The 249174-nt window shown below is 47.4% G+C and overlaps 8 protein-coding genes, 9 long non-coding RNA genes, 2 other non-coding genes and 2 pseudogenes across 52 annotated transcripts, besides 36 other annotated features; 10 read left to right on the top strand and 11 right to left on the bottom strand.

Moving 5' to 3' along the window:
* On the top strand, positions 10255–10731 carry RPL27P2 (ribosomal protein L27 pseudogene 2; annotated as a pseudogene).
* Positions 18740–19693: an enhancer, noted in NCBI's record as "NANOG-H3K27ac hESC enhancer chr1:159737419-159738372 (GRCh37/hg19 assembly coordinates)". NCBI's record gives its function as "activates a minimal SCP1, AML or CMV promoter by ChIP-STARR-seq in naive and primed H9 embryonic stem cells {active_cell/tissue: H9 hESC(naive and primed)}" and the evidence as "EXISTENCE:reporter gene assay evidence [ECO:0000049][PMID:30033119]".
* Positions 19694–20647: an enhancer, noted in NCBI's record as "NANOG-H3K27ac hESC enhancer chr1:159738373-159739326 (GRCh37/hg19 assembly coordinates)". NCBI's record gives its function as "activates a minimal SCP1, AML or CMV promoter by ChIP-STARR-seq in naive and primed H9 embryonic stem cells {active_cell/tissue: H9 hESC(naive and primed)}" and the evidence as "EXISTENCE:reporter gene assay evidence [ECO:0000049][PMID:30033119]".
* Positions 27568–30492, bottom strand: LOC101928264 (uncharacterized). 3 transcript variants are annotated; one of them, XR_922193.3, is made up of 3 exons: positions 30337–30492; positions 29526–29772; positions 27568–27866 (listed from the first exon to the last, which is right to left on the bottom strand). It is a non-coding gene; the product is annotated as an uncharacterized LOC101928264 (long non-coding RNA). The 3 variants fall into 3 exon arrangements; XR_007066674.1 differs by having other exon boundaries at positions 27568–27863; positions 29526–30492; XR_007066673.1 differs by having other exon boundaries at positions 29526–30492.
* Positions 32008–32397: a silencer, noted in NCBI's record as "silent region_1454". NCBI's record gives its function as "represses an Ori minimal core promoter by ATAC-STARR-seq in GM12878 lymphoblastoid cells {active_cell/tissue: GM12878}" and the evidence as "EXISTENCE:reporter gene assay evidence [ECO:0000049][PMID:35858748]".
* On the top strand, positions 32073–33654 carry DUSP23 (dual specificity phosphatase 23). Of its 3 annotated transcripts, none has more exons than NM_001319659.2 (3): positions 32073–32111; positions 32210–32478; positions 33264–33654. In NM_001319659.2, the coding sequence occupies exons 2-3, from the start codon at positions 32212–32214 to the stop codon at positions 33447–33449; spliced, it is 453 nt and encodes a 150-aa protein (NP_001306588.1). In that variant the 5' UTR covers positions 32073–32111; positions 32210–32211; the 3' UTR covers positions 33450–33654. The 3 variants fall into 3 exon arrangements, with proteins under 3 accessions (NP_001306588.1, NP_060293.2, NP_001306587.1); NM_017823.5 differs by having other exon boundaries at positions 32073–32104; NM_001319658.2 differs by having other exon boundaries at positions 32073–32478.
* Positions 32389–32965: an enhancer, noted in NCBI's record as "H3K27ac-H3K4me1 hESC enhancer chr1:159751068-159751644 (GRCh37/hg19 assembly coordinates)". NCBI's record gives its function as "activates a minimal SCP1, AML or CMV promoter by ChIP-STARR-seq in primed H9 embryonic stem cells {active_cell/tissue: H9 hESC(primed)}" and the evidence as "EXISTENCE:reporter gene assay evidence [ECO:0000049][PMID:30033119]".
* Positions 41402–41779: a transcriptional cis regulatory region, noted in NCBI's record as "candidate enhancer chr1.9322 targeted for multiplex CRISPR interference". NCBI's record gives its function as "positively regulates DUSP23 gene expression with high confidence in K562 cells {active_cell/tissue: K562}" and the evidence as "EXISTENCE:mutant phenotype evidence [ECO:0000015][PMID:30612741]".
* Positions 50010–50304: an enhancer, noted in NCBI's record as "tiled region #9392; K562 Activating DNase unmatched - State 12:CtcfO". NCBI's record gives its function as "activates a minimal TATA promoter and a strong SV40 promoter by Sharpr-MPRA in K562 cells {active_cell/tissue: K562}" and the evidence as "EXISTENCE:reporter gene assay evidence [ECO:0000049][PMID:27701403]".
* Positions 51592–58141, bottom strand: LOC105371464 (uncharacterized). 2 transcript variants are annotated; one of them, XR_007066676.1, is made up of 4 exons: positions 54095–58141; positions 53649–53790; positions 53059–53258; positions 51592–51673 (listed from the first exon to the last, which is right to left on the bottom strand). It is a non-coding gene; the product is annotated as an uncharacterized LOC105371464 (long non-coding RNA). The 2 variants fall into 2 exon arrangements; XR_922195.2 differs by having other exon boundaries at positions 53649–58141.
* On the top strand, positions 51623–67368 carry FCRL6 (Fc receptor like 6). Of its 6 annotated transcripts, none has more exons than NM_001426231.1 (11): positions 51623–51724; positions 53526–53566; positions 57707–57727; positions 59289–59555; positions 60072–60356; positions 60513–60794; positions 61205–61327; positions 64600–64665; positions 65332–65403; positions 66539–66570; positions 66647–67368. In NM_001426231.1, exons 1-11 carry the CDS (start codon positions 51705–51707, stop codon positions 66770–66772), a joined length of 1335 nt encoding a protein of 444 aa, NP_001413160.1. In that variant the 5' UTR covers positions 51623–51704; the 3' UTR covers positions 66773–67368. The 6 variants fall into 6 exon arrangements, with proteins under 6 accessions (NP_001413160.1, NP_001413161.1, NP_001271146.1 ...); NM_001426232.1 differs by having other exon boundaries at positions 53531–53566; NM_001284217.2 differs by having other exon boundaries at positions 53531–53566; positions 66652–67368.
* A 10615-nt stretch (positions 67369–77983) lies between these two features.
* Positions 77984–88603, top strand: SLAMF8 (SLAM family member 8). Of its 11 annotated transcripts, XM_017001844.3 has the most exons (6): positions 77984–78049; positions 80977–81303; positions 83987–84292; positions 84373–84480; positions 85221–85354; positions 85439–88360. In XM_017001844.3, exons 1-5 carry the CDS (start codon positions 78010–78012, stop codon positions 85340–85342), a joined length of 903 nt encoding a protein of 300 aa, XP_016857333.1. In that variant the 5' UTR covers positions 77984–78009; the 3' UTR covers positions 85343–85354; positions 85439–88360. The 11 variants fall into 11 exon arrangements, with proteins under 11 accessions (XP_016857333.1, XP_016857334.1, XP_011508077.1 ...); XM_017001845.3 differs by lacking the exon at positions 85221–85354 and having other exon boundaries at positions 84373–84504; positions 86295–88603; XM_011509775.3 differs by lacking the exon at positions 85221–85354 and having other exon boundaries at positions 84373–84504; positions 88196–88603.
* Positions 85589–106148, bottom strand: SNHG28 (small nucleolar RNA host gene 28). Of its 4 annotated transcripts, NR_147125.1 has the most exons (5): positions 105868–106148; positions 92237–92346; positions 91822–91977; positions 89028–89138; positions 85589–87266 (listed from the first exon to the last, which is right to left on the bottom strand). It is a non-coding gene; the product is annotated as a small nucleolar RNA host gene 28 (long non-coding RNA). The 4 variants fall into 4 exon arrangements; NR_147123.1 differs by lacking the exon at positions 91822–91977 and having other exon boundaries at positions 106033–106148; NR_147122.1 differs by lacking the exon at positions 91822–91977.
* Positions 96973–97473: an enhancer, noted in NCBI's record as "H3K4me1 hESC enhancer chr1:159815652-159816152 (GRCh37/hg19 assembly coordinates)". NCBI's record gives its function as "activates a minimal SCP1, AML or CMV promoter by ChIP-STARR-seq in naive and primed H9 embryonic stem cells {active_cell/tissue: H9 hESC(naive and primed)}" and the evidence as "EXISTENCE:reporter gene assay evidence [ECO:0000049][PMID:30033119]".
* Positions 97474–97974: an enhancer, noted in NCBI's record as "H3K4me1 hESC enhancer chr1:159816153-159816653 (GRCh37/hg19 assembly coordinates)". NCBI's record gives its function as "activates a minimal SCP1, AML or CMV promoter by ChIP-STARR-seq in naive H9 embryonic stem cells {active_cell/tissue: H9 hESC(naive)}" and the evidence as "EXISTENCE:reporter gene assay evidence [ECO:0000049][PMID:30033119]".
* Positions 103017–103083, bottom strand: LOC124900450 (small nucleolar RNA SNORD64). Its single transcript, XR_007067403.1, has one exon. It is a non-coding gene; the product is annotated as a small nucleolar RNA SNORD64 (small nucleolar RNA).
* On the bottom strand, positions 105427–113768 carry VSIG8 (V-set and immunoglobulin domain containing 8). Its single transcript, NM_001013661.1, has 7 exons — positions 113584–113768; positions 109845–110023; positions 109201–109402; positions 108856–109077; positions 107635–107754; positions 106994–107192; positions 105427–106137 (listed from the first exon to the last, which is right to left on the bottom strand). Exons 1-7 carry the CDS (start codon positions 113630–113632, stop codon positions 105864–105866), a joined length of 1245 nt encoding a protein of 414 aa, NP_001013683.1. The 5' UTR covers positions 113633–113768; the 3' UTR covers positions 105427–105863.
* Positions 105761–106170: a silencer, noted in NCBI's record as "silent region_1455". NCBI's record gives its function as "represses an Ori minimal core promoter by ATAC-STARR-seq in GM12878 lymphoblastoid cells {active_cell/tissue: GM12878}" and the evidence as "EXISTENCE:reporter gene assay evidence [ECO:0000049][PMID:35858748]".
* Positions 105958–118796, top strand: LOC107985216 (uncharacterized). 4 transcript variants are annotated; one of them, XR_001738262.2, is made up of 3 exons: positions 106079–106449; positions 107021–107271; positions 111757–118796. It is a non-coding gene; the product is annotated as an uncharacterized LOC107985216 (long non-coding RNA). The 4 variants fall into 4 exon arrangements; XR_007066675.1 differs by having other exon boundaries at positions 106086–106449; positions 107021–107214; XR_001738261.2 differs by having other exon boundaries at positions 105958–107214.
* Positions 112269–113183: an enhancer, noted in NCBI's record as "H3K4me1 hESC enhancer chr1:159830948-159831862 (GRCh37/hg19 assembly coordinates)". NCBI's record gives its function as "activates a minimal SCP1, AML or CMV promoter by ChIP-STARR-seq in naive and primed H9 embryonic stem cells {active_cell/tissue: H9 hESC(naive and primed)}" and the evidence as "EXISTENCE:reporter gene assay evidence [ECO:0000049][PMID:30033119]".
* Positions 113184–114096: an enhancer, noted in NCBI's record as "H3K4me1 hESC enhancer chr1:159831863-159832775 (GRCh37/hg19 assembly coordinates)". NCBI's record gives its function as "activates a minimal SCP1, AML or CMV promoter by ChIP-STARR-seq in naive H9 embryonic stem cells {active_cell/tissue: H9 hESC(naive)}" and the evidence as "EXISTENCE:reporter gene assay evidence [ECO:0000049][PMID:30033119]".
* Positions 120310–120604: a silencer, noted in NCBI's record as "tiled region #5062; K562 Repressive DNase matched - State 8:EnhW". NCBI's record gives its function as "represses a minimal TATA promoter and a strong SV40 promoter by Sharpr-MPRA in K562 cells {active_cell/tissue: K562}" and the evidence as "EXISTENCE:reporter gene assay evidence [ECO:0000049][PMID:27701403]".
* Positions 120310–121081: a biological region, named in NCBI's record as "Sharpr-MPRA regulatory region 5062".
* Positions 120364–121081: an enhancer, noted in NCBI's record as "H3K27ac-H3K4me1 hESC enhancer chr1:159839043-159839760 (GRCh37/hg19 assembly coordinates)". NCBI's record gives its function as "activates a minimal SCP1, AML or CMV promoter by ChIP-STARR-seq in naive H9 embryonic stem cells {active_cell/tissue: H9 hESC(naive)}" and the evidence as "EXISTENCE:reporter gene assay evidence [ECO:0000049][PMID:30033119]".
* Positions 123475–151276, bottom strand: CFAP45 (cilia and flagella associated protein 45). The gene is made up of 12 exons (NM_012337.3): positions 151207–151276; positions 144291–144416; positions 141591–141733; positions 139463–139607; positions 138952–139122; positions 137622–137800; positions 135547–135676; positions 131665–131811; positions 128460–128573; positions 127667–127860; positions 124055–124279; positions 123475–123674 (listed from the first exon to the last, which is right to left on the bottom strand). The coding sequence occupies exons 1-12, from the start codon at positions 151207–151209 to the stop codon at positions 123596–123598; spliced, it is 1656 nt and encodes a 551-aa protein (NP_036469.2). The 5' UTR covers positions 151210–151276; the 3' UTR covers positions 123475–123595.
* Positions 140497–141696: an enhancer, noted in NCBI's record as "CDK7 strongly-dependent group 2 enhancer chr1:159859176-159860375 (GRCh37/hg19 assembly coordinates)". NCBI's record gives its function as "activates an origin of replication core promoter dependent on BRD2, BRD4, P300/CBP, MED14 and CDK7 cofactors, with strong dependence on CDK7, by STARR-seq in HCT116 cells {active_cell/tissue: HCT116}" and the evidence as "EXISTENCE:reporter gene assay evidence [ECO:0000049][PMID:35650434]".
* Positions 140900–141019: an enhancer, noted in NCBI's record as "active region_1904". NCBI's record gives its function as "activates an Ori minimal core promoter by ATAC-STARR-seq in GM12878 lymphoblastoid cells {active_cell/tissue: GM12878}" and the evidence as "EXISTENCE:reporter gene assay evidence [ECO:0000049][PMID:35858748]".
* LOC124904434 (uncharacterized) lies at positions 141323–144337 on the top strand. 2 transcript variants are annotated; one of them, XR_007066678.1, is made up of 3 exons: positions 141323–141508; positions 143458–143612; positions 144256–144337. It is a non-coding gene; the product is annotated as an uncharacterized LOC124904434 (long non-coding RNA). The 2 variants fall into 2 exon arrangements; XR_007066677.1 differs by lacking the exon at positions 144256–144337 and having other exon boundaries at positions 143458–143846.
* Positions 151090–151190, bottom strand: MIR4259 (microRNA 4259). Its single transcript, NR_130464.1, has one exon. It is a non-coding gene; the product is annotated as a microRNA 4259 (primary transcript).
* An 84-nt stretch (positions 151277–151360) lies between the features above and the next one.
* LOC124904435 (uncharacterized) lies at positions 151361–154664 on the top strand. Its single transcript, XR_007066679.1, has 3 exons — positions 151361–151924; positions 153898–154035; positions 154576–154664. It is a non-coding gene; the product is annotated as an uncharacterized LOC124904435 (long non-coding RNA).
* Positions 161530–161824: a silencer, noted in NCBI's record as "tiled region #3039; HepG2 Repressive DNase matched - State 8:EnhW, and K562 Repressive DNase unmatched - State 5:Enh". NCBI's record gives its function as "represses a minimal TATA promoter and a strong SV40 promoter by Sharpr-MPRA in HepG2 and K562 cells {active_cell/tissue: HepG2 | K562}" and the evidence as "EXISTENCE:reporter gene assay evidence [ECO:0000049][PMID:27701403]".
* Positions 161530–161864: a biological region, named in NCBI's record as "Sharpr-MPRA regulatory regions 3039 and 8536".
* Positions 161570–161864: a silencer, noted in NCBI's record as "tiled region #8536; K562 Repressive DNase unmatched - State 5:Enh". NCBI's record gives its function as "represses a minimal TATA promoter and a strong SV40 promoter by Sharpr-MPRA in K562 cells {active_cell/tissue: K562}" and the evidence as "EXISTENCE:reporter gene assay evidence [ECO:0000049][PMID:27701403]".
* Positions 163540–164041: an enhancer, noted in NCBI's record as "H3K4me1 hESC enhancer chr1:159882219-159882720 (GRCh37/hg19 assembly coordinates)". NCBI's record gives its function as "activates a minimal SCP1, AML or CMV promoter by ChIP-STARR-seq in naive H9 embryonic stem cells {active_cell/tissue: H9 hESC(naive)}" and the evidence as "EXISTENCE:reporter gene assay evidence [ECO:0000049][PMID:30033119]".
* Positions 169028–169917: an enhancer, noted in NCBI's record as "H3K27ac-H3K4me1 hESC enhancer chr1:159887707-159888596 (GRCh37/hg19 assembly coordinates)". NCBI's record gives its function as "activates a minimal SCP1, AML or CMV promoter by ChIP-STARR-seq in naive H9 embryonic stem cells {active_cell/tissue: H9 hESC(naive)}" and the evidence as "EXISTENCE:reporter gene assay evidence [ECO:0000049][PMID:30033119]".
* On the bottom strand, positions 169222–176618 carry TAGLN2 (transgelin 2). 3 transcript variants are annotated; one of them, NM_003564.3, is made up of 5 exons: positions 176561–176618; positions 171441–171648; positions 170772–170946; positions 170385–170487; positions 169222–170052 (listed from the first exon to the last, which is right to left on the bottom strand). In NM_003564.3, the coding sequence occupies exons 2-5, from the start codon at positions 171618–171620 to the stop codon at positions 169911–169913; spliced, it is 600 nt and encodes a 199-aa protein (NP_003555.1). In that variant the 5' UTR covers positions 171621–171648; positions 176561–176618; the 3' UTR covers positions 169222–169910. The 3 variants fall into 3 exon arrangements, with proteins under 3 accessions (NP_003555.1, NP_001264152.1, NP_001264153.1); NM_001277223.2 differs by lacking the exon at positions 176561–176618 and adding an exon at positions 175605–175706; NM_001277224.2 differs by lacking the exon at positions 176561–176618 and adding an exon at positions 174547–174845.
* Positions 172369–172588: an enhancer, noted in NCBI's record as "active region_1905". NCBI's record gives its function as "activates an Ori minimal core promoter by ATAC-STARR-seq in GM12878 lymphoblastoid cells {active_cell/tissue: GM12878}" and the evidence as "EXISTENCE:reporter gene assay evidence [ECO:0000049][PMID:35858748]".
* Positions 172669–172808: an enhancer, noted in NCBI's record as "active region_1906". NCBI's record gives its function as "activates an Ori minimal core promoter by ATAC-STARR-seq in GM12878 lymphoblastoid cells {active_cell/tissue: GM12878}" and the evidence as "EXISTENCE:reporter gene assay evidence [ECO:0000049][PMID:35858748]".
* Positions 173529–173578: an enhancer, noted in NCBI's record as "active region_1907". NCBI's record gives its function as "activates an Ori minimal core promoter by ATAC-STARR-seq in GM12878 lymphoblastoid cells {active_cell/tissue: GM12878}" and the evidence as "EXISTENCE:reporter gene assay evidence [ECO:0000049][PMID:35858748]".
* Positions 173889–173938: an enhancer, noted in NCBI's record as "active region_1908". NCBI's record gives its function as "activates an Ori minimal core promoter by ATAC-STARR-seq in GM12878 lymphoblastoid cells {active_cell/tissue: GM12878}" and the evidence as "EXISTENCE:reporter gene assay evidence [ECO:0000049][PMID:35858748]".
* Positions 174059–174238: an enhancer, noted in NCBI's record as "active region_1909". NCBI's record gives its function as "activates an Ori minimal core promoter by ATAC-STARR-seq in GM12878 lymphoblastoid cells {active_cell/tissue: GM12878}" and the evidence as "EXISTENCE:reporter gene assay evidence [ECO:0000049][PMID:35858748]".
* Positions 174639–174738: an enhancer, noted in NCBI's record as "active region_1910". NCBI's record gives its function as "activates an Ori minimal core promoter by ATAC-STARR-seq in GM12878 lymphoblastoid cells {active_cell/tissue: GM12878}" and the evidence as "EXISTENCE:reporter gene assay evidence [ECO:0000049][PMID:35858748]".
* Positions 174749–174908: an enhancer, noted in NCBI's record as "active region_1911". NCBI's record gives its function as "activates an Ori minimal core promoter by ATAC-STARR-seq in GM12878 lymphoblastoid cells {active_cell/tissue: GM12878}" and the evidence as "EXISTENCE:reporter gene assay evidence [ECO:0000049][PMID:35858748]".
* Positions 174989–178051, top strand: LOC124904437 (uncharacterized). The gene is made up of 2 exons (XR_007066683.1): positions 174989–175062; positions 175590–178051. It is a non-coding gene; the product is annotated as an uncharacterized LOC124904437 (long non-coding RNA).
* Positions 175048–176247: an enhancer, noted in NCBI's record as "P300/CBP strongly-dependent group 1 enhancer chr1:159893727-159894926 (GRCh37/hg19 assembly coordinates)". NCBI's record gives its function as "activates an origin of replication core promoter dependent on BRD2, BRD4, P300/CBP, MED14 and CDK7 cofactors, with strong dependence on P300/CBP, by STARR-seq in HCT116 cells {active_cell/tissue: HCT116}" and the evidence as "EXISTENCE:reporter gene assay evidence [ECO:0000049][PMID:35650434]".
* Positions 175048–176296: a biological region, named in NCBI's record as "P300/CBP strongly-dependent group 1 enhancer GRCh37_chr1:159893727-159894926".
* Positions 175579–175988: a silencer, noted in NCBI's record as "silent region_1456". NCBI's record gives its function as "represses an Ori minimal core promoter by ATAC-STARR-seq in GM12878 lymphoblastoid cells {active_cell/tissue: GM12878}" and the evidence as "EXISTENCE:reporter gene assay evidence [ECO:0000049][PMID:35858748]".
* Positions 175720–176296: an enhancer, noted in NCBI's record as "H3K27ac-H3K4me1 hESC enhancer chr1:159894399-159894975 (GRCh37/hg19 assembly coordinates)". NCBI's record gives its function as "activates a minimal SCP1, AML or CMV promoter by ChIP-STARR-seq in naive H9 embryonic stem cells {active_cell/tissue: H9 hESC(naive)}" and the evidence as "EXISTENCE:reporter gene assay evidence [ECO:0000049][PMID:30033119]".
* A 100-nt stretch (positions 178052–178151) lies between the features above and the next one.
* Positions 178152–196724, bottom strand: IGSF9 (immunoglobulin superfamily member 9). Of its 2 annotated transcripts, none has more exons than NM_020789.4 (21): positions 196684–196724; positions 194508–194739; positions 194074–194262; positions 188797–188949; positions 187865–188019; positions 187510–187627; positions 185792–185933; positions 185536–185681; positions 185301–185395; positions 183623–183763; positions 182923–183039; positions 182564–182714; positions 182249–182372; positions 181803–181978; positions 181300–181550; positions 181002–181086; positions 180749–180925; positions 180462–180504; positions 179269–180129; positions 178871–178998; positions 178152–178637 (listed from the first exon to the last, which is right to left on the bottom strand). In NM_020789.4, the coding sequence occupies exons 2-21, from the start codon at positions 194563–194565 to the stop codon at positions 178456–178458; spliced, it is 3492 nt and encodes a 1163-aa protein (NP_065840.2). In that variant the 5' UTR covers positions 194566–194739; positions 196684–196724; the 3' UTR covers positions 178152–178455. The 2 variants fall into 2 exon arrangements, with proteins under 2 accessions (NP_065840.2, NP_001128522.1); NM_001135050.2 differs by having other exon boundaries at positions 185301–185443.
* Positions 186089–186589: an enhancer, noted in NCBI's record as "H3K4me1 hESC enhancer chr1:159904768-159905268 (GRCh37/hg19 assembly coordinates)". NCBI's record gives its function as "activates a minimal SCP1, AML or CMV promoter by ChIP-STARR-seq in naive H9 embryonic stem cells {active_cell/tissue: H9 hESC(naive)}" and the evidence as "EXISTENCE:reporter gene assay evidence [ECO:0000049][PMID:30033119]".
* LOC124904438 (uncharacterized) lies at positions 192480–204773 on the top strand. The gene is made up of 3 exons (XR_007066684.1): positions 192480–192557; positions 197263–197563; positions 204688–204773. It is a non-coding gene; the product is annotated as an uncharacterized LOC124904438 (long non-coding RNA).
* Positions 196710–197004: a silencer, noted in NCBI's record as "tiled region #11999; HepG2 Repressive DNase unmatched - State 4:PromP". NCBI's record gives its function as "represses a minimal TATA promoter and a strong SV40 promoter by Sharpr-MPRA in HepG2 cells {active_cell/tissue: HepG2}" and the evidence as "EXISTENCE:reporter gene assay evidence [ECO:0000049][PMID:27701403]".
* Positions 196710–197347: a biological region, named in NCBI's record as "Sharpr-MPRA regulatory region 11999".
* Positions 196847–197347: an enhancer, noted in NCBI's record as "H3K4me1 hESC enhancer chr1:159915526-159916026 (GRCh37/hg19 assembly coordinates)". NCBI's record gives its function as "activates a minimal SCP1, AML or CMV promoter by ChIP-STARR-seq in naive H9 embryonic stem cells {active_cell/tissue: H9 hESC(naive)}" and the evidence as "EXISTENCE:reporter gene assay evidence [ECO:0000049][PMID:30033119]".
* Positions 202603–235095, bottom strand: SLAMF9 (SLAM family member 9). 4 transcript variants are annotated; one of them, XM_017002756.2, is made up of 5 exons: positions 234253–235095; positions 224909–225038; positions 204420–204764; positions 203373–203645; positions 202603–202977 (listed from the first exon to the last, which is right to left on the bottom strand). In XM_017002756.2, exons 1-5 carry the CDS (start codon positions 234256–234258, stop codon positions 202772–202774), a joined length of 960 nt encoding a protein of 319 aa, XP_016858245.1. In that variant the 5' UTR covers positions 234259–235095; the 3' UTR covers positions 202603–202771. The 4 variants fall into 4 exon arrangements, with proteins under 4 accessions (XP_016858245.1, NP_254273.2, NP_001139645.1 ...); NM_033438.4 differs by lacking the exons at positions 224909–225038; positions 234253–235095 and adding an exon at positions 205203–205348; NM_001146173.2 differs by lacking the exons at positions 203373–203645; positions 224909–225038; positions 234253–235095 and adding an exon at positions 205203–205348 and having other exon boundaries at positions 204556–204764.
* LINC01133 (long intergenic non-protein coding RNA 1133) lies at positions 212335–230197 on the top strand. The gene is made up of 3 exons (NR_038849.1): positions 212335–212516; positions 227755–228223; positions 229711–230197. It is a non-coding gene; the product is annotated as a long intergenic non-protein coding RNA 1133 (long non-coding RNA).
* FCRL6P1 (Fc receptor like 6 pseudogene 1) lies at positions 224108–225242 on the bottom strand (annotated as a pseudogene).
* Positions 235096–249174: the final 14079 nt, after the last annotated feature.

The following is a 249174-nucleotide window of genomic DNA, read 5'->3' on the forward strand; positions in this document are numbered from 1 at the left end:
TTATAGAGTACGACATGAAAATAAAAATGATAAAAATAATACACAAAGGCTGCAATAGGCAAAGTGGGCAGAAAGTAGGACTACAGAGGTTAAGGAGATGTGAAGTCCATCACTGAAAAATTAGCACAGGTTATTTATCAGAGAAATGATAGCTGTGTGAATGCCAATCCAAGCAGAATCCATAAAGAGCAGAATAGGGGGTGACTGTGCCTCACCTATGTGACTTCCTCTGAGCCCCAAGTATGACGAATTGCCTTGAGGCTGCCAAAGAGTCACAGGCCCCCACCTGCCAGTCACAGCCAGTCATCAAGAGTCTTATAAAGGGGGTCATTGAGTTACATCCTATGGTTCCTCTGGTACCTCAACTAGTTAAGAAGGGCAGAGGCCTAGAAGTGCAGAGTCCAGGAACCTAAGAATGCCTTGTTTCACATAATATCATTTCATTTTTATACTAAATCTACTCTTAAAGGTTTTAAGTCATGCCTCTTAGTTGTGATGAAAGAAGAAAAGGTGATTTTTATGCCCAGGTATCAGCTGCCTATCTAAAGATTTCAAGCACACTCTTCTCAAGCTTGTTTTTTGCATCCTGAATAGTCCTTGCTGTGGTAACCATTTACCTGAAAACTTGTCCTTCGATAGGACCCTTCCCTCTGTTCCACCATGCTAACACCAGGGAATGGGCTAAAAGGATAAGGAGGCGCTGAACCCAGAGTCACCATGGCCATGTCCAAAGACTCTGACAGCAGCTGGGATGGAAGATGAGGTGGAGGTGGGAATAAGCTGGAACACTACTTTGCACCCTCAGGGGGCACCATTTACACCATATTCCTGTACTGGGCAGCCCTCGTGTGAGCCCATCTTTCTACTTCCTGCTTTCCAGTTGCTATCTCCCTACCTTGAGTTTTATTCTTTTGATTTTTTAGAGGCAAAATTGCAAGGTAAGGAAAATATATTAATGTGCAAATTTTTTTCAAATATAGTCTTTTGGGAAGTGTAGTGGGTGAGACTCAGATTTACACTAAGGAATGGCAACGTTTGCCATTGAAGACCCTATCCCAGCCTCCATGATGCACAAGTAATCATCATGACATGATTTGGTGCTGACTCAGGGAAGGAAGAACCATTGATCCTAACATCTCTCTGCATCACCTGAGTATTGATTCCTGTGTACAACTTGCATTGTACTGGGTTAGTCTCTCCCCATTAACATTTACAGAATGTGATTTATGTACCTCAGAGAGTCTGATCCATCTTACTTTATATGACTAAGTCAAAAGAAAAGTTCAGAGGCTATTCTTAGCATTTAAAAAAGTAAAAGACAGCTGTTCCACATATGCACCATCCCAGTCAAATGACAATATACAGAGTACACATAGACTGAGGGGATGATAAGCACACGCATAGTCAGGGTGAGCTCAGTAGAATGGTGAGGGGTTGCGCCAGTAAGAATTGCATTCACCTGGCCAGGCGCGGTGGCTCACGCCTGTAATCCCAGCACTTTGGGAGGCCAAGGCAGGTGGATCACCTGAGGTCAGGAGTTCAAGACCAGCCTGACCAACATGGAGAAAGCCTGTCTCTACTAAAAATACAAAATTAGTCGCGTGTGGTGGCGCATGCCTGTAATCCCAGCTACTCAGGAGGCTGAGGCAGGAGAATCGCTTGAACCCAGGAGGCGGAGGTTGCAGTGAGCCGAGATCATGCCATTGTACTCCAGCCTGGGCAACAAGGGTGAAACTCCATCTCAAAAAAAAAAAAAAAAAAACAAAAAACAAAAGAAAACAGAATTGCATTCACCTGTAGTGTCAGAGATCCAAATACAGTGGCTTAAGCAGAACTAGGGGGGCTCATCTTCTTCCATAAAAGAAGTCAAGATAGAAGGCCCAGGAAGTGGTTTTGTTGCCCCATAAAGTTATCAAGATCTCAGATCCCCTCCAACTTATGGACCAACCATTCTTATTAAGTGGCTTCCATTCTCAAAGTCACAAGATGAATGATGAAATCTCACCAACCTAACTGTTTTCAAAACTAAAGGGGCCAGTAGGGGAGGGAAAATGGAAAGACTAAGGTCAAAAGATTAGACCCCAGAATTTTGTCTCACTTCAAGGAACACCCTCAGAAATCCCACCCAAACCCGTCTGTTTAAATCTCATTAGCTAGAACTTAATCATATAACAAAATGTTATAAGAATGCAAGGGAGGCTAGGAAATGTTGTCTCTTAGCTGTGCATAAAGTACAACCAGGGTTTATTTCTAGGAAGAATAGAAAAACAGATATTGAGTGGCCAAAGAGTGGGTGATGTCATAGCATTGTATAATCTGTGTGAAGTCAATGCAGTGGGCCATGTGATCTCAGCTGAGCTCAGTGCAAAGTGGATATGAAATCACTAAGATGGTGAAGGGTGTGAGCTTAGCAGAAGAGAAATGTACAGAGCCAACTGTGAGAGTGACAATGTGGTGTGTGATGTATAACCTATGGGGGCTCAATGGGAAGGTGAGGCTGTGCACAGTCAGTCTGGGTTCCTGGGATCATTCAAGTGTAAAGCAGAGTCATGCAGGGTCAATGAGATCGTGAAAAGTGTGCACAACCAGTATGGTCTGAATGAGTCGGTGAGGGGTGTGCACAGCTGGTGTGAATTCAGAGGGCAAATTAGGTCTGCTTGGCCTGTAGAAATGCACGTTCATTAAAGCCTTTATTTCTCTTGCAGCTCTTTGAGAGCATCCTTTCATAATAACTACTCAGTAAGATCAGGGAAACTTGGAAATATCCTGTGGTCATATAGAGAGGCCATGCCCACCCCTCCATCTAGATAAGTGGTTTGTAATTAGGGCCTGCCTTCATGGGGCAGATGATACAGGTACAGATACAAGTATAGGTGGTTCCTCTTGTCAGTTCCAACCAGGCGCCACTTTGCTGCTGTCCTTCTATGGCCAAGTTTCCTCCGGTTAGCAGGCTTCATACATCACAACAGGCAGGTTTATACACCTTAACCCAAAGCCAGTACTGCTAACAAATTACCTTGACATGTTGATTGCTTGCCTTAACTCACCCTGGAGGCCTCCAGAGGCCTTCTTCACATCACCACAAACACTTCCAATTAGTGCATTGGTTTATCAGGAACTCTTTTCTTGGTGCTCTATTCTGCTCTCCATGACCTTGGTTGCCTGAGTGATACATCCTTTAATTTGTTCCTACATCTTGCTTGGATTTTCCCCTGCTCATCTCTGTCTCTGCTTATACAGGATGTGTTTTATTGCCACACAGACTTAGCTGGTAGCCTCTGTGGCATCATCCAACACTGATGTCCCTCAGTCAACTCTAGAACACCCATAGGTGGCCTCTGTAAGAGACGTTTCCAGGAACAGAATGCCAAACATACTGTTTATCAGAGTTCTTGAGTTGCACAATGGGAGGAAATTGTTGCTTAGGATTTCAAAGGACACCAGAGAATTTCAACACACACCTGGAATGGTGCCCTGTTGCTTGTCCAGTCAATGCCAAGTTAATGATGGGAAGGAATAGCTGGTGTGTCACGTGATTGCCAAGCACTGTCGCAAATCCTTCCTGAGGTCAACACTCCCAACCCCGCCAAACTCTACAGCTCACAAATCAGCTGCAAGTGGAGCATAAAAAATGCAACATTGTGGAATTAACTACTTATGGGCCACACCTGAAATTGCCTGATTTTGGTTAAAGAAGTGGTTACAACACGCCCTTAAAATCATCATGAGCTTCTAAGAGATGACAATGACTCATAGATTTATCTGTCATGATCAGTTAAAATTCTAGACATAAACTCAACCTGAATTCTTAAGATCAATGGTTCGAAAGAACTGACATTTGAGAATCCATCCCATTTTACTTTGTAGATGCATTGATACATTTGTGGAAAATGACAAGAAATTAATCTTGAGCTCCTTTGCCCAAGAGGTTACCCATAGTTGTATACTCTCAACATACCTGCAAGACAACATGCCAGAGCTATGCCAGGATCTGATATTATTGAGTCTGGTTTTCCCAAATGAAGATCTTGATTTGGATTAGTTATCTTGAATGTGGAAATTCTCCTTCCTTTAATAATATCCTATTGAAGTAAGTTAGGATTTCACACAGGTAAAGTTACTACAGCTTTAGTAACTTTACCTACCACAATTTTAGTAACTTTACCTGTGTGAAAAACTGACTTTTGTTCACTTTTGGAATAAAGAAGGAGCAGCAGAAATTATTACCCATGAATCCTATATAAAAGATCCTGTGTCACAGAAATGTGTCTGGTCTTCTTCGGAAAGGTAGACCGACCCCAATTTCAGGACACCGCAGGAATTCAATATAAATTTGAAACTCTATGTTACAATTTACAGAGGTGTAGCTAACTCAACAACTGGAAAGAATAACAATTACTGCCTCTTGTTTACAAAATTTTTTTCTGTTCAAGACTTCTTCGAACTCTTATTACATAAAGTCAACTCCATGATCAGAAAGGCCATGAGAATTGTGCCAAATGCTAGATGAAGATGTGACTTTCTCAACCCCTTCACCAGTCCTCTTGTTTACCTGGTTGCCCAATGAGATCGAGTCTCTCTATTGGATCAAGACTGGTGTTGACAAAGAGTCCCAGAGCCAAGGTGGGAAGCCAGGTAGAAAAATACAACAAGTCTAAGAATTACAGGCAGGACTGGGAACGGGAAAAGTCAAAAAGGCTCCGAGCCAAATGAGAAGTCAGAAATCACATGCATATCAGGAGTCCAGGTTAAGTGTGTAGGTTAAAAATCAAGCCAGCAGTTAGAAACCAGGAAACCCACAGGCACCAGGGAGCAATGCAAGTCCAAGGGTCAGAAAACAAATAAAAGGCCAAGACAGCCAATTAAAAAGCACCATCATGATGAACTTCACGAAAGTCCCTGCTGTTTCAGGGAAGAAGGCTCTTCCTTCATTTCTGTGGGAGATGTGACCATGCGAGGTTGTGCAGGTAGAAGCCGGGGATCCATGTTAAAAGAGTGGAGTCAAATGAGAGAGGCGCTGTGTCTGGAATCATGCTGAAAGACGCATCATGATACCTCTACACAGTGCAGTAATTAGCCACCTATGTCACATCAGGATTTCAGGGCTCACTGGCCAAGAACAGCCACATCCCTGTCAGTACCATTTTTCCACCTCCTGGCACCCTTTCCCTTCTGGTTCCCAAACCCAAAAAAATTCATACTGCCCAACGGTGATCCAAATCCTTCCTGGGAGGCACAGTGCTCAGACTTTCCCATTTCCTAAAGCCTTCCAAGTGAAACAAAGAAAAAAATAATGCTTTTTTTTTTCAATTTGGACAGCATATCACAGATGCTAAGAGGAAGCAAGTGTATCAAACTCTGAATTTAAATGATAAATATCCTTAGCTATTGTAAAGGTATTTGAATTTGAAGGAAAGAACTAATTAATACAAAAGTGCCTCTAGAACTCTGCGCCGGCGTGTTGGAGGAATAAGGGTTAAAAACAAAACATCTCTCTTTAAAAAAAAAAATTACTTAAGCATACAACTTGAATTATAGTTGTAAAAAAAATGTTGGTTTTCCTTCATGTTGAAACGTACTTATTAATCAAGACTTCTAAAGACTCTGTTTAAAGGTGATAACTGATTCATCTCCCTTATCTCCCTTTTTAATCAGGTGTAGTTCTAGGAATAAATGCAGACAATTTGAATTTTAATGACTTCCAACAAGTGATATTTGACCACATAAAAAATTCAAATATTTCTGTTTTCTAGGACAAAAGATAAATTATTGCAGAGGCCACGCTGCACAACAAAAACAGCACGGGCTCAAAATTGTCTTGGCAAGTCCCTCCTCATCACCGGTCCCAGTATCCTCACAGAGATAAAAATACAGACTTTGCAGGGCCAGGCGCGGTGGCTCATGCCTGTAATCCCAGCACTTTGGGAAGCCAAGGCGGGCAGATCACTTGACGTCAGGAATTCGAAACCAGCCTGGCCAACATGGTGAAACCCCATCTCTACTAAAAGTACAAAAAAAAAAAATTAGCTGGGCATGGTGGGGGGCGCCTGTAATCTCAGCTACTTGGGAGGCTGAGGCAGGAGAATAGCTTGAACCCAGGAGATGGAGGTTACAGTGAGCCAAGATCATGCCACTGCACTCCAGTGAGACTCTGTCTGTCTCTCTCTCTCTCTCTATATATATATATACACACATTGTACATATACATATACTATATATATTATACATTGTATATATTGTATATATGTATACAATGTATATATGTATATATACATATATATGTATATGTATGTATATATTGTGTATATATACAATGTATATATATGTGTATATGTATACAATGTGTATATATGTATACAGTATATGTATATATACATTGTATATATTGTATATATGTATACAATGTATATATTATACAATGTATATATATACACATTGAGAGAGAGAGACTTTGCAGAGTTCTTGCGAAGATGAAAAATTATGCATGATAAGTATCTAGCACACTGTAGCACATCATAGGTGTTCAATGAATAGTAGCAACTGTTACTTTTATTCCACTTACCTAACAAATGCCCAATCACTTTATGTTGTAAACACACTTCTATCTAATCAAAAGAGAGAGTAAAGCAGGAAGAGCATCTAGGTGCAGTGGCAGAAATTCCAGTGTAAGAGTAGAAAACTGGGTAATGATCCCATTTTCATCGCCAGTTAGTTGTGTGTCTTTGCAAGTCACCTAACTTCACTCAACCTCAGCTTCCTCATTTGAAAAAAAAATGAAAGATTTGAACATATAACTTTAGTCACTCCCAGATGTGAGGGTCTCTGCCACTGATTACCTTCCCTAGCAGAGAGAAGACTGGTAAAAGATTGTCCCTGTGTGGGGACAGCCTATCCCTAGATGATCAGATGTTTGCCCAACGCAGCTCTGAACTCACCCTTACACCTACAGTTCCCAATCCTGCCTCTCATCTTTGGACCTTGCTCAAGAGCACAAATGAATTTCTACTCCTAAGACCAGACATAAACACTAATCACTAATACATGCTCATCCAAAGATCTAGGATAATTTGCTTTAGTTACCTGTGCCTCAGTTTTCTCCTCCGTAAAAGTAGGAGAGCAATATTCACCTCAATGAATTTTTATGAAGATTAGATAAGACATGTTTGTGAAAGTAAGTTATCGCCTGTACAGCATTGTACAACACTAACATAGCAACTATGATTATTGTTGATTTACACTGTTGGAAACACTCTATGGAAAACAGAAGAGAAGTTGCATTGAGTCGGGACACCATGGTTCATCCGTCTGAGCTCCTGCCTTCTGTGGGTTTTCTAAGCATAGAAGAATCAGGCAGAATGGCATTGAATTCTGCTGTAATCAGATATTGATTTTCTTCCTAACTGAGAAAGGAGGATTATTTAAACTTTCATTTATAGGAAACTGGCAGGAACCTGTTTAAATGGCCCAAGTAAGTTTTCACCTCTTTAGCAATATCCTACCCATGTGATCAGAGGTTTCCCTATTTCAAGAGGTAATTGCAGAATTTCAGGAAAGCCACCTATTACTAATTGTAACAAATCCATCAATCTCTACAAAGAACAACAGACCTGTCCCTCCAGAGCCCCACTCTTAGGCTTTGCTGGGCTTACTGCTCCATGGATCACCAGGCTCCTGTGGTCACAAGGAGGCTGTAAGAAATGCAAGGCCATCTAAGAGGAAGTTGAGCATGCTGCTGTGTTCCTCAGGGATGTCCTGAAATGCCCCCTGTTTGCAGTGTTGTGAAATGTTGTAGATTCTCTTCCAGAATTTTCTCCTCCATACCAAAGTCTAAAAACTATTTGTTGATAAAGGTTTTAGGCAATTACTTCAGAACATAGCTCCATGTGTTGGGTTTTCTGAGCAGTCAGCTATGTAGAAGCTTCAGTTAGCATTCTTTCTCTCTCTCTCTCTCTCTATCTCTCTCTCTCTCTCTCTCTCTCATCCTTCCCATCCACATTTGCAGGTAGCATGCCCTTGGCAGCGTTGATCCCATAAACAGAATAGTAAGCAACTACTTGCCTGGTGTAATTTGAGATGTGGCACAATCCCCCTGCTCAAAATATCATCCCCACCAAATGCCACAGGGCCTAAAATTCCCAGTATTCAACTCACGGCAGCTAATCTTCTCTTGCTTCACCCCATCATCTCTCCTAATACCTGCACGTGTGAAGCATGTCCATCCTTCCGGGCCTAACTCAACATCACTTTTTCCTGAAGCTTTTGTGATTGCCCAGTTGGAAGTGATCTCTCATTCCTCTGAACATTCAAAAAGCTTCACTTGTGCCGCTTTTATGTTACATATTACTTTATATTTAAACACATGTACTATGTCCCACCAGGCATAATCTGGAGATTCAATTCCTCTGCTGACTCTTATTTATCTTTGTACCACCATCCCATCCTCAAGTAACCAGACCCAGAGCTGACAGTTAATAAAGAATCAGTATCTGACCAATGGGTGCTATATGGGTGAATGAGGAGTAAGACACAGCTTCTCCTGGGCTGAGATTTTGCTGCTCACTAGCTGTGTATACTTCAGCAGTCACTTCAGTTTTCAGAGCCTTATTGTCTTCCTATAAAATAAGGTCATTGAAGAGTTATAAAATTCCAGAGCTCTCTCAGCCATCATTGCTAATCTACTGGATGATCTTACAGCTCACACTGGTTCAGCAAAAGCCCAATATTATTTGCATTCACTTTTGGAAATGGCTTGACAAAATATATACTGTATTAAGGTCTTTAAAAAGGAAAAAGGTAAATTTTTAAAAAACAGTAAGATAAGGCCAAATAAAAAGCAAACACACAGAAATAAATTATTGATGGTCCTATTTACTTACGAAGTAGGACATAAATTTAGCTTTGAGCTTCATAGCAACCAAAGCAAAAATGTATTAAAGTAAAAGTCTATTGATTGCTCAAGAAAATACAGATTTTCCTGTTACTAAATTCAAAAGAAATTGATGTAGTAAACTTTGTACTCAAAAATCCCAACAATGAATATGCCAGAAAGTTTCATAGAACTATTTCCTGCAGTATTCTTTTACAAGAGTGTTCCAGTTATCTATCGCTGCACAACACCAAAATAGTGGCTTAAAGTGACAGCATTGTATATTATTATCTTACTGGGGATAGAGGGGCTAAGCTAAGCAATTCTCACTTACAGTCTCTTACAGAAATGTAGTCACAAAGTGACTGGGTCCGAAGTAACCTGGAGCCTAAGTTAGGAAGATTCAAACAGCTGGAGGCTAGAACAGTTGGTCCTCTTCAGATACCTCTCGAGGTCCCTCCATGTGACTCCAGCATGGCAGTGTTAGAGCAGCTAGAACTCTTACATGAAAGCTCAAGTGCTGAGAGGGAGACAACCAAGCCAACTTTAGCACCTTTTATGAGCTAGCCTCAAAAATCACATAGTATCACTTCTAACACATCCTATTTGCTAGAATCAAGCCACGAAGACCAACCTATATCCAAGGGAAGGGTATTTTAGTCTCCATCTTTTGATGCGGGAGTGAGATCCAAGAAAGTGAGAATATGTTTTAAAACCATGATTAAGGAAAAAATAGAAATTTGCTATTCAATAAATGCTATTCTTTGGAAAGCCAAAGAAGAAATACTTCAGCTTGATTCAGGGATAAAATTTAGAATTACAGAGTTGTGCTGTTCAATATGGAAGCCACTGGCGTGAGTGGCTATTTAAACTTCATTAAAATTAAATAAAACATTTTCAGTACCATTATTTTGTTTTAACAGCCACATTTCAAATGCTCAATAGCCACACATGGCTAGTGACTATTAACGACGGACACACAATTACAGAACATTTCCATCAATGCAGAAAGTTCTATCGAGCAACAGTTACCTAGGATAATGAAAGAACAATATATCCTTAATAGAGGCTGAGGTGTAGGGAGCATTACTTGAGCCCACAAATTCAAGGTTACAGTGAGCTACGATCATGTCACTGCACTCCAACCTGGTGACGGAGCAAGACCTTGTCTCTAAAAAGAAAAAAAAACTATATATTCAGCTGTCAATTAGAACTGCTAAGTCTTCTAATTAAGCTTTTGGTAGGAATTGGGCAAAAGAGATGTCCAAACTGTAACATTTGACAAGACTATGAACTGCATAAAATCTGTGTTGCTAAAAAAAGATAGTCCATATGCCTTAAAAATCAACCAAGTAGGAGGTAGATTCACTTCCCTTAAATAAGACGAAGGTAGGCCTGGGTGGTTGCTGTCAAAATGGGCAAGTTCATAAAACCTGGGAAAGTAGTGTTGGTCCAGGCCAGACACTACACCGGATGCTACTCTGGATGCAAAACCATCATCGTGAAGAACATTGATGATGGCACCTTAGAATGCCCCGTCAGCTGTTCTCTGGTGGCTGGAATTGACTGTTATCCTTGCAAGGTGACAGCTGCCATGGGCAAGAAGAGCACCCAGAGGTCAAAGACCAAGTCTTTTGTGAAAGTTTATAACTACAATCATCTCATGCCCACAAGGCACTCTGTGGATACCCCCTTGGACAAAACTGTCATCAACAAGGATGTCTTCAGAGACCCTGCTCTTAAACACAAGGCCCAAAGGAAGGCCAAAGTCAAAATCAAAGAGAGGTAAAACCTGGGCAAGAACAAGTGGCTCTTCCAAAAGCTGTGGTTTTAGATGTTTTGTTTTGGTCATTAAAAATTTAAAAAATAAGTCAGGTAGTGTGATGCCTCCAGCTTTGTTCTTTTGGCTTAGGATTGACTTGGCAATGCAGGCTCTTTTTTGGTTCCATATGAACTTTAAAGTAGTTTTTTCCAATTCTGTGAAGAAAGGCATTGGTAGCTTGATGGGGATGGCATTGAATCTGTAAATTACCTTGGGCAGTATGGCCATTTTCACGATATTGATTCTTCCTACCCATGAGCATGGAATGTTCTTCCATTTGTTTGTATCCTCTTTTATCTCCTTGAGCAGTGGTTTGTAGTTCTCCTTGAAGAGGTCCTTCACATCCCTTGTAAGTTGGATTCCTAGGTATTTTATTCTCTCTGAAGCAATTGTGAATGGGAGTTCACTCATGATTTGGCTCTCTGTTTGTCTGTTGTTGGTGTATAAGAATGCTTGTGATTTTTGTACATTGATTTTGTATCCTGAGACTTTGCTGAAGTTGCTTATCAGCTTAAGGAGATTTTGGGCTGAGACAATGGGGTTTTCTAGATATACAATCATGTCGTCTGCAAACAGGGACAATTTGACTTCCTCTTTTCCTAATTGAATACCCTTTATTTCCTTCTCCTGCCTAATTGCCCTGGCCAGAACTTCCAACACTATGTTGAATAGGAGTGGTGAGAGAGGGCATCCCTGTCTTGTGCCAGTTTTCAAAGGGAATGCTTCCGGTTTTTGCCCATTCAGTATGATATTGGCTGTGTGTTTGTCATAGATAGCTCTTATTATTTTGAAATACGTCCCATCAATACCTAATTTATTGAGAGTTTTTAGCATGAAGGGTTGTTGAATTTTGTCAAAGGCTTTTTCTGCATCTATTGAGATAATCATGTGGTTTTTGTCTTTGGTTCTGTTTATATGCTGGATTACATTTATTGATTTGTGTATATTGAACCAGCCTTGCATCCCAGGGATGAAGCCCACTTGATCATGGTGGATAAGCTTTTTGATGTGCTGCTGGATTCGGTTTGCCAGTATTTTATTGAGGATTTGTGCATCAATGTTCATCAAGGATATTGGTCTAAAATTCTCTTTTTTGGTTGTGTCTCTGCCCTGCTTTGGTATCACAATGATGCTGGCCTTATAAAATGAGTTAGGGAGGATTCCCTCTTTTTCTATTGATTGGAATAGTTTCAGAAGGAATGGTACCAGTTCCTCCTTGTACCTCTGGTAGAATTCGACTGTGAATCCATCTGGTCCTGGACTCTTTTTGGTTGGTAAGGTATTGATTATTGCCACAATTTCAGATCCTGTTATTGGTCTATTCAGAGATTCAACTTCTTCCTGGTTTAGTCTTGGGAGAGTGTATGTGTCGAGGAATTTATCCATTTCTTCTAGATTTTCTAGTTTATTTGCATAGAGGTGTTTGTAGTATTCTCTGATGGTAGTTTGTATTTCTGTGGGATCGGTGGTGATATGCCCTTTATCATTTTTTATTGCGTCTATTTGATTCTTCTCTCTTTTTTTCTTTATTAGTCTTGCTAGCAGTTTATCAATTTTGTTGATCCTTTCAAAAAACCAGCTCCTGGATTCATTAATTTTTTGAAGGGTTTTTTGTGTCTCTATTTCCTTCAGTTCTGCTCTGATCTTAGTTATTTCTTGCCTTCTGCCAGCTTTTGAATGTGTTTGCTCTTCCTTTCCTAGTTCTTTTAATTGTGATGTTAGGGTGTCAACTTTGGATCTTTCCTGCTTTCTCTTGTGGGCATTTAGTGCTATAAATTTCCCTCTACACACTGCTTTGAATGCGTCCCAGAGATTCTGGTATGTTGTGTCTTTGTTCTCGTTGGTTTCAAAGAACATCTTTATTTCTGCCTTCATTTCGTTATGTACCCAGTAGTCATTACTACAAGGCTACAGTAACCAAAACAGCATGGTACTGGTACCAAAACAGAGATATAGATCAATGAAACAGAACAGAGCCCTCAGAAATAACTCTGCTTATCTACAACTATCTGATCTTTGACAAACCTGAGAAAAACAAGCAATGGGGAAAGGATTCCCTATTTAATAAATGGTGCTGGGAAAACTGGCTAGCCATATGTAGAAAGCTGAAACTGGATCCCTTCCTTACACCTTATACAAAAATCAATTCAAGATGGATTAAAGACTTAAACATTAGACCTAAAACCATAAAAACCCTAGAAGAAAACCTAGACATTACCATTCAGGACATAGGCATGGGCAAGGACTTCATGTCTAAAACACCAAAAGCAATGGCAACAAAAGACAAAATTGACAAATGGGATCTAATTAAACTAAAGAGCTTCTGCACAGCAAAAGAAACTACCATCAGAGTGAACAGGCAACCTACAAAATGGGAGAAAATTTTCGCAACCTACTCATCTGACAAAGGGCTAATATCCAGAATCTACAATGAACTCAAACAAATTTACAAGAAAAAAACAAACAACCCCATCAAAAAGTGGGCGAAGGACATGAACAGACACTTCTCAAAAGAAGACATTTATGCAGCCAACAAACACATGAAAAAATGCTCATCATCACTGGCCATCAGAGAAATGCAAATCAAAACCACAATGAGATACCATCTCACACCTGTTAGAATGGCAATCATTAAAAAGTCAGGAAACAACAGGTGCTGGAGAGGATGTGGAGAAATAGGAACACTTTTACACTGTTGGTGGGACTGTAAACTAGTTCAACCATTGTGGAAGTCAGTGTGGCAATTCCTCAGGGATCTAGAACTAGAAATACCATTTGACCCAGCCATCCCATTACTGGGTATATACCCAAAGGACTATAAATCATGCTGCTATAAAGACACATGCACACGTATGTTTATTGTGACATTATTCACAATAGCAAAGACTTGGAACCAACCCAAATGTCCAACAATGATAGACTGGATTAAGAAAATGTGGCACATATACACCATGGAATACTATGCAGCCATAAAAAATGATGAGTTCATGTCCTTTGTAGGGACATGGATGAAATTGGAAATCATCATTCTCAGTAAACTATCGCAAGAATAAAAAACCAAACACTGCATATTCTCACTCATAGGTGGGAATTGAACAATGAGATCACAAGGACACAGGAAGGGGAATATCACACTCTGGGGACTGTTGTTGGGCGGGGGGAGAGGGGAGGGATAGCATTGGGAGATATACCTAATGCTAGATGACGAGTTAGTGGGTGCAGTGCACCAGCATGGCACATGTATACATATGTAACTAACCTGCACAATGTGCACATGTACCCTAAAACTTAAAGTATAATTTAAAAAAAAAGAAATATGTAAAAAAAAAAAAAAATTTAAAAAATAAAAATAAAAAAAGGAAGTCGAAAAATGAAGGCTCCTAACCAAGAGCCAAATGGCTGGCCACCTTGCCTCCATGTGGGGGTTTTCAGTGGAGGACCTGTCAGTAAGGGCAAAATTTTCCTCCAGTCTTTCACACACTGTTTTCTCAAAACATTTGGGGGAAAGAAAGATAAAATCAAAGCTACAAAGTTCATTCCCTCACTCTTTAATTCAACATTTACTGAGTAGGCATGGATGCTACGACTTGTATCTGAAAAAAAAATGAAATAGATTTTACTAATCTCCCAAGCCTCAGAAATAAACAAACAAATGTCAATAACATGCCCAAGGAATATCTACTTTTAAGTAGCGTCTTTCTACTGAAACCACCAGAGAAAAATAGTTGCAAAACGTACCCTTAAGTAGCTGAAAGAGTCGGCCAGCTATATATAATCTTTAGATATAAGCCAATTAAATTACAAATACTATCTGCCAAAAATGATGATTTTGAATATAGAAAAGTTGAATTCAAGCCACTCTATTTTCCAGTAAGATAAAGAGGCCATTTCTTGTTAGTGACAATAAAATTACATCACTAGCATAGACAGTAGTTATTTTTGTACTTTTTATAATAAGGGTATATGCAGCTAGATCATGCACAAGTTGTTTCAAATTATTAAGATACAAATTAAAAAGAAGAGTTGGAGGAAGCAGAGGCAGAACACAGTTTCATTTTTTAAAGACTGGAATTATCTGATCTGTCAGGAAACCATTCTCAGGAACACTTTTTGTGGTATAAAGTTCAGACTCTACATCAGTTACCAGATCTTACAGCCCAGCTGCATTACATATCTTCTCCTTCACCCTCCCCACCCTCTCTCCACCTTTTACCCTGCTCTGTGCCTCAGGAGGCTGACTTGAATGGGCTGCATCAATGGGCTCCCTCTACTTAGCCCTTCTAAAGGAGTTCAGCCAACGGGAGGCACCCACAGGAGATTAGAGACTGGGAGAATAGGAAGTTAGAGAATTTAACCCCCAGCTTCCTCCCTACTGGGCCACCATGGGTTGGCTGCATTCCTCACCCAAATGCTGATGTCAAGCAGATCTCTTCATATGGCCCCACTCTCCAAATCCCAGTAACCCCTCACTTCCTTTGATTTTTCACCCATGAATTGCAGTGGCTCCCTGCTATTATTGCTAGCCTAAGGAACTATACCCACCTCTCGTAGGTTTTCTTCAACTCTGCCTGTACCTTTGTATCTAGTTCCTTTTTTCTTTTTCTTTCCTTTTTTATTATTTTATTTTTTTCTTTTTAGAAGGAGTCTGTCTCTGTCGCCCAGGCTGGAGTGCAGTGGTGCGATATCGACTCACTGCAACCTCCCGCCTCCCAGATTCAACTGATTCTCATGCCTCAGCCTCCCGAGGAGCTGGGATTACAGGCACACACCACCATACGTGGCTAATTTTTGTATTAATACTTTTAGTAGAGACGGAGTTTCACATGTTGGCCAGGTTGGTCTCGAACCCCTGACCTCAAGTGATCTGCCCGTCTCGGCCTCCCAAAGTGCTGGGATTATAAGCGTGAGCCACTGCACCTGGCCTGTATATAGTTCCTTTCATTAAAATCTGCTTAGTTACTCGATTCGTGTGCACTGTTTCTTTATAAGCCCTGATGATACACGAATTCATTACTAGTTTTTAATGCCCAGAGACCAAAGAAAGATCAATTAAATATATAAGCAATCTTAAAGTTATTCCTGAAAGATTTTTCCAGCACATCATAAAGGGTATAACATGATTAATAATGGAATATTATACCTAAATCCAACCTGTTCCTCAGGAAATATTAAGGAAAAAAATGAGAACTATAATTTATGAAAAACGTTTAAATGAAAAGTCTGCCAAAATAATGACTCCATGATTTCATAGAGCAATATTGTCCTTTTAAAAAGAAACAAGGGGCAGGAAAGTTTAACCAGACAAAATTAATAAGAGTAAACAAATTAGCTCTCAATTAGAGCAGAACTTGAGTAGTTTGGGTGGTAAGAAGTCTTTGTAATCAACAGCAGTACATGAGAAGTAATATCAGGATGCAATCAGCAAATAGACTTATTATCCCAAAGATAGGTGAAGTTGTTCTGGAGTTAAGTCTCTGAAGCTACCCTGGCCCTTACCACTGCAGTGCAGTGAGTGAACAAAATTCTTAAAGTCAGGCAAATCTGCTTTTAAATATCCAAGTCAAAACCATTTACAAAGTGAAGGAAATAATATTTCCAATGTAGAGTAGTCATAAGGATTAAATAGAAAAATACATATAAAATACGGCTGGGCGTGGTGGCTCACGCCTGTAATCCCAGCACTTTGGGAGGCCGAGGCAGGTGGATCACGAGGTCAGGAGATCGAGACCATCCTGGCTAACACGGTGAAACCCCGTCTCTACTAAAAATACAAAAAATTAGCTGGGCGTGGTGGCGGGCGCCTGTAGTCCCAGCTACTCGGGAGGCTGAGGCAGGAGAATGGCGTGAACCAGGGACGCGGAGCTTGCAATGAGCCAAGACTGCGCCACTGCACTCCAACCTGGGCGACAGAGCGAGACTCTGTCTCAAAAAAACAAAAAAAAAAAGAAAGAAAAATACATATAAAATACCTAGCCCAGTGCCTGATTTGTTCAAGTCATTAAGAAACGGAAAGTCAAAAAGAAATCCAACAGAAGGAAACCAAAGACTTACATTCCAAGACCAGCCTGAAAATCAGCAAGTAGATTAGAAATATATGTGAAGGAATAGGTTGACAAAGTGTCCCAGCCAGGCTTCTGTGGGTCATGTAGATTTCGAGGACCTCTATAGTGGATGAATTCCTTTCTCAAATTCCCTTCTGTAAGAAATAATCACCTAAGAGAATTTTCTCCTTCTCTGTCCCGGAAGATCTCCAGCTTTCCTTCTTTTTCTTGCACTTTATGTTTCAGGTTAATTAACGCTTTCCCCAATGTACATACTGATCATTTCTTGCTATCACAAACTATCCTAGAGGCCAGCATAGTTCAAACAGGTACTGGACTGAAGTAGACACACCATTGGCAAGTGGGTGCCCTTCCAGCTGGCTGGAAAGTTTTCTGGCACTTTGTTCCAGGAGTGTCCTGAGTGCAGTGCCCAGCCAGGTCCTCTGCTCAGTCTTTTGAGATCATCCCATCTGAGTGACTAAACATTGCCTTTGGGTGGGTGGGCCACACCCAGGACCCGGAAGTAAGATCATCATTTCCTCACAAAAGGGAATGCTTTTTCCTTCCATTCTATTCTTTGTGTTATGCCACAGACACATGACTGACCCTAAAATTCATATTTTAACAGCAATCTCTAAGATATAAAGATTCTTCAGCAGGACCTTAAGGAAGTGGGAGTGAGGACAAAGTGTTTGGACATATGAGAGAGGAAGAGTGTTCCAAAAACTAAGACACTTCACAATGTGTTGGATAGTCCCATGAAAGCACATGTGAGAGAACCTTGAAGACTAATCAATTCAGAAATTCCAGCCCCTCCTTGGAGTTGGTTTACAGACCATGCAAACGTAGTCCCAGTTCCCCGAGTTTTCCTGATTCTGGAGTTGCTGTTTCATAGATCCTCAAGAGGAAATTCCTAGTAGACTCCTCAATAAAATATTACATGGTGAAGAGAAAGAACACAAGTAAAAGGGATCAACATGTAGCAAACACCTACTATGTGCCAGGCATTGCACAGCATTTTTTACATGTTATCTCAGTCAATCCTGATAGTAACCCCATCAAATAGACAGTGTAAGCCCCATTTCACAGGTAAAAATGAAAAGACTCTGAGAAGTTAGGTAACTTACTTAAAATTAAATTGTAGAACAAGAATTCGCACCAGATCTTCCTGTTTTGTAGCCCATTCACATTTCATTCTGCCACACATTCATCAAGGACGTCATCTATTTCTCGGCATCTTTACATGTAGCTATAAAACCCTGTAACACATTCTGTTTATTCTGGAATAGGCTCTTCATCTGTTACACAAGTTGCCGAAAGTGTCAATGACTTTTAGAAATCAGATAACCCAAATGTATAGTATCCTCCATTCTACTATTTTCTACATGTAACTGGATGCTTGACAATGAACACCTGTATCAGTTGTCTGCCATTGCATAATAAACCAATATAAAGTTAGCTGCTTACAACAACTATTTATTATATATCATGATTCTGTGAGTCATTTGGGCCATTCTTCCATTGGTCTTACATGAGCCTACTCACAAAGCTGCATTTAGCTGGTAGGTTACCTGGGGATAGGTAGAGCTTGAGGCCACAGGGCCTCTCTCTACACATGGTCTTTCATAACAAGCTTTTTTACAACATGGTGATCTCAGGGCAGCTTCCAAGATAACAAGCCTCAAAGTGCTAGCATTTTACAAGCTTATGTCCCAAGCCTTTGGCCAAACCCCAAATCATTATGGGAGGGGGCTAGGGACATGAATACCATGAGGCAAAATTCACTGAGGATCATTATTGTAACAATGTACCGCAGCTGGCTCTCTGATCCCAATGACTGACATCCCTCCCATTGCAAAATGCATCACTCATCCCAAAACCACCAAAGATCTCATCCAATCATGGCATCAAACTACAAGTCCAGACTCCTTATCTATCTCAGGTCCAGGTGTGGCTGAGGCTACTTGGGTGCAGTTCCTCATGCAGCTCCACAGGTGTGGCTTCTCCTCATTCAGGAACCCATGAATTTAAAAAAAAAAAAAAGTTATTGTCTCCATGCATACTCATCACACAATTGTGAGAATGGTACACTCAATGGATACTCCCATTTAAAAGGGGGAGGAACAGAAAGCCACAAAGCCTTCTGATCCATAGCAATTCTGAAATCCAGTCATAAGTGTGGGGAAAAGCAGGAGAGATCAGATTGTTACTGTGTCTGTGTAGAAAGAAGTAGACATAGGAGACTCCATTTTGTTCTGTACTAAGAAAAATTCTTCTGCCTTGAGATTCTGTTAATCTATGACCTTACCCCCAACCCCCTGCTCTCTGAAACATGTGCTGTGTCAACTCAGGGTTAAATGGATTAAGGGCGGTGCAAGATGTGCTTTGTTAAACAAATGCTTGTAGGCAGCATGCTCCTTAAGAGTCATCACCACTCCCTAATCTCAAGTACCCAGGGACACAAACACTGCAGAAGGCCACAGGGACCTCTGCCTAGGAAAGCCAGGTATTGTCCAAGGTTTCTCCCCATGTGAAAGTCTGAAATATGGCCTCATGGGAAGGGAAAGACCTGACCATCCCCCAGCCCGACACCCGTAAAGGGTCTGTGCTGAGGAGGATTAGTATGAGAGGAAGGCATGCCTCTTGCAGTTGAGGCAAGAGGAAGGCATCTGTCTCCTGCCCGTCCCCGGGCAATGGAATGTCTCGGTATAAAACCCGATTGTACGTTCCATCTACTGAGATAGGAAAAAACCACCTTAGGGCTGGAGGTGGGACATGCAGGCAGCAATACTGCTTTGTAAAGCATTGAGATGTTTATGTGTATGCATATCTAAAAGCACAGCACTTAATCCTTTACCTTGTCTATGATACAAAGACCTTTGTTCACGTGTTTGTCTGCTGACCCTCTCCCCACTATTGTCTTGTGACCATGACACATCCCCCTCTCGGAGAAACACCCACAAATGATCAATAAATACTAAGGGAACTCAGAGGCTGGCGAGATCCTCCATATGCTGAACGCTGGTTCCCCGGGTCCCCTTATTTCTTTCTCTATACTTTGTCTCTGTGTCTTTTTCTTTTCCAAGTCTCTCATTCCACCTTACGAGAAACACCCACAGGTGTGGAGGGGCAACCCACCCCTTCACATAAGTATATTGCAGGACCTTCTACTCTAGGTATAGAAAACGGTTCTTGAATACAGCCTGGTTTACCTACTTCTACTCTCTGGAAGTGGTTGCCTCTGCTTTCTCCAAGATGACCCATGTTTTCAATAAAAATAGCCTGTGTGTGCAGCTGAGTGATTTTCTCATCTTACCTCCTGTTTCTATTTATTTTGAACTTCCTGTACATTAGTTAGTCTAAACTAATCCAATACCTTTCTATGTGGGCTTTCTATATGCCAGGTGATAGTCCACTTGACTAGACAAAAGCTATACCCACAACTATTTTTGAGATAGGCCTCTACTTTGGTTCAGTATGTCAATGTGCCGTGGAAAAAATGCCCTTAAAATTCTTAAAAGCCACTTTGCCTAGCTGAGAGAATCTAATAGTCACTATTTTAAATCATTCTGTGGTCTTAAGAAAGTCTTGTAGCCACACCCTTGATTTAATTTGTACCCTGAGAACATTTCTAACTTTGAGAATCTTTTGGCAGTAGGAGAGACTGGAAATGTGAGACAGTTTTATTTCTCACCTAGCGTATCCTGGGCACTCCATATTTGCTTTAAATTCTGCTTGCAAATGGAGCAATTCATTTTTTTTTTTTTTTGGTTCATCTCTCTCTTCCTATACCCTATTATCTATCACCTTTAAAAAGCTAATTGGCCCCTTCAGCATTCTAAATGGAAACTTCCTTAAGCCAAATCTACAAGTTAATTAAGTACATTTTTTATCTTCCAAGTTTCTGAAGATGACAGTGTTGCCAGTTATTCTACTACTATATAATGTGATTTGCCCTTTATCAGCCTCCAGTAGCAGTTTCCTCTCAGGTCCTCAGGCTCCACTAATAATCTACTCGCTGCACCTACTGCCTCTTCCAGCCACTCAACCCCAAAGCCAATGCCACATAGTTTAGCTTTTTGTTACAGCAACATACCATTTCTGGGTATAAATTTTTATATCTGGCCGGGCACGTTGGCTCACGACTGTAATCCCAGAACTTTGGGAGGCCGAGGCAGGCGGATCACCTGAGATCAGGAGTTCGAGACCAGCCTGGCCAACATGACAAAACCCTGTCTCTAATAAAAATACAAAAATTAGCCAGTCATGGTGGCAGACGCCTGTAATCCCAGCTACTCAGGAGGCTGAGGCAGGATAATCGGATAATCACTTGAATCTGGAGAGTGGAGGTTGCAGTGAGCTGGGATCGCGCCACTATCTCAGCCTGGGCCACAGCAAGACTCCATCTCAAAAAAAAAAAAAAAAAAAAAAAATATATATATATATATATATATATATATATATATATATATATATATATATATATATAAAATCAGTTTTCCATTCCTATGAAGTAAATGACCATATATATATATATATATACACACACACATATATAGAGAGAGATAGATATAGATATAGATATAGATCAGTTTTCCATTCCTATGAAGTAAATGACCCCAAAATTTAGTGGCTTAACAGCAATTTCTATTTCTCATGATTCTGTGAGTTAGCTGGGTCACTCTTCTACTGGTCATACCTAGGATCATTCATGCAGCTGCATCCAGCTTGGGGACTGGGCTCAACTGGCCTCTCCTACCATACGGTATATAATTCAGGGCTTCTTTATAGCATAAAGGTCTTAGGGTTCCAAGATGACAAGACCCAACATGCAAGTGCTTATCATACCTCTGCTTCTATCACATTTGTTTTATTTTATTTCATTTTATTTTATTTTATTTTATTTTATTTTATTTTATTTTATTTTATTTTATTTTTTGAGATGGAGTTTCACTCTTGTTGCCCAGGCTGGAGAGCAGTGGTACAGTCTTGGCTCACTGCAACCTCTGCCTCCCGGTTTCAAGCAATTCTCCTGCCTCAGCCTCCCAAGTAGCTGGGATTACAGGCATGTGCCATCACGCCCGGCTAATTTTGTATTTTTAGTAGAGATGGGGTTTCACCATGTTGGTCAGGCTAGTCTCAAACTCCTGATCTCAAGTGATCCACCTGCCTTGGCCTCCCAAAGTGCTGAAATTACAGGCATGAGCCACCGCGTCTGGCCCACATTTGTTTATATCACGTTAGCCAAAGCAAGTACAAGGCTGAGTCCAGTACAAATGTAGGAGAGGCATGTATAAGGGTGTGGATACTAGGAGGTGTAATCCATTCAGGTCATTGCTATAACAATCTGCTCCAAAACCAAAATGTAAGTTTCATGCTTTTATCTGCATCTTTAGTCAAGTATATAGCCCAATATTTTGTTCACTTGGACTTAATTGGCATGTTTGTTTAATTGAATTAAAGAGGTAGAAAGTTTTAGAAACACAAGGACCAGAAAGGCTGAAACTATTATAGTTTTGGAAAGCCAAAAGACTATAGAGCAAAGCTAACCATTAAAAAACATTTTCTCACCATTTTTCCATATTCTTGTGAATCAAATATGTTTTCTGACCAAAGGGATTTAGGGTATCATAATTTTCAAATAAATGACTGACTCATCAACCTTGTCTCTGTTATGGTCATAGCTATTCCAGAAATAAATTCCATGTGAATTTGCAAATTTTCTCATCCTAAATAACTGTTTGAACATCTGAATAATCACACAATGTAGATTCCTCCGTATTTGCACAAGAGAAAAAGAATTAAATAGAATTACTGGCATTTCAAACCCAGTATTTGAATTTTGCTAAGATTAGACGCTAGACTTGATTTGTCTTTCCCATCTGAGGATATAGGTATATTTAGTTTTTCACTAAAATAAAGAGAATCATGGCTGTGTTTTAATGGCCTCAAAGGTTCTTTTCCTAACAGTCATTTTCTCCAGAAGAGGTTGAGGTTTTTCATCAACAGTAGTGGATAATGATGAGCACATTTTGAAACTGACTAATGATTAATGATATCTTCCTTTCAAGGATTGATAGACCATAAAACTCTGCACTAAAGGACACATTCTTCCCTTGCTACCAATTTTGAGTCTAAGAATCCAGGTATGTTTGCACTATTTTTTCCCATGAAGCAGAATATCCCATCAAAGTGTAACAAGGGGATTCACTGAGAACTCAATTTGCATGTGGTGGTTTTTTTATTTTGTTCTGTTCTGTTTTGTCTATTTGCTTGCTTGTAATACAACTACCCCTCTGCCTAAGTTTCCAGTTCTAGCAAATGATGTTCCTACCCCAACGTAGGGGACAGGAGGGGTTCCTGAACCTATTTTTTGGGACCAGATGGGGCCAGTAATGCATTCTCTATTTGAAACTCCTGCTACCAATTGGTCCTGATAAGTATGTGCAGCCTATTGTGATGCTGATGATAACAATAGCCAGTGTTTATTGATCCCTCACTGTGCCAAGCATTGTTCAAAGCACTTTATAGTATTAACTCATTTAATCGTCACAATTCTCTGAGGTAGGCATTATGATTTATTTCTACTTTATAGAGAAGGGCACTGAGGTGTAAAGCAATTTATTCGGGGTTAAATAGTTTCAAATGGCAGAGCCAGGATTTGAACCCACCACCAACTCTATTGCTTCAAAGACGCTGGGCTCAAGCAGAATTCAGAATTTTTTCCTACATCTGTGTCCTTGGGACTGTATCCTCAGTAGGAAGTCACTGATACTCACAGGCTTCGATGTTAGTTGACCTATCTGACTTTCTGATGCTTTGCACAAATTGTTAATAGAAAGGCAATTATCAATGACATCTCAGCCTAGATTGTCTCCTTGATTGTTGGGGAGACTATATTATCCTAGAATCCAAATGGGATTTCTACCCAGGCCACTATCTGTGCTGATATGTCATGGCCTCCAACCCCACAAAGCTTGAACTCTCATGTGCCACGTGCCCTCCCTAGTCACCACCACCATGTCCCACCCTTACACACAGTCAATCCAAATGTGTTTCCTGAGGGTGTACTGTATGTCAGGCTCATAGTATACACAGAAGATAGACCCACATACTGGGAGCTTTCATTCCCAACAGCCCAGACTTCCAATTTGAGAAACATGATTACTTTGGGGAAACACCAACCTGGAAGTCATTGGTGGGGAGAAATGTTTTAGGAAAGATTCAGACTAAACCACCTTTGTAGTCCCTTCCAACCCCACCCCCATCCTCTTAATTTCTCTGTAAGGCAAGCATTTATTAGTTTGATTTCAACACACACACTTGTACCTGTAATTACTATATAATGTCTGTTTACTTTTTTAAATGAAAATGAATTTAAATTAATCTTGTTTTGTGAATTTCAAGTCACCCCCTGAGATAAATGAAGACACTCCAGGGTGTCATCAAACCAGTGCTGGGAATCCTACTCTACAAAGTAGAGAAGAGAGCTCATTAAACCTCGAAGGAGCCAGAGGGGAGACATGTATATAGACATAGAGCACACTAAAAAGAGAGTTTTATATGTGCATTATACACACACACAAATACACGTGAAAGGTGGTACACCAAAATGTGGTTATCTTTAGGTGACTTGTTCCTCGTAAACTTAATATGAATGCCATTCATGACTAAGCTCTCTGCACCAGAGAGGAGATCCTGGGAGCAACATTTCCAAAATCCTTCCCATAGATCTTGAGTGCCAATGAGAGGCACCTGTGTAAGATCTGGAACGAAAAGAGAGACCATCGTTTGCCAGAGATAGGTAAGTGCAGAGGCAGATGAGAGGCTGAAAACAGCGTCCAGGTGAATTTCTTGGGATCCCCCCACATGAGTGCTGGAGTCTGAGATCATTGGTGGGAATTTCCCGGAAGTTCCTGAGACTTACAGTGGAATTGCTTCCAGGCAAGATCTTAAAGAGAATCTCATTTAGATGTTACCAGCTCAGATCATCTGGTACCTTTGCTACTCAGCCCACCTGCCAGGTATGTAAACCTTGAATTTCTCATATTGCTTCCTTTCATACTAGGAGAGCATAGAATGGCTTCTCCTTTCCTAATCAAACACCAACTAATATAAATAGGTAATAGGTGATGATTTTTAACATTTTGCATGTGTATGTGTTTTAATGCTTTTACAATAAACATATTATAATATAGCAATAAAAGCTTTAATATGTGTTTAATATATAATGTCATAAATATTCTAATACACATGCTGCAGAAGCTCAGAAGAGGGACACAAAACATGAATTGGAGCAGGGAAAGCTTCCTAGAGAAAGTGGTCTCTTTTCCCAAAGTGAAACTTAAGGAAGTTGAGATGTTGCTGCAGGCCAAAGGTAAGAGCAGGGCAGGAAAAAGGCACAGCATGGGCACAGGCACATAGGAGAGCTCTGCTCCTCTGACTGACTACACATTGTTCATTGTGACAAGACAAACACTTCTGCAGAGGAATGAGGTAAGGTGAGGCTGAAGGAAAAAGCAAGAGGCCTCATCCTGGAGGGCTTGATATACCAGTCTATAAATCTTGGGGGTTTGTTCTTGAAGACAATAAGGAGTTATTGAAGAACTGGAAAAGTAACATCCATGCTCTGTAAAAGTCTCTGCAGGTTCACAGAGGGGAAATGTGTAGAGGCCGGAATACAGGAGGCCAGTCCAGGGATCCACAGAGATGATGGGTCCTAAGGAGGTTTTGGGGGATGGGATTTGGGTGGGAAGAAGGTCTGCTACAGAGGGGAAAGGAGGGCTTGTGTGAAAAAAGGTTGTCCATGGTGCCTTCTTTCCCCTAAGCTACAGGGAGGCTAGAGACATTTAAATTGGAGGATAATGACTGGGGCACTTTTTGCCTTGCCTGGAAACTAACGTAAAGGTAGGTAGAGTAGGAAGCAATGTTTCAAGCATTCCTCTAGAAAGGAAATCTGGAAACCAAGCCCTTCCTTGGAACAAAAAACAGGAAAGGTACATGTACATTAAGCCTGTTTTTCTTGGACATCTTTCTAACCCGTAGATAAAGCCAATGTGTTGTTCTAATCCAGGATTCTTAGGTGGTTCTAATTGACCTCAAGTTTTCACCCAGGCCAGTTAGGCCCCTTTGAGGCCTCTCCCTCTGCTGATCAGCTCCTCCACCCATATCCCTGCTCAGCTAAAACTTCTCAGCTCCAGAGAAGAGACACCTGGAGATCAACTCACTACCTCTGTGACCAGACCACTTTCTGGATGCTGCCGATGACCAAAGGAAAAACAGAGCTGCAGGACAAACAAGTCTTACACCAGGGCTTCTTAGTCATAGGTGTGCTTATGAGCCACCTGAGGATCTCACAGGTCGGGGGGCCTGAGATTCCGCATCTATCACAGGCTCCCATGTGACATCAACTGTGGATCACACCTTGAGAAGCACTGGTCTAAAGGTGGTGGAGGGAGCAGCCAGGAGTTTAGAAGGTGCCAAAACGAAACCAGATGCTGACAGTTTGTGAGTTCCATTGGTTCATCATATTTGTTGCATCTACACTGGAAAATGAACCTATGCGGCCTATAGTTTTAGAGACCGAAAAACTTAAAACAAAGGGGAAAGAAAAAAAGCAATACACCAGTTTAGAAACTCCAAAGGTTTAGTGCTGTGATGAGCATATTAAAGATAAGAAAATAAAGTAAATAAAGGCAACTATATTGGTTTTCTATTGCTGCATAACAAATTGCCACAAACATAATGGCTAAAGAAACACCATTTATGATGTCAGTTCTGTAGGTCAGAAGTTGGCCACAGGTTAGCTGAACCTAAGCTCAGGGTCTCCTCAGGCTGATATCAAAGTGCCAGCCAGGCTATGGCTCAGCTGAGGCTCGAGGCAGCGTAAACAGAAGAAGTGAGAGAGTCCACCAACATGGTTTTGATCACAGAAGTGCCTCTTCCCTAACTGAATGCTCCCTCTTGATTCCACTCTCACCTGCCTTTGTTGAATGGCTTTTCAAAAACCAAAGCCTAGTCCCCACCTCCCTCCCCATCTCCAGCTCCCATGATGATAGCATCTGATGTGAGGCAGCATTCCCAACACCCCAACTTAAACTTTTAATGTGCTCCTGGGATGATCTAAAAAAAAAGAAAAAAACACCATAATTTTAAATGCCATAAAGGCAATTGACTTGTCAAAAGTACAAGAAATCAACTAGTAAATTGGGAGATTTCAGTTATGGTATGTTCTGCAACAGTATACGAATCACAAATTTTTCAACAAGACAAAAAAAAGAGAAACAAGGAAAAGCTATCAGTGCCATCTTGTGGAAAGACCTATATTAAAATGTCCAAGGTAATCTGACCACACCCCAGACCATTTCAGCGCCTCTACACCCAAAGCTGACACACATCCAACTGACACCAGGGTAGCTTCACTGTTTGTTTGCAGGTAATGGTTCTGGTAGAGGTTCCATTTTAATTGCTTGTTTCTTGTGCCATGACCAATCATTAAATAATTTGTATATCATCTCTAACCATACAAATACCACAGCAACCTATACCTCCAACACCACACACACACAAAACTCATGCCCAGACTACTCTGGTTGGTTCCCCCACAGACAGCATGGTTCTCCAAATATGGAAAATTTGCATTGATCTATCACAACATTCCTGCATACACACACTTAGACCACAACTGCTTACAGTATAATTCTTTCTTTTTGAATTAACCTTTGTTTTAATTTTATTTTATTTCTTGAGTTTATTGTAAGTTATTTTTCTTCTTTCCTTCAAACTGAATATTTTTATCTATATTAGTTACATATTACTGCATAATAAATTACCCAAAATTTGATGGCTTAAAAGAATAAATATTTATTATCTCACAGTTTCTGTAGGTAAGGAATTCAGGAGAGGCTTAGCTGGGTTGTTCTGGCTCAGGGAATCCATGAGGCTATAATCAAGATGTTGGGTAAATCATCTAAAGTCTTCATGGGCTGGAGAATTCACTGCAACAGTAGTGAGCCACTGACTTGATGGTGGGTAGGAGGCTTCAGTTCCTCACCACATGGATCTCTCCACACAGCTGCTTGAGAGTTCTCACAACATGGCAGCTGGCTTCTTCCCAAAGCTTCCCATGGCAGGCCTTCTTTCCAAGACAGAACAAGGCAAAAATTAAGTATTTCATGATGCAGCCTAGGAAGTCACACACCACCAGTTACACAATATCTTACTGGTTGCAAAAATCAGCCCTATCAATGTGGAAAAGCACTACACAGGCATGAAATGGCTCATTGGGTACCATCTTGGAAGCTAGCTGCCATACCATTTCTTCTTAGGTTCAGTTTCCAGATTATCAGATCTTAGGTGTGAAGTGTGTTTAGACATTAAAAAATCAGAACACTGAGGACACTGAGAATTCTGACTGTAGTCCAAGGGCCACAGGAACCTGAACCCAAGCAATCCTTTGCATTGGTGGAACACAGGGACCTACCTGGAGGAAGAAATTCTCTGACTCCAATTGCACCCCTAATTGCCACTAGCATCAAGCCAAACAGGGGACTGGGGCCTCAATATGAACAAGAACTAAGTCAAAACATTCTTATCAGCTGGAAAAAGGGAAGCTGAGATGCCCTAAAAAATGTTCTGTTAAGCCTTATTTTTTACTTTTAAGTTCAGGGGTACATGTGAAGAATGTGCAGGTTTGTTACATACGTAAAAGTGTGCCATGGTGGTTTGCTGCACAGATCATCCCATCACCTAGGTTTTAAGCCCAGCATCCATTAGCTATTCTTCCTGATGTTCTCCCTCCCCAAGTCCCCACCCCAGACAGGCCCCAGCATTTGTTGTTCCCCATCCCCATGTGTCCATGTGTTCTCATCATTCAGCTCCCACTTGTAAGTAAGAATATGCAGTGTTTGGTTTTCTGTTCCTGTGTTAGTTTGCTGAGAATAATGGCTTCCAGTTCCATCCATGTCCCTGCAAGGGAATGATCTCATTGCTTTTTATGGCTGTATCATATTCCATGGTGTATATGTACCACATTTTCTTTATCACTGATGGACATTTAGGTTGATTCCATGTCTTTGCTATTGCGAATGTGCTGCAATAAGCATATGGTGCATGTATCTTTATAAAAGAATGACTTGTATTCCTTTGGGTATATACCCAGTAATGGGATTGCTGGGTCTGCTGAGCTTTTCATTGGACAGTAGACAAAATGGAAAGAAAAATCCCTCTCTTCATAAGACATTTCTGGTAGTTCCAATTCAAGCTTATCTTTCCCCCACTGACTTCTTTTGCACTTGTTTTTACTGCACAATTAGCTTTTTAATATGTATTATCTGATTGTCTTTGATGAGCAATTTAGTACTTTATTATATGTCCTGAGAATAATTACATCAGAGTCTAAATCCCCCGCAAGGATGTTGTAAATTCCTTGAAGTCAGGGAAATTTCTTAAGCTTACTACTCAGCCCACCATCAGTGTCAATAGATTGTTCTCCAGGAACACGGCCCCTCCAAAGCACTCAAATACACAAGCCATCACACACATGCACACTACAAGAGCAGTGCTCTATAAAGAACAAGCTTTATTTGTCCCATTTCACAAAAATAGTAATTAGACATAGCCAAGATCATACTGACACAGCCATTCTTTATTTAAAAGCACAGTCAAGTAAAAAATACACTTCAAAGAGATACTACCCAATACTCAACACAGTCCTCAAACTTGTGCATTTAAAAAGAATTACAAATACACATTGCCACATGGTCCGACAGACTCACATTCACTCCTAGAAATGTACCTTCACGGTCTTGCCAATGCATTCTTCTTATTAATTTCCCATTCATTTGTTTACTTAACATTTTGAGCCCTGTGGCTCAGGCTCCATATTAGATGTGTGGAATTCAAAAACGGAACAACGCATTCTTGCCTCCTCTGCAAACAAGTATCCTCAATCCAATGACATTACTATACTGAGAAGACATATTTATACAAGGTGAGATGGGAGAAAAAAAAAAAGCCTAAATCTTCCTGAGGGTCAGGTAACTCTGTACAGAGGAGAGAATAAAAGAAGGTCAGTATCATGTATGTGGGCAGACAAGAAGGTGGTTAGTTGCAGAAGTCCTGTTAATTGCAGAAGTCTGAGCCAGGAAACCATCAGAGAGGGTTTTTCCTTACAGTTTGAGGCCCCTTGGGCCCAAGACAAAACATCATATGGCACCCTTGACATATGGCACCCTTGACAAAGCTTAAGGCAGGGACCCTGGGCCCTTTCCACTCTGGGTCTGCTGGAAGGGAAGGGCAGAGCTTCCTAAAAAGGGAGCCAACTGGCCTCTCCACATGGAGGCCCTAATGGTTTGATGGATGCACTGCTAGCCCTGCAGAAACCCACAAGAGGGAGAGAATCATTGGTAGGGGACTCAGGGAAGAGGAAGATCTCGGTCTCCCAAAAAAATTTTCTCTTTCTGGAGAATATGGGCTTCGAGCTGGATATCAAGGAGGCAAAGAAGGAGCACATAGGAGGGTAGGGAGTGAAGTGGAAACTTCCCTGGTGAGTAGGGGAAGCAAAGAAAGGAGAACAAGGCAAAGGGACTAAGAAAAGATTAACTTACAAGAACAAATGCTAGAGTCTTGTCTCCAGAGGTAGTGCAACCAGAAATCCTGAAGAGCAGTTGAATTGAGAAGAGAAGTGGGAGGTCAGGGGGTTGGGGGAAGAGGTGACTGGTGGCTGAGAGGCCATGGCTGGGAAAGAGAGAAAGGAATAAACTGGGGAGGGCTGGTAACCTTGATAGGAATTTATGTAGGAAATGAGAGTGCAAACAGGAAGGGCTTAATGAGGGCTGTGATTGTCTGGAAGGAGAAAAAGGGGAGATTTGGCACCTCCTGGAACCTGGGGAAAGTAATTGTCTGGGTAAATGGTAAGTGTATTTCCCACAGGGTCAGAGCAGGCTTTGATCTTTAGGAGAAGACAAATTGCTTTCCATCTTGCTGAAGCCAAAGGCTTAAATGGTCAGACGTGTGTCATAGGTGGGTGCAAAGGGAAGGAAATATAATACATCCTCATGGCCAAGTGCCCTGGGCTTGGATCACTGTGTCCTTGGCCAAGTTAACCAACTTCTTTAAGCTTCCAATGATTCATGTACAAAAAAAGATACAAAAATACCTTTCACATGTGGTTCTTCCAGAAAGCGCTTGGCACAGGGCCTGGTACATAAACAAATTCAATAAGGGTTAACTATTTTCATAATTACAGTTAGTCTGCATCGCTAGAAGCACATTATTCAAATGAGGATATGGACTGGTCAGATGACAGTGGAAACGGTGTTCAGATCTAGGGGCCCCCACCTAGTAAGAACAACACTAATCAACTCTAGCCTGCCCAGGGGACAGTGACCCAGAGAACTAGGAAACCTTGAAAAATGAAGAAATATGAAATACTAATAAAAATTAAGAAAACCCACAAGCGTTTAACCCAGATAATATTTGGGGACATGAGGGGGTTATGTGAAGAGAAAACAATGTTCCATTTAACTTTAGGAAATGGCGATATTATTAAAGATTTTGGAGGCATTAGTCATCATCCTTTGGTCAAGTTTATTAACCTCTCCAGTGCCTCTGTTTTTTCATCCATAAAATGGGATTCACTAGATCACCTATCTTATAAGATTACTGTGGCAATTAAATGAGTCAGTATGTGCTAAGTGCTTAGAAGACTATCTAGCACATAATAAATGCTCAATAAGTCCTGAGGAGCAACTGGATTGACAGGAGAAGTTGGTGCTGGTTATTATTATTACTATAATTATTACCCTGGGTAAGTTTTTAATAGTTCCAGCAATGAAAAAATGAGAATAGCCTCCTTGCAGCAGTAATTCCCTCTTACTGGAACAGTTCAAAAAGTCGCTGATAACGACCAGTCAATCATTAGAGAGGAGACTCCTCGTCCTGGGAGAAAGCCGATTTGTCATCTCTTAAACCCCAGGGCATCCAGCGTGAAGGAGGTAGAACTAGGCCGGCCCGCGAGGAGGCAGGGGCAGGCGCCAGTGACGCAATGACTGCAACATGCCGCCAGGGTGCAGCAGAGCCCGACCCCGGGTTGTTCCATCCGCAGCAAACAATTCCTAACTCGCTCCAGGTCTTCCTTCTTAGCTGAGTGGGTTGAACCCCGTGGAAGTAACCCCCCGCCCATTATGATGATCCAGCCAATCACCGCGTGATCTGCTCGGACGGGGCGGGATCGCGGCGCTTCCCTCGGTCGCTCAGAGACTGGGTTCCGCGTTCCAGCCCCGCCCCAGGTTCTGGGCCAATCCCCGCGGCTGGGCAGAGCGACCCGAGGGCGGCGCCCTGCAGACCACGTGGCCCGGGAGGCGCCGAGGCCAGGTAGGTGGTGAGTTACTTGGCTCGGAGCGGGCGAGGGGACGCGTGGGCGGAGCGGGGCTGGCCAGCCTCGGCCCCCATGACCCGCTGTCCTGTGCCCTTTCCCAGCGATGGGCGTGCAGCCCCCCAACTTCTCCTGGGTGCTTCCGGGCCGGCTGGCGGGACTGGCGCTGCCGCGGCTCCCCGCCCACTACCAGTTCCTGTTGGACCTGGGCGTGCGGCACCTGGTGTCCCTGACGGAGCGCGGGCCCCCTCACAGCGACAGCTGCCCCGGCCTCACCCTGCACCGCCTGCGCATCCCCGACTTCTGCCCGCCGGCCCCCGACCAGATCGACCGCTTCGTGCAGATCGTGGACGAGGCCAACGCACGGGGAGAGGTCAGCGGGCGGGGTCAGCGCAGGGAGGGAGGGGCCTGGAAGGTCAGCGGGGGACACGGGCGGAGCTGGGGAGACCGGGCCTGGGATAACTTAACTGGGCTCGGGGAGGCAGACAGTAGGGCCGGGAGACTGGGAAGCCAGTGCGGGGGAGGGAAGCGCTAAACGGAAGGAACTAAAGAGAGGGCGAAGCAGTGCGAACTGGGCTTGAGGAGAGGCAGTGAAAACCAGCTAATACTGTGAGTTGTGAAGGAGAAGGGTGTGGACAGACACCTGGGAGAGGTGGGGGTTGAAGTCAGGTGGAGGCTGTTTACCATTTTCTAGAGTAAAGCTGTCCAAATATAATGGAACCTAAGTGGCTCCATGTAATGTTAATTTTTCTAGCAACGGCATTCTTAAAAAGCAGGGAAGCAGATAAAATTAACTTTGGTGATCTTAATGAGATATTTTCATTCTTTTTTCTACTACCTCTTCATACCCTGTTGCGTTTTTCACACTACATCTCAGTTTGGACTAGCCACATTTCGAGTACAGTAGCCACAGTAGCCGTGGCTACTGTCTTCTGTATTGAACACCACAGGTGGAGGGCTGTGTAGAGGTGGACAGCTCTTGAACCAGCCAGTGCAGAGGCCTCCTAGCCACCTAGTGCAGGGACAGCCCTCCCTGACTTTGCTGCAGAGCCCTGGACCTGGCACAGAAGAAGGAGCTGTGGGGAGAACCAAGTGAGGGGCAGGAAACAGTTGTGGGTGGGGGAGTTGAGTGGCACCCATCGAGCCCCCTCTTCGTAGGCTGTGGGAGTGCACTGTGCTCTGGGCTTTGGCCGCACTGGCACCATGCTGGCCTGTTACCTGGTGAAGGAGCGGGGCTTGGCTGCAGGAGATGCCATTGCTGAAATCCGACGACTACGACCCGGCTCCATCGAGACCTATGAGCAGGAGAAAGCAGTCTTCCAGTTCTACCAGCGAACGAAATAAGGGGCCTTAGTACCCTTCTACCAGGCCCTCACTCCCCTTCCCCATGTTGTCGATGGGGCCAGAGATGAAGGGAAGTGGACTAAAGTATTAAACCCTCTAGCTCCCATTGGCTGAAGACACTGAAGTAGCCCACCCCTGCAGGCAGGTCCTGATTGAAGGGGAGGCTTGTACTGCTTTGTTGAATAAATGAGTTTTACGAACCAGGGCACGTTGCATGGTACTTTATAAAGCATTCCCACACATTAACTTACTTCAGCCTCACTGTAGCCCTGTGATACAGGAAAGACAGATGGGCCATCTCTGTTCTTTGGATGAGGTGGGCAAAGCTCAGAGAGGCCCATCTTCAACACTTCTAGAAAGTGGAAGGATGGGCCAGAACAGCAACACACGTCTTCAATCCCTTGAAGATGCTGAAATGCTATGTATCTGTTCCCTGACAATATTTGATGTGTTTTCTGGGGGAGCTAGTCAATGAAAAGGATTCAGGTCCAGAATAGCCTGGCCTCCTGGCATTCCCAGGTCTCTGATGCTCACAGGCCAGGAGGCCCCTCCGTGTAGGCCCACCTGCTGCACACGTGTCACCCTTGTTTATCTGGGGGTAGAGACAGCCTGGATGTCACACTCACAGATAACCACCATCTCCACCTCCACAGGGCTGGTCACCTCTTACCAACCTCAGGTGCTGCTCAGCTCATCTGGGCTCTCTGGCTCATTCTGCTGCCCCACAACCTCAGGCCAAAGGACCTGAGAACAGAGCCAATCTAGGCAGTTATGCAGAGCAGATATTTAACAATTAAATGAAGAGTTCCAGGGCTCTAAATCTTGGCCATGTTTCTCAGATGTTATCTCCAGTTATCCCCTATTGGACCCCATTCTGCCCCCTTGTTGGGCCCTGTTTTGCCAGCACCACTACACTTTTGACTTATGAGAAATGGGAAGAATGGCATATATCCGCCCAATGGACTCTTTACTGTAGGTCTGCCTGTGGTCTTTTCTGCAATAGCAGGCTGAATAAGATAGAAATTCACCATAAAATATGTGAGTTCCTGTACGTACCTGTATGAGTTCTGTTAGATCTGGAGGCCGCACAGTGGAATGAGACATAATTCCTGCTCTCAGGAGCTCAGCCTGCTGGAGAAGATGGGCACAGATAGAGTCCACCACAGACAATGGATGCTATTGTAGACATGCATTCCAGTTCCAGTGGAGACATAGAAGAGTGGGGAGTCAAGGGTTCCCCTGTAGATCTCATCTTTTGTATCATAGACCAGAGACAGGCCTAGCCAACTGGTCCTCCTTTCTGCTGCTTTCCCCCTTCCACCACTAACCACCCAGTTCATCCCTGTCCAACTCAACCTTAAACAAGAGATATCAGCTGAAGTCTTGCCAATCTAAGGCCATAAGATGCCCTCTCCCCAGTTTAACTTTATTTGTCAAATCTGAGTGATCAGTTCCTTCAAGCTTAGTCTCCACCTAGCCTACTCAAGTGAGGATGTCTCCCAAAGAGAAGAAACCCACACATTCCAGGCATTCCAGCTGCAACAGAGGAATGAGAATGCAAATAGAGGATGCACTGAAACCCTTACCCTCCTGTCACCAAAAGTTCTGTCTACCCTGCTCTCCCCCATCCACCCCTCCCCCAATAGTATGGCCCCATTCTGTTTCTGATGCAAACCAGAACATCTTCCAAAGGGGTGTGTGTGTATTTTCATGTGAAGGGAGTAGGGCATGAAGGGTGTGAATGGGCCACTTCCTGAACCTCTCCCCTCCAGTCGGAGGGCTTACCAGGATGGAGAGAGAGAGAGAGAGGTGTGAGGCATGAAGCTTCCCCAAGTTCGTGTCTCCACTCTGATCCTCACCTGCTAGGCCATACAACCAATCCTTGCCCTTTCTGCCTCTGTTCCTGTGTCACTCCATCCTCCCCACATCTCTGCACTGTGGAAGAGGAATATGCCCTTCCCTTCCTCCCAAGGCTCCTGCAAGGGAAACAAAATTTTGCTAACCCCATTAAAGCCCTGTGTACTGCCTCCATCCCCATAATTTAAGCAAGTCTCCTCTGCCTCAAGAGTTCCTTAGGGAAATACACGTATAATTAAGTGCTTAAGGAAACTGCTTTTTAAATAATAAGAGTTGGCTTGAAATGAAAAACTCTGCCCTTATCCTTCCATCTACCTGGTGGGTTAGCCTGTGGCTTCCTTTGGGCTCGTTTCCACTCCCAGTTGTTTTTGTCTTCTCACCAAGCCCTCTTATGTCTATGGCTACCAATAAGGGGTAACAGACGAGCCATGTCCCTTCCCTTTCTACGCTGAGATAGATGATCTGTGCCACCATCTAAAAAGAACATTCGCCTCAAACCAGGATATCTCAACGATTGGCGTTTGAAAGTGGGTGATTCTTTGTTGTTGGGGCTGTCTGTGCATTGTTGGATCTTTAGCAGTTTGCCCGGCCTCTATTCACTAGATGCCAGTAGGATACCCCTCCTCCCCCCAGTTGTGACAACAAAAATGTCTCTAGACATTGCCAAATGTTCCCTGGGGGAGCAAAATCAGCCTCAGCTGAGAACTGCATGAGACCAACAAGCACTGGATGCAGTCATTGGCTTTCATTTCCTCTGGGAGTGGAGGTGGGAACATACTTGGTAATGTCTCCTGTGGATGCACACATCTTAATGGGACAGAAAGGACCAACTCAAACCTCCTACCTTTTCAAGCAATGTCTGGTAGCCATCCCTGGTCCGTCAGCCTTTTTCCTGGCTGGTTTCCCAAGACAGTGATAGACACCGCTAACTTTCCATATTCAGGAGACTTTGATTCTCAATGAGCTGCTGATGGGCACAGCTGCAGTAACATCTACTCCCACCCCCATTTTTTTTTACGTTTAATTCATGTTTATTCTCTGGTACGTGATCAGAGTTCTCTGGTGAACGGAGGCTTCTCTATCTGGAAAACATTCCTTCATATCATTGGGGCTCTGCAGTAGTCACCTCTTGGGTTCCCCTTTCAGAAAATTATCCAGTTGCAGAAACAACTGGAAGCAAGTCAGAAGGAGCACCAGCCTTAAACCTTAACCTTAACAAGCACCTTCTCTGAGAAGATTCCTCCTCATCCTTCCCTGACTGGGGCCCTTTTGCTCTCTGGGTTCTGGATTCCATGACTGCTTCATAAGCCATGTATCCCAACATAGGTGTCCTGCTCTAGAGAGGACTGGAGTGGGGAAATAGGCCACTGAGGCCTATTTCCTGCATACACTGCATACACTGAGGCTGGCACACACCTCCCTTGGAGCCATACTTGGTCATCACCCTTACATCCTGACCCATTCATAACACCTGGGGCTCCTGTCCACAGGAGGCTCATCACTGCTCTTCCTCTGGCTGAGGAGGTCCCACCTGCCCCGCATTATCCCCAAGACCTAGTCTTCCCGGGGCAATGGTGAGCACATTACCTGGGGCAGAGATTTGATCTAAACCATAAACCATTTCCCAGAATGAACTGCACCCGTGTGCCAAGCTTCAAATCAAATGTTCTGCTGTCTGTATCCTGCCATTCTTTCTGAGAATTTGGTGTCACAGGATTGCTTTGTCACAAAACAATGTCAATTACCACAAATGCATTTTGCATTTTGTCATGACCGTACTTTTCTTACTTATAGGATCATAATTGCCATCATTTACAAAGTGCTTACCATGTAGCAGGTGTTTTACATACATTGTGTTATATTATTTTATCCTTACAACTCTGCAAGTCATGTATTTCCCCCTTTTTATAGATGAAGGGACTGAGATTTAGAGAGATAAATAACATGCCCTAAGCCACTCACTGTTGATGGAGCTGAGATTCAAACTCAAGTTGTAACTTCAGAGCTCATGTTTCTTTGGCCAGGCATCCCACTTGCCAAGACTTTTCCTGGCTTCAGCCCATAAAGGCATCTACCTTCATGATTAGAGCTTGGCCTCATGGGCCGTCTCATCAACATGGCTTCCAGTGACCACCCTTTTTATTCTCTTAGGAAGCCAAAGAACAACGCTGCATCTGACACTCACTTCAATAGCACCTGAATTATGTGCTTCTCCTTAAAATGTGGCCCAGTGACATTTTGGGCTGGATGATAAAAAATAAAAATAAATTAAAAATGTGGCCCGAGTATTTAAGAGCAAAATATTGACACTGATTTATCAGGGTGGTTCTCTCACATCCACTATTATCTAATTCAAAGCAAACAGATATCCTTATCTGGCATGACAGTCTTAAGGCCTGTGTGTCTGGTATCAAGCCCTCAAAAATGTCTTTTTATGTCTGATGATTTACTGAAAACCCTAATACCCTTTCTGTTTTCTTGTTGCTTGAGCCCTTAATGCGTGCCAGGCACTGTGCCAAATGCTTTACAGACGTTATCTCATTCCATCCTCAAAAAAGAAAAGAAAAGAAAAAACAGAACAAAACAGAAAATACCCTGTGAACAAAGCATTACAATAACCAGTGCACAGATGGATAAACTGACCCAGAGAGTTTAGGTGATCTGCCCACAGTCACCGAGTTGAGCAGGATTCAAACTTTGGGCTGTCTAGCTGTAAACCGCCGGTTGCCTTCACTCTTGGGAGGAGAGAGAATAGACTTTGTTGTAATTAGAAAATATATAACAGCATCTCGTATTCCCCAGAATGGAGTCATCTGGACTCACAGGGCCATCAGTGGAGCTCTCCAATCACACAGCTTCCCCAGCACTGCTGCTCAATGTTCAGTGGCATAACTCTGACTTGGGAGCGTGCAGGCTGCCAGCACAGTCATCATCTCTAACAGGCTTCTGCCTCAAGCCTCCAACACCATCAAAAATATAATCCCCTGTTGACTTAGAAATAAATTACATAAGCACTTCTTCCATTACTTTAAAATTTTTCTCTGGCTATTATGGATTCGAGGCATGCTCTTGAGAAGTCAGCTTGTCCAAGCAAGCAGAAATTTAAGAAACACTTTGGTGCATGTCCATGCCTGAAATTGATGACTTATTTGCAACCTTGATAACAGAGTTTCTTGTGCCAATAAATTGCTTAAATTGCTTTGACAACTCTTTCACCCTATTTTTCCACTGACTTACTCTGTCACCACAGATATATAATCATGAAATAAATTAGTGATGTTTTCAATGTGTGGCATTCAGTATGGCAAACAGTTCTGGGATTATTTCCCTGCTAGCTTTTGTCAACAAAAAGAGTCAAACTCTAAAATATTTTAAGAGATTTACTCTGAGTCAAATATGAGTGACCATGGCCCGTGACACAGCCCTCAGGAGATCCTGAGAACATGTGCCCAAGGCGGTCAGGGTACAGCTTGGTTTTATACATTTTAGGGAGGCACAAGACATCAATCATCAAATGCATTTAAGAAATACATTGATTTGGTTCAGAAAGGTGGGACAACTCAAAGCAGGTGGGGAGGAGGCTTCCAGGCTACAGGTAAATTTAAACATTTTCTGATTGACAATTGGTTGAGTTTGTCTAAAGACCTGGGATCAATGGAAAGGAAATGTTCAGGTTAAGATAAAAGATTGTGGACCGGGCACAGTGGCTCACGCCTGTAATCCAGCACTTTGGGAGACCAAGGTGGGCGGATCACGAGGTCAGGAGTTGAAGACCAGCCTGGCCAACATGGCGAAACCCCGTCTCTACTAAAAATACAAAAATTAGCTGGGCGTGGTGGCATGTGCCTGTTATCCCAACTACTCGGGAGGCTGAGGCAGGAGAATTGTTTGAACATGGGAGGTGGAGGTTGCAGTGAACAGAGATGGCACCATTGCACTGCAGCCTGGGCAACAGGGTGAGACTCCGTCTCAGAAAAAAAAAAAAAAAGATAAAAGATTGTGGATACTAAGGTTCTTTTGAAATCTTATAGTGGCTGCTCTTAGAGATAATAGATGACAAATGGTTCCTATTCAGGCCTTTAAAACGTACTAGATTCTTACTTAATCTCTTCAGGATTGGGGGGCCTGGAAGAAAAAGATCTAGCTGTGTTAATAGAGATTCTTTACAGATGCACACGTCCCCCCACAAAGGACAGCTTTGCAAGACCATTTCAAAATATGGCAAAGAAACATGCTTTTGGGGTAAAATAGTTTGACCTTCTTCTTTGTCACATCATGTTATGCCAGAGTCACATTGGAAAGTAAGTCACAATATATAGGGTTAAATATAACCCATCTGATGAGAATTTGTGGTTTGAAGGTCATGAGTCCCCAGGCCCCTTAGATAGGAATTTGGGCAAGATAAAAAAAAATCAGAGCTCAGTCCTCACTTTTTAAATTATTATTGTTTTTATTTTTCTTTTTTGAGATGAAGTCTCACCCTGTCGCCCAGGCCGGAGTGCAGTGGCACAATCTTGGCTCACTGCAACATCCGCCTCCTGGGTTCAAGTGATTCTCCTGGCTCAGCCTCCCGAGTAGCTGGGACTACAGGCACCCACCACCACGCCCAGCTAATTTTTTGTATTTTTAGTAGAGATGGGGTTTCACCGTGTTAGCCAGGATGATCTTGATCTCCTGACCTCATGATCCGCCTGCCTCAGCCTCCCAAAGTGCTGGGATTACAGGCGTGAACCACCGCACCTGGCCAGTCCTCACTTTTACAGTAAACACACCAATGAATCTTCTTTAATAATATACATTGAGCGTTAGCGACTCTACTCCAAACTCAAAGGGACCCCATGGGAAACATTAATCCATGCACCATCCCACAGGTGACACCACTTATCTTCTTCACTAGATTTTGTGTGCCCTTGGGCTCCCCCACCCCAGTGAAATTCACTGATTTGCATGTTTTCCATAGGTACACTTCCTGAGATCTAGCTGGGGCTGGGTGCAGCCTAGAGCCATGGAATAGAATTAAAGTAGCCACACTGGTATCAAGCCTACAGGCAGAACCATGCCGTTCTTGACCACGACCTGTAAGGACCTAAGGAATCCAATCATTTTCTTCATCTCCTTCCTCACCTTATATACTCCTCTCTCCCACAGGCTTTGTTCTCTTCTCTCTGCCTGTGTTGGTGGTCTGCAGAACCACTCTCAGGTTGGATGTTTTGCTAGAAGGACTCACAGAACTCAAAAAAGCTATTATACTCTTTTCTTTCCTCTCAAAATATTACCCTGTCTTGATATACTCTCGATTATAGTATATTACAATGAAAGGAAGTGGGTTAAAATCAACAAAAAAGAAACGTACGGGCTGGGTACAGTGGCTCACACCTGTAATCCCAGCACTTTGGGAGGCTGAGGCAGGTGGATCACGAGGTCAGGAGATCGAGACCATCCTGGCTAACACGGTGAAACCCCATCTCTACTAAAAATATAAAAACATTAGCCAGGGTGGTGGCACATGCCTATAGTCCCAGCTACTCGGGAGGCTGAGGCAGGAGAATCTCTTGAACCCCTGAGGTGGAGGTTGCAGTGAGCCAAGATCACACCACTGCACTACTGCCCTCCTGCCTGGGCGACAGAGCGAGACTCCGTCTCAAAAAAAGAAAGAAAGAAAGGTACATACAGCAGAGTTCAGAGGAAACTAGGCACAAGCCTCCAGTTGTCCTTTCCCAGTAAAGTCACATGGACAGTGCTTAATTCTTCCAGCAACAATGTATGACAGCACATACAAAATATGGCCAACCAAGGATGTTCACCTGAGCCTTGATGTCCAGCATTTGTTTTTAGTTTAGTTTAGTTTAGTTTATTTAGTTTAGTTTAGTTTAGTTTTGTTTTGTTGAGGTAGCAGGGGGTCAGTCACGTAGACATGCAGCATTCACATAACTCAGTCTCCAGCCCCAACACAGGTCAGACTGAAACAATATGGCCCGAAGCAGCCTAGGCATATACAAACAGGTGCTCACCATAAGTCACATTGTTAGCAGAAATCATCTGGCCTGGCTCATGGTCTCAGGTATACAAAGACACTCTTACCATGCAGGATATTTCAAGAATTCAGAGGTCTCAGAAGCTAATCAAGGGCAGTCTCAACGACCCTTGGAATGTGCAGGGTTTGGGCAATCCAGGCCTGCTGAGTTGATCTTTTACTGCACACTACTCCACACTACTTTTCCTGCACACTTTTTGTGCCCTCTCCACGTGACAGCCTGGGCAGGTGGGATGCTTTGCTCACCAGCTCTTTGCCTAGCTCCTAACTCCTACTGACCCCTACTGGTCATAGTTTAAACATCACTTTTTCAGGAAAAGGTTTCCAACAGGCCCCCATGTATTCCCAAAGTATCTGTCCTACCTTGAGGCCCTTTGCTCACCAATAATAATTCATTTAGTCATTTGATGTTACTCTGTATGCTGCTACAGTCTAAGGACCATGTGCATACCTCTAGCACAGTACAATGCCTGGCACATCAATATTCAATACTCAATAAACAGATGATGACTGACTAACTGATGTGCTGTCACTTACCTGGGTATCTGCACATAGGTGAATAAATGGGAAGAAAATAATAAATCTAGGGAATGGATAATCTAGTGGAGGAATACATGACATATGTACCCTCCTAAGTGTAAATGCAAAGTTGGATACAATTAGCCAATATGCAATGCATAAATACTTAAGCAATGGGATAGTGATTAAAGAGATAAGAGGAGTGAAATTCAAAAAGTTGAACCTTCAAAGAGATGTGGAGAGTGAGGTTGGATAGCCTAAGGGATACACAAATGCTGGATGTTATTAAAAATACCAATGTTATGTGTTGGGTGCAGAGTCCATATGGGGAGCCTTAGACAGAGGGAAGAATAGGACAAATAAGTATCAGTGAGGGGAGGAAATAATATGGGGAGTCAACTGGCATAGATGAAGTACAAACCTCATCCAGTGGGTAGCAGGAAATGCATGGTTAGGTGAAGATAGTGAAAGGGCAGCAAAAACTCATGCCAAAAAGGTTTGGATCATATCTGATAAACAGTGTGGAGTCACCACAGTTTTCTGAGTGGAGGACATGTCACTAGGTCCAATTTTCCTTAAATTACACTCTGACAGAATGGCTCCGTTACTTAGCCACAATATGGCGCATTATGATTTAACACTGCCAAAGAGAGACAGGGTCTCACGGCTGCTGATTTTTAAGGCTTTTCAGAAGATAAGAGTTAAGTAAGAACCTGCTTTTCCTGCTTGCTGGAAGTTAATGACTTCAATGCTTTGCAAAAGAAAGTAAAAGGGTTGTTAAGTCAGAGTGCTCACCCTCTGGACCTGCAGGTTATGATTTTTTAATGCTTTTCAAATGGGAAAGGATCTCAAGTGAGTGTCATCCCTGCCTGCTAGAAATATATGTCTTTCAGACGGCAGCTGGCACAGCCTCCTGCACACCCACTGCTCTGCCTGATTCACTGCATTCACATTTTAAATCTTGGAATGTTGCCATATCTCAGTCGACCCAATTCACAGGTCCACAGAGGCAGCGACCCCAGGTGCTGCAACTCAGTCCAGCATTTCTCCCTATTGTCCCAGGTCAGGGGGTGTCCTGAGCCTTCAAAATTTTTGCCTCAGTTACATCCCTACTCCCTCCCCTTCTCTGTCACTACGTCTGTCCACTTACCCTCAAACCTGTCTTCTCTTCTCCAAATAGTGATCAATTTGTCAGGTACTAAAAAGCCACACAGATCAGGTGGTATGTTTTTTCTGTAAACAGAGGGCATGATGTGTGCTGAGGAGGGGAGGCCTGGGGACTGCAAAGACAGCTCCCCACAGAGGAACACCCCAGGTCCTGGAAAAGTCAAGGCAGCTGAGTCTGGCAACTCAGGCATCTCCTGGTCAGCACTGTTCACCTGAAGACGTAGAAAATCACAGACCAGCACGGGCACCAGGGAGTCCTCTCCTGTCCCTCACAGGGGACTGCAGAGCCCAAGATGGGACTGGGAAGAGGGGACAAGCCTGGGTCTCCACATTCTGTTCTGCAATCCTGTGGTCCCAGATCTGCCCTGGCACCGTGCTCAAATTCCTCCAGGGACAAAGGAAGGCTGGGAAGACATGGAGGGTTCCAGGCCCATGCAGGGGTCAGGCCACACTCCTGAGAGGACCCTCAACCCACCCCAACCCACCTCTGCTCCTTTAATAACCTGGAGGCCACAAGGGAAGTCAATGGGATCCCCAGGTGAGGCAAATCAGAAAGAAACCAGGACACTACAAATAATAAGAATGACAACTATAAGATATGATTTTATATACAGCAGGATTGGACACACATACACCACCCTCCTCCCACACACACACACACATCCACACACACGGACACATTCACACACACCAAATCAAAAAATACTAAAGTTAGCAAGGCTAAGGGGAAACAGGAACTCCTAAACTGCTGAGGATATGTAAATCAGTATAGTAACCTTGGAGAGTGATGCGTTGATTAGTTCACCCCAAAATCCAGCCACTTCACTATACACATATATATATATATTTGCAGACAAATTCTACATTTGAGTAAGTTAGCGACATGTATGAGGCTCCTCACTTATTCACTAACGCAACGTGTGTTGTATTGAGCACCTACTATATGCCAGCCACAATTCTAGGGTCTAAAAATTGAGTGTTAACAAAAAGCAAAATGTCTGCCTCCATGGAGTGTATATACAGCTTTGTTGAAATAGCCAAAAACTGAAAACAACCTGAAAATATATTGCTAGGAGAATGGACAAACACTCAACTAGAGATACCAGTATCAAGACAGATGTATTTTGGAAACAGTGTTGGGTGGGTAGGAAAGAAACTTGCAGGTACAAAATACTATTTATATGAATAAAAACAAACAATACTATAAATTGTGTGTTGATACATACATATGTTACACAAATAAATGGTCTGGACACCTACCAAACTCAGAATCTTAGCTGCCTCCAAGAAAGGAGAGAAAAGACCAGGAAGGAGAACTTCAAGTTTAACTGAAATGTGCTTTATTTCCTAAAAAGAAAACATCTGAAGCAAATGCATATGTGAAAATGTTAGCCATGTATATTTAGGATGTTAAGCATATAGATGTTTGTTGCAGCACATTGGGTCCTTTTTCATTTTAGTTCAAGATAGGGAAGCTTTTGTTTTGTATTGCTTTAAAATTTTAGAAAAGAATTAGGGGAGAGGAGGATTAAGACCCCATCTCCCAGTGACTCAGGTGCCAGACACTGCTCTAAATGTGCCTCTGGGATCCTGACCACCAGCCACTTGACCATTGGACAGGACAACTGGGAGAGAGAAGAGCAGAGTCCCCCTCCTGCCGCTGCTGCCCTAGATCTCAGCAAACTGCTGGGTGCCTGCTCTGTCCCCCTCCCCACCACCAGCTAAGTCAGTGAGAGTGTGGAGCTCCGTAAATTTACCCACACTGCCGTGGGAGTGGAAATTTGCTCAACCACTTTGAAGAGCAATCTGGCACTATCTAGTAAAGCTGAAGAGACACATACTCTATTATTCAGAAATTCTGTTTTTAACATTTTACCCTAGAAAAACTCTCAAACATGTGCCCAAGGAGACGTGTGCAAATATTCTTTGCAGCGTTGTTTATAATGGCCAAAAATCGAAAATGGCACCATTATCCATCATTAGAAGAGTAGATAAAATCAGACTTGTATATTCAATGAAATACTATTCCACCGTGGAGATGATGAGAGCCACACATGTCAGTGTGAATCCATCTCACAAACAAGGCTGAGGAAAAGGGTGAGTTGCAGAGTCCTCCACAGTGAAATACCATTTACATAAAATTGTGACTATTCCAAACAGTACCATATATTGTTGATCAGTGCAGGTGTATGTCGTGAAAGTATGGAAACACACTTGGGAGGGATGAATACCAGGTTCAGGGGTTACTTATGTGAAGGGAGAAAGAATAGAATTGGGGAGGATTATATATGGGACTTCAGCTGATACTGCGCTATTTTATTTCTTTAAGAAAAACAAAAACTTGAAGCAAATATGGCAACATTTTCAAATTAAAAACTGCTGGGTGATGAGTACCCGAATGTTTCATATGTTCTTTCATATGCCTTTTGCTTTTGAATATTTAATAATATTCATTTATTTATTTATTATCTTATTTGTTGATTTATTTAGAAAGGGCAGGAAGAGAGGTAGTGGGTAGGGGAAGAGCCTCTGAGACAAAGGGAAGAGTGGGCCAGGTGCAGTGGGTCACGCCTGTAATCCCAGCGCTTTGGGGGGCCAAGGAGGGTGGATCACTTGAGGTCAGGAGTTCAAGACCAACTTGGCCAACATGGTGAAACCCTGTCTCTACAAAAAATACAAAAATTAGCTGGGCATGGTGGCAGGCGCCTGTAACTGCAACTACTCGGGAGGCTGAGGAAGGAGCTTGAACCCGGGAAGAGGAAGCTGCAGTGAGCCCAGATCGCGCCACTGCACTCCAGCCTGGGCAACATAGTGAGACTCCGTCTTAAAAAAAAAAAGGGAGAGAGAGAGAGAATGAGAGAAGAGCACCTAAGAGAGAAAGGTGCTCCCTGTGTTGACAGAGCTGAAACATCAGCCAGAACATAGTAAGAGGGGGCATAGCCTCAGGGCAGGCCAGAGAGACAGGGCTGGGCATGCAGGGCGCTATAAAAGAGGGGATGGTTTATTCTTAGTGGAATGGAGAGACATGGAGGTGGGGGTGGCTTTAGCCAGAGGAGTATTTACACTGATCTGTTTACACTGATTGGGTTACTTGTGTCTGCTCTGTGCAAGATGGAAAAAAGGAGGGTAGGAACAGAGGCCAGGAAAAGAATTAACAAGCCTTTACAGTAATGTAGGCAAAGGACATTGGGGAACTCCATTGTAATGGAGGCAGAAAAGATGGAGAGAGTAAGGTGAATTTGAGATATATTTTGAAGAGGAATCAATAGAACTTGGGAATCGGTTAGGTGTGAAGTATGACTCTGAGGTTTGGATTTCAGTAACTGGTGGTGCTGTTTACTGGCTGAGAAGACTGGTGGGGATGAGAGCAGGAACCATGGCCAGAATTGTCTGTGCATCTGTTCATTCGTTCCCAGCAAGGAGGAGAGGGACAGAGTTTTATTTTGGACATGTCAAGTTCGAGATGATTGTGACCCACCCAAGTGGAGGAGTAGAGCTGGGCAATTGCATATTCAGGTCCAAGATCCTCGGGAGAGGTTGAGCCAGATCAGGAGATATAAATTTGGGTGTCGCCAGCATATGATTTCAAGCCATGAGAATAGGGAGACAGTGTAAATAGCAAACTCTGAGCATCCCTGCATTTAGTGTCAGGAGAAAGAGGATGATCCAGCAAACAGACTAAGGAGTGGCCAGTGAGGCAGGAGAATCAGGAGAGGGGGACGTGATGCATGCCAAGACAGAAAAGCATTTCAGAGTGGAACGTGAAATGTCAACAGTTCAAATGCAGAGTGGCCAAGTCAGCAGAGGGCAGAGAATCCCCTGTTGGAGCCAGCAACACAGGAGCCTTTGTGTCGTTAGCAAAAGCAGTTCAGTGAAGTGGTGGGAGCTAAGGCCAGATCACCCACTATTAGGGAGTGAGTAGGGATTGCAGAAGAGGAAAGAGTGAGTATGGGTGAGTCTTCCGGCCCAAACGGAAGGGAGGAGAAAGATGGGGAGGAAGCTGAAAAAGATGAGTGAGGCAAAGGAGAGGTTTGGTTTGCTTTGGATGTTATTGTGCATGTCCGTATACAGATGAAAAAATCCAGTGGAGAGAGAAATTGATGGTGGGAAAGAATGGAGGGAATGAGTGCAGGAAGGAATACTTTGAGAAGAGGAATGAGTAGGGAATCCAAGCCATGCAGCCTCATTCAGCAAAGTCAGGATTCTAACTCAAGCCTGTCTGATTCACACACCATGCTCATTCCTAGGTGCCTCTTTCACTCACCCATGAGTGTCCAACTCCCAGGGTCCAGTGCAATAAATCCTTTACCACTATCTCCTCTAAAGACACAAGTTTTATAGTCTTCCCATTTCCATCTGGGTTCCGCATCTACCCAAGGAACTGGAGGAGAAAACAAGCAAACTGAAGAAAATTAAATCTGACCTATTTTATGCATTCTATATAAATGCATGAAATAGATTATGTTTGACAGTGGTAAACAGAGAACCAAAAAAAAATCCAATTTATCACTTTAATTATATATGCATTTCTTCCTCAATCTCCAGCCAAGAATGAGCCTCCAGCCATTTTCAGTTCTTTCTGTGGAGCCATTCCCTAATTTCTAAAGCTGTTTTTGGTAACCACAGATTTCCACTCAAGGATGTTTTATCTGAAGCACACTGAAAACTTAACATGCTGCCTATGATGGCACATACGAGGAGGAGGAATGCAGTGGGTATGTATGAAATTAAAAGTAAGGAAATAGAGGGGAGTGTGGAGTTCTGATTCAAAGGAATAGCGTGGATTAAATTGATGTCCCTGTAAAGAAATTGACATTCTCCTATTGCCACAAAGGAAAGTAATAGGTGCTGAGTTATTTGGATACTGAGCTAATTCAGAGTCAACCAACCACCTTTAGTAAAGTAACCTTACCCTAAAATCTACTTATTCATGAATAAGAGAGGGTAAGAGGACCTGAAGGAGGGCAGGTGAGAAGGCAGTTAGCAGCCAACACACTGACTGTTGCTGTACATGAGCAGGATCAGGGAGAAGGGGGCTTCTGCCTTATTGCAGTCTCCATCCCACACATATGTGTCGAACATCTGCTTCCAGGCACTGAGGGTACAGCAAAGAGCAAGACAGAAAAGGCCCTTGCGTTCAGAAAGCTTGCAGTCTCTTGGTGAAATGCACACAAGAGGCAATTACAGTGCCAGGGGTAAGTGCTAAATCCTCAGACAGGGGAGGTATGTGCACCTAACTCAGCCTGGGTGGGGGACAGTGGTCAGGAAAATGTTTCTGCAGGAAGGGTTATATAAACTTTTAAATCTAAGACATGACCAAGATTTAGCCAGACTGGCAGTGAGGGCAGGCAGTCGGGAGATAATAAACAAGAAAAACATAAAGCACATATGTGTGCCCACAAATACACAATTTCGATTATCTTAAAGGGTCATGTGAATGGCAACATTGTTGCTGCTTTATATTGCACTTTGGGGAAAATCAGAGTCATGACAAGCCGTTTCTGACTCGCAATCAGGGTTAGTGGTGCTGTTGGATAATGTAGGAAACAGAAAAGGACCAAGTTGGGAGGTAGAGGCTGGGTTCAGCCTTGACAGGTTGAGTAAAAGGAGCTTCTGAGACCTCCACATGGAGCTCTCAGGTAAGCAGTCGGATACTTAGATCTGAAACTCAGGCTTATGGCTTGGACTAGAAAGATACATTTGGGAGTCATTGGATTAGAGGTAGCAATTTAAACCATGGCACAGATGAGCACCCTCCCAGGGAGAGAAACACTCTCACTAAAAGGGAAAGTGAAAAGAGAAAAGAGCATGGGGCCAGGGGATGAAGAACTTCTTCATAGCCACTAGAGGAGGGAGGCTGAGCCTGTAGAGGAACCCGGGAAGGTGTTACTGGGAGAGATAGTAGGAAAACCAGGAGAGAGCTGCTTCACAGTGGTTTAAAATGGAGGGAGTAACCCACAGTAATGACATTAGCATGCACCCAAAAAAAATGAGGACAAAACCTGTCCATTGGATAGACCAGAGATGTGAAGGAATCACATGTGAAGCCAAATTGGAATAGGTTGAAGACGAGTGAGGAGTAAGCTAACACACACCAGTGCTTGCCAAACCCTTTTGCTTTGTGGAACATATAGAAAATTATAGCTCAGTGGACATTGGCCAGCTGCACAAGGCTGCCCCCAGCTGGAAGTGTGGCCCCACACAGATGATCTGAGGGCCAAGGAAATCAATATTTTATAACACCTATAGCCATTTGAGATACACCAATGTGTCTCGGAATACCAACTTGTAAGGTCTACCATAGACCACTTTCTCAACTAGAGTGGCTGTGAATTGGGGCTCCCAGGGGGTGTGGAATCAAGGTGAGCTTGCTGGCTTGGTTTGGTTTGGTTAGAAGAGTTTTTAAGATCTTAGCATCTTTCAGAAGCATCTATGGAAAAAATTCGGTTGAGCTGGGAGGACTGAATTCATGAGAGAGAAAAGGGTAGTATAGCATTGGTGGTATAAGGCTCCTCAGAAGTCAGAAAAGAATCCAATTTCAGGTGGAGGGTCAAATGTACAAGATACCATGTGTGCAAAAGTGTAATTCTCTCCACAATACTAGAAATTGGATGTCATTATTACTGTGTTACAAATTTAAAACCTGAAGCTTAGTGAGATTAAGTCACTGCCCCAGGTTCCTTGCCTAGTAAGCTGCATAGCCAGGACTATAACCTATATTTTTCTGACTCCAAAACGCCTAACAATTATACTTAGGTGCTAGGCCTGGAGACGCAAAGATGATGCCTTTGAAGAGGTCATATGCTAAAAGTGTAGAGAGACACTAAAATAAACATAACACAGTGTGATAAATAGAATAATGGAGACACGGGGGAAAATGCTTTAGGAACCACGAAGACTATACCCCAGTATAGGCCCGTCAATTCCTGAACTCATGGAGGCAGGGGTGGACTGGACATACAGCAAGGGCTAAAAAGAAATACAAATACCTGGATGGATGGATGGGTGGGTACACAGAGAATAAGAGTTCAGTATGAATAAAGATTCCCTCCTTAGGGCAAGTGTGGTTCATGTGGCCACAAGAGGTCGCTCAGATCTGACACAAATGAAGCTTTTTTCCATTGGTGCTGCCATGCTCTCTCCAGAAGCTTTCTGGAAGGAAGGGGTTAGAATGGAGAGAGGGAATGAGGGTGGTGACCAGATGCTCCATAGCGTTTTCTGCCCTCTGTAGGCCAGACCCAGAGCTTCATGCCCAGGCTGGCTCCATTTTCACCCTACTCCTGGTCATTTCCACTCCTGTCCTAAGTTCTAGGCTTTTGATATGTTTCTCCAATGTGTTCTGTCTTTCAGATGTAACTCAGAAATGGTCTTAGGTTTCTCGTTAGGCCTGTAGTTCCAGCTGTGGATGAGACTCCAACCCCAACAGGCTTTCTGGCTGAGTGCCTTTGTACAAATTACTTCATCTTTCTGGGACTCACCAAAAACACTAAGGTTGGGAGGAAGGGTCTGGTCTTTAAGTCTTCCTGACCCACACTGCTTACAATAGCTCACCTTCACCGAACACTTCCTACTTGCTAGGCATTGGTCTAAGCCTGCAATATCCAAGAAGGCAGACACTTGTCACATGTAGCTGCTTAAATTTTTTAAATTTCAACTAAAGTAAAAACAATTAAAACTTCAGTTTCTCTGTGTCATGAGTCAATTTCAAGTGCTTAATAGCTCTCTGTGGCCACTGAACTGGATAGCCCAGAAAACATTTCATCATCACTGAAAGTTCTATTAGATCTTGCTGTCTGAGAGCATCTTATGTTTTTAATCTTGTTTAACCTTCATAGCAACCCTATGATGCAGGTGTAATTATGTATCCACTTTAGAGATAAGGACCCTGAGACACAGACTGGTTAAAAAACTTACCCAAGGTCTCTCACCAGATTCATATCCAGAGTGAGGATTCAAGCTCAGATATTTGGCTCTAGGGCCTACCATGCAGAGCTGTCCCCTACCCCAAGCTCTCTTGCTCTCCCGTCTCGCCTCCGGAACTGGAATGACTTATCCTGTTCCCCAAAGGCCATTGTCCCTGACTACTGCCGCCCTGACAACTGACTCTTTGAGTGATGAGAGCACCTGGGCCTGGAGCCTCTTCTGGATGAGGATCCACACTCTATTTTCATCCCACCTCCTTTTAGCCCCTGAATTCCCTTAGAGTATTAGTGTTAGTATCATGGGTTTTAATATCTCCACTAACCCATCCCATTCTCAGTTCAAGGTCAGCCTGAGTCCTGGAAGATTCCAAACCTGGGCAGCAGCCCTGTTGCTGTTCCCTGAGGGTCACCTTCATCCCCAAGGGAACAACATGCAGCCAGCTCAGCTCAGGCTCAGCTCACCAACACCTTTGAAGGTGCAACAGCATCTCACTCTGCAGGGGAAGTGCGAAAAGTCAGATGCAGTTCACACTCTCATGCCGCTAGAACCCGGTAGAAGTTGCCAGGGCAGAGGCTTCATCCGTTCTGTGTGCAAACCACAAATGTTTGCAAGCTAGACCACTTGCGGTTATCCCCTCTGTCTCCTGCCCCAGCTGCTGCCCTGCAGGGACTCCACACACCCACAGGACCTGCAGCTGAACGAAGTTGAAGACAACTCAGGAGATCTGTTGGAAAGAGAACGATAGAGGAAAATATATGAATGTTGCCATCTTTAGGTGAGTGGACAAGATTTCTACTTCCTACTTTACTTCCTCACTACTTTTCCCTCTTTCCTAAACAACTGAGTCACCGAAAAAAATGCCTGGCAGTGTCAAATTAGTTTCCCACTTCCACTGAGTCAGACAATCTAGGGCAAGAAAACTTAGAAAATTCTCTCTGTCCATTCCTGGCCTCAGCAATAGGCACATCAAATTCCATCAGACTATGTAGAACTTCTCACTTAAAGATTTCCAGGAAGAACTTTACTGTCAGAAAATGCTTAGCCAGGCATGGTGGTGCATGCCTGTAATCCCAGCTACATGGGAGGCTGAGGCAGGAAAATCACTTGAACCTGGGAGGCGGAGGTTGCAGTGAGCCAAGATTACACTCCAGCCTGGGCAACAGAGCAAGACTCCTTCTCAATAAAAAAAAGAAAAAAGAAAGAAAAGAAACAAGAAAATGAAAATGCTTCCTAGTATTTTGCCTGACTCTGTGTTTCACCGTGAACTCCCATGTTCTGTCCACAGAGGAGATGAGAATGTGTGACCTCTTTTTCTGTTGAGGGAACATTGAATAATTTCCAGTTTTTATCTATTACAAATGATGCTGCTATGAGCACTCTTGTATATGTTTTTTCAGGCTTATATGTATACATTTCTGTTTGACATTTACCCAGGAGTGAAAATGCTGAGCCATCAGGGATCCCTGTGTTTAGTTTTGGTAGATTCTGCCAAGCCATTTTCTAGTGACTGTACCAATTTATATTCCCACTAGTGGTGTACAAGAGTTCTAGTTTCTTCACATCCTCACCAATACTCAGTAGAGGATTGCATGGGGAGGGTCACGGGCTCCCCCAGACCCAGCTCAGTCTCAGCTGGTATCACTCCCTTATTCTTATGGAAGGTGTAGTGGTATCTTATTATGGTTTAAATTTGCATTTCCACGGTGATTTATGATGTCTAGCTCCTTTTGCTATGTTGATTTGACACGTGGATATCTGCTTCTGTGAAGTACCTATCCAATTATTTTTGCCCATTTTTCTAGTATGTTGTCTGTCCTTTTCTTACTGACTTGCAGAAATTCTTATATTTCTTCTGTGGGCCCTTTGTCAGCTACATGTATTTAAACTATCTCATCACACCACAGCTTGCCTGTTCCTTCTCTTAATGGTGTCTTTTAAGGAATAGTTCTCAAAATCATACTGACAGTCTTAAAAGCCTCAGATGCCGAAGCTCCATCTGTGTTCTACTCCAGACTCATCGATGTCTGATTCCCTCCTGAACTGAGGATCCTGTGAAGCATCCTCAGGGCTCCACTTCTCCATCGCATTGCAGCATCCACACACATTTACCTCTGGAGACAGGAGCTCCTTGGAAGCTGGGAGGTCACTCGGTGGTCAAGGGGTAGATGATCTTAGTTTTACAGTGCTGCGCTGTCTCCCAGGCTGAATGACGCTGAAGCCAAGCAAATTCGGGCAGTCTCTGGACCTTTCTAATGGAGGTGTCCCATAACCATGTTCCATCCTAGTTCCCTGGCATAGGCTTGTTGAAGCTGCAGAAAATGTCAGGGATTTATTAGTGATTTACCGACTCCTTCATACTTAGTGTTCAGGAAAATTTATTCATGTAATACTTCTTCAACCAAAGAGGAAATATCAATTAGAGCTTTGTAAGTTTCTTTTCCACTTCCTATTTTGGCTATCAAGCTATAGCACCACCCAGCTCAGGCCACCCACCCACCTTCGGTCCTGAGGCCTGGTTGCTCTCTGCCGGCTTCGCCCTGACCTGTTTCTGACCTGTGTTCCCTCCGCTGTGCCAGAACAGGCCCCATGCTGCTCTGGACGGCTGTGCTGCTCTTTGGTAAGTCAACGAGCATGGGCATCCCCTCTTGGAGCACTAAGGACCGTAAGTCATCCCTGAGACACCAAGTTCCTCATCTTACCTTTCCCAATTCCAGTGGGTTTGTGGCTGGAGCTCAAGACAGGTGTGTGCACCTGGGCATGCTTGGGAGAGATGGGCACTGGGGTAGGAGAAACTCCTCAGTGTTTCCTACCCCGTAGTCCTGGGTCCTTGGCAGCGCAGCCCTTTGATATGTCAGAGATAAATTAGGGAGGCAGAAAATCACATTACAAAGTCCCCTAACTTCCCAATGACATTTCTACCTTGTGACATCAGGTTAAAATACTAATCAGAGCTGTCTCAAAAGGAAATGGAGGTTGCAGGAGGGAAGGAGGCTGCTGGGGGCAACAGGGAAGGAGTCAGGGAAATGAGGGGAAACAGTCCCAGGCATTTTGCTCAGCAATGGGAGGTGGAATTTTACAGGGTGACATATTTTTATGGAGCCTCAGCATTTTCTTAGAACCAGGTAACAATGGCCAGACCTCTCACCTGGTTGAAAGGCCTGTGCTCTGAGTAACCAAAGCCCTTTTCAAATTGACTGTCTCTCTTCCGCCTACATCTTCTCTCTGTTGGGAGCTGTTTCAGATCCATGGGGCTGGTTTGAAGAATCAACTCCATTGTCTGATCCATGTCTCTCTCTCTCTTCTCTCCATTTCTTCTCATGCAGGCTACTTGTAACTAAGAGAGCTGGTCTAAGGGTAGAGGATTGCACGCAGAGGGTCACTGGGCTCCCCCAGACCCAGCTCAGTCTCAGCCAGTGTCACCCCCCTTATACCTAAAAGAAATAATTTGGCATATATTTTGTTTCACTTTACAGTTTCCAAGTGGACCTACTTTTTGTTTAATTCTTGGTCCCAATAGCTTGCTTGCTATTTGTATTCCTTGAACTAGAAAAGCAAAACTGTTCCTAAATATAACCTCTTCCTGGACAGAGTTTGTGAGAATTTGACCCTGTGAGGAAAATGCCCCTTCCACTCAATGTTCCTTCTCCAGCATAGCATGCTACTCGTGTGTTCTATGAATGGCCATTTGGACAAATGAAAAGGTCTAATGCTCACACTGAGGCGGGGACAGGATAGCCTAATGCCTGGATATACTCCAGGCAGAAGACTCCCAGGGGCAAATGGCACTACCGGCACTACCTTGTAAAAGGAACAGCCCTTGGACTTGTCTAGATACAGTCTGAGAGTGTTCCAGCTTGGAACCCAGGACGAGGATGACAGACAGCAAATGAGGAGAGGAAGGGAATCAGTGACCGGCTGACTGGTGCACAGTGTAATGGAGAATCCAGCACCAGCAAATTTGGTCCCACTTGATGCTCAGGGACCCTGGAAAAACAGCCTAAAACACAGACACTGGGGCTGGGTGTGTAGCAACATTTATCTTACCATAAGTGTAGAGCTGCTATTTCCTCTCTCAAGAGCAGGGTGTGGTCATAATAAATTGGTGGCTATTACTATTATTGGCTGTCAGGGCTCCGGGAGGAAAGGAATCCTGACATTGAGCATGTGGGGACCTGGCTGAATGTGAAATATGTATTTAAAGTTTGGGAAATTAGGCTTAATTTTCTTCTGAGCTGAACATTAGCCAACTTCCCTCCTACCACTGGAGGCTGCTCCCCGCATTCTCACACAGCGTCCATAGGAGGTGTCATGGGGTCCCATACAGCCCTCCCAGCAATGTGACTGCTGCAGCTTGGCACTGCAGCCTGTTCCACAGTGCTAGAGCTCAGTGGTGAGAGAGTTCTTCATGTTGAGCCGAAATCTGCCTCCATGATCCCTCTAGTTTCCATTTCTGTCCTATAAAGTAACTCAGAATAAGTCTCCCCCTTCTTTTAAGCTTAGCCCACCAAGTATTTTGTGTCTTTCCTCTGTTGCATCTTTCCCAGATAAATATCTCCCGATCCCTCAGAAACTTTAAGAGGAAATTATCCTGCTCCTAGAGTTGGCAGGGGCTCCTGCCTTCATTTTTCGGAATTCTATTACGCAACTTGGTTTGACCATAGCTCTTGGCCACTTCATGATACTGTCACCTCATCTTCAGCCTATAGCTAATGGAGGTCCCTGGGCCCTCATTGCAGGAACTGCTGTAAGCAGGTGTCACCCCCTGTGTATGTTCCCAGTTGGCTGCTGTTTTGATTGCAGAAACCAATTTTGTAATCCCACCTCCAAGATCTTGCAGTACCATGGGGAGCAAGTCATTGAGATTTGGGGACAGGAGCTCATTTTAAGTGCATCTATGCTTCCTGAGTGCCTTCTGTCTTGTTTTTGGCTTCAGTAGTCTCAACCCTGTTTGTTTAGCACTTTGTAGCTGCACAATTGTTTTCCAGTGAGGTGGGGAAGGGAAGGAAGACATAACTACAGAGTAAGGTCTCTGTCACTCTGAGGTCAGGCCTTCTTTCTGCTTTCAGTTAATGTAGTAACCACTTTCCCAGGCAGTGGGTCAACATAACCTTCACAACTACACTGTAAGAAAAAAATGACTATTATCATTTCTATTATGTGATATGACAGAATGAGATATTGAAGGCTCTTGGAACTTAGACAACTTGTTCAAGGTCGTACAGAAAGAGGCAAATTCATGACTCAAGTCCAGGTCATCTGATTCCAAATCCTGCATGCTTTCCACTACACCGAGCTCATAGATGGGGGTTAGGGGTGGAGATGGAGGGATGATAAAGAAGAGACTCATTGTTCTGCACACTCTTGAGAGCATATGACTGAGCTGACCCTGAGCTGAATAGAGAATTGAGCTGAAAGATTCCACCTGTGTCCAAAGTAGTGTAGAAAGCAAAGATGATACCATGTGACAGAGCCAAACATCTGCTCTTAGAGGGTTTTCACCCACCCTTCCCAAGGCCATTCTTGCATTTTTTTTTTGGTGTTATGTAAAATACCTAGGACATGCCAGCAATGCAGGACACAAGTAAATGTATGAGGATTGGCTGGACTGACTGCACTCAGCCCTACATTCATTCATTGTTTCACACCTTGCCCCAAAGTCCAGAAGATTCTTCACTGCTTCATATCCAGCTATGACCTTCAATTTCAGGTCTTCCATTGTTTGGGCTATTCAAACCTATCTAACCATATCTGTCATCATTTTGTGAGTTGGCCCCTCTTCCCAGGTCACCTGTTCTCACACATTCACTCATTTAAAAACATGAATGTAGCACATCCAAGATGCAAGCATGATGTGGGATGCATCCAGTTTGTTTGTAGTTCTCTCATTCATCCATGCTGCCTGATAATGTCTCACATCCTTTAATGATTACTCTTTCAGGGGACTTATCCTCCTCAGTCTGGTCACTTCCATACCCTTTTTGCCAGAGCTCTGTGGAGAGATGGGACCACAAGAATCAGGTCCTGCCCTTGCTATATGGGTTCTCCTGTAGATGTTGGAGGTAGGACCCTCAGGCACATTCGTACAAGAGTCTAGTCCTATGTTTTCTACTTTTTGCTTCCCACCTCGTACAATGGGATGCAAAGGAAAACATTCATGCATTTATTCAGCAGATGCTTACTGAACACAGACTATGTTCCAGGCACAGGTCTTGGGCATAGAAAATATAGCAATGAGTAAAATAAGCAGAGTCCCTGCTACTATGGAGCTTATATTCTAGCCAGAGAGAGAGGTGATAACATGTAGGCAATTTAATGAATAAGATAAATTCAAATAGTGATAAGTGTTTTGAAGATAATACAATGGGGCATTGTTTTAGTGATTGGGGAAAATTCTTTTGATTGGAGTCCCAGGGAAGACCTGTTTGAGAAGGCAACATTTGAACTGTGATAGGGCAAAGAGTTCTAGGGAGTACGTCCAGCACAAACGTTGAGTAGTCAAGTGGCCGGGTGGTTGGGTGGTTGGGTGGTTGGATGGTTGGATGGTTGGGTGGTTGGATGGCTGATGGCTGGGTTGTTTGGTGGTTGAGTGGTTATGTGGTTGGATGGTTGGATGGCTGTGTGGATGGGTGGCTAGGAGGTTTGGTGGCCGGGTGGTTGGTTGAATGGGTGTAAGTCCCCATTGCTGAAGTGACAGGCCTCCTTGTCAGAAAGCTCTTTTTGCTACTTAACCTAATTGTGTTACTTTGTTCTCTTGCAGTTCCCTGTGTTGGGAAAACTGGTAAGTTGTGTCCATGTCTCTTCTAATTCAAAGTATGTCTATGGGCCAAAACTTACTGGATGGGAACAGGACAGTGCCATGGGGTCCCCCAGAAACATCTGCAGAGCAGCACCAGACTAGGCCCCTTCCTCAGGAGTCTTGGCCAGTTCCTAGGAAAAGGAGGAACTTGGAACTCCACTAGTCTAAGGCCAAGGGTAGTCCTAGGGTGACACAAGCCTCAGCAGTGGGACTCTAGGCCTCTATCTTATACCCTTAAAAGTGTCTGTGGCCTCTGTCTTCTCTTCAAGTGGTTCTGGAGCTCTTATATTCTCAACTCAACAAGACTGGGACTCCCTTCCTTCCTTTTATGTTCAGAGAAGCAGCAGGCACCTTTTTCTGCTGATCAGTCTTCCTTCCTTCCTCAGATCCCCTTCCCTCCAGCCCATTCTGTGACACTGACCTCCATGGAGCTTTCTGTCAAACAGGAAAAAATTCTGATCTATGAAATCTTGACCTCCAAGGACATATTCTGTGATTCCAGGGGGAGATAATTCAAACCAATACTTAGTGCTGTTAGAAAAAGCAGTAGTGGAAGCAAGACCTGCTGTTCGGTAATGCGGTGAGCATCGTTACTTCCAGGGTGAGGAGAGTGGGTCCTAAGGATCCAGAAGATCCAGGCAAGAGCAGGATGTGCTGGGGCTCCCTAACTGTTACTCCTCATTAGTCTCAGGCCATCAGGCCTGCTCAGAAGGCTGTCTGGGAATGGGGGTGTCTGGCTTATCAAAGAGATGATACAGGCTGGGGACAGATACAGGCTGGGGACAGATACAGACTGGGGACAGGCTCAGCCTGCCCTGCAGGTGATGGTGGATCCCTGGGAGCTCTTCTCCTGCTCACATCAGTGCACAGAATACATTTTAGGAATAGAGACAGAGAGAACAGATCCCTTCCATAAGAGTGGTGGAAGATGAAACGCCCTGCTGAGGGTAGAGATGGAGGCTGGGCCTAAGGAAGCCCAATGAGGAAGACAGGAGGGAGAGAACTCAGGCTGTGGCACCTCCAACATGCCCCACCAGCTGCTTTCTGGTGGACACAGATGCTGCTATTATCAGAAGTGAAGGCTGCAGAAAGTGTCACATTAGGTAGCCACAGGAGGAGAAGCCAATCTAGGCTGGAGGGAATTGAGTCAGGAGGAATGAGGCAAGACAATGAACAGAATGAATGCAATTAAGCCAAGCTTGGCAAGGCAGACAGGAAAGTGCAATATAAAAGAAGACAAGGAGGGTGGGTGGGAGGAAAGCCAGAGAGAAGACACAGGGAGAGGAAAGAAGGGGAGGGGAAGGGAAAGGAATAAAGAGAAAGAGGGAAGAGGAAGGAGAGAAGAAGGAAAGGAAGGAGGAGTAAAGGAAGTCCAGGTCCTGCCCTTCTCTGGTCGGCATGAAGGACTGGAGACAGTGACACCATACCAGTGCCATCCAAGGGCCTCCATCCCCAGCAGGAGGCCTTAGGCTGGGGGACAGAGGGAGAGAAGTGACTGATGGGACCTGTAGCTCCAGGGCTGCCCTGTTCCTCTGTCTCGCAGTCTGGCTGTACCTCCAAGCCTGGCCAAACCCTGTGTTTGAAGGAGATGCCCTGACTCTGCGATGTCAGGGATGGAAGAATACACCACTGTCTCAGGTGAAGTTCTACAGAGATGGAAAATTCCTTCATTTCTCTAAGGAAAACCAGACTCTGTCCATGGGAGCAGCAACAGTGCAGAGCCGTGGCCAGTACAGCTGCTCTGGGCAGGTGATGTATATTCCACAGACATTCACACAAACTTCAGAGACTGCCATGGTTCAAGTCCAAGGTGAGTCACCAGCTTGGGAGTTTGTGGGGCAGGAGGTGCTGCTCAAGGGTCCCGTTTCTAGAGGTCAGTAGCTCTCTGGGCTGGACCCCTGTCTCTGGCTGCCCCTCATGCTGGGCCAATGTGTGGGGCCCCGAGGTTTCCCAAGATGTTGTCTCAATACCCCCCTCTCCCCACCATGGGGGACACATGTAGCCAGGGGAAGGAGGGGGGAGATTCTTGGGAAGGGGGCACTGGGAAGACCCTGGACCAGTCCAGGCTCACCCTTCCCCTCTATGGACTAGAGGACTTCGAAGGCCCCCTCTGCCTCTGACTTCCAAGATTCCAGAAGGGCCTGGCTATGTGGGAGTCATTTCAGAGTTTGTGGGTGAGGGTAAGAGGACGGGTCCTAGGGATGAAACTGCCTCCCATCGGGGTCCCCGGGCTGCAGCCTGAGATGAGTAGAAGCTCAGGCCTCAGCCTCCTGGGGCTTCATCATCCAGGACTCCCCTCCTGAGTCCTGGGCCTGCATCTCCCCAGAGCTGTTTCCACCTCCTGTGCTGAGTGCCATCCCCTCTCCTGAGCCCCGAGAGGGTAGCCTGGTGACCCTGAGATGTCAGACAAAGCTGCACCCCCTGAGGTCAGCCTTGAGGCTCCTTTTCTCCTTCCACAAGGACGGCCACACCTTGCAGGACAGGGGCCCTCACCCAGAACTCTGCATCCCGGGAGCCAAGGAGGGAGACTCTGGGCTTTACTGGTGTGAGGTGGCCCCTGAGGGTGGCCAGGTCCAGAAGCAGAGCCCCCAGCTGGAGGTCAGAGTGCAGGGTAAGTGCGCGAGAGAGTGGAGATGCCCCCAGGGCCCTGGGCGTCAGGCAGTGGGATCCCCTGGGACTAAAGGAGTTGGGGGAAGGGTCCCCAGGAGAGGAGGGAGCCAGGGTCCTGGGTGGTCAGGCTGAGCCTCCCACCCCATGTGTGTCCCAGCTCCTGTATCCCGTCCTGTGCTCACTCTGCACCACGGGCCTGCTGACCCTGCTGTGGGGGACATGGTGCAGCTCCTCTGTGAGGCACAGAGGGGCTCCCCTCCGATCCTGTATTCCTTCTACCTTGATGAGAAGATTGTGGGGAACCACTCAGCTCCCTGTGGTGGAACCACCTCCCTCCTCTTCCCAGTGAAGTCAGAACAGGATGCTGGGAACTACTCCTGCGAGGCTGAGAACAGTGTCTCCAGAGAGAGGAGTGAGCCCAAGAAGCTGTCTCTGAAGGGTGTGTTTTGTTCTCCAACAGAGCTTTGAGCCCCAGCAAGCTGGCAGGGGTCAGATCTCACCCTCTGTGTACCTCCCATCACGACTGGCACAGTGCTGGACTCATGGCAGCCACTGCATGACTGAGCATGGACCCTAATTAGTCCATCTGTCCACTGAGCCTGGCAGAGAAATATTGAAGTCCATGGAGAGTGGGGAGCCTCACGGGGGGAGCAGTCACGTGGTCACTCGTGGTGTCACCATCATCCTTGCTGCCATCCCCTGAGCCATCCTTCATGCCCATCTATGAGGCTCCCCCAGGCCAGACGGTTCCCCTAATATCAGTCATTCTGCCTGTTCTGTGCCAGGCTAGAATGCATTTCCGAATTTTATCTTCAGTGCTCATGGCCACCTTCTTCTCCCTGCTCCCAGGTTCTCAAGTCTTGTTCACTCCCGCCAGCAACTGGCTGGTTCCTTGGCTTCCTGCGAGCCTGCTTGGCCTGATGGTTATTGCTGCTGCACTTCTGGTTTATGTGAGATCCTGGAGAAAAGCTGGTCAGTAACTCCTCTTGGCTTTCTTAGCTGCTGAATCCCTGTGCCAGGCCCTGCCCAGACTTTGGAAAGCCAGAGTCTGACAGGACCAGCCACTCTCTTCTCCTGGGTGTGGAGTGGCAGGGGGGACTTCTCTTCCTGTGTCACACAAAGGGGCACATGGAAGGACAGTTAATGCTTCCAAAACATATACACACATGCACTTGCTCACATGCTCACAGTCATCCAGAGATGCACACAAACACACAACCGCACACTCAGGCATGATTAGAACATAAACCAAGGAATTATTACAAGCCAAACGTGAGGTATGTCAGTATCCTTTACATTTGGAAGACAATCTGTGGCTAGGAATATGAGCAAAAAAAAAAAGGCCTCCACCTCTCTCTCTCATTGAGCTCAGCAGAGCTCTGATCTGCTTAGCAGAGGAGAAAGAAGACAGAACTACAGTGTGTATGCATAGGCTCACTCACACACACTCATCTTGTACAGTACTTTACTGTAGCAGAGTGTGCAAAGGATATTAACTATCAGAAAGGAAATATGATAGACAAGACTGAGCAATGGCCTGTTCCCAACACTACCATTAGTTCCATAGCCTTGAGCCAGTTCACTGTAAGACTCACTAAATCAGCTTCCTTTCCAGGGATGCTGTAAGGGTTTAAGTTAATGAGATAACATTTATCTAATACCTCATGTATTAGACTGGCACATAGTGGGTGCTCAGTAAATTCTCATTCTAATCTGAGAAGATCACCCCAGCAGGTTCCCAGGCTGCCCTTTCTCCTCTGTGCATTCTCTAATGCTTCTAATCAAAATCACTGAAAATAAAAAGGTTGGTTAAAATTCTGATGTAGAGGAAAACAATCAGATAAACGACATTTCAAGTTATCTATTTATTTTGATATTCCAGACTTTCTTCTTCCTGTCACAGTCGTGATAATTAAGAATGAATGTTGGCTCTCAAAGCAATTAGTTTGGGGGGCCACGCATTTATTCCAACTCTAACCTTTGCTCGCCTCAGGCCACACACATATAAGGAATGGCTACCAGTGCCAAAGCTATGATTCCTAGTGCTTCAAATCCACCTACAGAGGTTCAAATCAACCCCACTTCCTCCTCTGCAGGGGCAATGTTATTTTCTGCTTGTCTAGGACAAAAGTGATTGTTCTCATAGACCTCCAAAGCTAGATGTACTTATTTAAGTTTGCAGCTCCCTCTGTTGAGAAATTTGGGATGAGTTTTCTAGGAGCTGGACCAGCCTGATAATTAAGGAAGACCACCCAGTCATATGTTCAAAGCATTCCTTCCTGCATCCACCAGGGTACCTGAAAAGGTCTCTTCCCACCCCTAGTCCCAACACTCTGCCTCACCAGGTGCCTAGTTAAGGCTTGGACCAGACTTCAACTTCCTCTCCCCTTTTGAATATGTAGTCTTTGTCCATACAACTTCCCATCCCCACCCTTCTCACTAGTCTTGAGTCTGGATTCAATACAGGCTAGACTTGCTTTAAGGTATTCTTTCATAGTGGGGGAAAAGGAGAGGATGCCCAGAGCTATTGGGGAGGCAGCCGGAGTAGGGAACCACAAACCAAAGATCTGTGAGTTATGCTGTCATTGTGTCTAATAAATCCTCCTCCAAAGGGCCCAGCCTGGCCTCGGTAATACAGGTGTTTCTGTTTCTGTCCACTCACCTCTGAGTCAAAGCATTAAATGCAGAGCAATGGCAGAGTAATGTAGCACAACTGCCTCCCTCCCCAGCCCCAGACGAGATGGTGAAAGAGTGGTCACTAGTGAAAGATCCTCAAGAACAAGATACCTTTCACAGGGAACAAAAGAGCATCCTCTTGATGTAGAGATTATAAACCATCACCACCACACCCACTGCCAACCTTGGAGCAGGTGGGCTTCATTTTACTAAGGAACCTGTCTCTCATGCAAACAGGACTGCTGGTGGTGATCTTAATATCTCAGAATCTCAGGCGCACAAAATATTCTTTAGAATATTGCTCAGAAAGTCACTTTCAGGACCAATTCCTTAGCTACGCAGGAAAAACAGCCAGATCAATAGCCTTGTTCTCCACACCCAGCTCTGGGAGACTCACAACCATTTCCAAATAGCATAGCTGTTCTTCAGCAAACAGAAATATGCCACCGCCAAAGACAGTCTACAGATGTCATGTCCAAAGTCAATTTTTAGAACATTTGACCAATGATGGTGTTACTGGAACAAGGATATGGTCATGCAAGGGGTCCACTTCAAAGTAGCACTCACCTGCATGTACAGGTTCTGCTGTGCTTGTTTAAAAGTGTTCCTTTTACTACCAGTTGTCACACATCCCGTAAAACAAAGTTCTGTCAAACTCATGGAACTCTTCATTGAATGGAGACTTAGAAACTGAGGCTCATTTCTCAGCCCTGACGAATGAGCGTTGGAGAATGCTTAATCACTGGGGATCTGTCTAAGTCTCCATAAATCCCCTCTTGATTTTACAGAAGGAGCCATTTCCACATATCCTACCCAGTGATTCTGATGCTTTCTAGCTCTTAGAGTAATGAGTATTTCTTGGGCACCAGGCATGAACCAAGTGTTCTAAAATCTACATGTGACTCAATTCCTATCCCAAGAGTTACCTTTAAAGTTCTGGAAGCACCTGCTGTTCCAGAGGCAGCATGCTAGTAGAGAAAAGGCATGCAAACCTGGATTAAGATTCTGTCTCCACTACTTACTGTGACCTTATAGAAGTCGCCTCTCCCAGCTCCAGTCACCTCATCTATGAAATGGAGATAAAAGTATCAACCTTTGCAAGATGGTTGTGAAAACCATTAGACGCCAAAGAATTAGGAAGAGAGGTGTTTTTGAAATCCAACTATGTGCTGGTCACTGGTTAGGTGCTTTACTAGGAAGATTATATTTTATTTGGATTGCCTGGCCCAGTGTCTGGCATATAGTGTATGGTCAAAGTTATTAGCTTTTTTCCTTCTGAAAAGCAGCTTGACTGGTAAGCCTAGGCCCTCTTCATGCAAAAATGTGATCCATTCTTGCTGACCTTACTTCCTCCTAGTTTGTGATTCCCATGGAGCCATCTAGGGTATTTTTCAAAGGAAACATCCCATAAAAATCAACCATGTCCAGACCTGTGAACTAGCCCTCCTAACCAAACCAGCCTCAAACCTCCAGCGGCCTCCTTGTCATTCTTGCTCACAGCTTTCCTGTCCCCTGTCCCACCTGCCCTCTAAGGGACACCCAGTGAATCATGCCCTTGTATCTCCTAGGGCCCCTTCCATCCCAGATACCACCCACAGCTCCAGGTGGAGAGCAGTGCCCACTATATGCCAACGGTAAGGACTTCCAGCAGGATGGTGGTGTGCCCATGTGGGCCAAAAAGAGCTTCTTAAGGGAAGTAAGAAGGGAGCTCTCCAGAGCCCTGTATCTCAGGAATTGGAGTGATCTGGGGAAGGAAAACAAACAGCTTCTAGAAAGGGCATGAAGAGGGAGTGCTGTGGAGCTGGTGGTGGGAGAAGGGGGTGGGAAGGGAGCCAGGGCTGCAGGAGACGGGGCAGGGAAGGTTTGGACCAAGGGTTGGCAAACTTGTGGCCCATGGGCCAAACCCAGCACACTGCCTGTTTTTGTAGATAAAGTTTTACTGTAACACACACATGCTCATTGGTTTATTTTGTTTGAGAGCTTTCATATTACAGAGTTAACATTTGTGACAGAGATTATACAGCTCACAAAGCCAAAAATATGTACACCTTTTTTACAGAAAAATTTTGTCAACCTCTGGTTTAAACAGTGTCAGGGCTAGGGAAGCTGCAAAAAAAAAATGTTAAGGGGGCCTGACTCCCCTTGCCATGATGGCTATCCCCACATTAGTGACCAACCCTCATTGCCACTTATCACCATAACAGAGCCCCTGATGGGCTTCTCTCCATGTCTTCAGGACACTTATGACATGAGGTGGGAGAGTCAGGAGGATCCTATTTAAGCCTCATTCCTTCTTCCAGTGCATCACCAGAAAGGGAAAGATGAAGGTGTTGTCTACTCTGTGGTGCATAGAACCTCAAAGAGGAGTGAAGGTGAGTGATCTCAGGCCAAACTTGGTACCTTTGCAAACAGAAGTTTTGGACCTACAATGAGAGTATCACTACCACTGTCATTACCACTTTTATCATTACTGTGACCACCATCACTATCACCAAGACCATCATATTTATCTCCATTATTGTCACCACCATCTCCTCCTTCACTACCACCTTCACCTTCACACCATCATCAATGCTACCATGACCACCACCACCTATCTCCTCCACTACCACGCTCACCACAAACACCACTATGACCACTATATTCACCATTCTCAACATCATCTCCTCCACACTGTTACCATGATAAGTGCAGGGAGTTTTTTGCCCTTTCCTGAACAATGTGAAGGACAAAGAAAAGAGAGAAAAAATGATGTAGTCTTCCTTTGCTCCAGAGTCTAAGTCTAAACAGGACAGTCTCCACTATAAGATGGAGTCAAGAAGACCATGGGCTCCAGCCACAGCTATCAGAGTCAGTTGGCAGAGATGGGGGAAAGGCTGGTCCTTTAACAGAGAAATAGGCCATGTGGCATCATGAGAAGAATGTGGGTTTCTGAGTCTCAGAACTGAGTTTGAAACCTGACTCTATGTACTTATTCACTGTTGACTTGGCAAGTCAAGTGTCCTCTCTGGGCCTAATCTGCAAAGGGGAGACAATGCCTGCTTTGCAGGACTACTGTAAGTTGTTAGGAATAGAACCTAGGTTCTAGAAACAAACCTTAAAAATTGTCTACATGTAATAGATGTTCAAAACAGGGAGTTTTGTTGTTGCTGTCGTTTTAATGTCTTATCTGCCCTGCTAATTCAGTTCCTAATCTGCAAAAATGGGTTTGAATTGGCGTAGGGTTTCTGCTCCTTCCCATAAATGGCAGTAGGGGAAATGAACAGTCAAGGAGTCTCTTAATTGAAGGGCAGTTCCCCCAGGACCTGAGGTCACACAGCTGGTGTGTAGTCCAGCTGGAACTAGAACCCAGGTCTCCCAATTCCAGGTTGAGGAGGAGTGAAAGGAATCTCCCCTGGCTGGCTTCCCTGGCTTTCTAGAGGAAGATAGCCAGCCAGGAGGGGTGGGAAGGAGATGTACTTGCTGTGGAGCACAGAGACCTGACCTGAGCTCATTCTTTCCCCACAGCCAGGTCTGCTGAGTTCACCGTGGGGAGAAAGGTGAGCTGGGATCCCTGCTCCTTTCTCACCCTCTCTCTTACATTTGCTTCCTCATCCTGAGCCAACTCTTCCACAGGACAGTTCTATCATCTGTGCGGAGGTGAGATGCCTGCAGCCCAGTGAGGTTTCATCCACGGAGGTGAATATGAGAAGCAGGACTCTCCAAGAACCCCTTAGCGACTGTGAGGAGGTTCTCTGCTAGTGATGGTGTTCTCCTATCAACACACGCCCACCCCCAGTCTCCAGTGCTCCTCAGGAAGACAGTGGGGTCCTCAACTCTTTCTGTGGGTCCTTCAGTTCCCAAGCCCAGCATCACAGAGCCCCCTGAGCCCTTGTCCTGGTCAGGAGCACCTGAACCCTGGGTTCTTTTCTTAGCAGAAGACCAACCAATGGAATGGGAAGGGAGATGCTCCCACCAACACACACACTTAGGTTCAATCAGTGACACTGGACACATAAGCCACAGATGTCTTCTTTCCATACAAGCATGTTAGTTCGCCCCAATATACATATATATATGAAATAGTCATGTGCCGCATAACAACATTTCAGTCAGTGATAGACTGCATACACAACAGTGGTCCCATAAGACTGTAATGGAGTTTAAAAATTCCTACTGCCTAGTGATATCATAGTTGCCTTAACATCATAACACAACACATTTCTCACGCGTTTGTGGTGATGCTGGTACAAACAAGCTACAGCGCCGCTAGTCATATACAAATATAGCACATACAATTATGTACAGTACACTATACTTGATAATGATAATAAACAACTATGTTACTGGTTTATGTATTTACTATAACTTTTTCTTTTTGAGACGGAGTTTTGCTCTGTCGCCCAGTCTGGAGTGCAATGGCACAATCTCGGCTCACTGTAACCTCTGCCTCCCGAGTTCAAGCGATTCTCTTGCTTCAGTGTCCTGAGTAGCTGGGACTACAGGCATGCACCACCACGCCCGGCTAATTTTTGTATTTGTTAGTAGAGATGGGGTTTCACCATGTTGGCCAGACTGGTCTCGAACTCCTGACCTCAAGTGATCCACCCGCCTCGGTCTCCCAAAGTGCTGGGATTACAGGTGTGAGCCACCGCACCCAGCCCTGTATTTACTGTAACTTTTTATTGTTATTTTGGAATATATTCCTTCTACTTATTTTTTTTAAGTTAACTATAAAACAGCCTCAAGCAGGTCCTTCAGGAAGTATCCAGAAGGAGCCCTTGTTATGATAGGAGATGACAGCTCCATGTGTGTTATTGCCTCTGAAGACTTTCCAGCGGGACAAGATGAGGTGGTGGAAGACAGTGATATTGATGATCCTGACCCTGTGTAGACCTAGGCTAATGTGTGTGTTTATTTATGTCTTAGTTTTTAACAAAAAAGTTTAAAAAGTAAAAAAAAAATAATAATTTTAAAAATAGAAAAAAGCTTATATAAAAATATTTTGTATAGTTATACAATGTGTTTGTTTCAAGCTAAGGTTTATTACAGAAGTCAAAAAGTTTTAAAAACCTAAAAAGTTTATAAAGTAAAAATGTTACACTGAGCTAAGTTTCATTTATCACTGAAGAATTTTTTTTTTTTTTTTTTTTTTTTTGAGACAGAGTCTCACTCTGTCATCCAGGCTGGAGTGCAATGGTACAATCTCAGGTCACTGCAATCTTTGCCTCCTGGGTTCAAGCGATTCTCCTGCCTCAGCCTCCCGAGTAGCTGGGATTACAGGCATGCACCACCACACCTGACTAATTTTTGTATATTTAGTAGAGATGGGGTTTCGCCATGTTGGCCAGGCTGGTCTCGAACCCCAGACCTCAACTGATCCGCCCTCCTCAGCCTCCCAAAAGTACTAGGATTACAGCCATGAGCCACTGTGCCTGACCTGAAGAAAATACTTTCATGAATTTAGTGTAGTCTAAGCAGTGTTGATAAAGCCTGCAGTAGTGTACAATAATGTCCTAGGCCTTCACATTCACTCACCACTCACTCACTGACTCACCCAGAGCAACCCCAGCCCTGCAAGCTCCATTCATAGTAAATGTCCTATACAGGTATATTTTTTTCATCTTTATATTGTTTTTTACTGCATTTTACCTTTTCTGCGTTTAGATATGTTAACTACAAAAATACCATTGTGTCATAGCTGCCTACTATATTAAGGTTTGTAGCCTAGGAGCGATAGGCTATACCAAAAAAAGAAAATGAAAAAAAAAGAAAAGAAATGAAAAGAATAGGCTGTACCATGTAACCTAGGTGTGTAATAGGCTATACCATCTGGCTTCGTGTAAGTACACACTATGATGTTTGTACAGTGATGAAATTTCCTGACAACGCATTTCTCAGAATGCGTCCCTGTCATTAAGTGACTCATGCGTGACTTTGTATGTGTGTATGTGCCCGTGCGCTTCTATTATGGTCCTCAGTCCCTTTGAATATGCTTACCTTGACCCTGAAAAGAAAGAGCATCTGCTGCCCTTTCAGAGCACTTGGCAAGTCAGAAATGCTTCCAGATGTATTTGCATGCACTTATTTTAAAAAGAAAAAAAAAAAAAAAGGCTGGGTGCGGTGGCTCACGCCCTGTAATCCCAGCACTTTGGGAGGCCTAGGAGGGCGGATCACAAGGTCAGGAGATCGAGACCATCCTGGCTAACACTGTGAAACCCTGTCTCTACTAAAAATACAAAAATTAGCCGGGCTTGGTGACGGGCACCTGTAGTCCCAGCTACTCAGAGGCTGAGGCAGGAGAATGGCGTGAACCCGGGAGGCGGAGCTTTCAGTGAGCCGAGATCACACCACTGCACTCCAGCCTGGGCGACAGAGGGAGACTCCGTCTCAAAAAAAAAAAAAATAAAAAGAGAAAGAAAGAAAAAAAGAAAGCCAAGTATATTTTCTCACATTGTAATTTTGCCTTACTGTCTGTTATTTCTCATTGCTGGCCCCTTTCTCAGTCCAAATGCCAGTTGGTGGAGAGGGAAAAGAAATGAATGAAAGCATCACTGTTGTCAAGTGGTTATGCCAGCAGGAACCAGGTTTACCCCGAAACATTGTTCTCTCAGAGGAATAGGAAAACATTTTGAATCTCTTTCTATTTTGTTCTTAAAGGTTGGTTCTTGGGATATTGATGACTACTGTCTGAGAGGTGCTGTGGGGAGATTTTCAGGATTGTGTGGTCTTTGAGGGGGGTGTTTTTTTAAGACAACATTGACCACTGTCCACTGTCCACATGATCATTGTAAAATTGCAATGCCGCATGCTAGTTGGTTACATAAGACATAATTCCAGTGATTGAAGGTGGTTACACTGTATGGTGGTGTGTTCAAGATGGCACTGGCATCTTTGAGCAGAGCCTGGCTATGCAGCATCATTTGAGTTTTTTAAACACCCTAGAGGTCTGGTTGTTGTTGCTGTTGTCCTTTCCTGTGAAAGTCACAAGAGAAGTTACAGTCCAGGTGAACCTGGAGTTTATAGGTTGGTTTTGTTTCTGTTATATATATATATATATATATATATATATATATATATATTTTTTTTAACATTTACCTGTAGTGCTATAGCTGTTGATACTATCACCTGCATGCTATTTCTAGTGAGTGCTAAATACAGTATGGTCCAATGACAATAACAGCCCATGGTACTGCCAGGACTGTCCGTGAGCTTATCAGTGAAAGCCCCCATGTGGGTGGAAGAAACCTGTCATTTCCTTCTTACATGTGTTTGAAATACTAAATGAATAATTTGTTCTTCTTAGGAAAAAATGATACGATAGTAAAAATTTTTTTTAATTAAGGGTTTTATATAATGGATATGCCCCACCTCTCAAACTAAAAAAAGAAAAGAAAGAGCATCACTCCACACCCCAGAGGGCTAAGCCCAGGGCAGCTCTGAATGCATTTCCAGCTTCCAAGCTTCTGGTGAGCCCATGAGTGACCACAGGGCTGAGGAGCCTCTCAGAGGTTCAGCAAGACCAAGGTCAGCCAGAAAAGCGCCTGGCCCAGACAATGTCATAGAATCCTTGACACCAGAGCCAGAGCCCCACAGGCACTGAGAGCTCTGCCTTTCCACACAGCCCCATTCCTGTTCAAATTTCTTCCAGTTTACCAAAGACAGAACTGAGGCTTGCCCAAAGCCCTTGTTTGTGGAGTACATCAGAAAACTCGGTTACCTCTTACTTGTTTAAACAGATATATGATTGTAGCATCTAGTTTTTTGTTAATAGAGGTCTATCAATTGGTTTCATATTGTTCATCAATATCAACGATTTGCAGTACCTGATAGTTTGATTTGGTTTGTTCAAAGAGTCCATACTCCTTGATGACTAAGGGTGGTCAATAAAGGATTGGTTATACTTGTTCCTATGAGGCCCTGGCTCCAGCTTCATAGGTCCCTGCTCTGGAAGCGGAGAACGTAAGGTTCAGCTTACAGATGCTGGAGTGCATCAGACCCCACCCACCTGGCTGACGAAGGAGACATTAGTGTTACCAGGGATCTCCTGGCACCATGGAGCTGAAGGCATCTAGCATCTCCCCTGGACCAGCTGTGTTGACATCCCCTTGGAGCTTGTTAGAAACACAGATGCTCAAACTCAACTCCAGACCTGCTGAATCAGAACCTGCATCTCAATAACATCTGCAGGCAATGTGTATACCCATTAAAGTTTAAAGTTTAAAAAGCACTGGTCTACCTACAAGATACAAACTTCATCGGAGTACATCCAACCCCTCCCCATCCTCATCTTTCTCTTCCTCATCCTCCTCTTCATCTCTCTCATAGATGTCCAGTCCATGTCCAGAATACCCCAGGGCCCCTCCCATTTGTCAATAATCAGAGACCCCCCTGGGAGGACTGAGAAGCACAAGCCAGGTAATCTGGAAGCTCAACGTTCTCACTGGTCACTCAGGGTGTACCAGCAGAACCCAAGGCCTTGCCACTCCCTCTATAAAATAATGCCCCCTTGTAAAAAGTGAAAACATAGACAAGACAGCTCATGAAGGAAAACTGATGATGGAGACTTGGGAGGAACCAGCCCTTCCAGATGTCCCCATAGTCCACCTCCTTCATGAGTTTTCCTATCTTTCCCCCTCCCTGTCCCACACCAGTGATATTCAATGCGTGGTCCACAGCTTCGTGCCAGCCTGTGAATTGATTTTTACTAGTCCGTGACAAGTTAAGTAGAAAAATTGAAGCAAGAATTTAGAAACTTTTAGAGCAATCTGACAAAGTAATTTTATGTTTGTTTAATACAATCATAAAAATCAAGGCTTGTATTTTATATGTCTTCTTAATTTCATTTTTCTAGTAGTTTTATTCTATTGTCTCTACAAAAGTATAGGCCTGCAATGAATTGGAAATTAAAAAGAAAAACAGGTCCTTCAAGACAGATAGGTGAGAAGTCGTATCCTACACACAGACACGCACACACACACACACACACACACACACACACACACACACTATTGGCCTGGCCTCTCAGGCACTTTTCTCTCTGCCTAGAACACCTCTTCTCTCCACCCAGCTCTATTTGCACGGCTGAAAACATCCTTTTCCCTTTGTTTAGAAAAGAATGAGCCGGGATTTTTCCAAATGACCAATTACTAAGAAAATTGAAGAAAAATAAAATCTCAAAAAATAACATAAAGTAGAGATTTCAAAGGAGGCCCTGCCCTTTAGCCCAGATTCACTGGTTTCCCTGATGTCAGCCCATGGAGTCCCAAAGCCCCATTTCCAGTCCTCAGTTGTCACAGCAGGAACCTGCTTCTGCTCTGCAGGACACTGGTGGGCTGCGGCCATCTCCAAGAAAGAATGGGGACTTCCACCGTTCTCCAGAGACAGACCCTGCAGACACTGAGGAGAGGTTCCTGGGGAGACCAGAGAGCTGCTTCCCTACTTCCCCTTTTCCATGGCCCTCTTGGCCTGCCACAGGCACTGGCCACACTAGCCACGGGACTCCCCGCCAGTAGCCTCCTCAGTCTCAAGGCTCTGCCCTGTGAAACATTGCTTCTCGCTTCAAGTCAAAGCTAAATGCAAACACTTATTCAGCCACAGTGACTTGTCTGTGCCTCCTCTTAAGGACCTGGGTTCTATGGGGTCACATTACCTACAGGGTAAAGAGAGAGAAAAGAACTCTAGCTGGGGAGAGTGGAGAGGCAACCTGGAGCTGCTCCTTAAGGGAGAGAGCAGGAAAGAAGCCTCCATCTGGGAGGGAGCCTTGTGGCTGCCGTCTGGTGGCGCTCTCAGGTATTTGAGGTCTTGCGCTTGCTTAGACAGTGATCTGACCCATTCACTGGACAACTTCAGTGTAAGATATGATTAGACACCTGTCCTTGTTTTGTATGTGAATACACAATCTAGATACAAGCAATAACATTGAAACGTGGCCCTTCTCTAAACCTGGAAGGTTGAACACATTGGGATTTCTTTCAATTCCAGGTTTGTTCTTTTAGATTTGGCTAAGAAGTAAGGCTTTATTTAAATAAGCATCCATCCACCAAATAGCTCTGTGTCCGTCAACTTCATATCGACCGTGATAACAGTGACTACTGACAGAGTGTACAAGATGAGAAGGACCCAGGCTTTTCCCTCCAGTACTGGGATCTTTTGCGTCCGGCCACCTGTTCACATCTCCCTCTGCACTGCTGAACAGGCTACAGTTGGCAGGACCTGCAGCCGACAGCACGTCTGCTCCTTCAGCATTCATCACTTGCTGTGCCTTTGCTCAGAGGGGCCCTTCTCTCAGGTTCTTTGGAAGAATAACCCAGGTTGTACTTATTCTGGAATTCTTTCCCATATGGGGCACAGATTCATATTGTGACTGAACCTCTCAGGAGTATCATGATTACTGGGACCATCAGCTTGAGTTCTTAACCCCATGAGGCTTACACATGCTCGATGCTCTTTAGTGTTTGTTGGATGCATTAGTGCGCACAAGATGGGAACCAGGTGTTCGATGAGTGAGTGAATGCCTGCATGAGCTTCCAGTTTCCCCCTCTCTACCTCAGGAGAGCGCAGTGTGGTTTTGTCTCTGTTTTATGCAGGCTTCCTTCAAATCTCTGGGAATGTGTGTCTTTGCCTCAAAAGCAGACCAACCTAAACCAAAGACCCCTTCCATCCAGACTCCTGCAGGCTGTTCCATCCCACTCACTTTCTCTTCTCTTTTCTCTCCTCGGTTTCTCCCTCTCCGGCTGTGTGCAACATGCCTCTAGTTCATCCAAGACTCCACTCCCTCTACTTATCCCCAGCAGCGCCAGGACCAGGGTGAGACTAGAGAGGCACCTCAGGCACAAAAGTTAAGGAGGCACTCAGGCTCACAGTGGTGCCAGTGTCATCTCATGAGAAGTAAGGCCATTTCGCATCCATTTCCCATCTGCAGAGGCTAAGCAACAGTGGGCGTTTCTAAGAAGTGACAGAGACAGGCTTCTTCCAGGGTCTTCTCCCTCTAGGCCAGTCTTCCTGCCATGTCATGGCACTGCTGCCTAAGCTGACTAGCCAGGGAGGGGTGCACACCGGCTTCCCTGCCCCAGGCAGCCTCTTGGTCTGTGGCTCCTCGTGGCATGGTGCCTGCTGACAGATTAAATGAAAGCAGACACAAAGACAGGGCTTAGGTGGGGTCCTACCTTCCCCTTTCAGTCCCCATCCCACACCACGCCCTCAAAGCAGTGCCCAGAGGCCTCCCCACTCCCTAGTAACACCTTCCTCTTTGGCTCCCACCTTTGGCTCCCGAAAAGCCTGCTGAATGCCCGCTCCTTCTGCCGGCTGCTTTGCCTCTGCCTCCTTTCCTGCCTGGCTCCCCTTCTCTCCCAGCTCCTCAGGCACCCCACCTTTCTTTCCCTTCTCCATCTCTCCTCCTGGGAGAAGTGTGGCCCCATTCTGCCCCCAGCACAAAGCTTCACCCAAATTCCACCCCACCCTGGATCTCCACACCAAGCGGCTCAGGGTTAATGGTCGAGTTCAGGAAGCTTATGTGGCCTTGGTCAACACCTGCTCCCTCACCCCCAGCCTGAAGTGAAGGTGGGCTAATGGTGGGTGCAGGCTGTTCCACCTGGCAGATGGAGCTACTATGCCTGCCTCGGCGACCAACGCAGCAGATGCAGCCGAGAAGGGCCCCAGGGAGTGGAGTCGCAGCACCGGCTGCCAGCTGCTCTCTTAATTAAGGAATGTGGGGAGTGGCCCCTTTGAACTCACCAGCTAATTTACTCCTGTGCACTCCCCTCTGTGGCTGGGTAATTAATATGGTGTGAACCAGTGATTAGCAAGTAGAGAGAACCTGCCTGCCACAGACTTAACCCTTCCCTGCATCTGGGAAGAATTGCTGCCTTCTTAGTTCGTCTTTCTCCAGTGGTCACATGGGCAGAGAGTTTTTCCCTTTGGGGAGGTGGGATATTTTTCAGTCTCCACTCAACCTCCTCCTACCCCCTTTCTCAGCTTCCCCAAAACTCCCCTCAAGGAAAAGGGCTTCGGGTGGGGGAAGGGCTGCAATTCATTCCTTTGCTTGGATGGACCACTATGGGTGACCAACTCTGCGGAGTGGGAACGTAACTGCCCACTGTCTTCTCCAGAGGAATTCGGGACCTGGCTCCACATTGGCCCCATACCTGCATCCCACAGCCCTCCCAGTCCTAGGCTTTGACATTTTAGAATCATTCAATTCAATCCAACAGATGCATGGAGGGCTTTGCCTCATCGAAAGCCTGTCCTTGGCAATATACAGGGTGCAGAAATGAAGGAGATCCCTCCCCTCATGGAGCTCCCAGTCTGGGAGCAGAGAGTCAGAACAGGGGACTGCCCAGCCTGAAACATGCCTTTATCTGATTTACCCAGGTTTCCCCACTTCCCTCTCCCTGGCCATTTAGTAGCAATAGTTAGTATTTGAGTGCTAACTGCACCCGACCCCAAGTTAAACCTTCACATGTGTTCATTGGCAGTACTAAGAGGTAGGTATTGTTATTGCTCCCCATTTCACAGATGAGGATACTGAAGCACAGGGAAGTTACTTGGCTCAAGGTTTCACAGCCAAGATTTGAACTCAAGAAGTCTGAATCATGCTTGAGTTCTGAACTCCTACCCTCATCTGATTGTATTCTTAAGTCTCACCTCAAACACCACCCCCTCCACAGAGCCCTCCCCAGACCCCCACCTGCCCTGGCAGGGTCAAAGGTGTCCTCCGGCTCTCACAGCCTCCAGGGCACACATCTGACATTGTTCTTGCTACACTGGTTATAATTATTGGTTTATATATACCATCTTCTGTGAACTCCTTAAGGTCAGGGGCTGAGCCTTTCATCTCTGTGTCCCTAGGTCCTGGCACCTAAGTAGATGCTCAATAAATGCCTGAGGAATGAATGACGGAATTGGCAATGGAGTCGTAAATGAGTTCCCTCCCTTGCCCTCTCCACCCCCATGACAGGCAGCTTCCCAGTTCTGCCCTTTCCTCAGTACTCTAGACATTTCCTTCATATGCAGTCCCTTCTCCTTCTCACAGGACCATCACAACAGACAACAGCTGTTGTTCAGGTTCCCTGGCCCCTTTGTTCTCTCCAACCTGCCCTGCCTGCTGTCCTCCCACTCCTACTTAAAACATGCAACAGCCCCTCTCTTCAAGCAGTGCTTCCGGAGCGGTCCCCCAGTCCACCAGCCACAGACTCACGCTGAGTGGGGTGCTTGTTACAACCACAGATTCCTGGGCCCTAGCTCACCCTGATGGCATCTCTGAGAATCCAAGTGCTGAACACAGTTGAGAGCCACTAGTCTCCAGAAGAACTTAACCCAGTTTTCAAGGCCTCCACAATCTGCCCCCAACCTCCTTTTCCATTCTTCCCACCCAGCCCTAAAGGATTCCTGTCTGCTGTCCCTTGTCCTCTGTGGAGCCTACTTGGTATTTTCCCACAGCCACATCCCTGCACGCTCTGCTCTCCCCTCCTGCCCAGAGCCCACCCCCAACCTCTGGCTCTCTCCTTTCCTCATATTATCTAAACCATGCCCATCTTCAAGGCACAGCTCAAATTCCACCTTCTCAAGAAGCGTCCCCTGCCCAGATCCGCGAAGCCCTCTTTCCCACCCACTTCTGAGGACTGACTACCTGTTTGCACAAAGTGGTGTCTGTCTGCAGATAACCCTTCACTTTCCTTGGTGTACCTATCTCTACATTTTGGTTGTGAGTACCTGGAGGGCAAAAACCTTATCCCAAAATCCTCCTGCTCACCACCCACCCCCACCCCATCCTATATGCCTAGTTCCTGGCTGAGTCCAAAGCTCAGTGTCCAGTTTGATTGACAGGCGAGAGGCTGTGCAGGACCAGATACGATGAGCCACACTCCAGACTAGCAGGAATTTTCCTCAGGGGCAACACGTCCTCTAAAAACCTTCACTGGCAAGAAACCAAGAAACTTGAAGTGAGAAGAGAAACAGGATGAGGAGGGGATAACTGTGGCAAAATAGACCACACTTCAAAGGCTGAGGTTCAAGTTCCAGCTCTGCCTCTCTGTGAGCTCTGCAAGGGGCCTAACCTCACTCTGGTTTTCACATTTTCCCATTTCTAACCAGGTAACAAGATGATCCTCTCAGAGGAGAGTTGCAAGGCTTACATAAAGCCAGATGTGTAGCCATGTCTAGAATGTACTCACTCACTTAACAAATACTCATGAAACATCTGTAATGTGCCAAGCACTGAGGGCAACACAGAAGGGAACAAAAGACTGGCTAAACAGTCTGTGAAAACCAGAAAACTGTCATCAACAACACAGCAAGAGTAAAGAGGGAGGTGTGGGCATGCACAGGACACAAGGAGAGGGCCTCTCACCTGCCTGTGGTCAGGAAGCCTGGAAGGATGTCCTCGCCGACTGCACAGCCATGTTCTGTTTGCAAGGATAGAGGGAGCAGCATGCCTAGTCGGGGTGGTGGGGAAAGTACAACACAGGGAAGTGTGAAATCAGTAGTTCTGAGAAGGAGGCCTTCTGGCTTGGGATGGCTGGAGGGCAGAATGACTGTGGGCGACCAGCCTGGAGAAGAAGGCCTGACTCAGGAGGGCCTGCATGCAGAGCAGAGTTAGTCCTCATCCTCAGGTCCACGGGAGGCCACAGAAGCATTTTAAGCTAGAATGAGGATGACAGATAGTAGTGAGGCAGGCTGAGATGCAGGAAGGCCAGCGAGATCCAGCAAGGAGGATGTGGCTTGTGTGGGGGCTGTTGTCGCCACGTGTTAGCCAACCATGTGCATGTGAAAGAGGCTGACTTACAAGAATCTGCTCCTGTAAGCCCAGAGAGGCCCAGGGACAACTTCCACTTTATTCTGGATGTTTTCACTTTTGGGACATCCTGTTCTGAGTCAAGATTCCTCCTTCTGAACATGGGACTTTCCAGAAGGACCACAGCTCCTCCCGTGCATCCACTCGGCCTGGGAGGTTCTGGATTTTGGCTGTCGAGGGAGTTTGCCTGCCTCTCCAGAGAAAGATGGTCATGAGGCCCCTGTGGAGTCTGCTTCTCTGGGAAGGTAAGTGGGGCAGGCAGATAGCCTGTCCTCGGAGAGCTGAAGGCCCCTCCCCAGCTGCCTATGCCAGACGTCTGGGCAGGGATCCCTCGACCTGGGTGAGAACCCAGAAGCTGAGGGTGGGTAGGAAAGACTAGAACAAGCTCTTGGGCAACATTTTAAGCTAGGCAGATACAAAGAGATGCAGGGTCCTGGGAGGGAGGAGGTGGCAGCTTGAGGGGTATTCTTATCTGTGAGACATGAGCTGTTTTGTGGCCCAGAGCAGTAAAAACGGAGCCAGTGGGTGATACTGCTGGTTTGGAGAGAAAGTCGGCTGTGAGAATGGTGAGGACCCGGCAGTGTTAGCATGCAGAAACTCTGCAGAGTTTGAGGAGAGTAGCAGAGGGCAGGGCAGAGCAGGGTTCCCCACAATCAGCAGAGTGTGTTTTCAACAGCCTGTGGGGGAGCTGAGGTCCCTCCCTACAGGCCTTTATAAGGGGAGGCAAGTACTAAGTAGGGATGAGAGAGGCTAAATGTGGCCCACGTGGACTTAGGGGTGGCCGACGGTGGTGTGATGTTGGGATGGCTGATACACGGGGTCTCCTCCACACCGGGCGATCCCTCTATCCATCTGATGCCTGAGTTCCCTTCCTTGGTCAACAAGCAGCCAACATGACATGGGTCAACACTGCCGGGCCATGGATGAGGGTTTATGGGGTGCAGCAAAGATTAAGATGATATTGTTTACATCAGAGGCTCATAGGGACTTTGGGTTGCTTTGTTTCATCTCCTTGCCTGAGTTCCTGGCCCTGAGAGCTCCAAAGCCTGCAGATTTCTTCAATATTTCTAAACATGTGCAGGAAATCACACCTTAACCTCAAAAAAGGCCTTGGTCTGTTTGGTGAGACAAAAATAATTTGCCTTTTTTTTTTTTCTTTGAGACGGAGTCTTGCTCTGTCACCCAGGCTGGAATGCAATGGTGCATCTCAGCTCACTGTAACCTCTGCCTCCTGGGTTCAAGCGATTCTCCTGTCTCAGCCTCCTGAGTAGCTGGGATTACAGGTCACTGCCACTAAACCCGGCTAATGTTTGTATTTTTAGTAGAGACAGGGTTTCATCATGTTGACCAGGCTGGTCTCAAACTCCTGACCTCAAGTGATCCGCCCTCCTCAGCCTCCCAAAGTGCTGGAATTACAGGCATGAGCCACCACACCCAGCCCAAAAATAATTTTTCAAATGGCCCTTAATGATCAAAGATCTGTGTGACTGACCTGGTACAGACCCCTTATTTTTCAGTGGTACTGAAGCCTGGGGCAGGGTGATGTGTGGAAGGGCACACAGCTGATCTGTGGCAGCACCAGGAGGAGCAGGTAGGAGCAGCTAGGTCTTGGCTGACATCCAGTGCAATTCTCTTTGTGTGTTACATTCCTGCTCTGCATTAACACTGAAGTCATCTCCAGTGTGAGAGGAGGTTGTTGGGCCTGGAGGACAGTGAGGCAGAGGGGGACCGGAATTATCATGGCCGACTGAGCAACCATCCAGATCATGTCTCATTGACCAAAACTTCATCACCTCTTATTCTTCCCTACACCCTGTGCCAGCGACAGGCATAGGGTCAGTCCTCAGCAGGGTAGGTCATTTATTCAATACCATTTACTAGGCTTCTCCCACAGTCTGTTCTTAAACAGTGGTGGGCACTGGAAGCAAACGATGGGGAGAAAGAGCTCACGGTCTAGTGGGAGATGCTGACTCATAAACAGGCAATAAGAATAGAGGGATAAGGGTAGTCAGCATGGTGGCCCCAGGCCACTGTGAGAACACAAGAGAGAATATGTAACCTCTCTTGGTTACATTACCTATGAGGGATAGGGGAGGTCGGAGGAGGCAGTGATGCTACAAGAGTGGGCAGAAATTAGTCAGCAAAGGAGTCAGGGGGGCACTTCAAGGAGAAGCGTCTCCCATACACGTCTGACTCAAATATAGTCCCCCAAAACAGCATCTTGCTTTCTCACCCCCTGTCTGTTTCTCCTCCTGTTCTGGATCACAGAGAATAACATCCAGTGGATCCCAAGGACCTGGGAGCCGTCCTCGACTCCTTTTTCTCCTTCACTCCCCAGAGCTAATCTATTACCAAATCCTACTGATTACACACCATCTTCGTGTTTCTCAATTCCTCCCACTTCTTCCCATCCCGGTTGCTCCCTTCCTCAATTCAAGTTGCCGTCACTTCTCCACTGGACTAACATGAACAGCCTAAGTCCTGCCCACCTCCAGTGCATTCTCCACATCCCTGCTGGAGTGATCTTTCTAACCATGCATCTAATCCTGTTACGCTCCTGCTTAAAACCTACCTGAGACGCCCCATTGCTCTACAGATAAAGCCCAAACTCCAGTATTGCTTTCAGGTCTCTGCATGATCTGACTCCTACCAACTCTGCAGTGTAATTTCCTACTCCTCACACAGAGAACTACTCTCAGTTCCCCTGGGCACCAACTCTCCCCCTCCAGGCCTTTGTCAGTACTGTGCCCTCTGCCGGTGACACTTCCCTATCCTGCTCCAGGCCGCCCTCGGCTTGGCCTGGCTGATTCCCATTCCTCTTCAAGGCTCAGCTTAACAATTTGTTTTCTGAGCCCATCAAGGCTGGGTGAGATCCCCTGTCACCCTACCTGTGTTCTCCCAGGGCATCTCATTTTTCCCTTCATGGTATTTAACAGAATTCATTTTTATTGATTTCTTGAATGTCTGGCTTCCTCTGTAAGTTCCATGAATGCAGAGACTGGGGTTATCTTCCATATGTTTTATCCCTGGTACCTAGCACAGTGCAACCTCAACTTGAGTGGAGGGAATGTCAGTGGAGGGGCCCCAATTCACCCTATAGCAGCTCAGATGCATGCAAAGAAGGATGAGGAGTGTGGGGCAGGCAGAGTGACCAGGGGCTCTGTTCTTTCAGCCCTACTTCCCATTACAGTTACTGGTGCCCAAGTGCTGAGCAAAGTCGGGGGCTCGGTGCTGCTGGTGGCAGCGCGTCCCCCTGGCTTCCAAGTCCGTGAGGCTATCTGGCGATCTCTCTGGCCTTCAGAAGAGCTCCTGGCCACGTTTTTCCGAGGCTCCCTGGAGACTCTGTACCATTCCCGCTTCCTGGGCCGAGCCCAGCTACACAGCAACCTCAGCCTGGAGCTCGGGCCGCTGGAGTCTGGAGACAGCGGCAACTTCTCCGTGTTGATGGTGGACACAAGGGGCCAGCCCTGGACCCAGACCCTCCAGCTCAAGGTGTACGGTGAGTGTGTCTGACACTGGCTGCCTGGCCCTCTTCCCCCACAAAGCACCAGACGAGCATCCTGAGTCATAGCAGCCAGGGAGAGCTGGGTTCCAGAAAGCTCTGGTCTCTGACCATGTTGCCGACTCAGGGAACAGCTGCTCCCTGGCAGTCACGTCTAAGAAAATTCCTCCTGGCTGCAGCAGCCAGGCTTTGCCATTTCACAGTGCTTGCCTGAACTCTAGCTCAGTCTTTTCTTGGCTCAGTGGCCTTGGACACAATGCTTAGCCTCCCTGGCCTTCACCTTTCTCCTTTGTAAATGGGCATTGTAATATTACCATGTAGAGTACCCACAGGATGAAATGCAGTGGCATTTGCAGTGGCATCCAGGACAGAGCCTGGCCTGTGCTTCCTCAGTTCTAAAGGATCATCATAGACTATAAGATGTGCCACTAGTCTATGTAGTCTATGTAGTCTGTGTAGACTATGTGTCATTAGTCTAAAGGAAAAAAAATGATGTACCATACTAAACTATGACATAATGGGTTTATTTAAAAATCAAATTATAATGAAACTGTAATTAAAAGTATAGAATTTACACATTTCTTAAAAGGGCTTCTTAGAGAGATCTTAACTATATATGATTCATGGGTTCTCTCAGTCATTCATCATTGCAAAACAAACCATCCCAAAACTTACTGACTGAAAACAACAACGATGTTTACTTCTCATAATTCCGTGGGTTGGCAGGCCCAGCTGGGTGCGACTTCTGCTTCGCATGGGTCTGCAGAGCCATTCGCGCAGCTACATTCAGCACCTCGGTTGGCTGCATGGACTGGGGGCTGCGTGGGCCTTGTTTCCCAACAACTCCACCTCCACCTCCACCACAGCCACCTCCACCACCTTCATCATTTGTCTTCTGGTCAAGAAAGAGTGGCTTTCAGCTCTCATTTATCTACCTAATGGGCTAGAAAAGAGGCATGGGTGACCCTAAATCACTGTTTCAGTAAAACCTTAGAAATTTAGATAGAGTGGAAGAGAGGGGAGTCCAGATTTAAGAATGGAAAGCAGAGGTAGCAGCTGGGAAGAGGGTAGCCATGAGGGAGATAAAGATTGTAAGCAAATTGGGGAGATGTCTTGAATCCCCCCGAGACAGCTAACTGGCTGTCCTTGGGCGAGCCACTCAGGGTGCCGATGCAATTGCAAGGTGCCTTTCTGGATGCACGCAGCCCTGAGCCTCATCTTGGCAAGCAGAGTGCTGGCTGGATTTCAGCACCCCCCACCCCCTGCCACCTGTTACCCTGTGACCCCCCTTAGCCCAATGTCCTTGTGTAGTGAATAACCTACCCCACCATACAGGCAGCCCTGGAGCCCCTCCTCTGATCTGAGTCTCAGCTGCCGCACATGTGAAATGAGGACATTGAATGTGATAATACATGCAGCACCCACACCACTAAGCTCTAAAATGCCTTGTTCTCAGCAGCTGAATTACAGATTTTAAGGAAATTGCTGTTTTATTGCTTCCAAATACATAGCGTGATTAGAACTAATTGCACGAAGCTGCCAAGCAGCCGTCCTTAGGAGTTCTGCTTTGACAATAGATAAGAACGATTTGAATTAGCAGATCAGTTACTAGAAATGTCAATGGGTGTTTCTACTGTGCTTGATCGTGTTTGGAAGCAGCTTGTCCTCTTAAGTGATGTAAATATCCCCCCTGTAATCTTTGTTTATACTATTAGTGTGCCCAGCAAATCATTTCTCTTTCATATCACAAATCCCACCAGACTGAACTGGCATTAACGAGGTTTTTCTCTGCTTGACTTTGGAATGCTGTCAGAGACTGAGCCCTCCTGTTGTCACCAGAATGCTCTCCCACTGGCCTCATTTCCACTGAGACTCAGGATTTACTCATCAACCTGTATAGAAAGGGGAATCCATGGCTAGGACACCAGGATATCAGTTTGTTCAGTGACCAGATATCGAGCACCCACTATTTGCCAGCACTACAGAGCTAAGTTTACTAAGCTAACAAGACAGAGCCCCCACCTCTGGGCCCCTCCTTCACAGCATTTTGCACCCTCATAATTATTTAATTAATTATTCATAATCATTTTGTATTTGTCTTTCTCACCAAACTGTAAGCTCCAGAAGGCTAGGAATGTGTTTGTTTTCTTGCCTGACTTAATAAATGCTTGTCATCTCTTGTTGACTGACTGACATATTGTGAGAGAAATACTACAAAAAGAGATAGAGTGCTTGGAGAGCTCAGAGCCATGCCTGGGAAGGCTTCACAGTCAAGGCATTAAGCAATGTGTTCAAGCTGGGCCTTGAAGGATGGGTAGAAGTTTTCTAGGAGGACAAGAAGGGAAAGGCATCTGTGTGCGCAGATGAATTATGTGAAAGCATGAAAGATATTCAAGAGCATGACATGTTTGGGAAAACTGCAAATTAATTAGGATGAGCAGGGAGAAGCAGCAGGAGGTACAGCTGGAGAGATGGGCATGAATCGTTTCCTGAAAGGTTTTGAATATCAAGCTAAGGAATTCAGCTTCTGTCCTGTGGGCAGTGGAAAGCCAGACAAGATTTTGGAACAAGAGAGGCCTAGCCAGAGGTGGCATCTAACCCTGGGTAGATCCCAGAGCCAGAGATGTGGGCCCTGCCCAGCATCCCTGAGACCCATACCAGCTGTACTTTTCTTTCCCAGATGCAGTGCCCAGGCCCGTGGTACAAGTGTTCATTGCTGTAGAAAGGGATGCTCAGCCCTCCAAGACCTGCCAGGTTTTCTTGTCCTGTTGGGCCCCCAACATCAGCGAAATAACCTATAGCTGGCGACGGGAGACAACCATGGACTTTGGTATGGAACCACACAGCCTCTTCACAGACGGACAGGTGCTGAGCATTTCCCTGGGACCAGGAGACAGAGATGTGGCCTATTCCTGCATTGTCTCCAACCCTGTCAGCTGGGACTTGGCCACAGTCACGCCCTGGGATAGCTGTCATCATGAGGCAGGTATGCTAAGGGCCAGCAGTCAGTGGTTGAGGGCTTATGAAGCATCAAGTCCACCTCTAACCCCACCCCTCCATGTTCAGCACCAGGGAAGGCCTCCTACAAAGATGTGCTGCTGGTGGTGGTGCCTGTCTCGCTGCTCCTGATGCTGGTTACTCTCTTCTCTGCCTGGCACTGGTGCCCCTGCTCAGGTAGGAGTCCTGCAGGTGCAGGAGGTAGGTGGAGGAAGTGGAGTTCCTGGGGAGGAGGGGGTCTTGGACCTCCTCCTATTTAGGCTTCAGATGGTCTGCCCCTTCCTACCTCTCCCACCTCATCTCTTGGCCTTCTCTAGCTCATATCTTGGTTTACAACCAGACTCAACTACTTGAAGTCTCTTATGTGGTTCTCCAAATGAACTGTTCTCTCACATCCATCTGCAGACCTTTGTACATTGTATTCCCTCTGCCTGGAACACACTTTCCATGATTTCCCACCCAGCCTCCCCCCTTCATGTGGCTATCTCATACTCAGTCTTCAAGGTGTGCTTGCTCCAGAAAGCCTTCCCTGATTGCCCCAATACTCAGGCTGATTAACATCCTTTCTTCAATCTCCATTGCTTACCCCAATCAGAGAACTACTTACATTTACTTCCCCACTGAATTCTGAGCCCTTAAAAGGAGGATGCTGGGTCAACACTGGGCATGTCAGTGGTTCCCAGAACACAACTCTTCCTGAAACATAGCTGGTATCGACAAACATTGTTGAGTGGGAGTCTAAATGACTCCGAACCCCTTCTTGCCTGAGATTTCTACAAAATGGCTCCCTAAGATAAGCTACTCCCTGGCCAGTGGCTGATAGGGTTGCCTTCTTGAGAAGAGGAAGGAAGGGGAAACTCCAAGATCAGACCTGGTTCTAAGCTCTACATACAGCTCAGTCCCTTCCTCTGCCGCAGGATGCCCTGCCCCTGAAAGAACTACCCGACTGACCAGGGCTCCGTGGTCATTTCCATGCCAGGCTGTCGGAGCTGGCTTGTCCCAAGGTGGAGAAAGGGAGTCAGCAAGGAGGAGTCACTGAGCCCTCACTATGGTGGGTGTGTCCCAGAAGGCAGGGTCTGGGTCCAGCCTCTAAGCATGGGGACAGGCAATGCTGATTCCTGTTCATTCTCTCCAGCAGAGAGAAGGGCAAGAGGGAACAGCTGAGCCTGCACTCCACCTGAAGGCCCCATCTGCTGTGGGAGGGTATTGCCCTGGCCCCTGGCCCCTGGCCCCTGCCCCAAGAGTCCCCAGGATTTGTGATAAGAAAGTGGAAGCCAGGAAAACAGCAGGGAAAAAATACCTTTATTGAGATATAATTCACATAGCATACAATTCACCTATTTAAAGTATACAATTCGATGCCTTTTAGTGTATTCGCAGAGTTGGGCATCCACCTTCACAACCAATTTTAAAACATTTCTATTACCTCCCCCAAAACCCCATAACCCCTTAGCCATCACCTCCCAAATCCCCCATTCCTCCCACAGCACTAGTCTGCTTTCTGCCTCTATGCTTTTGTCTTTCCTGGACATTTCATATAAATAGAACTATACACTATGTGGCCCTTTGGCCAGGCTTTTTTCACTTAGTGTCATGTCCTCAAGGCTCATAAAATAGCATCTTTGGCCACTGAGAAGGGACCCAACAACCTGGGATAGTAGAAAGCTCCATGCAGGGAGTCCAGAAGCTGGTTCTGGCTCTGCCTCATGGCTTCTGTCCAGTGATTTAACTGGGTCCACCACAGTCCTAACTTTCCATACCTTCTACAATTAAATGTATGGCATAGTTGCAGGCCAAGGTTAGATACTAGGAAGAATTTCCTATTCTTGAAGAGCCTCCCTTTCCAGGGTGTTGGAAGACCAGGAGAAATGTTCCTTTACCTAAGGTGACCTTGGGCTAACACACTGAGGATTCAGAGGCCTGCAGGCAGGCCAAGGATTCCAAGACTCCAAACACTGGAGGGGTAACTTTCTTTCTGATGTCCTTACCAGGGAAAAAGAAAAAGGATGTCCATGCTGACAGAGTGGGTCCAGAGACAGAGAACCCCCTTGTGCAGGATCTGCCATAAAGGACAATATGAACTGATGCCTGGACTATCAGTAACCCCACTGCACAGGCACACGATGCTCTGGGACATAACTGGTGCCTGGAAATCACCATGGTCCTCATATCTCCCATGGGAATCCTGTCCTGCCTCGAAGGAGCAGCCTGGGCAGCCATCACACCACGAGGACAGGAAGCACCAGCACGTTTCACACCTCCCCCTTCCCTCTCCCATCTTCTCATATCCTGGCTCTTCTCTGGGCAAGATGAGCCAAGCAGAACATTCCATCCAGGACACTGGAAGTTCTCCAGGATCCAGATCCATGGGGACATTAATAGTCCAAGGCATTCCCTCCCCCACCACTATTCATAAAGTATTAACCAACTGGCACCAAGGAATTGCCTCCAGCCTGAGTCCTAGGCTCTAAAAGATATTACATATTTGAACTAATAGAGGAACTCTGAGTCACCCATGCCAGCATCAGCTTCAGCCCCAGACCCTGCAGTTTGAGATCTGATGCTTCCTGAGGGCCAAGGCATTGCTGTAAGAAAAGGTCTAGAAATAGGTGAAAGTGAGAGGTGGGGGACAGGGGTTTCTCTTTCTGGCCTAAGGACTTTCAGGTAATCAGAGTTCATGGGCCCTCAAAGGTAAATTGCAGTTGTAGACACCGAGGATGGTTGACAACCCATGGTTGAGATGGGCACCGTTTTGCAGGAAACACCATATTAATAGACATCCTCACCATCTCCATCCGCTCTCACGCCTCCTGCAGGATCTGGGAGTGAGGGTGGAGAGTCTTTCCTCACGCTCCAGCACAGTGGCCAGGAAAAGAAATACTGAATTTGCCCCAGCCAACAGGACGTTCTTGCACAACTTCAAGAAAAGCAGCTCAGCTCAGGATGAGTCTTCCTGCCTGAAACTGAGAGAGTGAAGAACCATAAAACGCTATGCAGAAGGAACATTATGGAGAGAAAGGGTACTGAGGCACTCTAGAATCTGCCACATTCATTTTCAAATGCAAATGCAGAAGACTTACCTTAGTTCAAGGGGAGGGGACAAAGACCCCACAGCCCAACAGCAGGACTGTAGAGGTCACTCTGACTCCATCAAACTTTTTATTGTGGCCATCTTAGGAAAATACATTCTGCCCCTGAATGATTCTGTCTAGAAAAGCTCTGGAGTATTGATCACTACTGGAAAAACACTTAAGGAGCTAAACTTACCTTCGGGGATTATTAGCTGATAAGGTTCACAGTTTCTCTCACCCAGGTGTAACTGGATTTTTTCTGGGGCCTCAATCCAGTCTTGATAACAGCGAGGAAAGAGGTATTGAAGAAACAGGGGTGGGTTTGAAGTACTATTTTCCCAGGGTGGCTTCAATCTCCCCACCTAGGATGTCAGCCCTGTCCAAGGACCTTCCCTCTTCTCCCCAGTTCCTGGGCAATCACTTCACCTTGGACAAAGGATCAGCACAGCTGGCCTCCAGATCCACATCACCACTCTTCCACTCGATTGTTCCCAGATCCTCCCTGCCTGGCCTGCTCAGAGGTTCCCTGTTGGTAACCTGGCTTTATCAAATTCTCATCCCTTTCCCACACCCACTTCTCTCCTATCACCTTCCCCCAAGATTACCTGAACAGGGTCCATGGCCACTCAACCTGTCAGCTTGCACCATCCCCACCTGCCACCTACAGTCAGGCCACATGCCTGGTCACTGAATCATGCAAAACTGGCCTCAGTCCCTAAAAATGATGTGGAAAGGAAAGCCCAGGATCTGACAATGAGCCCTGGTGGATTTGTGGGGAAAAAATACACAGCACTCCCCACCTTTCTTTCGTTCATCTCCAGGGCCCCACCTCAGATCAAAGCAGCTCTGGATGAGATGGGACCTGCAGCTCTCCCTCCACAAGGTGACTCTTAGCAACCTCATTTCGACAGTGGTTTGTAGCGTGGTGCACCAGGGCCTTGTTGAACAGATCCACACTGCTCTAATAAAGTTCCCATCCTTAATGACTCACTTGTCAACTAGTGGACTAATTAACCCTCCACCAAAAAAACACAAAGTGCTTCTGTGAGACCAATTTTGTGCTAATGAGCATTGAGACTGATGCTTTGTAAGTCACACCACAACAAATATTGATTGAGGGCGCTGCATGTGCTGGGTACATTTCTTGGCACTTGGGAATCAGTAGTCAAGCGAAACCCTTGCCTTTGAGAGTTTATGGTCTGGATAATATAAATAAACAAGTAAGCATATGTCAGATGTTGTTAGTTTCTGTTAAAGACAAGGCAGAGTAAAGGGCTAGAGAACAATCTGTTGGGGAGACAGGGTCTGTCTTAGATAAAGCAATCAGATGACACCCTCAATGGGGTGACATTTGAACAGAGGCCCAGTGAAGTGGAGGAGTGAGCATGCAGTGACAGAGTGTTCCAGACAAAGAGACCAGAAAATGCAACGGCCCTAAAATGGCAGCATGGTTGGTGTTTGCAAAGAAGAGAGTGGAGGCCAGAGGGGCTGGATCCAAACAAGGGAGAGAGAGGGGAAGGACAAGAGTACAGAGAGATGGCCTGGGGCCACATCATATGGGACTTCGTCGGAATGCCCCTTTGTTGGAGTTACAATGACAGAAAGAACCCCTCGAGAGTCCAGATATCAGACTCCTCCCAGAACACCCTCTACCTCATTGCTCCAGGATGCTTGTGGTCAGGTGAGAGCCCTCTCCAGATCTTCTTTTGCTTTTCCTCGTTTTCACTTTATTTTCCTTGAGCAATAGTTTTTGCATCTGTTCTCCTGTACAAAAGACAAATACAAGAGCTGCTAGGGCAAAGGGCTCATGAAACATGATATCAGAGAGAATAGGAAAGGGGAATAGCATAAGAAAAGGGTTAGAGAGGACATTTTTCTCATCAATGGAGACATGAACATTCAGTGCCTCATTTTTAAAAAAACTGCTGCATGAGCTGAGATTGTGCCACTGCACTTCAGCCCGGGCAACAGAGTGAGACTCCGTCTCAATTAAAAAAAAAAAAAAAAACTGCTGCAAACATTAATGACACCTGTAGCAAATCTTTCTTCCATGTGTATTAAGAACTAGCACCTGTTCAGTTAATCACTCTTGGTTACTTACTGATCTTCAGAGGAAGCATCATCTCCTTCCAGATTTGGCTTCATGGCTACCTGCATCTGTTCTGCATGCAGCCTGAAGGAAGGGCCTCTAAAATGACAAAAAATAACTATCCCTAGATCTAGGAAAGTTATGGTGGCTGCCTCCCCTTGGGCTGTGCCTTAGTCAACATTATGTGCCAGGAGGGGCAGGCTGAGCACACGGGTAAGTAGTGGGGAGACTCCCACAGCATGACTAGTCCAGGTCCAGGTCTCGAAGCCACACTTTCAGGAAGACACTGAAAAACTGGAGTGTCTGGAAGAGAATGACCAGAATGGTGAAAAGTCTAAAAACCTTACCATATGAGAAATGATTACAGAAACTGGTTATGTTGGGCCTAGAACAAAACACTCGCAGGAGCATAGGTTCTCAAATATTTGAAGGGTTATCACATAAGCCCAGACCATGTAACTGGGGCCAATGGAGCATATCACTAAAAGGCAGATATTGACTCATATGAATAATAGGATCTTAAAGCTGGAAGGAAATCTGTGGTTACTCAGTTCAAGTTTTTTTATTTCTCATGTGGAAACTGAAATCCAAAGAGAATGTTACTCCTCTGAAATTACATAATTAGTGGCACAGTCAGAATTACCTTTAGATTATCTAAATCAGTCCAGTCCCTTCTACTGCACCACACTACCAAGGAAGAATGTTCTGACAAATGGAAAAATCCAAATATGAAGTAAACTGTTTCAATGAATCTGCTTAAGCAGAAACCATCTCAGAGCAATACTTTAGAAGATTTAAAAATAACAGGAAAACACTTATATCAGTCAGGGTTCTTTGGAGGCAAGCAACAGAAACCAACTCTGGTTTTAACTAAAGTAAAAGAGGAAATGTATTAGAAAGATGTGAGTAACTCAGAGAACCAAGGAAAATGTTGACCGAGCCTCAGAAAAGACAAAGCCAGGTAGCCTTGAGGATGCAGGCCTCGGGGCCTCCGAAAATAGTTCTGTTCTGTTTTCTCTTCCCCAGTTGCTCACTGAAGATTCAACTCCCCACCAACAGAGCCTGATTGGCCTATTTGAGGCCAAGGGCCCTCCTCTTTGATGGGGTGGGGAGGAGCTGTAGAACTTCTTGTCAGAAGCATTAACTGGGTTAACAAAATAAAGTACAAAACAAAGTTTGAACAGGTATCTGTAGAACAGGAAATGCACCCATCCATTCATTCAGTAAGCACTTACTATGCACCTACTATGTGTCAGCACCAACTGGGATACAGGAATTACTAAATAGTAGCATCACAAGCCCTGCCCTCAAAGAGCTCACAGACTGGTAAGAAAGCAATGTGTCAACAAAGGATTCCAGTGAGTTCACAGGCACACAGCCCCTAGCATGAGCTCAAAGGCACCTCCTGGCCTGTAAGACCTCAGTCCCCAAAGACAGCCAGTCAGGTCCCCACGGGAAACGGTAAAAGGAGAAAGCATTGCCTGGGAATAAAACTTCAGCTGGCAGGAACTGAAGACAGCATGGTATGGTGGTGTCCTGGGGCAGGCTTTCCCACAGCAGCATCACACTTTTGTTTAACTGTGTTCCCTGAACACCAGGACATCTCATGCTGGTAGCTTGTCTTCAGGTTTCCCTTGAGATGGTACAGAAAAGGGAGAGCCACTCACAAGGGCTAGGGGCTGGTTCCATCCTCCTGGTGGTGGTTAGGGTGGTCCTGGCTGGGACGCCTGGACTGAGATGCTGATACTGTCTCATCTGCCAGCCCACCCTGTTGGTCTTCAAGCCTGTACCCACTGGCTGGACCTGCTTAGACTCCTCAGGAGTCTTCCAAAGTCAGGTAAAGCCATTTAAACTCTGTCTAACCAGAGAGAAAATGAAGAGGTCGGAGCTCTGTCTGCTGGCTGACCCACTCAACCATATGCCCACCTGCAGTTAACCACTCAACCATACGCCCACCTTCAGTTGGCTTAACTGCAGGAGCTCAGAGCTCCAGCATACTCACTGCAGTCCTGCTCCCAGACCAGGGAGCCACTACCCCCGCTCCCACCCCCCAGCAAAGAAGACACAACCAGTTGGTAGCCTGGACCTCTCTCTTCGATGCTCAGAAATACCCTGGGATCCCTCCTGCCCCTCATTGATAACAACCTGACAGCCTAACAGTCCCAGAAAATCCCTAACAATCCACAGACACCCAGGGTGCTGGATGCCTCCTGAGCACTGAGCACAGATCCCCACACGTAGGGATGCCTCCGCATGAGGACATGAGAGAGGCAGATGGTGGAAGGACTGACCACAGGCCTGGCCACTCCCAGCAGAAGGACAAGAAGTGCAGGGGAAGGCCTGAGCCTCTTGGCTTACCTGTTGTCCTGAGGCCTGGGCAGTCAGGAGAAGGTAGAGCTCTCATCCATGCACTCACCTGAGGGAAGTCTACACCAGAGGCCAGAGTCACCAGCCAGAGCCTCAGCCAGCTCCAGCCAGCTGCTAATGGAGCATTTATTCTTCTGGAGGCTGCGTCTAGAAAGGACAAGCCTAACAGGATGCCTGTCGGTCTATTCCCTACCTGATTACCCCAGGAAGCCACAAGCACAGACAATATCACCCCTACACCAAGGCAAGAAGGCTGCTGCCCTGGCCTGTACTACAGAAAGGCAGCTCTGGCTCTCCTCCATAGGCAAGGAGACAACGGTGCATTCACCCGTAGCTGCCTCTCCCCCTTTTAGATCACACTTCAGAAATACAGATGGGAATTCTGAAGATGGACTAAAATGCCTACCTGTATCCTGGGTCTGAAGGTAGCTGAGGGGCAGTTTATGGACAAGGTGTGGAGGAAGCCCAGGATGTGCACAGCTGTGGGCACAAGGCTCTTCACAGTGTGGGCTGGAGCTGCAGGTGAGAAGAGAAAGGATCTGATTTAAGGCCTGGGCAAGGGAGCCAGTTCTTCCTATGCTGGGAGTTCTGGTATGAAACCCCAAAGAGTCCAAGATTTCTGAATCCAAACCTGGCCTTCCAGGTCATTGTGAAGGTATATTTGTCAAGCTAGGAGAATAGAACATATTTTACGTAATAATGTGTTAGCTCAACTTACAATTACAAATGTTATGGGTGGGCCTCAATATGCGGACCCCTCCCCCTGGACTTTTTCCATCATAATTCCCTCCCACCCCCTGAAACTGACACCTCCCCCATGACTAAGAGCAAACCCCCAGCTCTCGCTGCAGCTCAGAAGGAGCACAGCAGTGTGGGTCTGGAGTCACACTCAGGACAGCGGGCTCTGATTTCCTGGAGAACTGATTCGCGGGTCCACAGCACTCATTCTCTCAGCACGTCTTTAGTGAGTACCCACTCCATGCCAGACACACTAGGAATAGAGCTGTGGGCATGACAGGCGAGTCTCTGCATTCATGAATCTTGCAGACTTGTCAGGCAGAAACAGACACTGTACAAGTGTACACAAATGTTTAATTAAAACTGTGCTAATCTCTATAGAAGAAAATAGCTGAAAACCAAGAGCCAGAATAACAAGGGATCAAAATATAGCTGGCGGGAGTACAGAGGGAAGGGCCTCCCTGAGGAAGGAGAGTCAAGCTGAGGCCAGTGGGGAGAGGAGGAGTCAGCAAAGCAGAGTGGAGGAGCTGCCATGCTGGGAATGAGCATCCATGAAAGCCCTTCCAGAAAGATCTCTGCCTGTGTAAGCATCTGGGGGAAGGTCCCCAGGGCCAGAGGGCAATGAGCAGGAGGGACTCTGGGAGGAGAGGACGGCAGAGGTCAGATCATGCAGGGTCTGATAGGACATGGAGAATTTAAAAGTTAATTATAAATGTAAAAGCAGACCACTGAAGAGCTTTAAGACAGGAAATGACATGATCAGACTCACGTTTTAAAAGATCACGCTGGCAGCTGCATGGAGAATGGATTGAAGGTGCCGAGAGTGAAGGCAGGAAAATGAAGTTATTGCAGGAATCCTAGGAAAAAACCATCATAGCTTGGAATGAAGGTGGGGAGAGAGAGGGAGACAAGTGGATGGCTTCAGTGCATATTTAGGAGCTAGAAGAGAATAGACAAGACTTAGTATCCTTGGTTGAGGGAGGGGTCAAGGATGACACTGAGGTCTCTGACATGAGTAACCAGGCAGATGGAGGTACCATTTACCAAACCTGGAAATACAGAAAGAGTTAGTTTTGGCTGGGCGTGGTGGCTCACGCCTGTAACCCCAGCACTTTGGGAGGCCGAGGCAGGTGGATTACCTGAGGTCAGGAGTTCAAGACCAGCCTGACCAACCTGGAGAAACCCCATCTCTACTAAAAATACAAAATTAGCCAGGCATGGTGGCACATGCCTGTAATCCCAGCTACTTGGGAGGTTGAGGCAGGAGAATCACTTGAAACCAGGAGGCGGAGGTTGTGTTGAGCCAAGATCACGCCATTGCACTCCAGCCTGGGCAACAAGAGTGAAACTCCATCTCAAAAAAAAAAAAGAAAGAGTTAGTTTTAGGGTGAAGTCAGAAGTTAATTGATCCTTAATTATCAGGGAAGAGGGGCTTTAAAAGGAACAAATTCTTGGAGGCTGAGCAATATATTGGGTTGAATCATATGAAAATTTCATTTTTTAAGTGTAAAAATAGTCAAACACAGGTAATTTCATATGATTCAATCTAACAATTTAAATGTAAGATGACTTGAGGAAGAAAAGTCATCTCTTCAGCTGCCCTGACTCCACCTCCTATAAGGACAACTGGGACATGCCTGTAACCTAGTAGATGTTGGCAGAGCTCCTTCAACATGAACCTGGGCATGGAGGGACTGCAAGACAAGAGGGCCTCCCACAGCACTCTCAGCCCACACTGGTCGGGGGCCATGGTGTCCTGGTCAGCTTCTCTACCACCTGGACTGAATCCTGCCTGCCCAGCTCCAGAAAGTCCTGAAACATTCAGGAGCCAAGGTTCAGAATGGCAGGGAGTGATGGAACTGCCTCAGCAACCATGGAGAACTGTCCTTGACCCCAACCCCTCTGAATCCAACCCACCTCATGCCTAGTCCTGCAGCATTCAGAGCCCCATATAGATTGTGGAAGTGAGGCCCCTGATGCTGTCTGAGGAGCCTTTCCAAGCAACAGGGGCAGTGACTTGGCCAGGCAGGCATGGTCAGACACAGAAGGGCAGTGCATCAGTCATTCCAAAGTTGCTGGCTTCATAGATACCGTGATTGTCCCTATGCCCACCCCTGCTGGGGAGCATAGCAGCTGGAAGACTTCTTTCCCTCTCAGCCAACCTGGGCCCTCAGAGGCCTTAAGATGGAGATGACTCAGCTATTGGCAGCGCCAGCTCAGCACCCTCGATTCCAGACAGACTCGGCTCTTCTCTGTCCCTTGCACCTGACATACTCATGTACTCTGCCCCTTTAACCAGGCTTCCCCCTCTGCCTCCCAGCTGAGAATATCCTTCTTTATCCATCTTGGTCTCCAGCCATCACTTCCAGGCTCAGCCCCAGGCACTCCTCCTCTCAGAAGCCTTTTCCTCAAGTGGTCTCATAGCATCAACTCTCCCAGCTTTGCATGAGCCTGAATCAACAGTTGTGTGCATTGTTCTTTAATTTTTCTAAATGAGATTAATCATCTCACTTGGAAGGCTCCATGTTCCTAGAAGGATCAGGTTTAACACACAGTCCTACTGGTGACACTCAGTAAGCACATCGCCAAAACACACTTTTTAACGAAGTGGTTAACTCAGAGGGTGGGGAACATGCAGCTAGACAAAATGGGCATTCTCCAGATATCTCCTCCACTGAGGAAGGCAAAACTCTCAGGCCAAGAGATTCCACATCTGCACCTCCTCTTCCAGGCAGTATAATCAGTCGGCTGGGTTCAGACAAACTTCTGCACCTCTTAGGGACCTCTTAGCCACCCAGGAGGAGATAGGCAGCTCCTTACTAAAGTCTCACCTCCTGGAGATGGGGGTTAGCTCTTCCTGCTGCAGTTTGCCTGTCTCCTCCATCCCCTTTCTTTCTTGGAAACAATATTTATTGAGTGTGTGCCATATGCCTGGCACTTTTTAGGAGCTTAAGTACATTAGTGAATAAAGCAGACAAAGACCCTTGCCTTGTGCCCCTCCTTGTGGAGCTTGCAGTGTGGGGAAAGGCGAGGACAAGTCAATTAGCAAACATCGTAACAAATAAATGTTACAGCATGTTGGAAGAGGATAAGTGCTACAGATTAAAGGGAAAAAAGCAGTGTAGGAGGGGGGGATAAGGGCGATGAGGAGCGCAGGCAGGTGGGTGCTGCAATCTTAAACGAGGTGGCCGTGGTAGACATCACTAAGAGGGAGAAAACTGAGCAAAGATTTGAAGGACGTGAGAATTAAGCCATTGGGAAATCCAGAGGAGAGCCATTCTGGGCAAAGAGAACAGCCAGAACAAGGACCCTAAGGTGTTCAAGAAACAATGAAGAGCCAGTGATGCTCAGGGGAGAGAGCCAGGAAGAAGAGTGATCAATTAGGTCAGAGAGGTGACATGGATGGCCTGGGGCACTAGTGTAAGGAACTTGATCTTGGGAAGCCATTTCAGGGGTTTGAGCAGAAGAATGATTTAACTATTCCTCTGGCTTCTCTGCTGAGAATGAACTGAAGGTGAGAGAGAGGAAGCAGGGAAATCAGTCAGGACACTGCTGCCGTAATCCAGGCAAGAGATGAGGGTGGCTGTGAGCTGGGAGGTAACAGGAAAGAAGGGTTTGCTTCTGGATTTGCACTGAAGACAAAGCCAATAGATACAATCACCGTATCTATGAAGCCAGCAACTTTGGAATGACTGATGCACTGCCCTTCTGTGTCTGACCCTGCCTGCCTGGCCAAGTCATTGCCCCTGTTGCTTGGAAAGGCTCCTCAGACAGCATCAGGGGCCTCACCTCCACAATCTATATGGGGCTCTGAATGCTGCAGGACTAGGCATGAGGTGGGTTGGATTCAGAGGGGTTGGGGTCAAGGACAGTTCTCCATGGTTGCTGAGGCAGTTCCATCACTCCCTGCCATTCTGAACCTTGGCTCCTGAATGTTTCAGGACTTTCTGGAGCTGGGCAGGCAGGATTCAGTCCAGGTGGTAGAGAAGCTGACCAGGACACCATGGCCCCCGACCAGTGTGGGCTGAGAGTGCTGTGGGAGGCCCTCTTGTCTTGCAGTCCCTCCATGCCCAAGTTCATGTTGAAGGAGCTCTGCCAACATCTACTAGGTTACAGGCATGTCCCAGTTGTCCTTATAGGAGGTGGAGTCAGGGCAGCTGAAGAGATGACTTTTCTTCCTCAAGTCATCTTACATTTAAATTGTTAGATTGAATCATATGAAATTACCTGTGTTTGACTATTTTTACACTTAAAAAATGAAATTTTCATATGATTCAACCCAATATATTGCTCAGCCTCGTGACCCAGTGGATGTGGTGGGAGAGTGGTGAGAGAGAAAAAGGAGTTAAACAAGGACGGAGTCCCCATCAGCTGAGACAGGGAAGACAATAGGTGGGGTAGAGGCAGTATGTGGGACATGCTACATTTGAGACATCTGTTAAACATCTAAGCAGGTATGTGAGTGTGGAATGCAGGAGAAAGGGCTGGCCTGGCTGTATAAATTTTGGGTATTATTGGCATGCAGGTCTTAGGTGAATAGGTAGAGAGGTGGTGGGGGACTGGGGAGGAGATTATTCCCATCCTCATTCCTCACTTTCTCAGACTGTGTGCTACAGTCTCGGGACGGCTAATGTTTATTGAAAAGACAGAAGCAGATTTCCCCACAGGAACAACGTTGTAATAGCAGGTTAGGCTCCTGACCGAGGATCTGTTGCTCAATGTTTTCATGGCAGTGATCACAAACATGGCCTACCTTTAAGTCCTTAGTAAACTGTGAGTGAGAAGCCTGCATGCGGGACAGGAAAGAGCTTTCAACAGAGTCTGTTAAACTGTGACCTATCCTGCAGAGCTGAGCCTGACATGGCCCACGCCCTATGCCTGGGAGGCCCAGAGCTCCTGTGAGGCTGTTCCCCAGGCCCTGGCTGACTCTGCTCACCAGGTGATGAGCGCGCTTGGGGAGGGCAATGTTCACATGCACCTCTGAGAAGGATCTGGGAGAACACACGTGGCATTTTCCACCTCATGTCCTGGAGGTAACCACAGGCATTAGCTGTTGTCATTAGACTCCTCCCTAAGCTGAGGGAGCAGTCTCTAATACAAACTTTGTCCGCCACATTAATTTTAAGACAGGTCAGCGCAGAGAGGCATTCTGAGTTCTCAAGAAAGTAGATGTTGAGAAGGGAAGAGACACAGCCCCGGCCCTCAGGGGTAAACCTAGTCTGATGGAAATGGGAGGATAACAGGATACTCCCAAGACAGGGTGAGGATAACAAACACTGTCTGGGAGCAGGCAAGAGACTGGGATAAGAGGACAGGGTAAGGTCAGTCTGCCTTTCTGAAGAAAGAGGACAAGGAGAGAGAGGTAGGGGAGTTTCACGGACCAGCCTTGGCAAAGGGCTGAGGTGAGGTGGGGACGGTGCTGGGACAGGGACTTGGAGCCACAACCCCAGTGTTTGGGGAGGCACAGGAGCCAGTTCAGGTGAGTGACTGCAGGGAAGAGCCACAAGGCTGCAGATGGCATCTGGGCAGAAGAAGGGGGCAGACCAGGGGGCATCTGAAGGGACTGACAGGAGGACGCTTCCCAGGCCAGAGGCAAGCCAGAAGTGGGGCCTGGATTGGGCTAAAGGAGTTCACTTCCAAGGCTGAATGAATTCTCCCAAAAACGGTGAAGAAAATCTATGTGCCCTCCCACCCACACACCTGCCAGGAAGGTCCCTCCTCAGCTCTGGGAAAGCTGTGTGGCAACCCTTCAGGAGGGACCCTCCACCTGGGAGGGGTTGTCAAAGTCAGGGCTACAGAGGGCACCACAGTGAGCCCTGGGCTCAGAGGGAGACCATCAGGGGCCTGAGTGCCAGGAACTGAGGTCAGGCAGATGGGAAACGGCACGGGAGAACGCACCCTGGCCCAGGTGGGCCACCCTGAGGATTCTGGCAGCTTATCCCCAGACTGACTCTGGGACCCTGTCGAGCTTGTGTTTCAGGTGCTTCCTGTTATCATTAGGATTATTATTACTAGTGAGGATTCTTGTCAATATTCACACCTGCATGTGGATTCCAGGACTCAGAGGCAAGTCCTGGTTCTCCTCCTTCTCTACTGGTGGCTTTCTGGACTCCTTGCCTCTTCCCCCAGATGGTGAGCCATCTCCAAATTCAATCCCAAGGCTTCATTCTTTGTACTCCGTCCCCCTCCCTGTGGACCTCCCACTCCCCCAGCCTCTGCCGTTGACCTCTGTGTGGTTAGATCCGTGCCTCCAGGCCTGTCCTCTTGTGAGAGATGCAATTACTTTCTAGGGGTGTGGAGGGTTGAGGATCAACCATTTGCTGAGCCGTATGTTCCAGGCTCTGTAATATACCTGTCACACAAAACAGCCCTATTACTATTCCATTTTACAGACAAAGAAATTGAGGCTTTGGAAGCTTATTAAATAACTATAAACCCACATCTGTCTGGCTCCAAAACTGAAGCTTTTTTTCTTTGCAGATGGGAACATGGTTAACTCACAAACATGTATTACAAGTTTTCTTCCTCCTCCCTTCTTTAATTCCTCAAGAAACCTACACAGGAGTCCACTATCACCTCAAACTCAGCCTCTGCGACAATGTGATCAGCAGTTTCACCCCATCCTCCTCTGCTCAATTTCCTGCCTTTGTCAAGGCTTCAGTCTCCTCCTTGGTGCTCAGTGTCCCATCCTGCCCATCCTGCTGAAATGCATCTAAGAAGACTGGGGAGGGCAATGGCCACAGAGGGGTGGCAGAAGGCCATCCTGTCCACTCCCCACCGGCAGGCACAATGACCACGCCCAGCTCCTCCAGATTCCCCAAAGTAGCCACTATCCCCACCTTGTCTGCAAGTTCCCATGTCCTCCACACACCCCTCTACTGCACATTCTTCCCAACCTAACTGCAAAGAACTGAATGGAATCAGTTTTGTTTCCATACACCAGGAATAAATAAAATGGTTACTCCAGATGGGCTGAATGAACGTTGAGTTAACTCCAGAATGTTAACTGTTAACTCCAGAGCAGGGGTTTCCCAGGTTCCCACCAAATCAGGGAAACGAGCCATGAGGAGACTCCCTGGGCAGCTTAGTGGACAGGGCTACAGATTCAGTCCCCTGCCTCCAGGCAGGCCCCAACCTAAACCCATAGGAGTGAAGTAGTTTTTGTAACTCTGGAAGGATCATGATTGGGTAATTCCCAAAACTTCCTTGTTCCCAGAGAGGCAAAATAATAATAATTATTATTATTAACCCCTCCCCAGAGTCACCGCAGTCTGACTGGGCCTTGAGTAGCTGAAATGTAATTGAGCAGCATACATGGTAATAGTTACTCAAAGAGGAGCACACAGGCCGGGTGCGGTGCCTCACACCTGTAATCCCAGCACTTTGGCGGGCAGATCACAAGGTCAGGAGATCGAGACCACCCTGCTAACATGGTGAAACCCTGTCTCTACTAAAAATACTAAAAATTAGCTGGGCGTGGTGGCGGGCGCCTGTAGTCCCAGCTACTCGGAAGGCTGAGGCAGGAGAATGGCGTGAACCCAGAAGGCGGAGCTTGCAGTGAGCCGAGATTGCGCCACTGCACTCCAGCCTGGGCGACAGAGCGAGACTCCGTCTCAAAAAAAAGAAAACAAAAGAGGAGCACACAGAAGAAAATTCCGTGGGACTCCATATGACTCATGGTCTTGGGAATTAGGGGCTTAAGAGAAGATGACTAGAGGATGACTTCCTAGAGCCTGGGGAGAGAGTCAGAGAAGGAACTGAAACAATGAGGACTCACAGGCATCTCTTGAATAGATTTCCCATGGCTAGATGCCCTGGGAGACAAATGTAGGCAAATTCTGTGGATGCCAACGCAGGTTTCTGACGGCTATCAAAAGAGTAACCTGGAACCAAGGGGATACAAATTCTCTCAATAATTCTTCAGTGACCTGAGGAACCAGAATTCAGCTCCAGCAAGGCGGGGGAGAGATGGAAAAGGCGGAACTAGGAAGTAGGATGAAGACAATTTATGTAGTATTTAATAGAAGTAGCATAACTTTGTGCTGTTTGCATCTCTCTAGAAAAATAGAGAAAAATCAAGATGTACTTGAGATTTCCATTCTTGAGGCAACACTTGTGTGCCCAGCGTTCTGCTTGCCTGGGGTGACATGGTCCACCTAACTTTCCCAAGCCAGTTGTTAAATGCAGCCATTATTAAAAAGTAAATTACATACATTTATAATTAAATGATATTAAAACAAAGGTGATAAGTACTCAAAACTCACCACTTCCTGATGACTTTACTACAGTTCACTATTACCTAAGCTCTTAAAGTTATTTACTTCCTCCATTGTATCTGTATCATGGAAATACTATACAATCATGTGCTACTAAACATTTCTCCCAATTCCATGCCAGTCACATCATGTTGGTAGCTTGAATTCAGCCATAGTGGAAGCATTGACATCATGGAAATCAGCAAAGGCTACAAATCAGGGCTTCCCAGTCCCTACCCCACCCTACACCCTACTCCCAAAGCCACTGTTGAACATATGTCACCACAAGTGCTCTCCTCCAGCACTGAACAAGGTTTCATGCAGGAGAAATGAACAAAAAACACCAAGGCATCCCTGAAGCAAAATTGTTCAAACAGAAACTTCCTTCCCTCGTTCTCCTGGGGTGGTAAGTACAGTGACGACTGTGATCTCAGCATTGGATTTAGGAAATCTCTACCTTCCCTGTTGACTCACCCTAACAGGAAGCTGTTCTCAGAGTCTCTATAAAATCTCTCTTGCTGCTCTTTAGTGAGCCTTTCTTGCCAGAGCCTCACTGGTCCCACCCCCCAAATAGAGGCCAAGTCTGATCATGGCTCCCTTGTTCCTGGAATAGGGAAGATTATATCATTCAACAACCTGCACAGCCAACTGGCTGCCTCTGTCCCTCAGCACCTTTCAGGAAGCTAAGCTGGAGGCTCCTCAGACAGGGAGCACCCTCCCCAAGTCATCCTATACCATCCCCTGCCTTAGGGGATATTTTGCCTTAGGGCAAAAATATGCCAGGCACAGTGCCCTGCTGAAGATCTCTTCATCTATGACAAGTCGTCTTATAGGTGCTCATAAATATGACCAAATAAATGAAGGGATGGATGGTTCCTGGAGTTCTCTGCTCTTCTCCTTATTTAACGTCCTTTCCCTATACCTCTTCCCATTCCCAAGAACTCCCCACCTTCCCACCCCCAAGACAGTGGTCTCTGGTTCCTTTTGCCTCATTACTATCTCTCATGTCTCTCAGCACGCTCTATAAAAGCAGAGCTGGCAATGCCATCACCCCTTTGCAAATACCCAAGTCATCTTGAGGGTTTCCTAGTTATGTGTTACTAAGAAGTGTTTAGGGGCTTCCTAAAGACACTTTGAGGCCCATGCACACCCCACACCTCCTGTGGCCCTAGAATAGGAGCAGGAAAAATGAGGAAGACTAGCTTCTCCTCAAGAGAAAAGAGACAAAGAGAGAAGAAAGAGGCTGGGCTCTCAACAAGCAAGCAGCTGGGGAAAGGAAAGTAGAACGAAGTGACCTTGAAGTACTGTGCTCTTCTGAACACCTCCTACCAACTAGACCAGACAAGTGTCCAGTTGTGTCCCTGTTGCAGCCATCCTGTATGGAGTGCAACCACTTTGTCCACTAGAGGCAGCTGAATTAGAAATACAATGCTCTGGGGTCCCTAAGAGTAGAACTTGGATCAAGGGATAAAAGCTATATGGGGACAAAAACCGGGTTCAGAGAAATGTTCTGTTGAATATTGACAGTCAGAGGCCAAGTGGCCTGCCTCGGAAGGTAGTGAGCTGCCATTGGAGGTTGTCAAGAAGACGTTACATACCCTTTGTCAGGAATGCTATAGAAGGAATTCAAATGCCAGAGAAACAGCCTGCTGTCCTGGAATCAAACATGCCTAGATCAAATCCTGAATTATCTTTATTATCTTTGTTGCCTTGGTCAAGATACCTAATCCCTCTGAGCCTCAGTTTATTCATCTGTATAATGGGGATAATACACAACCTCATAGGACTAAAGTAAGGAATAAATAAGACAAAAAATCAAAAAGCACCTAACACTTAATAGGTGCTCAATAAATGCCAATCCCCTTCCCACCAAAAGGGGGAGCTGGGTTAGTTGGCCTTGAAGGTCTTTCTACACCAGAGAGTATGACTCTAAAACACTTCCTGGCTATTAAGAAAGAAGGCATACATCTGAAAGAGATAAAAGAAGTCAAGATTAGGTCAATGAGGGGAAGAGAAAGAAGGATGCTAAGAATGGTCAGGGATCATTTAGAGGTCATCCATGACAGAGCCGTGTTTCCTCTCAACTGACCTTCTAGAATAAAATGGAAAAGTAAGATTGGGGATTTAAAGTCCAGCCTGAGGGGCCTCAGTTTCCCTATCTGTATAGTGAAGGAGTAGGATTTTTTTTAGGTCAGACTTCAGAGTAATCATATTGAACTTTACTTCATAATGCTCAGTAAACACAGCTCATTATAAATCCAGCCAAGGCCTTTCCCAGCAACTCATGCAGCTATATAAAATCACTAATACCTGCAGAGTGCACATCCCTTCCCAAGGACAGGGGGCCTGGGAGAATGAGATGACTAGTTTTATGTGACAATGGATGTGAAACAGCAACAGTATTGACCGACACCGAATTAAGGGGAAAATATGAAGGAAAAAAATCAAAGACAGACAGACAGACAGACAGACACACATACACACACACACACACACACACACACACGCAGCAACCTGCCAAAAGAATAATATTGAGATCCTGGTTTTGATAGAACTAAATATAACATCTTATATTTCCACAAGCAAATTGCCCAACAAATTGAAATGGAAATATTCTAATGTTACTACAGACAGATATAATGTCAACAACTTGCTATTCTCCTCAATAATTCATTATAAACCAATTTAAAGACCTACAGTACATTGAAAACAACCACCAAAATATTCCAGAGTTAAGTGTAAACAAATAATATGAAAGAATCAAGAAGGATGACCAAATAAAATCAAGGCAGGCCAAACAAATGAAACACAAAGTCCAAAAGGATTCTGAGGAAGGTCTAAGCTAAGTTCTAACATCCCTGAAACAAGGGACCAAAGTGGTAAGGTAACACCATCCAAGTTGTAGCATGGAAATGATAGAACCCACACTACTTTTCCTGATACTTGTCTCCTAGCAGACATGAAACTGCTGATTTCAGGAACTTACCCTTTCAAATATATTTTTGCTACCAAAGCACAAATAATCTAACATAAAATGAACTCTTTAAATACAAATAAATTACATATAAAATAAGAAACAGCCCAGACAATTCAGATGTACAAGCACCTACCCTCTGCATCACTATACTGTCCTCATCAGCTCATCAAATACAAAATCATTCACATTCATCAAATACCCAGTTGAACTATGAGGTTCCTTCTTAAATCTTGGGCATTTAGGATGGACCTAACTGTTTTTTTTTAAGTTTAATCTTTCTCAGCACAGGAAATTAATCCAGCCAAGCTTCTCCTATTAATCATTTCTATTCCATATTAGAAATTCTTAAATTATAGGCAAGTGGGCATTGCATTAGCAAAGTAGATTCCAATGCCCAACAGAGATGATGTTGAACAAAGAAGGATTAGTAGAGCTTGTCTACTTGTCTGCATCCCCCTCCTTGCTGTGTGACCACCTGGTCCCTTTATCAACAAAGGAACATCTATAACACTGCCCACTTTACTTACTGTTTGCTTAGCAAATATATCCTTGGAACTTTATCTCAAACATTACTCTTCAATTAAGCACTCCCCATCTCACTAAACAAGAGAGGACGTCTTGCGCCTATTAACAAAAACAGTGCTTATTGATTTCCACTTTTGAACCAAAAATGACTAAAACATCCCCCAAAATACATTGTAAATATCATGACAAGGTGTTTAACAAAACAAGTGCTGGTAAATACTAAATAGCTCAATTAATCCCTATCTAGGAGTGGCTGACTACTTCAGGGTGTAAGAACGTGGAGCTGGATCTCAGAAAGGCCTAGATTCTCACCACAGAATATTCCATCATAAGGCAGTAACTGTAAAATATCTAAAAACTTTTTTTTTCTAGCATAAAGTAATGCTGCCACACTCATTCACTTGGTATTTCTCAAACATCTCCTGCAGAATGGGCTCTGCACAAGTTGACCAACTGCAGACAAATGAAAAAAAAAAAAGAACCACAAAAATAATTGTTCTAAAACACCAGCAGCATCTAGGTGAAGGGATTTACCATACTCTCCGAGTTCCATAATATATGCTATATAAATATTATTCCCCCTCCTTCCTGCACTTCACCCAGCACCCTAGAACTGTGGCACTTAGTTTTTTAATATAAGAGGTTGTAGTCTTATTTTCACATGTCCTTGTTTCTGTCTCACCGGATGCCTGTGCCTTCTGTGCTCCAAGGACTGGTTTCCTTTTAGCTTTCAGCAACATACAAAGACTCCCTAGACCTTCAGAGCACATTATTCTCAATAGAAAATCTTGACATGTGAAAACTTTGAATATTTAGAAATGGCAAGTGTATTGCACTTTGTCGGTTCCTCAGTTTATTTTACGGTCGTAGATATTCTGAGCTAATTCTTTTTGTCTTTGTTTTCCTTTTATCTGCACTTTGTATGTTGTTCAGAGGAGTTGCCCTGGATGGCCCCTTCCAGCTCTGACTGCCAGGGATCTAAGCAGGAGGGAGGAGAGGGGGCGTGGTCGAGGCGAGCGACAGAAGCAACCCTCCCCGGCCCTGGGCAGGGTTCGCCACCCCGTGCCCAACCTCCGTGGAACGCGGACAGCCACTTCGGACTCACGTCTCAATGTTTCTTTATTGTGCTAACACTGCTGCCTCAGAGCTCAGACCTCACACACAGAACAATTCGTCCAGACAGACCCCCACCCACCCGGCCCCCGGGGCCCTCTGCTTAGGCTGGGGACACCAGGCCTCCGGCCTCAGCCGCTCTAGGACACTCAGCCTCCTCCTCCCTCCCTCTCCCCCAAGCCTTCGGTCCCGGGGGTGCGGAGAAGGCTCAGGATCGCCTTCCTCCGCCCTCGCCCGCCCCTTCCCACTTTTGGGGAGGAGGCTCTGCCTCCCTACGCATTTCCTTAGGGAAATGCCTTCACCCCCAGCCGCCTGGCAGCCTGGGGCGAGCGAGGTCGTCCCCAGCCCCGACGTGTCCCCAGCTGCAGACAGAGAGCCCCGCGCCCTCCTCCTGGCTGGGGCGCAGCCCGGCCCGGCGCGCGCGCTCACACCAAGAGGCCGTTCTTGCACTGCACCGGCCCCTCGGCGCAGTCAGCCGGCTCCGCGCTCTTGACCTTGACGTAGACCGGGGAGGGGCCCGCTTCGCAGGCGGCGGCGGCGGTGCAGGGCGCCAGGGCCACGTCCTCGGGGCCGCCGCAGGGGGGAGGCGCGTACTTGCGGCGCAGGGAGCGGCTGACGTTCTGCGTCGGGTACCCCAGGAGGTGGGTGACGCGGCTGCCGCGCCCGCTGGCCTTGCACCCGGGCGCCACGGCGTCCTCTCTGTGGAAAACAACAGGCGGGCGGGTGAGCGGGCTGCTCCGCAGCGGGGCGTGGGCACGGCCTGGGCAGAGCCGGGGGCTCTTGGCAACCTCTTGTCTCCCGCGCCTCCCTCCACCTGCCCTCGTCTCTCTCCCTCGGCCTCGACCTACTGTCCTTTGTGACCCTTCCTGGGTCGGCGACCCTGCAGCGGTCCCGGAGCCAGCATCCCCATCCTCCAGACAGGGCTTGTCCACGCGTATCTGGAGAGCCCTGCAGGCAGCCCCCTCCAGGCCCCTGCAATCCCTTTCTGATGTTTCGCAGGCCCAGAAGAAGGTGCTTTTCCTCTTCTTCTTTCCTTAGCTAATCCTGACCTTGCTCGAGCAATCTCTCTCTTTCTCACCTCCTGCCCCTCAGTCTTCTCCATCTTTCCCTCCATCCCCGAGGCATTGCAATCATTAGCACTACTAGACTTGTTCTATTTTTATTTCTAGTTTGCTTCTAATATAAGTTATTAGCACTATTCTTATTATTAGCTCTTCTTAAATAATAATGTCAGAGTTCTTACCGGCGCAGTACAGGGGAAACGTGAAAAAACATAGGCCCTGCCCTCCAGGAGCTTACAGTCTAGACAAGACAGACAGGTGCGTAGGCAGGAGGGAAATGGAAGGCAGGGAGCAGAGGTGAAGACTGGGGTGGCAGGGGGAGGGGAAAGCCATGAGTTGGGTGGCAGGTCGACATGCCGCAGTCCCAGCACTCCGTGGCGATGGCGGGCAGGGTTGGGGTGGGGGGCCCAGCCGGCCGGTGGCAGGCAGGAGTGAGGTGGGCAGGGCGCCGGTTCCCTGCCGCACAGCAGCATGCAGCATGCATCAGGTTTTACCTGATCTCACTAGCCAAGTCGCCGCAGGCCCCTCCGCCGACCCCGCCGCCGTTGCCGTAGCCGAAGGCACCGCGGGCGCCGCCAGCCCCGGAGCCCCCGCAGCAGCAGCAGACGAGCCCCCAGATGCCTACGGCCAGGCAGCCCAGCGCGAGCAGAGAGCCCAGGACGATGCCGATGATCACGCCTATACGCCGGGAGTCTGTGGAGAGAAGTGGAGGCAGGTCAGGCTTTCTCACAGCCTGGCAGGTGCCTGAGGGAACAGCACCAGGAGGTGCCAGGTCAGGGGTTAATGGGAAAGAGGGAGAGGGACCCAGGGGGTCTCTTAGCCCTGGAACACCCAGTGGGGAAGATATGGGGAGATGCAAGTTAACCCCTCGTGTCAGCATGCTTCTCCCAGGGCTTCCAGCTGCTCTGGGCTCTAGAGCTCAGAGTGGAAGCTGTGCTGGGCGAGCTTGACCCAGCTCAATAGGGTCAAGATCGTACCCACTGATCTTGGCCCACTTGTAGGAAAGGGGCTGGGAGCCCCCACTGGCAAATGGATGGCAGTGGAAAGGCAGAAGCAGCTGAGGCTCCAAACCAGAGCCCAGCCTCCTCCAGTTCAACCCTCCCAACCACCCAGCCCTCAAGACTGCTGCACCTACCTGAGACCTTCACCTCCACCACACAAACACTGTAGCCCACGTTGTTGGCCACTGTGCACTGATACAGCCCATCATCTGCTCTGGAGATATCCTTCAACACCAGGTCCCCATTGTTCAGGCCTGAAAGTGAAGTGGAGAGAGGCCTGGTCTCTGAGAGCTCCCACCCCAACCTCAGTCCCTGTGGGGTGGGGGATGGGACACCCACTCTAGAAGAAGGGAAGGCTTATGCATGTGTGTACACCCACACCCACACACACACACACACACTCCACTCTCCAGGTGAGTCACCTTCCCCCTGCTGTGAAAGAGATGCAAGAAAGGACCTCTCTCCCAGCAGCAAGACAGGGACACCATTAATTCACTCTGACCTTAGGGAAATATGTACGCTCTCTGAGCCTTGGTCTCCTCCTTTGTACAGTGAGGACAGGAGAAGCCAGGGGAAGAGGAACTCTAAGGTCCCTCCTAGCTCTATTATTCTTTGTTTGACTGAATATTTTCAGCTTCTCTATGTACTAGGAGCTTTACACACCTCCCCCATTTAATCCTTGCATGCCCATGAAAGGTATATGTTAGTATTCCCTTTCCATATATGAAGAAATTAAGGCACAGGGAGGGTAAGCCACTTGCCTTAAACTTGGAGCCAGTCAGTGTCCCAGCCAGGATTCAAGCCCAGCTCTGTCTGAGACCAGGCTCCCTCCAAATTCGCCATAGTACTTTTGACTGACTCTCCACATTTGCCTTATCATCTGCTCTCAATAGCAGCTGCTGGGCCAGGCACGGTGGCTCACGCCTGTAATCCTAGCGCTTTGGGAGGCCAAGGCGGGCGGATCGCCTGAGGTCAGGAGTTTGAGACCAGCCTGGCTAACATGGTAAAACCCCGTTTCTACTAAAAATACAAAAAATTAGCCAGGTGCGGTGGTGCATGCCTGTAATCCCAGCTACTCGGGAGGCAGAGGCAGGAGAATCGCTTGAACCCGGGAGGCAGAGGTTGCAGTGAGCCGAGATCATGCCATTGCCCTCCAGCTTGGGCAACAAGAGCGAAACTCTGTCTCAAAAAAAAAAAAAAAAATAGCAGCTGCTGGGGCAGGCCCAGAGGGAGGGTCTCCCACAGGGATTCCAGGTTTGATTTGATGGCACTGATAACCCAAGGAAACCCCAACAGGTCCCAGAGTCCCTGATCTTCCACTCACCCCCGACTGCCCTCATCCAGGGCCCTCTCACCTTGGTTTATGGAGCTGTGGAAGGACTCCTGGTAGGACAGCTCTGAGTGGTAGCTGTGCTGGGAGGTGTAAGACCCAGCTCGATAGGGGTAATGGTGCCCACTGATCTTGGCCCACTTGTAGGAGAGGGGCTGGGAGCCCCCACTGGCATAGCACTTCAGCACCACATCGTTGCCATATGTCATGTGGCCCTCTGTCCAGCACATGGGCACTGCAGGTCGTGCTGCAAGGAGGCAGACAATTGTAAGCCAGGGCCCAGCCAAGAGACAGAGCCAGGCTCAAAGTGGCCAAGCTGCCCTTGGCTCTTAAGCCAGGGGGAGAGGAGCTTAGAGGAGTCTGGCCATACCTTGGACAGTGACAATGACCTTCCGGGTGGCCATGGTGGTCTTCTTCACCCGGCACTCATAAGTGGCTGTATCAGATACCTGCAGGTTCATGAGGTTGATGGAGGCATCGTACTGGCTTGGGTCTGAGGCTGCAAAGCGGACCCTCTGCTGCAGATGGGGAAGGCTGCCATGGTTGATCCTCTTGTCCTGGTAACTAAGGAACTGTGAAGAGGAGAGGAAAACAGGTGGTGAAACAGGCAGAGCCAAGAAGGGCCATGTGGATTGGCTGCTTTGGGCAATTCACTGAACTTCTCTGAGACTCTTTTCTCAGCTGAAAAAATGAGAATAATGATGCCTGAGCCACTGACCTCTTACAGAACTGGTGAGATCAGGTGAGATCAAGCACTTGGAAAGATATATGGTCAGACTGGGAACTTTTTGAAGGCAAAGACTACAACTTATCTTCCTTTTAGAATGGGATGGGAGGAGGTAGACTGACTGGCTAGCTTAATTCACAATTGCAGAGCTCTCATCCCCATTGCCTCATTCCCTGAAAGGCCTTGGGGGAGGTTCAAGGTCAGTCTTCTCCCTTTGGGATGTTGGCTGTCCAACAGGTAGACATCATGAAGCCTAGAGGAAGGAGACCCCTGTGCCCAGCACTCACCACGTTCTCTCGGTGGTGGGCGGGGTCTGAGTTGACCTGCATCCACTCGATGTCCAGCCCATTGGGACCATAGTCCTCAGGGTCCAGGACGTAGGGGCAGCCCAGCCTCACATTATCACCTTCTGCCAGGTACAGGACCTCCTGTCCATCCCCGTTGATCCGCACAGCAGACAGCAGTGCTAGGGGGAGGGCAGAGAAGATGGGGTGGTAGGAGCAGAAGCAGGGCTTCAGGAGGAGTCAGTGTCAGCCCTTCCCTTCATATTCTCTGTCCACGGCACCCAGAGGTCAGCAGTGCTTTCATAAAAAGGAGGGCTGCTCGTAGTGGGTGTGTATGTGTGTGTGCATGAATTGTCACAGGCATATAACAGCTATACATATAGCTGTTATATATGTAGCTGTTATGTATGCTTGTATGTATATATGATTATGTGTATGCATGTATGAATATGTACACGTATGTACATTGTATGCTTATGAGTATTTGTGGCTGCTTATGTGTACTGTGAGGATATTCATGTACATGACCACGTAGCGTGTCTGCTTATATATTTATATGATAGTGTGGATGTGTTTGTGTGTGTGAAGGCATGTGGTACACACAGAGTTGTTAAATGCTCTGATAGAAGAGCCTGGCTGATTAAATGTCACCTATGTGGGCTCTGTCTGGGCTGAGTGAAGTCCTCCTGTCCAGAGGCAGCGGGGTGGTTACAATGGCTTCTGGGACTCCTCTCCAGCCTGAGAAGCCAAAGACTAAGTGTGTCTATGTGTGTCTGTGTATGACAGTGTGAGTCTGTGGCTGTATGCCTCTGTGTGGTTTTGTATAGTGATGTGTGACCATGTGAGCTATGTAAGTGCTTAAAAGTGACAGTGTGTGCTTGTGCATGACAGTGGACAGCTGTGACCAGGAGCCTGGCTGTGTTCGTGTGTGATAGTGAGTGATGGTGTGTGCCTGGGACTATGGCCACAGGTATCTGTAGGACATTGTGAGTCTTTCTTGACTACACAGCATTGCGTACTGTGTGTGCTTCCTCTTATGTGATTGTGTGGCTCGCATGCAGCTGCCCCCACAAGCTGGCTTCCAGTGAGGCCCCTCCTGCCACTGAGTCAGTGGCAGGCAATCCTGGGTGAGGAGCCAGGATCCCAGGACCCAGGAGCTCAGGACTGAGCTCTTGTCCCTCCCTACCCTGAAGCCCCAGGCAGGCCTATCCCCAACCGGTTGGACCTAGAGAGGGATAAGACCGGGGGGTGTAGCCAGGGCCCCACCCTGGACACTCTGCCCTCCACCTCCCAGTCTCCAGCAACCCTGCCTCTGCAGGCCCCTCACCAGGCCTCACACACTCTCCGTCTGCGTTCTTTTTTGAGTCAACATGTCTTCTGGAGTCACAGCCCCAGGTCTCAGCAATCATTCTGTTCTATCATGTGGCTCAGGACCATGTTTACACATAGAGATCTCACACATGCACACACACAATTACACCATCACAGGCAAACAAATCGGCACGTGGCCCACTCTTACAAGGCTTCAAAATGCAGATACATACCTATATGGCCCCACCTTCCTACAAACACAGACACTATATAGATTCATTCAGACACAGACACAATCTGCACACAAACACAGAACATATTAATTCAAAAGACACACCCACCGTGTGTTCATATAGTCCCTGTATGTGTTCATTCAAGACCAGACATATCTATGGAAGCCCTGCCAGGAAGGCTTAGCCTGGCTCCAGAGAGGCCAGCAAGGGCCCTTTCAACACCCTCAACAGCTCAGGGATCCCTGAACATCCCCCCTAGGAACACTGGCTGGGCCATCAGCTCTGTCATAACCCAGCTAGACTCCAAGGTGACCCAGAGCAGGCAGGCTGACTGCTGGGGCTCTAACGGGACCTAGTGATGCCTCTTCCAGCTCCAGGCCAAGAGAACAACAGCTCATTCCTGAGATAAGGATCCTGCTGCCATCTGCCAGATCCTGAGGCTGCTCAAGGCAAGCCAGGGATGAGCCAGAACTCGGCTGAGAGCAGAGGCTCCACCCTGGAGAAGCACCGCTGGAAGCACCCACACAGGAAGGACTCTCTCCATGCCATAGGAGCCTGCCAGGCAGGATGGTAAGCATTCAGGGAGAGGGGCTTGGGAAGGAGCGACAGGCTGCAAGAAAAGCACCTCCACCCTGCACCAGGCTGAGAGATTCTTCAATTGTCCCAGACCAGGGAGCCTCACCCAGCTTTTCTATCTCCTTAGAAGTCTTCTCAACCTCCTCCCAAGGGTTCCAGCCTTTCCGCACCCCTCCCTCTCCTTGGGAAGTTGCTCCTAATGTCTCACCTTGATTCCTCTTGCTGTAGCACTAAGGAAGTACTACAGGGAATGTGAGAGGAGAGGCTGGAGAGAGGGAAGAAAGGCAAAGTGGAAGAGAGAGCTGGATGGGAGACTTGAGGAGAGACAGGAATGGAGGAATCACATGGGCTCTCCAAGGAAGAGGACAGTGGTGATTCTTTGCCCCCCAAAAGCACCAGAAACTGGCCATGCTTTACGGGGTGTCATCTCAATAGTGGTGCCTACTCTCTGCTTGCAAATTCTTTCTGAATCTTCAAGGTGCTTCCAGAACTCCTGATCTTCCCTCTGGAGGTAAGGGAGGGGAGAAAAGGCGGCTCCAGCTGAGGGTATTGATGCGTTAATGCAGCCAGTGCTGAGTTGTCCTCACACACCCATTGACACACCACACAGGGGGAAGTCCGGGTCCCCACAGCACAGCTGGAGCCTCCCGAGTGGACTCTGCCAGCCCTGCTCTCATCAGACAGAGAAGGGCTGCAGCTATCCTGCCGGAAATGTCATCATTCCCATGCAGGTGCACGCACCCACACACTCACATACACATTCACGCTCACACAAAGGCTGAAAATGTCACCCCGCCTTCCCAAATTCCTCCTTCATGCCCCTTCATCCCAAATCCAGACTGCAAGAGGGACTCGGAGCCCTTTCCAGTGATGTTGGCATAGAATGCCCCTTGGTGGAACTTGCCCCAACCTGGGCAGGAAGCCACAATGTCCAAACTTGAGCCCTGCCCTGTGGACCTGTCCTGGTGGGGTGAGAAGTCTCTGGAGTTGCCATCCCCACCACCCTCAGGCCTCATCCTAGAGTGGGGCACTGCCCTGTCATAGCACAGGGGGCCCAAGGCTGAGGTCTCAGGCCTGAGCTGTCACTGGCCATGATGGAAGAAACCACTCAGACTTACACCAGACTTAGTCTCTTGCCCTTTCAAGGCAAGTGACTTCCCTGCCCCTTGGCCCTGGCCTTGGGAGAGAAGGAGTAGCGTTGGGAATAGCACACAGTCTGATGAAAATTGATCCTTCCCAAGCTCCTCCTGAGCCCTCACCCAATGCCCGTGCTTACCCCTCTCCTACCCCACCTCCAGCTCCTGCAGAGCAATCAATCCCTCTCCTCCTAGTCACGGCATGAGCTTGCAGGGCACCTGCACACATGTGTGAGCCCGACAGGGGACATATAAAGATCCACTCAAAGACCTCTGCACTACAGACACACACCCTGAACATCAGGCACAGGGTCTCCTGGGGAAAGGTCCCCTGGTAATACCCACACCCGGCTGCAGCAGGGCAAGGGTGGGCAGCACCCTGCCAGGCAACTCAGGCAGCCCCAGGCTCCACTGTGAGCCCTTGCTGCCCCTTTCCTTCCCACCTAGCCTCATGCTGGCTACCCTGCCCCCTGCCCAGCCCCGTACCTGGGCTCAGGCACACGAGTAGAAGGTGGAATGCTCCTCCAACTCTCATGTCTCTAGGCTCGGTGTTTCCTCCGTCTGGGCTGGGTATCCCGTGGGGTCGTAGTGGTGGGTGTGAGGGGGTAGGTGGAGGGAGGGGGAGCTGAGGGCCCAGACACTGCCTGGGGTGGCAGGAAGGTGCAATGAGTGCCCAGCTGGGGAGCAGCTGGAGTTATTTCTATGGGAGGGAGGGGGCCTGGTCCCCGCCTTGGGGAGGAGTCCCAGGAACCCTAATTAGCAGGGTGACAGGGTGGCCTACCTGGGCATTACCCAGCCCTCACCCAAGCTCTTCCCTGTCCTAAGAGTGGCACAGGACAGCCAGCGGGACTTGTAATTAGGCACCTGTTAAACTTCACTTCCTCCTGGCCACATCCTCAGGGTGACAACAGTCACCTCATTTACAGCTTCCAAGGGCTCCCCTCACCACTCATTTGCTGCCTCCTTCCCTGGGGGAAGTGGGGAAGAGGAAGGAGAAGCCAGGCTTGGGAGAAAGAGTGGCCAGGACCTGAAGAGTTAATCCTGATCCCAGGGCATAGGGTTCCCCAGGAGTGTCCAGCCCACCTTCCCCCAGGCTTCAGGCCTTTCAAAGGGACTCAGGCCTCCTGAGCTGAAAGAGGAGAGAAGGGGTGTGTGCAGGAACAGAGTCTCCTCCTGGCTGTCCCCTCTGGAACTGTCCTCCACACCCATACTCGACTCAAGGCCATCCCCAAGTGTAGGGGACCCCTGGGAGCAGGGGTGCTATGGGGGGTCCAGGGTGTGTGCTAGGAGTAAGGTGACTGATGGGCTAGTGAGGGAGTGTTGGAGAGAACAGCGCCAAGAGGACCAGGGAAGGGGGTGCCTGTGTAAGCGTGTGCACCCCTCAGCAATGTCTGTGGGAGGGAGGCAGGATGTCTGTGTCAGGGTGTCTCTGTGAGGATGGCTAAGCCCCTCTGAGTGAACTTCTTGAGGGATCGCTTGGTGTCCTGGCTTCTCTGCCCAGAAAGAGTAGCCAGGTCTTGAGGGTTAATGCAGTCCCAGTATTAACTGGGTCCTTGAGACCAAGGACCCTCATAACCTGGACTGGTCATCGGGCTGACTAAACCAGCACAGTTCTGGGTAAGTTCGTGCTGGGGTGGGGAGGGTCCTGGTAGGCATGGGGAGCAAGTGAAGGGCCACCCCTTGTTGGCTTGTCTAAGGGGGACAGAATGGGCATGTGCCTTGTTGGACTCCATGGTGGGAGTCAGGACATGAGTGACCCCATTCAATAGCTCAACTCCCTCAAAGGAGTCAGGGACTGCCCCCATCCCTACCATGGGGCACAGAAAGGGCAGAGGAGGAAGAGTGTTAGGGAGAGTTATGGGGCTCAGGGATGCTGCCAGGGCCCACCCCTCTGGGGAAAAATAAGTCAGAACATTAAGGAAACACAAGGAGTCCACGCGTCTCTGCATTCCAAGCCGTTGCACCTGAACTCCCAACAATAACAGGGCGCTCTGAGACCTACCAGATGTACACAATGAATATCTTTATTTCCTTATTTATTTTTAGGTTTATGGGATTGTCCTGCTCCCTTTGAAGAGCAGGGATCATTATCCCCATTTTACAGATGGGGAAACAGAGACCTGGAGAAACATGGGGATTCAGCCAATGCGGCTGGTGCCTAAGCTGGGATACCCAGGTACCCAGGGTGTCAGTCCAGAGAGGTCCAAAAAATGGTCTTGGTGATCCTGTGGATTACTAGACCCACTCACGAACAAGAACCATGGAAGGTCAGGGTGAGTGGGAGGGAAAACAGGTCAGACCACGAACAGAGAGATTGAGGAGAAAGCAGTAACATTGTGGTTCCACTAAACTACAGTGCAGGCTTCAGATTTAATTGGGTTCTGGATGTGGGCTAATGTTAGAGCTGGGGTTAAGTTTGGGGTTAGTTGAATTATGAATGAGGTTGAGGTCAGATTTGAGGTTGGGATTAGAGTTAAGGTTGGGATTAGGGTTAGAAATACAGCTAGAATTGAGGCTCAGGTTTATGGCTGGGATTTGTGTTACGATAAGGAATAGAGTTTTAGTTTCATTTACAGCTCTGCCTGGGAATACAGTTAGGGCTAAATCAAAGGCTGGGTTTAGATTGATTTAGCATTGGGTTAGAACTAAGTTTGAGATTCACATTGAAATAGGCTGTGGTTAGGGTTGGAACATGGTTTAAAGACACGTAAGCAGCGGGAGTTGATGGGGATCAAAGATGAGGTTTTATTTCTAATATAGAAAGACTTCAGCCTCCATCTGCTAAATCCAGGTTTGGCTAGAATTTTCAATCCTTAGTGCGGGGAGACTACTAATGGCACATGTTGATTGGGGTCCCAAGACTTGGAGGAGGAAGCCAAATGTACACGAGCCCATCTAAGGGGTATGAGGCAACTAAATCCCATAGAGAATGGACCCTCTGAAGTCCTGCTCCACTACTAAAGCTCACCACCTGGCCAAGCTCCAGAAAAACATCTGGGGAGGAGACGCAGGAAGCTACTGACAATGAGTTGGGCTCTGACACCAAACCGAACTAGAAGATGGGGTCCATCAGAGGGAGTCTTACTGAGTGGGGAGGAGGGGTGGTCTGGATTTGGAGTCCTTAGGAGATGGGAGTTGGGAGAAACTGAGGGCCTACATGCTCCTAGAACAGCCACTTTATGGGGCACCACATGGGGGTCTTTCAAAGCCTGAAAGGGCAGAGTGCCATTGTTGTTTCCCCTTGACCCTCTGAGGCTTAATTGCTACCTTCTTGCAATTTGAGTCCTATAAAAGAAGCTGTCAGCCTTCCAGCCCTAAACCCTGAGCCCTGCAGGGTTTTCAGGGAGGGCAGCAGTGGGGAGGCTGTGGATGGGGTGAAGGCACTGGGGTGTCAGCATAGTTTCCAAAGCATATGTCACAGTCCTACAGTCCCCTCCCTCTGGGCCCAGCTCACAGTCCGTGTAAGTCTCTGGGCCTTATCCTCAGCAGTGGAAGAGGGCCCCACTCCTAGGAAGACCCCGTCCCAATTCCTCCCTCTCATTTTTCCCCAACCAGTCTCCAGCCCAAACATCTCATTTCCCCACCCACTTCCTTTTCAGGTTTTATAAAGGTCTGGTCCAGGAGACTACTGGGGTTCCCCCTGTGACCCCAGAGAGAGAGAAGAAAGAGATTGGGAGAGATAGTGATGAGTTAAGGGGCAAAGACAGAGACAGGGACAGAGGCAGACAGAAAGACACATGGTCTAAATGGCCCCTCCAGAGACTCAGAGGGATACAGAGGAGGCAGAGGGCCCAGGCCACGAGCTGGGAACCAATACAAATTTCCAAAAGGGCCCCTTGCTTTTTCCTAAGAAATCCATGACTCTCCAGGGAAGAATGGCCCTGCTTTGACTGGTATTTGCTTCTATTCTAAGACAGTAACAGAAAATCAAAGACTGGCTTAGAAAGGAGTAAACAGGGAGATACAGGAGGTAGGAAGAGGCTGGACAAAAACTCAGAGAAGGCCACAGATTGCTTACCAGATGAAGTGCAGCCCAGCCCCAGAACCTTTCTGGGAAGGACGGACAGAGGGCTTGGGCTGCCTACTCTTCCTCCAAAGCCTATTCTTCCTCCAAAGTCCCTTTCATGGCAACTCCACCCCACTCCTCTAAGCCCTGCCCTCCCCTGCCTGTACTTGCCCACCCCAACCCCTCTCAGTGGCCGCCAGACTCCCTGGGCTCAGGCTCAATCAAGCTCCCCACAACCCCTGCCTTGGCTGGCACTGCAATTTGACTCATTCTAAACTCCTCCCCACACAGTCAGCAAGCTCCTCAGCCCCCTCTCCCAAGTCCCCATGTAGCCCAGGGCTCACCCTGCAGCACCCAGGGAGGAGCTGTCCTGCAGAGGAAACCTCTGAGGTAAGACTCTGGGAGCAGAAGCTGTGAGTGACAATGGATAGGCAAAGAGTCACAGAGAAGCCAAGGAGCCTTGCAGCTGCTGTCTGTCCACCCAGCTTTCAGTGATGATTTGGAGGTGGAGGTCTGCCAGGTGAGGCCATGGTTGCATGAGAAGGGCAGGGGGCTCAGAGGTTGCATGGGTGGTGATGGGACAACGTCGGATTCTGGTTACAGAGAGGGATGAGATCGACATGTGGGGCTAAGTTTGAGGGTGTGGGTTGGGTTCGAAACTAAGGCTCAAATCAAAGCTGGCAGGGAAGAGCCGTGAACACAGGTGACACAGGGACTCCCCAAGCTCCTGCTTAGGTTTCCCAAACCTCAGTGGTTCTGACTGGTACACTTCAGAAGAAGTGGGATTCTAGGAGGAGCCTGGATATGCCCACATCTCTCCCATCAAGCAATGTCCTGAAGCTGACAGACTCAGAAGAGCAAGCAGCACACACATAGTCCCCATCAATTAAAGGAGTGGCTGGAGTTGTCACTACATCAACAAAGCACAAGAGCAAAGGGAGGCGATTGAATGCCACCAACTGAATTGTTAGCAAGAGAATGAGTGGAGGCGAGAAGAAATCGCTTGTAAAGGCTATGTGATTCCCTGATGACAGATCTGAGGAAGAATGAAGAGGCTTTGAAGATAAAGGTATCTTCACCTCGCCAAGATCAACCACATCCTGCAGAACCTTCATTCATTCAGCAAACAGCCAGGCTTTGTGCTAGGCCCTGGGGAAATGGCAATTAAGGAGACTCAGTCCCTATCCTCACAGAACACCCCATCTGACACGGAAATAGCTCCTGGCCCGCAATGTGGTAAGATGCAGTAATACGTGCAAGGCCCCTGACTTAGTGGCAATGATGTTTAAGCCGAGATCTGAAGGATAACTAACAACGGCGTGCCAGAGAAAAGAGTAGCGGGTGGAGAGAGGAGGCCAGGGGAATATTTCTGGGCTTGGTAAGTAAGCCAGGTCCCTGCCAGACATGGACTGAGAAGAGCAAAGCCAGGAGTGACAGCTGACGATTATTTTTTAACTGAGGAAGGAAGATCCTTGAGAACGGAACCTCTTGGGACCTTCTACCCAGAACACCAGAGCACCTCACTGGGATCAGAGCCAGGCCATCGGGTGGATTAAGCAACTAAAATTGATTGTCCTGAACCATGAGTCTGTCTGTTTATGGGGAGAGAAACTTTGAGATGAATTAATCCACAGGTCCAATGGGACTTTGACATTTTAATTTGTAGAAATAAAACTTGCCTTTGATTTTGCCATCTGGATTCCCCAAACACGTATCTACAGAGTGGAACTGTGGTGCCCCTTGACCTGCAGGGTGGCCCCAGGCCTGCCTTGCCCCGCTGGCAGTTGCCCAGGAAGGTGTGTAGGAGCTGGCAGGCGTCAGTACGAAGCTGCAGCTGGTGTGTGTCTCGTTCAGAGCCTTTCTCACTAAGCCCGTCCTGACCAATCCTTGCTCTGCCCTCTGTATTTGTTTCCTGTTGCCTGCACACTGGGATAGAAGGAGTCAAGGGGAAGGTGGTGCCACAGGGGCGGGGCTCAGAGGCAACAGAGCGCTGCTAGGGCTGCAGCGACAGCAGAAGTATTACCTGGCAGGAGAACAGCAGGCCCAGCCCAAGGGATAAAGTTGAAGATTCCCCACTTCTCCCAGTTTCCTCCCCTCCCTGAAATGCTCAGGAGAGCCCTGTGTTTCTATAATGACAGGCACTTCCCCTCAGAGTCAGGCTGCACAGCAGCCAGGGTAGGAGATATCTGAAGAAATATCATGTAAAAGGAGCCTGGCCCTGCCTTGTGTGGTCACAAAGAGCAGAACTCGGTCCACACATTGGATACACAGGAAGACATATTGACTCAATATTAAGAAACTTCTGGGCATCAGGGCGAATCTGAGATGGTTTGGGTTGCCTTTTGAGGTAGTGAGCGCCCTGTCTCTCAGGATGTACAAGCTCAGATTGTCCAACCATTTGACTAGAGTTTACAAAGGATATTCAAGCATCAGAGGGTCTTTGGGGTCCCTTTCTGCTTTGAGATTCTAAGATTTGGTGTCCATCCCCACTACCCAGGGAAGTCTTTCCCAGGGACCATGCAGAAAATTCATTGGCTCTGGACAGGTTCTTCCAGGCCCAGCCCTTCTGCTCCTCACTTCCATTCACCCACTTCTGACTCTTCTTTCTGGGAGTCTTCTGAGAAAGCCCTCTAAAATCTCAACCCTACTCCTGTCCAGCCTCAAAGTTGTCAAAAGGTATTGAGATGATGACTAGCCCTTTCTTAAGAGGACATGGGTGAGAATGCAAAAAGAAACACAGAGCTTGCGCCTCAAGGAGAATGTCCCAACTGGGAGGGATGTGAGGTTTGGGGCCAGGACAGAGGGAAGGTCTGAGCTATTTAAAGCCAGACAAATCAAGAATAACTCAGGAATAACTCAGCAGTGTCAGAAATGAGGACCTTCCAGGTAACCTGGGCATGATTTCCCCTGACATATCTCAGAGTCTGGTAGGGGAGGCAGGTTGCCATAGGCAGCAGCCCAGGAGGGGAAGAGACCTATGGTCTGCAGTGAGCCATCTGCTTCTTTCACAGTTCTCTGCCAGGCTACCACTCTTTGCAGAAGCAGCAGTTAGGAGGAGAGAGAGTGAGAGATAGAGTGAGGAGCTCACTGTCCCTGAGTCTCCACAGCCCACAAATCCAGACTTCTTGTCTGAGGTTCCAGCGTCTCCTTCCACCATCACCGAAACCACGGCCACTTGTCCTCACCCTGAAAGCCCTGTCTGTCTTTGAACTCTCTCAGCCCCTTTCATCTGAGCCTAATCCAAATGCTTTTACTGAGACCAAGTAATGTCCAGCTGTGACTCGAGTCACAGGTGGGGGTGCTGAGGCTTTCAGGGGTAGTAAAGGACATCCCAGCACCCCACTGAGTCAGGGACAGCATGGCTTAGCTACCAGGGCAGCTGCTGAGTCACATCCAGCTGGAGCTGCTTCTGCCGCAGATGCAAAAGTACTGAGACCGCCTCCAACCCACAACAGGCACATGTGGGCAGGTAGGACATAGGGCCCAGCCAGGAGCCAGGAGGCACATGCCTGGGAGGCAACTGCCTGCTGATCTGACTCAGTGCCCCGGCAGGGAGCCCAACCCCTGGATTCCCTAGAGTGGACTAGTTCAGTCTGACATTATAAGGGCTGGAAGACCCCCAAGGCAGAAGACAGGGGGCTGGGAAGTCCACGGGAAGCTAATATGTACCTTTATACATAAAATAATGTAAAAAGTAGATATGAAAAGATCAGATACCCATATAACAATGTCAATAATAGTGTTGGCAATTAAGAAAAAAGGCTTTATATTAACAAAGATGATGCAGCAAACTGCACTTCCTACTTATCTCTTACAGCCTCTCACACAGCCCTGTGTTGATTCAGTGGCTTAGAGGAGTACACAGAGCTCACCATCTCCACCTTTGAGCATGAGAAGGGGAAAGCTTAAACCTCCTCAGCAGAAAGCACCTCCACTAAAGGTCCAACCTCTAGCAGCAAGACTGAGCCTAGGAACCCACTGGAGTCCTCAGAAGAATGCCCATTTTCTCTTTGTCTCCAGGCCCTAGCCTTACTCTGCAGGCTCAGCTCACACAGTGTCCTGCTGAGTCTGCCACTACTATCATGCAGCCTAACCCCACCAGTCCCCACTTAACACTGGGAGATTTCTCTGTAATTATCCCCACTGCCATTTCTGAGTGAGATTGGTAGAGGGTTTATAAAAGATTGCTGAGATGTAGTTGACTGGCCTCAGATCCCAACTACCTGCCTGGCTCTCAAGAGTGTCAGGCATCTTAGAACTAGATTCTTACTGGTTCAGACTAGTTCTGGAGCCCATGAAAGCCTGGGTGTGACTTCTTAGGAATCCCAAGAGAAGAAATTGAAACTCTGTTCTACTTCATGGGCCAATTCCAAGATGGAGAACTCCTGATGAGAGTAAAAGGGTCAACCCTGAGGCAGAGCCCTGAGATTCTCTCCCAAACCATCTTCACTTGCTCAGAAGTGGCTATATTCTCTCTTCTCCAAAGCCAGACCTTTATTCACGTAACCTATAACTGCCCCTGTGTCCAGGCCCAGTCGACAGTCTCACTCACTTTTAGTAAGGCTTTGGGATCTTCCCGGACCCAAAGACCTACATTTTCACCAGCAGCAGCTCTGGTCAAATGCTGGCCTTACTGTCAACCTGTGATGTTGGCCCATTTTTGTCTAAGTGGGCTCAGAAGTTAGCAGTGGGTGTGGAACCCCCTTTCTCCTCAATCCTTTCTCCATAGTGGCCCATTTTTTCCAGCCCTGAGATGGAAGACTTAGGTGTGAGCCTAGGCAAACTCTTAAGCACCCAGGCTCTTTCTAGCTTTCCTGGGAAAGAGTGTCTCCTGAACTAGGCAAAGCCTTGTTCCCTGGTCCCTGCAGGCATCAGCTAAGCAACAGGTGATGCTCAGAGAGAACCTTTGCCAGTGCCCCAACTGCAGATGAGTCCCAGAATCCTCAGCGGCATTGCCATGTCTTCTCTCCCATCCGAGGCTGGGTACCACATCTTCCCAAGACCCCTAGGGAGGAAGGCATCAGCTTCCCTAGGAAGGAGGGTTGCAGTTAAAGGTGCTGAGCAGGGACGGTGAGAAAGCCTCTTTCCCAAACAGTTGGTCGGGCGGGGCAACAATCTTTCCTGGTGGAAAAGGTGGAGAAGGCACCTGGGGAAGCTGTGGCTGTCCTGAGGAAAAGGAAGCACAGGAAACAGCTTACTGACTCTCCCTGGGCCCTATGAAAAGAGGACTCTTGCCTGAGGCCCTTGTAACCTGGAGTTGTAAACATCCAGGATGCACCCAACAGATTCCTCACCTCCTCTAGTGCAGGGCCCATCAGGGAAGGCAAGACTGGGCTCTGGATTTGAGAGATGAATCCATCCCCAGGGGTAGAGAGGGACCTCAATGTCACAGCAGCTGGAGGAAAGCCCTTTCCCCTAGGCATACAAAAACAGGGTACATGGCTCCATCCCTAGAAGCTAGCAGTCCAGCCCCAAAGGGGCACCTGACAACCAGGTGAGAGGCCAAAAAGGCAGAGATGATTCCAAAGGTACAAGAAATTTGGTGGGAGCAGCTCAGGGGAGAAAACAGGAGCAGACCGGCATAAATGAGCAGCTTCTGAGTGGGCAGCAAGGTCTGTTGTGCTCAGTGAGTGCCTGAAATGTACCTGGCATGTGGTAGGCACTCAGTCAGTATCTGAATAAGTGAATGAATGATTAAAGTATAGTTTGGGGCAAAGTGAGACAAGTTAAAAACAGACGAAAATGGTTTGGGAGCCCCACCTATGGGAGTGAGGTGGACTGAGGAGAGCCCAGCCACAGGAGGGGCTGAGTTCGGGTGAGGGGACTGGACTGGCAGGGTGGGGAGTGCAGGGCTCTTGGTGTGCCCTAGTGGGGCATGGGCCTGTGTCTGTGTTGCAGCATTGCCTGGAATTGAAAGGGTTCTGGTGGGAGAGAGCTGAGACAGGCAGAGTGAGCCCCAGGTTCAAACTTCACTCCCTCCACAGATGTGATCTGAGTCATGGGTGTGATCCCAGTAAGAGCCTTGCCTCACCTGGCCCTGGTGCCTCCTTCACCAGCTCCGCCTGGCCAAGCCTTGCCCCAGCCCCCACTGAGAGGCAACTGTAGCTCTGCCTCAATGCCCTGAAATGCTTCTGAACTGGGCGTCAGGGTGGAGCTGAGACAAGATTGTGATCCCAGGGAATCACAAAAAGGCCAGGAGACACCAGGACAAAGGGACCTCCTGGCTTAGGAGAAACCATCATAAAAGAGCATCTTCCCATTCCCTTACCCTCAGCCCCACACCACCCACACTCGGGTTCCCCCCATCCTATTTTACTCCACCTTCAGTACCCTGTAGCAGCCACATTCCCACAAGAAAGCCAAGCTGTTCCTTAAAGTCAAGTAGATTTAATCTGTAACTATGAAATGTCTAGGTTAGCAGCAATTATGGATGCCCAGAGACTGGGCAGAATCTGTCCCCCGAAGGCATCCTGAGGGCCACGAAGGCTCCCCTCAGTTCACAGAGGTAGCTGGCAGGATGTTAGCTTTGCGCTCAGCTTCAATGCAGTACTTCTCGGGAAGGCCAGTGGCTCTGCCGGGGAAACGCAGGCAGGTATAAGGAAAGGTATTGGACCAGACAGGAGGTGGGAGGAAGCAGGCTCTGGGTGGGGTTTACAGAACCTGGGGGCCTGCACCCCCCAACCCTGCTCTCACAATCCACCCCCGAAACACACATTCATGCCAAGGCTCCAGCATCCTGCCAAGGAGCTCCCAGAGAGCCAGCAAGACCCCATCCCAGGACTTTCTGCTGGAGCCCCCTTCAGAGGGATGAGCCCTGGGTGGGGAGAAGAGCCTCTCCCTGAGCATCTCTGCCATGGCCCTTCACCCCCAAATCCCCATGCTTTCCAGCCTGTGGTGCCATCTCTTTGCGGGAGGGAAGAGGATTTGGGAAAGGAGGAGATTCCAGCGCACCTCAGCTCTTCAAGCTTTTTCCTCTTGATCTCATCGATGCGCTCACGGCGTTTCTGGGCCTCCTCTTTGAGGCGCCGGCCCTCCTCAAAGGTGGCAATCCGGTTCTGCACTTCCTTCTGCTGGTTCTCGCGCACCTGGCGCCGGAGCTCATTGGCATGCTGTAAGCGCCCTGTGGCCTTTTTCTCCTCCTCCAGCCGCTCCTTCTCAATCTGTTCTCTCTGAGCCCTGGGGGAGGGAAACAGGAATGGAATGAACTCAGCTGAGCTGGCCCAGGCCAGGAAAGGTGGTGGGGGAGCCTCCTGGGTGGGCTCCTTCAGTAGACATGCCTCAGAGACCACAGCCCTCTGGGCTCCAGCCCCATTTTGTAACTCAAGGATCAGCCCCCAAAAGCTGCTGCACATGCATGCCCCCTTCTCCTACCCAGCCAGGACTAGCTCCAGGGTCGCATGACTGTATGTCATGGGCATGCTTAGAAGGGCCCCCAGCTTGGTTTGATGCTCTGCTTTCACTGTTTTGAAATTCTTAATAATTTTTGAACAAGGGAGTCCACACTCTCTTGCTCTGTCACCCAGGCTGGAATGCAGTGGTGCTATCATAGCTCACCGCAGCCTCAACCACCTGGGCTCAAGTGATTCTCCCACCTCAGCCTCCCGAGTAGCTGGGACCACAAGAGAGTGCCACCACACCCAGCTAATTTTTTGTTTATTATTTGTAGAGATGAAGTCTCATTACATTGCCCAAGCTACACATTCTCAATATTCACTGGGCCCTGAAAATTATGCAACCAGTCTTACACCCAGGGTTTCACCCACTGGGAACTATTGTTCCTACTTCTCCCTGATAACAATGTATAACTCCTCTCCAGCTTATCCTGAGATTTCTTCTCCTTCCTTCCTTCCTTCCTTCCTTCCTTCCTTCTTCCTTGCTTCCTTCCTTCCTTTCCTGCCTCCCTCCCTCCCTCCCTCTATGCTTGGAAATGTAAAAGATGCATAAAGTGTCATGCTAGCTCCACCCTGGTTACTGGAAGGAAGGAGCTCAGCCTGATATCGCTCAGTTCTCTTCCTGATCCACCTCTCCAAATTTCCCTTAGAAACCTCTTCCACAAAAATACCTGATGGACCCTGACATCAGGGAGAAAATCACTAATGGCAACAGGAAAGGCTCAGAAAACACTCAAATGAAATGCATTCGCATCTCAGAAAAAAATGCATTTATAGGCCTTCTTAAGCTAACATCTAATTTTGTTCTCAACATAATTTAAAAAATGAAATGTAAAATCATCTTAGGCAGGAATTTCTCACCTGCTCTCCTCCCCTAGAGTCACCGATACCCCAACAAAAGGTACCTACAACACTGCTTCATTTCCTCATTTCCCTCTAGCTTTCTTCCAAGATCCACCATACATGCGGCATCCTCCCCACTCCCAGAAACTCTTTCCATCATGCAAACATCTCCTAAAATTCTGTGCCTTCTACAGAGACTTCCCAGTTTACCCGAAGAATACTGTTGGCTTCCTCAGCCCTCTGTATTTAGACACCAAATCCTGACTTCCCAGACACATCTCTGATAGCAGGGGGACTCTCCTCTTTGCCTTGCCATTGTTTTCCTATATTTAGAACAGTTTTCTATTGTTTCACCCTCTTCTGAGTGAAGGGGTAAGTGTGGAAAAGGGGGACTTGTATGTGTCACTAGAGAGCCCCGGTGGTGCCAGGCAGTTGAAAATCCAAATGAGGATGAACCTGGTCGTTCCATCGGGTTAGGGCAGTGATCACAGAGCCTAGCTACATTTTAGAATCACCTGGGAGCTTTTGAAACAGACTCATGCATGGGCCTAATCCCAGACCATTTAAATCACAATCTAGGAAGTGAAGCCTGGTCATCGTATTTTTCAAAAGCTCCAAGACATTTCTAAAAACCACTTGGTAGAGGAAGACAGCTATCTCTGCTTAGTCAACAGGCTGAGAAGTATGGACATCCCTCTGTCCAGAAACAAAAGTCCACATATAGGCCATAGAGGAGGCTGTGCTTTTGAGGCAGAGAAAGTTGGATTTGGGCTGTGGCAGAGATGCTTCTGAGTAAAGACACCAAACATGGTGGTCACATGGCCCTGGAGACACTAGGCCTAGATACTAACCTACAACAATAGGTGAAGTTGAACTTCTCCAAAAAGGCTGGTCTAGCTTTAATAACTGGCTAGTGCATATGCTTCAGGCAAATGATGCAAAGGAAAGATAAATGGGTCGGCAGCAAAAGTAGGACTTAAATTTCATTTCATTAATATTTATTAGTGCCTGTTAACAGCAACACAGATGTCCAAGGGCATAGAGGCCAGGGAGGAGAGAGGAGACATCTGGAAGGCAGTCTGTAGCCCAAGGGCAGAATCTTGGGGGGCATTTAGGAAGCTACTTTCTTCACTAGGTGTCCAGTGACCATGGCACAACCCTGGGGGCAGAGAAAATTACAGAGCCAAAGGGTATCATGGCAGGGGGGACATGCTGGGGCCTGCAGTCCAATAAAAGGCCAAAAATCTGGCTCTCGTAAGGATAGAGGCTCCCGAAGACCTGCTCTGCCTCTAACTAGGGGTCTGGGTAGCCTGGTCTGGCATGCCACTAACTACCCATTGCCAAGAGGAAGGACTTAGAGCATATGAACCAAGAAAGTGATGCTATACTGTTTAATCTCTACTTATCTGAGCATAATGTCTATAATTTTGTATCCCTTCAATTCGAATTTTGCTTGGCTTGTTTCCTTTTGAAAAATTCTAATGTTGTAGAGTCTGAACCAGAGCAAAAAGAGAGTCATTCCCAGTTAGACCAGGAGAACAGCCCCAGGGACCAGGTCTGACTGGTGGAAAACAGAGCAGAGAGGGAAACCAATGGGAGCTGTGACTGTTGACTGCTTTTGGGGAGGGAGCAGAACAGTGAGAGATGTGAACATTTAGCTTCCACTTATGTGTTGAAATTATCATTGAGCCAAAAGGGAAAACAAAAGTAAAAGGATAAATAGCTACCAAGGAAGAAAGATGGATTGATGTAGGTGCAGTCCATCCAAACACAAATCTCTAATACCTTTCCTGTGGAATGGGCAAGAGCAGTGTTTTGTTAATTGCTAATGTCCTCCATGGCATCCAGCACAGAGCCCTGCATTTCTGTGCTTAATATATATTTGTCAAATGAACGGCAAACAGCTCCCTTAAAGTCCTGCTCCAGTGACTCACAACCCTTAGTGTCTGAAGTTCTTTTCTCTATCTTTCCTAAACCACTCCTCTTGCAGTTTCATCCCCAATTTGCAGGGGCACATGGGTCAGAGGGCAGCAGAATGGACCAGAATTTTACCTTTATTTATACTTTTACTGTTCCAGGGTAAATAATCCCAGTCATCACCAATTCCTTAAGCAATTCCAGGTGCTATCTCCCAATTCTCTAATCACATAATTCTTGGCTCAAGTGATTTTTAAAAGTTTCAATCATCCATCTAGTTATAATGATCCCACCAACCCAGACAAGATCGACGAGCATCTGTTAACATGCCAGAAAGCTTCTCTCTATCCAATATGGACCATCCCTGCTACAGTACAAGGAAAGGAATCCAAGGTTCCCAGGCCCCTCCTACCGAAGAATCCTCTCGAACTCATCCCGGTCCCGTTGCACCTGAACAGCCAGAGCGTGCTCCTTGAAAGCCACCTGTTCGAGCCGACTTTTTCGCAGCTCAGCCTCTGTTTCCATCTTCTTCCGCGCATTTTCCTTTTCCTTTCTGCGCCACTCTCTGTCTGCAACCTCCTGGTTGCGCTTGGCCCGCAAGGCATCCTGGGAATGTTGGCAGGGGACCAGTGAGGGCACAAAATAGCTGGAAGTACAGACCAAGTGGCTTTAAGAAGATACCTACTTACAGACTCTGACAGTCTGCTTTGAAAAGCATCATGAATTTCTCTGGCAGCTAGTTATTCTAGGAAAAGATAAATGGAATCCTGTCATCAAACCTTTGGGTTAGAAGATAACCTGAGGGGTCATCTTGTCCTTCCAACCCACTCATCCCAGTTCTTTCCCTGTACCTCAGACATCTCCAGGCAGTCTTGAAATTGCTTCTAATTTTAAAAACTGCTAATGATGGAGATACCACAGGTTCCCCTGGTGACACATTTCATTGGTTGGTTAAGGTTGAAAGTTCTTCTTTATGGAGCAGCGAAAAACTTTCTCTTGAACCTTAAGCACAGGCTGCACTGCCCAATCCCTGCTGACACAGGCCCTGGGAGCAGGCCACCCCTTCCTTCTCAGACTACTGAAGTCTAGGTAACTTGCATCCTTTCCTCCGCATCTCCACCCTCAAGGCCATTCTACAGGCTGTCAAAGGGATGGATAGGCAAGGGAGTGGGAAAAGTAGAGGGAAGTCGAGACTAAGCAGGTACCTGTTCTGCCTGGTAATCCTGGGCCTTCTCCTGCATGGCCCTCAAGCGTGCGATCTCCTTCTCTTTCTCCCTCCGGATTCTCTCCTGCTCAGCCTCAAACTCTGCTTCTCGAGCCTGCCGGAAGGAAAGGCCTTGTAGAATAGTTGCCATTGCCCCAGCCTTGCAGAGAGAAACAAAACCCCTACAACAGACTTTCCAATATCTCCCCTACCACTTCCTGACTCCTTTTAAAATAGGACAAAATAAGGCCAGGTGCCGTGGCTCATGCCTATAATCCTAGCACTTTGGGAGGTTGAGGCAGGAGGACCACTTGAGCCCAGGAGTTCATGACCAGCCTAGGCCACAGAGAAAGACTCTGTCTCTACTAGAAATCTAAAAATTAGCCAGGCATGGTGGCATGTGCCTATAGTCCCAGCTACTCGGGAAGCTGAGATAGGAGGACTGCTTGAACCTGGGAAGTCGAGGATGCAGTGAATCATGATTGCATTACTGCATTCCCCTGGGCAACAGAGTAAGACCTTGTCTCAAAATAAATAAATAAATAAATAAATAAATAAGGTAAAATGAATTTAGCAATGCATGAATATAAAACAATTAGCATTTATAAAATGCTTTATTGTTTACAAAACACTTTCCTATGTGTTATCCTGGAGAGCCCTCACAACATTTCCTGAGACAGATATTATAGATGAGGAAACGGATGGTCAGAAAGATCAAGGGTCTTGCCCAAGATTGCACAGGAAGTAAACTACCTAACAGGATTTGAACACAGGTACCCTGACCCTGGCTTTCACACTCCTTCCACTATGTCATAGACAATTTTCAAGTTGCAAGGCTACTGGGCCAAGAAACAACTGGTCCTGTGCCTGTCTTGTAAAGTACAGCAGGTGGAGGTTATCTCATTAGTCCCTGGGCAAAGAGCCAACCATGCTTTGGGCAGTCCCACAGTGGTTACCAGATACTTAAAGAATGAACCACCAAAATTAGCTCCCTTTCCACCTCTCTGAAAAAACAGGTATATCCTTAAAAGCTTCCCAAGCCCGCTTCCCAACGCCATTCTTGAGCAATCGTAAGATGAATGGTGCAGGTTGGAGGCAAATGTGACATTTATAAAGAATCTTCCCGGCCAGGCATGGTGGCTCATGCCTGTAATCCCAGCACTTTGGGAGGCTGAGGCAGGCAGATCATGACGTAAAGAGATCAAACCAATCCAGGCCAACATGGTGAAACAGTGTCTATACTAAAAATACAAAAATTAGCTGAGCATGGTGGCGCATGCCTGTAGTCCCAGCTACTCGGGAGGCTGAGGCAGGAGAATCTCTTGAACCCGGAAGGCAGAGGTTGCTGCAGTGAGCTGAGATCGCACCACTGCACTCCAGCCTAGTGACAGAGCAAGACTACATCTAAAAAAAAAAAAAAAAAAAAAAAAAAAAACCTTCCTTGCCCTCATTCTACCTGCCCAGACTTCTGTGAAGCCCAGTGAGTTGTCCCTGTAAGTTGTACGGGGCTGTTGTCAAGCTGCTTCCTTTGTCCACCCTGCCCTAGATAACAGGACAGGGAACTCTGGGTGTTTCTACAACCAATTTCTGCTTTTAGCTCTGCAGGGGCAGCCCTGGCTGCAAGAATAGATACCACCGTGAGGTCGGTAAGGGCTTGTGATATACGTAGATACTTACGGTGGACTGTGGACATGCCCAAGTGCCTGATTCCGTGGCCAGTCTCCAGCCTCTCCCAGCTACACCTTGACAATGTCCTTTCCATGATAAAGACAAGATATACTCCTCTCTTGCTTAGAAATTCATGGCGACTCCTTATCATTCCACTCTTCCAGCTCCACTCAATGTCCAAGACACCCCAACAACTGCTCTTAGCTCTCTGTCATCTCACCACCCTCATTTCTTATTATATCCACTACCAACCCTCTGCTGCAGCCAGAAAATATGTGCACTAACTCCTACACAGAATTAGCTCATCATCCCCACCTTCATTCACTTGGGAAAATAGTGGTTGAGTTCCAATGGTACAGCATTATCCTAGGTATTTTCAGCCTAGTCTGACTGGACACATATTGAAGCATCCAGTATATTTTGAATCATCAGTGACCATTTCACAGGATTATTGTAAAGATTAAAAGAGATAACACGTGTAAAACACTTAGCACGGAGCCTATGCACAGACTAGGTGCTCACTAAATGATAGTTATGTGATTGTTATTATGTAGGAATCATCTATGTCCCCAAACCTGCATTCTCACTCTATTGCTTGCATAGAGTGTCCCCAGCATCCAATAAGAATACTAAAGCCAATAAGTGAGCTTCGCTGAGCTTCATTTTCTGTGGTTTGTATTCAGAACATATAGGTGTACCAAATATGCCATTCAAATTATACTCACACCCTCCCCCTGGCCTTCTTTAAAAATCACTACTATAGAGGAGCATAGAGAAGTACAATGTGTTTCTGTCATCATGGAATTTCAAAACTAGCAGGGCAGACAAGATCAACACATGAAGAATTTAATAACTTTCCTGCCACCTTGAGTACTTCCTCCTCTTTTTACATAAATCCATGTTCACTTTATCTATACCACTCTTAAAAGCCTTCTTCTACTCTCCAATCCCCGTAGATCCCAATCATTTTATTACTCAATTTTGCCCCAGAATGAGCTGACACATTCATGAGCTACATCCATCTGCAACTGTCTGCAGGTATGGCTCTCTCCTCCACTGTGCATTTGCTCTGTCATATAGGTTCTTTGGTGGGAGATGGGGGAAGACTATTTTCTGAGTCTAGCACCCAATACAGGATGTCCAATATAGGCATTTGCACAAGAAATTTATGTAACCGCTGACTCATGATTACCGGGGGTATAATTACGCAAGTCATGACAAATCCACAAAAAAACTCACTTTCACCAATAGTTTCAGTTTTCTTTTCTGCCTGCATATGGCCCTCATCCCAACTTCTAATCAAAGGTGTTAATGAGGTTAAAGCTAATTTGGTTGTCCTTTCTAGGCTGTCTCTGTTAACGAACAAGTGGACTGGCTAAGATGAAGAGACAAAGAAGCCAGGCCCTTGAACTAAGGATGTGCATCTTAGAATGAAGGTGCGGCTGCCTTCCACTGGAGTTCCCTTAGTTCTCAGGCCCTCCTCTCCCTGTGACAGACATTCCATTCCTAACCAAAGGTCCCAGAAACCAAGTCCCTACCATCTTCTTCTTGGTAAACTCCATCACCATCTGGTCTGCCAGCTTCTCCTGAGCCAGCAGTTCTGCTTTCTGTTTCTGGTTTTCATCATTGATGCGCTTAATCTCAGCTTGCATCTTCAGTTTTTGTTGCTGCCTTCGTTCCATGTCCTGCCAGCAAAAGAAAGAGAGCCTCAGAGTACAAAGAGGTAAGACAAGAAGCCACTGGCATCCAGGGATAGAGAGATGCAGACAGAGGAGGGGGCAAATGCATTGCCTGCAGTCTAGTGTCCACAACTATCCTTTGTTAAAGCTGTTTTTTCAAGGGTCATAAATACCCTCTTCAACCAAATGGCCTATTTACAGTCTTCATCCAACTTGACTTTGTGGCAGCCCCTGATGCTATTGATCTCTATATTTTCAGGAAGCAGAAGCTCTTAAAGTTCCATACAATTGCCTCTCACATGTTTTGCTAAATCCTACCCCTGTGGCTTTGCTCATGGTGCTTCTCCTGCCTTCAATGTTCCTCTCCCATTTAAACCTAACTTTCACTCTCCAGTCAATAGTGACGACTGAAATAATACATATTGCCTTAATTGAGTGCTTTCTATTTCTTGAGCACTGTACACAGACTATCTCTAATACCTAAATATGTCCAAAAATCCTAAAAGGTAGGTAGGCCTTGTTATCTCTCTTGCTCCAATAAAGAAACTGAGGCCCAGCATTGAAGTGACTTCCCCACCGGCCACACAGCTTATAATCTCCAGAGCTAAAATTTTGAAACCTGTTCTGTCTAAATTAAAGTATCAACCTTCTCTGGAAATCTTGCTTGATTGCCTCAACTTTCAATTCTCTCTCCATTTCTAAATTCTCTCTGCACTTAAGGTGGCGACACACCTCTTGCAAGGTGATCATACACTGCCTTGCAGGTCCCCACTCATTTCATATGTGTTCGCTCTGCCCCAGTTACAGGACAAGGGACCTTGTGTCACACATCCTCTCTTCCCCAACAACATGTAGCCCAATGCAAGGAAAATAGCAAATATTCGATAAACCATTGATAAATGAGGCAGGAAAGGTAGGACCAAAGTGAGAGGCATGTGAGAAAGGAAAGAAAAAAAGTTCTTAGACACAGGGAAACATTTGACGGAGATCAGAGTACCAATGTGAACAAGGTCGTTTTTAAGGAAGGATCCCCCTGCCTTTCCCAGACCTGAGCCTTCAACAGCTCTCAATGATCAGACCACTTCTGAGCCAAGCACATTCTCAGGTGCAGAGGGGCATCGGAATTAGGGGAACAGCTGGCCCCCCAATCACCTCCAATCAATCTCAGACTCCTTAAGTTCTTCTATTGATTAACTCACCCCACCTCCCACACTGTTTCCAGCTCCCTCCATTTCTCCAAAGACTAAATCCCTCCCTGGCCTTCCAGGTCTTCCTCAGCCCAGCTGCTGCCCTGATTCATCTAACCAAGGTAACTCTCCCTGTGTGTCTTCCTGTAGTGCTGGCTCTCTGCCAGCTTGGCTCACTGCCCAGTTCAAGGCTTCTTCCTTCAGGAAGGCTTCTGAACCAGAGCGGTATGGCAACTCTCTGCCTCTGAGGTCCATGTGGTGCGTGAGTCACAGACATTCCCTCTCTCTCTCACCATACTCATTTCTTTGCTCACTCCACTTTTCCCTTTCTGCCCCTCCAACTCTCTCGCTCCTTTTCCCCCTTCTCCCTTTCTTCCTTTCCTTCCTAACTGCTTCTCACTGATTTTAGGCCTGCTATTTGTATCCCAGACATCATTTAATCTCACTGGCCCTCAAAGCTAAAGATGCTGTTGATTTCTGATGTATGACATACATACAATCATGTATTTATTTACTTCTTTCCCTATTTATTTACTTTTTGGATTGTTGTTTTTGTTGGCTCATTTCAATTCCAAGACACCAAAGGACTTTCCCTGTTTCTTTTGAAGCCCTTCCAAAGCAACCCCAGATAAATTCCCTTCACTCTTTCCCCCTTTGTTAGCAAGGTGGGAAACGCTGCCCTTCGTACCACCATGAGATGATACAGTAGGTCTAAAGCTGGGAAGGCACAGGTTTCCTTGCTAAAGTTGCCCAATAATACTTCCTGGAGACTCAGGGAGTGCCTGTTAGAAGGACATTAAAAGGATAATGACACAACATCAACATAATGGTGCTGACTCATGGACTCCTAGAACTTCCTCAGTGAGCCCACTAATTCCCACTCCCCACATCTAGTTGGATTTTCCTGCCCTCACTTCTCACCCACTACCTTGCATATTTGCCCCATAACTTTCCTTCTTGGCCCTTTCCCACTCTCTCTCCCCTGAGCCAGGAAATGGAGTAACTTGGCCAGGTCTCTCATTGCCTTCACCCTGCTATTCTCCTTCTCATGCAGTTCACAGAGCTGTGTGCCCCTTCAGTTTCCCAACTACCCAGGTGATCTTCATTGCACTTCTCTAGCAGCTCCTCACACTGCAGATGTGATGAGAAGGCTTCATAATTACAAGTCTGCCCACCTGCAGCACTCTTCACGTCCCCCTGTCACTCACCACCATCAAATGCACTAGCTGATGACAACTTGACAATTCATAAACACAGGGGAGGGAGAGAATCGTAAAAGAATACGTGTTCCACAAGTTAAATGGCACCATGAGGAGGCAATCATACAAATTCAGAATGTGAGATATTCTTAAAGGCAACTGGCCTAGATGCTTCAAAATATCAGTGTTATAAAAATGAATGAAGAACTGAATGAATGAATGAATGAATGAATGGGGGAACTCTTCTAGATCAAAACAAACTAAAGAGACTCAACGGAATGCAATGTGCAAACCTTGATTAACGTCTAGTTTGGAAACAAGAGAGCCAGAAATACATATTTGGAACAATTGGGGAATGTGAATGTGGATTAACTATTAGATGATATTATGGAATCACTGAATTCAAGTTTTTGATGGAGGAGGTGATAATGGTATTGTTGACATGTAAGAGAGTGTCCATGTTCTTCAGAGCTGCAGGCTGAAGCATTTAGTGGCAGAGTGTCAAGATATCTGCAACTTACTTTCAAATAGTTTAACAATAAAATATATATATATATATATATATATATATATACACACACACCTAGAAAGAAACAAGCAACTAAGGTAAATGATTAACAATCATTAAATCTAGGTGAAGAGTTGATGGGTGTGATACAATTTTTTCAACTTTTCTGTGTGTGCAAAATTTTTCAAAATAAAAAATTGAGGAAAAAAATAAATTATCCAAGTGCCTGCCATGTCCCTCACTGTGCTAAAGGGTTTTATACATTGTTACAGCCCAGAGAAGGCATACAGAAGATGACTTTTTAAGTCTTCTTAGTTTGGGCAGGTATGTTGTCATTTCTTTTGCAATAAATATGCTTACTAATTTTATTTGGACTAACAGGAAGAAAAGGTTTGGCTTCACAACACAGTTAATGGCAATGGGATGCTATGTACTTTGAGTGAAGTAACAGCAGGGAGTCTGGAACTAAGATATTGCTACTGTTCATCTACAAAGTATATAATATCCCTAGGTGATTGAAGGAAGACTATAAAACATCCCTATGTTTACTTGTGCAAAGCATGCAGCCATATATTTCCTTTATGTGTCTATTCACAGTGATATGTCAGTCTTGGACCTCAAGTCCTTGGAAGGAAGGGACAATATCTATCCAAATCACTGCTCATCCCGCAGCGTGACACCATGGTGAAATAAATATTTAACATGGCAATAAAAAGTTGACGGTGATGATGTTGTGAAATGAGCATGTGCCTGGCAGAAAATCAGTCAACACCCTGAAACCCCAGAGTCTTGAAGGGTTTTGATGCTGCAGCTGGTGAAACGTGGCATTGTCTGTCTGGCCTGTTACCTTTAGATCTTCCTCTTGGAGCTGTTCCATATATTCCAGCATCTGCTCCTTCTCCTGCTCCCGCTGCTCAGCAAGCAGCGATCGCTCCTCCTGGTTCTTTTCCATCTGTTCCACAATTTGCCGCCTTCCTCTTGGAGAGAACAGTGCCACAGTGTCTTAGAAACCCCGGGTCCACATCTCCCAGAGTCCAACCTCCACCTAAACAACCCCCAAGATGGGTGGTGTCACCGAAACAATTTGACAAGTGCCCCCTAAACATGAATATGCTTCATGAGCCCAGACCAAAGTCCCTCCCCCAGGAAGGACCTCAAGGGTTGGCCTCCTTTCTCCTGAGCTCCTGGTTCCAGGGCTCACTCTTCCTGAGATTCTCCTTCTTTATTTGTTTGTCCAAGAGGGGTACCCCACTTGATAAAACACCTTCTACCTTCCAGTATATAAAGAGTTTCTGAAATCCTACCACCTCCCAATTCTTCCCAGAGTAATCATAGGAAGCTAGCTGAATAGTAAAAAGCCAAACAAACAAACAAACAAACAAACCCAGGGTGTACAAGCAATGTTGTCAGTGATTCCCTATGTGTTAGTGGGATGTCAATAAACTTGGAAGCATAGACCCCATGACATATGAGTAAAGGCTGGAAGAACGGGAGAAGACACATATTAGGATCAGAATTGAGGGGAAAGAGTATGAGAGCCACATTCAGATGGAGTGCTCGAATGGCTTCATGACTCCAGATGAAGTAAACAGGAGTAAAGAGTAAAAGGGTTACATGAAAACAAGTTTGGGCTCAATACAAGGACCAGCTCAAATCATTACAGTTGCCTAACAAGACAGAGTTTTCCTTTGCTGGAGCTGTTTATGCAGAAGATGGACAGCCACTTAGCCACTCAGTAACCTTTCACTGGGAACCTACTATAGTATACCAGGTACCTACCAGAAGTACAGAGGTGAATGTACCAGGTATAGTACACAAGACACAGAGATGAATGGTTCCAGAGAACAGGATACAGTTGGGGAGATAAAACTGCCATTCAGTGTGGTACAAAGATTATTTATAAAGGTAATTCATGTATTGTATGGTTGGCGTTCTAAATCTAGGACACTATTATTCTATAATTTACTTGCTCTGGGACTTGTCCTTTTCTGCACAAAATGAAGGGGAGACTGAATTTATTCATCCCAACATGAATTAAGCACCTATTACAGGCCAAACACTCTGCTAGGCTCAGAAGCTACAGAACTGGATACGAAAGGACCTGTCCGCAATGAGCGTAGCATCTAGGAGGGTCAGAAAGCCACAGCACAAGAGTGGGATGCTGGAGCATAAACACAGAGTGATGGGCACAGAGAAGGGAGCCACTAAGCCTGCCTAGTGACATGAGGGAGGTGACAGCAAAGCTATATATAAAGGGAAGGAGACAGCATTTTCCAGGAGGAAAAGGAAAGAAAAGGGTATTCAAAAAAGAGAAAACAAAAAAAAATTAAGAACTTGTCACAAGGCCTGGCATGTTGGGGGCCTGGGAAAAAGCACAGAGTAGATGGCAGGTAGGGGTGAGAAACGAGATTGATTGCAGCCAGACTGTGAAGTGCCTCCTAGGATTTGGGAAATAAGCTTCTAAAAATTCTGTGATTCTGGCCGGGCTCACGCCTGTAATCCCAGCACTTTGGGAGGCTGAGGCCGGGGGATCACTTGAGGTCAGGAGTTTGAGACCAGCCTGGCCAACATGGTGAAACCCCATCTCTTCTAAATACAAAAATTAGCCGGGTGTGGATGTGCATGCCTGTAATCCCAGCTACTTGGGAAGCTGAAGCAGGAGAATCGCTTGAACCCGGGAGGTGGAGGTTACAGTGAGCCGAGATTATGCCACTGCACTCCAGAGCCTGGGCGACAGAGTGAGACTCCCTCTAAAAAAAAAAAAAAGTTCTGTGATTCTATGTATCACTTCGTAAAGTTTTGAGATAATAAGTAGATGACAATAATGACCATTTCTCATCTCTTCCCTCTTTGCTAGGCTACATGGACCTAAAGATACATGGAAATAGCTTAGAGAGGGAGATGCCAAAACCACATCTTTACCTAATTCTTTCCTCCCTCCTCTTCCTCTCCAGTTCCTCCTGCCTTTGAATGGATTTCTGCCGCTCCACTTCCATCATCTGATCCAACCGCTTCTCTTCTGTGTCCAGTTCTTTTTGGATCTGCTGCTTCTCCAGGATTTGGGCATCCCGGATGGCATGGCACTTAGCATTGAGGATAATCTGGAGAGTGGAGATTAAACTGTAGCACTAGGCCTAGGGATGTGTAAGTTTAAGGGGAAGAAATGGAAACAGAATGCTATACTGCTGAGCATGCTGGAGGTGTGCATGACTGCTCACAAGTCCGGGGAAATAAGAATGTTCTTATATTTACCTTTCCCCTTAATATAGTTTAGCTCAAAGATTTACTGGCCTCCTGCTAGGTGCCAGGGTCTGTGCAAGGAGGGGCCTGGAATAGCATCTTTCAGGGAGCTACATCTTAGGGTTTTGGTGGTAATGGGTCACCCTTTGGAAATATGATGAAAGCAACGGCCCTCTCCTCCATAAAACTCACTTATACATGTACACACAAAATTTCTATAAAACTTCAGAGGTCCATTGTTCCACTTAGAGACCCATGAACTCCAGGTTGGACCCCTTGTTCTCCTCAGGGGAGCTAAGACACTCTTGCAGAGGCCAGGCCACAAGATTTTTAAGCTGGAAGAGCCCAACATGACACAAAAGGGATGAAAAACCACGGGCCCATGAATAAGAACCCAAAAGTAAAACCTTTAGAAAATTAAAGGAGGCATACATAGAGAAGATTTACCTGAGAGACAGAAATCAGAGGTGCAGGGATTGGGGAATCAGCACTTTTCATTTGGTAAGGAAGTGAACCACATGCAAATGAGTTACAACAGAATTCAAATGAGCCTCTGGTCTTTAGGCTCTCAGCCAAAGGAAAAGCTTTGGGTACTCCAAAAGCATCCAATTGCCTCGACCACCATACGTGGCCAGAACTGAACTAACAGGATGAAAATAAAAGTAACACTGCACATTTAATTTACCAATCCTCAGCCCACAAAGCCTCTCCCATCTACTACCTTATTTCATCCTGCCAATGATTCCACAAAGTAGTTTTACCACCCTCAAGTTACAAATGAAGAAAGTGAGGCTCAGGGAGGGCAAGTGACTTGCCCATGGTCACACAGCGAACAGGTGGCAGAGCCAGTCCTCACTGTGATCACTGCAACTACCACAGCAGGTGCAGCTCTCCCCCGCCCCACCCCTGCCCACACCCCCACCAGTCCCTGGCCTTGTCCAGTGCGGGAATAAGGGGAGGGCGGAGGGATGGCAGTGAATGCTCAGAGGGAAGGGAGAGACGAAGAGCCCACCTTGCTCATGTCCTTGAGCTCCTCCTCCTGCTCCATCCGCAGCTTGTTGGCTCTCTGCAGGAGGTTCTGGGCCCGTTCCTTGGCCACCTCCTCCAGGTCACTGAGCTTCTTGTTGTTGTTCCACACCATCTCCTTCTGTTTCATGATCTTCTTTCGTGTCATCACTGCATCCTAAGGGAGACCAGTCTGGCTCAGTGGGAGATTATTTCATGCGCTCTGTGCCCTGGGCGCTAGCCTGGCTACCACAGGTGACCCAGTACAATTTTGCCTTGGCCAGTGATGATGTCAGAGCCAAGAAGTTCCACAGCCTGGCTTCATTCTCAGCCCTCCCCTTGGCCCCGGCTGCTCCCACCTCTCATCTCAGGTATTGCTCTTTGGTCTCCTTTCTGTAATATTTCTTCATTAAGTACATAATTTGTGCCTCATTTCAGGGTCCCCTGATGAGAGTTCCCCAGTGCATTTTGATTCTGCCACCCATCTGCAGAGGTGAAGGCTTAGGGAGGTTAACTACCATGGTGGCTTCCTTCTCCTTCTTGAAGGCCTGGTCCCTGGCCTCAAGTTCTTCTCTGGTCAGGACATGGGATGCCCATTTGATTCGCTCAAACTCCTCAGGGCTGATGATTAGGGACTCCCCGGAGGGATCCTCTGTGGGAACACTGTCACAAGAATAAACAGAGTTAGGGAGGGGAGAGGGAAAGCTCTCAGCACCACACTTCAGGCTTCTCTGCTCTCTTCCCCTCTTCCCATCATGCCAGTGGACTCCCCCAATGGCAGAAGAGACGGCAAGTGTGCCATGGGTCCACTGGGGAGTAGATGTTCCAAGTGGGGGGTCAGGTAGCATTGAAGGCTAAAAAGAGACATTTTAAGTCCTTTTTCTATTAGGTCCTGCTCATATGTTACCTTCTCTGTGCAGCTGAGACCCCCCATCATGTCCACATGTGCCCACTCTGCCCCCCCACCAAGGACCAATAGATCACCTCCTCCTCTGAGCCCACACTGCACTCTGTTCTTACTGCCTGTATCACAGCCAATTGGGCAGCTCTGTTTCCTTTATGAGCTCCTTCAGGACACAAACTCTGTCTTAACCACACTGGTAGCCTAGTCTCTGGCATAGCGCTTGGTACAGAGTGAGAATTCAAAACAAAGCTGTTGAATTAAATTTTAAAAACAGATTATTCCTCAAGGATGACATAAAAACGGCAAGGGGACGCCAGACAAGGTTGATATAGATGCTAGTTAGAAACCTAAGCTTCCCTGCCCATCCAGCCTAGAGAGAAGCTTTGAACTGTAAATATTAATTAAAATCTGTGATCAACAATAGCCAGAGACATGTCTATAGACCTCTCCTTTCTAGCTATCCAACGCATTCAACAAACCAATCGCTAATTATAATGATTACAAGCAAATGACATATATTAAAGATGGGGGAGGGAGTAGTTAGGGGGGTGGGAAGAAAGCTGCTTCTGGGTGAGGCAGGTACATGCCAATTTGACAGGTACATGCCAATAAGACACAGACATCTGAGACAGGAAGTGAAACCTCATCTAATAAAACTAATGTGTGTGTGTTGGGGGAGGGTGGTCCAGGAGATGGACAGAATGAGTGAGTAGATTTGCAGCTTAGCCAAGATCTTGTGTTTCACAAAGCAACGTGGCCCTAAACAGCCTAGGATCTGGAGTGACCAGCAGTGATCCGAATCTAAGACAGCAGTTTATACTGCTTTCAGCATCCCTGAAAAATAACCAGCCACTTGTCCTCCAACGTGTTTTCAGGACTAGATGGCTCCAAGAAGGAACCCTTCCTCCCTTCCTCTGGCTCCAGGAGTGGCTGCAGGGCTCTAGCCACATCTGGCCACTTGATGCCACGGCTGACCAGACATGCTCAGTAAGGGGCCGCAGTCCGACACAGCTCCCGGGGTGTGTGCTAGATGTGCCTCTCCAGCTTGTGACACAGGTAGGATTTTCTGGGAATTAGGGCTTTTAGTGGGTGGAGCCAGGGCAGGGAGAACGGTTGTAGAGGGTGAAGCACTAACACAAGAGTTAAACCACTGAGCACAGTGTTGGCTCATGGCACATGGTTGAGCTAGGCCTAAGTCCCACAGGATGGGCTCAAGCCTGGGGGCAGCTCTAGTCAGGAAGTGGGGTTGAGCTAATCCCAAAGGAACCCAGGGAGCCCCTGTGAATTTCTTCCTATGGCCTTAGAGTCTGGGAGGAAGCCAGGGGGCTAATTAGGCATCTGGTCAGTTTCCCTTTGCTTCAGATTCTTAATGCAGCCGAAAGGAAGTGACTCATCTGGATCACTTCCCTTTAGGGAGGGTACTAATGGGGACTTAGAGAGGACTCACTAAGCACCTCCTCTCTACCAGTCCCTTAGCTCACACAGCCAGCTAGAAGTAAGGAAGGACAATGAAGCTGAGAATAAAGGACAGTGGCAATAATAGATACAACAATGGGAGAAACAAGAGAGGCCAGGATGGAGAAGAAAGAAAGAACTATCAAACAAAAAGGGGAAAACGAATAGGAAAGAAGTGGGGATTGGACTGACAGAATGAAACCAGGTGGGTTTACCCATCTCCCTACAAAGATCCTTAGCAAAAGGATGAGGACTGGACATAGAAGGGCAGGGGACGGTGTACTCACATGAGTTCTCGGACCATGTCCCGGGTGATGAGCTGGATGGTCTCTGGCTTGCGATCCAAGCCCAAAGCAGTGAGAGTTTTTTGAAGGGTATGCTTATCTCGGAGCAGCACAATGGGGCTGTCGCTCTGGCCCTGGGCTGGGGACTATGAGTTCAGAAAGAATAGCTTAGAAGCTTGTCACCCCCACTTCCTGCTGGTCAGTCCTAACTTCAAGGATAGAGCAGCGTGATGCCCTGTATCTGAGCATGGCTGGATGTGTACCGACCAGCTTTTCTTTTCTTTTTTTTTTTTTTTTTTTGAGACAGAGTCTTGCTCTGTCACCCAGGCTGGAGTGCAGTGGCACGATCTTGGCTCACTACAACCGCCACCTCCCGGGTTCAAGCAATTCTCCTCCCTCAGCCTCCTGAGTAGCTGGGATTACAGGCGACCACCACCATGCCTGGCTAATTTTTGTATTTTTAGTAGAGTCGGGGTTTCTCCATGTTGGCCAGGCTGGTCTCAATCTCCTGACCTCAGATGATCCGCCCGCCTGGGCCTCCCAAAGTGCTGGGATTACAGGCGTGAGCCACCATGCCCAGCCCTGACCAGCTTTTCTGAAAACAAGTCTCTTGTTCTTATACAGATATTCCTCGCAGAATGGTAGGGATAACAAGGAGTGGGGGTCACTAGTGTGTGTCTATACTTAGTCTAAAATCATCAGGAATTAAAGTAAATTTCTGTTCTCTAGGTTTTCCTCTCTCCATGAAAGATTTTCCTTTATGAAAGAAGAAATAATTATCTCTCTAGGACCACACAGTGGGTTTGAAGCAATATAATTTGTTACAGACTCTTACAATCTTTGATATTGGTAATTTTAAATTCTTTCTTACGATTAAATTACTTTAACCCCCACAAAAAGCCATATTCAGGGAGTTAGAAATCGCTAAATGACCTGCAGAGGCCTACCCTTAAGATCTAAGGGTAGCTCTCTGCCAGCTCATTGAGTTGGTGGTGAGGAGGTCAGTGAGTTAGAATTCAGCAAGAACACAGACTAACTGTGTGATTTTTTCTTTTTTTCAAAATTCTCCGACCCTGAAGGAGTTAGATAACAATTAAATGAAATCACCTGTTTCAGAAAATGTCTAAACACAGGAAAGGATGTGTCATTAATGCAGCCACTGTGCTCCTGACCAGAGGCAGGGGGATGGCCCCACTTGTCCTACCTCACTTTGCACCCACAGTCCCCTGTGTGCTGCTGCCACCTGGTGCCCATCTCTGCTTTCACGTGGGCACAACTCAGTCGTGCCACAGGCCACTTCTGCCCTCTACTGCCCATTGAGAGACTTCCTGAACTCTTACCCATCAATGAGGCCAAAGAAACTGGACAAGAGACAAGCATTTTTCTGATAGCCCCCTTTTGCCAGCCAGCATGACTACTCCTGGAGAACTCAGCCAATTCCAAATCTCTCTTTGCTTTGACTAGAAAACTCCACATGTACCCAAAACAACAACAACAATACAAATGTCTGTAAGTGAAATTGCATTTTGGCCAGGTGGGGAGACTTACGCCTGTAATCCCAGCACTTTGGGAGGTCGAGGTGGGCAGATTGCTTGAGCTTAGGAGTTCAAGACCAGCATGGGGAACATGATGAAACCCTGTCTTTACAAAAAATACAAAAATTAGCCAGGTGCAGTGGTGTGCACCTGTAGTCCCAGCTACTTGGGAGGCTGAGGCAGGAGAATCACTTGAGCCTGGGAAGTGGAGGTGGCAGTGAGCCGAGACTGTACCATTGCACTCCAGCTCCAGCCTGGGTGACAGGAGTGAAACCCTATCTTTAAAAAAATAATAAAAAATAAATGCATCTGTTGATCCTTTCCCTTACCAACAGGAAAACTGCTGCAGAGTGAGAGTCTTCTAAATGGATTAAGAAGCCTATCTCAATCCCTCTGGAGAGTCCTCTTCAATTCACAATGAAGATGTTGAAGAGCAGGGACAGACATCAACACTCCTCTCCCCACCTTCCCCACTGGCAGAGGCATTCAGGTCACTACTAGTGTCTCTCTTTCTCTTTTCCCCTTCTCTTAATCTCTCACTGCCCTTCTCTCCATGTCATATTCTCTTTTTCTCCTTCCCTCTCTTCCTTCTTACCTACTAAACTCCATATGTACCAAAATCAGTCAAAGCTCTACTATCTAGCTCTCTTTATCTAGACTAAAGGAGTTGTCCACCTCTTGGTCTAGATAACACTTGCAAATAAAGACCTGCTCGTTTCCCAAAGCTAAGTAATTGTTTTAGTTGAGCAACTGGGAAAGGAGGATGGTTTTGTGTTGTACTCTGATGCTATTATCCTTGGATGGAGCGGGGAAGATGTTGCTATTGTCTGCAAGCTTAGCCCATCAGCCCTGCAATGTTTCCATCATGGAGCTCAACTGAGCAACTATTGCACTCTCTGCAGCTGAGCCTCCCTTTTGACATTATAACAGATTTTAAACACTGTGAAGACATGAGAGATTCTAGGGTGGAAGAAGCTAGGTGTCCCTGTTTACATAGGCCCCACTAGATCCCAAAGCTCTGCAGCTCAGGTCTCAGAATTCCCCTTTGTCTTCAGTCTGAGAGTTACCTACGAGAGCAAGGTTACTCAGCAGAAGCTTTGCCCTGAGCTACATTTTTGGGCCTCTGCCTGCAGGTGGCATCAACTTGAAAGGACTTGTTGAGGATTACCTTGATATCTCCAAAGAGGCTCTCATCCACCTCAGAGCTCACGGCTTTGGTCCGATAGCGAGCCTTATTCCTTGACCTGTTGGAAGCGGCAGAAGAGGAGCTCAGGATGCCAGCTGTGCTTAGTGGCTGCAGGAAGAGGCAGAAAGTTTGGGTCATCAGTACTGAGTGGCATCCAGACCCTGGGAAGTCAACAATTCACCAGCCCATGCTGGGGGAGTGGGTGGGCATGTGAAAAAGAAACAGTTAGGGAAAGCGGCTGTGTAAACTCTGAACCATAGGGGACAAGGAGCAACAGATGGAGGGCATCCCCACAGAGCAGGGAAGGGTCTCTGCAAAAAAAAGAGCTCTGCATAAAGCAGCATTTGTGTAAAACAGTTGATCTCATAGAAGTACAGAGTAGAATGGTGGTTACCAGAGGCTGAAGAGAGGAAGGGGAGGGGCATGGGGAGAGGTTGGTCAGTGAGTGCGCAGTTACAGTTAGATAGGAGGAATAAGTTCTGGTGCTCTATTGCACAGAAAGGCCACTATAGTTAATAATAATGTACTGTATATCTCAAAAGAGATACACAATATCTAGGAGAGGATTTTGAGAAATATAAATGTTATAAGATTAAATGAGATGGCAAGGTCTAGTATTTGATAGCGCAATAGAATGACTAGAGTTAACAATAATGTATATTACTATATATAAATGTATATTAATATACATGTATACAATAATATATATAAATATACATGTATACAATGTATATTAATTTACATTGTATATTTCAAACTAGCTAGAAGAGAGAATTTTGAGTGATCTCACTGCAAAGAAATGACAAGTGTTTGAGGTAATGGATATGCTAACTACCCTGATTCAATCATTACACAATGTATATACATGTATCAAAACATCACACTATACCCCATAAATGTGTACAATCATTATGTGTCAATTAAAAACAAAACTGTTTTGTTTTTTGTGGGGTTTTTTTAAGAGCATTTCTGTAGTCCCTGAAGCTGAAGGCCAAGTCGGCCACATAGTATGGAAGTAAGGATAAAGGAAGCAGGAATGGCAGGAGGAGAGAAGCAACAGTTTCTCATTATCTGCCTAGTACCAGTTTCCCAAGAGGACAATCTCTTGTGGGGCAACTTGGGCTTGCCCCCTGAGACACGCACAGTGTCCCCTTTGCCTCCAATCTTTTCAGCTTGTGCTTCAAGTCTTTCTCACAAATGACGCTACTGTTTGACCTCCTTCGTGTCTCCACAATCTTACAAGGTTATGGTGGGACCACAGGATATAAAGGATGGAAAAGTGCCTCACCCACTGCTTGGCATGTGGTTGATGCCCAATAAACTTGAGGCAGTGGGTGAATGATAAATGATTACTAGCTATAATCAAGCAAACCAGTTCATAATACCCACTATTTGGCTGTTTCTCTCCCAAGACCCTTTTAGTGTGCCTTAGTCATTTTTTAACCCCCTACTAACTTCCTATTTTGGCAAATTCCCCATCTAATGAGTTGTGGGAGATAGTGCTCTTCTCCAACTACAGAAGCTGAAAACATCAAATATTCACCTCAGCCTGGCCAAGGGACCTAGGCTTAGCCAATGAGATGGCCCTGGACTGACAATGACTAGGGAACTAGTGGACCAAAAGGCAGAACAAGGAAAACCTTTCTGACCCAAACAGAACTGGCAGCCAGACCCAGCGTCTGGGCAACACTGATAACGATACCAGCAGCGGCACCCTATGTAAGGAATTGGCAGTTTTGGGGGTGCAACAGTGCATCAGGGTCCTTGCCAGACCAGTTCTAGGTTTTGATTTTGGTCTTGGTTCCAGCTGCAGAAACTTCTTTTGTTCCTATTTGTGAGCTCTCCAAAACCCTCTTAACACATTCTCTTTTACTTAAATTGGAATTCTGGCTCTGTTGCTTGTAACTAAGAATCTGACGAACACAACCTCCATTCCCAAAGGACAGGCAGCTTCATCTCAGTCCCAAGAGTAGACGTCTATCTCTAAAAGGTAGTGTCTACAAGGACTACTGGATGACTCCAGGCTTATGATAAAGCTGATTCAAACCTCACTTTGGAGGAGCCCACATGCCCCACACCTCTCTAAACTGGGCTACCTTGAAGGAATAGGCCAGGCACATTGGGTCTCCCCAAGCCTGGGAATCAGCAGCTGATAAAGGAACAGGGTAGACAGGGAAATATACCATGCTTTCCAGGTCCCTAAGCCCTGGACAGTGTTCTGAAAGCTCTCTCTGATCTGCCATTACCAACCAGACACCCCAGCACCTGTTACTCCTGTATCAGGTTTTCACACTCGATTGGACAATTATTTTCCAGCTGTCTCTGTGCTGTACATTGAACAATGCTATATGTGCATTTCCCTCACTGCCCGGCACAGCCAGCAAAAGGCTTACACAGGGAGTCTCCCTCTACAGCGTCAGCCAGCCCCAATACTGTAGAGCAGAAAAGCTTGGATTTATTAAAAGGTAAATATAGCAGCCCCAAGGATGCCTAATAACAGCCTCTGAAGGGTTATTATATGGTAGGTGGTGAGCTACGGCTCCCCTTTCCACCAAAAATAGAATAAGAGGAAATGAATAGAAACTTCAGTAGGTGGGATTGAGGCTAAGCATTGGGAATAACTGGAAAAGGTGGATGGCTTTGGATCATGAGTTTTGTATGTAATTAAGGGAAAAGGTGCAGTGCCTGGCACATGTAGTAGGAACAATATAGCAATGTGCATTTGATGAAGAATGAATAAAACCGAACAAGGTGACCTCTCAAGGACAGGACTGCAGACCAGATTGAGATGGATACTTTTCCGGAATACAACTGCCTGACTCCAAGTCACTCCACCATTCCATGTTTTCCAGATCACGTATGTGGTCTCCACTGTGGATAATAACGTATGTGAAAGGGCTTTGGAATACAGATGGAAAGTATTATTGTTTTCCATTTGTTTTCCTGTCTGTTTTCAAGGACTCCAACAGGTTTTCCCTTGTGCTGAAGTGTCCGCCAGACTGCAGGTTCCTCCAGGGCTGAGCCTGCATCTCCTGTTTCCTATGCCCTTGGTACCCAGGTCAAGAGGAAGTCACAGCAAGGACTGCCTGAGCCAGAACAGAGGAAGAAAAACAGATGACCACAGAAAAGTGGCCACTGAGCAGGACAGAGGGAAGCTCTGAACTCTAGGGTTGGGTGGTTGAGAAAACCTCATTGGGGAAATGCTGACTTTGAAGCCGCAGCCTTACACCAGGGTTAGAATAAACAGTTTTGCCAAGAGTAACAAGGATTAGAGAGGTCACTGTGTAAACATACTAGAAAAAAATGAAGAATCAAGCACAAATGTAAAGCTGGATCCCTCTGGGCCAGAGGCAATAGCGAAGAAGTTCTTTAAGGAGGTGACGGGCTGGTTTTCTTCTTTGCATGACCAAATAAATATTGCCAAGAAGCTGAACAGTGCCTAAGGAGAAGCACATCCAGTCCTGCTTGCAGGAAGATAACTCTTGAAGGGAAGGCAGCTGAGAAGGCAGGGGGTCTGGGGAAGATGAGGACTGGGGACAGATAAAGATGCCAGCCCTGCTTTGATATTTTCGTCTTGGTGACTCAGCTGACTCCCCCTCTCTTCATAAGCCATCCAACTCCTGGAGCACAAGAATTCAGCCACAGCTAGGAGCTCTATGAGAGACTCTGATGCAGAAAGATTTGCTGATCAAACAAATGATAATTTTGACTTACAGTCATTGATATAGGATGATCTCCATAACTTGTTAAGTTGTAAAGAAAACAGACTGTAAGAAACGCATAAGGCTGGGTGCAGTAGCTCATGCCTGTAATCTCAGCACTTTGGGAGGCCAAGGTGGGTGGATCCATCGAACTCAGGAGTTCAAGACCAGCCTGGGCAACATGGCAAAACCCCATCTCTACAAAAAATATGAAAATTAGCCAGGCACGGTGGCGTACACCTATAGTCCCAGCTACTTGGGAGGCTGAGGCGGAAGGATTGCTTGATCCCGGGAGGCAGAGGTTGCAGTGAGCCAAGGTTGAGCCACTGCACTCCAGCCTGGGTGACAGAGCAAGACACTGTCTCAAAAAATAATAATAATAAAGAAATACATAAGTATTCTTGGCCAGGCATGGTGGCTCACGCCTGTAATCCCAGCACTTTGGGAGGCCAAAGTGGGTGGATCACCTGAGGTCAGGAATTTGAGACCAGCCTGTCCAACATGGTGAAACTCGTCTCTACAAAAAATACAAAAATTAGCTGGGCATGGTGGCACACGCCTGTAGTCCCAGCTACTCAGGAGGCTGAGGCAGGAGAATCGCTTGAACCTGGGAGGTGGAGGTTGCAGTGAGCTGAGATCACGCCACTGCACTCCAGCCTAGGCGACAGAGCAAGACTCCATCTCAAAAAGAAAAAGAAATGTAGAAGTACTCTTGTAAAGATGTTTGTATGGCAGGTATGTGCCCAGAATGTATTACTGAAAGCATGTTCAAAAAAATGTTTAACAGTATGTCAGGAACCTTTACCATCTTAAGATGTTTCTTTATTGAATAATTTCCTGCAATGAGTAGATACCAATTTTATGACCAGAAAAAAAAAACAATAAAACAATTTTTATTTGAAAACAAAGCATAGCAATGGGCCTGGTGCCCGAACTCTGAAAGCAAGAGAGTACAGACCTAAAAAAGAAAACAAACAAACAAACAAACAAAAAAACCATAGCATTATATATTCTGGGATCCAGAATGTTTCACTCAAATTCAGCAAGACAAAGCTGGAATGGGGCTAGAATAGGTCAGTGTGAAGTTTCCCTGATGTAACTTCAACACCTGTCAACTAAACAGGTTGACATGTTCAGGAAAGATATGTCTTTTCCTAGATGTCTTACCCATTCTGAGATCTAGTTCTTCTTTTGCACAGTCTCCGCAGGCTGGCAAATTCAGGCTTCAAACTCTTGGCCTGGTTCTACTTCCCTTTCTGTAGACTTTGGTTACCAAGAAAGGGAGATTCCCATGCACGAGACCCCTTGCCTTTTACTCTGAGTGATCCACGCAATTATCCTCTTTCTTCAATTGGGACCAAGTTGGCCATCTGTAGGATGCCACCAGAAGATAACATCCTAGTCAGTACTGAGGTCCCCATCTCTCCTTCTGCAGGATTTTAATCATTATTTTTGTAAGAGTTCTGGAAGTCTGCCTAATTGTGACCCTCACCACCACTACTATCTCTTCTCATGCCTTTAAATATTCTCCAAACCTAGTGAGTAGCACTATACGTACACGAACACACACAGCTGGCCTGCCAGAGATCACTAACTTAGACCCACTGCTTCTCAAAGGTGTCTATATGCCCAGTCCTGTCCCAGGAATTACAGAGGGGCTCAGTGAGTGAGTCAAACCCCTGCCCTGAGTGGCTCCTGGATGGGGAATCCCTGATCTGGGTGCTCTGAAGCCCACAGGTCTTGCCCAGGTGCAACTTATGCCCTATGAGAGCTTGGAAATAGGAAATTTTTAAAAGAGGACAAAAGGGGAACTAACATTTACCATATGCCCTTAGACACCAGGCATGACAGTAGGTGTTCACATACATACATACGCCACTGTGTTTGTAAGGTGCTGAGAGAAGATGGGACACTGAATCAAATAGAATACATAAGTGAAAGGGGACGCTCCCCCACCCCAATTACAACACTGCAGGGAGTCCTCGAAAGTCAGGAACTGCTCTTTGTTGGAGACTTATTTAATAATTAACAAAATTCTTCTGAGGTCCACTGAGCCCCAGAAAAGCAATGCAGCCCCTGGGCCTGAAGTCTGTCCACAAGTACATCCAAGTAGCAACCTTTGCCACCTGTTGTGCCCCAGACATTCTAGGTCAGTTCCAATAACCCAAGACTCCAACACTTATCATCTGCCCTTCCCCTCCCCTCTGGGACCAACACACTCAAGCCCAGGCATCCCCTTCATGGTTCCTCCCAGGCTTTGCTGGCCTTCTCAGCCCTCAGTACCCTGACAGCCCTCCCCATCCCAGCAAACCCCAGGCTGCCAGTCCTGTCCCAATCTCTCTCCCGGGCCTTGCAAACCTGAGACCCTCCTCACTCACTCACTCATTTATTCATTCATTCATTCACTGCCAAATATTTATTGACTAACTACTGAGGGATACAAAGCCCTGCTAACAGAAGAAAAACCTGAGGCTCGGGCACATTAGATGACTTACCCACAGTCACCTTGCTAGTTAGTGGCAAAACAGGTACCACGACCCATTATCTGGCCTCCTCACCAGTGCTTTTTTTTTTTTTTTTTTTTTTTGAGACGGAGTCTCGCTGTGTCGCCCAGGCTGGAGTGCAGTGGCGCGATCTCGGCTCACTGCAAGCTCCGCCTCCCGGGTTCACGCCATTCTCCTGCCTCAGCCTCCCGAGTAGCTGGGACTACAGGCGCCCGCCACCACGCCCGGCTAATTTTTTGTATTTTTAGTAGAGGCGGGGTTTCACTGTGTTAGCCAGGATGGTCTCGATCTCCTGACCTCATGATCCGCCCGCCTCTGCCTCCCAAAGTGCTGGGATTACAGGCGTAAGCCACCGCGCCCGGCCCACCAGTGCTTTTTCCCACACCACATCCACAATCTTTGGTCCACAGAGGCCCCGCTGTAATGGCAACGGGGAGAGGGTTGGGGCATCCCTTTCTCCCCAACTCCTCCGCTCAGCGCGCTCCACATTTCCAATCGTTATCGATGCTATCCCTAATTCCTCTTTTGAACCCACCTCAGGATCTCCCTTGCTTCTTCTAGAGGTGTTCTCCTTACTCCTGGGCCCTCCTGACCCCTAGACCCAACTGTGACCTCCCCTAGGCCCCCACTTTCCCCACTCAGAGCCCCCACCCAATTCAGGACACAAGGGGCCCATCTGAGGTTCTCCCTCACCATCTCCTCAGCCACACGCCCTGACTCCGGACTTCTGCTGCCGCCTCGGCGCCGCCAAGGCCCTAGTGTTGACGCGTTACCTTGGCAACCACTAGCCCGCGTTCTTCGGCTCAGGCCCCGCCCCCGGCCCCGCCCCTCCCACCTCCAGCGGGCAGTTGCCTTGTGCTGGTGGCTTAGGAACCGGAGCCCGTCGCTCCAACCGTTGCAGCTCCACGCTCCAGCCCAACCGCGGCTCTGAAGGATTGACCCGCCCTGGCGTGCCCTGCTCTCCACTTTGGCTTTGGCCAAACTTTTCGGTCAGAACCCGAACCTAAAGAACTTACTATGGGCCGAGGGGGTTCTAACTGTCAGCGGCCCCAGGAGCCTGGCCCAGGGTCACAGTTTTCCCCTGGGACTTCACCTAGGTTGCTATGATTACTCTTGCCCCATTGCCCAGGAGGCGCCAAGCCAACCCCTGATGAGTGTAGTCTGCAGAGAAGCCAGCAGGATCAGGACAAACCAGTTCCACAGCAGGAGAGAATCTGGTCGGGTCAACAAAGAACTTCCAGCCCTGAGGATGTCTATGCAGTCTCAAGAGCAGTTTCTTAAATTGCGGGCCTCAAATCTGCAGCTAAGAATCACCTGGGAGAGTTTATTAAAAATGGAGGCCCTACATTAGAATAAGTCAAAAGCTAAGGAACTGACTTTGGGGAGCTTGTCTTTTAACACTTCCTAGCTGGTATGTATTGTTCTAGAAAGTACATAGGGGTTTTGTCATTTTTTCCAATTTGGTTTGGCCTCTCTACCTCCCAACTTGCAGGGCTGGCACTGAGCTCACTTTGGTAGGCTGCATGCTCCAAGCCTCACGAAGCTGTCCCACCAGACCAAGGACATTTGTCTTCCTCCAGTGCTGATTAGCTGATTAGCTAAGCTCTTGGTGTGACTCTGTGAGTCTCTGAGCTGCTTTCTCAAACCTCTCTCCAAACCCTCACAGCCAGTCTTTCTGAAGCTCTTACTCCAACTTGGGCACTGAAGGCTATTCACAAGCCCCGGGGGAATGGAAAGAGGGAGACAAGGTCACTTCTTGCTGCTTTTAAAAGGACTTACTCCAACAGGCTTCACATTCCTTCCCTAGATTTCCCAGCCTTTATCTCCTTTGGGATCAAGAGTACAAAATTGTGTCCCCTGCCCAGTCCCACCAAGTGTTGAAGGCTTAATCAGAGGGAGAAGGGAAGGCCTGAAGAGGAGGAGCACAGTCCCTGGGAGGCTTGGGACTGAGAGAAGGGGCTGTTTTGTTCGTGGGAACCTTCCTTACTAAGCCTTGGCATTAGAACCCCGTTCCCTGCAGCTCAGAAAGAAGGGAAGACAAGTAACCGGCCCACTGTGAATAAGGTGCTTCCTGTATTCACCCCATTCTCCCAGGCACATCTGCATGACATAGTTACTATCCGTGTAACCAAAGAGGAAACAAGCCAAGAAAAAACTGTCCAAATTGAAAATCTATTCTTTTCTCAGCCCAGGGTAACTCTCTGAAGAAAAGGTGCAAAGTTGAGGCAGAAAGGGCTGGGCGCGGTGGCTCATGCCTGTAATCCCAGCACTTTGGGAGGCCAAGGTGGGCAGATCACGAGGTCAGGAGTTCGAGACCAGCCTGGCCGACATAGTGAAACCCCGTCTCTACTAAAAATACAAAAAATTAGCCGGGGGTGGTGGCAGGCACCTGTAATCCCAGCTACTCAGGAGGCTCAGGCAGGAGAATCACTTGAAGCCAGGAGGGGGAGATTGCAGTGAGCCAAGATCACTCCAGCCCAGGCAACAATGCAAGACTCTGTCTCAAAGAAAAATTAAAAAAGTTATGGCAGGAAGGAGGGAATGACAGAGTGCAGTGTAAGGGACTTGCCTCCCAGCAGGCAATTACATGCCTGTAATCCCAGTACTTTGGGAGCCCAAGGCAGGAGGATTGCTTACATCCAGGAGTTTGAGACCAGCCTGGGCAACATAGGGAGATCCCATCTCTACAAAAAATCAAAAATTAGCCAGGCATAGTGGTACATGCCAGTGGTCCCAGCTACTTGGGAGGCTGCACTAGGAGGGTCACTTGAGCCTCGGAGGTTGAGGCTGCTCTGAGCCATGATCGTGCCAATGCACCCAGCCTGGGTGACAAGAGTGAGACCCTGTCTTGAAAAATAAAATAAATAAAATACAATAAAAATTTATCTCAAAGCTAACAATGCTTAAGCTTCAGGCCTCTCATTTACGTAAGCACATGTCAAGGCTCAGAGAAGAACCCTTGGCCATGTGTCTACAGGCATACCTTGGAGATACTGCAGATTAGGCTTCAGAGCACTGCAATAAAACTAATATCACAATACAATGTGAGCAACACAAATTATTTGGTTTCCCAGTGCATAGGAAAGTTACATTTGCACTATACTGTAGTCTATCAGGTGTGCAATGGCATTATGTCTAAAAAAATGTGCATACCTTAATTTAAATATACTTTGTTGCTAAAAAGTGCTAACAATCATCTGAGTCTTCAGAGAGAGTCATCATCTTTCTGCTGGTGGAGGGTCTTGCCTCAGTGTTAATGGCTGCTAACTGATGAGGGTAGCACTTGCTGAAAGCAGAGGTGGCTGCAGCAGTTTCTTACAATATGACAACAGTGAAGGTTGCCACATCAGTTGACTCTTCCTTTCTTTTTTATTTTTTTTTCAGATGGAGTTTCACTCTTGTTGCCCAAGCTGAAGTGCAATGATGCGATCTCGGCTTACTGCAACCTCTGCCTCTCGGGTTCAAGATATTCTTCTGCCTCAGCCTCCAGAGTAGCTGGGATTAGGTGCACCACCACACCAAGTTAGTTTTGTATTTGTTTGTTTGTTTTTGAGACGGAGTTTTGCTCTTGTTGCCCAGGCTGGAGTGCAATGGCACAATCTCCGCTCACTACAACCTCTGCCTCCCGGGTTCAAGAGATTCTCCTGCCTCAGCCTCCCAAGTAGCTGGGATTACAGGCATGCAGCACCACGCCCAGCTAATTTTGTGTTTTTAGTAGAGACCGGGTTTCTCCATGTTGGTCAGGCTGGTCTCAAACTCCCAACCTCAGGTGATCCGCCCGCCTCCGCCTCCCAAAGTTCTGGGATTACAAGCGTGAGCCACGGCGCCCAGCCGACTCTTTCTTTCATGAAAGATTTCTCTGTAGGATGTAATGCTGTTTCATAGCATTTTACCCACAATAGAACTTCTTTCAAACTTGGCATCAGTCCTCTCAAGCCCCGCCGCTGCTGTATCCTCTAAGTTTATGGAATATTCTAAATTCTTTTTTGTCATTTCAATAATGATTACAGTGTCTTCACCATGAGTAAACTCTTTTCTGTTTGTTTGTTTGTTGTTTTAAAGCTCCATCGTCAATGGAATAGGAGTAGATTCTACCCCCTAAGAAACAACTCCTCACCATTCCAGTTTTATCATGAGATTGCAGCAATTTGATCACAACTTCAGGTTCCATTTCTGATTCTAGCTCTCTTGCTATTTCCACTATGTCTGCAATTACTTCCTACACTGAAGTCCTGAACCCCTCAAAGTCATCCATGAGAGTTGGAATCACCTTCCTCCAGACTCCTGTTAATCTCAATGTTTTGATCTTTTCTCATGAATCATGAATGTTCTTAATGGCACCTGGAATAGCAAATCTTTTTCAGAAGGTTTTCAATTTACTTTGACCAGATTCATCAGAAAAATCATTATCTATGGTAGTTATAGCCTTACAAAATGTATTTCTTAAATAATAAGACTTGAGATTGGAAATTACTTCTTGATCCATGGGCTACAAAATGGATATTGTGTTAGCAGAAATGAAAACAATATTGCTCTTCTACTACATCTCCATCAGAGTCTTTGGGTGACTAGATGCATTGTCAATGAGCAGTAATATTCTGAAAGGAATCATTTTTTCTGGGCAGTAGGTCTCAACAGTGGGCTTAAAATATTCAGTAAACCATGCTGTAAACAAATGTGCTGTCATCCCTGCTTTGTTGGGCCATTGATGGAGCACAGGCAGAACCAATTTAGTATAATTCTGAAGGGCCTTAGGATTTTTGGAATGATAAGTAAGCATTGCTTTCAACTTAAAGGAACCAGCTGGCTGGGTGCGGTGACTCACGCCTGTAATCCCAGCACTTTGGGAGGCCTAGGCGGGCAGATCATTTGAAGTCAGGAGCTTGAGACCAGCCTGGCCAGCATGGTGAAACCCTATCTCTGCTAAAAATACAAAAAAAAAAAAAATCAGCTGGGCATGGTGACATGTGCCTGTAATCCCAGCTACTTGAGGCATGAGAATCACTTGAACCCATGAGGCAGAAGTTGCAGTGAGCTGAGATTGTGCCGCTGCACTCCAGCCTGTGTGACAGAGTGAGACCCTATCTCAGAAAAATAAAAAATAAAAAAATAAAGGAACCGGCTGTGTTAACCCCTAACAAGAAAGTCAGCCATCCCTTTGAAGTTTTGAAGCATTGACTTCTCTCTAGCCATGAAAGTCCTAGATGGCATATTCTTCTGTAGAAGGCTGTTTCATCTACATTCAAAATCTGTTAGTGTAGCCATCTTCATCAATTGTCTTAGCTAGATCTTCTGGACAACTTGCTTCAGGTTCTGCATCAACACTTGCTGCTTCACCTTGCACTTTTATGTTATGGAGATAACCTCTTTCCTGAACCAACCTCGGCTCGCTTCAAACTTTTTTCTTCCTCACTTCTCTCACCCTTCATAGAATTGAAGAGAGTTAGGGCCTTGCTCTTGACCAGGTGGACTTTTTTTTTTTTTTTTTTTGAGTTGGAGTCTCATCTGTCGCCCAGGCTGGAGTGCAGTGGCGCAATCTCAGCTCACTACAAGCTCCGCCTCCTGGGTTCATGACATTCTCCTGCCTCAGCCTCTCGAGTACCTGGGACTACAGGCATCCGCCACCACGTCTGGCTAATTTTTTTGTATTTTTAGTGGAGACGGGGTTTCACCGTGTTAGCCAGGATGGTCTCAATCTCCTGACCTTGTGATCTGCCCGCCTCAGCCTCCCAAAGTGCTAGGATTACAGGCATGAGCCACAGCGCCCGGCCCAACTAGGTGGACTTAAGGGAATGTTGTGGCTGGTGTGGTCTTCTATCCAGAGCACTAAAACTTTCTCCATATCAGAAATAAGGCTGGTTTTTTTTGCTTATCATTCATGTGTTCACTGTAATAGCACTTTTAATGTCCTTCAAGAACATTTCTTTTGTATTTGCGACTTGGCTAACTGGCATGAGAGGCCTAGCTTTCAGATTATCTTAGCTTTTGATGTGCCTTCCTTGCTGAGCTTAATCATTTCCAGCTTTTGATATTTTTTTTTCAAAGAGAGACAGGGTCTTGCTGCATAGCCCAGGCTGGACTCCAGCTCCTTGGCTCAAGCTATCCTCCTGCCTCAGCTCTTGAGGAGCTGGTACTATAGGCATGCCTTCTCACCTGGATCAGCCTTGGATTTAAAGTGAGAGACAGCAACTCTTCCTTTCATTTAAATGCTTAGAAGACATTGTAGGGTTATTAACTAGCCTAATTTCAATATTGTTGGGTCGAATACACACAACATTTATTGATTCAGTTTGGCGTTTATACAGGTGCTGTTTGTGGTGCCCCAGGACAATTACAATAGTAGTATCAAAAATCACTGATCACAGATCACCGTAACAGATATAATAATAATGAAAAAGTTTGGAATATTGCAAGAATTACCAAAATGTGACACAGAGACATGAAGTGAGCACATGGTGTTGGAAAAATGGTGCCGATAGACTTGCTCAGTGTTGTCACAAACTTTTATTTTGTAAAAACCACAATATCTGTAAAGCGCAATAAAGCACAGTGCAATAAAATGAGATGTGCCTATCATTCAATAACAGGAATAGGTAGGCCAGGCACAGTGGCTCACACCTGTAATCCCAGCACTTTGGGAAGCTGAGGTGGGGGGATGGCTTGAGCACAGAAGCTCAAGAACAGCCTGGGCAATATAGCGAGACTCCATCTCTATTTTTTCTTTTACTTTTTTTTTCTTATATTATTAGATGAAATTGAAGCCTATCCACCCCCATTAAAAAAAAAAATAGAGGATGGGAAGCTGAGGCAGGAGAATGGCGTGAACCCAGGAGGCAGAGCTTGCAGTGAGCCAAGATGGTGCCAATGCACTCCAGCCTAGGCGACAGAGCAAGACTCCATCTCAAAAAAAAAAAAAAAAAAAAAAGGAATAGACAAATTTTTAATAGAATACATAGGCATTTGGATTGTTTGTAATCTAATAAGAAGAAGGAAATTCCATGAATATGTTGGGAAAATACTAAATGTCTTGTTGATTTGACATAAACATTGACATTGGTGGAGATTGTGTAAAATTCACATTAGCACACTAAAGTGAGGGCCTATGATGAACTGGTTAATGAGTGCCATCAATTCAAAGAACATTTAGGAGCCGGGCATGGTGGCGCATGGCTATAGTCCCAGCTACTTGGGGGCTGAGGCAGGAGGAACCCTTGAACCCATGAGGTCGGGGCTGCAGTGAGCCGAGATCATGCCACTGCACTCGAGCCTGGGTGACCAAGTGTGACCATATTTCAAAAAAAAGAGAACATTTAGGATTAATTACTGAACAATGGTCTGAAATCATACAACTCATTTAAAAATTTTAATACAGATTTTCCCAAATTGACAGCTATCATAAAAATTGACATGATTTACAAAGAACTGTGAAGTGAAACATTCTAATCTGTAATAGAACTGTTGATCAATCCATGCCTGTGATATTTATCTATCATTTATCTATCAATCATCTATATATATAATTTTTTTATCCACCATTCCTGGCTCATAACTCCCATAGATAGTCTTTTGTTATAATGTTGGGGTGCTCTAGGCCTCAGAAGCAGGCCTCAGGAAACAGAATCTCTCTCTCTTTGATCTTCTTCTGCTCTCCTTTCATCTGCCCAAGGTAAGACTCTAATCTGGTTGTGGGCCACAAGACCCTCATTCCAGAGAGTCCTGCCCCATACCTAAATGAAGGAATGCTGCACAGAGAGGCCAAGAAAAATCTGAACAGACAGGTCCTGCCAGGTTTTCCCCAGTCAGTCTGTTATTCCCTTTTGTTCCAATCATATTTCTACACAATGTCCATGCTTCAATCATGCCTATCCAACGAAGTCTCCATAAAAGGCCCAAGAGAACAGGGTTCAGGAGCTTCCAGATAGCTGAAGACCTGGAGGTTCAGGTGTTCAGCTGAACCTGAACACCTGGTTGGAGAGGGGTGGAGAGGGCATGGAAACTCCACACTCCTTCCTCCATATCTCACCCTACACATCTCTTTATCTGTATCCTTCACAATATAGTTTATAATAAACCAGTGAACGTAAATGTCACCCTGAGTTCTCTAAGCTGCTCCAGCAAATGAATCGAACCCAAAGGGGGGTTGTGGGAACCCCAACTTAAGCCGGTCAGTCAGAAGTTCCGGATACCCAGACTTGTGACTGCTGTCTGAAGCAAGGAGCAGTTTTGGAGGCTGAGTACCCAACCTTTGGGATCTGACACTATCTCCAGGTAGGTAGCATGAATTGCATTCGAGCTGGTATCTGCTGCAGAATCAACTGCTTGTTTGTTGGTGGGGAGAAGACCCCCACATTTGATCACAGAAGCCTTCTGTCTGCCTTGATTGTTGTTGAGTGAGAAAATAAGGAAAAGAACTTTGAGTGTTTTTCCCACACTTACAATGCCAGAGAAAAGACTGAATTGTCTTTCTATGCTCTCTGTAGCAAATAATATGATAACATTGTTGTCATATGAAGAGACAAAGTGTATGCAGGCAACAATGTAAAGATAAAACTATTGTATTTTAGAGTTGCTTCAAGCAATTAATTCACACAAATCCTGTGTTACTTTTCTAAATCTTATGATGTTTATAGTATTTGCCAGGTTTTTTTAAATTTGTAATTTGTTGTGAATTTATTATTCAAAACAAATGTTTACTTCTGTAATTAATCTTAATAATTTTTTGTTGTTTTTCACAAATGGAGCTTTCGAAATTGTATAAGCTTCATACCTCACAAAACCAAGGTCCACCCTGATAAGTAGGGAGGCAACCTTCCCCTTCTCAGCAAAACTTGGCTCAAAACTGCAGCCATATCTGGTGCTGCTGGGGGTGAGGAGCGGGGGTGTCCTCACTCTCACCTCCCAACCTAGGCCAAGCTCCACTCACTCTTCTCCTCCCTGTTGTTTTCCAGCTTTTCTTTCCCCCTTTTCTATTTGTGCATCTTTAGAGTCCCTTTCCTTCCCCCAAGCTCTCATTTCACTCTCCTCCTAGTTCTTGATCCCATTTTCAACCCATTCTCACTGCCCAGCAAGCCAAGGACTGAGAACAAGGGGAAAAGTTTAGAGACTAAAGATGCCTGAGAAAGAGAGTAGGTCCAGATTCTCTGCCCAACCCTAACCCCACCTCGGGCTCCCTGACCCTTCCTACTCCCAGAGAAGTCTCAGAATAAAGCCTGATTGTCAGCCAGGGGCCAGGAGCTCAGATCCAAGACAGTAGCTGGGTGCGGAGGAGGCAGGAGCAGAGCCCAGCAATCTTGGGCTGGACTTGGTCCTGGCACCTCTACCTCACAGCCACTGGACCTGGGTGCTGGTCACCCCGCTGGCCCCCAGGTTCTCCCTGCACGGCGGAGGTGGGAGGGATAGGAATTTTGACCCTCTGATGAATAAGCATATTTAAATGAGAGGAGTCTGGGAGACAAGGTCCAGCACAGCCGTATGGTTACAATGAAAAGTCTAGCCTGTTACTTGAGCATGTCTCCTGTCTAAGAACAACGAGAAAGGAGACTGGTTCCCTGATTCTTGCTCTGTCCTTCCCGTCCCCTTCCCTCCCTCCCGTCCCCTGCCTTCCCCTCCTCTCTTCCCTGTCCCCTTTCTCTGAACCGCATTTAGGAAACTGCACCTCCCAGTGCAGGGATCAGAGATGCTGAGGCTGGATGTGAAAGAAGAAGGCAAAGAAACTGGGATGGGGATAGCAGGACCATAGAGTTGGAATGAGATATGGGGTTTCCACATTCCTGTGGAAGAGTCTTTGCAAGTGCATATAACTTGTGTTAATGTTGGTCTATTTCTCTCATGTTTCCTCTGAACTCCTTTGCTAACTACTGGGAATTCTCCAGGATAGGGGTCCCCCCTTCCTTTGGAACTGTCCGCATTGCCCTATATAGCCTCTGCTCCCATATTAGGGGTGCCCACCCCCCCAATAAAGGAATTCTGCAATGCCCATTCAGTCCTCAGTACAGCATCATTTCTTCTAGGCCTGGTTCCTAGTCAATAATTCCATCTAGGATATCCTAGAAGAAGTCTCCCTGATTTGTGTTCCCTGGGGGAGCAAAGTGAAGAAGAGAAGTGGTGACTAATTGTGGAGACAGATTAGCAGGTTTTGAACCCTGGCTCAGCCACTTAGAGCTGAGAGGCCTTGGGTAACTTGCTGAACCACCTGGGCCTTGTTTCTTAATCTGTGAGATAGGGTAATAGCCCCAAAGAGAGATACCATGAAGATAAGACCAGGCTGGAAAAATCAATTTGCACAGTGTCTGGCTATTTTCTTTGCACTTCTTTCCCCCAGAGCATGGGAATATGGTGGGGCAGGGGGGGTGGGGGGTATTTGTTCTTAATGTAATATAAACACCATCAGGAATCAGAACATAAATCCTCCAAGTTGCATAGAGGCCTGAGAGGCTATTTCACTATTTTCATTATTCTCCTTCCTGGAACACTTGAATTCTCAAAACTGCTTCAAAGTATGGCTTAGAACATAAACAAATACTTAAATGCATTAATTATTTTATTCAACTATTTCCTGCCTTCCCTCTTTCTTCAAAACTTTTTCTGTTTTCCATTCTTGAAGACTGTCAGGGCTTCCTGCTACCTTCTGAGAGACCCGTGCATGCGGCACAGAGAGGGGAGAGAGTCTGAAGAACAGGAAAAAATTTGGAACCAAGGAGAATGAGTAGGGGTGAATAAAGCTGGGGCAGAGATGTTAGGGTGAGGGTGGTAGTGAGGAGTACTGAGGGGTGCTTGCGGCTAGAGGCCCTAAGTCTAGAGAGCAGAGGGAGGAAGGAGGAGAAAAGGGGACACAGGCCAGGCCACAGTATTATTGGTGCCCCTACTCCCAGGGAGGGGGAATTAGGCCATGAATGAGGAGTTGAAATGCCAGAGTAATGACAGACAGAGCCCCAGGCTCTGACCAACCCCCTTCCCCACATTCCCATAGTGCGATATCTCCTAGACCAAAGAGAAAGACATTAACAAATCTGCAGCCTCCCTGCCTTCTTGAAAACCACATCTCCACCATCTTGCCCGCCCCAGGTCCTTGGGCCAGCCTTGCCCTGGTATCCTAGACACGCCTCTGCACGCCTGGCACCAGCTTCCCCTCCTACGTGACCAGCACAGGCCCTGGACTGGGTGGCGGATGCTGAGATAAGGCCAAGGAGGGGGAAACCACCAAAGCCAGGAAGTTACACAGCCTGGTTCCCCTGGCAACCTAGCCACAGTCACCAAACAGTGCAGGGTAGGGGGTAGGGCCAACTCTTGTTCAAGGCCTCAAGGCCAGGGCCTCTCAGACCTCAATTTTCTTGCTGGCTGGAGAGACTTCTCCCCCGAATATCCTAGGTCACTGCTGCCTAAGGATTATGGGGGAAGTCTGTTTAAATGCAAATTCAAGATACCACCTCCACTACCTCTGCCACAGATTCTCAGTCCATAGGTCTCATAGGTCTAACTGGAATCTGCATTTCTTTTTTTTTTTTTCTTTTTCCATTCATTTAACACATTTATTTGTGGAAAGCCTACTCTACCAGGCAGCATGGGGAGGCCCAGCAGGGTATTAAGATAGTCACAGTCTTGCCCATGCAGAGAGCACATCCCTCAGTGACCACTGGGCCTTGTGTCTCTATGACAAGACCACATCATGGAATCTGCATTTCTAACCAGCAAGCCAGGAGAGTCCAATGCTGTCAGTCTGAGGACGTCACTCAGAGAACAGAACAAGTTTTAAGAAGTTGAGATTCCTTGTAGCAGGGTTAGGAGAAAACATACGATAGGAGCTGGGGTATCCCACCACCCTGTGTCCACTGTAGTCTACAGCCAAACTCATCTCTAGGGGTACACTTGACTTTGGGTATTTTCAACATCAAGTGAGTGACCAGGAGTCCAGAGACCCAGAATCTAGTGCATACAGAACCAATTCAATACAATGAACTTGGACTGAGCTCCTTCTGGGCCTGACACTGTCTGTTCTGAGACTTGTGAGCCACACAAAGATACATAAGGCATGCTTTCTACTCCCAAGAACACTGGGACCCTGGGCAAATCACTTACAGTCTCTAGGCTTAGCTCTTCTCTTCTCTCTAAAGGGTATAAAACTACTAAAGCCCTACCAAGAGGCGACAAGCCTCTCTGGAATTAACAGATATGCTAATGCCTTGAAAATGCAACTCTCGGGTATCGTCCTGAGAGTTGTGATAGCTTTTATTGCTGGAGATAAATGTTGGCTGTCTGAGGAGGGTCCAGAGAGATCAGGGAGACTTGGGGATGGAAACCTCAAGTTGTAGGATCCAGGGGCTGGATCTCAGGTACTCTCCATTAGTTCCCATCTAAAGCTGCCAGATCCTCGCTTGCCTCAGAGGAGTGGCACCTGCAGAACTGAACTTCCTGCACCTCTTCCCAAACCTGACCTCTTCCTTCCTCCACTGTGGCCCTGGGCCTCCACTCACAGAGAAACCGTAGCTCAAGTCCGTTGCAGGCTGAACCCTTCCCCAGGGTCAGCCACCTCACAGGGGAGCCCCATGACAGGGTGAGCAATAGCTTGGGCTTCAGTGGTAAGAAGTTTAAATCTGTTTTTCCACTAGCTGGGTTCAGCAAGTTACTTTTATTCTCTTAGCTTCAGTTTCCTCATCTATAAAATGGGAGAGAGGCCATGGGCGGTGGCTCATGCCTGTAATCCCAGCACTTTGGGAGGCTGAGGTGGGTGGATCACCTGAGGTCAGGAGTTCGAGACCAGCCTGGCCAACATGGTGAAACCCCATCTCTGCTAAAAATACAAAAATTAGCCAGGTGTGGTGGCAGGCATCTGTACTCCCAGCTACTCAAGAGGCTGAGGCAGGGAGAATTGCTTGAACCTGGGAGGCGGAGGTTGCAGTGAGCCGAGATCATACCACTGAACTCCAGCCTGGGCAACAGAGCAAGACTCCATCTCAAGAAAAAGAAAAAAAAAAATTCAGGTCCTGCCAGCAATGATGTGAAACAGCTGACAGTCCCAGTGTCTGAGGAAGTGTTTATATAACCCCTTCAGACCTACCCCCAGCTCCATTGATGTTGATCTGTCCTTACCTGATCCCTGGTTCTCACCCTGACTCAGGCCTTTTTGCCCTTCCCCACCCCAGGCAGGAAAGAAATAGCCCCTCGCTCCACACTGAAACTTGACTTCTGACCACACAAAGCCAGGGACTGCTCCTTTTTCCAGAGCAGTCCCCCCAGCTGGCTCTCCTACTCCCCTGGGCTGATCAGGGGAGATGATCCCTGAGGTACGCGGCCTCAGCTCCCCATGACATCACCACCAGTCACCATCCAGGAATTCATCCAGAGCATTGAGAGGGAGGCAGTAGTCTTCCCAAAAAGCCCTATTTGCATTTCTCCAAAGGCAAATGTCACAGGTTTCCTAAATTATTGTGGCTTCTGGCCTGCGTGGTGGCTCACACCTGTAATCCCAGCACTTTGAGAGGCCGAGTTGGGTGGATCACCTGAGGTCAGGAGTTTGAGACCAGCCTGGCCAACACAGTGAAATCCCGTCTCTACTAAAAATACAAAAATTAGCCGGGCGTGGTGGCACACGCCTGTAATCCCAGCCACTGGGGAGGCTGAAGCAGAAGAATTGCTAGAGCCCGGGAGACAAAGGTTGCAGTGAGCCGAGATCGCACCACTGTACTCCAGCCTGGCCAACAGAGAGAGACTCTGTCTCAAAAAATAAATAAATAGTATGGCTTCTATCTGTGTTGTATCTCCCCTACAGAACTATGCACTCTTTGAGCAAAGAGATCATGTATTAATAATCCACATCCTCCATAAACCCTGACATAAAGTAGGATCTCAATAATTGTTAAATGAATGAATATATGAATGAAAAAAATGAGTGTGTATATGACGATTCCCAGGCAGAACTGCCCATTTTCCTCTGCAAGAAGATGCATTTTGTCCTATTATTGAAGACATTCCTCCTGACCCTTAAGAGATTCCAAAGGCTAATAACCTTCAGAGTCAAGAGGATCATTTTTCCTTGTCTAATCTAAATTTCTCTAGATGCAACTTTGGTGCATTTTCTTCTAATCTACCTCCCTGGCCACAGGGACTAAAATCCATTTCTTTGCAAGAAGACAGTTATTAATTCACCCTTTTAGCCTTTTCTTCAACAAATTTAATCCCAGGCCCTTTATTGTTCCCTCCCTGGGGTCCTATCATCCAGCACTTTCCCCATTCCACTGCTCCTTGGGCCTTCTGCCAAGCTCTCAAAGGCCTCCTTCAGCTGTGGAGGCAGGAATGGGACATATTATTCTCCACGGAACCATGTACAAACACACAGATGCCTACACACGCAGGACAAACACCTCTCTGCACCCATTATCCCCAATCCTTGGTAAACACATACTCATAGGCAGCCTCCACACACAGTCACAGATTATCTCCTCCCACCTGCACCGCACCCCACCCCCTGGCCCCCAGCCCTAGCCCTGAGAATTCTCACACACCTGGATGCACACTCACACGCATATGAATAGGCTGCAGAGAGCTACGCTTGTTACCCACAGGTGAGCCAAACTGGGTGGAGCATCTGAAACCTTCTTCCTTCTCCCCCTCTTCCTCCTCCTCTCTGCCTCCCTTCCCCAACTCTCCTTTCCATTGGCCATCATGGGCCAAGCCTACTTTCCCTCCACCTCCACAGTGATTTTCCACTTCCAGGCTGAAGGCAAGGAGCAAATGAACCCAAGCTGGCTCCTACCTCTTCCTCCTGCCCTCCTCCCATTTTTTTCCCCCAAATCCTCAAATCACCTTCCATGTGTCCAGAGCATGCAATCCACCCTCCAACCTCCTCTCCTCTATCTGTAGGAAATGCAGCTTCTTGGGTTTTTATTTTTTGGAAATGAATAATCTGGAAGCATTGGAAGCAGAGACATGAGCTGGGCTGTATCTCAGATATGATGAAAGGCTGGGTTGCTAGGCCCTTGGGCTGGCTGGGCACTGTGTTGCCAAGCCAGGGGGCTGAGGAGCATGAGGGTGGTGTCATGCTCACTCATTCATTCAACAAATATTTATCCAGCACCTACAACATGCCAACCACTACTCTACATGAGCAAAACCAACAAAAGCCTGCCTTTGTGTAGTTTACATTCTATGGGTGGGGACAGAAAATAAATAAGTAAAATATATTGGGTGTCAGGTGGTGATAAAAGAAAGCAGGAATGGAGCACGGGGTCCAGGCTGAGGGTGAAGTGTGCAGTTTTAAATGAGGTGATCAGGGAAGATGACGTCTAAACAAAAACCTGAAGGAGATAAAGGAGCAAGTGAGGGCAGCACCTGGAAGGAGATTGTTCCAGGCGGCAGGAGAAGCCCTGCAAGTGCAGAGTGTTAGGAGACACCTCTGTAGCGCGTTGAACAATGAGAACACGTAGACAGAGAGGGGAACAAGACATACCAGGGTCTGTGGTCGGGGAAGGGGTGTGGCGAGGGGAGGGTGAGCATCAGGACAAACAGTTAATGTATGCGGGGCTTAAAACCTAGGTGATGGGTTGATAGGTGGAGCAAACCACCAGGGCACACGTATACCTATGCAACAAACCTGCATGTCCAGCACCTGTATCCCAGAGCTTAAAGTTAAAAAAAAAAAAAAAGAAAGAAAGAAAGAAAGAGTTGAACAATGAGAACACATGGACACAGGGAGGGAAACATCACATACCGGGGCCTGTTGTGGAGGTGGGAGGCTGGGGGAGAGATAGCGTTAGGAGAAATGCCTAATGTAAATGACGAGCTGATAGGTGCAGCAAACTAACATGGCCCATGTATACCTATGTAACAAACCTGCACGTTATGCACATGTACCCTAGAACTTAAAGTATAATAATTAATAATAATAATAATAAAGAAAAATGTAAGAAAGAGAGAGAGACACCACTGTAGACAGCCACACAGAATAAGGTGTTGGGAGATGGCAAGAAAAGGCAGAACCATACACAGGCTGGTGCCTAGTCTGGGCCCCAGGGCCTGAAGTGGGGTCAGAGATGAGAGAAGCCAAGTTAAGGATGAAATTGTAACCTCAGGTGAGACAAAATGCTAGAAAGCAGACAAACAGAAAGCTGGAAAATGTTGAGATGCCACTGGAGGCCGGCTCCAGAAGGAAGCAGCTGAGTCTGCAGTTAGATGAATTAAGGGAACATTGAGATTCCTCACAAGGCTTGGGTGGTGGTGGGTGCAGCCAGAAGAAGGTGAGCCCAATGGCTGAGCCCCTCTCAAATACAGCTGGTGTCTCCCTTGAAAATAAGCTGTTCCAGGTAAAGGGGATAGGGCCACTGAAAGCATCTTGGCCCGTGTTCAACAGGACAGTGGTGAAGGGCATGAAACTGCTGGGCATCAGCTCCCTCTCAGCCCAGGGTCCATACACAAATGTTCCACCTTTTATTCCCCACACTTCCATTTCCTGAGCACTATGTGCTAGCATTCCCCATGCAAAGTGCTTTCCAGGGTTCATCTAATCCTCACGGCAACTTCACGAGGAAGGAATTATCATCTTCAGCTTACAGATGAGGAGCATTGCCCTGCCACCCACCACCACCTCTGTCCCCTAGTCCCTTGACAGCTTCACTTCTTGCTGAGCCTAGAGCTGCACAGGCTCAGCCAGGTTCAGAGCCAGCTTGATTGGATGCAAATCCCTGCTTCTCCCTTAATTGCTTTGTGGCCCTGGGCACATTCCTTGGCCCTTCTGAGACCAGTATCCTCATCTAAAGACAAAATGGGGAACACATTACAGTAATATCCACCTCCTGGGCGTTTGTGAGAATCTTCTGGGAGAAGGCAGTGGTTCTCAGCGCTGGCACTGTAACAAATGGCATTTCTCAGAGTTGTGAGGCGTGTGGCCAATAATTTATAGCTATAAATAGTTAAACCAGGGAAGGTGGCAAACGGCTTGTTGTTTTAGTATACATAGCGAATTCAATGTTTTCTCTGCAATGACATCACTCTCCCTGACTAGCATTCCACAAAGCCTTCCTGAATGAGAGATAAAGGATCTAATCCCCTGGGAATTTGCCCATAGGCTGCAGCCTATCTTATCTGTGCCACAGCCTGTGGGAGTGCAGCAAGCAAGCAAATACAGTCTCTCCCGAGGTGTGGTGTGGCAAGGCTAAGCGTGGTGTGGGGATGAGGCTGACAGCCATGGCTATGAAGAATTGGCATTGGGCCTCGCCCCTAGTGGGTGCTTTTTGGAAGAGGGAGCCTCAGAGAAGCAGGGGAACAAAAGGGGAGAGAACAAAAGCTCTGGATACAAACCTGTTTCCCTCAGGCACAGTGTTGTGGCTTTCTCCTCCTAGGAGACAGAGATACCCTCAGGTAGAAAAGGGGAAAGGGGCAAGGAAGGCCAGGCCTCTGGGTGAGGCTGATGGGGCTGGAACTTAATGTCAGACTGGCCCAGCGTCCCTCAAATTCCCCCTGGGGAGACACAGAGTCTGACTGGGAAGCCTTGGGGTAAAGGTAACACCTAGTGGTTAGAAACTATGGGTGGGGCTCCCAGCACTTTGGGAGGCTGAGGCTGGGGAGTTGGGAGATGGCAAGAAAAGGCAGAGCCATGAGGTCAGGCAGATCGCTTGAGCTCAGGGGTTCGAGACCAGGCTGGCCAACATGGTGAAACCCCATCTCTATAAAAAATACAAAAAATAGCCAGGCACGGTGGCTCACATCTGTAATCCCAGCACTTTGGGAGGCCGAGGCTGGCAGATCACCTGAGGTCGGGAGTTCAAGACCAGCCTGACCAACGTGGAAAAACCCCGTCTCTACTAAAAATACAAAAAAATTAGCCAGGCGTGGTGGCACATGCCTGTAATCCCAGCTACTCAGGAGGCTGAGGCAGGAGAATCGCTTGAACCTGGGAGGCGGAGGTCGCAGTGAGCCGAGATCATGCCACTGCACTCCAGCCTGGAGAACAAGAGCGATCATGCTACTGCACTACAGCCTGGGTGACAAAGCAAGACTCTGTCTCAAAAAAAAAAAGAAAAGAAAAAAAAAGAAACTGTGGGTGGAACACTCATGCCTCGGTCAAGGATAGGTGCTAGAGACAACCTGACCCAAAATTGATGATCATGGCCCAAGGCCACACCCTAGAAAGGAAGTTTTAGTCTCTCCCAGGCACTTAGTTCACAGGTGCTTAGGATCAATCAACACGGCTTCTTCCCTCCAGCGACCACCACCAACTCACTCCTGCTCATTCCCCAGCTCTCCACGTTTCCTCACCACTGCAACCCCCACCCTCACCACTCCAACACAGACCACCTCACCCCAAGCCCGCCTGAGGGACCTCTCACCTGGAGACAGCTTCACTTGCCAGGACTGATGGCTGTGCCAGCAGCCAGCCCCACCCTCTCAGTGACTGAGAAGCTGTTCCAACTGTAGAGGCAGACCCAGCCAAAGGCAGCAGGCAGGATTAGCCAATTCCATTGACTAGAAAGGGCCTTACTTCCCTGTGGACACTGCCTACATAGTCTGCATTCAGCTGTGAGGTCCTGTCCCCTCTCAATTCCAACCTACACCACCCCCCAAAGCAAGTGAGAATGAGGATGGGGAGGAAACTCAAGACAGGGGTTAGCACTGCAACCTCTCATCTCTGCCCTCCTTCCTGTATCACTCACTGCACTTTGCCCAGTATTCCTCCCTTCCCCACAGTGGCACAGTGGCCCCAGACACAGCCAGAGTCCATTCAAAAATGACAAATTCTTTATTTAAATCAACAAACTCATCTTCCTCAAGCCCCAGACCATGGTAGGCAGCCCTCCCTCTCCATCCCCTCACCCCACCCCTTAGCCACAGTGAAGGGAATGGAAAATGAGAAGCCACGAGGGCCCCTGCCAGGGAAGGCTGCCCCAGATGTGTGGTGAGCACAGTCAGTGCAGCTGTGGCTGGGGCAGCAGCTGCCACAGGCTCCTCCCTATAAATTAAGTTCCTGCAGCCACAGCTGTGGGAGAAGCATACTTGTAGAAGCAAGGCCAGTCCAGCATCAGAAGGCAGAGGCAGCATCAGTGACTCCCAGCCATGGAATGAACGGAGGACACAGAGCTCAGAGACAGAACAGGCCAGGGGGAAGAAGGAGAGACAGAATAGGCCAGGGCATGGCGGTGAGGGACTGAGGCCCCTAAATTTTGGTCCCAGGGGAAAGGAAGAGGCCAGTTGGTCCAGTTTTGATGGCTATGGGGAAGGGAATGTATTAGTAAGCATGGGGGAGAGGATGCCAGCAGGCACCTCAGAGGTGACAGGACAGGCTGAACCCCCCACCCTGACAGAAAGGAGCTTGAGAGCTCTGGGGCTCTCTGGGAATGTCACTGCTAAAATATATATCTACATATATATTAACCATTCGTGGGAGGGCAGGGGCAAGGCCTGGGGTGGGATCAGAGGATCTGGCGTGGCATCCCGTAGCCAGTCATGCCTGCCTGAGACGCCCCGCGGTTGGTGCCCATCTGTAACCCGATCACGTTCTTGCCCTCTTGCAGCTGGTTATCCGAGAAGTTCCGAGGATTCTCCTTGGATTTCCTGGGTGACAAGGGAGTGGTGGTTAGAGGAGATCACAGGCTGCCCTAGTAAATCCCTTCCTTGGACAGAGCACAGGCTTTGCTGTTGGCTCAAGGGCTGGTGCCAGCTCTGCCCTCGAGAGCCATAAGCTCTCTGAAGCCACCTCCTCATCTGTCCAAAGGGACAGTCATTTGCCATCCCAGAGGGTGTTGTGAGGATTAAGTGAGATGAGGAATTTTCTGAAAGTGCTTTGTAAAGGGCCAGCTGCTACTGAGATAAGTTATTTCCTAGGGACAGGATTGGGCAGAAACAATGCACCTGCTGGACCCTGCGGCTGTCCCAGCAATACTTACTTAGGGAACCAGTTGGGATCCCCAGAGAAGAGCCCATCATCTCGGGCTACTGCCAGCCCACCCAGATTCATCAGCGTCCGCTGCACACAGGCCATGTTCTTTCCTGGGAAGGAGAATGGGAATGTGTCAGCCTCCGCAGTGTCCTAGATACCAGGGTTCCGCCTCTATCGCTAAGTCAGCAGGCCTGGCTTCCTAATTATTTCTACTGTTCATTTCCATACCCTTCTCCATTCCAGCCTCCAATATGACCAAGTGCTCCATGGAACACAAACACACCCCTCTTTCTCTGCAGGGAGCCAGAAAACAGCCCCTTCTGCCTGGTCAAGAGGGCCCAGCCCAATCTCTGGCCTCCTGGATGACAGGACCCAGCCCCTCGCCCTGTCCCACCTTCCCAGAGGTCCACAGTTTGGAAGATGTCAGTGGTGTTAATGCCATAGCGCTCAGCTGCTTGCAGGAACTGAGAGATCTGCTCCATCTGCTTGAAGGCCATGGTGGAGGCCTGGATCTTCTTTACTGGGGCCTGCCCCTCGGGGTACAGTGCATTAATGAGCTCACATAGCACCTGGATGAGGACAGCAGGGGTGGAAAGGTGAGAATATGCCTACCTATCGCAGCTCAGCGTGCACCACCCTCAGAACCAGAGACAATGAACCAGAGAGGCTCCTGTCTTGCCTGAAGACAGCTTGGACTCTTTCACTAGAGTAAGCCTCACAGTCCTTCTTGCCAGCCTCCTTCCTCCGAGCCCAGAGTGAAAAGCCAGTGTTTAGTCTTTCCTTGCTAATATACCCTCCCACAGTTCTTTCCTTAGAGACATTCTTCCTCAGTGTCACCTCAGTCTTCCACTGCCTGGGAGGCACATTCACCCTTACCCTCCACTCCACGGGAAGGGAGGAAAGCATGGGCCCTCTCACATCCTTGACAAAGGCCTTCAAGCTGAGGAAGAGGCTGGGACATGTGTGCCTTCAGTCTTCTCCTCTTCAGGTTAAACAATCCCCAGTCCACTGGACCCAGTCCTGCTCTCCCTGCACTTCCAAGCCAGTGGGGCCCGGCTCTCACCGTGCCATCCTTGAGCCAGTTCTGGAAGTTCTCGCGTCCAGGCTGGGGCCGGCCCACATCCTTTCGGCACTGGGTGGTGATCCACTGGATCAGGATCTGCTCCAGATCTGCATCATATTGTTTCTCAATCTTCTGCTGCACCTCCCGGCTCAGGCCATATGCAGGTCCCCTGTTGGCCATTCCAATGGGTGGCGGTGGCTGCGGGGAGCTAGGGAGAGGACACACCCGGGCTTTTGGTCAACACCTTGCAGCCTGGGGAGTGGGGAATTCAGGAATTCTGCCTGCAGGGATATACACCATTTCCCCCACGGTGAGCCCCAAGGATGAGGACCAGAACTGTTACCAAATGCAACCCTGCTCTTTATAGCCCTGGGAAAGAGAATGATTTGGGGAGAGGAGGAGGAATGTGGAACAGCTTAGGAAACTGGTTGGATCTACCCTCCCTCAACCTCTGGGTTTTCTTTGCTTTTTTTTTAACCATCTAGGTTGGTGCAAACCACTGGATTTTAATTGAGCACCTACTATCTGTGCTAGGGATTGTGAAAGAGATAGTAGAAGTCCTTGGTCCTCAAGTGCCCACAGTGCCATCAGGGAGACAAAGTGAGTACATATGAACAGGTAAGGATTGCACACAAAGAATACTAAAGTGCACAGTTCAGATCACATGTTGTAGGAGTTAAAAGAAGCAGACGGGCAGAAGCAGCCTGGGAAGGCTTTCTGGAAGAGGTAGGCTTGAATAGGTCCTTGAGGGATTTCAGCAAACAAATCGAATTTCCTATGAAAAACCAGGCAATAAAAACAAATTCTACTTTCCCCTCTAGGAGCTATGACAGGCAGAATCATGCCCCCGCAAAAGGTGTCCATGTCCTAATTCCCAGAACCTGTGGATATTGTTATCTTATATGACAAAAAGGGACTTCGTAGATGTGATTAAGATCTCGAAATGGGGAGATTATCCTGCATCATCTAAATGAGCCCAGTGTAATCACAAGGGCCTTACTAACTGAAAGTGGGAGATAGGTGAGTCAGAGTGGGAGAAGTAACAACAACAACAACAAAATGGAAGTAGAAGTCAGAGTCACACAGGGCCATGAACCAAGCAATGCAGGTGGCCTCCAGAAGCCAGAAAAGGGAAGGAAATAGATTCACCCAAAAACCCCAGAAGGAACACAGCTCTGCCAACACCTGTATTTTAGCCAGTGAGACCCCTGTTGAGTCTGTAGAACTGTAAGATGCTGTATTTGTGTTGCTTTAAATCACTAAGCTTGTAGCAATTTGTTACAGCAGAAATAGGAAACTAATACAGGAGCCCTGGGTGATATTTTTGGGGAAACCTGGAGAAGAGAAGGCAAGACGGGGAAATACACAGGAGGGTTTCTTTAACTTCGTTGGAGGAGCTTGATTAGCAAGAACTGGGTGGTTTCCCGACCAATGGCCTGAGTTGGCGGACCTCACTGTGGCAGTGTGTTCCCACCACACTCACCACCTGGGTCTGACACTCAGGGGCTGAGCAAGACCCGGGCATGGTATGGATGCCAAGGGGAGCCAAGAACCAAGAATGGGCCACAGTCCCCATTTTCTGTCCCATCCCCACCCTGGTTTGGCTTTTCTCTCTTCTCCAAAACAGAGCTAGCTGTCAGGCTGCTCACGAAAGGGGACCCCCAGGACAGGCATCTGCGTTCAAGGGGAAGAAAGAGAGCCACCCCTTCTAACCACATCTGGCTCCAGGCCAGGTTGGCCTTCAGGGATGAAGTCACTCCAGCTCCCCCTCTCCCACACACCCAGGTTAAACAATCCCGTCACCCCCTCTCAATGGACCTTGGGGCTCTGCGAAATACAAGGGGACCAGCCTGCCTCAAACCCTCAACACCTCTCGGCCGCAGAGGCTGTGTCTTGGGCCAGTCCCTCCCGTCCCGACTCCAACATGGCTGCTCCTTTTTACCCCAGCTTATCAAGCTGCACATTTCCGGCAGATCCTCCCCTAAATCAGTTATTTTTAAACCTCATTAAGAGCAACCCGCCCCCTCCACTTCCCCCAGCCCGAAAGCTGGGCCAGATAAATGTCAGTCTGGGCCCCGACCCACAGCGCCAGGCACACACACCATCAGCTTGGGGAAGGCAGGCGGGGTGGGGTGGCTGAGTTCTGAGGAGAAACCAAGAGAAGCATCCCTGCCCTTCCCAGAGGCCACTCCACCATAGAAACCTCTAACCTCTGATGCACAGGGGAATGGCTGGAAGACAGGTAGGAAGAGGAAGGGGCTAAGAGCTACTACCACCAGTAAGCCCCCTTTCCGCAGCCCAGTTCCAGACCTCTCTCCTGGGAGTGGCTGTGCTCAGGGCTGTTTCCAGGGACCAAGTGGCCTGAGGCTCGGGGATCACCATGGCACAGGTAAAGAAAGGGCAGGAGAATGATTAACCTAGACACTGGGGTTAAGAGCAGAGAGAAAGGCCTGAAGCCAGACACTTCCAGTGCCCCCCAACCCCCCAAGGCAGGACAAACTTGGCCTCCCAGACCCACCACTGGGTGGAAAGTGGATGCTGAGGAACCCCCTCCACCGCCCAACGCTGGGGCCTGGACACAGCTGGCAGGGTCACGGCCTCCAGCTGCAGTGTATCTGCTCCACTCTGGGGCCATTGCCCTCAAGCTCTGAGGTGCCAGAGCCATAGGGCGGGGTCCTGAGAAGGGGCAGTTCCAACCAGGCCAGGCCTGGTCAGCAGCTGTTTCTCTTCCCCACCCCCACGGGCAGGCAGAAGCTGATGGGCTGCGGCTGCTGGAGCTGGGAAGGCCCACCCTAGGGACACCCAGGGGACCTGCCCCTGCCTTCCCTCAAACATAAAGAAAACAGTAAGCAAGTTGCCTACCAGGGTGAGAAGAGATATGCCCAGCTGGAAGACAGGTGTGGGGGACCCCCAGAGCTGGGGACCCCAAAGGAAGGTGACAGCTGAACAACCTGGGGGATGGACTGGCAGGGAGCAACCTAAACCCTAGCGCTACTGCAGCTGTGAGAACAACCCTCACCCTCACCCTGGAGTTACAATAGGCGGGAAACGGGGAGGGGCCACGCAAGGCACTCGGCCCCACCCAGACCCTGGGCTGGAAGCTTACCTCACCAAAGCCAAAGCCAAAGAAAAGGCGGACATGGGTGGGGGCAGGGAGGACTTCAGGGTTCTTGGCTAGGGTGTTTAATTGGGAAGACAAAGGGACTCTCCATCCACCGTGCAGATGGAACACAGGAGAACTTCCCAACTCAGATTTGGGACAGGGAGTGTTCTCAAAGAGCAGCACAGTGAGGGCACCAGCCCACAGAGCGAGGTGCCACAGCCAGCAGCAAGGATGGGGGGCGGCCCACAATTAAGGGAACCACCGTAGGGCAGCCCCTCACCACCGAGAGTCAGGAGCAGAAGAGAAAGCTGAGGCTACACAAACAGGAAGCTCCAAAGCTTGCGTGGGAGGAGGGGATGAGGTGGGGGCCGTTGCCATGGCTTCTGTGTACCAAACAGTGTTGGAGGCTGGGTGGGGGCTCCGGGCAGAAACACCCTGTCAACACAGACGTTGTGGTGAGCAGGCTGTGAGCACGGGAGCAGAAGTGGGATCGTCTCAGCAGTGCTCGGGTGTAGCCAGGTGCAAGAGATTATTCCAGGAGACAGCTATAGTGGGGATGGACAGCGTGTGGGGGAAGATAGGAAATGACCCGTGTTGGGGTGAAGAAGAGGACTCAGGAAGTAGTTGTTCAGGAGAAGAAATCCCCTGGGAAGGGAAAGTGTTCTGAGCTAGAGAACCCACAGCTGAAAATTCTGGAGGGAGAAGGGATGGAATGAAGAAAGGATTAGGGGCCAATCCCGGGGTGGGGGACAGGGGCAGAGGCCTTGGGGTGAGGGAGGGAGTTGCGGTTGGACAAAACCTATTTGTTGGTTCTGGAATGGTAGGGCCCTACTGGGCCCGCCCTGCCTTGGCCTCCTCTGCAGTTGTAGGTCTGCCCCTTGTAGTGGGGAGGAGAAACTGGGAGGGGGCTAGAGATAGAGAGCCATTGCTGTCTGGTGCTTTGAAGTCAATGAGAACACTGGGGGAGCCCCGTCCCAGCCGCAGGTCTTCTACATCGAATCCCACACTCCATCCCCACTCTCACCCCGTTTCTCTCTGCCCCACAGATACCAACTGCTCACAGATCTCCCAGGACACCGGCTTCAGGTAGCCCCAGGAGGCACAGGGCGCGGGGGGAGGCGGCAGTCCACCTCCGGTCCTGCAGGTCCGGCCTCCCAGCCGCCGCCCCCCACCCCCACGACCACACCCTGGGCCGTTACAACAGATGAGTCACCCACCGCCCTCCCGCCGCTGGGGTGACGCAGTGGTCTGGGCAGCCCGCCCGTCCGCCCGCGGCCACCACCGGCTTTCCCAGCAGCAGGGGGCACCCGGTGGGGGCAGCGGCGCTCGGGCAGGGTAAAAGCAGCCACCACCACCCCCACAACCTCACACAGGGCACCCCGGGGCGCAGTCAGGGCTGCAGCACCCAGACCCCCGAGGTCAGGGGACCGTCATAGAGATGACTGGAGCTTCACAGAAGGTCACCGTGCGACCCATGCAGAGCCCCCTAGCCCCAGCCCGTGACCTCAAGTCCCCAGAATAGCAAGCTAGCAGGAACAGGAATGAAAAGGGCGGCCTCGGGGACTCAGAGGGCACGCAGTGCTCACACGTGCTCCTGGAACCAGGAAGTGAAGGGTCGCGCGGGAAAGCCCAGGAGCACGAGCTGGCCCAGGGCCGGCGCCACGACCCGGGGTCACTCGGGGCCAGCCAGCTAAAGTCCGACGCCCTTTTTTCCCCTCGCCCCAGTGAGGACTCAGCGATGGAGCCCGCGGGTGGGGCTCAGTCCCTGAGTCCCTGCTCCAGACGGACGCCCTGTCTATGCATGGGCTAACCTCGCCTGACCTCATCGTCCAACAATGTCGGGTCAGGGCTTGGGGACAGGACCTGACAGCACGGGGCGGGGTAAAGTAGTCACCGGACCCTTGCCTGGTACCAGCCCTTGATCCCCGAGCTCGCTGGAGCAAGTTCAAAGCGCTGGCTTCTTGCTTTCTACACAGCACGCACATGTCCCCGACCCCCGTACCCCCGACCTGCTCACCGTTCAAGCGGGCTGGAGAGCGGCGCACTGACTCAAGGCAAGGGCTGCAGCTGCAAGTGGTGCGCCCTGCCCAGCCGGGGATTTTCAGGAGGGTCCCGCCTCAGACGGGGCGGACCCGGGGCGGGGCAAGGGCCAAGAAGGTTTAAAGGCGCCGCAGCGCAGAAGGAGGGAGGACTGCTTGAGACAGAGGGACAGTAGACCAGAGCAAGGGTTAAAGGTTCGGGGAGTCTGAATCTACAAAGGCGGCTGCAGTGGTCTCCACCCGTGAGTACCTCAGCCTCCACCGAGAGCCCGTAGACTTGTGCCCCAGTAGGAAACTTTCTGCCTAGAAAGTTAGCTAAACACTGTGGGCGTGTTTATGTAGGAAGAAGCCTCCTAGTTTAGAGGCTGGCAAGGTAAAAGGAGGCACAGGAAGGCCTTCCCCCGACCCCAACTGACTAGTGTGTGACAGGACTGGGACTTGCAGGCCGGGACAGCACCCCCACGTGATCTTGCTCACCTCTTACTTCAAGCCTGGGCAGGGACTAACAGTGAGGTCACTCTGCCCAGGGCCCTAGGGGTGTTTTCGGTGTTGGGACCCAGGGCTCAGACCTGTCTTCTCCCTGCCTTTCATCTCCTTTTCTATGACCTGGTATCTCTTCCTAAATCCTGGAGGGATCAGAGGGGGAGACCTCAGCGCGAGGAGGCTGGCTGGGGTTCTTTTGTCTCTGAGGGTGGAGGACAGCACAGTTCAGGGGTGGAGAAAGAGCCCCCCATCCTTTCAGGCTTCAGTTGAATAGAGTCCCCCGGGGTGGAGTTCTGCACACATGATAGAGTCCTCCCTTGAACCTGAGATTCCAGGATGTCAATATCCAGTCCTGTCCAACCTTTCTATTATTCTCTGTTCCCTCCCCGAGTCCTACACAGCCCTATATTCCAGTCCCACTGATTGTCAAGCATTCTCACTCTTCTGTGCCTTTACAAAGGCTATTCCTCTGCCTAGGACAGTTTCCCTTCCTTGACTGGCTCCCCACCTGCTCTACCCTTTACCTGCTGTGTGACTGTTGTGCATTCTATGCTTGAGTTCCCTGGTCTATAGAACAGAGCTAATAGTACTACCTAATTCATAGAATTGTAGAGAACTAAACAGTCCACCTATAGGGCTTAGAGCAGTGCCTGGCACATAGTGAATACTATTATTACCACCATCTATCTGTGAGGGTCCTGAGGACTCCCCCCCAATATGTGGCATTTGTCCCAGCACACGATATTAGCGTTCACTAAAGGTGGCCTTGAATGCAACATCTTCCTTTGTGCTACAATAACCAACACATAGCTTTATCACGGAACTTATCATACGGTAACTATTTCTTTGTCCGCCTCACTGACTAGAAAGAACTCCTCAAGGGCAAAGGCGTGCTTCCAGAGCTTTGTATTTTCTCAGTATCTACTTCAGTGGCTGGCCTTTAGTAGCTGGCCTCCGTAAGCACTCAATAAATGTTCTTGAATGAATGCTGAATGCACCTCCATTTATTCAAGAAGATTCTCCTCTTCTTTAAGGGTCCAGGGATTTTCCTGGCACTCTCTCAAAGACAGATAACACACAGAAACATCTTTCAAACTTTGTTTATTCACCTGTAAAAAACTTCACACACACACACACACACACAGAGAGAGAGAGAGAGAGAGAGAGAGAGAGAGAGGCAGACCTAAGATCCCTGTTCCAATCCCCAGACTCACCTAGGGGGTCAGCACATACATTCCATACCAAGGTGACCCAAACCCACTATCAGGGTCTGTGCCTGGGCACCAAAGGGGCAGGCAGGGGCAGTGCCCTCGTTTGAAACTAGGTCTGTCTGGTTGGGGGCCTCCTTTGCAGGTCCATATGCCTTTTCACAGCCTCACATCAGGGATGTTCACAGCAGAGTGGCCTGTTCGGGGTGGGGGACTGGCTGTCGATAGGCTGGTAGCCGAGCCCTAGTAGCATCTCGGCGGCGGCGGAAGGCCAGGAATTCCTCCCGAAGGGCAGCACAGCGGGCCTCAGGGCCAGTAACATGGGCAGTGTTCAGGAGGCAGCCCTCCTCTGGAGTCTTCACACCTGCAAGAGGCGGGCAGGACAATGAGAAGAAGCCCTGAGGTTCACTGAGTGAAGAGCTCAGATGTGAAGCTCGCTAGGCCCTTCCAGTACAGATGGCCCAAGGGGGCAAGGCACAGTCTAGAGCAGAGGAGCCTGGGAGGCAGGGCCTGACTGGGAATAGATGGGTCCTAAGGTGGCGGGGGGATGTGGGACAGTATGGCCGAGATGCCTGCCTTTCCGGGGGGCTCACACACCTAGCTCTGGCTCAGCTTCAGGTCTGAGCCGGGAGCTGGCCAAGCCCAGGTGCAAAGTCTCCAGCAATTCCATGTCCCCAGGGAATTCTGAGTCCCACTCATAGTTCTCGTCCACAGATGTGTTCCTCCTGTAAAAAAAAAAAAAAAGACAAACATATGGTGTGGGTGGAGGAATAGAGGCTGTTCAGAAAAGTCTGAATTCAGCGACCGCAAACTCACGTTAGGTCATGGGTTTCCCCTGAAAAATCCCTGGACCTCAGCAAAAGCTTCTAAAAGGGACAAGTTTTCCCGTTCCCAGGGTGGGAGTGGAGCAGAGAAGGTGCAGGGTATTGGGAGAGGGGTGAGAGGTCTGGGGTGGGACTGAGGCGGAGGCAGGGATGGGCAGGGACTGCTCTCACCTCTTGCTGACTGTCACCACATGCTCCCTTCGGGGCCATCTCTCAGGGCCACTGGCCCAGCTGCTGGTGTCTCCTGGAGCAGGGCTGAGGTAGCTGCCTCCTGCAGAGGGGGCTGTGGAGGGGGGCCGCAGGAACGAAGCGCTGCCTCGCCCACTGCTCTGGCTGGTGAGGCTGCCTCGAGGGGCAGCAGGGAGAAGGCCTGGCAGCAGCCGCTCCCTCAGTGTCCAGTCAGCCAGGGCTGTGTAAGGGGGCTCTGCAGTGGCCCCAGCCCCTACCACAGCCCCAGGAAGTGATTCCCTGGGGGATACAGGAGGGGTTTCTGGAGAACGAAGGAAAGATGAGGTGGGACAGCGCCGGGTATCCATGTAATCTGGGGGTGCAGCAGGGCTGGGCTCCTCAAGCGGGGGCCAGTCCCCATCCACATTCATCTCTCGGAAGAAGGGCAGGCTCAGGTACTGGAGCAGGGGTCCAGGACCTGGCAAGGGACTGGGTGGGGCTGCTGGAGGGGGTGCCACAGGGCTGATGTCTTCAATGCAGAGGGGCTGGGGTGCCCCACTGGGGCTGCTGCTGCTACAGTCAAAGGACCGGGCCAGACGCTGGGCTGGAGTCCGAGGTTCTGCCTGCTCCCGGCCTGACCTTTCCTGGGGGGCCGCCACAGTGGGCCCCATCACAAAGCGCCCGTCTGGGCCCCGGCAAATGGGCTCCAGAGGTAAGGGTCCCCGGCTAGATGGAGGATCCGGGTGGGGGCTGGGAGTTCCGGCAGGATCCCCCCAGAGCAGACTCTGGCGCAGGCTGGGGACTGGGGATCCCTGGAGCTTCAGCTTCGCCACGCTGTCAGGACTGCCTGAGCCCAGAGCAGAGCTGGGGAAGGACAGGAGATCAGGGTCTGTGGTAGGGGCAGGTCCCCCTCCCAGGAGCCAGCGTCAGGCCTTGAGAGGTTTGGTGAACAACAGAGCAGAGCTAGGAAGAACAAGCGAGGAAAGGACCAACAAGGTGGAGGGGTGGAGGGAAGGCACAGGCCATACTGGAACGGCCTCAGGCTGGGGCCACTGCACACCCCTTCTTACCCTCTCCCACTTTTGTTCCTCCCCAACACCCAACATCCCCCTGGTAAAGATGCAAAAAAGGAAGCAGAAGATACTGGCACGTACAATGGAAAGGCAGAAGAAAGCCAAGGAGGTGGAGGCACTTACGGTGCAGCTGACTTCCCGGTCGGAGAGAAGATAAGAGGTGGATCTGGAAGGGCATGAGAATAGTAGGTGACACAGGCAAAAATCAAGGCCCTCTAGGCGGAGACTCTCTCACCCAACACCAGGCGCCCAACCCCATCCGGCTGGGAAAAGCGTAGGCAGGACCAGATGCAGGACTAAGAGAATGCACCTGGATCACACAGGAGCGAGGGCTTTTCCCCCAGGTAGGAGGGGCTTAAGGAGGCTAGGCCCAAGTGCGCAGTAGCAGGGCTGAGGGTGGAGGGACTTACCTTGGCGGAGGCGCTTGCGGCGGCGGCGGGCAGCCCTGCGCCGGTTCAGGAGGCAGCCGGCCAGGATGCTCACAAGGACGGCCACTCCCAGAAAGCAGACTCCGCCCACCACGCCGGCCAGCACGGGCTGAGGCAGGAGGCCCGGCAGCTGCGTGCGCGAAGGGTAGACCTCCAGACCTAGGCAGGGGTCCACGAGGGAGGGTCAGTGGACTCGGAGCAGCCCTGGGGCTCCTCCCTCACGCCAGGTGCTCACCGGAAGTGGAGACGTTGGCCGTGTTGCTGGGGTCGCTGACGAAGCTGCCCGCGAAGGCCACGAGGCGGAACTCGTAGAGAACATCCTGCGATGGGGATGGGGTACCAGGAGGGAGGTCAGGGCCCAGCACCGCCCAACCCAGCGGGGCGCGGAAAGACCGTGCACGTGGGACGGAAGGGTGAGGTAGGACGCAGAGGTGAAGAGCTCAAATCAAGATGAGAAGATAGAGTTTGGGGAATGGAGAAGGACGCAGGAGAGCCCCTAGGAGGCCTCTCTCTGTATCGCCTTTCGCACATACCTTGATGAGGCCTGGCACCAGCAGCTCTGTTTCTGTGCCTGCCACAGCCGGGTCCAGCACCTCCCAGCCCTGGGAGCCTTGCCGGCCTTCCAAGACGTAGCCATCCAGTCTCTTAGGGACCAGCTCTGGGGGATCCCAATGCAGGAGTACCCCCCGGGGTGTCCTCACTGCCACCAGACCCCGCGGAGGGGACAGGGGAGGCGGTATCTCTGTTGGGGGAAGCCCGGGTGCAGCTGGCGTGGTAGGAAGCCCTGCGTGGGACAGAAAGGCAGGTCAGAGCAAGGATTCCCAGCGCCCCTCCCCTGGCCTTCCACAACTCCCAGTGCCCAACTCTTCTCCCAGAACCCCTGAAGACAAGCTCAAATCATCTTCCACACACCCCTCTGGACCCCAAGCTGGCCAGCACCTCTGCCCCTTCCCACCCAGGGCCTCCCATATCCCAGCTCTCCCAGCAGCCCTTCCCCATCCTTGTCTCTGCTGTTCTGGGACGAGAAGCTTCTCACCTTCCGGAGCAGACAAGACGATTTCGCTGAAGGGACCACTCCCCAGCTTGTTCTGAGCTAGCACGCTGAACTGGTACTGGGTGTGGGGCTGCAGCCCTGGCACTAGGAGGTGAGCAGCCCCCACAGGCACTGCCAAGGACACCCAGTCATGGTGCATTCGGTCAGGACGCTTGGCCCTGGGAGACATGAGGACATGGGGGGCACCTCGTGAGCTAGGAAGACCAGAAGATCTGGGGTCCAGAGATCTAACCACCTCCCCTCTGCTCAACCATCCAAGGTCTCAGGACCTTGGCCCTGAATGCCTCAGAATCTGGAAACAGGGAAGCAGAGCCAGGACTGGTGAGGGATAGAGGGACAGAAGAAAGGGCAGAAGGCCAGATAGGTTCAAGGAGGAGAGGAAAGGAGGCAAGATTGGCACAGAGAAATGGCAGGAGCAGGTCACTCACAGTGGGGTGTACCAGACACTGAATCTCTGCAGATAACCACCATCAAAGCCAGGCTCCCAGGAGACATTGGCACCCTTGGGCAAAGCCACCACGGACACATTGGTGACAACATGAGGGCTAGTGCCTAGGCAGGGGGGAATGGAGGGATGGTGGTCAGGGCCTGAGGGAGTGTACAGAGTAGCAGGGGCCCCAGGGCCACTGACCTTCACCCATCATCATCCCAGGGGTCCCACACCCATGATCCTCTTTCTGGGCCTCCAAAAACGATTCCCAAGTAGTTTCTCCCAGCCCCTGGCCCTCTCTCCAGCCACTAACCCAGCACGTAGACGTTCGTGGAGGTGGCCACTCGGGCCACAGCATTGCTGGCACTGCATTCCCAGTGCCCGTGGGCCTCCTTGGTCAATGGTCGCAGGATGAGGCTGCTGTTGCTGTCCACCTGGGCCTGGCCTTGCAGCCCCCGGCCCACCTACAGAACCACTGGTGAGCCCTGAGGACACACGCAGCCACCCCTCACCAAAGGCGCCCCTCATCTCTCCAGGCAGCTCCAGTTCCTCCCCACCCTGCCTCTGACAGCCTTCTCCTTCCCACACCCTCCCTCCCACAAAATGGCTGGGGCACGAGAGGCAGGGGTGTAGTGGGCGTGGGTACAGGCAGAGCGGGCTCAGGAGCCTTACCTTGGTCCAAGAGACAACAGGAGGAGGGTCCCCTTGGGCGGAGCAGGGGATGAGCAGCTCCCGCCCTACTTCTTGGAAATATTCTTCCTTGGGCCGCTCTATAAAAGCTGGGGGAGCCTGCAAGCCAGATCTGGCATTGGGAGGGGCCCTCTCTTACATCTAAGGCTGGCTACTCCCTCTCTCTGTGCTCCCTGTCATGCCATGTCTCACCTCACTCTCCCTCACTCCCCCTAGCTAAACACTCACCAAGCCTGTCTCTACCTCATTCTCTCTCCATCTCTCAATTCCTCTCTGGCTCTGTTTCTGTTCCCCAGTGGGTAGGGGCTGGAGGAAAATGGTGGTGTAGTAAGGGCTGGCAGGCTTAGGCAGGACTCTCAGAGATGTACAAACCTCTGCAGAACATTCTTCCTCCCAGAGCCCCAGAGAGGGAGGCAGCACGGTCAAGGTTAGTGAGAGTTGGGGCAAACAGGATATCTTACTTCTGGATGTGTGTGACTGATGTCCCACCTCCCGAGCACCACCTCTGCAGAAACCTCTGGGATGGCATCAGGCAGCTGCTGCCGTGGCCACCATGGGAAACAAACTTGGAAACCCCTCCCCATGTGTCTGCCCCACCCCACCCCCATCAGCCTGGCCTTAGCACCATCTCCAGCCATCTGACCCACTGTCACCACAGGCCCCCGCCCACCCCCGGCCTAACCTTGAGCAGCACGCGGGTCACAGGAGAGGGCCCGGCGGTACCAAGACTGTTGTAGGGGGTGCAGGAGTATTCTCCCAGGGCATCCTCGTTCCCCAGGGCGATGATCAGTGAGCCTTCTGTGCCCTGGGACCAGCCAGGGAACTGGAAGGAAGAGAAGATGACAGCTAGAGAGAGGAGCTCAGCAGAGACAAGCCCGGGATGGCAGTACAAGAGAGGGGGCAGGATGAGAAACCCACAGCTGTGCAGAAGACTCCAGCAGCTCCATGTCTAGGCCTGACCCCTCTCTGATTTCCAGTGCTTCCTTTCCTTCCTGCAGAGGGACCCCTCCCAATAGTGTGAGGCTGTGACTGCACAACTCCAGGGGGTGCCACTCACAGAAAATACACTGTGAATGGCCACCCCTGTAGTTGGGCCGCGTGGGGCTTCCTGCCTGCTGGGACTTCACCTGGCTCTCTTCCCAGCACTCCACAACTAAGTTCAGAGTCTTCCACCCAAAACCAGCTCCTATTTCTCTATTAAAGGGCCCGCCATCCTTCTTGCTGAAGTCTGCCTCCTCACGTTCCCTCACTCCCCCTGGTGAAATACTCACTAAGCCAGTCATCCTGGGAAGTCCCTTTTGTCAGAGCATGAGCCCATTCATCTTCATGTCCTCTGTAAATCAGACTCCATAACTCTCACCTGGGCCATTTCAGCAGCTTCAGAACCCCTCTTCCTATGTCCAGTATCTCCCGCTACATTCCACTGGGCAAGCTCAACCCCTGATCACAGCTCTGATCCTATCACACCAATGCTCAACAAATTCCAGTGGCTCCAACTGCCTGTAGACTTTTTTCTTAAATATTCAACAAAGATATACTGAGTACTATTGTTGTAGAAGCCCCAGGTACACTATGATGAAAAGATGCAATACTAGGCCTCAAAAATTTATAGTCTCTGCAGACAAAAGATCCCAATTGCCTTGGAATGAGGCAATAGTAACTTGGCATCCAGTTCTTCCTTTTGATGCTAACCTGTCTTTCCAGCTTTCTCTGCACCATTCATGTCCCTGCAGGCACTCCGGCTCCCACCCAATTGGACGATCCATGATTCCATAAACGTACTATACTACTTCCTGCCTCTTGACCCTGGTTTCTGCAAGGGAATGACTGTGTCCTCTTTGAGGCCCATCACCAAAGTCCCAGAATCTGTTGCTGGTCTATCCTCAACCACCCTAAGAGGAAGGCACGAGCTCCATCCCTGGCCTTCCAGACAGTGTTGCTGTCCTCTGCCCAGATGGTGCCCACTTTAAGGATGGATGCCTCCTTGCCCCTGCCCTCAACCCACTACCCCACACAGCACCTGGTAAGAAGTGTGTGTTCCCCCGGGACACACAATTTCCCAGTCATCACACGAAAGAAACTTCAGTTCTCCTTCTTGACTCTTTGCCATCATTTTCCCCAGAGATCATCTCTCTTCTTTCCCCAAAGAAGACACAAAACCACCACTTTAAACCATGGAAATTTTTCCTCAGGGGTTTTAAGTAGTTTCCTATGCAACATGTCTTATAACACAAATTAAATTCACAAAAGATGTGTGTCCCCAGTCACTGAACTGAATTAAACCGAGCTAACTCCACCCTGCTGTCCTGAGCAGAATAACGCCAAGCTAAGACCCTCCTTCCCCTGCCCCAAGCCTGTACCTTGTCCAGCTGCAGGGCCTTTCCATCCTTGGTCCAGCTGACAAAGAGCAGTGGGGGGTTGGCACGAACCGGGCAGCGGATCACCCCCGGCATGCCTATGGGCAGGGGTGTCTCAGGAGGCATAGCTGTCACCTGGGCTGGGTCTGGGGGAAAGTAGTGGCAAGTTGGGGGAGAGGGGCTTGGCCTGGCCCAGGGGAAGGGAGCAGGCTGAGGGAGAAGCTGGGGTCAGGCTTACAGAGCACAGTGAGGTAGGCAGAGGCTGAGGGTGGATGCAGGAGGCCATTGCTGGGCACACAGGTGTAGCAGCCGGCATCATCAGGCTGGGTGGCCAGCAGCCGCAGGCTCCCGTCCACCAGGATCCGCACCCGGGGCTGCAGGCGGCTGCAATGTGGCATGTGTGAGGAGGGGTCCAGGCCTTGCCCAGCCAAGCGGCTCTTCAGAGACTGTTTGTGAATTCCCCACCTCCACCTTCCTAATGAGGGTGACCCCACCTAATGTGGAAGACATTGATGTTGTCCTGGAACCAGCTGTAGGTGAGGTTAGCAGGGTATGCCTCAGCATGGCAGGCCAATGAAACATCCTGGGAGGCATTGACTGTGCTGTTCTTGGGGGGCACCACGATGACTGGGGGTCCTGTGGGATGCACAAGGGGAGGAAGGTGGCCTCAGCCCACAGTCTTCCCAGAACCCTGAGGTCACCTCTACAACTCTTCCCAGCTCTGCTCTCTGGAATCTTAGGGCTCGTTGTTACAGGGCTTTGGGGAGTGGAAGCAGAAGCTTCCCCCTGTATGTAACAAGAATTCATCCTCTCCCTGAGACCCATTCTTCTTTCCAAATTCTCTCTGTTCCATCAAGAGCAACTCCATTCATGCAGTTCCACTGCCTAGGAATGGTGTGTGTGTTTGGGGGAGTCAGTTTAACTCTGCTCATTTACCATTTGTATCCCTGCTTGTCACCTCTTGAATTACTTCTCTGTCTCTGGCCCTAACCCAGGTGCCCAATACCTCACCTCAAGATGCTGCAGCAGCCCCTGACTCCAGGCTCCCCTGCAGCTGCCACTCTAATGGCCATTCATACAGAAACAGCCCCTTGAGCCACAGAACACTTCTGCTCAGGAACCTGCAACAGCACCTGGCTCCTACTACACTAAGCTCAAACCCAGCCCTGTGGACCCCTGCGATCCAAACCCTCCCTACGTGGCCAGCCATCTTTCCATATGTCAGCCCTCATGAACTCTTTCAGGTCAGTATGGGCAGCTGGCTGTCCCCCATCTCCATGCCTTTGCTCCCTGCACCCCCGGTCTGGAATGCCCCTCCCAAGGGCCTGGCCGCGCCACATACCTCCTGCAAAAGCACCTCTGGCTACTACAGTTCCACTACTCCTTCCCCTCTCTGGGCCGGTACCGCATGAGCAGTCAGTAAGAAGAGGTCATGATGCGAGCTGACACAACAGAGCACTGACTGCATGCGGGACACTGAGTGCTAAGCACTTTACCTGCACGACCTCGTTTAATCCTCACCAAAAGCTTTGTGGTGGGAATTGTCTCCATTTTCTAGATGAAGAAGTGAAGGCTCAGAGGCAGAGAGATTGTGAGGTGATTGCCCAAGGACAGCAGGAGAGGCAACATTCATATTAGGCTTCCTGATGCCACAGACGACACCTTTAACCATTACCCGGCACTGCCTTTCTTACAGTACCACGGACAGCAACACTTCCCTGTTTCCCCAATTAGTCTCACTTCCCCACAAAGATAATAGGCTCTATGAAGGCACAGTCCAGGCCTTCTGCTTCTCAGTTTCCCTTCTAAAGGAAGGATCTTGGCCAGGAATTACCATGTGCCAGTGACTGGGCTCAGCTGCACCTAAGTAAATTCTTGTAACACACCTGAGAGGTAGAGATGAGTCTCTTTATAAAGATGAAGAAACTGGGACTCAAGGAGTTAACTGGCTCACAGCCTAACACAAGCACCCATGTCCTTTCCACTATAACACACTACTGGGCACTAAGATCGCTTTGTCTGCTTACTGAGCCTTTTAAAATTAAGGTGCTGGTTTCAGAGCAACAGCCTGCATTGGGAACCCCCTTAGCTTCCACGGGCCCTGCCCTCAGGCACAAATCTCCCTCCTATCTTGCTGTGAACCAATTCAGCCACAGGTCACAGCCCCCTTGCATAGGTAACCCTGGACCCCAGCCCTCCCGCCAGAGAGCACCTAGCACTAGCAGCTGGGTGGCGTGGGTGGCGCTGCCCTCAGTGCTGGAGGCTTGGCAGGTGTAGACCCCAGAGCTGCCTCGCTCTACCCGGCGGATCCGCAGCGTCCCGTTCTGCACCTAGGGAAGGAGTGGGTGAGGAAGAGTCCTTTCCCCTGCCAGCCTCAGATCCTGCACTTCCGAGTTTGGCCAGCAGAGGGAGGCAGCACCCCAGGCTCGGGGCAAACAATGCCAAGCCCTTCTTCTGGCCCATCCTCCAGCCTGGCCTTTGCCTCCTCTGTCCTCTGGCCCCACTGCCAGGCCCCCACCTTCCCTTCACACTCTATATGGCTCACTCTGTCCACCCCCAGGACTCACTTGCACCTGGCCCTGGCCCTGGCCAAGGTCCTTTCCTCGGAGCTTCCACGTCACATGAGGCAGGGGGCTGCCACGGGCCACACAACGCAGGGTCACAGGCTCCAGTTCCTGCACTTCCAACACAGCAGGAGGTGTCTCCTGGAATTGAGGGGGTGCTGCAAGGGAGACAGGCATCAGGGGCCCCAGTGGGGCTGTCAGCCCAAAAAGCAGTGTCCAAGGGCCAGGGAGACCACTCAGGGCTCCAGCCTGCTGCCCACCCACCAGCCCTGCCTCATAGGAGTCCTCAGCCCAGGGCCACCCTGTCTACTGCACCCAGGCCAAATGAGGATTCTGTCAACCCACCCCCACACACTGGCCTGGGGCTGAACCCAGGTTGGATGTCCAGAGCCTGGGGGAGAGCCAAGCCCCCTCAGGAGGAGCACTGTTCTGGGAGTGAGGAGGCCTGGGTCCTAGACTCTGCTCTGCCACTAATCAGTGGCATGACTCAGCCTCACCTATGCAATGGGAATGATTATGACCTCCTTCCTACTTAGGAGTGAGAGATAAATAATAAGGGCTTGGGTGAAAAGGTATTTTGAAAACACAAGGTGCTATATATATGTGAGCTGTGTTTCACTCAGGGCCCAAGAGCCCCTCTCTCCCACCCACTTCCCTGGCCAGGGAAGCAGGAGGGAAGAGAAAGAGGGAGTTCCTGACACCGAGCCTAGAAGGCTGATTGAATTTATATTTGAAGAACTGAAAAGGGCAGGAGTGTGGGGGAGGGGTGAGATGCAACTACTAAGTGAGCAAACAAGGGCTCTCAGGAAGGGTGGGGCATCAGAGCTGTTTGTGGGATGGAAATAGAACTCCCTCTTCCCCTTTCTCCCACCAGCCAGAGATCCCCATCCTCCTCCTCCCCGTCCTTCTCCACCACCTGCCCCCCAGCTTCATACAATTGACTGTCAGATGCACCCAGGAGCCGTTAGCAAAATCGTCTTCAGGGATGTGCTGGTCCAGGAAGAACACGCGGCACTCGTACCAGCCCTGGTCTTCCACCCGGAGACCCTCAATCTGGAGAGAGGCCCCCTTCTGCAGCCGGACTCGTCCTGGGGGAGGAGCCCTGAATCAAGGGTGCTGAAGGAACCCCATGGAAGCCCCAGTCCCCTGGTCACACTGGTAATTCTTAGAGGTAAGAACAGGCTCAGTCTCTCCCAGTTACTCTGAGTGTGGGGTCCAGAGAGACGCAGATGAGGTTGGGGTCATTCAGGACAGGTCCCTCCATTCGGCCCCTCTGACCACTCTTGCCATTCGACAGCTGGGACCCTGTCTAGACAAAGAGAAACCTAGGGGGACAGCAGGTGGACAAAACCTTCCCCTGAACTGCACTCGGTGTCTAGGACTGTTGGGGAAGGAAGTGAAGAGCCAGCATGTAGTCTCCTCTGGACTCTTACAGGATCTGTCCACCTCTGGGCTCTTTATGTAGGGGAAGGTGTGAGCTCCTGGGAGTACTCCTGATAGAGGACTGTTTCCCTGAAAACCTCAGCAGTGTTTGAGGCCCTAGCAGGGGGAACCCAGACCCCGCCTGCCAAAGCCCCTAATCCCTCAGGGCTATTATCAGCAGCCTAAGCGCCTTAGGGTGGCCAGAGTCCAGCCCAGCAAGCAGCAAAGTCAGCAGCCTCCTCGCCCTATCCTCTCCATGCCCCGGGGCACTCCAGTCCCAGCTGGCTGATCACATACACTTCCACAAAGCCACACAACCACAGCACAACCAGACACCTCAATCCCACTCTTAGTCAGCATCCACACCACACTGCCAGGCTCAGACCGAGGGTGCCTACCCAAGCCCTCAGCACCCTCCCTGGATGCAACTATGCACCCCAGACAGCTTCATGGGTCCCTGGCAGTGTAGCCTCGTGATACAAGCACACACTTGGGAGCCAGATAGACCTAGGCATGAGTCCAGCTCGACTGTGTACTCTTTTGGGCAAGTTACTTAACCTCTCTCAATTTCAGTTTCCTCATCTGTAAAAAGAAGAGAAAGAAACAAAATTGGGGTGGGGTGGAGGAGAGAAATAATGTAGGGAAGGCATGTAGCATGGTGCCTGGCATCAGTGGATGCTCAAATAAAAGTTGTTGAACAAATAAATGAGCTCTAGATTTGAAATCAGAAAGCTGCACTCAAGTCCTGACCCTGTCCCTAAACTGATCACACGTCACCTTCCTTTTCTCTTCCTGCACCACCACACACCAAGTCACCTTATCAGGAACCTGGCATCTCCTAGATTCCTCGATTACCTCCCATATCTACTTGCTCATTAGGTTTTTCAAATCCTACCTCCTAAACATTTCCCCTTCTCTGCTGTCCTCACCTTTACACCTGTGGCATGTCTCACCTGGGTTTCTCCAACAGCCTACTTGCCAGTCTCCCTGCCTCCAGCCTCCTCCCCTCTACATCACATTGCTCATCCCCACCTTGACCTCTGCTATGAACAAATGGAGCTTTCTTTTTTTTTAGAGACAGGGTCTCACTCTGTTGCCCAGGTGGAGTACAGTGGTTTGATTGTAGCTCACTGCAGCCTCGAACTCCTGGCCTCAATCGATCCTCTTGCCTCAGCCTCTCAAGTAGCTAGTAGTACAAGCACGTGTCACCATGCCTGGCTAATTGTTTAATTTTTGAAGAGAGGGGTCTTGCTATGTTGCCCAGGCTGGTTTCAAACTCATGGCCTCAAGGGATCCTCCTGCCTCAGCCTCCCAAAGCGCTGGGATTAAGCTGTGAGTCACTGTGCCTGGCTGCATTTTCTTAATCTTATGTTGTTTGCAAATGCAGCTCCAAGTCCCTTTGCATAGTGTCCACTCCAGCTCTTCCTAATGCTAGAAATTCTGAAGCTGTGAAAGTGCTCAGCCCCTCCAGTTTGCTTCCATTCTACCTCTAGAGTGATCTGTTTCAGAAATAAGAAAATCTATTTCAGAAAGAAGAGAAGGATCAAGTTGAGGCAGGCTTTGTGATCTTAGCCAAGAGTCTTTTTCTACTTAGAATGAGTTCCAGGGTGTGGATTCTCTAGGATGGGTGGACCTGCTTAAAGGGCTAGGTGTTGAAATCCCCACCCCGGAGATAAGACTAGGCCCAGCGGGTAAATATTTAACATCATCATACCCTTCCACCCACTGTCAGGATTCCTCAAGAAAGCTAATCTGCCTGGCCGCTAAGCCCTGCAGACCCCAGACTGCAACCTCTTCTGTGTCCCACATGATACTTTTCATTATAGCTCTACAAAGAAGGAAGAAGAGGGAAGGAAGATTGAGTGTGGAATACAGGCCATCTAATATTAGGCGTTGTCACCATATTTAATCCTCCCAAGAATTCCATTGTAGCTGAAGGAATTAATGTTAAGTTTCTTTCCAAAATCACATGGCTAGTAAGTGACAAAGCCAGGCTTCTTTCTCCAGACGCGGCGTGCTTTCCATGGACACGGGTGTTAGGACCGAGTGCTGTTCAGGGCACTGGGGGTAATCTATGTATTCTCACTTGGGAGATGCTGGTAGCCAATGGGTAACAGTCCAAATGTTACTCAGAATATCCAAAGAAGCATACTGCATGTCCTAGCTTTTCTGTGACAGCTGGACTGCTAGACCTGTAGTGTTACAGAACAGGAAGATCGCCAGCAGGGCAGCCCTGAGTCCTCCTGAGTCCTGGGCCCACCTCCTGGAGGCCTCCCTCCACCTGCAGGGCTAAAGCCTGTTGACTTCAGATCTTCCCATATGCAGCGGCGTGTGAAGAAAACAGGAGACACAGTCTCTGCTCTCTTAAGCTCTCGGAAGGCAGGGAACCCACAGTCACCTAAATGGGCAAGTTCACGTCCACACATCCACAAAGAAGTTCAAAAAATGGTGCTAACTGCGCCCAGACATTGCACTATGAAGCAAGAGGAGTAAGGAAGGCTTCTGGGAAGCTGTGACTGGGCAGAGGATTAAGAATAAAAGGTGGTGAGGGGAGGTGACTAGAGCAAGCAGGGGAGTTCTAAGTGGAGAACGAGGTCACTGATTTTTATCAAACAACTCAGGGCAGAGAAAAAAATGCACATCCCTTCTGCTGTGTGGGGCATCTTGAAAATCCCAAGAAATACAGCACAAAAGCCCATCCTGCCATTTTAATGAGTTGGTCTAAGACCCACCTTAGGAAAGCTGGTGTCCACTAAGCCTAACCTTCCTTCCCTCCAGAGGCCTGGTCATGGGTTCACACCACACAGGCACTGTGCAGGCACAGGCTGGGGCGCTTTACACACAGCAGCTAACTGAATCCTCCTCTTTAGTCCTAGCTTGTTTTATATTGCTTTCACTCCATGGCATCGTTGATAAATCCAGTCTCCTCTACTAGATGCTTCTAGAGTCCTCAAAGATGGGAAGCCTTCCCTTCTGTGTGGTCCCTAATCCAACAGTCTCTCTCAGGGTTCCGCACACATTCTAGGCCACCAGCCCCACAACAGTCCCCGACCCATCTCCCCTTCACTGCCCAGAGGGCTTATGACAGAAGAGCATTGTCCTTAGCAACCTCTACCTCCTGTTGCTTAGCAACTGCAGTTCCGAGTCCCCTACACAAAGGCTGAGAGGCCCCTTCCACACTGTGAGGCAGTAAAAGGGTTAATGGGCTCAGGGGCCTCCCTCAGGTCCCAACTCCCTCAGCCGGCTCTGGCCTGACCAAGAGCTCCAGACGGAGGTAGGGGTGTGAACAAAGGATAGGAGCAGACAGTAAGTCCCAGAGGCTACTGCTCACAGCCCCTGTAGCTCAAGCAACAGCACAGACAGAAGACCCACAGGTAGACAAAGTTGCTAACCATCCAGTGGCTTCAGGCCTGAGGGACCTCAAGGCAGGACACAAGCTGGAGAGAAGGAAGAGCTTCAAGTCTCCCTGGTGGAGTCCCAGGAAAAGCCCCTCCCTCTTCCACCTCCCCTTGCCTTGCCCTCAGTCAGGCAACATTATGAATCTGTCCAGCCTCAGCCCGGCAGCCCGAGACCCCTCCCAGGCCTGGGCAGGCGGAGGCAGGGAGGGAGGGCTGGTGGGCACAGCCGTTTTTTTCTCCACTGGTGCTAATTGGGGCCCGCTTTCATCCATTCCCACAGGGCTTGTGTAGACACATACACTCCCACCAGGCTGTTTGCCAATAACTGCCCCCAGTTTGAAAAGAAACTTCCCTTCTGCATCACCTGCCTGCACCTCCTCCCCTCTCTGCTCAGCCCGCCCTGTGGCAAGGCTCAGCCAATCCCGGGGTTTCCCTCAGGATTCAAACTAAAGAGGGAAAAGGTGGGGGTCTCCCCATCAACATCCTCCCAGGTGGCCTTTCCTGGGTCTCCCCTCTGAAGAGGAGGCAACAAGACTCTCTCTCGCCCCATAGCCCAGACCTGTCCTTAGGGCCTCCTGCAGACTGCCCTCTGAGACCTGGCACTAAACCGCTTAGATTAAGGCTCCATCCGGGATTAGGAGGAAGCAGAGCCATTGTAGCCATTCTAGGGAGCCAGCTGGGGTGCAGCAGAAGGCGCCCAGGGAGGCTACACACGATTTTAAGTCCCAACAGGTGCCACCTAAAGCAGCAACCCAGGCCAGCCCCATCCAGTCACTGACCTTTGGGGATCCTGGGCCCTCCCCAGCCACCCTCTCTGTACACCTGTGCTTCTCTACTCAGAAGCAGACTGAGTGTCCCTGGAAAAGCAGAGAGGTCACAGCCGCACCTACCCTGCTGCCCCATCAGCCCACTCCCTAGAAGACTTGAACCCCTGAACTAGCATTTAAGACGATGAGGAAGGGGGAGAGCGCAGAGGAGTGAGCAGATAGTAGAGCCAGGACCAAGGCAGGGCCAAGAGGGGAGACTACAGATCAGGATGAAGTCTGGGAGGTTTCATGATGAGATGTAGAAAAAGCAGTTACAGAATTAGAATGGATATTTGGAATAGGGCTGCAGGATCTCCTTTGGAACAGACCACGTGGAGTCCTAAATAGCACAGCTATAAGAGTGTGAGTGTGTGTGTGTGTGTGTGTGTGTGTAAATGAATGAATCTTTCAATGAATTAACACTGCTTGGGAGCACAGCCATGCTTATTAAGCAGAGTTAAGGCAGCAGAGCTGGAGATGAGATCAGAGCAGGGACAAAGCCGTTCATAGGAGGCCTTGTGCGACTCTACCCAGCCCACCTTTCTTGCTGATACCTCCCTACCTCCCACCTGAGGAGAACTCTTACCCACGTAATCAGGGTCAATTCGGGGAGAGTAGAGGCCGAACTGGATGAAGATGGGAAGCAGGAATCCAAAGCGCAGCCACTCGATGACATGCAGGGGGGGCCGGCCGGCCGGGGGCAGCAGGTCACAGCCCAGCACCACACTCTCCCCAGCCCGGCCCACCACCGATACCACCTCAGGCTTCCCTCGACCTGCATGATGGGTGGCATGAGGGCACAACGGGGGGCTAGGGTCAGTGCTGGGAGGGGGAGTGCCATCAGTATCTCTGTAGGCACCTTAGGACTTTGGGTGACTGGAGAAACCCCCAGTTCAGCTTCTCCAGAACCAGCCCTATTCCTCCCCTGCCCTCACATGCTCAAAGAGGAACCCTTGAGGAACACCCCCATACCCACCCCAAGGCTAACAGGGCATTCTTGAGCCCAAGAGCTCAGCTTACCGTCAGCCCCCTGGCTGATGACCAGGCTGAGGACGGCCAGGCCGAGGCACCACACCATAGCCCAGCTGGCCTGCTCACCCAGCCCCTCCTATCCACAGGAGCCCAGATGGAGGGGCCAAGGGATGTCCTTCTGATCAGCTCAGGGAACAGGTTTCAGCTCTCACTCTTCTGTACAGTGAGGGCTTGGCTCATGTAACACCCGAGGAAGCTGCTCTCCGGAGAACCACCAGATCTAAATGAAAAGTACAAGGCAACATGCAGAGTTGGCCAATACTGGAGCCCAGAAGAAACCCCACCATTAGAGAAAGGCACTGGGAAGAGAAAGGAGGGAGGAGTGTAGTTAAGTGAGGGGTAGGGGGAAGGGGGGGATCTTGAAGCCCTGGGGAGTAAGAGCAGGGGTAGGAGTACTGGGAGAATGGTGAGTGCTGAATGCAGATACTAGAAAGGTGAGGAAATGGGGGAGGCTGGGAGAGTTGGGAAGGTCTTAGGAAATGTGGAAGGATTCTGGGGATGCCTGCATTCTGAGGGTCTTGAAAAACTAAGCCAGAAGAGAACTGGGGTTCCTCATATGCTTGGAAAAATATTTTTGAAGGAAGTATGGTAGATCAAGACTCTCATGGCCTAGGCTGCTCTCGCTTCTTTCCTTACTCTTGATGCTCACAAGGTATAGCAGCAAGATGGAACCAGTGCTGTCGCCTTCACCCCTCTGTGACAAATAAGGGCCCTGAGGATATCTGCTCAGGGGCAGAGAGCCAGTCAAGGGCAAATCCAGGGCGCTTAAGCCTCAGAAAGTGGTCCCCAGGACACCCCGATACAATCCCTTGTCCCATTTCCCCAGCCTCTATGAAAAACTCTGGAAGCTGAGGACCCGAGGCCTTTCTCCATTCAGTCTCCCTACACTGCTTTGGCAGTGAGTGAGTCAGGCACTTGGGAGAGGAGGAGCTGCCTCCCCCACCTGCCAGTATGGGGGATCCAGGCAGCATCCTCCAGGTCTGGACAGGTCCCGGGGCTGGCAGCTGGCGCCACTTCCTCACGATACTGCCAAGCAGCCCTCCCCCTGCCAGGCACCACCACCCAAGGACCTCACCCAAATCCCTCCCACTCACTCCCCTCCAATATCTTCGGGGTGCCAGGGTTTGTCAAGCTCTTTCTTCCCCAACCCCAGAGGCATGGTCCAAAAAAAAGCCTGTGAGTCCCTGAAGTGTACAAAATTAACCCTGGGGCATGGAGGGTAGGAGCTTCTGACAGCCCCACAGATCCTAGGGCAGTCTCAGAGAGCCAGAGGGTCCATGCCAGGGCCTGGCACTGCCAAGTGGACTCTGCTCTGAGTCCTCCAACCCACTCTTGGCCGCAAAGTTCAGGACAGACTATAAAACATCCTCCACAGAGTCTGATCCTTGCCTCTACTTAATGATCCTGTATGTCTAACTTCTGGCAATTCACTAGCAACCAAGCCCCCTGTTTCCCACTGCCTCCAGGCAGCTCTCCCACACTTCCCTGAAAAACCTTTTTCCAAGTATATAGGAACCCCCTAGTTCTCTCCTGGTTGTTTTCCGAGACTCTGAGTAACTAGGCATCCCTAGAATTCCTCCCAGTCTCTTAATATCTTTCCAACTCCCCCGGCCTCCACTATTTCCTCACCCTTCTAGTCTCCCCACACACCACTCCCTCGTCCTCCCATTACTCCCTTCCCAGTTATCGCTACTACGCACAATCCCCCCACAATTCCAGCTTCTCGCACCTGATCTCCAATTGCAGCAGGTCTCCTGCACTATAAAGAACTCCCTTCTGGTCTCCCCACCCCCCAGCCACTTCTCCCCATCCTCTCCTCCCGATAATTCCCCTCCCTGGGATTCTCCTGCATCAGCCCACAATACAATTCTGATACCCCACCCCCAACAATTCCTTTCTCCCTCGCATTCTCTGGTCCCCTGGAACTCCTCCTTTCTCTTAGAACCCACCAAGAACTCCCCCACATTGCCTCCAGAACTCCTGCAGTTCTCCGGGAACTCCCACCCACCCGCCAAGAATTCCACTTCACTCCCCAGAACTCCCCTAGTTCTACTCCTGCAACGAATTCCACTTCTCTCTAGAACTCCCCGCTTTCTCCTGTCCCCCATAACTCCGCACTACCAGCACCACCACTTCTATACCTCCAGTACGCCCCCTCCCTCACCTGCTCCGCACCGCTCGGCTCCACTCTCGCCGCTACACAATAGGGGGCGGACCCGCCTCCCCGCCTCGGATGCCCCGAGCGCCTCCCGTCGCCCTGGAGACCGCCAATCCCCCTCCCGCGGCGGCCAATTGGAGCCGCCAGAGGCACGGCGAGGCGGGCGGGACCCCTGAGCGGCCTGGGAGTTGTAGTTTCAGGAGGGAAGAGCTCGGCTGCACGTGGGCTCAGGTCGCCCCCTCGTGGACCTCTGCACAGCCAAGCGTGGAAAGGCCGGTGGGCCGCTTCCCGCCGCCAGCAAGAGGGGCAGCAGGGTCCGGCTCGCGCTCCAGGGCTGCGGGAGCTGGCCCCTTGCCAGGCTACTGGTACGCCGTCCTTCTTTCGGAACCTACGGGCGACCCTCTCCGCTCCCCGAACGGGCGCGCCACAGAGGCGGCAGCGAGGGTTGAAATCTGAGCCTGGGGGTAGGAGAACCAGGCGGGGAGCATGACTCCCCGCCCTCCTCCCAGGGGATCCACCCAGGTCCCGGGCTCATCCGATCTCCTCCCCCATCCCCATTTCTACCTCCACCCATTGCTTCTCTAGCAGGACTGGAAATACCTGTCTGCATTGGCGAGCTCCCAAATCTTGCCCAGGCGCCTCCCACCGTGTGCAGCTGAGGAAGGCTGTGCTCTGAGCGTGGGGTTGCCAAGTCAGCTCCCAAGGCAGCTCTGGCACCAACGACCCAGAGAAACAGGCCCAGAGGGGAGAAACGACAGATATCCTGACACGGGAGATTGAAAGGGAGGAATGAAATACAAGATCACTTACTGGACCCATGCAGGGTGCCAGACCCTGGACTAGATGCTTTATAACTCTTGTGTAACCTTCACAGAAACCCTGCGAAGTAAGTAGAGCTCCCTTTGACTAATGAGAAAACTGAGGCTCAGGGAGATGAAGTAACTTGGCCCAAGCTTTCCCAACTAGGTTATGGCAGAGCTGGATTGAGACCCAACCCAAACTTCATCAAACCTACTCCCTTGGAGGCTTCGCCCTCAGACACAAAGATATCTTGCATATCTTGCCCCTCAGAGATTCCACCTCCTCAGCCTGGTGATGCTGTAGGGATGCTGGGTCGGCTTAAGCAACATTGCCTGTCCAGGTCCTTCCCATTCAGTTGGCTCCCTTGGAAGCCTTCCATGAAAGCAACGTGCTGATCTCATCCCAATCCGAAGTACTAAGACTCAAACTGAGTGCACCAGGCATCAGACTCACAGAATCACTGCTGCAGCATCATGAGAGAACCTCCAGGATGGGCCTAAGCACTACTTGGCCCCAGAATCCCTGGCACATCATTTCTCCATGTAGTCATCCAAGCCCCTATCTCATTACATCCTGGGCCAGGAAGCTCAGCACTACTGTTGTACCCATTCCATCCTTAGTAAGCTCTGCCTGCTGGACAGTTCTTCCAGGTGTAAAGGTTTTAGTGCTTTTGGGTGACTGAGATGGAAGGGAAGAGGCAGGAGCAGTGGGCCAGTCTCTCCCACCATCCCTCCTGCAAATAGTCCCAAAGTAGCAGCTTTTCAACAATGCATTTCAACATAATACCCTGATCTATTGATAAGACTATAATGGAAACATGTTAATGAATGCAGCATGGAAGCAAGGCTAGAAGAAATGGTAAAAGAGTGAAGCGGGTTTTTTGTTTGTTTGTTTTTTTGTTTTGACAGAGTCTCACTCTATCGCCCAGGCTGGAGTGCAGTGGTGCAATCTCGGCTCACTGCAACCTCCACCTCCCGGGTTCAAGCGATTCTCCTGCTTCAGCCTCCCAAGCAGCTGTGATTACAGGCGGCCACCACCATGCCTGGCTAATTTTTGTATTTTTAGTAGAGATGGGGTTTCACCATCTTGACCAGGCTGGTCTTGAACTCCTGACCTCATGATCCACCCACCTCGGCCTCCCAAAATGCTGGGATTACAGGTGTGAGCCACTGCCCCCGGCCGAGCCAAGTGTTTTTTAGTCTTTGGATCTTTACCAATCATTGGGAAGGATCTCCCTCCCCGCTGTTAGAATTGGCCACACCTTTGATCTAAACTGCTGTCTCCAGTGGTTTCTTGAGGATAAACTAATCTCATTTAGACATTAAAATAACTTTCTGTTAAATGACATTTAAAATGGTTTTCAATTTTTAAAAGTTTATGATATGGCCTTTTTTTTCTGGAAACTTATTTTGTGACTTTTATTGTTATTGCCATTTTTTGTCTGATTTATATGTATATTGGAGATTTTTTGTTAAGAAAAGGAACCTAGCCCTATAACTTGTTCCCTCACTGTGCCAGGAGTGAAAGCTGATTTAAAAAATAGTCCCTGAGGTTCAAAACAAAAGACTTTCCTCTAGGTTGTCCTTGATTCATAGTCATTACTCTCTGGGAAAGCTTATTCAACCAACGAGGATTCCACCTAACCTAAGTATCAGGCAGCCCCCATATTTTCAAATTGCTGACAAGGATATCAGAAAATATTCTCTCTCTCCCCCTCCTCCTCCTCCTCCTCTTCTTCCTCCTTCTTCTCCTTCTCCTGCTTTCTTCTTTCCTCTTTCCTCCTCCTCCTCCTTCTCCTCCTCCTCCTCTGCTGCTGCTTTTCCTCCTCCTCCTCCTCCTCCTCCTCCTCCTTCTCCTTCTTCTTCTTTTCTCTCTCTGTCTCTCTCTCTGTCTCTCAGAGCTGGGGTATTCTCCTCCTCTTGCCTTTGAACATCAAAACTCCAGGCTCTCCAGACTTGGGACTGTGAGTTATACCATTGGCCTCCCTGGTTGTGAGGCTTTTGGAGTTGGACTGAGCCACACTTTTGCCATCCCAGGGCCTTCTTTGTGCATGTTGTAGGACTTGGCCTCCACCATCATGTAAGCCAATTCCCCTAATAAATCCCATCTCATATTTCTATATCTGTATCTATCTATCTTATTGGTTCTGTCTTCCTGGTGTATACCTAATATTTCAGCAGGCCTTGGGAAGAAAGGACCTGAGCTGCTCCATAGCCCTGCACAAAGAAGATGGTGTGACCTCAGAGATGTCTGCTTGGCATCGTTAAGCACAGGTGTTCCTAATCAGCAAAGTTTCTCATTGTCTATAGATAAGCAGAGAATTACTTGATATCAAATGAACCCTGAAAGGTGGAACACATGGGCTTTTAGTAGTGACCACATTTGATGTGTTAACATTGCTTGTACCAATTAAGCACCACATAACTATCCCATATTCTAGAATAGAAAGGGTGGCTTTAATAATCGATAATAGGGATGTTGTTAATCAGGCATATATTAAGTTATATCTGAGTTAAAAAAGAAAAGAAAAGATTGTCATCCAGGGACTCTGTTGACCACATGCCTGTAAGCAGCAGTCTTATTACCAGATCCGTAAAGAAGTGCGGTTTCTCATATATTGTCATTTAACTTTTTGTGTGCCTATCTTCTATCCCAATGAAACACTTAGCCCCACAAGGGTGTGGATATTGTCCTGTTTGTCTTTGAATTCCTGCTTCAGAAAGGCCCTGCTTACTTTTCCAGCCTGGTTTCTCACTTATCCCTTTATCGCAGTGTGCATGACTTTGCAGGCCTTAGAACTACTGTGCTCTTTCACATACCAGTGTCTTAGCACTTAGCTTCTGTCTCGATAGAATGCCCTTTTCTCCTTTCCAGACTCACTGCTGGCCACAGGTCAAATTTCTGTTGATCTGTTCCCTTCAGGACACATTCCGTGACTTTTCCCACCACGCCCTCACCTTCACCCCAGCCCTTTTCCTACCTTGTTATTGTATCTTTACACACTCCACAAAACATTCCTTGAAGGCAGAGGTGTCTCTTCTGCCTCCCCAGTGCTTGCCAAGTTCCTGGCATATTGCAGAGGTAGCGGCTTGTGCCTCTCTGAGTTTATATTCAACTTTCTTTAAGATCTCATCCTTCCTCTTCCAGAAGCTCGGCCTCTTTTGAGGCCTCAACCCTTCTCTGCTCAGAGATCGGCTGTAAGAAGAAGGAACTTTGCCAACTTCCAGGGAAATCCCTGGGCCTATCATACATTCATTCCTTTATTTATTCATCCTTTTGTTTACTTTCTATGAATTCAATCCTGCAATAACATGAGAAATGAGCTGCCTCTTTATGTGCAAGATGGACTCAAGGTGGCCTTTCCAGTCAGTCCCCATCCCTGCAGTGGTGCCTCCTAGGAAAGATATAAAAGGAATCAAAGGGATTGGGGGCTGCTGGCCTTTTTTGGAAGCAAGACTGCTCAGGGCCTAAGGGAAGCCCAGAGAACCAGCCTCAAGAAGGGACTGCCTTCCAGAGGGACAAGGGTTCAGGCCCTCAGAAAGTAGAGGGGACCAGTTTACCAGCACTAGGAGCTCTTGGGGCTGGTTTCCCAACCTTACTACCTCCTTCCCAAGCCCCAAGGGGCTCCATCTCCTGCACAAATACCTAGGGAGACCCCTACTCTTGGCTTCCAGCCCTGCCCCACGCCGCTCTCAAGACTCTCCTCCTGGGTGGTCCTGTGCCAGCCCATGTGTTCTACTTTCCTAAAAGGAAGGTATCCTTGGTCTCATTGGTTGCCCAGTTGAATGCATTCCACTGACCCCTGCACATACTTCTTGTTCCTTTTTTAGAAGATACTTTGGAGATCAGCATCCTCCCCCTCAAAAACAAAGAGGAAGAAGAGACCCACAGCAATGTTAGGCATGCCTCCTGCCATGCGGCCCTCTCCCCACCCTTCAGACACCTCTTCTGAAACTCCCCAGGGCCCCCAACCCACCCTGTCTCTGTGGCACCAAGTCGCTTGCCTAACTGTGTCTCTGTAGGAGCTCCAAGCTGCCTCTCTGCCTGCTTCTCTCTTCCAGTGTGCACTTCTTGGAGAAAGAGGCTGTGGCTCAATGGAAGTTTGCTGAACACAGGGTCACAGGCCAGAGGCGAGTAGCAGATCAAAGCCCAGAGCTCCAAAATGTCACCTAGGCTCCCAGCCATACATCACAGCCTTCACCACTTCCTGCAATTCACCCACTGCGTACACCTGTCCTGTCAATTGGGTGTTTTCTAATTCTCTCCCCAGTCCTCGCTTCCCCCTAACCCCCTGCCCCATGGCAACTGCATAAGTAACATCCACAAGATCTGATTTGGAGGGAATACTAGAGACTTGGGCAGGGACACATTAGGCCTGGGAGGCTGATCATTGGTCTAGGGAAAGAGCAAGAACATAAACTTAAGGGCCTTTGCCAGGGAGTTGGGGGTGGGCATTAACCCAGGACAAGACTCCAAAGAGAAGGCCTAAGACATGGAAATCTATAGGCAGGGACACAGGCAGGACAGTAATACTAATCACAAGCAGAAGTCAAGGCTCCACGATCTCGGCTAATAATCCAGCATCCCTATGGGGTAGACGCCAGAGGCCCAGAGCAACTGGCATCAGGGAGATGACGGAGAGGTTGCGAGCTCAACTCAGACCCAGGGTAGGTCTGAATGAGGTCCTTCCTACCTCCCTATTTAGGAGAGCTTCTAGACTAGTCTGGGATGGATGGAGTTGTTAAGCAAATGTATCTGCCAGGATGAGAGTGGGGTAAGGGAGCAGAAGAATCTTAACAGGAATAAGGCCACTTTTATGCAGGATTCAAAATGCCTGAAATTCTCAAGTCACAGGTTCAGTTAGGTTCAAAGAAATCTCTCACATTTCTTATCTGATGAACAAATAGCAAGCATGTTGGTGGAAAACGGGATAGGTGGTGAGTGACAGCATACCAAAACTTCCCTGTGAGGGGGCCCTTTAGACCCACTCTTCTCCCCAAAGGAGGGCCTGAAAAAGCACGTGGACTTGGGGGAAGGCACTGGGAGTTGGGGCAAAGACAGCAGAGTGGGTTTTGCCAGAGCCACCCAGTGAGGACGGAAGGACCCAACACAGCTCCTGCAGAGTTGTGGTCACTTAATTTGACTTTATTGCCAGCCAGTCTTCCCTCAGAAGTATGGCTCTCTGGATACCCACCCCTGAGCACCTCCTTCCCCTGGAAAGAAGAGAGCTGAGGAAGGATTCTCTGGGTGCTGGGAAGAAACCAAGCTCAGGACTGGGGTTCCCAAGGAGCAGTCAGGCAGGGCTGGAGCCAGGCTTTGCCTCCTTCCTCAATTTCATTCTGTTTCTCATGAGTTTCTTCATCCTTGGCATTTTGTGTCTTTTCTGGACTCGGATGACCCAGAGTCCCATGGCCAGAATTACCAAGAGCAAGAAGATGAGCAATCCCTTGGCCAGGAGGCAGAAGGCTGTTGAAGGCTTCTCAGAAGCATAGTTAGGATCTGGGGTGGAAGAAAGGAGGAAAGGGCCCATCAGTGGTAGGGTTGGGGTTAAGATTTGGGCAGACTCCTACCCAAATTTCATGAAGGGGTCTCAAGTTCACAATCAGTTGAAGTCCCCTTGCAAGTGTCTCTGGAAATATATTCTATGCACAGAAGCTCAGGAACTGAGATCTAGGAATCATTCTGAAGCCAAGCAAGAGAAAAGAAAAGACCTTTGGAAGTTGGGGGCACTAGAAAAACGGAGGGTCTCCTCTCCAATCCAGGTGTCAAGCCTCCATGGGAGGGGGTTAGCTTCTGAATTCCCTGGGCTCTCTTGGGAAGAGCTGGGGGAGGGAGATGGTGCCTCTAGGCACTATCTTTCATGAGCTCAGGGGGTGTCTCAGGGGTTCTGGTACCTGCATAGAAGGGCCCATCAGGGATGGGGCAAGAACTGACGTTGCTGATGGGGTTGTTGGCTCTGCAGGTGTAGGAGAGGGCACTGTCCCCCGGCCTCCAGGATGTGCTGAGGACAGGGCCTTCATGGAATGTATAAGTGCTATCCCCCCGGGAGAGCCAGCTGTAGGTCATATCCATGCCTGCCTTCTCCACAGAGCACACCAGGGACATACTGCAGGCACCTTCCCCAGAACTCTCAAAGTTCACAGTGATCTGGGGCTCTGACAGCCATCCTGGATGAAGGGGAAACACAAAGACCCTCTAAACAATCAGGGATCGGGTCTGTTTTCCTAAGCTCCTCAAACCTGGGGTACTAATGCTACCCCTTGACAGCCCCTGCACCTAAACAACAAATAGGCAAAAGCAAACAAACCCAACCACCATAAAACCTGTGGTTTCAAGGTCCCCAAGGCAACTGTCAAGGAAGACAGAGCTGCCTTTGGCATCTTCCACCTCCCCTTTACGTATTCTCTCTCTTACTTTTGTACTCTACCTTCCTCCAAACCCCATTCTGTCTCCTTGATCCCATGAAATATTATCGCCCCTCTCAGGGGCATTTACATTTTAATCAGTGTCCCTTCAAGCTTCAAGGTAGATGCAGTGTGACAGACACTAAGAAGAAATTTGGGTTCAAGTAAAGAGAAGATACTCATTAGTAGCCCTCATCACACAGGGAAATAAAAGGCTCAAGAATGTAGGTGGTGTTCATCCCCAGAACACAATTTCACTGGAAGAGAAAAGCCCCCTACAGGATCTGTACATGAAGCCCCTGATCCCTGCCACTGCATCGGACAGCCTCCTTGCTCCAGGTCACTCCGCCTGTTGCTGCGGTTCAGATACAACAGGTGGATTGGGCACACTCAATCACAGTATCTAGATTGGAGACAGTCTGCCTCCAGTTCTAGCCCCTCAAACCATAACCCCAAGTCCTGAGACGCCCACTCCATGGTGTGAGAAGCTCAGAAGAGCCCCCAAAACCAGCTTTATGGTTCCCAGCCTAAACTCACGGTAGACACATATATTGTACTGCTGCATGGTAGAGATCTGGGATGTTCTCAGGTTGACTTGAGCTTGGTAAAGCCCTGAATCCTCCCAGCTCAGATTGCTGATATGCAGGGAATAGCTGGGGTCCAGGAAGCTCACTTGGCCCTGGTAGTGTGGATTGGTCACCATGATGGTAGCTGGATGTCCCTCTTTCCCTGGCACCACAGTGGCAAGACTTTTGTGAGAGGACCAGATGATGTTCTCAACCTCTTCATCTGGTGGTATTTCCAGGGGGAGGCTGATGGACTCCTGAAGGACCGCAACCACTTCCTCGGATCCACACCATCTCCAGAGTCTCCTTTGGCTGCCTATGCAGGAAGAAAAGAGAAGCAAACAACCCAGCTGCTGTCTCTGGGCTGCTGAACCTGGCAGTGGAGCTGCCAGAGTAGCGTAATCTCAGCTGGGCAGCTTCTATGACTCTCACACTAAATCCTGTTCTCCAGCTGCTGCTTCTGACTCTAGATTTCCCCTTTCCCTGAGTTAAGCACCTAAAAGGAGTTTGCTTCCATCTGTCCCTTCACCCTCCAAGTTTTACCTTCTCCTTTGCCATCTTGGGATTGCTCTTTCTTCCATATCCCCAGGTGTCTCTCGGTCCTGCCCTGAAGCCACACACCCTACTCCTTGTAACTCCAGAAGAGCTGACACATTCAACCCCTAAGAAAGGGTCTTACTGGCCCAGACCCAGTGGGGCAGGGGAACAGAGGTGTAGGGGACATTCCTGTGCACGAGCTGGCAGCTTCACTCACCCTCCTGGAGCAGCAGGAGAAGAAGCAGCCAAGGAAAGGCACACATGTCAGCAGCCCCCAGCCCCAGAGGTGTGATTCAGTCAGTCAGTCCCCAGGACTGTGCAGAAGACTGCATTAGGAGGCTCCTAGACACAAAGAGCCTGACTGATGGTCCTGAGAAAAGGGAAATAATTTTCCCCTGACTACAGCCCTCTGACGTCCTCTGTCCTCACTAAGCCCCTCCCTATGTATCATGGCTCTCTTAGTTCTCTTTCAGATCCTGATTGTCATGACAGTTTACTCACTGACTCATGATGCCATCCACCAAACTCAGCCCAAATCCCACTTCCTAAATGAAGTCTTTCAAGACTTCCTACCCGCCCCAGGTCCCCGCACGTACTGCATGCCCCGAACTCGTAGAACATTCCCTATCCTGTTATTTGGCTCCCAGGATATTCTTCCCTAGCTCTCTCTGGGTAATTCCTATGTTGCTGTGATCATTTGATCTTATAAACATCTATATCTCCCCAGACAGACTTCATCTTTCATTTCCTGTGTATGTCCCATTATTGCTGGCCCCATACTAGACATGTGTCTGCACTCAATTGATAGCTTTATAATGGATGAATGATTAAGCCTTTTTATTTAAAGCTAGTTATGTTCCCACCTGAGAGGCTATTCGCAGGGGAAAAACATTTGATTCAATCCTCTTTAAGAAAGCAGTTTGGCCGGGTGCAATGGCTCACATCTGGAATCCCAGCACTTTGGGAGGCCGAGGCAGGCAGATCACCTGAGGTCAGGAGTTTGAGACCAGCCTGGCCAACATGGTGAAACCCCGTCTCTACTAAAAATACAAAAATTAGCTGGGCATGGTGGCGTGCCCCTGTATGCCAGCTACTCAGGAGGCTGAGGCAAGAGAATCACTTGAACCCAGGAGGTGGAGGTTGCAGAGAGCCAAGATTGTGCCACTGCACTCCAGCCTGGGTGACAGAGCAAGACTCTGTCTCAAAGCAAAAAAAAAAAAAAGAGAGAAGAAAAAAAAAAGTAGTTTGATCAGAGAGTTGATCTATGTTGTTCATATTATGAAAAGACTTTAAATCGTTTTGTGAGAATACAATGTTGATCAACTTATATGAATTCAGATTCAAGAAGAGACTGCAGAGGATCAGGGTTATTAAATAGCTTCCTGGCAGTCAAAGCTGTTCTGGATGCAATGGGCTGCCTTAGAAAGTAGCTTCTGTCCCTAGTATTCAAGCTAAGAGGACAATCACTTGCTTGGATTATCTGCAACATCTCTGCCATCAGATGGATTCTCAGACTGGATAATCTTTAAGTTTCTTCTAATAATCAATTTTATGAGTCTGTGCTGTGAAGAGTGGTGTCTCAAGACCAAGGGAACAATAGAGGAAGACGTATTCAGCTTTGGTCTTGTGCCAACATTTCCTAGTTTTAGGTTAGCAAATTCAGAAATCTGTTAAATGTTTATTGAGTAGCTTCTATGGTCCATACACTGTCTTAAGTGCTGGGGAATTAACAGTGACCAAGAATTTTAGATCGTGACTTCATGGAGCTCATAATGCTAACAATTGACATTGGACAAGTAACTACAAGTTTGATGAATCTTACCAAAGGAATAATTGAAGGAGCCTATAATAAGGCGATTTGGCAAAGTTGGAGTCAGGAGGGTTGGGGAAAAGCTATCAAGGAGAGATATTTAAGATGAGACCTTAGTTCTTCAAAGATTGGTAGAATCTGCTTAGTGAAGAAGATAATGAAGTGAGTAGTTCTTAAATTTCAATTTATGAGTATAAAACCTGAGGGATTAGAATTTTTTCTTAAAGGTGAACCAGATTTCAGTCTGAGTATAAAACGTTTTTATGTAATAAATCTGTTTAACAAATAAAATTAGATCCAGCAATCCCACTGTTGGGTATACATCCAAAGGAAATGAAATCAGTATGTTAATGAGGTATCTGCACTCCACGCTTATTGCAGCACTATTCACTAGAGCCAACATATGGAATCAACCTAAGTGTCTATCAATGGATGAATGTGTAAAGAAATTGTAGATATATACACAATGGAATACTATCCATCCTTAAACAAAGAAGGAGGCTGGGCAAGGGAGCTCATGCCTATGATCCTAGCGCTTTGGGAGGCCAAGGCAGGAAGATCCCTTGAGGCCAGGAATTTTAGACCAGCCTAAGCAACATAGAAAGACCCCATGTCTACAAAAAAAATTTTTAAACATGATCAGGGCATGGTGATGCATGCCTGTAATCCTTGCTATATGTGAGGCTGAGGTGGGAGGATTGTTGAGCCCGGGAGTTTGAGGGTGCAGTGAGCTATGATCATGCCACTGCACTCCAGCAGAGACCACCCAGAATAGAGATGCATCTACTCCCAGCCAGGGGTAAGAGAGAGGGAACCAGCAAAACTTAACCAGCAAAACTGCCCTTAACAGAAAATAGTGCATCCTAGCCATCCTCCAGGCCCACTGAGTGCAAAGCCACTCAGCTAGGTAAGAAGAGTTTTGACACCTCCCCATCCTCCTGGAGTGAGGAAAGCTGAGTAGCGGGTGGTAAGTTGAGAGGGAGCAAAGCAAAACAAAACAAAACAACAACAACAACAAAAAGAAGGAAATGCTACCATTTACAACAACATGGATGAACCTGGAGGACATTATGTTTAGTGAAATAAGCCAGACACAGAAAGACAAATACCACATAAGTTCACTTAATGTGGAATGTATAAAAAGGTTAAACTAGGCCAGGCACGGTGGCTCACACCTGTAATCCCAGCACTTTGGGAGGCCGAGGCGGGGGGATCACAAGGTCAGGAGATCAAGACCATCCTGGCTGACAGGGTGAAACCCCATCTCTACTAAAAAACACAAAAAAGCTTAGCCGGGCGTGGTGGCGGGTGCCTGTAGTCTCAGCTACTCGGGAGGCTGAGGCAGGAGAATGGCGTGAATCCGGGAGGCGGAGGTTGCAGTGAGCCGAGATCGTGCCACTGCACTCCAGCCTGGGAGACAGAGCGAGACTCTGTCTCAAAAAAAAAAAAAAAAGACAAAAAAAAAAAAAAGATTGAACTACAAGTAGAGAGTAGAGTGGTGGTTACCAGAAGCTGTGGGAGGGGTGGGGATTGGAGAAATATTGGTGGAAAGATTTCAAAAGTCAGTCAGATAGGAGGAATAAGTTCAAGAGATCTATCATACCATATGGTGACTACAGTTAATAGCAATGTATTGTATTCTCAAAAATTGCTAAAACAGGCCAGGCACAGTGGCTCACACCTATAATCCCAGCACTTTGGGAGGCCGAAGCGGGTGGATCACGAGGTCAAGAGATCAAGACAATCCTGGCCAACATGGTGAAATCCTGCTTCTACTAAAAATACAAAAATTAGCCAGGTGTGGTGGCGGGCGCCTGTAGTCCCAGCTACTCAGGAGGCTGAGGCAGGAGAATTGCTTGAACCTGGGAGGCGGAGGTTGCAGTCAGCCGAGATCGTGCCACTGCACCCCAGCCTGGCGACAGAGCGAGACTCCATCTAAAAAAAAAATTGCTAAGACAGTAGATTTTCAGTGTTCTTACCACAAAAAAAGATAGTTGTATAAGACAACACTTACGTTAATTAGCTCGATTTAGCCATTTCACAACATATTCATATTTTAAAACAACATGTTGTACACCATAAATAGGTATAAATTTTTGTGAATTAAAAAATAGAAATAAAAAATAAAAGCAAGGAAAGAAAAGAAAACAGGGTCATGAGTATAATGCTCAGAGCTTAAAGGGTGAGAATACCGTTAGATTATCTGAGAAGCAGAAGCTGGAGTTCAGAGATAAAGAGTTTTAATGTGGGGAAAGGCCTGGAAAAGATAAATGGAGAAGGAAGCAGGTGGAGCCAGAAGGGCCTCAGACCTTGATGCGTCTCACAGTCTCAGCTGACTTAGCAGGGAGCTCTGGCACCGACTGCCCGTTAGAGAAGGCCTGTGGTGGGCAGGCATGTCCAGGCACTGGGACTCTAGCTGTGCAAGACTGTCCTGGTGCCAGGACTCTTGCTGTGCACAGCCATGGGCTGGGGCTGCCGGGAACAGCGTAGATCCCGAAGGTGCTGCAGCTAGAGCCTGTCGGTTAACTGCACTTCTTGCAGCCAAAAATGTGTTTACTCTTGAAGGGGGAGCCGAGGCTGCTACAGTGAGTATGCTGATAGCCAGAAGGTAACTGTTCAGATTTATTAAACCTGTCTCCATAAGTAGGCATAAACAGTCCATGATGCCTATTGAGGAGAGGAAAATAATTTCCACCCCACTGAGCTCTCCGAGTCCAGTGTGGAGAAAGTCACTTCTGAGAGCATGATTGTCAAGTCTAATTTTCGTTTCTTCACTTTTTTTTTTTTTTATTAAGAGACAGGGTCTTGCTCTATCACCCAGGCTGGAGTGCAGTGGTGCAATCATGGCTCACTGCAGCCTCAACCTCCTGGGCTCAAGTGATCTTCCCATCTCAGCCTCCCAACTAGCTGGGACTACAGGTGAGCACCACCATGCCCAGCTAAGTTTTTTAATTTTTTTTTATAGAGATGGGATGTGGCTATGTTGCCCAAGCTGGTCTTAAACTCCTGGACTCAGGGGATCCTCCTGCCTCAGCTACCCAAAGTGCTGGGATTACAAGTGTGAGCCACAGTGCCTAGCCAAGTGTAATTTTCATTCTTGCTAATGGATTGTGATTCAAATAGAACTTCAATTTTTTTCTCTCACTGCCCTTTTAATCTTATTCAGTGGGGTAGTCTTCTCTGCCTCAGATGTGAACTCTGGCCTCGGTCTCAGTCCAGAAATGAGTACTGGTCTCGGTTTAGAAATGAGTACTTCCTGTGCCATGTAATATTCAAAATTCCAAACTTACCTTATTATCAAATAATCTCCCTTACCCTGGCTTAGGTCTTCCAGGCTAGAGGCTGGTAGTCGGGGAGGGAGCAGTCTCTGCTCTCTACTATGCTCAGCTTGCCTCTCTGAATCTGTTCTCCTCCTTCCCCTCAACTCTCCTCCCCCAACTCAGGTTTCCTCACTCCAGGAGGATGGAGAGGTTGGGGAGGTGTTAAAACTCTTCTTACCTAGCTGAGTGGCTTTGCACTCTGTGGGCCTCACAGATGGCTAAGATGAACTATTTTTTGTTAAGGGAAGTTTTGCTGGTTAAGTTTCTCTCTTACCACTGGTTCCCTCTCTCTTACCCCTGACCAGGAGGTGGATGCATCTCTATTCTGGGTGGTCCTTTGCAACTCCTTCATCAGCCCCTGGACATCTGGCCACACATCTCATCTCCTCCTCCCCAGAGGCCTGTCCAAATGCCCCTATCGTACAGCACCCAGGACAACCAAGCAGGCTGTGTCTCATGGGTGGCCCTTAGCTACCCATGACAAACATTCCTTGCCCTGGCAGATCCTAGGATCTACAACATGGCACCATACTCCTGGCTCCCTCATGGGAGCCCATTACCGGTTTTAACTCTCCCAGACCTGTCATAGGTGCCTGTCGCCTCTGACTCTCACTTGCGGGGCCACATTCCAAAGCTCCCTAAGCCCTCCCCTTGAAGTCTTCTTTACTTGGCTTGTGGTCAGAGGTGACATCACTATACCCTGGGGAAGAGGTGTGGACTCACAGTAAAGTTCTTTCCAAAGAAGTCTCTTTCTTGATCTCCCTTTCTCAGCCCTCCATCCATAGATGAGGGGGTTCCAAAGGCAGTGACACCAGTTCTCCTTGACTCCCATTGTACGTTCCTCAAGGGCAGATCTCCCTCACATTGCCTTTGATCTCCTGATACCCATCACACTGTCAGCTTAGCGTAGCGTAACTAAGGCAGGAAGAGACCCATTCTAACATCTTGCTTGTAGCAGACACTTAGGGTTCCCTGTAGCACAGCCTGTTTATCCACCTGACTTCTTTATATATATATATATATATTATACTTTAAGTTCTAGAGTACATGTGCACAACGTGCAGGTTTGTTACATATGTATACATGTGCCATGTTGGTGTGCTGCACCCATTAACTCGTCATTTAGCATTAGGTATATCTCCTAATGCTATCCCTCCCCCCTCCCCCCACCCCACAACAGTCCCCGGTGTGTGATGTTCCCCATCCTGTGTCCAAGTGTTCTCATTGTTCAATTCCCACCTATGAGTGAGAACAGGCGGTGTTTGGTTTTTTGTCCTTGCGATAGTTTGCTGAGAATGATGGTTTCCAGCTTCATCCATGTCCCTACAAAGGACATAAACTCATCATTTTTTATGGCTGCATCTACACTGCTGTGTGGGCAGTTTCATGATGGAGTGCCCCATGAAGTTTGCACCTGGGCAGTCTGTTTTTCTGCTTCCAGGCTTTCTCTGATGATCTTTTTTTTTTTTTTTTTCCTTTGAGACGGAGTTTCGATCTGTTGCCAAGGCTTCAGTGCAGTGGTACCATCTCGGCTAACTGCAACCTCCACCTCCCAGGTTCAAGCAATTCTTCCACCTCAGCCTCCCAAGTAGCTGGGATTACAGGCGCATGCTACTACGCCTGGCTAATTTTTGTAGAGACGGGTTTCACCATGTTGGCCAGGCTAGTCTTGAACTCCCGACCTCGTGATCCACCCGCCTTGGCCTCCCAAAGTGCTGGGATTACAGGCATGAGTCACTGCCCCCGGCCACTTCCAGGCTTTCCCTATGACAGTGGAAGGCCACTCAGCCAAGCAACTGGGAAGTATGCAGGTTGGGGGGGTGCAGCTGAGGGAGTGCCATGTTGGTGAGTAAACGTGGATAAATGTTCCAGCCTCCCTGCCCTATTCCATGAGCAATTCTGAGGCATGTTCTCCCTGGTTCCTCAGAGGGATTGGGCCCCAGTTGTCCACAACGGTAATCAACTATTAACACACCCTTTTCTTTGGCTTTCCTCCCTTCCTTGTCTCATTTTCCTCATTCTTTCTTCTTGGATTATCTCCCAGAAAGACGTCCTCCACCCAAGTTTTTATCTAAGGGTGTGCTTTGGAGAGAGACCAAACTATGACATTATTATATATAATAAAGTAGTTGCACCAGTAATGTTTAGACTTTCTCTCTCTTCTTCCTGGATCTTTAGGAGCAATTAAGCCAATGAGAAATCAGACCCACACCCCAATTCTGATGTAACAGCCTTGGGAAAGAGGTTGCAGTGAAAAGCTGGTCCTGCTGTGGTGGAGAGAATGGAGGAAAGATAATAAAAGGCCAAACCTTTGCTCCAACTTTCTCCTTAGCTTCCCTTTGGATCTGGAAAGCTGGGGACCCACACGGCAGAGCCATGGTACTGGAGGAGCCATTAACAAGTAAGTTCCAAATAAATCACCTCCCTCCCGAGGCAATGTGTGTTGAGATCTGCATGTGTCTTCTATCCTATTCTGAGGCCAGCCTGTGCACTTGATATATGGTTTCTTTTTCCTTTCTTTTCTTTTTCTTTTTTAAGTGTCAGTGTTAAAAAGGTGATTATTCAATTGAACCATGAAGGTGGATGGAGAGAACTGTAAGCGTCTGCAAATTGTTGAAGTGCACCCAAAGGAGTCATTGTGAAACAAAGGAGAAAAGAGTGTTCCTCGCAGAGGGAGCAGCCTGTGCAGGATCCTTGGGGTGGGGGAGAGAGCTGGGCACACTGAAGTACAGAAGAAGCCCACACAGGCAGGGCCGAGAGATGGAGGCAGAGAAGAGTGGAGATGAGGCTACAAAGACGGACTGCAGGCCGCTCACTGGGGGCGTATAGACCTGCTGAGTTTATAAGTTATGCACTCAAGAAGTTTACCTTTGGCCGGGCGTGGCGGCTCATGCCTATAATCCCAGCACTTTGGGAGGCGGAGGCGGGCGGATCACAAGGTCAAGAGTTCGAGACCAGCCCGGCCAACATGGTGAAACCCCCGTCTCTACTAAGAATACAAAAATTAGCCCAGCGTGGTGGCACATGCCTATAATGCCAGGTACCTGGGAGGCTGAGGCAGGAGAATTGCTTGAACCCAGGAGCTAGAGGTTTCAGTCAGCCAAGATAGCGCCACTGTACTCCAGCCTGGGGACAGAGCAAGACTCCATCTCAAAAAAAAAAAAGGTTTACCTTTGACGGCAAGGGGAACAGAGGATGGGAGGCAAAGGGAAAACATGGGGTAGAGGGATAATTTTATTGCCAATGATTTCGTTTTAAGAGTGGAGATGAGGCTACAAAGATGGACTGCAGGCGGCTCACTGGGGGTATATAGACCTACTGAGTTTATAAGTTATGCACTCAAGAAGTTTACCTTTGGCCCGGGGCGGCGGTTCACGCCTATAGTCCCAGCACTTTGGGAGGCCGAGGTGGGCGGCGGAGATTTGAACATATTTAAATGCTGACGAGCAGATCCAGTAGGAATAGGGGTTGAAGATTTGGGGAAAAGGTGATGATAATGGAACAAGGCCTCTCCCTGACCCCACCCCACCCCACACACACCCAGAAGACAGGAGGGAACTGAGATTCAGAACCAAGGGAAAGGAACTGACCTTGGATTACAAGATGGGCCTCGGCTATAATGAGAAGAAAATGGGCAGAGATGCAGATAGGTTTGTATGAGACAAGCAGTTAAGGGAAGGCCTGCACAGTGGCTTCGATTTTCTCTGAAGTGGAGTCAAAGTTATCTGCTAAAACTGAAGGTTTACGTGAAAGGCAGGCATTTCAAGAGAATGGAGCAGGTGAGGTAACTGTGTGTTAAGGTTTCTTAGGAAGGTCCTCATGTAAGCCTGTTATCCTGCCCTAATTATTAAGAGTGCCCCCTTTCACTCTCAGAAAGTGCTCTAGTTTGGAGGATAAGTTATGGTTACCCTAGAGCAGAAGCAAAATCTTACTAAAGGAATCATAGTGAAACAGCTAAACTTTAAGAGTTCAAGGCTGCCCTTACCTTTTTGAGTCAACAAATTGCCCTAAAGATTTAGAAGGAGATGGTGGGTGGGCAGTGTCGAAGAGCATGCCTCTGGAACCAAACTACTTGGGTTCCTTCGTCTGCAGAATGGAATACTCACAATACCCGCTTTATAGGGTGGTTGGGAAAATCAGATGAACTAATGGCAGAAAGCATTCGGCATGGAGTTGGCACATGGTGAGGGCTCAATGAATGTGAGTCATGGTTATTACTGAAGGTTGGTTAAGCATAAAGACAGTGGGCTTTGGCATTAGAAAGACCTGGGGCCCCTTGGTAATTGGCCAGGGTCTGTAATTATTGAAGAGAATACACAGGAAGTCTCTAACATAAGACACGAGAATAGGTTTATTCAAGAACGTTAGCTGGCAGCACCAATCAGCCCACAGTCTAAAGAGACAGCAAGCATTGCTGTTGGGAGGTACAACCCAGCTCGGTGTTTTCCATGCCAGTCACCTGTTCACCAGATCAGCCTGTTACATATGAAGAGATGGAACATGCTGGGCTGATCCCCTTAACCACACTGTAAGGGCAACCCATTCCTTGTCTCTCAGGCTTCACACATCTCAGATTGGTTCATGCACATACATACCCTTTCCTCAACTTACCTCTTAAGTACAATGTGTCTGCCCTTCTTTCCTAAAATGGACTCGGCTCATGTTCTTCTTGATTGCATGTCCTGTGACTCCCTGATGCTTATTGATCTCAAAATGTAGGTTTCATACCACCTGCATCATAATCAAGCTGAGAGCTAGTTAAAATGCTTATTTGGGCCAGGCGCAGTGGCTCACACCTGTAATCCCAGCACTTTGGGAGGCCGAGGCGGGCAGATCACGAGGTCAGGAGTTCAAAACCAGCCTGGCCAACATAGTCAAATCCCATCTCTACTAAATATACAAAAAATTAGCTGGGCAAGGTGGCGAGTGCCTGTAATCCCAGCTACTCATGAGGCTGAGGCAGAAGAATCGCTTGAACCTGGGAGGCAGAGGTTGCAGTGAGCAGAGATCACGCCACTACACTCCAGCCTAGGTGACAATGCAAGATTCTGTCTCAAAAAACAAACAAACAAACAAAAAAGACAGAAACACTGATTTGGACCCACTGAGTCATGATGGGAGAAAGCAGAGTGTGGCTTGTGAATCCACCTACTTATCAAGGTCCCCCAGTGATTCTACTCTAAGCTAAAGTTTGGGAATCACTACACTTCACCTGCTCTTCTGTTCTGTTGGAGCAGAGAGGAAGTTCCCCAGCCAGTGATATCTTTTGTTTCCAATCACAAAGGGTTTCTTTCCCCCTAAGTAAAGCCATGAAACAACACTCTGCTTCATTCTTGGTCTGGCCTTTGGAGAATATGAGAGGGGCTCCGGGAGCTTTTAATCTGTTCTCCTGGGCTTTCTGAGGAGCTGTCTCAAGGACTGCCGCAGGGAAGCAGGTGCAAAGCCAGGGAGCTTCAACCACAGAGAGCCTGCTTTTATCTTTTCACACAGGGAGTTCTGATGCAGAACTTGTTTGAAAATGGTGTGCTCTCGCTAAAAGAAAAAAGTTTAGAATCTACGGATCTTGTCCAACCCTTTATTTCACAAATTAAAAACTAAAAAGCAAACAAACAGCAAACAAAAACCAGAGGTTCGGAGTGGTGGAGAGACTCCCTCAAGGTCACAGTTTAACGGCAAACCTGGGGCCAAAACTCGGGTCTCCCGGTGTCTTGTTGGCAGGATTTTACTTGATTAAACAAATTTGAGAAGTAACAAAACTATACCTGGCATATAGAAAGCCCTCAGTGTTATTATTATTGTCATCATCAATAATGTGTATTTGTATTCCTTTGCTGTTATTAATTTGTATTTGAGACTGGAGGCACACAAAGAAAGCACAAAGGAAACAGAGGGGAGTGGCTTGAGGGAAGCCCTGGGCCACCCAGACGGGTCTGCACACGATGCCATTTTTCTTAGTTAATTCAGCACTTTTCACAATACAGGCTCAAACTCTAACTCATCAATGTCCCAGAGTTGATCAGAATCTGGAATGCTGCCTCATTTTATCAGAGATGTCATCAAACTGACATATAAAATTAGCCATTCATCCTACAATTATTTATCAAGCTTCAATTAAATGCCAGGCACTGTTCTAGGTGTGGGACACAGCAGTGAACAGGAAAACGCGAAGCTTACATTATTGTCAGAGTCAAGGTTGGGGGAAAGCAATACACAACAAACAGATCTGTACCGTCTGATCAGAACACTTTATAAAGTACCGTGAGGAAAAACAAGGCAGGATAAAGGAACACCAAGGGATGGGGGCAAGAAGCCTTTGGTTAGAGTGTTCTGATCAAATAGGCCAGTTGCAGCTCCATCGCCCTGACATTCCCTCCCTGTACACAGTCAGTTTGGGGAGTTGTCAACAGAAGGCTGCCTAGGGAACATGGTGCTAGAGGAAAAGAGATGAGCTAAGATTCAACACTCTGATGACAATCTATGGTATCCATCTCCAGCGAGGCTCCTTCTGTAAGGTTGCCTGGATACTGCATCTGGCTGACAGAGTCCCCAGACAGAACTTGAATAGGCACTGCCAGGGTGTGTACTTCTATGACTCTCCTTTTGCAATGGGCCCACACCACCCACCTCATTTTTCTAATAAGGTATGTACCTTCATTTGATTATTTGTGTCATTAGGGATAATTTGCATACCTCATCTTTGATCCACTATGTATTGTCTTAATACTTTGGAACTCAGAAGGCAATCTCATTTTCTCCTTTTCCAGGGCTATTCACCTTCCTTAGTCCCATATTAAAATGTTTCTTTTTAAAAAGATATAAATTATGCTTAATTAACAAATCATAATTATATTACATTTATATAGTACAATGTGATGTTTTGATATATGTCTACAATTCCAAGTGATTAAATCAAGCTAATTAACATATCTATCACTTCACTTCCTTGATATTTTTGTGGTGATATATTTGAAATTACACTTTTAGTTATTTTGAAATATACAACATATTATTATTGATTACAGTCATCCTGCTGTGCAGTAGATCTCAAAACTTATTCCTCTTGTTTAGCTGAAACTTTGTACCCTCAGACCAGTAATTCCCCATTCCTTCACTCCTCCTCTGCCCACTGCCTCTGGGATCCATTATTCTTCTACAAATTCAACTTTTTTTATATTCCACATCTAAATAAGATCATGCAGTATTTACCTTTCTGTGCCTGGCTTATTTCACTTAGCATAGTATCCTCTAGATTCATTTGTGTTGTCCAAAATGACAGAATTTCATTCTTTCTAAAGGCTGATTAGTATTCCATTGTGTGTATACACCTCATTTTCTTTATCTATTTATCCACTGATGAACATTTAGATTGAGTCCACATCTTAGCTATTGTACATAATGCTATAATAAACATGGGAGTTCATGTTAAAGGGATATCCTTTCAACACAGCCATTTTAATTCCTTTGGATATATTCTCAGAAGTGGGATAGTTGGATCATATGGAAGTTACATTTTTAGTTTTTTGAGGAACCTCCATACTGTTTTCCATAATAGCTGTACTAATTTACACTCCTACTAACAGTGTACAAGTGTTCCCTTTTTTCTGTGTCTTCATCAACACATGTTATCTTTTATCATTTTGATAAAAGCCATTCTAACAGGTGTGAGGTGATACCTCATTGTGGTTTTAATTTGCATTTACTTAGTGATTACTGATCCTGAGCATTTTTTAATGAACCTGTTAGCCATTTGTATGCCTTCTTTTGAGAAGTGTCTGTTCTAGTCATTTGCCCATTTTTTAATCATTACTTGTTTTCTTGCTAATGAGTTGTTTGGATTCCTCATATATTTTGGATTTTAACTCCTTATCAGATGTATAGTTTGAAAATATTTTTTCCCATTCTGTGGGTCTGTTCACTTTGTTGTTTTTGTTTTTTTGTTTGTTTTTGTTTTTGTTTTGCTATGCATAAACTTTTTAGTTTTATGCAATCCCATTTGTTTATTTTTGCTTTTGTTACCTGAGGTGTCAGAGTCAAATCCAAAAAATTCTTGTCCAAACCAATGTAATGAGGGTTTCCCCTTATGCTTTCTTCTAGTAGTTTTATAGTGTCAAGTCTTACATTAAAGTCTTTCCCGTTTTGAGTTTTTTTTATTATACTTTAACTTCTAGGGTACATGTGTACAATGTGCAGGTTTGTTACACAGGTATACATGTGCCATGTTGGTTTGCTGCACCCATCAACTTGTCTTACATTTGTTATTTCTCCTAATGCTATCCCTCCCTTGAGTTGATTTTTATGCATGGTGTAAGATAAAGATCTAATTTCATTCTTCTGAATGTGGATAACCAGTTTTCCCACACCATTTATTGAATAGATTGTCCTTTCCTCATTGTAGGCTTTTGGAACCTTTGTCAAAAATCAATCAACTATAAATGCATTGGTTTATTTCTGTTCCATTGGTTGATGGATCTGTTTTTATGCCAGTATTTGATTACAATTTCCTTATAATATACTTTAAAGTCAGGTCGTGTGATGCCTCCAGCTTTGTTATTTTTGCTCAAAATTGTTTTGGCCATTTGTGGTCTTTTGTTGTTCCCTACGAACTTAAGGATTGTTTTTCTATTTCGCGAAGAGTGGCATTGGAATTTTAATAGAGATTGCCTTGAATCTGTAGATTGTTTTGGGTTAATATGGACATTATAACAGTATTAACTTTTCCAATCCATGAACATGGAATATCTTGCCGTTTATGTGTGTTTTCATTCATTTCTTTCATTAGTATTTTATAGTTTTCAGTATATAAGTCTTTCACCTCCTTAGTTAAATTTACATCTAACTATTTTATTTTATCTTTTGTTGCTATTGTAAATGGGATCGTTCTTAATTTTCTTTTTGGATAGCTTGTTATTAACATACAGAAATGCCACTAATTTTTATATGTTGATTTTGTATCCTGCAACTTTATGGAATTTGTTTATCAGTTCTAAGGGTTTTTGATTTTTAGAGTTTTTTATATATATAAGATCATTTCATCAGCAAATGAAGACAATTTCACTTCTTCCTTTACTATTAAGATGGCTTTTATTTCTTTCTCTTGAATAATTGCTCTGGCTAGGACTTCAAGAACTACGTTGAAAACGAGTAGTGGAAGTGGGCATCCTTGTTGTGTTTCTGATATTTGAAGAAAAGCTTTCAACTTTTCTCCATTGAGTATAATATCAGCTGTGGGCTTGTTGTATATGGATTTTACTGTGTTGAGGTACATTCTCTCATACTTACTCTTTTGAGAACTGTTCACACCACCCCATCTCATTTTTGTAATTCTTTAGGGATAGCGTGCATGCCTCATCTCTGATGTACCAAGTATTTACTTAGCACCTTGAGACTCAGAAGGCAATCTCATTTTCTCTTTTCTCAGGGCTACTCACTCCTCTCCTTCCCATTAAATATTTTCCATTATCACATGCAAAATCGTCTCTCTTCCCTATCAAGTTCCCCAAATACCCTGCCAGTTACAATGGTTTTGTGGCACCCATGGTACTCTTCTCTCTTGGTCAAATCCTTCTTTGTAGGGGAGAGAGGGACTGTCTGGGATTCTGACCTTGAACATTGAAGGTGGCTCGGAGTTTGAGTCATTGGATTGTGAGGCAGGATTTCCTATGTCTGAGAGGTTTCTTCTCTGAGAGGAAAGAAGCCTGGTAGCAGCACACCAACAATGGAGACATTTTCTTCTAGTCTATGGAAATGGTTAAGAAGTAGGGAAGGCCCAGGCACGGTGGCTCACGCCTGTAATCTCAATACTTTGGGAGGCCAAGGCAGGTGGATCACCTGAGGTCAGGAGTTCGAAACCAGCCTGGCCAACATGGTGAAACCTCATTTCTACTAAAAAAAACAAAAATCAGCCAGGTGTAGTGGCAGGCGCCTGTACTCGGGAGGCTGAGGCAGGAGAACCACTTGAACCCAGGTTGTAGAGGTTGCAGTGAGCTGAGATTGTGCCACTGGACTCCAGCCTGAGTGACAAAGCGAGACTCCATCTCAAAAAAAAGAAGAAGAAGAAGAGGTAGGGAAGAGCTTGGGGATTCCCCCTCAAACTACTAGAAGAGGAAATGGGAAACAGAAGGAGAAGTGGAGGGTCAAGGAGCAACCACTCCAACAACTCTCTGGATGGAGGAAGAAGAGGTGGAGAGAAGTTTTCTATGATGGACAATTTCTAGCACTAGGGATAGCCAATTTTGCTGACTGTGGATAGCTGCCTGGGGGGGATGGATAAGGGGGGAAGGGGTATAGTCCCTAACTCTTTGCTTTCCCAAGCTCACGTGATGAGGTATTACCCAAAGGCTATGCAGCTAAGTCCTTCCTCTAGAACAGTGGCTGCTGAACTTAAAAAAAAATCCATGCAACCTTTCCTCAATGGAAATATTACAAGAAACTCAATATGATAAAAAATAAACTATTCTTGTAGAAGCTGGAGGGAGTATCCCATCTCAGCACTTTGCTTAAACCCCAAGGCAATGCCTTGGAGCCTTAAGGGTTCTAGGGAGCCCCTCTGCTCGGGGATTGCAGATGGGCAAAACAATGGGGCAGCATTGGCAGGTGTAATTCCTGGACTTTCATCTCCATTTCAACTAGAATAGCTGGATTTTCACCTAGTTACATATTAGGCTTATGAAAATATTTCCTGGACAGGGGAGAGGAATATTTTCCTTAAAAACATGTTCCTACACCCCACTTAAAATCCTTTAAAATAGTGTTTATTAGCTGGGTGCAGTGGCTCATGCCTGTAATCCCAGCACTTTGGGAGCCCGAGGCAGGCAGATCATTTGAGCCCAGGAGTTCAAGAGTCACCTGGGTAACATGGCAAAACACTGTCTCTACCCAAAATACAAAATTAGCTAGGCATGGTGGTGCACTGGTGCACTTCTGTAGTCCCAGCTACTCAGGAGGCTGAGATGGGAGGATCGCTTGAGCCCGGGGGTGAAGGGGGAGTGGAGACTGCAGTGAGCCGTGATCGCACCTCTGCACTCCAGTGTGGGTGACAGAGCAAGACACTTCTCAATAAATAAATAAATAGATAAATAAATAAATAAAATAGTATTTATCACCTTTGGTATAGCCTTAAAACCACAAAAGCATGCCATATGCTCCTATATGTAATCATGGCTCACTCTGGCAGAGGTCCTCAAAGTTGGGCTTTCTGCCTCCATTGAGAATCACTAACCTGGGTTTAGCTGAATGATTAGAAAGATAAAACCCAAGCCACCTCATATGAGGATAGTGCAGACTTGCTCCCCTGAAATGCTTTGTTGCAATCAATGACCGTGGCCTGTGTCAAAGAGTGTTATAAAGCAGGAATATTCAGAGGGGCTATGGAAAAGATAAGGCTAAAGATGCTGTTCATTATCATCGCACAGTGTTTTCTTGAGAAAAAATGCCTCCCAGTGGTAGGAACAGCAGGGCCATTTCTCTGAGCAGCCCTGTGATTTTACAGTAGACTTTATTGTCCTCTTGGAGTTGCTGCTGGAAAGCAGAAAGCTACATTTGTAGCCCTCCCATAGCCATGGATAGAACACTAAAGCATAGTTTGGATACTGAGCTTGTTCCTTGCTGCAACTTATTTTCCTACCCTACTTTCTTCTAACCTCATCTTCCTAACTAGTATTTTATCTTGCGACAGTGTGTACATTTTCTAAGACGTGTGTGAGAGTTTAGCCAAGTGTACAGTCAGAAAGAATACAGTCTACACAGGACAGCCCTCACTTCTGATACCAACTGCAAGTTCAAGGAGTTCCAAAAACTACCCTCAGTTTTAATAATTTGCTAGAAGGATTCACAGAATACAATGAAAGCTGTTATATTCATGGTTATGTCTTATTGCAGAGGAAGGACACATATTAAAATCAGCCTAGGAAAGAAGCGCACAGAGTCCAGGGAAGTACTAAGTACGTCCTTTCCCATGGGGTTAGGACAAGGTACTCTTCTGGCATCAGTGTGTAACAATACACACACAATATTTCCAACCAGGAAAACTCGCCCAAGCCTCGGAGTTTTTACTAGGACTAAATCACACGCTGCCCACGTGGCTGACTGTCAGTCACCGGCCCTTCCAAAGGTCAGGCTGACACCTTTGTTCTCCAGTCCCTCTGGAGGTAGAAATGATAGTGCTTGGCATAAATCCCTCATCATAAATCACACTGTTGAACTGTCTGATGGCCAAGGCCCTTAGACAAACAAAGACACTCTTATCAGGCATGGCATTCCAGGGCCTAGAGATCGGCAGCCCACAGCGGAGGGCAAAGGCCAGACCTCTCTTTGGGAAAGGCTGATTCTTCGCTAGGCAACAAAAATTCATCTTTAGAACAAGCCAACAAGAAGGAAGGAAGGAAGGAACAAACCAACCAATCAAACTGGACTCCTCAATCCTGCCCTGCACTGACAATGACACTGCTGGAGAACAAGGTCCCTCAGGGAGAAGTCCAGGGTGAAGGATTCTAGCAGGGACCCTCTGTGCTCATAGCCGTTGAGCCCCTTTATGAGCTGGTACCCTGGGTTGGAGAAGGGGGGTTAAGGGTGCCACCCAGCTCTTAGTGAGGTGAAGAGAGATATCACATAGTGTCCTCTGAGACCAAGGAAGGTGCAGAGATGCTCAAGCACATCAAGGCTGACTTGGACTCGTTCTATCACCTCATTTTATTGGGTAAGATTCCCAGGCAGAAGGTTAGGACGTGCAGTAGAAAGTGGGCGTCCTGGCAGCTTTGCAGGACCATTTGGGAAGGACGCAGGGTCAGGGTCACAGTTGACACCCAGGCCCTTAGAGCTACTTTCGTGAATCTTCAGGCCGCACCTGGACAAACAGCTATTGTTTCTCCCCTGGCACTCTGAGGAGTCCTGGGGAACTCAGAGGCCTGTGATTGTCCCCTTACCCCCGCCACCAAAACACAAAACAAAACAAAAAAACTTGTCTGTAAGGCCACAGAGCTCCCTCTGCAGAACAGCATACAGACCCATGTCAATGGCTCACCCCAGCAGCAAACGGGAAGCAGGAGACGTAGACAACCCTGGGGGGAGGGTGCCTAGAGAGCTTGGAGAGTCATGAGGGCCAAGCTGAGGATTCTGGGCTCCTGTAGGTCTCCCAAGCCCACATGCACACGAGACTCCAGCTCCTTCCACCTCTCTGTTCGTGCCCTGTGTGTGCCTCTAGCTCTGGCCCCCGCCTCGCCCCTCACCCACACCCTACAGCCTCACTGCTGGAGAGAAGTTGCCTATGTCTTAGGCCAAGAGCCAGAAGGCAGCTCAGTGTTGGTGAGACCACAGGAAACCAGTTCTCTGGAAGGATCCACAACTTCTGTGGTTGTGAAAAGGACACACATCTCACTGCTTGGGCCCTGTTGCCCTTGTTTTCCTAACGCTTGAGATTCCTCTGCCTCCACACATCTGCCTCCTCCAAGCTCCCCTCACTCCATGCCAGGCTGCTGAGGTTGCAGTGATGACTGAACCATTATCCTAGCCCCCAGGGCTCAGAACCCAGTTAAAGGACAAGATGCACCAACAAGGGAGAGCTTTTGGGCTCACTCCTCTCTCTGGAGATGCTGTTCTCAGCCTTGCAGGATGAGATCCCAGCATCCTGCTCTGACTTCACTGGGAACAAGAGGGAAACAGCTCCACCATGGGGAGCCGAGTGATCCCCAGGACAGATACCCAAGATCTCTCCATTGAGGTAGAACAAGTACAGGATTGGAGGGGAGCCCCTCTGGGCCTCACAGAGGAGCTGTACCACATCTTCCACAGCAGGGTCAGCGGGACCGTGGTGCAGAGTGAGCACAGGATGGGACACAGGAGCTGGGACACACATGGGATGGGAGGCTCAGCCTGACCACCCAAGACCCTGGCTCCCTCCTCTCCTGGGGACACTTCCCACAACTCCTCTCCTCCCAGGGGGTCCCACTGCATGATGCCCAGACCCCTGGGGGCGTCGCCACTCCCTCGCTCATTTACCCTGCACTCTGACCTCCAGCTGGGGGCTCTGCTTCTGGACCTGGCCACCCTCGGGGGCCGCCTCACACCAGTAAAGCCCAGAGTCTCCCTCCTTGACTCCTGGGATGCAGAGTTCTGGGTGGGGGCCCCTGTCCTGCAAGGTGTGGCCATCCTTGTGGAAGGAGAAAAGGAGCCTCCAGGCTGACCTCAGGGGGTGCAGCTTTGTTTGACATCTCAGGGTAACCAGGCTTCCCTCTTAGGGCTCAGGAGTGGGGGCGACACTCAGTACAGGAGGTGGGAACTGCTCTGGGGAGATGCAGGCCCAGGGCTCAGGAGGGGAGTCCTGGATGATAAAGCCCCAGGAGGCTGAGGCCTGAGCTTCTACTCAGTCCAGGCTGCAGCCCGGGAACCCCAACGGGAGGCAGTTTCATCACCAAGACCTGTCCTCTTGTCCTCACCCACAAGCTCTGAAATGACTCCCACACAGCCAGACCCTTCTGGAATCTTGGAAGTCAGAGGCAGAGGGGGCCTTCGAGGTCCTCTAGTCCACAGAGGGGAAGGGTGAGCCTGGACTGGTCCAGGCTTTTCCCAGTGCCCCACTCCCAGGAATCTCCCCCCTCCTTCCCCTGGCTACATGTGTCCCCCATGGTGGGGAGATGGGGGTATTGAGACAACATCTTGGGAAACCTCGGGTCCCCACACATTGGCCCAGCATGAGGGGCAGCCAGAGACAGGGGTCCTGTCCAGAGAGCTACTGATCTCTAGAGACGGGACCCCTGAGAGGCACCTCCTGCCCCACAAACTCCCAAGCTGGTGACTTACCTTGGACTTGAACCATGGCAGTCTCTGAAGTTTGTGTGAATGTCTGTGGAATATACATCACCTGCCCAGTGCAGCTGTACTGGCCACGGCTCTGCATTGTTGCTCCTCTCATGGACAGAGTCTGGTTTTCCTTAGAGAAATGAAGGAATTTTCCATCTCTGTAGAACTTCACCTGAGACAGTGGTGTATTCTTCCATCCCTGACATCACAGAGTCAGGGCATCTCCTTCAAACACAGGGTTTGGCCAGGCTTGGAGGTACAGCCAGGCTGCAAGGCAGAGGAACAGGGCAGCCCTGGAGCTGCAGGTCCCATCAGTCACTTCTCTCCCTCTGTCCTCCAGCCTAAGGCCTCTGCTGGGGATGGAGGCCCTTGGATGGTACCGGTGCAGTGTCACTGTCTCCAGTCCTTCATGCTGACCAGAGAAGGGCAGGACCTGGACTTCCTTTTACTCCCTCTCCTCCCTTTCCTTCTCTCCTTCCTCTTCTCTTCCCATCTGCCTCTATCCTTTCCCTTTTCTTCTCCCTTTTTCTCTCTCCCTGATCCTACCATATATTGGGTTTTCTTCCCCATTGACATATTTGGTTCCAGCTAGAATCATCCCAATTATGTAGCTATCTTATTCCTCCTGAACAGATTCCAATTTCTTCACACTTCACATGCTGCCCCAGTCCAGGCTGACCCAATAGTCCCCACCTCCAGTGACAGCTCCAGGTCCGGACGTGTGAGAATCCAGGGATTGAAGGAGCCTGATCTGGCTCGCTCCTACCTTCTTCCTTAAAGGCTCCCAGAGGTCCAGACTCCATCGATGCCCCACACCAATACCGATCCCCAGCAGGGGCTTCAGTTTCCACCCCAGCCATGCAAAGGCCCCGTCCTGTCTGTTCTCATCCTAAACTTACGTTCTCTGTCCTGATTGGGCAGGACAAGGGTCTCTCCCCAGGTATGGAATCTCCCATAGGTCAGGTAGCCTCAAGAGCCAACAGCCATGGCTGGGAGTCAAGCCTGAGGATCATGATGAAGGATGGCAGAAATGGGGCTCATGGAAGAGTTCCCTTCTCATTCCCATTATGAGCAAGAAGAACACAGGTGTAATCAGCCTCTTCCTGGACCATAGGCACCTTCCATCACTCCTGGAACTTATGAGGATCACAAGGTCCCTGAGCATAGGCCCGGGTGTTCAAACCTGGTTTCTCTATTGCCACCAACCACAGAGCACTTGGGTTTCCAAGTGTGGTCTGAACTCCTTCCCCAAGCAGTAACATAGATAACTCCCTGGGAGTCTCAGTACTCATATGTACGTCAGAGATCTCATCTCTTTAACAAAGGTACTGATTCAATGGAAGGCAGAGAAGCAGGATTTATTCATTATTCATTCATTGACTTATTCATTCATCAATCATTTATTGAGTACCTCTACATGCCAGGCCCTCGGATATATGCTAGTTTATAGTGTAGAAAGCGAAAAAAGAGATAAAGTGTGACAGAGGGGGCACAGAGAGGAACTGCTTAGTTCTACCTGGGGAGGAGACCCAAAGAGGTGAGATTGCTTTGACCTCATCTTGCAAGATAAGTATTCAGTATAAGGGAGATGTAGGGAGAGGCTGTTTCAAGATGTAGCCACATGAGCAAGGACACAGCCAGGAGTAGTCTGGGAACTGGTGGAGTGTGGCATGGCTGGAGAGGCAGGCTGTGAAGAGGATGTGCTAAGAAGTAAGCCTGGGGAGGCAGTAATCAGACAAACTCAAACTACACCAGAGCAGTGGGAAAGGAAAGGAGGGATTTGAAATTGGGAGTAATTGAATCAAACTTGCATTCGAGATCTGATGGCTGCCAAGTAAAGAATGATCAGAACAGGGTGAGAAAAAGACTGAGCCTATTGCAATTGCCTGGGCAAGAGAGAGAGGTGTCAGCTGAAACAATGGCAGTGAGGTGAAAAGGAGGGCGTAGATCAGAGTGACACTAAGGAGGCAGAATCTATAAGACTTGATGATACAGACTTGAAGATTTGATGAGGGTGAGGGGCAAAAGAGAGGGAGGAATTCAGGATAATAGGAAATTGAGGGCAAGACGCTGATCTGTAGGAAAATGTAAGTTAAAATGTGTCCATCTTCAGATGAGATGTTCTTGGCATGGCCAGGTGGAGATATCCCTCAGTTAAAGTCTATATGTAACTTCAGGATCTGTTCTGGGCTGGAGATAGAGACTTGGGAGTCATTTACATTTGGTGGTGCTTGAAGCCAGCTGTGTGGATGGAGCACTCCAGAACTCAAGGAAGGAGTATAGGTTGTAGTGTGTGTGTGTGTGTGTGTGTGTGTGTGTGTGTGTAAGTTGTTTTTAACCTGTTGCTTTTTATATATAAAGAATATCTATATAATATATATGGCTTAAAATAGCACAAGGGCAAAAACAACTAAGATGGTTATTAATAAGGAATTTGTTAAATAAATTATGGTCCAGCCATATAATGAAATATAATGTAGCCATGAGAAAGAACAAGGTAGATCCATAAATACCTGTATGGAATGAGCCCAAGATAAAGTGTTAGTGAAAAACACTAAAAGCAACATGTGAAGCCATGTGTACAGTGCACCTCCATTTGTATATAAAAAGAAACATGCATACATATTCACACACATATGTATGCTTGCATATGCATATAAAATGTTTAGAATGTAAGGGAAGACTGGGTAACCAACTCATGGGCTAGGGTGAGGGAGAAACAATTTTCACAATGTGCTTCTTTGTTCTTTTTTAAAAAATTTAATGCATTTACTATATTCACATATATGTTTCAATTAAAAAGCTAAATAAAATAAAATATTCCAATCTTCTTTATTTCCCCATAGAGCTTTCAATAAACCTCTCTTTCTTGAAGTTACCTGAGAATGGATCCATTCCCTGCAACTGAAGATTCTAAGGAACTGGGTTTCTCAGTATACAATGGGAATGGTTGGGAGGAGGTAAAGAGTAGAAGACAGTATCAAGAATCCAGAGCCCAGCACCTGTAGTCCTAACTATTCAGATTCCTTGAGCCCAGGAGTTTGAGTCCAGCCTGGACAACATATTGAGACCCCCATCTCTCTAAAAAAAAAGAGAAAGAAAGAAGGAAAGAAAAAAAGAAAGAAAGAAAGAAAGAAAGAAAGAAAGAAAGAAAGAAAGAAAGAGAAAGAAAGAAGGAAAGAAGGAAAGAAGGAAAGAAAGAAAGAAAGAGAAAGAAAGAAAAGAAGATTGTAGCTAGGGGGAGAGTAGGTGAAAAGATGAACAACATGACCGGGAAGATTTCCTAATCTCACCACAGCCTGGCTCTACCTTAAGGTAGGTAGATGGACAAGTATAGCTACCTGGGTCACAGATGCTAAGATGACATCCAGACAGGTCAGAAATTAAGAAGAAAGGCAGATGAGGAAGGATAAACCCTATCTTATAAGACAAATTCCTGGCACTCATTTCTTTTTTAAGTTTCCTTTTTGCTTTCCCTAGTCCTGCATTTTTGTTGAAGGCAGAAGATTAGAGAGAGACAAAGAATGGCTGAGTTGATATCCTTGTAGTTACAGTCTGAGTTCCCAGGTAGTACTGGAAGACGTGAGGTTAGCAGATGTAGTCTTTACTTCAGGAGAAAAAGAAGAGTTTTCTGCTAGAAATTGGTTCTAGTCTCTTTTCTACCCTCCTCCCATGCCATCTCCCCAGTTATAGAAAAGATTAGTCATGTCCCTGCAGGGTTAGCTCCCTATAGGGCCAGTGACAGCATCCTTCAGCTACTGCTGGTAGGGCTAGGACTTCACTCAGTAGAGAAGCCTGGTGTAAATGGAAGAAAATGACCAAAGAAAAGCGGAACGTGACCAGGCATAGATGTTTGCCACCAGGAACTGGGGAGGGAAAGGACCCTGAGGCTTTCTCGCCTAGACCCAGACCACAGCCCTGTGCAGACAGGCACAGAAGCCTGAGCTCAGTAAGATGGAGCCAGCCATCTACACCTCAGCCAGACAGCTGTCCCCTCAGACAGACATTTCCAAACAGCCCAGGTGGTCAGAATGGGACATGAACATAGGCGTACTCATGGAGACATGCAGGAACATGAGATCAAAGGCTCGCCAAACTTTCCATCACAGGGACCTGCCATGGGGAAAAGGGAGGGGGTGAGATTAGATAATAAGGACCTCCTGACAGAAAGAGTGGTTAGAAGTGGGACTGGTGCATACAGGAGGATCTGTGGCCTTTCTTCCTCCCTCTTCCTACACAGATTTGAAAACTGCCAGCCCCCACCACTGCCCCACCCCACCAGGTCATAGTTCCTATTAAGTTCCATAGGAACATTTCTGCACTGCATCCTGGCCATCCTGGCTTCAGGGTCTCCACAGAGTGAGCCCATGTCATACCCCTCCCCACTTCAGGAGGAACAAGACAAAAGGGCCAGGTGAGACCTCAGTGACAACCACCTTGTCCTCCAAGAAGAAGCAAGCAGGACAAGACTTAGGGGTGGGAGATGGGGGCAGGCGAGGGGAACTTCATAAAGGAGACCTTGACTTTGGGGTTGTTAGGAAAAAGGTGGCTTTAGACAGGACTCCAGATCTGACGAGGTGGGTCTCAGGCACATAGGAAGATTTCCTAATATCTCCAGAACCTGGCTCTACCTTAAGGTAGGTAGATGGACAAATGTAGACACCTGGGTCACAGATGCTAAGAGGGCATCCAGACAGGCCAGCAGCTAAGAAGGGAGACAGATGAGCATGCATAAACTGTATCTTATAAGACAGATTCCTGGCACTCTTTTCTTATTTAAATTGCCCTTTTGTTTTCCCTAGTCTTTAATAAAAGCTTGACTGAAGGTACCAAGGTGTGCTGAAGTGGAAGCAAAGTTCTCCAAAGTCCAGCATGGTAGACATCAGTGGTGGTAACCAAGGACAGACCCCAAGGCAAGGTGAACCTCAAAAATGGAACCTCAAGTCTATGCAGTCCAGCTGCCCTCCCCACCAGAAAGTCCTTGTTCCAGCCCAACATCAGTGCCTCTGAGTTTGTTTACTAGAAACAAAGGAAGAATTTCCTTGTAAAAATATAGACAGAGTAGTCCCTGGCTTTCTCCTCTTGCAGGAAGGATGGATTCTCCCATTCCATACCATCTTTCCCCCACACTGGCCCCAGAAATACTTAATTCAACTATGTGAAAATAAAGATTGTTTTTGGTTTGAGGGCATAGGGATCCATTTATCCTTATTCTTTATGAGGCACTAAATTAGCTTTGTATGTTATTAAATGTGTCTCGTCAATGCTGTTGGCATTGTTTCATTTTAACTTCTATTTGGTAATGTTCAATTTTCTGAATGTGTGGATCACTTAGCATGAGCAGAAAACCCTGCAAAAGTGGTGGAGGTAAGGAAAGGTTGTAATAATGGTTACAAAGCAGGAGCAGCATAAGGCTACCTAGGTGGTACGGTTTGAGTTGTTTTGGGAAAGCCCTTCTTAATCACCTCTCTCTAGGACACCACCCCAACACACATGAAATTCCGCTGATGTCTTTTTGGTTGCCACTATGTTCCCCAAGTTCTTTTAATATGCAAACACTGGTAGGAAAATAAGAAGAAATCACATCATATCTCTGTTTAGAAACTGGTCTAAGATGTTTATAAATGTTCAGAAAAAATGTAAATCTCCTTGGGTAAGCAGGCTTAGATGAAACTATGAGCTCATGTTGGCAAATGTGCAAGCTTTAGCATTTAAGCCAAGTGCTTTAAATCAATCTGAGCTTCAAAAGGCAATAGTTAAAAGTCAAGGTACGGTAGACAAAAAAAATATTTTCTTGACTGGAAGAGATCTTCATGAGACTCTTTACCATGAATTACCTAGAGAAAATAACGTAAGGCAATCTTTTTTTTTTTTTTCACTTTAATTCAACTCAACAAAGATGTATTTAATTCTACTATATGTAAGTAAAACTGAAGACATAGAGTTGCATAAAACAGTTCTGTCCCCAGACAGTCTAGCCATGCAGGACAAAACACGTATGGAGACACAAAGCGAAGTGTCAGGTTGCTGTGAGAGTTTAAAGAAGGGAGATAGCCCATCCTGTTGGAGGTCTCACCAATAGCATTGAGAAGGGATTTGGAGGCAGCCATAAATTAATAAACTGTACATGAAGGAACTGGCTCAGAGATTGAAAATCACAGGACGTTTTAGGAAACTTTGGGTGGTGAGGTCTGGATGGAGCACAGAATCGGCGTGGGGAGTTAGAGGAAAATTAGGGTCGGGGAGAAGATTGGGATGCTCTGAGCAAAACCAAGGCAAAGGAAGTTTAAGGCCAATCAGCAACGTGTGTCTTCCATCCTTTTCCTTTTCTTCTGCTGTGGAGGGTTCATCCCTCTCCAGCCAACAGAACAATGATTCTGAACACACTCCCAAGAGGGACTTCTGGGCTGCAGGCACCTCCCCACGGTGGGCTGTGCACTTGGACCTGCTCCTGTCAGGGGGACTCGCCTTCTCATCTGGCTTGGTGCCCATCCTCCTGAGACCCCTCTTCCCAGCCTCTTCCCCTCTGCCACATCCCCCGACGCCCTCCACCAGCCTTGTACCTTTCGTTCCTTTACCTCATGGCTGAAAGTGACTGGTGGTAGAAAGACACCCAACCTCACTGCCCAAGTGCCCACCCACTTCCTTCACTGATGGGCAACAGAGATCCCTGAGGAGCAAGGGCTAAAGTGGGTTTAATTTCACCTCATGTCAGAGCTCAGCCCTATTTAATGCTTACTGTTCACTCTATTTTTTTTTTTCAGATGGAGTTTCAATCTTGTTGCCCAGGCTGGAGTGCAATGGTGCGATCTCAGTTCACCGCAACCTCCGCCTCCCAGGTTCAAGTGATTCTCCTGCCTCAGCCTCCTGAGTAGCTGGGATTACAGGCATGCGCCACCATGCCCGGCTAATTTTATATTGTTAGTAGAGATGGGGTTTCTCCATGTTGGTCAGGTTGGTCTCGAACTCCCGATCTCAGATGATCCACCCGCCTCAGCCTTCCAAAGTGCTGGGATTACAGGCGTAAGCCACCGTGCCCAGCCTTACTACTGTTCACTCTCTAATGCTTTCCCTGCTCTCTTCCATCACTCTCTGCATGTTGGCATCTCTTGGACCCACCTGACTTTCTTTGCGTCACACGCAGAAGCAGAACTCACAGGAAGGAGAAGCCTGCATACACTAAGGGACCAGGGCTCTTGATGTGTGAGAGGGCAGTGGAGGCAGCATATCTCTTACCTTCTGTGATGGGCTGAATTGTGGCCCCCAAAACTCCTATGCTGCAGCCCTGACCCCCGTATCTCGGAATGTGATTGTATTTGGAGACAGGGTATTTTAAAGAGTAATCAATTTAAAATAAGGCCATTAGGGTGGGCCCTAATCCATTCTGATTGGTGTCCTTATAAGAAAAGGAAACCAGGACACAGATGCACATAGAGGGAAGACTGTGCGGAGACACAAGGAGAAGACAGCCATCTACAAGCCAAGGAGGGAGGCCTCAGAAGAAACCAACCCTGCTGACCTTTGACTTTAGACTTCCAGCCTCCAGATATATGAGGAAATTAACTTCTGTTGTTTAAGCCACCTGGTCTGTGCCATGTGTTACAGCAGCCTGAGCTGACTCCTGCATCTGCCAAGCCTGTGATGTCCTCAAGAAAAGCGGAGGACAACTTCTGGCCCCAACCAAGAAAGGAGCAAGGGCAGCAACCTCACAAGCCAGAGGGGAAACAGCCTTCCCAGACCAGGGGGTGCTGGCAAACAAGGCAAGCTCCTCTTTTCCATCTGCTTTCCATTCTCCCGTGACTGGCCTTAGAGCAGACTGTGCTGCTGCAGGCATCTCTGTGCTGTCAGGGAGTGTGCTCAGGTCTCCCTTCAAGAGAACCTGGTGCAAGAAGCCTCCAGCCTCCTGCTGCTATATTTTGGTTGTGTTGGGTGTTCACACTGCCCCATGCTGCTCCCAGCCAATGACTGAGCACAGAGGGTGCCAGAAACAGGGCTAGAAACAGGCCACTGTGCCTGATGTGAGGCCTCGCTAAGAGGCGAGCTCTGTTCTGGGACACTAAGCCTGGCGGGGACATCCTGGAGCTGCACCACAGTTTGAGGATCATCCTACCTGATCCTCTTCCCAGCCTGCTCTCCTTTCCCAGGTGTCTGACCTGCACTGCAGTCTGAAGTCTCTCCTGACCACTCCTTCTGCCCGCTCTTCATCCTTCACAGGTGTGGTGTTTCCCACAATGCCTCTGCAGGTCTAATCTTGTCTTGGCCTCTGCTTCTCAACAAATCTGGCTGCCCCTAGTTGTCCTTCCTTCAATTCATCCTCCACACTGTTAGAGTCCTCCTCCTTTCTAAAGTCCAGATCTGATCTTGTCACGCTCTGCTTCCATTCTTTCCAAGATGTCTGTTTACTTACAAGATAAATTAGAAGCTTATGTCTCTTGAGACTCAGCCTGTGCTCAACTGTCCACTCTCTTATTCCCTACCCAAGGCCCCATCTTGACAGCCACATGGAACTATCTACACTCTAGTCTAAACGTCAATGCCGCTTCACATCAAGGCCTGTGGACATATAACGCCTCCTTTTTGGAACATCTTTCTCCATTCTCATCACCCCTTCCTGCCGCACACTCACTCACTCATACACACACACTTCTCCCAGTGATCTTTAAATTCCTATTAAGATCCATGCAAATGTTCCCTTCTCGATAGAGGTTTCCTGGACACACCCAAGCAGAGGAAATCATGCCTCTCTTTGTGCTATTTTTAGCACTTACTAATATCTCTTATGACATTTATCAAACTGTCCCACAATTCTTTGTCTTTTAGGGAAGCCTTTAGGGTAGGCATAAAGTCATTTCTGTATCTCCAACACTAGCATAGTACATCGTGTAATGTTAAGTATGTCTATATGGGTACATATGCATACACACACATGTGTGTAGGAAACATAACGACATGGCTGGGCGCGGTGGCTCACGCCTGTAATCCCAGCACTCTGGGAGGCTGAGGTGGGAGGATCACGAGGTCAAGAGATGGAGACCATCCTGGACAACATGGTGAAACCCCGTTTCTACTAAAAATACAAAACTTAGCTGGGTGTGGTGGCACGTGCCTGTAGTCCCAACTACTTGGGAGGCTGAGGCAGGAGAATCGCTTGAACCCGGGAGGCAGAGGTTGCAGTGAGCTGAGATTGCACCACTGTACTCCAGCCTGGTGACAGAGTGAGACTCCGTCTCAAAAAAATAAAAAAAGAAAAAAAGAAACATATCAACATTAGAGTTTCTAGCTTATATCCCAATATCTTGGCCATTCATTAGAACCCTGGTTAGGCTCCTCTCTTATCAACTTACCCTCATGACCAGCTTCTGCCTCCTGTTCCCATCAGAGGAGGTTTAAGGCCAATTAGCAACATGTGTCTTTCATCCTTTTCTTTTCTTCTACTGTGGAGGTTCATCACAGCACTTCTATCAGTTCACCAGATGAAAGAGGCATCCATCTGTGCCTCTTCATCTGTTGGTTGTAATGCAGCACATATGATAAGTGGGTATTGAGTGGACCTGGACTGGAGTCACAATCACTGATTATGTGCTGGAAGTCAGAGGGGGACAGGGAAAGTCCCCCTTTCCTAGGAAAAGGGTCCTCAAGTTGCCAAGAAAAGCAAGAGATCAAATTCCCCCGAGGAGTGGATTTCTGACCACTCCTTGGTTTGTTTTTTGTTTTTGTTTTGTTTTGTTTGTTTTTTGCTTGAGTTAATTTAAGTTAGTTTCTATTACTTGCAACTAAGAAGTTTTAATGAATTCACTTGAAATACTATTGTTAGGAAGGAAACAACTTGCTTGAGAGGTCAAGCTTAGGCTGAAAGTCAACATTGGCCAAGGCACTTAGAGAGCAATTAATCCTCGTGGCAAGGCAGGGATGGGGTGGAGGGGATAGATGATTCCTAAGGTCCTTTCTAAGAGGATAAGAGTGCTTCCCCTGGTCAGTGGTTCTGGCTAGTCTCCTCCCTCCCTTCAAAATGCGAAGCAAAAGGCAGGGAGAAGGTCTCCTTGCAGATCTTCAGCTCTCTCAGGGAAAGAGACCCACGTCACTCCCAGCAGAGTCCTGCATGGCAGCAAGGGGCCAGGGCGGAAGAAGAACAAAAGACACCTGGAGAAGAAAGGCAGTGCCTTTCCCTGCAGCAGCCAGGGCTGCAGATATGATGGAGCAGGGGAGATGGTCTCTTCTAGAGCAGCATGAGCCGAGTTACACAGATGATGTAAGGAAGAAGTAGAGAAACTGCAGTCTCAGCTCAGAGTTTTCCTTACATGCTTGTGAAAATAAAGTCACCCTCTGTTGCAGGCTGAATAATGGCCCCCCAGGATGTCCACATTCTAATCCCTGGAACCTGTCCATGTTTTATTATATGGCAAAAGAGACTTTGTAGATGTGATTAAATTAAGGCTCTTGAGATTGGGAGATTATCCTGGATTATCAGAGTAGGCTTGATGTAATCACAAGAGTCCTTCTAAGAGAAAAGCAGGATGCAGCCCCCTGATGACAGAAGCAGAGAGGAAAGCAGAGTTGGAGACAGAAGACGCTATGCTATTGGCTTCCTAAAGACAGAGGAAAGGGCCACAAACCAAAGAATACACTTGTATTCTTCAGTAAATAGCAGCTGCCTTGGAGTGTTGCTTGATTCAATACATGTAATAGTAATCGTTCAATAAATGCTTGCTATTATACCCTTGGATGTCTTAGAGCTGCACTGTCCAATATGGTAGCCACAAGCCACATGTGACCATTCGACACAGGTGTGGATTTTCCGAATTGAGGTATGCTGTATGTGTAAAATAACACACCAAAATTCAGATACTGAGTACAAAACAAAGAATGTAAAATAGCTCAGTAATCTTAATATTAATTATTTGTTGAAATAACATTTTTAACACATCCAATTAAATAAAATATATTAAAATTAAATTTCACCTTTTTTTAGTGTAGCTACTAGAAACTTTAAAATTCTATATGTTGCTCACATTATATTTCTTTCAGACAGTGCTCTTTTGAGTCTCTGACCCGTTACTGAATAGAACAGTCTAGAAGCAAGCCCTACACATTTAGGGAAAGTGATGTCATACACTGACTTCTTTACAGTCACCCCGGTACTCATCTGCTCCTTGGGCTCTGAATTTCTACAATGCTGACTGAGGAACATCCCCGAGCACACCGTTAATTCTGGACTGACAGGTACAACTAAACCAAGAGAGGGAATTCAGTTGGCCTCAGAGACAACACAGGCCCCTGCACCAGGACAGAAGGAAGTAATCGCTCCTTTCTCTTTTAAATGTCCAATAAGTTCAGAGCACCACACCCCCACACAGTGCCTCAGTGGGCACCTGTACGTACACTCCATGAGGTGGCTATTCCTTTAATCCCTACCATCTGCTCCAAAATGTTTATCCAACAGTTTGCCATGGTGCTTGAACTTCTATCATTTGGGTGCCTCTTTGGAACAGGAAATTTAACTCTGTCTGGTGACCGTGCACAGGATTTATAGCTGTTGAGCCTCAGGAGCCATCAGGAACTGAGCTTGCTTTCTTTCCTTCTCTGGCCCTGCCCATTCACTTTCTGTCCAAGAGTGGCCCTAAACCAGAAGAAACCTCCCAACTCCCTTCTCCTGATAGTCCCTAAAGACCACACACATGGTCTGCTTCCTTATGAAAGGCTCCACTGCCAATCACTGCAGTGATACTGATGACAAAGGATGGCAACAATAACAAAGCTAGGCAAGCTTCAAGGGCTCCAGAATCTTACTCAGGTATCTCAGCCACGAGCCCGGGTCTAGGGGGACTGAAAGGGACTTTGGCCACTGCCATTATTCTTGAGAGTGGAGCTCTCCACCCAGTGCCTGAAAGTAAAGGAGATGCGGGTTCAGCCCATTCTCCACTTTGTAGGCGTGAAGATGCAGCAGAGGCAGAAGAACAGCTGCTGCCCTCAGGGACAAGTGTGCAATTTCTACCTAAGAGGCCTCTAGGCTGCGTGATGTGCATTTCACAGGTTCTCGGCCTCTACCTCTTGATGTTCCTCACAATGTCCACTAAAAACTGTGTTTCTAATTAAAAATAGAATTACCATAAGATCCAGCAATTTCATTATTGAGTATATACCCGAGAGAATTGAAATCAGGGACACAGACAGATATTTGTACACCCATGTTCATAGCAGCATTATTCAAAATAGCCAAAAGGTAGACACAACCCAGTGTCCTTCGACAGATGGATAAACAGGATGTGGTATATACATACAATTGAATATTATTCAGCCTTAAAAGGGAAGGAAATTCTGATAAATGCTTCAACACGGATGGACCTTGAGGACCTAATGCTAAGCAAAAAAGCCAGACACAAAAGGATAAATATTGTATCACTCCATTTATATGACGTACCTTGACTAGTCAATTTCACAAAGACAGAAAGTAGGTTAAGGTTGCCAGGAGCTGGGCAAGGGGTCACTGGGGACCAATTTTTTGATGGGTACAGAGTTTAAAGGGCAAGATAAAAAGAGTTCTGGAGATGGACAGTGGTGATGGTTGCACAACTATGTGAATGTACTCAATGCCACTGAAATGTACACTTAAAAATGTACATTGTAAATGGTAAATTCTGTTATGTGTATTTTATCACTTTTTTAAAAGTACCTCTAATTTTTTAAAAATCTGTTCTTATAACATTTCTAACCAGAGCCAGGTTGCAATCAAATATGTTTTCAAGTATACCAATTTGAGAAAACTCATTCCCCACTCCTCACACTCCCTAATGGAAGAACCTCCACCAGGGAAACCCCCTACCCCCACCAAACTCTCTCAGTTCTAGGCACTCCTCCCCAAGGGTGGGCTTCATTCAGATGTGCCTTTGTCTCTCCTTAGAATCTGCTGGCCACCTGGGAGGTGCATACTTATCTGATCTCAGGGGCCTGGATGCTTCCACCCAGAACCCACAGGGGAGGCCTGCACTTTGGCAATAAGTTTACATCAGGGGCTGTTAGCAAGGCAAGCACATGTGGGTGCATGCCTGACATCAGATTCTGTTAGTAATAAAGCTGATAGTTTTATTACCATCTTCTTGACTACTGATAATAAGGAGATGAGATCACGGTTATCAGGACCTATGAACTTGGAGAAAAGTCTTTAACCACCGAGTTAAGTTCCCTCTAATTCTCTTTATCAAGAACTTTGATTCAGAACCAGGCCAGAAAGAAAAAAGGTCTTATTCATTGATTCCCTAAAATCCAAGCATGACCAGTGTTAGACCAGAAAGTGAAGTCCAGGGTTTTCCGCTGGACCTAAGTTTCAGCAGCCTTGTCTAAGGAAGGTGGTTACTAAATGCTGGTTATTAAGCTATTGTCTCTAGGATCTAAATCTACCCTTTTGCACTTGTTTTGTGATGCTGGATCCAGGACTCTGGTAAGCATATTTCTCCATTGCCAGCTTGCTCGCTGTCAGGTTCTGCTGACAGGGATGTTGGAGAGAGACTGGAAGGCAAGAGAAGGAAGAACTGTCCTTCCTATCAGCTGGCTACTCCTGGCAATAGGCCCAGGAATGGTCCTTCATCCTAGCAGCAGGTTGTCCCAGTCACCAGCTTCTTTTAGCGCCCTCAAAACAAGCCTCATGACACCTCCTCAGAAGGACCGTGTGAGTGAGGCAGCACCCACTCTACAGAGATCTGAGCTCTGCAGGGCCCCTCCGTGATAAACAGAATCAGTCAGAGGGGGACTTAACTCAGTGGCTAAGGACTTTTCTCCAAGTATGGAGGTCCTGATAACCCTGACTTCATTAACCCTTTATTGCCCTAGCCAGTGGGGTGGGAGGGAGAGATTGTTTCCTGCCCTTTTTTCGTTGTTATATCACTATTGTCTTGTTTTGCTTTTTTTTAGTCCACCAATAACTATTTAATTTCCTATATTAAACATTTCCTGTTAAATACCTAGTGTGGTTGCTGTTTTTCTGACTGGGCCCTGAGTACTTTCTGGGGTTGAGGTCCATGGCAGATAGCCCTTAGGGTGACTCTCATGACTCCTGTCTCTGGTGTCCATGGCCTGTATAATCTCTTCCTTTTGAGTGGAGGTGAGACGTGTTGACGTGGGTCTACCCATAGAATGTGGCAAAGGTGAAAGGACTTTGCAGATGGAGTTAAGGTCCCAAAGCAGTTGACTTTGAGTTAACAAAAAGGGAGGTGATCTGGAACGAGCCTGACTTAATCAGGTGAAAGACCTTGAAAGAGGAACCCTGGCCCTCCCTGAGATTGAAGAGATTCTCCTTGCTGAAGTAGCAGCCATTCTGAGGAAGCCTCCATGGAAAAGAACTGAGAATGGCCCCCAAGACCAGAGGAAGCCTCCAGCTGACAGCAAGCAAAACCCCAGGCTCTCAGCCATACCACCACAATAAAATAAATTTGGCCAACAACTTGAGTGAGGTAGGAAGCAGATTTTCCCCCAGCAGAGCCTCCAGATGAAAACTTTGGCTGAAGTTTCAGTCCAGCTGAAGCCTCAACTGCAGTCTCATGAGACTCTGAGCAGAGGACTCAGGTAGACCACACCTAGACTCCTGACCCACAGAAGCCAAGTTGATAAATGTGTGCATTGTTGGGAGCTGCTTGATGTGTTGGTGATCTGCTATGCAGCAATAGAAACTAATACAACATCTAAAGACTTCATATGAGGCAAACTAAACACTGTTCCAAGTACCCATGAAAATCCCAGAAGAGCTGACACCAACAGCCCAACACAGCCAGGTTTTTTCTTCCAGATTGGGACTTACAGTACCAATCAAAGAAGGTGGCTTTCATTTAGGAACCATGTGGTTCAAAACTACAAGTGTTTTTAAACATTAGAATCACACTCAGCATACTAAGATATCACACAAGATAACTGAGATTTAGGCAAAGCCGATTTGCCTCTCCTTCTCACTCTCATTCTGTGGTGTATATTCATTGAATGGAATAGCAGGTGGAGATTCTCTTACTATTTAAAGTGTTCTCTTGCTCACCGGGCACACTGGCACATGCCTGTAATCCCAGCACTTTGGGAGGCCAAGGTGGACCTCCCACTTGAGGTCAGGAGTTTGAGACCAGCCTGGCCAACGTGGTGAAACCCCATCTCTACTAAAAATACAAAAATTAGCCAGATGTGGTGGTGCATGCCTGTAATCCCAGCTACTTGGGAGGCTGAGGCAGGAAAGTCACTTGAACCTGGGAGGCAGAGGTTGCAGTGAGCCAACATTGTGCCACTGCACTCCAGCCTGGGCAATAGAGACTCCATCTCAAAAAATAATAATAATAATAATAATAATAGTACAGTGTTCCCTTGCTCAATACATAGTTGGGTTTGCTTAAGTTAAACAAGCATATAATGTAATTCCTTATTTGAGATTTTGTGTTTGCATTTTTAAATTAATAAGACATTTGTGATAAATTTTGGAGAAGCTTCTTTTACACTTTAAGACATCTAGTTTAGCCAAGACCATATTGAACCTGCCCATAGTCCATTGACAAGAGAAATGAAAATCCTCTTTCAGGAGGTAGCTGCAAAAGAATATGAATGCTTCTTTGGGCCCTCTATGTAAAACATGGCAACAAAAGGACTCAAGCCAGATCTTCTATCTCCATCCATCTCAGAAAGAATAATTCATAATGAGCGAAAAACAGCAAAATTGTGTCACTAAAATGACCTGAGACTTGGAATTAGGCAAAAGAAAATTCTAAGTGTTCTTTCAGTGCAGTACAGGGCATGATTTCTATGGACTATGTTATTTTACAATACTGTAGGAATACACCAGGCACAGTGGTTCGTGCCTGTAATCCCAGAAATTTGGGAGCCTGAGGCAGGAGGATCCCTTGATCCCAGGAAGGACCAACCTGGGCAACACAGTGAGACTCTGAGAGACAAGCGCTGGACACAGGAGCAGGCCACATGGGATGGTCTGGACAGGCTCTGCAGCACAGCAGCCTTCATGAGAAACAGGCAGAAGGGCCCGGGCATGAGAAGCTACTGCAAACAAAAAGCAGCAGCAGCTATAAAGGGCTTGTTCCCAAGCAACATGAATCATCTCTGAACTGGTCTGGTCCAATCCCTATAGTCTAACTAGCAAATATATTTTTTAAAATATTAGCAAACACACACACTAAAAACAGATTTTCATCTTTGCCAAGTGTGTGTTTTTTTCCTACACCAACCTATTATCCAATTCTCCTACAACAACTGAGTATCCTATAATTCAGTTCAACTCTGAGACTCAGTGGCGGGCAGACTCCACAGGCTTAAGGGCACAGTCCCATAGGATTGCCCTCACTTCTGATGCCAGTCACAAGCATCAGATCTCCAGGCTACCCACATTTGCATCTGACTTGGCTACAAAGTCAGGCTTCCCACACCCCACCCCTTGCCAGGGTTCAATAATTTGCTAGAATGACTCATAGAACTCAGGGGCCACTTTACTTACATTTACCGATTTATTATAAAGGATACAAATGAAGAGCCAAAGGAACAGGCCCAGAAGATGAGGTCCGGGAGGGTCCGGAGCACAGGGCTTCTGTCCCCATGGAGTTGGGATACACCATCCTCCCAGTATGTGAACGTGTTCACCAACTCAGAACCTCATTGTTTAAAGGTTTTTATGGAGCTTTTATTACATAGGGATGATTGATGGAATCATTGGTCATTGGTGACTAAATTCAATCTCCAGCCCCTCTCCCTTCCCCATATGAGGAGGGGGTGGAGCTGAAACTTCTGAGCTTTATCAGAACTTGATCAGAACTAGCTCCCATCTTAAAGTGATCTAGGGGACCCTGCCAAGAGTCACCTCATTAGCACAAACACAGATTGCTGAAAGGGGTGCATAATGAATAACAAAAGATGCTCCTATTGCTCAGGAAATTTCAAAGGTTTCAGGAGCTTTGCGCCAAGGACAAAGAACAAATTTTTTTTCCTATTATATATTCCAATGAATCCAGACAAGTTCATCAGAAAGTCAAACATATTGGTTGTCACAGTATATCTAAATAAGTTATATTTTTCTATGAAATGACAAAGATCATCATATTTGATCTAACCATATACTGTCCACAAGAGGCACATCTAAAACAAAAATAAATAAATAAAAATAAAAAATAAAAAGATAGAAAAAGATATAGTATACAAAAAGAATTAAAGTCCTAAACTATTAAAATAAAGGATAAGTAGTAAAAATCAAGATCTGCAATGAAGATGTGTTTGTCATAAATCTTTAGTTTCTGAATAAGAGGAAAATGACCAAAACACAATTGCTGTGGAGATTTCATCAGTTCTTAACAGATCAAGTAAACAAACAAAAGATGTAGAATGTCAGAAAAAAGTCATTGCTGGGATCCACTTTGTAAATATTGAAAAAAAAAACAAAAAAAATCTTTTTCAGGGTCTATGGAACAATTTTTTAAAATTGATTACATATTAAACCACTAAAAACCTTAAATAAATTTCAAGCCCAGAAATTTCATGACTACATTGCATACCACAATACAGTAAAACCAGAAATTGAAAAAATGTGTAAACAAAAATCGTCCAACTACTTGGTTTGAAAACACTCTTCAAAATAATCCACGGATCAAACAGGAAACGAAAACTGCAATTTACAGAACTCTTGGGCAATAATGATAATGAAAATACCACATATCAACATCAAGAGAAGACATCCACATCTGTAATCAGAAGTGTAAAATCAACTTTAGCCTAAAGCTGCAGACTTACTTATTTTAAGTTCGGTCTAAAGGCTTCTCAGTACATCGTGAACTGTAACCTACCTGGATGTATAAACAGACTGTAGCCTACTTTTGTGCCAATCAAGTTTGGGCCAATCACAGGCTGCCAACCATTCAAACTGTGTTCAAATAAGCTAAATGCCTGAGCTGTAACCAATCCAGCTGTTTCTGTGCCTCACTTCTGTTTCCTGTAAGTCACTTTTCTTTTCCTGTTCGTAAATATTGCTCCACCACACAGCAGCGCCATAGTCACTCTGATCCTATTCTAGTTTGGGAAGCTGCCTGATTCACAAGTCATTATTTGCCCAGTTAAGCTCTGCTAATGTTAATTTCTCTAAAGTTTATCTTTTAACAGAAGTGACTTCAAAGGGTTTGAGGAAAATGGTAATGAACATTTGTTGAGCAATTACTGTCTGCCAGACACTGTGCTAAGCACTTTTACAAGTGGTTTCTCAATGATTCCCCATAACTAACCTGAATTGCTTTAATTATCAAATAAGAAAGAATGAGAATATATGAAGTAAGCATATAACTCAAGATGTCAAAAAGAGGGATGTTAAATTAAGCTTTAGAAACAGAATAAAGTAATAAAGTTAAGAGATGAAACTCATGAGAAACCTGTGAAGGAACAGAATTGATCAATCAGCCCCAGCAGGTGTACATAGCAGAAGCTGTCATGCTTCTCCCATATGCTCAGAGCCACATCACTTCAGTGTCTTCCAAAAGAATTCCAATGCCAGTGTCTGCATTCCTTTGCCTACCAGCCTTTTCTGAGACTGTAAGCAGCCTTTCTGCCTGTGCCTGAGACAGGCTATAAGTGCCAGGGAATTAACACCCTGACACCACCCACCGCCACACACAGTAACCTTCAACTGGTGACTGTCAGGAGTTGTATATAAATAACTCCCCTCTGCCACCTCAGGAGTGGAACCCCTCTGAGGCATGCTTTTACTCCCCAGATATTCCCACCACATCCCAGTGCCTACAGAGGCAGATGGCTGGATAATTCCTCCTCTATGGGCCACATTTCTACCCCTGTGTCTCCTCCCTGCTCCCCACCAGGATTTTCCTGCACCAACCAAAAAACAACTTGAACTCAAATCCTTTTCTCAGAGGGAAACCCAAGCCATATACTGAATAAACATTAAAAAAAAAAATCAGCCGGACGCGGTGGCTCATGCCTGTAATTCCAGCACTTTGGGAGGCAGAGGCGGGTGGATCACCTGAGGTCAGGAGTTTGAGACCAGCCTGACCAACATGAAAAAACCCCATCTCTAGTAAAAATACAAAATTAGCTGGGCATGGTAGCGCATGCCTGTAATCCCAGCTACTCAGGAGGCTGAAGCAGGAGAATCACTTGAACCCGGGAGGCAGAGGTTGCAGTGAGCGGAGATCACACCACTGCACTCCAGCCTGGGCAACAAGAGTGAAACTCCGTCTCAAAAGAAAAAAAAGAAAGAAAAGAAAGAAAGAAAGAAAATATCCTACACCTATGGAGGGGGAAGAAAGAAAACAAAAATGGGCCATATTAGGAATGACACATTATAGCCTCAGATTAAAACTAAAGATTATAATCATGCCTATAGATTAAAATTTTAAAATATTTCTACATAAAACTCTATACTAACTTGTTTGAAAATCTTAATAAAATGGTAAATTTATGGAAAATATATAAGTAATCAAAACTAACTCGAGAGAATGTAGGTCTGAAAAGACTAACAAACATGGAATATATTGGAAAACATTGGCAAATAATTGCATCCTCCAAAGATAGATCTAGGTAAATAGGTCTAGGTAGATAGCTCCTTAATATGACAAAAAATATATATTTCAAACCAACAGCCAGTTGTTAATGCTATCCAAAAAAAAAGTAGACTCTACAATATTAATAGTAGATGAAATAGATTTCAAGTCAGAAATATGACTAAAATAGCACCAAAAAGAGAAAATTACAGGCCAACCTGACTTATGAATATAGATGCAAAAATCCTGAATAAAATATTATCCAATTAAATGCACCAGTGTGATAAAAGAATAATGCACTGTGATCAAGTAGGTTTATTTTTATAAGAATGCAAGTACCAAAATTAGAATAACTATTAATATAATATTACCCATAAGAAGAAAAAGATTAACTCAATAGACACTAAAAACATACTTTTTTTGATATTAAAAAAGAAAACTAAATAAACTAGAATGAAAATATACTTATTTAATGGGAGAAGAAATATTCATCTCAAATCAATAGGCAATATTATATTTAAAAGAAAAACTGTAGAGACACTATCAATAAAACGTACAGTAAAGATGGTTGCCATTGTCACTATTATATAATGTTATGATAGCTGTAAATTTCTATTTTTGATAGACGTACATTTCTGTTTCATTGCAGAGAAATTTACAGCTATCATAATATAATAGAAATACAAATATGCAGCTATCATAATATAATAGAAATATAAATGTACAGCTATCAGAATCAGAAATGTAATAAGTGTACAGCTATCAGAAAAGAGGAAGGTCTTGGCCAGGTGCCAGTGGCTCATGCCTGTAATCCCAGCACTTTGAGAGGCTAAGACGGGAGAACTGCTTGAGCCCTGGAGTTTGATACCAGCCTGGGCAATGAAGTGAGACCTTGTCTCTACAAAAAAAAAAAAAAAATTTTTAAATTAGCTGGGCATGGTGGTGCATGCCTGTAGTCCCAGTTACTTAGAAGGCTGAGGCAGGAGGATCACTTGAGCCCCAGAGACTGAGGCTGCAGTGAGCCATAATTGTGCCACTGCACTTCAGCCTGGGTGACAAAGTGAGACCCCCATTTCAAATAAAAGAAAGAAAGGAGGAAAGTCTTAGTTGCAGTTGACATAATTGCCTATCTTTAAAACCCAAGAATATTGTAGAAATAAACAAATGCCACTCAAAGAAAACAAGCAGAGGCTATTTATTCTGAGCTTGCTATTTTTAGTGGGTGGTCAGCCACCATCACTTGCATTGAGCAGAGTCACAGGCAGGCAGGGAGTAGGAAAGCATTAGAGCAGAGGAAAAAGGAAGGGAAGATTTCAGATATGCTCTGTGCAATGTACTGAATGTTTGGCCCCCTGCCACATACACACACACACACACACACACACACACAAAATCATATATTGAAACCCACCCCTAATCCTAATGTGATGGCATCTGGAGGTGGAAACTTTGAGAAGTGTATTAGTCAGGGTTCTCTAGAGGGACAGAACTAATAGGACATATATCCCTTTATACTCATATATATATATATATATATATATATATATATATATATATATATGGAGTTTATTAAGTAGTATTAACTCACACGATCACAAGGTCCCACAATAGGCTGTCTGCAAGCTGAGGAGCAAGAAAGCCAGTCCCAAAGCTGAAGAACTTGGAGTCCAATGTTCAAGGCAAGAAGCATCCAGCACAGGAGAAAGATGTAGGCTTGGAGGCTAAGCCAGTCTCTTTGCTAAAGCATAACAAGAGTCACCTTGGCTCCAGTTCCCAGCAAGTTCCTTATCTCCATGTAAAACCACCTCAGCCTAGATTTCATTGTCTGTATCATTATTAGCATTTTGGCCAAAGCCATTCAGCAAGTCTCCACGGAATTCCAAACTTTCCCACATTTTCCTGTCTTCTGAGCCTCCAAACTGTTCCAACCTCTGCCTGTTACCCAGTTCCAAAGTTGCATCCACATTTTCGGGTATCTTTTCAGCAGTGCTCCACTCTACAGGTACCAATTTACTATATTAGTCCATTTTCATGCTGCTGAAAAAGACATACCCGAGACTGGACAATTTAAAAAAAAAAAAAAAAGAGGCTTATTGGCCTTACAATTCCACATGGCTGGGGAGGCCTCAGAATCATGGCAGAAGGTGAAAGGCACATCTCACATGGTGGCAGACAAGAGAAGAGAGCTTGTGCAGAGAAAATTCCCTTTTTAAAAACCATCAGATCTTGTAAGACTTATTCACTATCACGAGAATAGCACGGGAAGGACCTGCCCCTATGATTCAATAACCTCCTACCTGGTCCCTCCCACAACATGTGGGAATTCCAGATGAGATTTGGGTGGTGACCCAGCCAAACCATATCAAGAAGTAATCAGGTCATGATGATGGAGCCCTCATGAACAGGATTGGTTCCCTTATAAGAGGCCAGAGACCTCTCTCACCCTCTTTCTGCCAAGTGAGGATACAACAAGATATCAGCAGTCCGCAACCCAAAAGAGGGTCCTCACCAGAACTCAATCATGCTGGCACCCTAATCTCAGACTTCCTGCCTCCAAAACTGTGAGAAATAAATTTCTGTTGTTTATAACCCATGCAGTATGGTACTTTGATAAAGCAGCCAGAACTAAGACACTCTGATAGATTTTTGGCGTGAGAAAGCAGGAGGTAGGCTAACTAGAAGCATCCCGTGTGATCAATTGGAGAGCATATTTGGCTTTCTTTTGTTGGTCTTGAATTGGAAGCCGGGGCAAAAATTGAGGGAGCGGGCCATCATTGACTAAGTACTGATATCTGGGCTGACCGCTGCAGAGGTCCTGCTCTGACTTCCTGGGCTGGTTGCTGCAAAAGTTGTGGGTCAGATTTCTGCTGTCATATGTGGTCTGAACATGGTCTATTTGTATATTCATTCTCAATAGCAATCAAAAAATAAAACTATTAACAACATAATGTAATGAAGTATAGTTGTAACTTAGATTTCTGCCTCCAGAGTATCTTCAAGTCATTCAGCCTTCTTGAATTGCCTTTCTCTTTAATTCAAACAGAATAGCTTGATCCTCCATCCCATGTAGAAAACCTGGCATTTTTCCAATTGAGCAGGATTATCAGGGGATTTTATACTTCTCCTGGTTACCTCTTGCTGTAACTTCTAAATTTCAATGGATTCTTGGTCTTTGCTCTTCACTTGCCTCTCATTACAGTTTTATTCTTCCTGCATCTCTTAGCCCCATGCTGAACACTGCCCCACTCCTTTTACAGACAGTAGGCTTTTCCCCAAAGCAACTGGGAAAATAAAGAGTATATTTATTGCAGAGTAGCAGAGGCAACAACACTGAATATAAGACATCCCTGTCAAGAAATGCATTTTCCATTGCTCAATACAGGTTCTTTTTCATTAGCTGTGTCCCTCCTTAGGTGCCAGTCTACACTAGCATCTCCACCACCTTCTTTCTAGTTCTTCTTCTACTCCCTCTCTACACATTCCTCACACTCTTCTCACCTTCCTGTTCTTGGTCCCTCACCCACTCTCCCAGCCTCCTGCAACCACTTAAAATACTTTATGATACAGTCATCTGGGTCTCTTTGCTCTTGCCAGACCAAATACCAGGCTGTGACTTTCTCAACCAAAAAGGCCCACTAAAGCATTTGCTTAAGACATAGGAGGACTATGGACTCCAGAAATAAGTTATGACATTGCCCTAGGAGGTAGAAGTAGCTGAATTTTTCTTAATCTATTTTTTTCTGCCCTCTTAACAATATGAATTTGCAAAAATCAACTATATCTTAGAGTAATAATTTATGTGAATAAATTCAATTTGCAACATAAACAATAAAAAAGATATCCAATATTAAGTATAAAAATCATATAAAACTCATATAAAAGAAAATATAAACCTATTTGAGGAATATAAAAAAGGTTTGAGAGAGACATATCCTATTTCTGGATACTAAAGACTCAATACTATAAAGATTTCAGCGCTTTTTTTTTTTTTTTGAGACGGAGTCTTGCTCTTTCACCCAGGCTGGAGTGCAGTGGCGTGATCTCGGCTCACTGCAGGCTCCGCCCCCCGGGGTTCACGCCATTCTCCTGCCTCAGCCTCCCGCGTAGCTGGGACTACAGGCGGCCGCCACCACGCCAGGCTAATTTTTTGTATTTTTAGTAGAGACGGGGTTTCACCGTGTTAGCCAGGATGGTCTCGATCTCCTGACCTCGTGATCCGCCCACCTTGGCCTCCCAAAGTGCTGGGATTATAGGCATGAGCCACTGCGCCCGGCCCAGTGCTTTTATATTAATTTGTAAGTGTAATGCAATTTCAATCAAAATCCAAAAGGGATTTTTTTTGTTTACAAATTAACATAATTATAATAAGGTCTACAAGAAAAATGACAGATGAGAATAGCCAAGAAAATATTGAAAAAGAAGAAAGAGAAGTACCTGTATTGTATCATATTAAGATGTGTTACAATGTTAAAGTCAAATTGCATAACCTTGTTAGATGAATATGCAGATAGAGCAGTGAAACCTAACACAAAGTCCATCATTTAGGATTAGGTTCACCTGCAATGATCACTAAAAAAAATCTATATAAAAAGGACTCAAATCAGATAGAAGTTGTAGGGGAAGAAAAAATAATTTTCTCTCTACACTTCACAGTTCTTAACTGGGACCCCCCTGTAACAAAAGACAGATTAACAAGAGAAAAATAGAAGTTTCTTAACATGTATGCCTCATATATACATAAAAGAAAACCCAGAGAAATGA

Source organism: Homo sapiens, chromosome 1, assembly GCF_000001405.40.
Source record: "Homo sapiens chromosome 1, GRCh38.p14 Primary Assembly".
NCBI lineage: Eukaryota > Metazoa > Chordata > Mammalia > Primates > Hominidae > Homo > Homo sapiens.

What these genes read in the sequence shown, in the direction of transcription:
- DUSP23 (NM_001319658.2), top strand. Translation starts at nt 32,212, where the DNA reads ATGGGCGTGCAGCCCCCCAACTTCTCCTGGGTGCTTCCGGGCCGGCTG. An exon ending in AGGCCAACGCACGGGGAGAG is followed by an intron (nt 32,479 to 33,263) that starts GTCAGCGGGCGG and finishes CCCTCTTCGTAG; the next exon opens with GCTGTGGGAGTGCACTGTGC.
- FCRL6 (NM_001426231.1), top strand. Translation starts at nt 51,705, where the DNA reads ATGAATGTTGCCATCTTTAG. An exon ending in GTGCCCACTATATGCCAACG is followed by an intron (nt 64,666 to 65,331) that starts GTAAGGACTTCC and finishes TCCTTCTTCCAG; the next exon opens with TGCATCACCAGAAAGGGAAA. An exon ending in AACCTCAAAGAGGAGTGAAG is followed by an intron (nt 65,404 to 66,538) that starts GTGAGTGATCTC and finishes CTTTCCCCACAG; the next exon opens with CCAGGTCTGCTGAGTTCACC.
- SLAMF8 (XM_011509775.3), top strand. Translation starts at nt 78,010, where the DNA reads ATGGTCATGAGGCCCCTGTGGAGTCTGCTTCTCTGGGAAG. An exon ending in CCTCCAGCTCAAGGTGTACG is followed by an intron (nt 81,304 to 83,986) that starts GTGAGTGTGTCT and finishes TTTCTTTCCCAG; the next exon opens with ATGCAGTGCCCAGGCCCGTG. An exon ending in TAGCTGTCATCATGAGGCAG is followed by an intron (nt 84,293 to 84,372) that starts GTATGCTAAGGG and finishes CTCCATGTTCAG; the next exon opens with CACCAGGGAAGGCCTCCTAC.
- VSIG8 (NM_001013661.1), bottom strand. Translation starts at nt 113,632, where the DNA reads ATGAGAGTTGGAGGAGCATTCCACCTTCTACTCGTGTGCCTGAGCCCA. An exon ending in CCCACCACCGAGAGAACGTG is followed by an intron (nt 109,403 to 109,844) that starts GTGAGTGCTGGG and finishes TCCTCTTCACAG; the next exon opens with TTCCTTAGTTACCAGGACAA. An exon ending in GGTCATTGTCACTGTCCAAG is followed by an intron (nt 109,078 to 109,200) that starts GTATGGCCAGAC and finishes GCCTCCTTGCAG; the next exon opens with CACGACCTGCAGTGCCCATG.
- CFAP45 (NM_012337.3), bottom strand. An exon ending in GCCTCTTTGGAGATATCAAG is followed by an intron (nt 141,734 to 144,290) that starts GTAATCCTCAAC and finishes CTGAACTCATAG; the next exon opens with TCCCCAGCCCAGGGCCAGAG. An exon ending in AGGAGAAGGAAGCCACCATG is followed by an intron (nt 139,123 to 139,462) that starts GTAGTTAACCTC and finishes GGTCTCCCTTAG; the next exon opens with GATGCAGTGATGACACGAAA.
- TAGLN2 (NM_001277224.2), bottom strand. Translation starts at nt 174,581, where the DNA reads ATGTCCGCCTTTTCTTTGGCTTTGGCTTTGGTGAG. An exon ending in TTGGCTTTGGCTTTGGTGAG is followed by an intron (nt 171,649 to 174,546) that starts GTAAGCTTCCAG and finishes TCCTCTCCCTAG; the next exon opens with CTCCCCGCAGCCACCGCCAC. An exon ending in AACTGTGGACCTCTGGGAAG is followed by an intron (nt 170,488 to 170,771) that starts GTGGGACAGGGC and finishes TCTCCTTCCCAG; the next exon opens with GAAAGAACATGGCCTGTGTG.
- IGSF9 (NM_001135050.2), bottom strand. Translation starts at nt 194,565, where the DNA reads ATGGTGTGGTGCCTCGGCCTGGCCGTCCTCAGCCTGGTCATCAGCCAG. An exon ending in AGGGCCAGGGCCAGGTGCAA is followed by an intron (nt 187,628 to 187,864) that starts GTGAGTCCTGGG and finishes CTCCTTCCCTAG; the next exon opens with GTGCAGAACGGGACGCTGCG. An exon ending in GTGGTGACAGTCAGCAAGAG is followed by an intron (nt 178,999 to 179,268) that starts GTGAGAGCAGTC and finishes TTTTTTTTACAG; the next exon opens with GAGGAACACATCTGTGGACG.
- SLAMF9 (XM_017002756.2), bottom strand. An exon ending in TGCCATGGTTCAAGTCCAAG is followed by an intron (nt 204,765 to 224,908) that starts GTAAGTCACCAG and finishes CTTCCTGCATAG; the next exon opens with GCAGCCAAAGGAGACTCTGG. An exon ending in TGATGGGCCCTTCTATGCAG is followed by an intron (nt 202,978 to 203,372) that starts GTACCAGAACCC and finishes CTTCCACCCCAG; the next exon opens with ATCCTAACTATGCTTCTGAG.